The 269242-nt window shown below is 35.5% G+C and overlaps 1 protein-coding gene across 1 annotated transcript; it reads right to left on the reverse strand.

Annotated features, from left to right (window-relative positions):
• Positions 1 to 98961: 98961 nt before the first annotated feature.
• GPM6A (glycoprotein M6A) lies at positions 98962 to 212307 on the reverse strand. The gene is made up of 7 exons (XM_056489629.1): positions 211674 to 212307; positions 136425 to 136617; positions 124655 to 124811; positions 110630 to 110783; positions 108538 to 108614; positions 107158 to 107223; positions 98962 to 101220 (listed from the first exon to the last, which is right to left on the reverse strand). Exons 1-7 carry the CDS (start codon positions 211708 to 211710, stop codon positions 101068 to 101070), a joined length of 837 nt encoding a protein of 278 aa, XP_056345604.1. The 5' UTR covers positions 211711 to 212307; the 3' UTR covers positions 98962 to 101067.
• Positions 212308 to 269242: the final 56935 nt, after the last annotated feature.

The raw sequence follows: 269242 nt of genomic DNA on the forward strand, positions 1-269242 counted from the left end.
TCTAAATTTTTTCTTAGACTGATATGTAGATGTACTCAAAAAGAACTGAATAACCCTCTTATTTGAGTCCTTTTGCAGTGTTTTATGTTGCATTCCATGGCTAAGGGAGTAAATGTATGTGTTAACCCAGCAGTGCTGGATGGGAGGAATCATAGTATGAAATTTGCAACTACTGTTTAATCTTCTTTGGAAATTAAATTTGGTGGAATTTCATGCATCCATTTTAAACTGAAAACTTAATCTGGAGCTAAAAACCTTGTATTTTTCACAGATTGCATCACTTGTTAAATGTCATGCTCCAAATTTGGATTTATTATGTTTTGGATCAACAAGAGAAATTTGCTTAAAATGGAGAAACAGAGGATACTGAACAAAGAAAGTTCTTTTTCAAACTAGGGAAACAGACCCAAGATTCTGTTTTCTGCTTTTTGCTCAGACTGGGCTACTGTGATTGTTTATTTAAAGGCCTTTCTCCTCTAAACTGCCATTCATGCATAAAAAACTGTGCAAAAAGAAGGAAAACCAACAAAAAACCTTACAAAAGCAACATAAACATTACCAAAAAAGCTGATCTAAGGAAAATTCACCATCTGAAAAAGGTGTATATTCATATACAGCTGTGAAGTCTGCTGGGATTTAATCATGGCTGCCTTTATAGTCAAGAAATGGCAAGAGAGAAATAATGTAGCCAGCACTTCTAAAACTTCATGTACTTCCAAATAGATACACCTGAGAAAAAAGATGAAAATTGGAACTGTTGCATTTGTTTAAAATGAATTGGATTACCTCATAGAAAAATGATAATCAGATTACCAAATATTTAAATCTCAGTGAATCAGATTTCCCTCTTTGGGTTGATGGGAGGGAAAGTTCAAGACGAAAATCAGAAAATTTTCCAGCTCTTTCTTGATGATAAGGCAGCAAAGAGAACTGATATGACAGCTCAGTCTAACATAAGCAAACTAGTTTATTCCCCTCTGCACACCTAGTAGGAAGCAATGCAGTGTCTACCAATTAACTGAATCACTTTACCAAGGCTTTTGCATATATTATATTTTAAATATATTTATAAATATAAATATTTATATTTAACGTGTTAGATATCAAATCTTCTCTGTCTTATAGTACACACACACACTCACACAAAAAGTAATTTCAAATTATAATTCCACTCTTATTTCATATCAACCATCAAAATAATAAAAAAATTCTTTCCTGTATTTCTTAATCCATCAAATATTGTGACAATACATTCAGCTCTTTATCATGATATGCAAAGCTAATATATTTATTTCTTAACAGAAAATGAAATATTCTGATTTTATTCCCATTTTTACCATATAGGAATAAATTTATTTGAAAATAAATTATTGGAACAACATTCTTGAAAATGTTCATCAGCCACAAAAATGTAATTTCTGCCAGCAATGGTTCTTCAGCCTGATGCAGTGTCAGTGAAGTTGGCTAAGTCATGGAAAGAGAAGAAGCTTTGACTTTTCTTTTTCATTTATTCCTCCCTGTAATCCCCTCCCCTTTTCTTTTTTTCCCTTTTTCTTTCCAGATAGAATACTGCATGACAAAGCCCTGGAAGGGCTTGGGGGAGCAATTATCACCCTATTTCTTACACTTGCTCCTTTTTCCTCCCCTGTTGGCTTCACACTGTTCTGCCTCTTTATTTTGTCACTTAAGAAGCTTTCTGGATAAGAAGTACATTGTTTTCCAGGACTGGAAAATGCTTTAATGCTGTAGGTACTATTGCCACATGCAATTACCATTATAAATAATGAAATCTTATTTAATAACAGTAATCTACAGAGGCTGTTGAACTCCTGGAAGTGTTTAAAGCACTTTGCAAAATACACAAAACCAAATAAAAATGAAATTTCTCTCAGCAAAAGTGACTCATTTTTTTATATAAATTGTAAAGTGAATTTTGTTTGGTTTTAATTTCTTAATTCTGTCCATTCTGACCCCCTGGAATTCTGATGTTGATTCTACAGAGCTTTTCCAAATATAAAAGAATCAGTGTTTGATGGCGTTCTTCTGGTAGGAAAACCTTTTCCTTTCTTACAGGTGTTGCATAAAACATGAATGCATTCTTTCCACTTTATCCCATTGAGATCAGACAGAGAGATTTGCCTTGGAGCAGCCCTAGTTCTTCAGATTATTTTGCTTGTTATGCAGGGGGGACATTTCTAAGTTGTTTTTTCATGATGCTACTTCAATTTGGCAGGTAGGTGGTATTTCTGTGGATTCAAAAATGCATCACACAATGCAACCATGTTTCACACAAAGCAATATTCAGGAGCCAATTTTATGCTTGCCTCTTTCAAGGAAGTGATTTTCTTTAATAGCTCCTCTCCATGTTTCTTGCGTTCATACTGTACTTTTAGGAGTCTCAAATGGGTATTTTGGACATATATATTACAGCCAGAAAATTTTGATATCTGGTAGCCTATTCAGTTCAAATCATGAAATCATCAGCTTTTTGTGTGAACAGGGTTTTTCTCTCTGGCTATGACAATCTTTAATCTCTCCTCCAGTTTATTTTTAATGTTGACAATAACAGCTATCAACTTTCTCATTATCCAATTTACCACAGCCCACACACCACCATTTCACATAGGTCTTAATTTTCTCCTCAAAGCATCACACTTTACTAATAGACATTCATTCACCTGGCCCTCACAGTGGGAAGAGTAGAAGGAATCATCCAATATTTCTGAGTGCTCACCTGGGAGACCCATTTTCTTCATAAAAGAGACATATAAGATCTAAAAAATCAAGGAAAGACTAATTTATAGCACAACCAAGAATCAAGAGCACCTAATTCCTTGGTCAAATGATTTTATGATGTTGTCAATGAGTTTGTTCCATGTTCCACAAAATAAAACAAACTCTTACTTCCACGTGGTTTCCTATGGCTGCTTATACTTTTGGTGTAAGATGTAAAGACTATTTTGAGAGACAACATCAAAAAGAGTCTGGGCCTTCCTGCCACTGCCCTGTTTTGCCTAAACAGCACCATGAGACTGTTTATTTTTAAAATTCAGGAGTGATTTCAACCAATGGTCTAGAGAATAAATTCAAGCATGTCCATGTAAACCAGTGGAAAAACCTGTAAATAGTTTTTTGGTTTTTTTTTTTTTTTTTTTTTTTTTTTTTTGGGTTTTTTTTTTTTTTTGTTTTTTTTTTTAATATACTTTGGCTCTTATCCTGAAGTGTCTAATCCTTTGCAGAGTTACACAGTAAAAATATCCTAGGCTTTTCACTGAATCCTGGGTTTTACCCTGGAGTCAAATACCTTCTGAAGCTAAATTTGGTAATCCCTCACTTGTGTCCCCAAAGTCCCAAATGGGATCTAATCCAAAGTACTTGACAAGATAAAAGCACAAATGAAATCTGTCTTCTAAAAACCACATATTACCATTTTCTCTTATATATAGGTCTCTCAGCTAGGGCATTCTAGCCAAAAGGTACTAAAGTTAGTTAGGCTTCCTTCCTTGTGAAGATCTCTTAAACTCCCCTTGAAATTACAGTAATCTGAACAGTAAAGGTGTTTGATATGAAATACAAATTATATTATTATATCAGTGTTATATTATTATTATATCAGTGTTACCTTGTAAATGAGAAAGCTTCATAAAAAATCTGATGGCTGTATTTATGAAGAAAACGTATATTTTCCTAAAGATTTTCTACCAGTCTTCATAATTTGCTTATACATTATTTCCTTGAAAAAAAAATCAAATTATTTTATCTATAGAGGTAGATTCAGTTAATGAGTAAAAAAGAACCAAAGCAAAAAAAAACAACACTTTATAGTGAAATAGTAAGATATTAGCTAATAAAAAAAAGAAAAAAGAAGAGAAGACAACTGATATTATGCTGAAATATTAGAAATTAATGAAATATTTTACCTGGGTTCACACCAGGCTAGCTGAACACAGAAAAATAAAATAGAGATTAATGTCTATCCATTAGAATTTTTGAGCATCATATTTATCCTTTTGCTACTTTTGTTGTGCCCTGGAAGTCTGGTTATTCCCCTTAGTGGCCAAACACAAAAGAGAGTGTGTTCTAAACATACTTATCTGATCTTTTTTCCCATCACAAAATTAAAGCGAGATATATTTGTGTTATCATTACCCAGACAAAGACATCAGTGTTGTGAAACTGAAGATACAGTGAGAATCCTAAAAGTCTCCAGATAGATGTGTATAGCTGAGAGATAAAAAAAAAATACCAATTTTAGATGAAAGATTCTTCTTTTGTAGTGTAGCTATTCCTGTGGTTTATTAAAGAATCAAAGCTTTCACTTATAACTTTTCTGAAAATCTCTGGAAACTACTTGAGGAAAGAAGAAAGGCAGATGTGGAAAAAAAGGGAGAGAAACATAACTGGGAAAGATTTTACAAGCCATTGCTTGCTAACATGTTCAATGCTTATGCTACTTATTTTGTGTGCTGATAAAATATAGTCAAACAGATCTTTACTAATCTAAAAAATAATCCATAAATGACACAAGAAAAAAGCCTGACATCTTTAATTTTTTTGTGTGAACCTTACTCTCAACAGGTTATCACATTTGCAAAGGACTACAAAGTCAGATCAGTTTAGGAAAACAACTAAGGAAAGAATACAAGGGATAAGTGTAACCAAGCTCAACAGAATTCAAAATAGAGTGCAGAAAAAATTAGATAGGGTAGCCTCTACCTCACTAGGAACTATTTTTCAAAAATTTAGCAGGTTACTGAATTTTCCAGTTTTAGAAATTGTGAAAAAATGTTATAAACCACCTAAATATTCCAACTGAGAAGAGTGGGGAGGAAATTGCTCTCAGAGTAGTTACTAGCAGTTCACTGATAAATGATAACTATCCTAATAAGGACAGAACATAACTTTCATATATTTTTACTAAACTGAGACAAAGGGGGTGTCCACCCTTTGAAGACCAGATTAAAATTTTATGGTTTCTTTTTTTAATATTGGTGATTACTCTTCTAACCCTCTGCCAAGCCAAAACTGAAGCTCAAAGAAATCTCCCCCCAAAACAAAGCATCAAATAAAAATCAACCAAACGTAAATGTAAACAAAGAAAAATACAACCTGAGGGAAAGATAACAAAGCAAAATACTAAGTAGTCTGGTTAAAATACAGCAATAGGAGTGGAGGAAGGGGAAACAAATTTGAGATTAGCATCACTACCACAATTCACCAAAATTACCTGCCAAAAATTGAATGAAGCAACAGGTACCAGCAGAACTGCAAGCTTGCTTGGCACTGGTTATGTGGCAGCCAGTTCAGAAAGATGACTATTTCTGTCACCATGTTTCTAAAAAATCCAGAAAAACTGAAAAGAGTCCAAAGAAGAGCTAAATAGGATAAAAGGCATCTATAAAATACAGTACATGGAAAGGTTTGGATATTCCCTACTGAGGAAAATGGGAACATATAGTTAGCTAAATTCCTAATTAAAAAAAAAAAAAAAAACCTCATTATTTGATAAAACAGAAAACCCCTAACAATAGATAGAAATAAACAGAGATCAACTCAGAGCTTGTAGAGATACTTTCACTGTAAGTGCTTAAAAAGAAAGAATAAACTTTTATTCTTAATCTGTTTCAAAAGGTCTGTGAAAACATAATTTTGCCTTCCAGCTGGGGAAATCTCGACTCTCCCTAACAGTTTTAAACATAAAACTGTATTTTTGATTCAGTGAATTGGAAGATAAATGAGTTCAACACCCCGTGTTTTTGGAAGCCTAATAAATCACAACAGAAGAGATAATGAGATTTAGTTCTTATGCAAAAACCTAGAAAGAAATGAGGTTACATCTATCTGGTGTCAAGAAAGCTTACAGATCCCAAGCAAATACTTGGAAAACTGAATTTTCTAGACTTTTCACCCAGCTTATATTTCTGAAGGATTCAGCATGAGCATATGTGGTATGTTACATGACAAGTTGAATATATTTAAATCAGCCAGCAATTAACAAATAAAGCTATTTCACATTAGTAGAATAAAAACCCATCTATGATTTATGATTTAATGTTAATAAGTTTTAGCTTTTTAATTATAATCCAAGTTTTACAAAGGGGGAAGAACTCTTTCCTGGAGATCAAATATTTCTTGATATAACAAGATTTAGTTGTGTCCAGTGTCCTAGGAGGAATAAATCTGAAAGAAGTGGCTCAGCTGCTTTAGATCAATAAGATCTGGTCATGACTTTTTTGGAAGGCCAGTCACTTTTGAACCTGTGGGTGACAGCAGTTACACATACAAATAGTAAGTCAAATTCAGAAGCTAGTTTCTACCAAATGTGAAATGGTTTTACACAGCTTGAGTTGCTTAACAGCTTGAACATTTACTTTTTTCCCTGAAGAAGGTGCCTTTGAATGATGAAAGGTTGTTCATAAAAGGGATGACACTAAAGGATGAATACTTACAATCTTCCAGCCTTCTGCTTTCTTATCCTGTTGAGAGCTAGTCCACAAGACAGGTCTACAGAAATTTGTGTTGGACATTTTCAAAATACTCACATAAAAGCCTTGGGCATGAGCTGGGAGGAAACCAGCAAGTCAGTAAATGAAAAAGCAGCTTTTATGAGTTATCTGCTTGCAGTTAAGTCAGAAGACTGTAATACCTGTGGTCTAAAGGCCAAGTACAGACAAATATCAAGCTTTGCACTCCTCTGCAACTATTGTAAAAGAGAAATTATCAACATGAGATATGAATTAATGAGGATTTTTTAGGTTGCCTACCATGTAATATCTGACAGACAGAAAGCCTTGATGTTGAATGAACTAAAGATTGATCTGTCAAGATTGTATGAGATGAAATTTAATATATTTTCATTCCACATAACACTTCAATGCCTCAGTAAATGACAGTGACAAAGTATTTGGATATTTTCTGATTAAATTTTATTTTTACATTGAAATTATTTCTCTTGACTTTTTATGTGGACACATTTGACTTCGTGCTTTATGAGCATTCCATCTGTAATCTCTCAAATGTTTTGCAAGGCACATTTATGAATCCACAGCCTGCAATCTAGCACTTTGCTTCCTATTGTCATCAATTAGTGTGCAGCTTTTCAGAAGTGCAGTCAGAGAATAGAATATAATCAAAAATAATATTTCATTTGGAAGGGACCTACAACAACCATCCAGTCTGGGTGCCTGAGCACATCAGGGCTGATCAAAAATTTAAAAAAATTATTAAGGTCTTTTTGCAAATGCCTCCAAAAAACTGACAAGCTCAGGGAACGAACCACCTTTCTAGGAAACATATTCTAGTATTTGACTACCCCCTCAGTAAATAATGGCTGGTCTAAAGCTTCTCTGGCACAGAGTCGAGTCATTCCCACCCATCCAGTATTTCTCTAAATAAAATGTGAGACATTAAGGTGGCTGTTAGTTTGTACATTTTGTACAGTTTTACAGAACTCATTATAGCTAAAAGGGTTCCTAACTCCAAATATTACCTGGGGATTCCAACTTAAATTTAAAGCAGCTTGAAGTTGGTGGGGTGAAGAAAGAGAAAAAGGAAGCAGGGGTAGGAAAGACAAAAAAAAAAAAGAAAAGAGTAAGGTCTGAAACTGCTTTCAGTTTTTTTAATTAATTTTTTTCTTCTTTTCCTCCTCTGGCTTTTTCATGCTACAATTTCACAACAATGGTTTTAAGTATGTGGAGAAAAAGGTGTTACTTTACATGTTCTTTTTGATGTCATTCTGCCTTTTTTAGAACCAGCATATGTGCATTAAAACAGTCCTCCACTTCTTTCTTTTATCTCAAAGATATGCCTTTATTTTCAAGGGTTCATAAAATGCTTTGATACACCACATAGGCTAAACTACTCAGCTTTACACATGCATATTTCCTTGGAGAACCTTGAGCATATTTTCTGATATTTAACATTTTCTTTTTAAAATGGAAATGTCTAGGCAAATGGCAATCCTCTGAAATATTTTTATTTAGAGGAAACTTTGATGAAACTTGAAAAGTTTCAAGGAAAACAGCAAATCTTTCATTTTGTTCATGTGACTAATAGCTTTTAAAATAGAGATTGAGTAATTTTGTGACCATGGAATAACTTGAAAAGGTATCTAAATTTTTAAATAGAAAGCACTTTCTAATTTTACAAGCAGAATAAATAAACAGGTTAGCTGATATTGTTATGAGGATGAAAATGTGGTAGTCACTCTGGGGATATTTGAACTCTGCAGCAAACACCAAGGAAAATCTTAATTTTCAATAAACCTTCAGAAATTCAAAGTGTATTTCAAAAGTAATTAAACACAACAACCAAACTTACTAGGTCAGGTGTGGAGTCACAAACTTCTGAATCCTATGCATTCAAAATTTCTTCTGAATCAAAGCAGAACAATGAGGATTTTTTATCCCATGCAGTATGATGCTAGTGGCTGCATGAACTAAATCTACAGTGCCACTAATTAAAATGTTGCCCTACTCTATTTCCTGGGAGCAGCAGACCAGATAGTCTTGTAGGAATAAACATTTATATATTTATGTGCCATACCTTATTTCATTTGACCTTTCCATGCCTGAAAACCCACTGATGAATTCAGCCTATTAAAAATACAATCTTAGGATTCATATCAGAAATAACATAATTTAATAATTCCTATTTTCTGTTCCCTGCATAGTGAAACTGAAGCTAGTGTCTGATTCAGTGGGTATCTCAGTGTGGCTCGTTATTGCACTTCTTATACATAATCCAAGCATTTCAAGAAAGCATAGCAAGAAAACTATTTTTAGTTATAACAATAGAAAAATTGCATATTTCTTGCAAGAGGTAACTGGGAGTGACTTGCAGTGTTTGGGAGTGACACCTTTGTTCTGGGAGTGAGGCAGAGAATACAGAGATAAAAAGCCTGGTGAGCTCTTGGGTAAAAATGGATTTTGGGTGAACTTCACCTTTTATCAACCAGTCAGCTGAATCAGGCAGTGTGCTCTTTATTTCTTCAGAAAACCCACAGGCTTTGCACGTGAAAATACAGAATATCTCCAATTATTCTTAGGCTAAATAAAATTCAGCAACATACTCTTAGGTAAGAAAATGAAAGAGAGGAAAAAACACAGGCGAGGTCTTACAGAGCAGTTGTACTGCTGTGGACCTGTTATACACTAAAAACTATCTCAGATCTCAAATTGCTTTATGAAGAAATTCTTCCAAGACACGGCACCTGTTTAGGAGGAAAGGAATCTTCCTATAAATGTTTCTCGTGTATTTATGTTTTATCTGCTTTCAACTAAATATTGCCAACACACATTTCAGGAAATGTTATTTAATAACTTCAATATTAAGTGTTCAGTGAGCTTTCAACAGTAAAGGTACAATTTCCACACAAACTAGAAGCACTTCATGAGAAATTCAGTTCTCAAACTAAAAGATGTTTGGTCTTTTTAATGATAGTGTCTTAAAAGCTAATCTTTAAACAAGTATAATCTGAAATTTGAATGAAATTAGAGTTCCATAAATAAGTTTATTGGAGTTTTGATTAAGATGTTTCAGGACAATGTGCAAATTATAGTGATTTATCCAATATATTTATTTTCCTTCTGCCTTGTACTCATCAGACTAGAACCAGAAAGGACTCCTATGCCATGTGGGTGTCCTGAGTAAAGCAATATTGTAGGAATCTGCATGGAGATCTACATCCATTTAAATTTGTAAGTCAATTAACAGATAATTATTTTGCAGAGCCAATGTTCGTGTACAGTGCAAACAAAGCATGAAGATTCTTTCTGTGCCTTGTGTATTGCATGCATAACATAGTCCAGTTAGGACAAAATATCATTTTTGAGCAATAATGGGCACCAAATCACAATGTCTTATGTTACGTGGTTTTCAATAATTTTAAAAAATATGTAAAAGTAAAAAAAATATTTTGTATGTATTGTTTAACAAGATTTCTAGGAAGCGAGGCATTTTTTTTGGGATAGATTTGCAAGGTGTAACACAGGTCAATTTCTGCAGCTGTTACTTATTATATAGACTCTTTTTAATAGGATTATCTATTTCTATACTAACTCTCATGATATATGATCTACCCTACTCAGACTCACATTATGCTAATTGGAATACTGAAAACACCAGGAGACAAGTTTTTCTCTGCAAACTAACAGATGTTGTTATGTTACACTAAAAATACAGAACACCATGATACCCATGTGTTAGCAAAATGTAAAGATAAAGAAATGTAAAGATAAAATCATAAAGAATTGTTTCATAAATCAGCACTTTTTTTCCTCCCTTTATACTGTTGTATTTCCTCAGCAGTTTGAGTTGAAAAATCTATAATGGTAGAGCCTCCAGAAAGAAATAAATACAGGCTGCAATTAGAGTCTAGATCTGTTTTGTCTGTCTTTTAGACAAAACTATTCCCTTTTTTTAATACTGAAGCTACATGAAGTAAGAAGTAATGGAACAGGTTTCAGAATTCAAAGCACTACTAAGATGCATGCTTCCTTGTCTATATTTGAAAGATGAGAATCCTGATGTACAAGATTCTATGGTTATGTCTGAGCATTTTCAAAGCCTGAAAGAGATCTGGTGGAAATTCAGAATATGGAGTGTGATCGCTGAGAAAATGAAATCCTAAGCAAGTAAAAAACTTAGCTATGCAAGAATAATGCATTATAATATTTTATAGTGTGTTTGATTTTAAAGCTCAAATACACTATTTAAGAGAATTTAATTTTCAGTCTTTAGTTGACCAATATCTCTTTTCTTTTTTATAAAAATTGTCTTTTCTGAAGAGTAATCCATTGTAATTAGTAGCAAAAGCTCAATACATCTGAAAACACAATATTATTAATATACTGTGATATCAAGAGTAATACAGTATTTTTAAAGAATATGAGCTCTGTTGAATGATCTTTTGAAACACAGTAGATAATTTTGTTGAAAGAACTGAAAGCTGAAAACTGAGCCTTTGAAAAACATAAAGAAGTGACTCACTGTTGGGAGCCAAAGTTGCAAATAATATCTTTGAGAAACAAATAAATGAGTCACTTGTGAAACAGGGAGTAGATGATTTTCTTAATCAAAGCACTGATTGACAAAAGAAAGTGGAAATAACACTCTGGAAATCAAACATCTGTACAGGATATATATGTATATGTAAAGTGGGTTGATACATCAATTACATAACTGAAATCTTCACATCCTGCCCTTGAACTTCTACAGTAGTATCTGCTTCAATTATAAAATTAGTTCTGCCTGCAACAATGGCACTCTTTAAAACATTTTAAGTTCAAGTGTAGTCTGCTGGAAACAGGGCAATATGGTCAAGCAGTATTACAAAGGGGGAATAAGAGAGTTGTCACACTATTGGCCATAAAAAATCCTGCATTCTAGTCCTATTTAGGATGCCCTCTGGAAAACTACCAAGCTTCAGGGCTCTACACCACTTGTGAAAGCAAATGCTTTTACTCGAGCTGACATATTTTTTCTGTACACAATTTAAAAAAACAAACAAGCAAACAAGCTACAATTGTCTTAAATCTGTTGTAACTACTATGCTCCTCAGTACAGGAACCCAGTCCTTTTCACCAGATAGAAGCTGAACCTTAGAAATTTGTCTGATTCTCTCTCTTTTTTTTTTTTTTTTTAATTAAATTCTGACTTCTGTGTGAGAGTAACAAAAATTTTCTCAGATTGTATTATAAAAGAAGTACTTAAAGTATTTAATGGTCTGCAACGTCTCTAATTTTGTCTAAAATACTGAATATATAAACCAATGAAATGTAATTCGGAATGTAAAGAAATGATCTGTAAGCAACATTTCTTTTTTGGTGAAGTTTAGTTTTGAAACAGATGTATTATTTTTGGTATAGTGGAAATGTTTGAATCCAGTTTTTTCTAGTTATCAAAAATCTCAAAAAGCATCAAAGACACAATCATAACACCTTGGTTTCTTTTTCTAAACAATTTTTATGAACATGAAGATCAATATAGATAAATGGAATTATTTAGGAGGAGATAGATAGAAATTTGAAAATAAGTCAAATTTTCAGATTCTTTATGAGAAGTATAAGAATTTCTGTATCATAGTATAATTAAGTCTGGAGGAGACATTTGCATGCAATCTAGTTTACCTGCCTACCAAGGAAATAAACCTATCCCAAATATAATTAATTTAAAACCCCCAGACATTAGTCTTAATCAGATAAAATCTCTTCAGCTTGACTTACATAGGTGATGATACAAATTTCACATAATCTCTGCTTTTTTAAGGAAAAAAAGCTCTACATCCACACAATAAATATGCTGCTCAATTCAGCTGACAAGAATCTCCATAGGACCACTGGCCATTTCTTCAGAGCTCATCTGCTGGACAGCTTTCTGCTCCTTCCTCTGTCTGAAGCAGGGTCTCTGAGGATTTAAATGTTCCTGGAACTCTCCTGGGAGTATTCTTTCCTGTTCAAATCCTCTGCTGTGTACCTCTCTCTTTACTGAGTGGCCAAGATCTAAATATGACTTTTACCTTTGTAACAGCTATTCTATCATCTGCTCTGTAACAACACTATTCATGAGACAAACACTATTCATGTGACAATAACTATTCATGTGACAACCCACATTGCTTCCTTTTCATACTGTTAAGAAAATTAGAGGAAGTCACTGCAGTGAAGTCAGCTCCACCTTGCAAGAGCTCAGGGTCTATATGCAGGCCAGAAGAAAATAAATTAAGTCACTAGGTCTTAAACAATCCACAGCCTCCAATGATGTGATATTAAAATATAACTTAACACACAGAACATGGAAAGGGTGACAAGGAAACTTTCCAAGTAAACTTCAAAAAAACACAAAAAACTTTCTAAACCACAGCTATCTGGAAGAATTAACAAATTGAAAGATGGATAAATATAATAGACATTGAGATATTTTTACTACAATTTCTCATCAGAAACAGTAAATTATCTGTCTTAGTATACTCTGACTGCATTTGCACTTGATAGCTCTGTTATAGCTACTGCTAACATTATGAATTCATCTCCAGTTTGAAGGAGTTCAATGCAGAAGAACTTACCTTTATATGAACTCTATACAACAAAACTTATATCCATCAAAGACTGTTAATACTCAAAACAGAAGACAGTACTTTTGGAGCTGGTTATCTAACCTTTTCCACTTATATTTATTTAGATCTAGTACTCAAGATTTACTTGTTTCTCAACAGTAAAACCTTGTGAGAAAGAAAAAAAGCCAATTTTATTTGTTTGCACCTATAAAAATGGTAATTCTACTCTTACAAACTTTGTACTTGTATTTTCCTTGTTATTATAGCATAAGCAAAATCTGACATCAGAGAATGTTTCACTATGCCTTTTAGAAGTCATACTTTATTATAACTGAATTTTCTCTATGGTTTTGTATATATCAATTTAATTAATCAGCCATCTTTGCAATTCAGTGCCAAACACAAAACTAAGAGCCTTTTTTTTCTCCTCAGGAAGCATGGATTTATTCTCTTTCATCTCCTATGTTACAAGACTTCCTTGCTTTTATTGTCTGTTTAAGGATTAGATATTTAAATTTATTGTTGGAGAGTGTGAACATTTCAGTATTTTATCAATTAATGATAACTCATTTAATGAAAATAATTTAATTTATCATTTAATGACAGTCTCACTTCTAAAATAGATGAGATACTTACTGATGTTCATAAACACTCTTTGGAATTAATGCCATTCATCATGTCTTTGAAAACCACAGAGTAATTTTAAAAATTTACAGTCATTGTTTAGTGCTGGTCTTACTAATTTAATGAACTATGTCAGTAATAGCAGAACACCCAGTGATCCACTAATTACCTCAAAGTCCACATTTGCTGTTTCACTAACATTTGGTTCTACAAAAATGCATACAGATAGGATTAAAAGTGGGACTTCTCATCCCTTTTTGGCAATAGTTATGTCTCACTACAAACATTTGTTCCTCTTATTCATTTAGTCAGTCCTCGTTAGATCAACTCAATTTTGATTTCATTAGGGATGAACATGCGTCAAACACTGTTGACTGAGTTGAGACTCAGATTTTCAAAGATCCACAAAATCTAAACTACAGTGACCTGAAGTAACACTGATGCTTGTCACCTCAAATGAAGATCAGCTAAGGCATTGGTATGGCAGAGTTTATAAGGAAAGCAAAAACTGTGTTATGACTAGGCAAACCCAGAGGCATGCTGCTCTGCATTGAATAAAGTCTACCTTTAGATTGATTCTGTTTAGTGAGTTGACTTGTAATTTCCTCTTGAATGGCTGAGCCTTGACTGCTGCAGATTTTGACTTATTGCTGTTTCATCCTACACATTCAATACCTCTCTCAGCAGTTCCAGGGTGATTCTGTGTGAAAGTCCATAGGGTACATAGAGTGCTGTGCTGAAAACTATTCAGAACTGTAATAAAGCTACAGTTCAAGCCATAGGTGTTAGAATTGAAATTCAGTGTGCAAAACTCAAAGAAAGGTGTGCTTGTACTTTGCTCCTGAGGAGGACAGAGAAGCCAGCCATTACATGCCTTAAAACTCCTTAGTCAGTTAATAATAATATTCATTCACAAGCCCTTTGTCAAAATGCAGCAAATTTCAATGTAACCTGAATTACATTTTAGGAAACATAGACTGTTTAGAAGAGAAAATTACCTTCATTAAAGTTGAGCAGCGGGTGCCCTGCAATTCAGGTAACAGAATTGAAAAAGACATCATCAATTGCTCTGAAATATTAAATCATCTTTATTTAAGAGGGTAAAAAACCCCATAAAATTTCATTAAATTAGTAAAGAAGTTGTACATCCTACAGAAATATAATACAAGCCAGAAAAAGTAGGTACACTGTTGGTAATAGGTTTCAGCTTTGTAGCAGTACAGAAATGTACTTTAATTGTAAGGATCTAATGCTGCCTAACAGGTTATTGTATAATTAGCATCTTGGATGAAATTTAAAGTGTCCTTAAGTTTCAGGTTCTTCATGAGTATCAAACTCATAAAGTCTATTTCATTTCCTTCAAAAAACAAAAGACACATTCAAAAAGTTTGAAACATGATGCAAAAACCCTAACTGAAATCCATTACCTTCCACCTCCCTTGAATATTTAACATTTTAAACAATGCTCAGAAAGTTCACATTCACACAAAATACACTTTTTAAAATTCATGTTTTAATTTCATATCTTGCTGGGTTTCCATTAGAGGATCCTTCTGTCTGAGATCTTAGTACTTTTCCAAATTTCAACAATAAATACAACAGCATTACTTCCACAAAGGCATGGGCACTCAGCAATCTATATACTAGTGAAACAGGACATCTTTTCCTTCTTCTTTGTACTGCTTGGTGGAACAATTCTGCTTCCAAGAAAAGCATGTAGAATAACTATACATATGTTATGCATTACATTTAGACCTCAGGGATTTTAAACGTCAAGTGCTGTAAGAGTTACCGTATAAAATTCCTCCAAACTTTTGATTTAATCATTGCATGCACCCTTCCTGTCCTTATAAATCAGTTTCTGACCTAACAAAACCTTCTTAGGTAGGCACAAGAGTGGGTGTGGGACTTGAATCTGTCAGTGTCATTCAGTTTGTTTATAAATTTCTGTTGGTTTCATCAAACCCAAAGTATTTCAGTTGACTTGCCAAGCACAATACCTGAGTAAAAGGACCAACATGTTTCAGAAGTGGCTCTGGCAACTCTGCCTCAGTAGTTTCACCCAATAACAAATTGCATTTTTGACTGAGGGCAGAGTGATTCAATGACTAAAATATTTCATGCATCTGAGACTCACCATCCTATTTCCTTCATTGGCTGCTTCTTTATAAATAACTTTTTGTTATTTATTTATTTGTTTGTTTGTTTGTTTGTTTGTGGTCTGAGCAGGAAGTTGTCTGATGTGCCTGTGTCTATCCCATGTCATCCCTGCTCAGGTCCATCACATGTCAGTGGGGCTTAATTTCTTCTCCTTAGGAAATCAAGAAGGAAAACAGCTCTGTTCTGCTAGTTAGAAAGATTTCTTGTAAATACTCACTTAAAATTAGCAAATAGTAAATCTTTATTGTTCTTGACTATTAAGACACCTCTTTTTCCATTTTCCATCTATTACTCATCAAAATTGTGGTCCAATATGGAGGTAGAGATATAATTCTATTATGTCCCATATTTAAAACTGGCATTTTTGCCAAGACATATGTTCAATAACTGGTATTAAAATGACATTGCTACCAAATATGAATTTATTCAGATAATCAAAAATATCAACATTTCTTTCTAATTGTAATATTCTTTTAGAAAAAAAAGGCATATAGATGGAACACTAGAAGTTCTTATTCCTTTTTTTTTTCTGAGTCTGCACATATTTTTCTATAATACAATTGCTAATCAAATCAACAACATTTCAAATAAAAGTTATGCACACTTGAATACTTAACTGTGAGACAGCTCATGAAATAACTCCTTGCAATGTTAAAAGGGATTATCATAAATCAAGGTGGATACTATGGAGGACTGTGTTGCAAGCACAAGGGGTTTATACATTGATTATACATTGCACATACTCTAATTTTTAGCAGACCCTTTAGCTGTAAGATTTCATGTGGTTTTTTTCCCAAAATTAAAATATATTTATCAACATTGATATTAATCAATGTATAACCCCAAAACCTTCTTAAATGACCATTTCAATTACCCACATAAATCAAGCATAGTATAGCATGTACACAGACATTAAATCTGTTTTCCCAGCAAAGTTTTCTCATTGGTTTGTATCTGTATTTGGATGCAAAAGTGAGGCAATTCTCTGACTCTCCCTGTAATCTTTCTGCCTTAAGAAGAAAAATGGAAAAAATTTATCTTCCCACATGGGAAATAATTGTCTCCTACCTGAAAACACTAGATGAATGTTGCTGTAACATAAGCACTTTGAAGTTATTGATCAAGTTTTTCCAGTATAAAAGGGCATTAAATATAAAATTAAGATATGCCTTACAATTTCCCTCTAGTAGTTGCGGGGGTTTTTTTGACTCTCAGGAAACCAATTCTCACACAGCTGTTATTTTCCCATTTATTTTCTGTATGTTTACAACCCTTACCCTGCAGATTAGTTTCAGTGAAGGTCACACAGTGTCTGAAACCCAGATGAGAATAAGGATGGGGAAACATACAAATGAAAATTTTGGTATAGGTGAAGTTTAAACAGCCTGTATTGTTGGGAAAAAAACTCTCAAACAACACAGCAACTTTGATGATGTATGTAGGGACACAGCTTTCTCAGAGAACCATACTGTCTTTTCCAGAGAATTCCTTCATTTACCTAAAATACTTCCTAATCAAAGTATTCCCTATAAATCTGCAGAATTAAAAAAATTTATCATCAGAAACAGCAGAAACTGGGAGAAAGCAAATTTCATTCTGATACAGCAAGAGAAAAACGGCTGTAAATTTTTCAGCAAGATGAGGGAATAGATGGGGAAAAACTTTCTCCTATATCTAAAGTTAAAAAAAAAAAAATCCCTTTACATAAAGAAGAAATTCCAAATTGTATAGACACAAATGAAAGACAGATATAAGGTATTAAAGAAAAAGTTATGTGATGGATTTATGTGATTTATTCCTGTTCACCCAAAATTTAATTAATGCAAAACCAGGACAGATTACTAAAGACAAGTAACAAGGTTTGAGTTACAGAAAGAAAGAATGCTATCCATGTCCACAATGTGGCCTCTCTTCATGCTTATGCTCAGTGATTAATGGGACTCTTTAAAACAGCAATGAACAAGAAAACATGACTTGAAATAAATGCTAATGCTAATAAATAACTGGGTTTCATGGCAGCAGGCACAAAGGCAAAGGCCTCTAAACGTTTATAGTGCTGCATTCCTTGGACATGCTGTGATTTAAATTTAAAAATTATGTTGAAAAATAAACTAAAAAAGTCATACTTGGCCAAAATTTATGTTAAATATTTAAGTTATGTTCAACATCCCCGAAACAGAGTAAATACTATACAAAACTTTTGTGATAGTACCTTACATTAAAATATTTCAATTTTCTTCAGAGCAACATTTTAATAAACACAGAATGTTTTAGAGGGAATTAGGGAAGCAGGAGTAATGTTAAGTAGGATAGTCATTTAGTTACTCTGCACAGGAGGCTGAAAAAATATGGAACCAATTTCTAATTTAATTGGACAAAGCCAGAATCCAAGTGCCTAACTCATGCCTTTCCACTAACTAATTTTGCATCTTCTGCTGAGTCTTCTAAAGGTGTAAGAAGGCATACTGTCTACCACTATTTTATTATGTGCACTATGTGTTTAAAAAAGATCAGTGAATAAATAATTGGTTGAAATGTCCGTGAACCCACTTGGAAGCCAATGTTCCTTTGATTTTTTTAAAGGTTTTCAAAATGCTGAATCTATGGCACAATTTTAAAGGCAGAATTAAGAATTTATTTTTCTTATGTTTTAGTCCATTTCAATGGGTGTAGTCATTTTTTATTAGCTTCATTGTGCCAAGGAAACTTCACACCATCACACATTCTGGTGCTGGAGGTCAGTGCTCACTTGATTTTTCCTCATCTATTAAGACCTTCCACCTTCAGGTTACAAAGAAACTTCATTGGCCCTGAGGGAAAAAACCCAAGGAGATAAAAACTTTCTATAGGATGTTTGTCTTCCTTGATAATCTAAACCAAACAGTTTTGTTTAATTTCCAGCACCATTAATTCTTTAGAACATGTAAGACAGAGTCCCAAGGGAAAATTACTCATAACACTATAAATTGCAAAGGACTTTTCATAGGCTTTTTAGAAGCAGAAAAATAGTATGGTTATTTATTTTTTAACTTAGTTTAGCACAGCTGTAGGAATAGACAAAATGTGTAAACCACAGAAGAACAACTAAAAAGGTGAAAGCATATAATGGGTAGACCCAAGGATTTATCACTTAACAATTCAAGGATGATGCAGCATAGATGAGAAAAGAACTGCTCCCATTTGCATTTTGCAAGTTTAAATAAGGGCCTGGTTTAATAAATAAAGCATACTTAAAAACAGGAAGATGGCAACACGAATGAAGTCATGACTGGGATATTCACAACATTTCAATCAGATTTCTGCTAAGGTCGAAAGTCGAAGGGCTTTTTTCCCACTTTATTACAAACCTCATTATGAGGAAGGAACTGAGTTTATTTCTGCAGGTAGTGATTTGGCCTGGAGGAAGAAACATGCTGATGGCTTTAGTTTCAGAGAGGTGTGTGGCATAACACCTGCAGTTATATCTGGGCTTGCAGCAGAGGGTTAGTAATAGCAATTAGTTGTTATGTGTAGAACAGCTGTCCCTGACTGCAGCAGGAGTGCAGTGTGTGCCAGGACAGACAGACCACTGCAGCAGGAGCCTTGAACCATCACAAGGAGCTACTGGAGGCACCAGAGCTATAAACTCAGCAGTGCTTGGTGTTCCCTGGTTAGCAAAGTGCAGCTCTGGGAATTGAGCAAAAGCAGTGCTTGGGGCAGTAAAGAGAAGAAAGTATGGAGCACATTTCATGGATAGAAAATATAGATGCACCATAGAGCTGTGAACCAGGGAAGAAAGGTGTGGAGTGTGCCAGCAACACATAGAAACAACTTCCACTGGGCTCTCACACATGGAAGAAGAAATCATCAACATCATTTTCCTGAACTTGGTATGCTGCCAACTTGTCCACTGGCAGCCCTAAACCATCAATCTTGGGAGTTGGGAGATGAGTGAAAGGAAAGAGACTATAAAAGCAAGAGGTGTATACTCTGCAGAAGTTTGTGTACATTAATTTAAATTGTACTTTCTTAAAACTCTAAGTCCTAGCAACTGGATAATAGTCATGTTTTGATTAGAACTGCTAAGACTTCTGCTCAATTAATAATAAATCCTTGATTACATATATAACATGTTACCCAGCTTGCACAAAAGAGAAATATGGGTGCAGCAAATGGGTGGGAGAATATCCTCCAGAAAAGGACCAGGGAATCCTACCAATGTGTAGAAACACCTAGTGGAGGGTAATAAAGAACAGGGAGATAGACTCTTCTCCATGGTGCCCAAAGACAAAAGAGGCAACAGGCTTGAATAGAAATTATAGGAAATTCCCTTCAAATACCAGAAAAAACCCAGGGTTTGTATCAAGTGGATTGTACATCCATAGGCAGTTGCAATTTTTAATTTCTTACAGATTTCTGTCTGTTATGAAAATAAGTTGATACAGTCAAAGATAAGAGAAAAATGCATTAGAAGAGTAACACTTTGTCCAAAAGAATCAGTCTAGAGAGATATTAAAGTGGGAGAAATAGAAAATATGTAATGAAAAAGTTATAAAAATTTTGCATTGTACCAATCTTATTTCTTACTGCCTTTATTTGTCGTCTCTTCTTCCAGTTGTCACAAGACTAATAAATAGAAGAAAAGCAGCCCTAGAAATAGTGGGAATTCACCCAAAGGAGTAGCATCCATATCAGATGCTGCTCTCTGATGGCATTACTATATTGCAGAGTGTATTTTTGAGGAATGTTTTAATTTAATATGCTTGTATAAACATTCCTGCCCCAGCATAAAGAAGAATCATTGGGAGTTTTGCCAACTCATGTCTGAACAAACTGTAAAGACTCTCTTTCTCTGGATGTAATCAGTGGCAGAGCTAAAGGAGATATGATAACTTCTCTGCAGATGACCTAACACACTGAAGGAAAAAACAAGAGCATATTTTTTTACTTTGTTTTTAAACTAGGTGACATGGGCAAGTTCTAATCTCTTCAACAAGGATATAAGAACTGTACATACTTCAGTAAGTTCAGTGGGTAGAAATGATGGCAGGCTGTGAGATTATTTTGTGTACAGTAAGTTTCTTTTCGTGTTCTGGCAAACACAGCAACAAGATGTACTGTTAATTACAGTGTGTAAATTAATGTGTGTATAAAACTTTAACAATTAGCTTGTATACACTAGAACAAATGCACCAGTCATATGCCTATGTGAGCTGAGATCTAGCTGATCTAGTTGATCTAGTCCTTTTTTAAACATGTTTATAGACAGGCATTTTTTTCTCATGTTGTTATCTCTGAAGGTTAGATTAAACCTTTATAGAGACTTCGGCACACTTCATTAAAAAGCAAAAGGGCATCACTGGTGTGACTCTGAACAAAGTAATCCAAGAAGAAGGAAAAACTGACTAAACTTATGGACAAGTCTCTGGGTTGCCAACTGCAACAGCCAACCCTGGATCTATCACAGAAAGCTAATTCTAATTTTAAATAAGGGATCTTTACTTTTTTTTTTACATGCTGGTATCTAGGAATAGATTTTTACTTTCATTTCAAGGTTTTCTACTCATTAATGTCCTCTTCTGCCTCTGTTTTCAAAATTCTTGCATGCACAGAGTACATGCAGAGCAATCCAGAAATAACCCAGAAGTCAGTGAGCATATTGATTTTAAAATAGGATTTTCACTGGAATAGTCAACCTAAAGGCAGAGTTGCCTTTATTTTGGATGTAGCTATAAGAAATATCTAGGGTTCCCTGACTCTCAGCTTTCATCTCAAAAAATTTGGTTTTCATGTGCATTTCAGAAACAAAGACTTTATGGACAGTCATTTTCAGTGGGCTGAGGGTTACAAACAATCCAGAGAAATTAAAATATACATACTCTCTCTGTCGCTGTTATTGCATCATTATTTGTATTTCCTTATCCATTCAGTTAATCCACCCCAACCAGAGACAGATTTTTATTTTTTTTTTACTCAGATACATCTGTGAGAAGAAAATACATCACCATCATCCACTTGGTGTCATTCATTCTTTCAGTTTTAAAGAGGCAAAACACAGGAAAGCCAAAAGTGAAAAACGGAAAATTCAGTACAGCTCATTCCTAAAGGATAGCAGATAGTTCCTTTTAATATTTGAAAGTTTTCTATCACAAGTATGTAATCTTTCTTAAAATTATAAACACTTCTCTGTGGTCTTTACTCTTTATAGGTCTTCAAAGTGAAATAAACACTGTTACCTACACTGCAAAATATTGTGACCTTAGTGCACCACACTGTTCTTATATTCAATCTACAGTTTGAGACCTCATATCCACTCTTTCATGCATTTTATATTTAAAAATAAATTAAGTTTGTTTAATTAATTAATTCTGTTAATTAAATTACATTTAATCTTAACTTGTACATTTAAGACATCAAATTTTCTACAGGCTCTCTTCCACAATAAACTCTTTACTCTCTTTTAGAATTATCATTTAAAGATTGAGCAAATAGTAACTCCACAAAAGTAAAGACCTGATGAGCTGCCAGTGCCTGGAAATCCCACAGACATGGCTATAACCCTGCACATGCCTGACAGATGCAATGCCACACAGACCAGATCCAGCAGTGAAAGCAATTTAAACAGGAGGAATGTCTGTCTGTATCACTTCTGCTTCAGCATCGCTCCATTGGGTTTGGGCTGTTGTAGCAGCTGGCTGAAATTCTCTCCCCCTCAGGCTACAGAAAAGTCTCTTCTAGGAATCAACAGGAGATGTGGTTATGATCCAGCTTCCCTTCCAAATATGGGATATTTATTTTTATTAGGAAAAAAACATAATTTATGTTACACTGTTGTAGTAATATTGATTCTTAATTGTGCTGAAGGGCTGGGTAAGGTAAACCCCATTCATTTCCTGACAAGAATAAAAAAAGAGAACATTTATTCCAGAAGAAAGGTTTCATGTGGAAGGTTGGCAGATGCAGCATCTTCCTTAAGACATAAAGAAAACAACTTGGAAGAAAAAGACTAAAATTTGTTCTACTTGCTCTCCTGGTGATTTTATTATAGGAGCTTATCATGAAAAATTGAGAATAGTCTTTTTTTTTTTCTAATTTCCCAGTTCTTTGTAAACAATCTTTGTTTCTGCCCTGAGCAACAGAAGTCCTAATTATTTTGTCTCTAGCTTTTAGAATAAGCAAGCTATGAGGATCTGAGTGTTAAAAAGGAATTTCAGTGCATGCAGGGTGATTCTGAAAAAAAAAATGATAAGAATAAGGAATACATTTTAATGACTAGCAGTTTATACTTTTCCAAAGGCAGCTTCATCTGAAAACAACTAAGAAATATATGGTCCCACAGGCAATAAACAAACCCTTCTATATAATGCAGCTTTGAACATAATTGGAGGTTCATTAAAAAGTATATGGGTTTTTCACAGGTTGCTTTTCAAATAAAGCCATAGATATACCACCATTTTTCTTAGAGGTAAGCCCAATGAATATTAATATAATTACAACACCATTGCTGAAATATTTATAATATTCATAATATATATAATGGGTATAATATTTATAATAGTATAATATTTATAATATATAATTATATTTATAGTATTTATAAAATATAATGTTATTTATAATATTTATAATAGAATATAATATTGATCATGTGCAGTCATATGATAAACCATTAGGGGTACAATCCTGCTAACAACATTGCTCCCCTTTCTGAGACTGAAACAGTGATTCTGGAACCAAGAGAGAAAATTGTGTGGAGAACATAAAAAAATCCCAGACCTGTTATATATCTTGCTCCTTTCATTTCTGTTTCCCAGAGTAAGAAAGCAATTGCCAATCCAGTAGCTCATTTTCACCAGATGAGGATAATCACAAAGGACATCTCACCATTGCCTTGCATTTGCAGAACCTCTGACACTAGATGGTACCAAATAGTAGAAAACTATCCTTGCAAACAACAAACAGAACAGGGTGGGGGAGAGCAAGGGGTGGCAGCTTTGCTGTCCATTAGCCAATTGGACACTGGAGGAGAGTTCTGGCAAGCACCAGGGCCAGCTGAAGGTGGCTGGTGAGAGCTTGAAACCAGCATGCAGCCAAGTCCCACACAGCTGCACTTCCCTCCACAGGATGGATGGAGAACTTGAAGAATAAAAGTGTGAAAAGGCACGATGTGAATTGTAAACTGTTTAGGAGGTAAAGAGAAACTGTGCACAAACAAAGCAGAACAAGGCCATCCATTCTCTGCTTCCCATGATCTGCTCAGTGTTCACCCACTCCTGAGAAGGCAGGGCTCCATCACACTTAATGGTGACTTGGAAAGGCATATTCCACAGCATCAAATATTCCAAATCTTTCCTGCAGTGTCATATGCTGTTGGATCCCCAGTCCACACTCTGTTTAAGCACTCCTCAGCAAAAGCTAAAACATATAGTATGTTATCAACAAAAGTTTATTCACAAATCCAAAACATAGTCCCATTCCACCTATTGTGAAAAGAATTAATTCTATTCCACCTCAAACAAGACCACTGGACTAGCTACCTTTTTTTAGGAGGAAAGTTTGTGGTTTGTTTGGTTTCGTGGTTTAAATAATGGAGATTAAATATTTAAGTAAATTCAAGTTCAAAATATTTCAACAGATGTTTCAGTAAAGACTGGATTGTGATATACCAGTTTCAGAGAGGTCACAGAGGGACAGACACATGAAAATACCTACCATCTCCTTCTCCTCTTACGAATATCACATGAAATTGCTTAAGACATTTAGATTCTCAGATTTTCTTTTATAAAACTTCAACATCTGAGACACGATATCCCAAGAGTAATCACAACACCAAGAGGAGAGAGATTAAGCATAACACAAGAGAGAATTAAACACAAAAAGTAGGTAAGATGGCAAATATGATAGAGATTAATGAAGAATAGTGAAAAAGATCATAGTGAAATAGCATCTCATTTCACAAGACTTTTTAGTGAGATATTTTAATTAGTGCCACCATTAGCATGTGGCACCTTAGTAAGACAGCTCTGTGAAGACCCTCACCAATTTGTAGTGCCAAGCATTTGGCATTAGAGGAACACTAAATGAACATTTTCATTTCCTTTTTTAATATTGCCTGTTAGGAGTCAGAATTCCTGCTGGATTTCTACCAGACCAAGTAAAAAATCCTAATGTATTAAAAGAAATATAATATGTCAGAGATGATCGTTACATTTCAACAATGAAGGATTTAATGACTCACGTGAAAAAGAAAAATAGAAATGCCATGATCTTTTAAAAGTATTTCTAATAATTTCTAATCATTTGTATGTTTAGCAGTCTCAAAGCAACACAGGCAGTTCACAGGAATGAGATATAATTGAAAAGTATCAGAACAGGAAGGAAAAATGTTATCAATACTTTCATGGCAAAATGAAAGCGTTTGTAATTTTAATATCCAGATATGAGCATTGCCACTGGTAGATCTAATTCCCTTTACTTCAAAATAACCACACATAAGTCTGTGATGAAAAATAAGTGATGAGAAATGCTTACTGAAAAGCAATACTGCTTTAGAGGTACCATTAACTATTGACCCAACTCAGTAATTTAATTTTTAAAATCCATTATTCTGTGTCTAGATAGAAAATTTACATGCTAATTCCAAGCTATTGCTTTGTAAAGAGGAGCAGTAATTAATGTCTGTGTATGTATAATATGTGTATGTATGTTTGCAAATAAATTTTATTTCATTGGTTTTGTTTAATTTTATTGGAAAAATTTACTGGGATATGTAATCAACACCACAAAGCATAAGGAGTATGTGTATATATATACATACCTATAAATAAATGTATAGTTGTGTGTATATATATATATATATATATATATATTTATTTATTTATTTATATATTTATCACTTTATATATTTTATAATATGCCCTGCTTCTGGTAATAATATCCAGGGTTATTTAAGATGGGAATACTGATTGTAAGATGGAAATACTGATTGTAAGATGAGAAGTCTCCTCTGAACATAGGAGAAGGATTTTCAAGTGCCAGAAAAGAATCCTTTTTCCTGCTTGGTAAAGTATTCATCTGATCCTAATCTTATTTAAAAGTCTAAAACTGGAAGTAAGGAAAATATATGATATGAGACAACATAAATCAAAGTGTCTGTATGTGATACAGCCTAGTAAGAGATAAGGAAAAAATGTCAGTCGATGGACTGGGCACGAGATGATTCCATGATTTTTTAAAAGCACCTACATAGGAGTCATACTGTGAAAATTCACTCAGATATTATAACCAAATGCAAATGTTATTTGTTCCAACTAAGCACACTTTTCAAAGAAATCTTACTGAGCAATCATTGTAAACAAGATGCCTTTGGAGTTGTTGAGGAGGTGCTAAAGTGAATTTCCTGTTCAATCAGATACTGTGGAAAAATACACTGTTAATAGAATGAGACTGGTATCCAAGCATGAATTTATTGTCCTAATGAAATATAATGAGAAAATGCATCAGGCTTTGGTTCACTTTGTAACAAGAAATAAGAAATAATTTACTGCACAGTATCAAGAGCAATAAAATATGTAATATATTTGTCTTTCAAGCTCTTCTCTTTTTTCTTGCTTTCAGCTTTTGCTTTTTATCTGTTTTTCCAGATACATCCCAACACTTTTTAGGCAAACTGTCATTCTATGCATCAATTTTCCCTAGTCTATCCAGTCTTAGAGCTTAACACTTTCTAATTTTAGAAATATTAATGTCAGAGCTTTTAATGCAGATATATATTTTTTTAATTATTGATAGCATGGAAGGAAAAATTCTAGATATTCAGTTTTTACCTTCTAATCCTCTGAGTAAACTTTTTTTCCTGCTTTATGGTTTATTTATAAATAGATCCATATACCTGTTAGACTTACAGCTTTGACTTTTTGAAATGTGGAGAAGAATCAGTCTCATGGAGACCTTCTAAGCTCAATGATATTGGTTATTCTTTTAGGACAAGTACCAAAATGTTACATTATACCTTAATAATTACTCACACATCAGTAGTCAGTCTGCACCACCCATTCCTTTAGTTCTGTGTTTTCAAAACAGGAGGAATGGAGCAGATCTGAACATCACCCACCCAAGGCCTTTTACACCACATGTGTTTGTTTCTGCTATATCACATATTTTTCTTATAAATTGGTCCTCAAAGCTTTCCAAAACTCAACTGTCTTGATTTCTGCTTTGAGGGTTAGTTGTTCCCCATTATGCACAGTAGAATTTTTACTTCACCAGTGGAAAGTGTGCAATTATTGGCACTTTTCAGCAAGGAAAGAGTTATAACTCTTAAAGTTATTTCCTTTTGCATTTGTGTTGGGCTGCATTTGTACTATGGGCTGTACAGACACAACCATAGTTCAATAGTGATCTTCCTTTGCATATGCTTATCAATAATTCTTTTATTCCACTAAAATAAACTAATTGTAGTAGAAGTAGTAACATACAAAACAATAAAAAAATAAAAGATTGTCATGATACATCTGGCTTATTATGTAAACAAGCAAAACAACAAAACAAGACAATATTTACTGAAAGTTGTGAAAAACAATTACCATCTTCCAATCCAGCAAAATCTCTAATTTTTAAAAAACCCTTCTTTAAATACTTTCCTTTTCTTTGTTTTGAGGACTGTAAAGAATCCATGACTTTGATGCAACCTGCTGTGGATGAAAGATCAAATATTTTTGCCCCCTGCAGATGGAGTTTTGCTACTTTCATAAACAGGTCACTAAGTAAATTCTGTTTCCATTTTCAAATGGACAACTGTTGCCAGATGTTAAATTGATCTCTACAACTTTGAAAAGGTTTCTTTGTAAAAACAAAAAATGGAGAGATCTGATAACACCAACTATGGTATCTCAAAAATAACACTACTGCTTTAAACAGGTTAGTAAACACAAGTACCAAAAAACAAGACAATATTTAAAATCACCACAGATAAAGGACTTAAAATATTTCTTTTCTGTGTTGTAGTAGAACAATACTTTCTCTAAGCAATTTAAGTTCTGAATTTTGTTTCTGCCCAACAAAACTTGGACCACAGAATTGAGGTCAGACCGCTTAAAATATATGGAAGGATAAGATTAGCAGACTTAATATTTCCTACTCCTTTTTCTCTAAAATCTTGAGTTGAGACATCAGTGACTTCATATATTTAAACTTTTTTTCCATTTTTTTCACATTTATAATGTGAAATAAGTAAACTTCCCACACAAAATAAACTGACAGGCTGTGTGGAAGAGAGATGCCTGTTGATCTGTCATTCACCTGCAAATACATCTCCAAGTTCAATCTGTCAGCTGACAAAAAATGGAGAATAAGATATAACTCAATATATTTAATCTAAGCTCTTTTTACTTAGGAAAAAAACTCCAAACATGCTCAGTTCCTTTCAGTTCCTTTTTATAGTCATTTAGAGATAAAATAAATTGGAAAAAAATGTGATGTCCCCATCTAAAAGAAAATAGTGGAATGAGGAAATCTGTGGCTTGGTGCAATCATGCACTTTCAAATTTGTTGAAGCAACCAATTAAACAGCATCATCAGCTGGTCATTTGTATGACTGGACAGGCACAATATATATGGAAGTATATATATATGAACTTTAGAAGTTTCAATTAGGAGCTGGAAATAAACAGAGGATTTGTAAGAGAAAAAAAAATTTATAATGGTCAGAAAATGAAAGGTCTTGGCAGGAATACCGACAAAATTATTTTAGCATAATGCTATATATTAAGAGAAATTTATATATATTTCTCCTTTGTTCCTACTGTTTTAGATAATATTGTTGACAAATCTTTCATACCTGTCTCAAACTTTTGAAATATACTGGGTTTACCACAATTCAGTACAGATCAAGTGGAGGTTGAAGACCCCAGTAGGCAGCTGCATAGAACAGTGTGATAGCTGCTAATGTGAATACCTAAATTACCAGCTGTGCATGTCAATAACAAAAATATTCTATTTAGAGGAGTACTTTAATTTGTGAAATCACTGTTCACTCTCAATATTCAGTTTGAACAAATTACTTTAATGTAGGGAGGCCATGAAATGAAACCAACAAAAATCCAAGCAAATCACAAAGACAAGAAACTAAATGGATGAGTGAACAAACAGGAGAACCAAGTACTGAGAAAAACAGCTTATAGTTTTGCATATTTTCACATTTACGTTTCATTTTTCATTAAATTATACTGCTGTTAAATAGGAAACTGAACTTTTGCTTTGTCAGTGTAATTTCCTTCTTCTAAACGATTGTCTGTACCTTCAGACTCTTTTATTAGGTAATTAGCTAAATTACTCATTAATAATTAATGATTCAGACTGCCCCGTTCTCTTTGCATTAAACAAATATATTTAAGATTCTCTACAGGGCAATGCCGTTTGTGAAAAATAACAAGCTAGACAATTTTCCAGTGGTAATAGGGAAAAAAAGGGGTATAATTCTTAGATAAGGGACCTTCAGAGAAACAATGCTAAAAAGAAAAATTGCAAATAATGACAATTAGAGTTTACTAAATACCTTCTGAAACAGCCCAGATTCCAATTAACACATATTTTTTGCCTACTAACATTCAGTGACATAATTTAAAGATTACAGGCACAATGGAACAGATCAAATTTTTTTTAAAAAGCATCTTTTTTTCTGAAGTGGTCTAATGTACTCCTTTGTCACCTTTTATCACCACAGCAGCATCCCAGGTCATCCAAAAATAGTTTGCTCTTTTAAAAACTTTTTATCTTTGTTGATATTGCGAGTCTTATATGGTTACCTAAACCAAGGCTTTTAAATGTTTCAGTACTTTTCAAAGTACTAAAAAATCAATAGCAGGTTGCAAGGTCCCCAAATGCTTTTCGACTGTGCATTAAGTAGTGCAGCAGACTTTCAATGTTGAGCCTGCCCTAATATCTGTTAAAGGACCTTCCAAAACATTTTTTGTTTGTTTCTTATATAAATAGTGACACTTAGCAAGTATGCTCAGCTGTTCTGTAGTGAATACTTAGTAATACAAATTTACAATAAAACTCAGAACTTTCTGAATTTAATAAACAGTAGGCTGCATGCATCTTGGATATTTACTGCTGTATCTTACTGGATGATGGATGTCTTTGATGAAATAAGTCTGGTGTCATTTTAGAGCTCTAAAACCTATTTCACAAGGGAAAAAAAAAGATTGACATACAAAGAATGGAAGTATTTATGTGAAAACACATAGGAACTCAAGGACTTGTAAAAATAGAGTTTATATGACTATTTTTCAGAACTGAATAACACAAAGAGGCAAATTGTAATCTTGCAAACCTATAATTAGATCCCATGTTAGCACAGGATATCTTACAGTCCCATCCATCACCACAAATTGGACACCACTCTTAGGACAGAAATCTGTGAGTCTCTTCTGACCTGACATCTTATTCTCCATTACCTCCTCACAGTTGTCTAGTCATTGGCTAAATGTGAACACAACTAAGCAATGCTCTTCCAAACCCTTCAAAACTCCTTTTCCCAGCCACTGTTTCAAGTCCCTCTGCTGACCCCAGGCCATGCTTTCAGCCATCACTGCTGCCTGCTCCTTTCTGCCACCTCAGTAACTCTCCCTGTGTGGCTCTCCTTGCCCACTTACCCAGGCTACACTCTCAGCCAGGCTTCATCTCAAAATCTGCAGCACCCAATCTTTTGGTACTGACAAACCACCTGAATGCTCTCCTAGCTTTTCAGACTGCTCCAGTACCCATCATTTGCTAGCTGGCTTGCAAATGTACTGGTTCCTTCCTATCTATTCACCAACCTGAATATCTTTGTATCATGAACATAGGTTGTTGATCTTTACTCTGAAAGGACAGACCCTACAGGACACTTTGTAATGACAACCAACAACTTCTAATTTAGTCTAAAATTCTTTCAAAATTTCCTTAACTTCTGGGCCCTACCACTTACCAATTTACTATGAAGAGGAGAATTAAGTAGGTGACTCCATAATGCTTCCTCCAACCTAGATGCTTTATGATTTTAAATTTTCTGACAAGCATTTCTGTGCCTTCTTTCCTACTGCTGTATCCAACCAGTTATTCTCCTTCTAATTCTACTTAATTCCATTTCATAGCACCTACAAAAACTTAGTCTGCATTGCACAGTTATTTCCATAGCTAACCTCTACTGATTGATCCCATGTCCTCTAGATTCTATATTTTCACACATTAACATAAAAAATGCTTCATTACAAACCCCAAGAAGCTCTGCTTCTATACTGTTAAGCATGAAAGGCTCCAGTCAATAGCAAGAACTCCTGAACACTATGACAACATGAATAATAAACAAAAATCCACTTCCAGATTTAGGATGCTCATAATCTTGAAACAATTATTATTTTCTCTTGATTTTTTTTTCTGCTCTCCTAACACTATTATTATATTATACATTACTTTTATTTTGATGAATTGATGAATTTTTGTAACTAACACTTTTCACATAATATTTCACTCTGTCTCAGAAACAACATGAAATAATGTCTGTGTAAAATAATTTAATACTTGTGTTCAAGCAGTAGCTCCCAATTATAAAACACAATACAGAAAAGGAAGTGTCACACTCCATGAAAAATCAGGTTTCATGACTGAATGCAGTTTGCAACATTATATAGGACCTCAAATAAGTTCACAACCTATTAAATCTCTGATGCATACATGGCCATTTAAAAACATCCCAGACATCTTCAGTGACTGAGTTTGTGAGTCACGATTCTACAATATGTTTTAAGACTGAATGTCCTGATGAGGTGCTTTTATTTTCCCTGGAATTATTTATCGATATACATGTAAAAAAAAATATTTAAACACAGTTTTCTTCAGAGTAAAGGTAATCATTTGACATATCCTTCTCAAAGACTAGCAATATTTATCATTTTGTCCCAAAGGGCAGACTCTAGTTTCTAAGAACTGTAAAGTTAGACTTGCAAGAGAAAAAGACAAACACAAAACTTTAGTTTTGCTTTAGGAAAAAAAACTTCGAAAATCCATGCTACAAGTAGAAACAATTTTAATTTCTCATTTTACAATTAATAGGGTTATGAGACTTGTCATAACTAATCTGAAATGTAGTCTCTTTATGTCATAGACAATGGATTTATTATAAAAACTTCACATGAGTAAATTATTGATATTGCCCCACTTCTGCCACAGTCCTGAATCAATTGTGAACAAACAGAATGTGCTTCTTCAAAGATAATACCATCACAAAAGATTTCCAGGATGAGTACTGAAACAAAAAACCCTTCCTTTATATCATTGGAGGATACCAGCCAATGAATTCAGCTTGTTTTTCACAGAAAAGCTGAATTCTAATATGTTTGGTCAGTAAAAGCCTTGATGTGCTCTGTCATATTTACAACACTAACTTCAGGACTCCTGCTCAAGTATGTTTTGTAACCAATGGGGAGGATTCTTTAAAGCATCCCTGTAGTTTACTTACCAACCCAAGGCACTTTGCACTTCTAAATTACTTATGCACTTAACTACTTAAAGCATTTAGCAAAATTATACAAATTGGCTTTTTGCTTTAAAAAAATCTATTTTCTTTCTCTTAAGCAAAGTTTCTTTATTCGTACTATGGTTTACAGTCCTTTAACTAATTTTCTCTAAAGGTAAAACGTTTTTCATTTTAAATTATTGGAGTGGAAAATTGCACAGGTTTAAAAATTTATGAAAAAATATGTAACAGCCTACGGTCTCATAAAATATGTATCATACAGCACCATATTTATTCTACCTACTTGTTAAATTTGTTTAAAGTGCCCACTGTGATTTGTTTGGCAGAACATAGGTTTTTTCCATAAAAGCCTTTGCTGTGTCTCACAGTGTTATCTGTTATCTGAACTGTGCCACGAAAAAACAATGCATAACATTTCTGATTTTTTTTTTTTACTGTCCTTATTAACAGAGGTTAGCTGAGAGTGGAAATATAAAACAGCATTATTATGAAGCCATTGATGAAAATTTAAATCTGAAGAACAATTGTTAAACAATGAATATAAATAAATATAATAATAATTATATAAATATAGTTTTTACATTTAAATAAAATTTTCCCATCAAGGTATGACAATCTGGTGTGAAAATACTAATTTTGCTTAACCATGATATTCTTTCAGATCATCTTCATTCAGTAACAAGCTTAAATAGCAGAATATTTCACAATAGCTCCTGACAAATAATTTGCTGATACTGTGTCTGCCGAGAAGTGGAAAAATTTGCAATATCAGCAACATGGCTTAATGAGAAGATCTCTTTAGCTATATTTTTTTAAGAATAAATAAATTTTGTTTATTTCTGTACTACCTTGTAACCTAAGTGGAAGGTAAAACAATAAAGACAAAAATAAATATTAAAATAAAGATAAATCTATTATTTTAAGATTAAGAAGTTCATTAAGTTCTTTAGGATAGTTTTGAAGTCTCAAAAAAGATAACTTAAAAATAGTTCTAGTTCATAGCTGTTTCTGAAATTTTTGCCATATTTAAAACTACTGAATTTGCTAATAGATTTTGAAATGTCACTCACTATGTCATATAATGTTGGAACTCTCTTTTTCACTATTTGAAAAAATCGAAAATTTTTGTTTTTTATAACTTAAATCTTCAGCAGCTCATGAGTCATTCAGATTTTTCTACTTTCATTAGAAAACCTATTTCAAAGTTAACAAAATCTGTTTGCAGTTTTACCACTGGAGACATTAAATTCTTGTTAAGTAACCACTGAAATTCATATCTTATAGAACAAATTGATCTACCTGAATATCTGACTCCAACCATGCACCATGATTTTCTCCTCAGACTAGAAGTTTTTAAGTTGCCCCACTACTCTAGATCCTCCAACTACCTTCTACAGCCTGGCTGGTTCCTGCCCATTAACTTGATTGCTGGAGATTAAGCTTGTTTTCTTGCAGTGTCTTCTCCCTGGCAATCCCCCAAAGCTTTCTCAAAGTTTCCCTAAAGTTTCAAGTGTTTCTAGATTTAAAGGATAGTCCATGGGTCCCTGGGGCTGCAGGGTCCTTAAGAGGGCTTTCTTAAATGAGCTTTCAAATTTTTTGGTTTCTTCCCTCAGCACCAAGGACTGCAGGACACAGAGCTTGGTTGTCCTATACTCCAAAAGAAATATCTCTGTCTGTGCACCCAATGGGATAAGATTAGCTCCAGCACTCAGCAAAGAATACTGAGTTTGATGCTTTCACACAATCCCAGGTTGTAGCAAATCCAGCTTTGATAAACAGAGTAATAGCTTTTTCTTTTTTTCAAATACCAACAATATTTCATTATTTTAATGATTAAATTACTCCATCTGATCAAACAGATTGTTTTGATTATGTTGATTTCATCTGCAGAGATACTAGAATGTCAGAAAATAAAGGTACATTAGTCTTTTAGAATTTACTCACTCTTCATGGATGTTATTACATTATCTATTGCACTAGATAGAATTATGAATGATTAGGTATTTTTTTCCCCTTTCTTATAAAAATGACATCTGGTTTCCCTTTCTCTCATTTTTTAAATTTTATTTTGCCCAGATTAGGAGTAATTTTCGCACTGTTTGGAACAGGTTTGATAAACAAAAATGAAGACTCATGCTGATATTAGATACTGTACTGTGAAGTAAAAATTGCCTTGCATTGCTGTGAATCATGACCCTTGTGCCAGGTATATTTAAGCCACCCATTCTCATTCAGTGATACTCCAAGGCACTGTGTTACACCATTGCATGCTCCCACTTAGGCATGTGAGTGCATTTAGTTTGCTTTGGGGTCCATGGAAAACATAAATTACTCTTCAAGACATACTTTCAACAATCATAATTTTGTTTTGCAATCATCCTAATTGCATCTGAACCCAGAGAAATGTGCAACCTTCATTTCTTGTTCCCATAAAATTAAATTAAGGAATCTACTGAAGCACACTACTATCCCATTCCTTTCCACCCTGCAGCCAAGCAGGAGGACAACAGGGTTCAGTGGTCTGGATGCAGATCACTTCCCAACACACAATCAGGACATGGTTATAATGCCTTCCAAGTTTCTCCACTTCAGCCATATTCACAAAAGGCAATTTTGGTGGGCATTTCCCCTTTTCACCAAAACTGTGTTTGGGGATCTATCTTATTCATCTAACCTTTACTTTTTGAATGAAAATCCTGCCTTCTTACCCTTGGGAGACTCATCTCAGTACACCATTATAATTTTCACTATAGTTTACAGCACAATGATACACTGAAATCAATTATGAAGTGAACAATGTTTAGATCTAACAGTAATGTTCCTATTTCAATGAATCAAATGTCTAATTAGGATATAAGTTTAAATTAAAATGTAATGCATAAAAGACATATCTCAAATAGGAAAGTTAAGAAAATGTTGATGATTAATATGAACACACAAAGAAGTTCATGCTGTTTTCAATTACTTCTTGAACTTAGACTTTTAAGGTACAGAGAGTTTAGAAAGGAATAGCACTGAAGCAATAAATAAGGTTTCTAAGAGCTCTTCATCAGAGCTAAAAAATAACTGAGATTTCTGAAACTGAGGCACACAAAAAGAACATAAGTACCCTTAACTTGTCTGTCTGAAACAAAGAAAAATTGAAAAACTGAAATAAATCAAATTATATCTACTTTTAAATGTCAGATACTCTTTAAGTCTGGTTAAGCTTCAGTAGATTTGCAGGAAGAAATCATAACTAATTGATCTTAATATGGAGCATTCCAATTAGGTAGAATGGAATTTTATACTGAAAAGCTTAAATGTCCAAAAATATTAGAATATTCTGAATTATCATCAATCATGTCTAGCAGCAATTAAAGTCTAATGCTAGTGAAACTGGGTAATCACAGTTCCGAAGAAAAGACAATATTTTTTAACATATTCTGGAATCAATTAAAATAAATAGACATTCTGCCTGTTTTCTTCTATTTAGAAGGATAAAGGTGGCTGCTTTTCTTTTTTTCCACAATCACCATAGAAATGAACGAGAATAAATAATGAGTGTGTATACACAAAACTGAGTCCCTCTGAAAAAAGGTAGTCCAACAGATTACTGCTACCAAAAAGCCATATTCTCCTTTTCTTAAAGAAGCACTTCTTTGTTTTTATCTGTCAGACTTAAAGAATGCAGTAAAAATGCCTCAAAACTGGCCCCATAAGATGAGATACCATAACAAGCACAGGTGGCTAACAGGAAGGCATGTGGTGGGTTCCTATTTAATCTGTCTCTCTTTCTCTTTTTCTTCTCCTCCACCTCACATTTACTGTTAAATAAAATCTGTACAATTTTCTCTGGCTTATGATCTCATTTGCACCTCAGCTCAGGTAGAGGCATCTCTTAATAATTGGCCCCTACCATTATTTCAGAAGTAGGATCCTAACATTACTCTAGTGGATCATAACATTCTCTCTTCTACCCATTTAAAAGCAAAAAAAAAAATCATACAATCTGGAAAATTTCTTCAGAACTCCTTCTAGTATAAGTACAGAATCTGCCTGTATGTCCTAAAACAAAGCACAGCAGTTGAGCAATAGGAAAAAAAAATCATGGATATCCAGAAGGGTTTGAAATGTTATTCTATATGCACATATTTCCTCTACTCCCTCTCAGTGACTTCTGTATCAATGCTTCTATCATCCCAACACAGAAATCATCAGCCTGCAGGTGAATGGCCTTTAAATCTCTGACTTTCATATCTGATTCTCAAGGTACCTTAGATTCAGTGGGGTTGATTATTTCAACTGGAAACAATTTTCCTCCTGTGAATAGCCAAGTTACATGTGTCAGAAGCAGCTAACTGCTATACCTAAAATGTAATACTGTAAAAACACAGAGTATCAAACTTGCTAATGTCTCACTACAATAAATGAGGAATAATAAAGCTGTAAAAGTTTAAAACAGTGTATCTTCAGAAAATGCTAGCATCATTATATGCTGGCTGCAAACACACTTTTCTTGTTGTGATTCTCTGCTTACTCCTGTTTATAGGTGATTACCTGCCTTAAAAATGAAATATGTAGTTGTAGCAGAATTCTCTGCCCTGTAATGCAGTCAAACAAATTGAATAAGGCTCTGATTTGTAGTCATTTCACCTTAATCCATTCTACATATTAGAGTGCTTAAGTTTTTACAGAAAATCAAAACAAAACAAAATAAAAAACACAAAAACCCCCCCTTTCATGCCATTATATTTTTCAAAGAATGGCTCAAAATTGTTTAGATTACTGTAAACCTTCATTAGTTAAGGTCAATCTGCCAATATGACATTGGCAAAAATAGTTAATCAGGGAAACTCCCCTATGCAGCAATGAACAGACACCAGAAAAACATTTGGTAGTTTCTATCTTCTCTAGTAAAAAACATAAATTTGCCCACCTTCAGGTGCTTCAACAAGGGTTCACCAGCAGAAATCAGCTTTGAGGGTGGTGTGGGTAGAGAGGGAGTGGGAAGGAAGAGGAGGAGGAAGAGAGGTTGGGGTGACCCTGGGCTTCCCCCCAGCAGGGTAGGTGTACCCAGTACAGCCCAGGGTGTCAGCTGTGCCTCACTAGGAGCATCCACATTCCTCACCTGGCTGGACAGCATCTGGGGGAGGTGATGGATGTGGGTCTAGCTGGGGGAGAGCTGGGGGTCTTGGGCACTGCCTTCCAAGGACAGTGAGATGGGTATCTGGAAGTTGAAGGACATTTTGAGGAGAGACAGGACCCCAGGGACTCTCAAGAGGGGTTGGTGAGGGGTTGTGATATTTTTGGGGAAGACGTCCCAGGGTATGGATGTACAGGGAGCAGGGCTGTATTGGGGTAGGATAGAGGGCAGCACATTTGAGGTTGGGGGATTTTGAGGAGAACACTGGGTTAGGATTCAGAGGTTTCATGGTGGAGTTAAGCCAGTTGTTGCTGCAGCTCTTGTGCCCTCTTGATGACACCTTTTCTCCCTTGAACTTTCTCAAGGTGTAAATAATTCTGCTCCTTTGTCCATCTCCAGGCCTGATGTAATTCTATTTCTGCCATATAACTACAGTCAATGACACTTCCTAGAGGGCTTTTTCAGTTGCTCCATTTCCTTTTCCAGTCTGCTAGCTTTTGATTTGGCTGGTTTCTCACCTGTCAGAGGTGTCCTCACTGACCTTTTCTTGCACTTGAAGTCATCGCTCACATGCCCTGCAACACTTGCACATTATGGTGTCTCATGGCTCCCAGGGCTCAGGTGGGAAAAGGATGAGTCAGACCTCAACGTTGTTACTTGGCTTCTTACATCTCCTGCCTATTCAAAGTTAAAGAATGAAAATTGACAAAACTTGGGAAATTGACTCAAAACAAAAGAGACAGTGCCAGCATTATATAAAACCAAAAGATGTCGGTCACCAACTCAACATCAGATTATAAAAGAGTTTTCAACTACTCTCAATTATAAACATTATTCATGGGAAAGTCTTATTTATTATTATTTATTTATTTATTATTTATTATTGGGTTCCTCCCAAAGTGATTTTCTGTGTGTCACAGACTTCAGGATGTACCTTTTGGCTTCTACCCATACCCCACTGCTTTTTCCTACATGATGTTGCTCATCACTTAATAAAACATCAAGCTTGTTCCCATTTAAGTTCCAGCACTGGGTTTCTGAATGAAAATACCAACTCTAGGTTGAAGACCTTTCCTCTGCCTTCTCCCAAAGACACATGTAAGAAGAGCAACATCTCTAGATGTCTACTGCTCATTTTCAGTTCTCTCCACATTTTTAATACTTATAAGGATTATTACATGGATTAAAGTATGTGATACATTATGTATTTAAAAATGAGTAAATCTTTTATTCCCAGTGAATTGCAACTGAATATAAAGCAGAACTGTTTTATAAACACATCAAATTGGTGTAGCTTAATTTTTCATACCCATGAGCTTTATACCATATATCTTGCTACAGATTCACAGTACCTTACATTAGCATCAATATAACCAGAGAGGATACCAAAATTGAGGTCTATGAAACATGATTTTAAGTGGAAGGTGCTGGCAGCAAAAACAGCCTCTAACATATTAAAGAAAATATGGTTTTAGAGCAGGTGAGAGGGTCTTAACTTGTAAGATGCTTATAGAATAGATTAATCTGTAGATTCTGCATCAGGTGCTTGGTCACATGAAGAAATTGCCTTTAAAATTGACAGACAATCCATGCAGTGTGGATTGAAGAGATATGTGTGTGAAAATGTGACAGATCTATGACCAGCATTACTAGAAAACAGGATACTACTTTTATTTCTTTTATTTTGGAAAGAATTCCAGCAGGGTTTTAAAAGTACAGATAATTCACCTCTGCACAAGGAATTCCCACAGGCTTCAATCAGTAAGACTTTTTTTGTTTTTTATTAAATTAAGTCTGACTGCCTTGTGTTTGTAATGACAAAAGAGTTGTAAAATCAACTTAGTGAGATTAATTTCTCTTCCTTACCATAGGAAGACAGAAAAATATCTTTGGCTTCTGAAATATATAAGTAAAAATGGGGAAAAATGTTTCAGTAAGATGGAGGAAATCTTCTTAGGTTTAGAGAGTTCTTTGGCAAAACTAATTCACTGATAATAAACATTGGATGTTTGCAGAAGTGCTGAGACAAATGGATTAAGAGCAGATGTACTGCTCCACAACCAGACCTCAAGAAAAAACACTTTGTCTCCAATTTTATTTTTGTTTTTCCCTGTTGTAGCTGCAAGTGTTATGAAATGTCAAGATTCACACATTCTCTAAGATCCTTTGAAATATCACAGGGACAGGCTAGTTCTGCCTTTTAGGGCAAGTATGTACTGATGCATTTCATTTATTTTTTATTCTGCAACTGGGAGAAGTTCACTGGCCTTTCCAGTTGTAAACGATAACAGCATATTTAAATGGTGTCCTTTTAGGGAGATTGAATCAAACCTAATGACCACAGGGGAGTGATAGATAAAAGCTGAAAATAATTAGTTCATATGTAAACAGTAACAAGTTTAAAAGTACTTTTTAAGCGTCTAATCATTCTAATTAATTACATTTATGAATTCTAAAATGTGCATAACATTATATTCAGAAAGGAAGATGCCTTTATTCAAAATCACTTCAAAAAGAATACATGTCACCTTTCAGTATTAATTATTTTATACTTTATAATGTGCTTCTCAAAACCAGGGTCATTACATAGGTAGTAGCTAAATTAAAAAAAAAAGTAAGTAAAAATTTTCTCTGTTTGAAAATAATTTCTTTTACATGTGTTAAAATTTGAAAAAAAAAAAAAAAAACACAAAAAGCAACCCCTATAACTAATTCTTAAATTTTATTTTTAAAATAATGTTTAGTATGACAGATGCTCATCAACATTCATTTTGGAGATGTCACTTTGAATCAGATGGCTATTTCTGACCAGACAATTTGAAAGAAATCTTCCCATACTTGTTGATACTTAGTTGATTTAGTCTGTCTTGACTAACACTTTAATTTTTTATCTTCATTCTGCAGAGAGTAAAATTTTAAAAAATTGTGTGACTTTTAAATTTGTTAATTCTTAAAATGAAAACTCTCTTTCAGGGTAAAATATCTGTGCAGCTATCTTCCATTTACCTGCAGAAGATGTTACTTTCATAGTCTTTTAGTGAAGTGGAAAGAGGAGCAGAGTTTCACTGGGTCTCAGTTTTCATAAGAACACAAATAAACATAAAATTTGACACATGTTCTAATGATCACTCATTCTTGAATTCTAGTAACCATAAATTTCTAAAAAAACACTCCTAAACTATAGATTAAATCAATTAAATAACTGACATTCATCCATTGGCTCAGCTGCATCCCCTCAAGCTCAACAACATTTTCTCCATCTGCTATAGTATGACTAGATAGAAATGGGTAATTAAATGATCATGTGTAAAATAAACCCAAAAGGAAGAACTTGTAACACACACAAAAAATGCATGCATGTGCATCCTTAGATTAAGAGCTTTTTCAAACAAAATTTGTCTGAATCTGGACTACATGTTGAAAGACCAAATAAGGGTATTTAAAAGCCTCTCAAAATTAAGTCTGAGCAAGAATGCTGTTGCAAAACAGCCATAAGAATATCTTTATCTTATCCTGCATACTAGAAACAAGATGCTGGCCTACATGCAAAAGATGCATGTGTCTTCAGTAAACTCACTGGCCTCAATTATCTTTCTACATTAAATTCAGATCAAATCTGTGAAATGTCTCTAGCTGTACCTTAAATTTACACTCCCAAATCCTCCTATCTCCTGCACTTTTGTTTTTCCTTATCCTTAAAAATGTTTTAAACATATATATGTGTGTACATACGTTGCATATATTTGTATGGGTATTCATATTTGTGCTCTCAAAAACGTCATGCTCTCTTTCAAACTTTGGGAGAAGTTTAGGATTGATAAGAATTACAAATAAGGCATAAGCCACTGGTGTAAACTTCCAAGTATATATTCAAAAGCATTAGGAGACCTGTATTTTCTGACTAAATACAGAGATATGGGAAAATGCTTAAATTCTGAGATATTTATTCGATGTAATTTTAAGTGATTTTCTATTCGCTACTCTCTCATTTCCAGTCACGAAATCATTACACTTTTCATGTAAGTGCAATCTAAATGAGGTCTATGTATGTCTCCAGGCAGTCCTAATCAGGGCTTGGCCTTCACCTCTGCAGCAGGAAGACAGAAAATCATAACTTTCAGACTTAAGTGGATCTCTTGTGGCCTATGTATACTGAGGATTTGTTCATGCTGTGAAGTAAGAGCATCCAATTCTTCTCTTTTCTTCTTCCAGTAGAGAGAGCTGGAAATACTAAAGATCACAGCTTGAATCAGAGGGAACACTCAGATATTTTTGACTTCCTGAGAAAGGGGAGGGAAAAAAAATCTAAGATTACAAAATATCTCACAGAATGAAAGTGCCCAATCTCCACCATCTTGGTTTGAACTTTAAAGTTTTTCTTTGGGGATGGATGGATAGCAAAAGTTACTTAAGAAATGAAAGCTGTAATTTTAAATACTTTACTGCAAGATACGAGCAAATTACAATATTGATTTTTATTTAAGCAGTAACTGATCTGTGCATTTCAGGAATGAAACAGCTGGGGTTACAGGCAGCTTTCAGATTTCAGCACTACATACAGTAGGAATAAAAATAAAATTTCTTTTTATTCTAAAAAAGAAAGGGGAAAAGGCTTATCTCATAATAAGTAAAAAAAATTCTAAAGTCTTATAGAAGTTTTTGTTATTTTTATCTTAAAAATATCTCCAAATAGGGAAACAATTTTTCCAATGAAAAATATTTTTGACTGAAAAATAAATATAAATACTAGTAATTCTGATAGTAAGAGAAATACTACTCAGTACAAAAAAAAGTACTTCTCCTGTAGCACAATAAAAGATGATTATGAAAGGGGAAATGTATGCAAGCCATAAGCAAAACTTCCTGATGCTTGTATAAATTATTCATAGCACTGATAGGAGTATTCAAACTAGCCTTGCTTTTTGTGTGATTCAGGCTAGCAACTTTCCACCAGTTGTCTCATTATTGATCAAAAAACCTTTTGTTTGGCTGAAATGCATCTTTGAAAAAAGAGTCATCTACCCTTGTTAACAAAATACAGAATATTCATTTCCTTTTGCTCTTTCTCCAGTGACTAATCTCACTGTTAAAATTTATGCTCAGTTTGTACCTCAGATTTAGGACTCTGTAGTTTACAGAATTTTTCCCTAATAAAAAACATTCAATAGCAAGTCACATATCAAGTTTATTCTAATAAAACTATCAGACTATAAGTAATTAACAGCAACACTTTATCACTTTTTAAGAAATACTAACAAAGGCATTGGAAAGCTAAAAATCATCAACCATGAGAAGGTAAAAGCCTATGATTAATCTCCTTTGAAATCAAAAGACAGAAGTAAGGGCAATCAACAAGTTTTACAGGACAATTCCATTTTTACACAAAAGATCACTAATCCTCTACCAGTTCACAATGACCTTCCCAAAATTAGATCTCTACAGAGTGCTACAGGGTAAAGTAGCTCGCACAGCCCCTGGATGGGGACACTTCTTTTGCCCTTTCTGCTACACTGCTTCTGTTTAAGAAAATCCAAGATGAAGCCTCAAAAGAGAGCAGCTGCATGCATTGCACTGACTTCTTTTCCACGCACCATTTCATTGACTTTCATTTCATAAGAGCTACAGATGTCATCAATCTGCACTGCTGTAAGGCCCATGACACAGTCCTCTAAACCCTTCTTGTCTAAATTGTAGATTTGATTGGTAGACTGCTCAGTGGACAAGGAGTTGGTTGGATGTTCACATGCATAGGGCAGTGGTCAGCAGCTCAGCATTCAGATGGAGATCAGTGATAAGTGATGTCCTTCAGGGATCCATATTTCAACCAGGACAGTTTAATATATTCACCAACTGAGTGAAGCCTCAGAAAACTTGCAGATGACACCAAGGTGAGTGGTGCTGCTGGCAGACACAAAGTGTAAAATGCCATCCAAAGGGCCCTGGTCAGGCCCAAGAATCTCAGAAGGTTCAACAAGGCCAGGTGCAAGGTGGGCACCCCCTGGTATTGTCACAGGCTGGGGGATGGACAGATCAAGAGCAGTTGAGAGGGACTTGGGGGTGCTGGTGGGTGAAAAACTGGACATGAGCTGGCAAAGTGCACTTGTAGCCCATTGGCCAGCCACTTCCTAGGCTGCATGGAAAGCAGCATGGCCAGCAAATAGAGGGAGGTGATTCTGCCCCCTCTTTTCCATTCTGGTGTGACCCCACCTGGAATATGTATCCAGCTCTAGGGTGCTTAATATAATGAGGAGATGGACCTCCTGGAGCAGGTCCAGAGAGGGGCCATGAACATGACTGGAACACTTCTTCTGTGAGGAAAGGCTAAGAGACCTGGAGTTGTTCATCCTGGAGAAGAGAAGACTCTGAGGAGACCTTATTATGACGCTAAGTACTATATAGTAATATATAATTACTATATCATAACAAAGCACCTTTATTTAAGTACTTAGAAGCAGCTCACAAGAAAGATGGGAACAAACATTTTAGCAGGGTCTGTTGAGATAGGATATGCATTAATGGTTTTAAAATGAAGGAAGTTTGATTTAAATTGGATGTTAGCAAAACATTTTTTACATTAAGGGTGGTGAACCACTGGAACATATTGTACAGAGAGGTGGTGGATGCCCAATCCCTGGAAACATTCAAGGTCAAGGTTAGACAGAGCTCTGAGCAATCTGATGGTTGAAGATGTCCCTGGACATTGCAGAGGGAGTAGGACTAGATGACCTTGAAAGGCTCCTTCCAAATCAAACTATTCCATGGTTCTATGCTTCCAAATCTTGAAAATGTACCACTTTAAGTTACACTGTAGTTTAACATCCTCAGGCGTGCCATGTTCACTTTGCAAACCCTTGAGCAATTTCATCTCAAAAATACTTGGTTCTGCTTCTCTGTTATGACACTGCTGTAAAAAGATTACAAAGATTAAAAATGGGGCTTTTATCTAAAGTAATTATTCCAAATATTTTTCTTAATATTAATCTTTTATCACCAGCTGTTGTAGTTATTAACTGCAAAGAAAATGCTAGGATAATAAATGGAATCCCTATAGGCATATGCTTTTAAATAATCTCCTTTCTATTTTATGGATACTTCTGTGTTTTGTAAACCACCTGTAACACTGATATACAACAGAGATACTACTTCTGTGAAGGATCCATTTCTGGCCTGGCAATGATTCCTCAACTCCTTCATAATCAAGAAAATATCTTAATACAGTAAAAAATTAGTGTTTGAATAGGCAGTGTAGGGAATGCTGTTTCATACTTTGTTGCTTTACCTACTAGACCTTGAAAAAAACAGATTAAAACATGAACCTAGGGAAATACATGTGTTTTCTTATTCCAGATACCAGCTAAGCATTCATAGGCTTCTGTAATCTAGTACAAAAATAAATAAACTGCATGACAAATCAGTAATTAATATACTTAACACACATCTGTTAAAGACTTTATATAATACTGAAGGTTAATTTTGCCTAGCGTTACCACTTTATTTGTAAATTACCAGTAAGTGACTGCTACTATAAAAACAGGCTTAAGAGAAATACACAGAAAAGATCAATGATTTTAGAGAACTCCTTCAAAATATTTCAACTAGTGGAAAAAAAACCACCAAAAATCCAACCAAAATCCACACACAAAAAAAAAAAAAAAAAAAAAAAACTGAGAAAGACAAGGCTTTCTAAAACTGGAAATTAAAAGGTTGTATTCTAAGATAACAAGCAGTGAGTAGCCATGAAGTTAAATAATCTCATGAAATCTCCTGTTTAGATCAGCTTTTGTTATTTAAATTCACACAACAGCAATCTATAAGTGCAACTTATAGATCCAGATGACATGACAGTTTTAGAATTAAGGTTGCTTAGATGCATATTACTCAAGAGACACAGGCACACACACAAATAATCAAGAAAACAGTCATTTACATCACTCCTGTTTTTGGTCCTTCCCTGCCTCACTATCTAAAATATTCTGCCATGGATGTTCCATAATTCCTTTTCAGGTCTTGGAAGTAATTCTAGCTTTCATTGTTTAAAGCCACAATCAATCATAATATTTAATCTGTGATCTAGATTAAAATCAATTTTTTGCTAATTCACTAGTTCTATTACTCACTTGGGGACCATCCTTGGAGGACCTAACACATTACTGGCAAATTCTTTGGCAATGGAGGACTTGTTAAGGAGCATGTAAATCAATGACTGAATTTATTGTGGTGTTTAATGAAATAAATGTAAATAAGATTGGCATGATATTAATATTTTTTCAACTGAATGATTTCTTGTTGAATTTGTGCTATAGGAGAGCGGCGAAAAGGACAATGCAACATAGTTCTCTGTGCAATGGAGAAGAAAAAGAGAGCTTTATTTAAAGAAATGCTACACATATATATAAGGTAGTTTGTGCAATATAGAACAGAAAAGGTTCATTGGTCCAAGAAGGCAACACCTCTTTGAAAACATGCTTTCTGCAAAATATCACATCTCTCATGCAGATGCATAATCATTGTTAAAATTTCTTGTCCCTGAGCAGCCTGAGAAATCCAAAGCTTCAAGGCTGCTTCTTCCCTGGTTCCCAGCAGTATCCAATGTCAATGTCTAAATTGTAATTTCCTGTATCAATACATATTAGATCTAAGCAATTCTTTTAGAAAGTCAAAAAAGTGGGAATAGTACTGGAGAAGATTTGGTTTTGTTTTTTTTCCTCCATCATGTTGTCCTCTCTCCATTTTCTTTCCTGTTTTTCTTAGTGTTTTCTGAATATCCTTAAAATTAGTGTCTGATTTTCCATCTTTGATTACCTATTCTGCTGTTGAAATTGGACTCTTTATTTACAATTAAAATATTAGGTAAGTAATCTTGATCTACATTCTTTAGCCACTAACTAATGAAAGTAGCAATGAAAGTAGAGCCAGGGAGTTCTTTGGTTTATAATTATAATAATATATTATATTATCATTATATTAATATTTACTATAGTATAATTACATTTTTCTTTAAATCCTTCATTCTGACTATGGTTTCTTGTGAACTGGAATCAGTGAATTGAGTTGTTGAGATTTTAGTCCCATGTTGCTAACACTAATTATTAATAATATTAACTAATATTAAAGACAGTATTGAAGTAAGCTATCTCTGTTCCCAAGGGTAGCAGGACATGTTTGGTTAATTCTACTGTGCTTTAGAAGACATGCATAGCCCATTTTCATGTGATATGTCAACCACTGAGCATTTCTACAGTCATTGCTTAATTAAGGAGGGCACTTCCACATTCAGTATGAGAGTATGAAAGATTTATTTAGGGGCTCTAATCACACTTGGAGTTTAATGTTGACTCAACTGAAGGATTTACAGCCTACAACTTTTAATGACAATTTCAGGTCTTTGTGCTTCCTACCACCATAAAACACAGCACTAAATTCCATGTCCTGTTGCAGCTCATATACACAGTTAACAAGTGAATTTACAAAAGTAAAGTGGCAGAACAGAGCCATTTTCTCTATAGTCTGTATTTCTCAGCTCCTTGTTGCTGAGGTCAGTTTCAGGGGATGATACAAGGATGTGCCCAAATGCAAGATTTTCAATGAGAACAGCACATACAGGGAGCTTGCCCACTGCCCCTTGCTACTGCAATAGCCAAATAGGTGCAAGTCATTATTGGGAATTTAAGGGGAAAAAAAAAATCATAGAGTTACAGACTGGTTTGATCTACTTCCAAACCCTGTACCACAGGCAGGGGCGTCTCTCCCTAGACCAGATTGCTCAAAACCCAATCAAACCTTGAACACTGCCAGGGGTGGGGCATCCACAGCTTCTGTGGGCAGCAAGTTCCAGTGTCTCAACACCCCTGCAATAAACAATTTCTTCCTAACATCTAAACCTAGACCTACTCTCTTTCAGTCTCTGGACATACCCTCATTCTGTCTCTGCATTTCTTAAGTTCCTCTTTGGCTGCCTTATTGGCAAGATCCTGGAAGGCTGCTACAAGGTCTCCTCACATAACACTATGAGATGTGAGTTGTTTCTTTACACATATTTATGTTTCCCTAAGAAAAAGAATTTCAGGAAATCAGAAGCCAACCTTCCACACAACACACACACATGCTCACAAATACCAGTGAAATAAAAATTATTCATGTGAACAGAAAAATCTACAAAGAAGAAGATCAATTAAAGCATCAGAATAATAGGATTGTCTTGAAAAGAATGACTCAGATTTTGAAACAACAAATACACTTGTTCAGTATGTTTTGCCCCAAGGACTATCAGGCTAAAAAAATAAAAAGCTGGTGAGTACCCATAGACAGTGATGATGGGCAAACTCACCAAACATTCTTTTGAGGTAGCACTTGCCCTTTTAAAATATGTGTCTGAACAGCACAACTTAAACCAGAATTTAAGCCATTGGAAATGTTAAATTGGAATTCTGAGAATAAGTTTCAAATGTGGCCTGAACAGTTTGGTACAGCAGATATAAACTCTGCTAGCTTATGTGAAAACTATGCATTGATTGGGTTCTCATTCATTTATGAATAACACTGACTCACAGATATCCTTTGAAAATATATGGCCTCTTATATTTTAAGGAAAGGGCATATTAATTTTTTACAGTTTAATCTAAATAGAGATGCAGTCCTGGCTGCATCAAATTTAATAGCCATCAAAGAAAAGCTATTTTTGAAAAGACATGAGCTACCATTCTAGTAGTATGTAGTATCTAGTAATATCTAGTGATAAAGCAGGAAGACATATTACTTGTAAGGAATGCACATAAAACTAAGAAATATGCATAGAAATTTGTGTTTTTCATTTATGAACCAGCCTTCATTTGCATTTTTAACATACTAAAGTCCCTCTAGAAGTCTGCCTTTTTAATATTTATTTTACTCACTTAGACTACAGTGTTGCTTTAAAGCACTGCTGTACTGGAGATAGGTCAAAATAGAACTTTATGGCCATTAATTCTATCCTTTGCTTGACAGAGGACTTGCATGAATCTTGAGTAGAATAACTACAAAACTTTTGACTCCAATGGAGCCTGGGAAATGACAGCTTTCAGCAAAGTATCAGTAGACTTCATTTGTTTCTGGCCCACAGAGACATCCACCTTAAGGCACTGCCTCAGGCTTTTGGATTTCTTAAGCCTACCTACTTCATTGAGATTGTCTGTGCTGCTGTTTGCTTCTTACCAAATAAACCTGCCTTAGCAACATTTCAGCAACCTAGAGCAGTCCTGTGTTCTAAATGCAGCAAATATCTTTCTAGAAAGATAATTTATGGGAAAATAATAGATGTGCAGATGTGTAGCACCTACACATCTATTTACAAACAACAAAGTATGATCTGGATAGAGCAAAGACATTGGTCTGCTCAGTAAAGCTCTGCTTACAATGATAACTTTTCACAAGCTTCTGCTGCTGTAACAATCATCAGTTATGTGCTCTTTACAAATCCTGTAAGTAGATCTTGTTTTACAAATTTTGTTTCAATTTATGCAATTAAAGAGGTAAAATGCTGTTCAAGTTCCTAAATAACTCCCCTACTGCAGAATTTTTCCAGTAGTTTGTAATCCTTATTTTTTCCCCTGATTTGTGAGGACCTCCCCATCATAAACAGTGAAATGCATTGAAAAGTTCTGTTTAAACACATTAGCAATGGAATGCAAAGTTGTTTCACCCACAAGAAGTTGAATCACTTGTTTCTTATACCACTTCAACCCTCTAGCATATCCCTAGATGTGCTTCTAGTCCTTAAGCTAAATTCTCAACAATACTAAAAATTGGAGCACAAAATTTGGCTTTAAGCGAGTGCTACTAAATATAAAACTTACTGTTATAATTTCAGAATATGTTCTTGCCTAGACAGCTTAAAAGATTCATTGATTTGATTTCTTTTCTATTTTTTCTTGTAGCTTAACACCTTAATGCTATTGTAATTAACCAGGATATTACATACACAGAATGACAATACAACTGGCATTTGGGAAACTAGTGAGGAGTATTAACTCATCTTTTGTGACACTACAGAAGGCAAAAGCTCTAGTTCACCATATGCATTTACTGTGCTAGTTACAAAGCACAGAAAAACTATTGCCTGTACTGCATTGTAAAAATACAACCACAGGTGTGTAGGTATTTGTCAACTAAACTTTTTTTAATCCCAGACTATATTCAAAGGCTTCCTGGATGTGGCCCAAATAAACAAACTCAGGAAAACAAAACTGTAAATCTAAGTGGTTTTTGAAGTATTTCACTCCTGCGTGGTGCTGTCTCCCTTCACCGACATGCAACCATGACCAGCATAAAAAAAGACAACACTAAAATACCTTGAGACAAGCCAAAATAATCTTTAGACATTCCAGGAAAAGCACAGGGTCAGTTCTTTATTACACACCTTTTCCTTCCTGTCACAGGAGCTCTAGATCATACTATCAATTATTGAAAGTCTAGGCTGTCTCCACAGCCAGAATCACAACCTGTGTCACCCTTTCAGTCAAAAAGAAGTAGAAGAAAAACTTGAAAATCAAGTGCAGCTATTTTCCTTTATCTCTCTGCTGGACCCATCTGCAGAATTAGCCTCAAGATGAGTGTGTCTCTGTTCTTTTTCATTATCACTCTATGCCAGGGTTCAAGCAATCCAAGCACCAGCACCATTTTCTTGGCACCCATTGAAATGGCATTGCAAACATTCCTGTCCAGGATTTTCAAGAGTAGTTGACAGACACTTGCATCCTTGCCCTGACAGTACATAGTGAGGGATATGGGGCACATAGGGGCAGCCTAGAAAATACAGTTCTTCCTGGTTGAGCATAGATGGTTAGAAAATTCTCTCATCCAGCACATTCACCACACAGTTGTTCAACAAACTACTGCATATGTGGCAAGATATATGTTATTTTTTCTTGGAGAACCAATAGATCAAAATACATTTTCAGTGGCTGTACAGATTAAACTGAGGAATAAAAAGAGGAATCCTTATCCAGTAACTGGATTTCTTTTCCACACTAAAACCTAGGCTCACTGTTCCTATTCTTGCTTCAAAATTCATGGCAATTGGAAAGACTTAATGAATACTCCCTCCTCCTCCTCCTCCTCTAATCTTCCACACCATATTCTTGATCCCCCAAACAAGGCTAAAGCAATTTTAAGGGAATCCCTCTCTTTCATGTCCCCAGGCCACAGAGCAGAGTTTACAGCGTTGTTTCCTCTCCTATCCTTGTTTCTGCTCTCAACATGAGTCTCAAAGGTTGAAGTGTGTGATGAACACCAAAAGCCTGACTCACACTGTGGGAACTGAGTAACAGTGGCTAACAACACACTATACCCAAATGATCAAATTATGAAGATATTAGCACTCCAGCTTTCAAAACCACAGCCAACACCAACATTTTGTTTCAAAATCCATTCCTTTGTCTTTTGTTAATTTGCATTATAACCTCATTTGGATAGTCTCACAAGCTAATAGCTTCTGAATCTCATTAATAGGTTCCAAACTATGGTTTAGTATTGCCCAAACCTTCTAAATCTAACTGCAATTTATGTAGAAATGTTTCATCATCAAATACTAATAAAAATCTGGCTTAATGTGTGCTGCAGTATTACCTCAACTTCCAGTAGAAATAAAGAGGGGGGGAAAAAAACAAAGATCCTTCCTCACACCATTGTTTTCTTGAAAAATTCTTTTAAGAAAGCAGAGGAAACTATAGAACTAATTAGAATGACATCATTTGACCTTTCGGAAAAAGGCATTTGCTGTATTAAAAAAAAAAAAACAAAGAAAAGAAAATTATGAGCTACTACTGACATTTTTAGAAGTAGAAACAATAGCTCTCTAAACTTCTGATAAGCTTATTTTTTACTCACATGTCAGGGTAAATGATTGTTTAAAGAATCAAATCTAGCATCAAAGTAATAAGTTGTCCAACTGATGAATTAGAATCTTTCTTCTTCACCATCTCCTCTAAAATTTTCAAAATATCCTTAAGCTAGAGGCAGACCCCAAGCCTTTTGGAACTCTTCAAAGGTCATTTCAGCTACATACTGTATCATGCAGATTCTGCACTAACCAGGGGATAGGACTCATTTTAATCCAAAAGTGAAGCACATGTAATGAGACTTGGCCATGGGGCCTGCACACTGAACAAAGAGTTTGCATGTGCTCAGTCAGAAATTGATGTATTTGTCCACTCAAGAAAAAATGAGGAAAAAAGCCACCCCTGATTTCAAATTAAAACAGACAGGGATTAATAATTTCATATTGGTGTTTTACCATACATTCTGGAATAGTCTAGCCACTTTCTTTTAACCAGATTTTTTTTCTTTTGCTGAAAACCTAATCTTTATCAAGCATGCCAGTCTGAGGAGCAAGACTAACAAAAAGGCAAGTAGGAAAATCTGTGTTGCCAACACCAAAAAAAGTGTAAAACATTTCACTCTACGGGAAGTGAACAATGCAGAAATTTAAGCCAATAGAGATTTTATCTGTCAACTTTAAAGGAGTTAGATATTAGGACCATGTAATAAAGCTTTTTTTTTTTTCTTTTGATACATTAAAATAATAATTTAGTTAAAATTTAGAAAAAAAAAAATTGCCAAAGCCACCTTTCAACCTATTAGACACTTCAAACAGGGAGAATAGCAGGCACAACAACATATTCAACCCAACCTTGTCAAATAGAAACTCGTGATAAGTTGTGTTTTGGGGAATAAACAATGCCTTGCAGTGATACCCAAGCAAGCTCTGCTCTCAGGAGCACATTCCTCACAGAATAATTCCTCTCAGGCTGATTAGAAGCCCTGTGAGTCACTCCCTCATCAGAGAGACCAGAGAGACAACTGGAACAGCACAAGCCAGAGAACTCATAGCTGAGACACACACAGTTCAAAAAGGAAATCAAAATCTGCACACACAAGCAAAACAAAACAAAGAATGAACTCCCTGCTTCCATGGGTTTGGCCATTCCCAGGAGAACAGGGCTCATTGTGGGTAATGGTCACTTGGGAAGTCAAGCACCATCACTCCAAATGTACCTCCCTTTCTCCTTCTTCCCTCCACTGTACATGGTGCCATATCATGATGATGATGAGCATGATGCCACATGTCTGGAATATCCCCATGGTCAGTTTGGGTCACCTGTCCTGTTGGGAGGAGTTGGTGTTTCCTCCCAAACTCCCACGAGCCTCCACCTTCCTACCCAGCGTGGCTGTGTGAAAACCAGGAAAGGCCTTGGCTCTATCCAAGCCCTGCTCAGCAATAATAGAAACTGCTCCACATTATCCACACTGTCTTCAGCACAAATCCAAGACACAGCCCTATACCAGCCACTAGGAAGAAAATTAGCTTTACCCTGGCTAAAACCAGCATACCCTCTTGTGGCAGTTAGCTTGCTTTCAGGCATTAATGAGCAATATATTAATGGAACATCAGCTAGTCTGTCCAGACATTGCACTGCTCAGAGCTGCAAGTTCAAAAACAATAAGTTTAAAACAAGTTTAGTTTGATTTGAAAAAATCATTCACTGGGACCAAAAGTGCTTGTCTCTTTTCTGTTACATGAAGGAGAATATGTTCAGCAACAGTGACAGAGGTACTTAGATTCCCATGGATCCAGCAAGATAGCACAACAGCTATGACATTAGAGAAAGGTAAACTGCATTTAACTAATCCCAGGACAGAGGGAAGAACCAGAACTCTGCTATATATTCTTCTAAATAATTATATTTATAAGGGTATCCTTTCTTCCTGATCTCTTCAGCTGAGCACTGAGCTGAAGGTCTGAGAAATAAGGTGAGGTATTCAGATCTACAGAATGAGTGGCCTTTAAAGACATTTAGAAGTTCCCACACAATTCTTCAGGTGTTTTGTGGGCAATAAAAATGCATGGCTAAGAATGGAATGACCAGGAGGTATGCAAATATTTAGCACTACTATTAGTCCAGTTCAATGCCCTTTCTTTTCAAAAGAATGCTCCTGCTGAGAAAACCATCCTGCTCAAAGAAGTGGGTTTTGCTACTGATTCAAACAACAATGTTCTCCCTGGGTACCCTAAGCCTCTTAATTCTCAGAAGAAAATAATCTTTTCTCAGTATTTGATTTGGCACATCTTAGATTAGTTAATTCAAGACAATTTTTTTGGTTTCCTTCTCTCAACATAAAAGGCTCCATGCAGGTAAATCCAAGAAAGTATGGTTGTCATCAGGCATGCAATGTTTTAATGTAAAGTGCCATCTATCAGCTTGAAAAAAAATTTAGTTTTTCATAATTTTAAAATTTTTTCTGAATGACAAGTCTGATATTTACAAATAAGGTGACAAATCTCAAAAATAGCAATGCATGTCAAATTATCTGCATTTGCATTTTCATTATAGGTCTACATTAATTAAACACACAAGGCATTTTTTGTTATTATAATTGAGATGACTGGCAAGATCTGCAGCTGAAATGTTAAACAATATGAACAATTCATATAACTCATATAATTCATATAACTCAAACCATACAGAGCTATTTAAAATACACTTTTCTCTTATACTTCACATATCCTTGATATCATAAGCTGAAATGTGTACTGAGAACACACAAAAAACAAAGGGTTCTTTTACAAGCTTATATATTATTGTCAGCATTTATTTACAACCAGCAATAACTTTTTTTCCCTGATATTTACTGTAGTTCAAGTTTGCATGGAAAGCAAACACTTAAGGCCATGCCTAACTAAATGCTACTGCTGGTTCCTGTCAGGATAAGCACAATTACAAGTTGCCTCTTGTAATTCCAAAATAGTCTTATGTTCTTCTCTCTTCATTTGACATTCTGCATAAATAAAATTCTGATCATACTGTTTTCCAGCTAAGACACACACAGACAACCAATAAAACTAGCATTGATACAATTTCTTTAAAAAACAGCTGGAATCCATTCTTATTACCTTGAGTGGGAAGGTTTGTTATGTTTTTTTAGAGTGTTGTACCTGTATAAGAATATTAACTGCTGTACCTGTATAAGAATATTAACTGCATAGAGCCTTCAGGGATTTATTAACTGAACACACCTATAAACAATTTAGCTACAAGTTTGCTGATATAAAAACACCTCATGAGTAAAACATGCAGGATCAGACTATGCTACAAAATTCTACTGGGCAGAAAGTGGAACTCTTTCCATATCCAGCTCATCATAAAAATAACAAAAAAGTGCACGCATTCCATTAAAATAAGTTGAAAGTAGACCAGTTAAACCTCTTAATTCTGAAAATACTACCTAATCACTTCATTGAAAATGGATTACTGATACTTGTGCCTAGGCATAAAACTATTTTAAATATTTTTATGTAAGCCATTTGTGCTACAACAGTTGAATAAATAGTGATAAGTAAAAACTCAGATAAGGTTGGTCTAATATATGTAACTATTTCCCCAGCCATTACTGAATGATTTGGAGCTCAGGATTGCAGGCTAGCTACAGTTTCTCAAAGTTCACCATTTAAATGGCAATCTGCAAAGAAACTTAAAAAAAAATCTTTTGGAATTTGTTCTTAGCATATACAAAAGGAAAATTATTTGTGTTTTTAAATTTCTTTTGCCCATATAAATAATAAGCATGATATATTTAATTTCATTTACTTTAATATAATAGAGCAGGAAGCTTGTGAAAACCCAGTTGAAATTCTAAAGATGTATACAGAGACCTTAGGAAAGATGAGCAAGATTAATGTCCCAAACACCAATGAGTTGTGTAGATTTAACTCAAGGACAATAAATGTGATTTACACTGTTTTCATTGAGCTTGCATTCACCCTGTGATAATTTGTATCAGCTACAATAAGATTAATCACCTTGAAAGCTTGTTTACCTTCTCTATTTTGTGTAAAAATGTCAGTTTATTGGTGCTCCTTAGTGAAACAACATATTTACCCATATATTATATTTTGTTTTGTCAGTAGATAAATCAGTATATTGCAGTTTTAGGGGGATACTTGTTTTCAGATTACAATCCTAGAAGGCAGTTAAAAAGCAACACATTGATATGAAGGTCTTGGCCATCATGAATATCAATTGTTCAGCATCCTGTGAATATTCTGTGAAATCTTCTCTGCTATAGAGACTAATTTTGCAGTAATGAGCACCTGTCTATTTCTCTCACTGAAGTATAAATGGCATGGGGAAAACAGAATAAACAGAAGGGAAAAACAAAGCAATTGGTTTAAAAAGAAGTATTTAAACACAGGTTCATTATACAAAAAAGAAACAGTAATTACATCATCACTGATGAAAGAGAAAATAAAATTTAGCACAGAAAAGAAGGTAATTCACCACGAAATTTAAGGAAAGGGGCCAAACTTGTTTATTTGTCCCCAACAACTTAATCTGCATAGCCAAAACTGGAAGGAGGTGAAGGTAACAGCATGTTTCACCCATTTTCTCCAGTAATATGGCAACTTCCTAGGGAGACATTCAGTCAGGCTATAACTCCAAATTAATCTTGAATAACTACCTCACACAGGCAGAAGTGAAAATCCTCAGAAGAATATTCAGTTTATTCATGTCTAATAATGGCACAAGACTGAGGGTAAAGAGGTCACTGATAACAGCATTAGCTTTTAAAGAAAAATCAACAATCTGGACTCTTCCAGATTCTTTCTCTACCTCCTTACAGGATGGATAAAAGAAAGAAAATAGGCCATGAAAGCAAGATCTTTTGAAGTATTCCATGTAGTCTAAAAAAATGGCAGCATTAAAGACATGAATGAGCCTGGTTCTACAAATCTAACAACAGTTTTGGAAGGTTTTAATCTCTTTCCTTACAGCCACCAGGCAGAAAATGTGCAGCTTCACCCTCTCTGTACAGATTTCTATTTCAGACAAAAACAGAAACATCAAGTGAGTTCCTTAATTAACCAGTGAAGTCAGACTCACAAACAGCAATCCCAGTAAATTTGCAAAATTAATCTGCAGTGCAATAACTGTTTGCTGGATAAATCAATGAATTTTTATTAGTTAATAAGTTTAATGTTGTTGTATTTCAGAAAACTTCCAGATGGTGAAGGGGAGTACAGTTATTGAACAAATTATTCATCTCTGCCTAGCTACAGAATGTGGCAACAGTCCTTAGATACTTAGATACAATATTTAGCAGCCTAGCATTAAGAAAGGCTGCTGAACTATTCTTACAGGAGTTCAGTGTAGTTCTTTGTTCCCTAAAAAACCCCAAACTCCAACAACCTGGTTATTATTCAATCTTATTCAATCTTTTTTTTTTTTTTTTTTTTTTTTTTTTTTTTTTTATTTTTTTTATTTTATTTTTCTGGAGGAGCATTAGGAACTTGAGAGACACTGTTTTTCCTATTGTCTGATTTTCAGGCAAAAGATAATTTTTTTCTTTTCTTTAAAGCATTATTCTAAATCATATTAGACACAGCTGGAAAGAAAAAAATGGTTTTTTTTAATGCAGAATGCAGACTTTGAAAACTACTTAAACACACAAATATATAAGACAAATAATATGCAAAAAATGCAAATGATGCATTTATGCACCATTTATATACTCATGTTGTTCAAAGGCTAAATTGCTTCTCACACTTCTACCCCAGAACTAAAACATTTAATTCTGATTTCTTTCCATTTTTTTTTCCCTTATTACTGTCTTGCATCTATTTCAAATCACAGAAGCTTCTGAGCTGGAAGGGACCCACAAGAATCAAGTCCAGCTCTTAAGTCAGTGTCTCATATGGGGATGAAACCCACAATCTTGGAATTGTTAACACCATGCTTTAACCAAATGAGCTAATTTTTATGTCTGTACTACTGTGAAGTTATGACATATCCTTTCCAAAGTTAAATATTTTGTTTCAGCTTAAACTACCTTTATCACAATTCTCCCAACAAGTGTTTTGCATTCAAATGTGTTTATGTAACAAAAGCCAAATTTTCAGTGTCAATGTTATGAAATTTCTTCATAGAATACCACCCATCACTAACACACAAATCAATTAGATTTGTGACTGCAGGACTTTGCATGACTGGACACAGATATTTTAAAGCCCTTAAAATTGCATTCTTTATAGGCTCACAAAGACAGATATGGATATGATTCATCATTTCTCTGTTACAATAATTATTTTAATTAAAATTCCATTAATAAAATATTCAATTATATAGTAAAAATTCCTAAATGGGTTGATAATTAAACTGAGTGTGTAAGATGTCTAAGATGCCCAAAAGATCTGGTATTCTTGAGGTAGAATTAACATTTCAACAGAACAATTAAAACACACTATCAAGTGTTTCTTTTTGTTGTCATTTTGAACCAACTTGATTATTGTGCTACTATTACAGGATTTTAGCAGGTATTGAGGCACTGATCTAACTGCAACTTTCAAAAGCATTCCATTATTACACTTTTATTTCTCCAAATATCATTTAAAATTCCAGATGCTGGAAAGGCAGTAAAGATGATGAAATAATATTAAAATTTTATTTTCTTCCTTTTAAGGAAGAAAAAAATTTAAGTATTCTTTCAAGACTTGAATAATTCAGAGTACCACTTTGAATTCTCCTGGCAAAACACAGATTCTGGAAACAGTTGTCCAACAAAACTGTCCCTCACACTGCTTATAGACTTCTTTACTATAAATTTTTCAGTGTGATTTTATAACTGAGTTCCAGAGTTTTTATTTCACTTTTACTACTACAGATCTCATAACATTTTCCTCAATAATTTGCAGAGCATTGCTTTCAACAGATTGCTTATTTCAAAGTATGAGATTGTAACTCTAATTTTTGACTACCAACAGGAAATAAAAGCAGAGGGCTGTACTTCTTTCTTTCTGAATTTGACAGATTTAGCTTGGAAAAGAAAATTAGGGATTAATTCATGCTGAAATTAAAATGATTGGCAAGAAAAAAAAAGTAAAATACAAGTAATCAGTACAAGTCTAAGATGAATATGTTAGTGTGGACTATAGAACTCAGAATTCTCTTTTAACTTCAGTAATTTTCTGAAGTTGAATATTTTCTGGATTTTAGAGAATATAGCTGTTGAATTCTGATCCTCTTAAAATATTTTTTAAAAATTCTAAACTGAAAAATAATTTCAGAACATGAAAAAAGATTTATTTAGAAACTAGCAACATGTTTTTACTTTTTTAATTTGTTTCTTTTAATTTTGGAATCCTATCCCTAAAGTTTGTACCTAATTCACAGACTACTGAATATACTTTTGATTTTGTTACTGCTGAAAAAATTCTTCCTTAGGAATGAATCTTGATTTAAAAAATAATTTAAAAAATAATAATAATAAAAAAATCTTTCATCAGTCCTAGTTAGTCTGTGAGGCACCTAGAACCTTCAGAATATTTAAATATACCCCAAGGTAAAAGTTTTTCATACTGAATTGATTTCACAAACTAAGTGTATCACAGACCCATGGGCACATATAACTTCAGATTCCAATATAATTAATCTGCAGCACACAATTATGCAAGTCATTCTACTGGTAAGCTGAAATATTTTTATTAGATGATGCATCTGAGAATATAAGAACACTGCTAAGCTTTTTATAGCTTGCTTACTCCCCATTTCTGTAATGTCATTCTGTGCCAGGTTCAGTGAAATCTAAACACATCAACCCATGTGAAGCCAGAGCTGTATTCTCCTGCTGCCTCTAGCTTGACCCAATTAGTTTGAAAACCTTGGCCAAAACTTGTCCCTTGACATTTTGTAATCAAAAGCTGCTGCCACCATCACTTTACATGTACTCAGGAAGGTTGGTTGTTTTAAAAGGTTCCAAAGTGCCATGATAAGCAATTATCCTGTCATTTTTTCACCCTCACAGAAACCCAAGACAGAGGACAGTACAGTTGCTGTGCTGTGTACCTTACAAAATACAAGTAACTTGCTAATTTATTGGACTAGGGTTTCTTCAGACAGAATACAGCTCTATAAATCCTTAATCTTTACATCTATATCCTTTGGAAATGTTTTGCATATCTGAAGGGAAGATTAAACTTACCCTCCCATCTCTAATAGCAGAAAAATGAGATCACAAATATAAGAAGTCAAACAAAAAGAAACAACAGTCCAGAATAAGATTTTTGAAGAAGAAGCTTTCATGGAAGTTACTTACTTTCTGGAAGTATTAATGAAGAAGTAGAGTTAAAAGTGTATCTTAATTATGTGGAATATTTGCAAGTTTATATGCAAACACACCATATAAATGCTATTTTCCTTTTAGCACTACTTTGTAATAGAGTTCATATCCAAATATGTCCTACATTTTCTTTTGGTGTTCCATCTTTCTCTGAAAACTTCCCATTGTTCATGTTATAGAAACTGTATTTTTCCAGAAGGCTGCAAAAGAGGCACTGATGTTAGAGGTGTTAGGATGTACTTCTTCAGTCTTACTGAACACTGACCAAAAACATGAATAGTAGCCACATAAACAATTTGCCAACAGATGTTCTGATGCAGTTATTTTCATGTGTAGCATTATCCATTTGGAAAAAAGTGTTTTAATGGAAATGAGAGAAATTCTGCTTAGAATTCGTATTTAAAGTTTGTTAGTTTTCCTTAGTGGGCTCTCCTTCCTGCCTCTTCCCCTTTTTGGAGCTACACTGGTGTCTTATCAAAAAGAAACAGCAGTTTAGTAACTGCTCAATATGTACACCAATAACTGTTAAGTTTTTCACATTTTACAGAACTTTGTCTTATCAACTACTTCTAAATTTTCAGTGAGTGATTTTAGAATTGTGGCAGGCTATGAATAAGATAAATTGAAAATTTTGCTTATCCATTGCATGAAGTGAACCAAAATATCCCTCAGTTCTGCTACATCTCAGTGAACTATTTCAATTTGGAACAGACAGAAGAGAATCTCCTGACCTGATGTAAACAAAGTCTGTTTTAAAAGTGCTAAGAGATAACCTACTTCTGTTAACTTCTGTATATAAACAAACACAAAGATCTTTAATGCTTTAGAAACACAGAAAACCATTCCTAATAATTTGAAAGAGATAAGATTCTACCCTCCCCAAAGCAGAGCAGGAAGGAATTGCTGAGACACTAGACAAATAAATCACCTGTCTCTGCTCAGTAAATACAAGGAAAAACCCATAGCAACACAATGTAGAGGAGCCTGTTTCATAAACTGCAACAGCAAACAATACAGCTGCAAGTAACAGAATTATTCAGATGCTGTCCTGGGGTGTCCACATGAGAAGGCTGATATTAACAATCCTGATACATGATTAGTGAGGAAAATATCTCACAGTCACTCTAGAGGTGCATTATTGAACATATACCATTGCTAAGAGAAAATTATTAGCTTATTCCTGAGAAGGTTTGATTTATAGCACTGTTGTTTTTTTAAAACCTATGTGAGTTACAGAAGTAGCAGCTCCTCCTCTCATCAGATACAGACTCAGGATCATACCCAGAGCCTGTTGAAAATAGGCAACAAAACCTCCCCAGCTCTGGGGTTAATCACCACTACTTAGCAAATAATGCTAAAACTGTGGCAGCCTATGAATAAGGTGATAAATTGAAAATTTTGCCTATTCATTGCATGAAGTGAATCAAATTATTCCTCAGCTCTGCTACATCTCAGTGCACTATTTCATTTTGGCACAGACAGAAGGGAACATCCAGAGCTGATCTGCAGCTATGACCAGAAAGTTTTTAAATTCAAGATTGTCCAGATCAAAACAGAAGTAAAGGGTCCCTTTTCTGGATAGGTGAGAAGAAGTCAAAGGCTCATGAAGCTTTGCCATCCACCCAGAGCCCATCTGTTCTGACAGGAGTGGAGAGCAGCCATTCTGTATAAAGCACTTGTGGGCAGCAGGGTGGTAGAGGGATTGGTGTGCCAAACCTTTCACTCCTCTGCTGGCTCATACTGCAGCTTTTCCTCAATGGACAAGGACAGCTACTGGAGTCAAATTCCATGAAGTACCTAAGAGGTAACAGGCAATTTTCTCTTTTCTTTCCACTTCAGGTGCCAAATGGGACTCAGCTTCTCATGCACTTACAGAGAATCCTCTTTACCATCTCTGGTCCAAGGTCCAACCCAGGCTGGAGCACACCAGAAGAGACACAGGATGCGTGACAGAGAGGGAAATGTGGAAGAGGAGAAAGCTGGAAGCAAGGAAAAGAAACTCCTGACCTGAAGGACTGAACCGTGGGATTCAGTGGGCAGAAGATAAATGAACAAGTGAGTGATCCAGGGCTTTTTCCCTCCTCCCCATCTTTCCCTGCTTTCCCTCTGGTTAACCATGGGCTGGTGTAGCCAGCACTGCCCTTCCCCAGGCAGCTGGAGCTTGCCTGAAAAGCCAGCCCAGTCCTTGGCCCTGGCAATTCCACCTCCTGCAAGGTGGGACAGCCACCCATCCATCCCCACTGCAGAACCTGGGCTAAGGAGGCAGAGCAGGATGAAAGGAACAAGACCCAAAGAGCCCCAAAAAAGGGATGGGGAGGAGACACTAGGTATAGCTGGGAAAGATTTCTGAAATTCGTTTCCTTCCTCTCCCATCTTCCCATCTGTCTTTGAAACCAGACATAAAATGATTTAGTCATTTTGAAGGAAAAAAGAATTAAAATGGTTTCCCAGCAACAGGACTTACAGTATTGGTCTCTGAGGAAACTGCCCTCTATGTTTTCAAGGCTTTGATCATTTACTAATATAGGAATAACAGTACTCACATTATATTAATGTGATTTGTTTAAACAAGGACAAGTCTCTACTGCTTTTTGGCAACAGAGGCATTGCAAAAGATGGTGTTGAAAGAGCTCACATTCTTGCAAATAAGCAAGAAATTTTAAAACTTTATAGCAAACACCTAGCATACTTTCAGCACATATAATTTCATTTAATCATGCAGTATATTATACCCCCTCCTACAAACCTCCAAAATTCTATTTCAAAACACAAACCTAGGAGTCCCTGGAGCTTCAGAACAGCTAATAAAAAATTCAAGAGTGTTATAAATTGGACAAACCTTTTGATATTACAACAGAAGAGGCTACAAAAGATGTTTCACTTCTTCAGCATCCGAAAAAAAATCTTACCAATCACGGAGAAAGAAATAGAGAACAGAAAGTAAACCAAACATGGAAAGTTATACATCCATGGTGTAACTGAATGTTGAATGTGAAGGTTTGGTTCTCTGTGCCAGAGAAGGAAGGTGTTACTGTCTCACACAGTCACAGAGGGAGTGGGGATTGAAGGGGCCTCTGGAGATGAGCTAGTCCAACCATAAGCCTGGCACTGCCAAACCCACCACTAAACCAGGGACCATGGGGTCCATGTACAGATATTTCACCTCCAGGGCTGGTGACTTTACCACTTTCATGGGCACACTGTTGCAGTGATTTACTACCCTTTCAGGGAAGGAATTTTTCCTGAGATCTATTCTAAAAATAGACAAGATAATCAAGACTATAAAATGGTTTTCATGTGAAGAGCAAGTAAGAATTCTCATCTTCCAGCACACACCACTTTAATGAAAGGCTGTGTATTGGCCATAACACATTGCAAAGGCCATCTCATCCCTCATGCTAAAACTGGCAGTTACAGGAGCATCCTTCACAACTCTTATCGTTCATTCCAGGCTGAAGATTGGAAGGCTCTCCTGGGTACTCAGGTGAAATCTATCTACCAGGAGAATTCTCTGCTCACCTTGTAAGATATGAGCATCTGAGACCCTTCTTCCCTGCAGCAATCTCTGAGCCATCTGTTAATCTTGCTTGAGTTCCTCCAAAATTGGCCTGTACATCAGACAGCAGAGTATTACAGGCTTTTACAACCTAAGTTAGATTAGTTTAGAGCGTGTTGGGTGATCTCAAGCTGTTTTCAATTAGCTGTTGTCACTTATTAAGTCATTTAACCCAAATGAGCACTGCCAGAAATAAATATTTGCCACCTGGTTGTAGCTGAATGAAACACCAAATCTAAAGCTCACAGAGGAAGACATTGTAGAGAATATGATGTTTAGCCATTCCCACCATGAGAGGAATTGCTCTTATGTTTCTCTAAATTACTGCTATAGTTTTGTATATAACTTAATGGAGTTTTAATTTCCCTGATTCAGCACTCCAAATACTTGGCAGTTAGTTTTTGGATCACTTCTGCTGTCTCACTCACCATCTAATTAGAAAACAGTAAATGGGAAGGAAGTTCCAGAGTTTTTGCCTTTATTTTATGAATAAGAAATGTGTTTGGCAAAGTCCAGTGTTCTTTGAGACTGGGCTGCATCCAACAACTAAAAGCTTATTAAATGAAATAAAGTGGGCTTGCCATTGGCAGCTATACCAGTCTGGCTGCTTTTCTAAAAATCTTGGTACTGTAAGCTGTCTTTAATTATGTATTCACACTTCTTACCGTTTATTATACAGGCAAGAACATTCTTGCTGACCACATTAAATTGCCCATGTATTTTTTATTTATGATATAGAAATAGTGAATTTCTATCTGACACGCTTCACATTAAAATTTCATTATGCAAATATGGCACATTTCTGTAGTTAGCCAAGTTCCTGTTCAGAGTCACTGCTTCGTTTTCCAGGGAACAGCCAATTCCAGTTCCCATCATTGCAACTCACTGGCTCAGCTGCTGGCAGTGAAACAGAACCAGCTTTGTTTAAACAGCATTAGTACCACACTGGCAGATTGACAACTGGCATGGAAAGGTGCTATGCAGAAAGCTGACTGTTCATTTCACTGGTCATGTAGAAAACTGACTCAAAATGAAGAAAATTGCTTCTATGAACTTCATGAAACAAGCAAACAAAATAAATAAACAAAAAAAACCAAAACCACCCCAAAAAATGTTTGGGGTGGACAGAAGTTGTTGCTTCTCCAAACAATGTTTCATTTTCTTTTTTATCTGTTTTCAAATGTCTTTAAATTGAATATAGATTTCTTTCTTATTTTAAAAAATTAATACTGGGAAACCTATATATTTCATTTTCAGTACATGTAAATAGAATGCTGTTAGGAAGGAAGGAAGGAAGGAAGGAAGGAAGGAAGGAAGGAAGGAAGGAAGGAAGGAAGGAAGGAAGGAAGGAAGGAAGGAAGGAAGGAATCAAAAAATATACAACAATTTTTACTAAAATTTGCAAATACTACTAGACATGAAAGCACAGTTATTGGCTAAGTTTGAACAAAAAGCTTTCACACAGCATTGGGTATCATCACAGTAGCAAATATTTAGACTATGTTGATTATACAGCTGGCAATTTTTCCTGTATCTGCAGCAAAGGTTTGAGCACCATCATTCATAGTTACACAAATAGCTTTAATAATGTGATGTTGTTTTCATTAACTAAGAAAATACAACCATTCCTTAGGAAGCTGAGACAATTCTCCTTTCTCATTGCTGCACACATATGTACCTATGAGAAAATGCAGTCTTGTCAGGTGCAACACACATAAACAAGAAAAAATAATAGTAAATAGCAAACACAGAGATAGAATGCTGAAATAAGGAATGCTTAAATCCTCATTTTACAGACCATAGGTTGAGGGACTTGAGACTCAGTCTGTGTCTGAATAACTCAGTCTGTTACCTGAATAAAATGAATGCAAGAGAGGGACAGACAGGTAAGATAGATTATGGCATTCTGGAAGCAAGACTAGTGATCTAGAATTATGTCCCTGATGTTGTGCTGTTATGTATATTTTATATTTGCAATTTGCTTGTTGAAAACACCATATTGCACTTTTTGAAGAGCATCACAAACCCTTAATATTTTCACAGAATACTGTATCTAAACAGTTGTCTCTGAAGACCTGTGCTTTACTTACACTAGCTGAATAGAATTTTAGAGTGAAAAGGACATGATGTGAATGCTGTTTGCAGCTCAGCTAATCAGAACAAAATAGTTGCCTCCACTCATGAACTCATACAAACCTTTGCTATATTGTAGTAGAAAATATTTGCTGGATTTCTGAAGATATGCACCTGTACATACTTGTCTAATAAAGATCATGTAAACAGCAATCTGACACTCCAGTTAGACCTGCAGAAGAAGATTGAGTCTATTCAAGACCAGAGTTAAAATGTTACACATTTTTAAATTTATTCTTGTGCATTAATTATGCACAACAAATCCTTAAGTAACCATTTTGGATTACTTAGAAAACAAGCAAATAGCCTTCATTCCAATATGCCAGTTTCTACAGTGTATGTTTACTAATATTCTGTTTATAGATCTAGATGCAATCTGAAAGAAAATACTTTAAAAAATTACAGTTTAGACAAAAAAAAAAGGCATATGGAACCTACTTCTTTACTGTGGAAAGAAAAAATAACATTGCAAAGGGAACAGGAAGGACATTGATCTGCTAGAGCAAGTCCAGATGATGCCACCAAGATGATTAGAAAGATAGCTGAGACTGGGGACGTTGGATCTACATGATCTTTATGATCCTTTCCAACTCAAACCACTCTAGGATTCCATGAATAGAGAACAAAACATTCTGAAAGGAACTTTGGACAAGAATTTATATTGCTGGAAAGGGTGGTAATTGTTAAAGGTGTGAGGGATTCTTGTAAAATCTTTATTAATCGTCTTTATAAATTCATTAAATGCAAACAGTAATATTCCCACACAAGATACTCAGAACAAATTAATTGCATTACAACAGCCCACACATCATTTGAGCAAATGTGTAGACCAATAAAGCAGACAAATTGACCTTCAGTGTCTATATACATTAAAGATGGCTGTAAAACAAGTTCTGGCTCATTGATTTATCTTCCTTCTGTATTCCATGACTATCCAGGATGGTAAATGTGTCATTCCCTCTGAAAGAAAGGTGGAGGGAGGGTGGAGGGAAGTAAGAGATCTTTCTATGACACTAATCACTGGATATACCCTCAAAATAAATGTTAAAATATTTATCATATCAGTTTCTACAGAAAGAATGGTGTATAGGGGACTAGACTAACAGAATCAGGAGGATGTTACAGAATGAGCAGTCCTGCAGACACAAGAAAGAAATGTTAGTGACTCCAAGGCTCCCTGTAACTGGAATGAAATGTGAATATCAAAGCTGGTATTCAAATGGAATTTGCTATATTATTGGTTCTGATCCCTATTTAAAATCTGAAACAATATAAGTTTTATATTTACCCCGTGGGACATGATTTTGTGACAGTGCCTTGCTAGAAGTGCACACTTTAACACCTTATCAGAGAAGAAAGTTAGAGACATAACTTGAAGACCATAAATCTCAGGTCTACCATGAAGCAACACTGTGATTATGCTTCATAAGCTGCAGTTACTGCTGTTGTCTGGCAAACACCAAGTTGTCTGACATTGCAGCACTGATAACACTGATGGTTTTGCTCCTCTCATCCTAGAAAGAATTTGTTTGGAATTCATAGATTCTACCATTGGTTTCAGTGGCTATTGGGATCAGAACTGAGCACTTCTGGGAAGCCCACTGCTCTTGCCTGGCAAGTGAATACTTTCAAAACAACACCTTTCCTTCTCTTTTGTTTAGCATGGCTTGACAGTGAGTGCAACAGTAAATTCCCAGTTGTCACCCTGTATTACACACTGCATCACCACATTCAGTGATTCAACTGGAAACTGCACCTCTGGGGTTTCAGCTCAGATACCCACTTTAGAGATGACTGAGCTATGCTTACATTAAAGGGCCTATGTGCAATAATTAACACACAGAGAAAAGAGTACAGCAGCAGGCCTCCTAAAATATCTCTGCATAAAACATTTTCAACATCTGTACCTTATCTTTTAAGAAACGTATCGAATTGAAAGCTTTAGTTGAGGGAAAATAGTAATACATATATCTATATATCTATATATCTATATATCTATATATCTATATATCTATATATCTATATATCTATATATCTATATATCTCTATATCTATACATATACATATTAAAGCAACTCTGTCAGCTACTTTTTTCTGAATCATTCCTACCAAATAGCTTTAATCTTGTGAGTAATCTACTGTCTGATATGGCAGGAGATCTAGAAAGAGAATGACTAATTATATGATCAGTTTATTTCAGATTTGCTATATAAATCTAATTATGTTTTTAATTACAAAAAACTTTAGAATTTGTATCCATTTATGTAGAGATATAGTAAAATAATATATAAAATGTACATTACTGTATACAAACAACCATCTAACACCATCTCTAAGCTACTGATGAAATTGTCTCATATTTTCTGTTAATCATTTACCTACTTAGCTTTTGATGGGGAACACTACCTCATTACTTTCTTTTAGGAATTATAGTTTAAATGTTATTTATGAAAAACATACTTAATAAACTTTATTACATCAGGAGGAATTATATAGAGTCAATATATGGCATAGTGCTGTGCTTTGTCCTCAGACATGTTCCTTTCCAGTTTTACTTCTCATAAAGCAGAACCTCCTGTATATAAAATTCTAGACACCACGGGTTATGCAGCTATAATGAATAATATATATGTCTTCCCAATGTTAGCTGAAATTTTCTTCTTTGGTTATTTTTTAGTAAATGTAGAAAAAATAAATTTCATTTTAATCCTCTCTTTTCTCATATATACATAAATGCAGTAAATATGGTAAAAGGCAGATTAAACTGATATATAAACTAGTCATTTTTTGAAAGTCAGTTGTAAAACCCTGAATTGTTCTGGAACAACCTGGACCACTTCTAGCATATATGGGACCCAATGCCTGAGTACTTAATTTTGGTGTGTCCCTTGTCCCTTTTCTTGCAGAAACCATATTTCTCCACAGCATAGAAGTGTAGAGCTGAAGACAAATTACTATAATTTCTAAATCCTTTCTTTTGATCATCATCTTCTGTGTTTTTTTATACCTTGTTCTATCCAGAGAGTAGAAAAATATACTGTATATATGACATGAAGAAAATTAGTCACAGAGTAGTTAATTATTAATAAAGAGCAAAAGGGGTAATTTTAAAATCTAAAAAAAAACCTATTTGAGCAGCTCTTCAATTGGAAAAACTACCTGAAACTATTGTAAAAAATAGATAAATCCTAAAACAGTTCTTTAATATCATTGTAACAGAATCTGTCTTACAACCAATTATAAAAACTGCATTTTTCTGTTAGCTGTATGCAGATAATGTTTGTTTTTTATCTTGAAATGAATAGCTGTGTTGCATTACAAATAATCTGGATTTTCTTAATATTAATTTGTAAAATGGATTCTGGCCACTTATTATTACTTTTCTATACTTGAGTAAATGCAAGTAAAGAAGGATGGTATGGTGGATTTTTGCACAGCTAGTTTTACTAAATTTCACATAGAAATGATGGTCCAAGAACTACTTCTTTCCAGAGTAATAAACTTAGCCACTGCTTGAACACAATGTTCTGCACTGAGGTTTCCATAACTCCAGATTTTATATTACTTTAGAGCTGACAAAAGCAGTTGAAATTGAGCAGGCACTGGACTCCTTTGTAACCCTTTAGCAGAGCCATTGCTGTGGGTGAATATTCTGTGTGTTGACAAAACAAACCGTCACCAAATATCTTCCAATCTATTGCAGTACAAAGTCAACGTTTTAGAATGTGCAGAGGCAGAGCACAGAGACCAGGTTACAAAGCAAGGTTTATTTAGTACTGTTCAGCACTGCAAGGGCACTTCTGTATGAAATAACATGTTCTTTTTTGACATACTATGTTCTTTTTATGCTCATTTAGCATAGATTTCTGATGTCTTTTAAATGCTTACTTCTTACCACAGTAATTACAAAACCAAACAAGCCATAATTGTTATGTTGAAGTACCTGGCATCCAATTCACTCAGGATCAGTAGCTGTGCCTATCCCACACAAGCATATTCTTTCAGCTTTCTAGACTCTTCACTAATTACATTAATCCTTTCAGGAATTTTTCCAGAATGGTTGATGTTATAGATTGCATTCCCTTCTCTACAGCTCTATAACACACATATGCAATGAAGTCACAGAAGAGCCTCCAGGTCTTTACAGATGAATAAAAGTCTTCATTTTAAACACAGCAGACATATTGATTGTTTTTAATTTTATTTCTCTGATACTCTGTTACTTTACCATCAACATTGCAGACAAAATTACAAGTGTCAAGTGTACTCTGTAACAACAAACACATTCAAATAAACTCACCCTTGATTTGAAAGTTAAGCAAGAAAAAAAGACCAAAAAAAAGTATAAAATAAATATTATATGTCCTTATATAATTGATGGACAGAATATTGAAATTAGCTTTAGGGGCATACTACAACCTCTTTTCATTCATTTTTTTACCTCAATATAAAAATAAAAAAATACTTGTGAGTTGAAAACTTCTTTTTCTTTTAACATGGGAAATGCCTTATTTTTAATGCAGCATATTCAGACAAAAAAAAAAAAAAGTTAGAGAATAACTTGAAACTAAAAGAATAAGCTGTTTTTTTTCTAGGGTTTGATAATGAGATATCTAGATTTCTTTTTTTTTTAGTTTGCTTCTGACAGGTAAATTGCAACCCCCTTCAAAGTTTTCATTAGATAGCCCATTATTCCCTTGAAAGAAATCACACTATCTGCATTATTCATTAGGGGCAGCAAATCTTCAGAGCAGTCACACAGGCTGCAGTATCACAGAACTACTTGAAATTCTGTGTCTTCTTTCTCCATTTCTGCTGAATTCTGTTCTGGTCTAATCTCTATGTATAATGCAATATCTCTAGTTAATTCAGACATTGTGAAGCTGAAGAAAATACATATTTTTTATTAGTGCTGGCTAATACAATCTCACTTTTATTTATCAAATGCATGTAGTTCAATCTTCATATGATGTTTTGATACTTTCATATTTTCTTGGTTCGTTTTTTTTGTTTGTTTGTTTGTTTTATGGTGGTGTATATTTGTACACATCCATATGCAGTGGATGTCTAAAGAGAGTGTGTTGCTGATGCTCTCCCCTGCTTACCTCTTAGATTTTATTTTTTCCAGGATTCTACTTTATGTGTACCTTAATAACTTTCTGTACTCATTAAGATTATTCCTGTGTGCTTCCCTCTCAGTTTCCTGCCAGCTGCTATGTTACACTTAATGGAGAAAACCAGTCAATTCTATTTCATATGTGTCAGATGATGACAGTTTTACAAGGTGTATTCAAAAAGGTGTTGGAGGTGAGCTAGCAAAATAATTCAACTAGATTTCTTGGGTGTGTTGTTTTCTCTCTATCCCCTAGATATCTCTTCTAAATAATATAATACAAGATTAAGCAAACCATGCATTTCAGCAGAAAGACCACTGCATGGAAAGGTACAGAGCTTCATCTTGCTCATGACTGAGATGTTGATCTTCCACAAGTCTCTTCTATTTTCTGTTTTTTTCCCTCCACCCAGGACTTACACATCATTTCTGCTTAACACACAGCTAAGAACACCAGAGCTGTCATTTGCTATGAACATATTCAAATACCAGAAAAATCTCTCATCAGGGAAACTTCAGTCTATAAAAAACCCAAATTTTAAAAATCACAAGTTGCTGATTTTTACCTCATGTTAGTCACCTCACATCAACTTCTTTGCTTTTTTTCTTACTTTTCCTGTCATTGTCTATTCTGACAAATCTCAGTTCAGCTTCTTTTAAGTGCAAAACCTTTGGGAAGAATTAGAAGGAACTCATGGTTTCTTCTAATGGACAGTACAAAATCTGCTGATTTAACCCTTCACCACTTTTCAAATTATTGTGTCTGTGTTACCTTAACTGTTGGCAGGGTATAGTGCGTTCTTACTGCCACTTCTGAACTGTCTATGTTAATTAACATTGATATTCCAAATCCCAAAGTACCTCTTTAGTCAAGACTAGTTTTTGCCTAAGTTATGAGATGTAAATTTTAACAACAGTCTTTTGTTTAATACTATTTTTAGAAATTCCTGATAGTATCACTTATTGCTTCTTTTTGATCTCTGAATAAATAAAAAACTTTAAAAAACAAGAGGTTTTCTATGATGCCATGTGAGCTGCTTAAAGACAGAGCAAGTGATATCCCGCAAAATATATTGAAACAAATTGAGGAGTTCTAAAACTCTATAAATAAAAAAAAAATTTAAAAAATAATAAAAAAAAAAAAAAAAATCAGAGAGGGTGAAAAACGTGCAAGAAGATGGTTATGCAATAATAACTAGAAGAAGATATAGTATTATCCCTGCTCTCAAAAAAAGTGGTGATGGTTGTTTGTGGGAGTTTTTTTCCCCAGTTTTGAACACAAGCATGAGGTGATGACAAAATATGTAAAGAAATTAAAACTAGCAAAATAGAAATTACTCCTTCTAGCTTGAAAGCAAATCTGAAAAATTGGAAGAAAAACTTGTGGTCTAAATTATCTCCATACATCATTTCCAAAACTAAAGCAAATAAATTTCAAACCTTATGTACAGAGCAGTTCTTCTGCAGATTCAACCTACTTGCCTCTAAAATAATTTTCTACTTTTGTACTAAGTAGCCCATAATGAAGACTTTTATAATACTTACATTAAAAATCCCATCACTATCAATACATACTTAGACATATTTATTAAATCAAAAATTTAAATTCATATTACAGAATCAAGAGGTCTAAAATTTAATTTTCTTCAATTGTGTATTAAAAGGTCAACATTATAATTTTCATCAACCATATTAACTTTGGTGCAATCCTGACCAAAGACATTTTATCATTTGAAATGATAAAAAGTGTCTTGACTTATATGAAAATAAGATCATGTAGAAAATATTTCAAAATATCAATGCAGTGGTTTTTGTTTTGTTTTGTTTTTTGATTTAGAAAATTCAGATTCTAAATAGTGTGAGGATGCAAAACAAGAATATAAGACTAAGACCTTCATTTTTCCCATATTTTCTCAGAGAGATGGAGGATTATCTACAGCTCTGAGTATGGCACTGGAAGGTCTTGAGCTGAGGCAAATGATTAGTATTCATATTTTGCAGAAGATAAATTTTCACATTAAGTATACAGACACTCATGTATACTGAATGTCACTAGGGATTAGCATAATATTTCTATTAGTAACGCTAGCTTATCTAACTGAGCAACACTCTGTGGGCAAGAGCAAAGTACTGCAAGGGTGAAAATGAGCTAAAGTGTTCCCAGTATGGGTTAAAGAAGGAGAGTGACCATTCCACAGGCAATTATTTAGCCTTTACTGGAACTCCCATAAAAATTCTCTGTCCTTACATAACTGACTGACCTCCCCTCTTTCTGTGTATTTGAGTAATTTCTCCTTTTCTCTATCACGCTGCTCACTCAAGACTTCACTAAATTAAATGTGAAAGCCTATGATTCTATCAATGAATCAAGAAAAACTGAATTTTTTTGCCTCAACGTCTGATTGTAAAAAATAGTTCTTTTGTATGTCATATACACCTCTTCCAATGCAATGTAAATTATAAATAATAAGTCCAGCATTTTATGTTATTACTATTCGATATTGTTACTGCATCTGAGCAGTTAGCAGAAAAAAAATAATTTCTTAAATACCACATTAATAATTTAATTTTTTATCTTTCCCACTATTGTAATAAATATGGTGCTTCCACATAGAAAGATATCCCTGCTCTTTACCCAAACATAAAAATGATATATGAACAATGTAGATTAATATACACAGTGGACCACAGAAGGATCACCCTGATGTTCCCTCCCTGAAGAGAACAGTGAAAAATTTTCCTTTGTAAGAAATGGGCTTTGTGTTGGAAAGATCTTTTCTCAGAGAAGACCTGGTACTGCTTGTGTGGTTTTAAATAATGCTACCAGGCTGAAAATTTTGGTTTGAGTCAATCATCATACTATAAAAGCACATTAACCTGAGTGAGAAAGGTCAAGTTTGAAACACGAGTGAAACCAAAAGCACAAAGCAAGACAAAGATCCAGGACAGAAATAGATCAATCTTTAAAAAATGTCTCTGAAGGGAAAAATCCTATTTGATCTCTGGCTCAAATTTTTTGTGTCAAATTTTATCTGATGGGATTTTATTTTTTCTAAATCATAGAGAGAAAAACATAGTGTCTATATATTCCTCTGTACTCTCACAGTTGAAGTAGAATAGAGAACAGTGGTAAAAATACTGAGAACCATAATTTTATCCTTAGACATATGCATGTAGCTAGAACTACCTCACTAGAGATATATATTTCAAAAAAAGTTACTAGCTCATACTTGGAGAACAGGAAGTAAAAAGAACACTTTCTCAAGAGAGGAAAGAAGAGGAGATGTACTGTGTTTCAGATAAATGTAATATTAATTATCATAATTTATTAGACAGAGAAGTTTAGAACATGAGAAGATAGAGGTCAAGAATACCCATAACAAAGCAACACTTAATGACAAAATAAAATTCATTGGTTCAACATATAGGTCCCATCCTGCTCCCTGACCTACACATGTTTCTGTGTCAAATCAAATCAAATCAAACCAAATCAGAAAGAGGTTGAACTGAAGCAATTTTAAAAATCATTCCCTCAAATTCCATGAACCATTCAGGCATGCAGATTTAAGTTGTTTTGCAAGGCTACAGCAACATAATATAGCCAAACTTGTCTTCCTTGCTCGAGTAGAAATTTGAGATTAGAGCTGACAAGATATCAGAATTTCCATTCCACAGGAACTTGGTAGAAAAGGCAGGGCAGGAATATTCAATTTCGTAGCAGAAAAAATGCATTGGAAATTTTCTAACAAATGAGAATTTCATTTAATATGTCTTAGCTTCATTTACAGAGTTTCCAAATAAAACTGGGCTTAGATGTACCTGAATTCCTTACATATTCTTAGCAGGTTGATGAGGACCCAGAAGACCAGCAGATAGACTTTCCAGCCCTCAGCTCTGCAATAGGCAGTACGAAGAATATGACTGATCCAGTTAGTGGATGCAAATATACATAATGGAAATCCCTGTCAAGGAATAGAAGCATTTTATTTCCATCAGAAAATAAAATTATGCATTGAATCAATGTTTTATGCATTATCATGAACTCAGTAATGTGATGCCAGTCTAATGTCTCACACACACCAGCTTCCCTTTCTCTATTTTTATTTATTATTTCATTAAGACTTGTCCAAATAATGTATTTCATTTCTCAGCATAATCCAGGTATCTTGGTCAAAAGATTTCATTCTTTCCACAATAGGAATAACCCAATACATAATTTGCTTCATGGCCTACTAAGACTTATCTTATTCAGCACTCAAAAAATATTCCTATTTTGGTAGAAGTAGTTCATTATCAAACCTTCTAAACAATTAAGATACTTATATGATGGAAGACCAGTCAAATAATATTTTTCCCCAAAAAGTTTTCTATTTCTTAGTATATTAATCTTCATGTTACCTGAGGAACAGATTTTCACTTGCATCACCTCATCAAAAAACACAGATAAACCCCATTTCAATTACTTCTTTCCTTGCTTTATCAGTGATTCAGATTATCAGAAAGCCTTTTTCCACTTCCTTCATAGAAACAATTAACAAACAATCAGTAGCTTTCAGCAGCACTGAAAATAGTTCAAAGGTGCTACCTGCCTTTTTCATTCCTTGAATGTTTTCCTAGCAGAGACAATTGTGGCTGTGTGTCAGACAAGAATCCTCCCAATGCCACTACTTTAAACATCTCAGCATGTGGAACACAGGTGCCTGCCACCATCCTACATCCTTGTCTCATCATCCAACCAACAAGAATTCCTATGACAATAGTCCCTTTGAGGCTGTTGTTTGAACATTCCTCCTCCTTTTCTCAGATATTTTTACTGAATGACTTTCCATAAAATCACTACCATCTGCTGATGACTTCATTTGGATTCTGTCTGCTACATTCTGAATATTCATAGGTTTACAGATCTTTATCATCTAACCTAAAATATAAACAGAATTTGGCTGTAAGACCCCTGCTATGCTCCCACTGAGGTAAAAAAAAATTTCTGTTGATGAATTTAGACATGGATGTAGCAAAAAAAAAAAAAAAAAAAAAAAAAAAGAGAGAAGATAATAAAATAGATAAGAACAGATTGTTTTCTCTAGTCTCTAAAATACGTATAGGCAAAATTTTCTGTTTACATATCAGAGTTTTGTTCGGGTACTTTTAATTTTAAAAATAAGTTTTTATTAAGTTCCTTATGATTACAGCTTTGGTCAGCATTCTTTCTGATTTTTTGTCTTATTGCCAGATTGTAATGATATCATACAAGAAAAGTGAGATCTCAAAGATCATTAGTTGTTGCAAAATATTTGTCCAAGAAAGCATAAAACAAATTCATATAGTGAAAGCAGAGATACTCCTTGTTATAATGCTAAAACCATTTGTCATTCTCTGAGCAGCATTTCTATGTTCAGGAAGAAATAACAGTAATCAAATCTTAATCCTTTCAATGCCAAGGGAATTGTGTTCCTGCAAGTAATTTTGGGGTTTTTCTGCTCTTTCCTTTTTTTCATATATAGCCAAATGAATTATGTTTGAAGTTCATAAAGTGTGTGAGGGGTGCTGGACAAATGTGTAATTATTTAATCAGGAAAAAATGGTTATATTTAGAAATATGGGTCCTTTTGAAATTTCTCCTAATTGTTGTACTGGGAGTGAGACCACAGATTCTGAGGATCATTCAGCTTCTGCAAATTTCTATAGGATGTTATTGAAATCTTGTTCATTAATTAACAGAACCTGGGTTAACTTAAGGAAAAACACTGAAGACTCAGTGAAGATACAGTGACCCAGGTCATGTACAGTAATTAGATCAGAAATATCTGTGATACCAGAACAATGCATTTTTGAATAAAAAACTTATATTTCTTATTTTTGAATAGAAAGATCTGAAATGTCACAAATTTTTGTGGAATCAAAATTCACAGAAGAACAATATTGCAACATCATCAAAGAATTGTCTGTTCCTTTATGCATTCCACTTATGGACTTTGAGCACAGCTCAGTATACAACTCAGTGTGTTTGTCCAGGTTACTTTTCTAAATAAATACATGAAATGTGCATCTGGTAAGTTGTTTTTGGTTTGGTTTTGTTGGTTTGTTTTTCTTCTTCCAGCATTAATTGCAGTGCATTTCTCAATAGTGAGCTTCTTTATTATACTTTGGAGAATACTGACCCACAGTAATACTGAGTTTCAAGACTGAAGCTGCATTTCTGAGTCACAGAATTGGGCACTCCTCTCTCTGCATGATGCAGGAACAAGTCAAACTTTTACTGGCATTTTAGATGTGTTCCAGTGATTCACCATCCAGTGTGAATCCCTGAATTCCTACATACCCCCCATTTCCAGTCTCTGCATCCCTTTGAAATTCTGCAACTGATGAGAAATCAAAATATTAAATATCATAGCACTTAAATCATATTGTGGCATATTCAACATCAATTAAAGAGCTTAAGGTTCCCTCCAGATTTTTCTGTCATAACTAAATTGATCTTGAGGGTTCAACTAACAGTAATCAGGTCTGAATTTTTTATCTAATTATAGCAAAAGTAATCTTGATTGCTTATTTTAGAGTTCATATTTGGGAGAATATCACAGTCCACCATAAAAATTTGTCTTTATTATATCCTCATATTCATGAAGAAATCACAAAGAATGAAAATCTTTGCTTTCAAAAACTTTGTACAATATAAAATTCTAATTTTCTATGTGTAGAAATGCTGCAAAAAAAAAAAAGCAAATTATAAGACTGCATGAAAAGAAAATTTTAAAACTCCTAAGCATTCAAGCATTCATAGTATTTCATAGTAAAAGTATTTCATTTCAAGTATTTATTATAAAATTTTAAAATTTTATTTTCTAGTATTATGTTTTTATGTTGGTTTAACCTCATTAAGCATATCTGTCATCTCACCTAAAATAGTTTTTGGCCCAGCAGGAAATGCCTTCCAGAAGGCTGACAGTGTTAAAATGCTGATGTGATGAACACACATACTCAAGTTTTCTGTATTCCAAAGCAATGGCAATAAAACTATGGAAAATGTTTCAAAATATATTTTTGATATAAAATATCTATAATTCTTTGTGGTTTTAGGTGTGGCTCTAATTTATACTATTTATATATTTTTAACCCACATAAAGCTTATCTTAGTAGGCCCATGATGACATCTTGTGGCTACTCTGAGTTGATGACTCAATGACTAATAAAATAAACTTGTCTACTGACTCTCAAGAATCATTTACACATGAGCAGAAAAGTTATCCTCAGTGAAGATCCTGCACAAGACATCTGCCTGTGACAGTGGTGCCTGGTCTTTCTAATTCTTAACTATCATCCCAGTTGCTCCATTTTTCTGTCAGTGGAAAATCACCTAATTAACTTTTCATATAAAAAAATCAGTGAAAGTGGTTACACTACACTGCATAAGTGACAACTGAAAGTCTTCAGGCTATCAAGATGTGATAGATGAGTTTAAAGATTTGCAGCATTAGGAAGAAGGTAACCAAACCTAAGGGAGTGATTTACTGAGTCACATCCAAAATAAATCCTTTTGCACAAGCTCCAGAGAGTTCTGGTTAGTTGTTTGGGTTTTTTTTTTGTTTTTTTGTTTGTTTTTTTTTTCTTAGCTGGATGGCCATTACATTGGTTAGGCAGCTGCACCTTATTTTTATGATCAGCCGTCAAATATTTTGATCAGATATCCATTCTCATTCGCTCCTCTTTCTGCAAGTGTAATAAACTTCTTGGGATATCTATGTTTACCTAAAGTTATGTGACAAATTGTATGTAACCATGATTTTTATGTTAGTTGTCTACAGATTTCTCTGACTTAAACACTTTGGCCTCCTTGAATATTTTTTCAGTGGTTTCTTAATTTCAGTAGCGTCAGTGGCAGTCTTGGGTTTCTTTCCCTAGATATTTACTTTCTAATAATTTAGGTAAAGCACAGTGACCATGTCTTTTCCTGTCCTTTGCTAGCTCATAGCCTCTTAATTAAGATTCCTGATAAAAGTTGAGGATCCATTGCAAAATGTTCACTTTAATATTTCCTCAGTTCATATTTAAACATATTTAAACATCTGCTTTTGGATAGAACAGCAACTTTCTAATTTCATATTTGCAGACTGATATCCCTTCACAAAAATTATAATAATATAAATGTCTTCATGGTTCACTGCAGAACCATCAGCAGTGTAACTTGGAGTATTTTTAGATTTCAAAGCTCTTTTAACTTTTTTTTTTCTCTTGGTTTTGAAAGATAATTTCATAGAGGTAATCCAGACCCCTTTCCCTTTGAACTAGGTTGTAGTGTATTATAAATGCACACACATACAAATATATATCTATTTATGTATGTATGTGTATATATATATATATATATATATATATATATATATATATATATATATATGAGCATGTACACATTGGAAGCCTATGTTCTGGGAGGACTGTTGGAGAATTTTGGAAGTTGATCACTGCCCATCCTTTATTAAACCTGTAATTAGCACAGAAGTGCTTGATTTCCCTGAAGATTATGTGTGGCAAATCTGATTAAATGCTTACTTATTGCTCTTCACTGCACACAGTTTCATACAGGGTGTTGGCTGAAGCAAGGGCTGCAAAACACAGCATTGGTACTCAGGGGGAAGCCATCATTGACTTGAGGGGGAAAAGAAAAGCATTATTCCCTTTTCAGCAGTACAATGAGAAGTTCAGGGAAGGAGAGGAGCTGGAAAGATGGATATGAGCTGGGAAGCTCAGATTTGGCAATAGCTGAACACCCACTGAAGGGAATCAGCATCAGACTGAACACAGAATCATCAGTTGCATTAAGAATTAAATAGTGTGAGGTGAAGGATGAGGCAGCAGAAGGATTTTGGTGAAAGGAGGCTGCTGGAAGGATGCAGGGCAGCAGAGAACAGTAAAAGGAAGATGAGACATGATGAGAGCACTGGTCCCTCAACTATTGTCAGTGAGGGTGGCTAGATATACCTACTACATTAAAAAGTGGGAAAGACCTGAACTTCTGTTGTGAGACCCAGTTTCTAAGAACATCCTTTTTTTGGTAGGGAATTGAAGTTTTTCAAACATTGCTGGTATGCACTTGATGGACTAGAAATTATCAGTGTTAAGAATTGCTGTTGTCAACAGTATTGCATTGCCTATTGGTGTGCTTTAAACTATAAAGTACAGGCTTGAAAACCTTAGGAATAAAAACAAAACCTGCTTTTATTTGTTATGAATAATCTCATTTGTACTAGCTGCTAACCTGAGCTGGTCTCTAGCATATGCAACCATGTTATCAGACAGGCACAAACTGTAGAAACAGAATCCAATGTGTTGGAAGAGATCTCTGGAGGTCTTCCAGTTCCAAGTTTCAAATAAATTCAAGTTGAAGGAAGATGCTCCATTCTCAGTCTGAGGATGGAGATTTTACAGCCTTTCTAGGCAATCTTTGACAATATTTCCTCAGATTAAAAAAAAAAAAAGAATCTTGTTCTCCCTGGAGTTAACCTAAATTTCTCCATTCTTTCTATTTCTGCAAAAATTTATTAGGTCCCGAGTTAATAAATGAAAAGTCTTATCTGGTTTTCACCAAACAACAGCTGCAGTATTTTTTGTGCATTTACTTAAACTGACATCCCAACTAGAATGAAAATAGAGCAAGATGTGTTTAACTCTGCATTTGGAGATGCCTTAGACATCTGCTGGCAATCTTCACTGAGGCATGTGCCAGAAGGTGCCACTTTTCTGGCAGAGATGCAAATCCTGTTGCCTCAGGCACTCTGAAATTCAGGAAATGAACAGGGCTGCACCTTCATTCCCTGAGGACACTGATCCAATATGCACCAACACACAAAAAGGAATTTATTTGGAATTGCCTGATTAGGCAGAAAAAGGCCATCTTCTGCTGAACAGTCTGATGCAGGGATTTCAAACTGCCCCACCTCTTGTCATCCATGAACAGGCACAAGTACAGGGGGGTCTTGTGTCACAGTAATTGTGCATGTGTTGCTTTGTTTTGCTGGACAATAGGTTGCCACTGTCAGCTGGCTGTCAGTTAACATCAATCAACTCATTAGAAGCTCTTGACTTTCTCATCCAAGCTACTCACAAGGTCTGGTAAAAGAGTGCAGGCATTTCTCAGCTTGTGTTCTCCCTCAGGAAACCAGAATAGCATCCAAGCAGTGCTGTACTGGTGAGGTGATGAAGGCTTGAAGCAAGATTTAGATGAAGGCAAGATTTGAGTTACCCCTGCAATAACTAAAAACAGTATTGAGGAGGAAGGAAATAGTATGAAATGGGGTTATTGTTACTGGGTTATTGAAAGAGGAGGACTAGCACCATGTATAGGAACACCAAGATAAACTGCATTTAGGCACAAGTCATCCAAGTGGGAGAAGGGGAATAAAGGAAACATGGGATTTTCCTAGTCACCTGGCCATCTGTACATCTTGTACAGTGTTATGCATTTTCCTTGTTCTACATTCTGAATGTAGCCAAGAGTGTAGCTAAGAAGGAGTCTCATATGCCCAGGCATGATGCTATACACTGCTACAGCACATATCTGAGGAGGTACAGCCCATTTCTGGCATGTGGCTGTTGTAGATGAATCTTCATATTTTTAAAATTTTAGTTAAATAAAAGAAGTATAACCTTAAGATTACAGAATGCATTTTAAAACCAACTAATTTTCTTCCCCAACCCCTGAAAAGGTTTCTTACAAGCCACACAGATTACTAAGAGATTTCCAAAATTACTGCAACCTCCACAGGAGTCTTCCCTGTATTCTAGAACTCAAAGGCTCCTTCCAACCTTAAAACTGACAAGTCCTTGAAAAGCAGTCATGTTTCTACTTATTGTAATTCAGGTCCTAATCAGGTTCCACCATTCTTTAGTACTCTATTTTCTGGGGTCTTATACAGGACACAAATTTTCTTAAAGATATAGCTTGGTGCAAACCTAGTGGGAAAGATAGGATTCCATCACTTTCCCTTTCTTGTGGTGATGGAACCTGCCAAGTTTGAACCAAGTCAATTGACAATGGCTAATGCATACACAGGGAAAACAGGGAAACACAAAGAAAAGCTGTCAGCCCATCTTGGATAAATCCAACAATTCCTTTTTGGACTCCTCTTCCCCAGCAGTGGGATCTTGTGCTGTAAAAACAGTCAGAGAAAACCTAGCTGAGGTTAATCTTGCTGACTCACAATCATGTTGAAGAATAGGTTCCATTTGGGACACTGTTGTGTCTCAAATTTTGTTCTCACAGAAACACTCATGGGAATCCACTTATTTTCAATTACTTCCTTTTAATTTCTCAAGTGCAAGCTATAACTTTCATATTAGGACAGAATGGTCCTTCTCTTATCTGCTTCACTCCCCAGATATTTGATATCAGAACCTAGACTCAACCTTTAATAGGAGAGAGTGAATAATAGAATTCATTAGGCTTTATTGCTATTGCAAACTGTCCTGTGGTGCACAAACTATCCTTTTATTACTTTCTTGATTACAACAAAATTGCACTTGCCTGCTGCATCAAAGTTAATGACCCAAGAGTATTAATGGAGTTGCTAGTAGCTAATAAAAGTGTTATTAAGGAAAGTATGCAATTAAATTGCTTCAATTAATGTGTTTGTCTTGCTGATAAAAAAGTATTCTGCCATCTACAATGAACTTCCATCATGAGAAGAATTGCAGAAGTTGTATAGGGATGCATCTTTTTAGTAATAGAATTGGCTGGTACAAACCATGATTCAGAAGAAAAAGTGCAACAATTTCAGAATCAAATATATAAGACAGAACAATGATACACAGGCCTGCGAAATGTAAATGCCAGTTGCTAAAGCCATATTATGGATCCAATTTATAAGCAACTTCAGAATAGAATACTGAAAAATATGTTTATAGGCTTAAAAACCATGAAAAGTATGCAGTATTGTAGGGAAAGGAATACAAAAACAAATGCAACATATAAATCTCTGTGGTCTGACCTAAACATATGGTGCTGGTTCATGACTGGAGTATGTCCCTAGCAACCAGATAAAGTAATAAAAGCAATAGAAATGTCATGATATAGAGACAATGTGCAATTTATAGATGCAGGAAGAGTAGATCAAGAGTTGCTGGTATAGGATTCACAGCCTGTAATTTTTTGTCACATAATGGGTCACCAGAACATGTATCAGACATTACCCTTCCTGCCTGGTCTGTCATCCTAGTGCAAAACAGTAGCTCTGGGGTTGTAAGGACAGGAAGAGCACAGTTGCCTGTCCCAGACACTGTTAGGGCCACAGAAGACTCTGCCATGAGACAAGCACAGATGGGAGAGACAGGATGGCAATAACTGCAGCCTGGAAGAGGTGAGGTCTGGCTAGAGCATCCAGGGAAATGCATCCAGACAAAAATTCCCACTGTGGCAAAGTAGTAATGAAGTAATGCTCATGGGCATATCACCAGTTAAACAAAGAGTCCAAGCTGTGGGACAGATGGCATCTATGACACCAGTGACAGCAAAAGCCCCCCTGAATATGCCTCTGAGGATACCTGGAATGTAAATTAAGCCACCACAGCAGAAACTTGAGATAAGGTAAAGGTGGTACTGGGTGTTATCTCAGATGTAAAGAGAGAGTAACAGAGCTGGGGAAGAAGAATGTACCACCACTAATGGACACAAAGAATGCATAATTTATGCACCACAAAGAATATGGAATTTGTGAGCCACCAGCAACCAGCCTAGCAACTGTGTTGAAATCAGCTCTGACTGGGTAAGAGGTAATTCTGGCAAGGGGAGATCACAACCCACCAACCCAAGACAAGAAACCACTGACTCAAAAGAAGAGAAAGACTGAGCATGTGACTAATTAGCATTGGAAGCAAGGGAGTAATTTAACTAATAGAATAACTGTATAGCCAATGAACATTAATTTCTTTTTTTTTTCTGCTAACATGTATAAATAGTGAACATTGCTGAGAAACCTAAGGTGAAGAAGAGATGCTGGATCCACAGGTAGTGGCTGTCTTCTCCTAAATCTCTCTCTGTCTCCTCCATCTGCCTCCCCATTTCTTTTCTATTTCTTTCCGTCTCTCCTACATCACAATTTATTGTTAAATAAATGGACTTCAGCATATGGTCTTTTTTGACCTTAATTCAGGCCAAGACATCTCTCAATAATAATCAGGTTGTAACAGATGTCAAGTGGAGTTTTGCTGATGAACCAGTCTGGCCACACCAAATGAGGTGTGAATATTCTTCCTGACCTATCAAGACCTTCAGGGGGAAGAGTTTAGTGGCTCAGCTCAACACAGAGCACCTTGCTCAGCTCTGACTACCTACAAAATGACCTTTTGAAGGAAGTGGAGGACTTTAGGGAACCTCAGCTTCTGTTTTCCTCCCAGAAATCATGGGGACAACTATGAGAGTGAGCATATTGGCACTAAGCCATGGGGAGCATTTTGCATTGTGATCCAACTGCATTTTGTAACTGTTGTGCTCAAGTTGTGGTTTCAATAATTTACCCAATCACACTGCTAAATCTAAATCCTGTGTGCAGCCAAGTATCTTCAAAAATGTAAGTTTGGTAAAAAAACATTAAACTCCTCCTGTGTGGAATATCTAAGACATCTGTCCAGAAAGCATTGGACCATGACATAACTTCTCACAGTTATGTTTAATTAATCTAAACTGGAAACTTGTGTGTTCAATTTGAAAACAGGTAAATGCATGTAAGTCTTGTGTTAAGTCTTGATTTAAGCCATTATATGCAGTATTTAATCAATTCCTAATAGTGTGTAATTCAACACCATTAAATTAGCATGGGTGATTAGTACTCTCATTCTAAACCCCTGAACTTTCTGTTTCCTGTAGGTTTTAACCAAGCCTGTGTTTAACTTACTTAAGAGTTACTTAACAACAAAAAGCTTTTGAAATCTTTCAGACAAATAAGTGGATGAGTTCTGAAAGAATTTTTGTCTCTGCTGAACTGAAGGCTAGTCAAAATAGGCAAAACCTTCAAGTAAAAAACTCATTTATACCTTAAAGAGGTAAAATCTCTTACTCTAATTATACTTAATTCATCATTTCTCCAGATTTGATTTAATTATATGTATTACAATTTTTTTGCATTTAATTTTTTCTTATACAGTGCTGCAACAACCATTCTGATTTGGATTCAGCATTACAAGACAAAGTTTTTTATAAACCCTCATATGTTTTTCATGCTTATAAAACTAGAATGTTGACACTTAAATGCAGGATAACAAAACATTAGGCAAATGAAGCATAAGCTTGATAATTATAAATTGAACCAAGTGAAAAGTATTGAATGGAACCTTCTCAGGACCACTGCTAAATAATCCTTAGGAGGATACTCTTCAAGTTATTTCAACAAGCCTACATTTTATCCTACAACACTCAGTGGAAATCTATTGTGCTTTCATGAATATTTTGTTTGAATCCCCGATTTGTAAGATGAAATTTCTCTTCCATTGACTTCATAAAGAAGTGCAAACTATAAACTGAGTCTTGTAAAAGCAAACTCCTTGATATGAAACATCACTTTATCCCCACCTTGTGGAAATTCTCAGCATATGTCATTCCTTAGCTGAAAAAGAAAATTGTGGTTGTGATCTGAACGATTCTAATAATGTAGCTGAAGTGTGTAGTGTATCCACAGAGATCCTCTTGCATTCCCTTGTCATGGAGTTTTATAGCACCAGAATTATGTTTTGAATTAGGTAAGCCTGAGCTGAATCTGTTTATCAGAAACACGGGAGAGAGGATGTGAGGGAAAGAGAGCAGATTGGAGCAGGTAAAAATTCACATTCAATTTTGTTACAAAAATTGGTGATTCCACACTTAAACCTGAAACATAGATAATACAATGCAAAGTAAGATGAATTGATGTTGTAGGACACAGCTGTATTTCTGAGCATTAATCCCATACATTCTATAAACAGTTTACTGAAGCATTGAATAATTCATTTACACAAAAAGAAACCAGGAACGTGGATGAAGAAAATAAATTTAAAAGTTAAAATCTTAATTTTTACCTTGATCTGGATTTGAGACTCACAGTGTAAAATTTCTTTATGTGACAGCTCCACTGTAAAACCCTATTCTCCCTGTTCTCTTCTGGAAGAGAAAAATATATTATCTTCTTGCATGTAATAGTCTGGAGAAATGCAGAAATTAAAAATCAAAATCATCCCTGACATCACTGCTTAATATTAAAAATGCATAGAATAATTACAAAATCACTGTTAAGTTCTGGTCATTTTTTCTCTATTTTCCCATTAGAAGGTTGTTACAGAAAAGATTTACATTAAATGTTAGGCATATATTTTTAAAAATTTCCAGCCTAAATTCAAGCTGTTTAGGTTTTGCTTATTTGTTCTTTTGTTAGTTTTATCCAAATGACCAAATAATTATTTGTCCTTTGCTAGAGATGTTCACTGTCATTCATGTTTTCTGTTAAAGGCAAGAACCAAAACCCCTCAGCCTTGGCTTTCTTCTTGTCTGAATATGTCAGTGCCCTCATGGCCTCTTTTCCATTTACCTGATCATCTTTGGAATATTTCCTTTTTTTTTTTTTTTTTTTTTTTTTTTCCCTAAAATCAGCTCCTTTGAACTGCACAAAGTCCCCTCACACAGTGTCTCAGCTAAGATTTTACCCAAGGCAAAACTGTTAGCATATTAAAGCACTTATTCTCAGTTAGTATAACAACAGAATCACAGTTCTGCAGGGGCTCTGTCCATTCTGCCTGTGTTCTATATGTTCAGAAAAAATAATTCTTTTTATTGAATTCTTTTTCTTGACATTTTTTCCCCTCGTTCTGTTGTTAAATTTTTTTTTTATGTGGGACAGAAGAGAAACATTCAGCCTTAAAACGAGAGAAGGAGGTTTCACATTAATTTATAGCTAAAAAATGCTGTATTTAAAATGGTATTTTTCCTAATCTTCCTTCAGTGTGTTTTCAAATCCAGTATGAATAGTAAATATAGTATTGCTTATTTACAAGTCCACAAAAGCAAGGCAATAATATTTGTCATGTAAAAAAAATTCAACAAAAACAACATAGACTGAAATAGTGGTCATAATTATTTTGTGACCAATATGTTTCTTTCTGCTATTCTTTACAAGCTATTTCTTTTTCATCTTAAGGACAAATAAAAAAAACTTAAAATGTTGGGGTTTTTTCTAACTTTAGTGAGAGACAGTGTTTTTACCCCTTGCATAAAGCCTTCCAGTAGATTTTAAATGTCATGCTCCAAGCTGTATCTTAATGGAAGAATGTCAAACCTTTCAAAAGCACAGAACACAAGCTACTGACACCATAAATGCTATCAAAAGGGATATTATGTAAACACACAAACAAATAGAAGAAGGCCAATATCTCAGTATGAGTTCAAGAGACTGGCCACATCTGTGCTGCACAGCTCTGGGCTGTGCCTCTCCTCCAGCCTGGACATGGGGTCTTTACAGATACAGCATAGCTGATATTTTTTTAGTTATTTAAACTTCAGAGTGAAAGATGTAAAATGAAGCTGGCACTGTAATTCATCAGAATATTTTTACATGGGAAACTGAGGATGAATGTTATAGCTGAGGGACTGATCAGGGACTTCCTAAGATTTTATTTTTTATTCTTTTTTCAGACAAAACCTGGCACAGTCTCATCCATTTTTCCCAGTGCACAACAACCCATAAAAACAAGCCTTGGCATTTTCTAAAAACATATCATTTGACAAACTGAATTAGCAGTTAAGCAAAATGAGCAACAAGACATTCAGTGCTTAAGTTCACCTTTTACCATATACAATGAAATCTTAAGGACAAAACATATAAACTGCCTTCCTATGGGATACTGTAGTTATATTTCAGCTATGGAAAGCAAGTACTTCACTGGTGCTATGAGCATCAGTATTGGGTATAGAACCTTGGGACTTAGGCTTATAATGCTTACTTGATGCATCACAATATCAATGATCATTAATTAATTTTTATCATTATACAATAGTGAACACCTAGATTTTATTTTATCTTTTTCTGCAATAAACTTCTAAAAGCACATTTTACATTACTAAATCTGCAGAAAACCTGAAAGAAACTCTGCATGTAATCATCAGGACCAGTGATCTAGAGGTATTCCTATCCAACTCTTTTCTGCTTTACAGATTTAAACAGTAACCTCTTGCTTTTTATTCCTCAGTTACGAATTTTTCATTCACCATATAAGACATTTGCAGCCTTTTGATATCCTGATAGAGAGAGAGAGAAATCCCTGTTTTCATCTCTTTGCTGAGGATGTATGCCACCCTCATTGTTGATAAAGCAGGATTCTGACAGATGCCTTTTTCTTTTTTTTCTTTTTTTTTTTTTTTTTTTTTTTTTAGTAGCACAACTATGTAGAGGTTTTTATGTGGGTATGTAAGCAAGGGATTTTGGGAGTGGCAGCTATGTAAGCATATGTAGAGCAGAGAATTAAATAGAACTCCAGCTGACATTCTGGCATGGCATCTCATCCCACACTTGGTTTTTTTACTCATTTGAGTATTTGCACAAGTAAAAAGACAACACAAATTGTGTATCATTGCCATTTTTATACAGCTGCTAAATTAGCCTGAAGGTTTGGTTGTTTGTGTTTGGTATTATTTTTCAATCTCACAAAAAACTCCCCCATACTTGCTTAAACACTGCATCAGATGCTGGTTATTTTCTCCTTGTTTACAAAGTAGAATATTGCAAAATCCCATGGGTAACTATTCCAGCCACAACAGCAGGTGGCAGCAAGGGATCTGGATATAGACTTTAGGAAAAAAAACAACTAGGGTTTGCAAAGCATGAACATGGCATGGGACAAGTTATTTTCTACAGGAGGGACTTCTCTCATGAAAATAGTTTCCTCCAATCCAAACTGCTATTTGGAAAATATATATCCCCAAAATATTTTTGATTGAAACTGAAATAAAATAATTGGTTTGGTTTAGTTTTACTCACCCCAAAACTACCTGGCCTATTTAATTTCAAATTATTTTAAAAATTTTAACACATTAAGGTGTTTCTTTAAGTAAGGACACTGGGAAAGATGAAACATGAATCTTCCTAATCTCCTTAACTAAGCCTCTGAATGGTCTGAGCATCCACATTATGGAACAACCAGCTCTGACAGCCAAATCTGTACTGTGACAGTCCTCCAAGAAGATACTGGTGACTTCAAGTTCCATTCATGTGAGGAAAGGCAAAATAATTTGATGACTGAATAAAATACTTCAATTTCAGAAATCTTGAAAGAGAATGCAATAAAAATATGACAAGATGAGTTCAAACAATGCATAAGTGAATTTTTTAGAGCTTTCTCTTTTTTTTTTTTTTTATTTTATTTTTTGAGTTTAAGCTATTTGATTTACACACACTGAAACAGCAATATTTCTGAATTTTGCTAATCCCTGGTTATCACTTCCCTCTGCCTATTTTACATGAAAAATGAGCAGGTGTTAGAGGAAAAGTATTCATATTGCCTTGTCCTTCACCTCATATAAGAGAGGCTCCTAAGAGGGACTTGGGAGGCTTCATTTGCATTAATTCTGGCTAAAAAACAGAGAAGCTTCTGCTTCCTGGGACACCATTAGTTTCCTTCTGGTTGGACAACAGTGCAGGAAAATTAATTTTCCTTCAAGGATATCTCACACTAGAAATATAAAAGTCGTTCTGAACCTGAAAGCAAACATTTGCACTATACTTTATTTCACTGGTTTTGTTAGGTTTTTCCTTTTTAATTGCTATTGTTATCCTGCTAATAAAAGAACCAAAAAAGTTCCAAGCAAGTGGTGCCAGCCAAATCATATGAGTTAGAAATCCCTTTGTGGTGTTCAGAGATACATTAGGAGTTTTTTGGAAATGTGAAGACTCAGTCACACTATAGTAAGATATTTTTCATTTCCAAAATTGTGGAGTAGAAAAGCAAATTACAAAAGACAGGACAAACAGCAGAATAAAATACATCAGGAAATTAACATTTTCATGGAAAGAAATTATCTTTGGGAATGTTCACTTTATTTCATGCTATATGTGTTTGTAATGCTCTACACAACTTTTCAAAAACATGGCAGAGAAGTCCTGGCAGATATTTGAAATACATTTGCTACTTTCTGTAATTCTGATGACACAAATTCAGAAGGATATACTTTTATTTCCTTCTTTTCTCTAGTCTCATGGGATCTTCTTAGTCTCAATGACTGAGTCACTGCTAAGTTACATGCTTGCAGATCTTTCATCTTTCTTTTCACTCTGTATTTCAACCTTATTATAGATGTTCTGAGATGTCTGACTGTCAAGAGGTATTCTATATATATGTCTCTTAACAGCTGCATTTTTTAATTTCCTGTTCTTTTCATTATTATTTCAAAGTCCTGCTGAGTTTTAAGTTGTGCAGAAGTACTTTCTCTCCGGACTCATGTCCATGATCTCCAAATACTGCTAAATAGACTTATTTCCCTTATACCAATATGCATTTTTATGTGTTGTTTTTTTCAAATTCTTTCTTGCTCATTCAGATCTGTGCTCTAGTCTAGCCAGGCACACACAGACTGCCAGGATGATGAGCAGCCTTGTGTGTAGCACACATGGTTGTGAGGCAGTTAAGGAGAGACACTGTCACCACAAGCACAAGCATTGATATGTGGGAAATATAGTGCACCAAATAAAGTAAGTGCACCAGAATCAGGTAAGTCTATTATAAAAGACTGTGTGCTGACAGTTCCTTTTCCTGTGCTGTCAGAAACCAAGTTCCAGGACTCTTTCCAGGCTGCAGATACTGCAGAAATAATGATGAGATGCATGCAGGAAGATATTTCACACATTTGGCAGATGAGAGAGAGGAACATTGAAGGCAGTCTTTGACTGTAACATACATTTAAACACTGCCAATTTTTCCAGTCAGAAATTTTGCTGCTGATTGTCTTTGAATTTGCCTAGTCACTTATTCTGGTGCCTTTTTCTGGACTTAGAGATTAACTGACTGTACAAGCAGTTTTGAGTTACTTTTAAGAGAAAAAGAAGTGATAAATACAAATTATGAACAAGGAGGTTCTTTTTTGGGGGGAGAAAAGTCTTTCTGGGTAAGCACTCCAATTAATTTTAATAATTGGTTCAATCAAGCAAGAAAACAACATGTATTTATGCCAGATAAGGTCTATATGCAAGTAAACTTAATCATTTCCTAAAATTAAACAATGGTCAAGGCACATTTCCCATACTTAAATATATCGAGAACAAATTCAGCCAGAACTCTATTTTTTCTTGGAATATTCTTCCAGGGAAAGGACTATATGTTGTTAAGCTGAATTAAGAAAGATCAGAGAAAATTACATATGTGGTAAGGCATTTAGTTATATTTTTTAAGGCTTTGCTCCTCTTACAGGATCTTGTTTTGGTAATGACTTAATTCCTGAAAGGATTACCTACATTTGGAAAAACAGGAACCAAAAAAACCCAGCACAAAACAAAACCACACCACAGCTGAATTGAATTAGTGTTTTTCAAAAAATATTTTCCATTTTGTCACCTTTAGGAAGGCACAAGAAAGTGAAGTGGCAAGGTTCTCCTCTGCCCCAAACCTATCTATTTTCCTTATTAAATCCGATATATATTTTAATTATATATTAAGAGGAAATGCTGTGTCAAGAGAAAAGCTACACATGTGATGTGTGTACCTGTTGCTCCAGCAGGGATCTGGAAGACCCACAGGTGGATTTGACTGTGTTGTCTTCTTGCCAACGAGCAGGACTGGAGGCTTGAGCCAGAGACAAAAACACAAGGCTGGCTCTGATTTCTGCCCTGTGGTGAGAAGCCCCAGCCAAAACACTGGAGATCAAGACATGTGAGACTCACCTCAGTATAGCAACTTGATGGCATTTTTCATTTTTCAGGGTGTTTGATACCCTTGAGAAGGCCAGCAGCTATGCCAGATGTAATGTTTGACAATCCTTCTGAAGTAGTAGGTGAAGACCAGGAGAGACATCCTGAGGGCCCTAAAATTGTCATAAATATCATCTGGTCTATCCCCCTCTATGTTTTAAGCTCTAGCAATAACACAGCTTGTTTTTGGGCAGCTTCTTGCCAAGCTATAAGGCACTTTAACATGTAACTTCCAGGTCTGCAGAGGTAACACACTGACCATGTCATCACCAAGCTGGGTGGCCTTAGATCCCATGGCTTTTGAACCAAGCTCAGCTCTGCTCCACAGGAATTTAGAACTTGGCTTATCACTTTAATGACAAGCAAGGCTTAGAAATAACTGGAAGATGTCACTATGTAGTTACACCACTCAGTAGTTTAATTAAAAATATGTTTATTTTAGAAAGCAACAAGTATTTATAAAAGCCTAGCATCCCTCTTTTCCCACCAGGTAAGCTAAGTCAGCATCATAAATAGCATATTTATAAATTTTACATGCAACATGCAAAAAAAAAAAAAAAAAATCACTGCACTACAAAAATAAGTGTCATTTGAAGTGGGGGGTGGTGATGTGCTGCAAACATAATTATGTTCAAATGCCATTTCTGAAGTAGGTGGAAAACCCTGCTAAAGACTAAAAATCCCTTTAGAATAATGAGCAAAGCAAAGAAATCAGGTTCCCCACTGAAATCCTTTGGTTATTCATTGCCTGTTAATTCACTCCCACTTGTGACTGATATTTAAGGCCTGAATCTATTTATATATATATATGTATGTGTGTATATATATATATATATATATATATATATATATATATATATATATCTACACACATATATATACACTCTGTCTTTATAGATATATTTATCTATGTATATAATGACAGAGTGTTTGAATGTTTTTAAGCTATGCTACAGAATAATTGATAAACACACAAAAAATAGAAAAGAAACTGACTGGTCTTATGAAAGCTATTATTTAAAATTAGACCCTCTTAAATGTACTTATGAGCCACACTCTTCTCTTTTACATAGCTTTACCACCAGATGTCAGTACTCTACACACATCAGTGGGAGACCAACCATATCTTCATTCCCTTTAGCCATTTTCCTCACTGTCATTAGAAGGTACAAAATAATAATAATACGTGGATAATCTCTTTGTGTTGTGTTTTGAGGGGTGGTGGTGGTGGTTTTTATATGTAAAGACACTTGTGTTTAATGAGGAATAAGCAGGAAAGTCAGCATGCTTTCAATTTATCCACAATTGTGTCTATGAATAGAACACTCAGCTCTATCGTACAGGCACCCAAAAAAAAAAAAAAAAAGAAAAAAAAAAAATTCCTTCCTCCAGGTTTTTCACTGATGTTTACTTAAATTGTATTAGAGAGATGTCATCTTGCCCTCAGAGGGCCTGGTCATCAAAAAGTAAACTTGAATGCCACTATTTCATAGGAAGATTGCTTGCAGTTATTTGTAGCACATTTTGACATGTAATTGAAGACAGAAAAATATGTATAATGTCCAATTTCAGCGTCACCACAGCACTTGTATTTGGTTCCCCTTTTTTTTTTTTTTTTTTTGAATCTAATTATTTTGGTATAAGAAAGATTTACTCTGAGCTTAAGGCATTTTGGAACTTATACCACTTCAAAAACAAAGAGTAAGTACATTAAATTAGTTTAGTTAGGTTTCTCAGTCTGAACAAATTCCTAGAAATAAATAGAGCTGAAATGATTGCACTTTCAAAAATTCATACAGAAAAGTATTTAGAAATAATTTAAAAATATTTTTAAATGACCGAAAAGTTCAACACCAAATAAATTGAATGATATTGAAAACGTCTCTCTCTATACTACACAGAAGAAATTAAATTACCTGTCAGTATACTAAAACAGGACTGCAAGTGCCAAAATAAAGACATAGAATAAGTAAAAATAATCTCTGAAACATTTATCAAATTGAAATGTAGCACTAAATTTTGTTGCCCCTGCCTAGTATCAACCCAAAAACTCACAAGCAGGAGCCAAAACAATGCTGGATCAAACACAGATTTGTTTCCATTCAGATATCTATAATTTTTTCATCTATTTTTTTTTTCCATTTTGATTAAAGAAAACAAAACAATAGAACTGTTAGAAGAACTATGGCCCTGGAAAGAGGTGCAGCCTTCTCAGCCTCCTGGGAAAACCTGTGACACAGAGTTCAACTTTAATCTTCTGGAACATAGTCAAATTGTCTGCATGTCTGTTCATAAATACCTGTTTGACAGATCTGGCCCATACACTAGTCCAGGAACTGAGTGGATTTTGTTCTCAAGAATTTAATCCAGTTAAAGAGATTAATGCAGATAACAAACTCTTACTGCTCCCCGCAGCACACAGGGAAGCCTTTGGTAAGAGGAGATGTCTTTCATAGTTCAGTGGCTCCTTCAGTGCATTATTCTATTATAACTTAATAAAACTAAGTACAAATGGATATATGAATTTGTGTATTTTTTGTCAAAGTGCAAAAATTTCACATCGTACACAAATTACCAAAACATTTCTGAGTACTGTTAATAGGTCTTGTATTTTAAAAAGGACATTCTTTTTTTAATAAACTTCTTTTTTTCCATAGGATTATCACCTCCTACAGGTCACTTAATCACATCCCATAAATTATGGCATGAACTCACATTATTACTTTTAATTTTTTTTGGTGAATTTAGTGAATTTGGCTTTTTTTTTTCCTCATCATCAGTTTTTCTTTCCCAGATGAACACCTCTCCCAATTTAGGAAATATTATTTTGTCTAATATTGCTGTTTACAATTTTGTTTGATCTTAAAGAAGAACAATAAATCTTGAATATCAGTTGAAAAATATTGCATAGCACAAATTTGTCTAGGATTTACAGTAAATATCCCCCCACTTCCTGGTTTTCCCTTTACCTTAGGAATACTGAAGGATAATAGAAATTTCTTTAAGGAGCTGAGGTTTTTCTCCCTAGGGAACATTTTCTCTGCTGCTGTTCTCCACAGGGTCCCTCCCATGTGGATATGGTGAACAACCACGCCAGGGGCTTGGCACAGCCACAGAGCAGGATTAAAGAGATAAAGGGGGGAGAGAGAGAGAGAAGAGGGAGGGTAAAGATAGAGAGTAAAAAAGGGAGTGAAAGAGAGTAAAGAGACTGACTTCCCGTTTGCAATACAGTAAATCTTCTTCCATGATGAATATTCTAATTTCCAAGAACCAATCTAATACAAAATACAAATTCTATAGCATTTACATGCAGCCTATAGGAATCCTTATATTAGCATAATGTGTTACATTTTAAACTCTAAGATCTAATCCTTGGACCCTGGCAAGTCTTTTGTGACCTTTGGTCTTGCTCTCTGGCCGAGGGCATTGTTTAATCAAGAGGGGATTACCTTCAGGGGCCATCCTATTGTTTCATGGCTATTTAATAACTAGGGCTTGGCATCTCAAACGTGGCTTTCATTTCAATTTCGTTCATGGTTTCTATATTCCCAGAATCTGAGCATTCATATTTGCAAGGTTCCTCTGTTCCATCTTTCCCAACAGCTGGGCACAGCGCCGCTTTTGATCCGAGCCACGGAGGATTAATCCCAATGCCAGCCTCAGCCCCTTGCAGCTGGAGCAGAGCAGACTGCCAGGGATGGAGGGGGAACCACCCCAGCAGTGGATTGCCCAGGGGCAGTGATTGTGGGCAAAGGGAGCACTGGGAAAAGGGTTAGGGGAAAGCAAGTGTGAAGGCACAGCACCTCTGGATGCGCTCTGGAGGAGTGCAGTGGGAGAAAGAACAGTGCTGGGAAAAATATCTGCTCACCATGTATTTCCATGTGTTAAATGCTGAGAATTAGGCTTAACATTTCTGTCAGAATGTCTAGAATGTCTGTAGGGGAATAAAACTCTCTGAAGGAGGTCTGCTGTTACCAGAAAGCAAAGCAAGCTGAATAGGCTCATGAAGAAAAGTCAATGATCTTATCTTTTGCAAAATATCTGATAACTTTGGTAGAGTATAATTAATGCCATTGCTTGTGTGAAAAGTTTCACCCAATCACTGAATTTCCTATTTTTCTTTAAAGCTGTCATTATTACTGTAGCACAGTTCATTTTTTAAAAATCTATTTTATTTGACTAATGTCATGTATGTATCTGTGTATATATTCAAAAAATATGAAAAATGCAAGCACTTAACATTAACTATTACATTGCAAAAACTCTTGACATGTCTCACATACGAAAATCAGATTTTCCAAACTGATCACCCTCAAATCCTTACTTTTCTTCCTTGTGTTAGTGAAAAGCAACCTTGCTGCAGTAGGGCCAGGACTATGACTGCAGCAGAGTTCCCCTTCTGCATCATTCTCTGAGCTGCTACAAGTGGTACAAGCTCTACCCCACAGTTCCTGCACTTGCATATGTGACACATCAGCTCTGCCACCACGTTGCCCATGCTGGGAAGAGATCCTGAGAGCACATGGCCAGATGACCAGTGACTAGGTCCTGCTGTGACAATTAAAGGTTTACAAGTTTCTCTCGGCCATCTGCTCCTTTCAGGAGAAACATGGCTTTAGACTGCCCAAAATATATTCCAAGTAGGATTTGCCCTTTGTGCCTTGTCAGAAACTCTCACTACTCCTAAAGCCCTAGTCCTGAAAGGCAAATAATGCTTTAACTGAGGTACAGGTCTTGAGCCCAGCTTAATTTACCTTGCAGCTGGGGCTTACTGGGAAAGGAAAGTCTTATATTTTCTTTTTTCTGCCTTCCTTTCTCACCACTCTCATCCCTGTTTCCAAGTATGTGGAAATTGCCACTCAGTGGCATTGGTACATCCCCTCCTCAGCAGCAGCAAGTTTCATGTTGCTTCAGTTCCAATTCAAATTATGTCACAAGGAACAGCATGTCATGGAGAAGGAAACAAAGAAAGGAAAGCAGAAATATTAATTAAGCACCTTAATGAAGTATCTGTGTTTAACATGTTTCATACTTCAGAAGATGGCATCAATATGAGGCATTCAACCCTGCCTCCTTGGGAAAGGTTTCCACCTACTAAGTCAGTTCAAACCAGGCTGCTGATGAGCCTGACACTTTTCCTTTGTGTTTAACCACGTGATTTAGTTACTTATTCCAAAAGGACATAGTGAAGAGGGTGTGATTGTAGATGCAACTTAACTAACTGAATTGTAAAATCCCAGGAATGGATTTGCATGCTTTAACAGGGACATTAATTTGTTGAGGATAAATTTGTTTCCCCATGAGATTTGTTCTAAAATTAATATTTATCCTTACAAAGAAATGCATGTGAGTAAAGCTACTTAATAAAACCCAGGACTTACAGTCTCAGAGATCATAATATTCTCTATTAACCACAGGAAAGTGATTCATGCTAAGTATCATTTTCTTGGGCAACTGAGAAGAAAAAATATTTAGATCCTTTAAAAAATCTAGTTGTAATAATCCCCTTTTTGGCCTACCCAGTACTTCTGCCTTGAGTAACTCAACATGTAGGACCATAGGATATTCATGTAAGTCTCTTGGGTTTTTTGTTTTGTTTTGATTTGTTTTTTAATAATTTCTAAAGTAGATACACCGGCCCTCAAACCGTCTCTTTCAAACATGGGAAGCTCAGAAGTGACAGAGCAAAAACCTATTGAAATGATCTTCCTGGGGCTCACATTTATCTGACCAAACTCCACTTTACACAGGGAAGGAAAGAGTGCACAGCAGCAGCTTGTGGGCAGAACCTTTTCCTCAGGATAAATTTCTCCCTGCAGATCTGTAAATCTGTCTGATGTTTAAACTACTGCAAGCCAAAGATGATCCTCTTCTCTACTAGTCACCATCCCTGCTGTGTGCCAGTAGAAGCACTTACCTGTCTCCACTCTCCCTTTCCTCCTGAGTTGAAATTTACTATAGTCTGATCTTTGGTGGTTTATAAACTGAGCTGTGTTCTTCAGAAAATTAACTACATAAAAATACTTGTGGTAAGCTAAAAGTGAAAAATTAAAAAATATGTTGGATCTTGGTGATGGAAAAGACTCTACAACCTGTTACCATTGGCTATTACAGGAAGTGCAGTACAGAAATATTCTGTCCTAAATATACTACATCAGCTGCAGTGAGTTGCAATCATGGCAATGTTCAATAAATACTTACAATCAATGCATACTTATTACATTTTAAATAATTGCATTAATGTAAGATTAAAATTTACATATATAATTTTAATTTATAGCTATATTGCCAGTTGCAGTTGAAATTCTCTTTAGGTCCTGTGGAAAAAGAAGTTATTAACTACTTAGAAATATTAAATAGGCATACAATTTCAGTGTCTCCTCTATTTAACTACATCACCTAACTACGTGGTGCATTGGCTTAAAAATTGCCAATCTCTCTACCAAAGTGGAAAAACAGCCCCAGTCTGCTGTGCACTGCTGTGCATTGTCTAAATCATGCTGATTCAATGTTTTATGTGCTTGTGCTCAAAGCAGAAACACTGCTGCTGAGGGAAACAGTCCTGCTGAGGGATAAAATAATCTTGTGCAAAAGAAAAGGGGGTGATGTGAGTGGGAGACAGGGACTCAGAAGGATGTCTACCTCAAATCAATTTTGAATCTGTTTTGTAACATGCTATTAGTGGTATTTATGGGGCATAGTAAACTCTGATGAACAAGCAAAACTGGGTATCTAGGGCAGAAATCCTCTTAAACTGAAAATTTTTCTTTAAATGCAGTCTTTTAGAACAACAGCCTGTGCCAAACAGATTAACCTACAATGGTTTTCTTGTTTCTAAAAAGCACAACAGAGACAAGTTTAGATTAAGCACAGAAGAGATTTTAGAAATCAAGATCCATGCAGCCTACCTCAGGAAAAATCAGCTTAGCCTGCCAACAGAGAAGACTCTGGAATAAACCAAATATGTGCAGACTTTGAAGTGAATCACTTATGACTGATGTGCTGTGCTGTTCTGTGGGAAGCTCCTCTACTCTCTTGGCTTGTGCTGCTTCTGAAAAATCGTTTTCCATTATGGCACATGTTCTCAACGAGAGCACACAAAGAGATACATAACAGGTAGTTAACTGAGAAACAAGCACATTGTGGGACTATATTTTAAATAGTTTTTCTTAGTGGTATCAGGTGAGCTGACACAGCTACGGTTCTCTCTCAACCACTTCAATTACTTTACGTACACATAAGTAATGTAGCATTGTTATTGAGATTTCAAAGTATTAGCTGCTCTAACATCCAGAAATCCGTATACTCAGCAGTATTCAAACTGCTGTCAGATCAGTTTCTGCTAAGCTGCTCCAAATTAGGCTGTAGTAATGGGAATCTTTCCCAATTTTTCTTTTGACTGATCTGTTAAAAATATAGCAAGTATGGCTCCTGCTACCTGGCGCTTCCTAGACAATGAAACTGTTCTTAGGAAATATTTTATTCTCTTAGTCTTAAGATATATGACTTCTGACACTAAATGCTGTTTAGGAGACATTTTCAAAGCAGTCTGTGAAATAGCAAGGTCTATAGGAGAAACAAGCTCCATCCATTTCTGGGTGGAGTGACCTGTCCAGTACAGGCAAAGAAAAATTACACAAAGAATTAACAAGAACACAAAGTACACAAGTGTGTTTATTACATTTTGCAAGCACTTTGTTCTACATTTCAAAAACGCCACCATCAAGCTGTTGGCACATTTATGTACAAAACAGATTAATTGTAATGCCTGCTACAAAGCATTCTTTGTGAAAATACAAACTCTAATACCAGAGAAGAGCCAAAAGCATTAACATCATTACATGAGTTTAAAAGACATAGTTTTAAAAATCAGCACAAACATTTTAAGACACAAAACTGAAACACTACAATATAGAATCCAAAAAGATGTTCCTAATACTTTTTGCAGAACTGTAATACCTGTACTGCACATTATCAGAAAACTGTTGACCCCGTAGGACAGTGTAATAAAAAAATCCAAACCAAAACCAGAACCCCAAATCAAAAACACAACCAAAAAAACCCCAAAACAAGCAAAAGAAAAGAAAAAGAAAACAAAAAACTCAACCAACTAATACTACTTAATGCATTATCATGCCACAAGTAACTATAGTATTACCTTCTACTTACTACAAGAATTGTTAAAAATTACTGATGATGCATGACTAGTAATAGTACAAAGAAGAGTTTTACTCAAGAAGTTTTATTAGAAATGCACTTACACTGAGAGAGAATTCACAATGGTCCAATAAGTGCACAAAACTACCTAAGATTTTTAACACTGACAAAAATGTCTTGTCAGGCTACATCACTTTAAAAGACACTTTACAGCATTCTTGTAGCATTAGAAATAGGCAAAATAAAAAAAAAAATCCACCAAATTTGGTCCAATAATACCAACTTTTCTTAAATAGGGTTTTTTGTTCTGTTTTTGATACAGGTAATTCTTTCAAATTAAGATGACCTATCATTCTGATAACATTTTCATATCAAAATAAAGGTTCAAATATATTACTACACTTTGAAATAATAAGCTCTGTAGTGGTCTTTCACCTTACTTCAACGTAATACAGGTAAACCATTATGTGTAGGAAAGCTAGAAGCCAAGCTATAACATTTATGGAAGTCTCCTTTTATATATCTTTTACAGTTCAGACAGGTGCAATCCATTTAAATTTTTAAAGCAGGTAAAAAGACATCTGACTCCTATGGTCACTGCAATTTTGATATATTACTTTCATAAATGTAGCTAAGCAGTAATTTCTTACATCATCACATGGACAGCTCCAATTTAGCATAACCATCATTGAATTAAAGAGAGATTATTCTGTAGAAAACTATGAATAACTATATCACTTAATTAACAGTTGTCTATATACCATAACTCGTTAACAGGTAGCCGTGGTATTGAATTCCTTCAAAAGGCAAGTGGCCATGCATTGTTAGCACCACGGACTGCATGCTCACAATACAAACAGGAATTATCACCCATGGAACTTGAAACAAGAGAATATTCTTTAAAAACATCAATAATACAATGTTAACAAAGATAAGAAGCACTTTTTTCTTTTTTTTTTTTTCTTTTTTTTTTCTTTTTTCGCTTTTTTTTTTGTATTTTTTTACCCACTATTACAAATTTAGAAATTGCACCTTTGATTGTTTAAAACGTTCTTAGGACCTTCATTCAAGTTGATCAGGGTCCCTCTGGCAGGTTTTCCATATATAAAGGAAAGTCATCAGAATGTTTTCGTTATATATTGTACATCATGTACAATGGTCCCTTTGAAGTATACCTGTAGTTAAAGTAGTTACTGAACTCAAAACTAAAAAGTATAAAAAGCTACCTTTTTTTTCCAAAAACATATAAGAAACAATGCAAAAGGTGTTATGCATAACACATACAAAGTGATTAAAAAAATCAAACACATAGTTGTATTTGACAATAGTTTAGTATCCTTGACCTATCAGAACTAATTAGCTTAAAGGGATTCAGGAAGGGCTATTTAGGAGCTTTGTGGCATAGAATGGTCACACAAAGTAAGAACTAATTAAGAAACCAAGTGCTAGACAACCAAGAATTGTATGTAGGTGATATGTAAGTCACCCAAACTATCTTTTGTGAGAAGCACTTTCAATTGTTTTTTAAAATGGTAGGATGGCCTTTAGTTAAACAACAAAGCATTCACATGTTAGGAAGTAAGACAAGGTTTCTTTTATGTATAAGCATTGAGCCGCTCTTTAGAGCGGGTGGAATGAATATCATGCAGCTCTTGCTCCTCCTTTGACTTAATATCCTCATATTTTTGCATTCTGCAAGCATCTTTCACATAGGCCCAGTTGGCAGACAAGACCATGAGATAATGGACCTGCAAGAGAGGTAACACAGCATTAAGAAGCAGTAGAGGCAGTCAGAATAGGCTGTAGGACAGAGACTGGGCTCCCATCATCAGGAACAAGGAATTCTTGTGTCAAGAAGTACTACAGGACCACCATGGCAAACTCAGCCCTCACTAATCTTCAGATTATATCCCAGCTGTTACTGTTACTATCAATACTAGTTGGTAGCAACTGATATAAGAAAAAACAGCCTAAAATCTTGAAAAATCCACAAATCATCCCTGCATTATTTTTTAGCTAGTCTGCAAAGGTACATGTAAAAATGCCTTCTGGTTCTGTATTTATTGTACACTTTTGCCCACTGAAGAAGGATTTGTTAAAGTAGTTCTTAAGATAGAAATATCCCATAGATACATCTTATACCTGCATATCTAATACAATTATAGAAACTTTGCTTCTTAATTTTTGCTAAAGTTTGCATTTTCTTTCCATTTAGCCATGTCTTCTTTCAACTACAATTCTAGTTTTGTACTTAACTCACCAATCTGGGGAAAAACTGTCAGTAACTGGAAAATAAGTTCAGTTAGGCAATATGTGACAAGAAATAGCTGGGGGAAAAAAAAATTAACAAAAAAAAAAAAAAGGATGCTCTCTTTACTCTGTATTCAGTCAGAAAATAAAAATATTCTACAAGGATATTCAACTGGCTTATGCTGGGACTCTCTGACATTCATTCTGTCCCTAGCAGACTTTCAGACACTTTCTGATGAGAGCATTTCTTTAATTTATGTTAATCTACTTCCTCAGAAGAAATGGATGATTTTCTGAGATCAAAAATATTTCACCCCTCTCTAAGAAATCAATAAGTTATACTGGGATTCATGCAAAATGCATGAATGCAAAAGTTAATGCAAAATGGAATAATAATACAATAAATAATAAAAAACCACCTTGAGATTATGTAAATTCTCCTGTTCATGTTGCACTGTTGCAGATATGAGTATCTTAGATTCATACTAAATGAAGAGATCTATTCTAATATGTCCTTTTTTATTTTTGAGTATCCAATGTTATTTGGACTGGTTTTTTCACAAATGTTCGTTGTCAATTGTTGCTGATTAGTACATGCAAGAGTATATTTCTTAATCTGGATTATTAAAATCAAGGAAAGCATTCTGAAGCCCTTAAAAAGATCAGATATTTTTGCTATCATTTTTATCCTCGTGTATTATGTCAAGTTTCCAATTAATCCTTATTTGAGGAATACTGTTGGACTTGAGGAGGCATGAAATAAGAAGTTGTTCAGAGAACTTGCCCTCTAGAAAAAAAAAAAAAAACAAGCTGGAGAGTAGTATTTCTACATATCTTTAGGATTTTCTACATATCTCTAGAACAACACTAGCAACACAATCCTTAGGTATAGATGTTGGAGAGGGCAGCATGTTGTGTGCCCCTCTGGAACACTCTGTAGTCATCATTTAGTACACAGGAAAAAGAAACACCTTCTATCCTAACTCAGCTCTTCCAGAAGCTTTCACCATGGGTAGTTTCTGGATCAGGCATTTCTAAATCAAATGAGAGATGCCAGTCCTGGATGTACTGAATGAAACACCTTGAATTCTCCACAGTAAAACTATTGAGAAAAATCAAATTAAACAGGCTGGTAATCCTGACAATTTGGTCATCTCAATAGCAATTTGCACCCAATGAAAATATAAATACTGGCCCTTTGAAACTGAAATTTCAATTATAAATACAGTCTAAACCTCAGATTGTAGACATGAGAATCCTGAAAGTGGGAGGTATCAGTGTACTCACATCTTCATGACCTTTTAAAACATATTTGCCAGAAATCCTTGCAACTGAAGAATCTGTGATGAAAAGGGATGATGTTTTCTTATCCTCACAAAACATTTGGTAATGACCCAGTAAGAGACAAATTCAAACTTAATATCTTGCAGTTTCACTCAGCATTTTTCTTTGTTAAAAAATAGATTGTTTTGAAGGAATATCAGTGACAGTCTGACCTTCATTAAACACCCACTCTTTGCCCATCCCTTCTTTATGAAGCTACTGAATCAAATTACTATAATAAACTGTTGAAAACTCTTGGAGTTTACTTTCACTGTAAGTAGGAAGACTTGCCAGGAAACACCTACTCTAACTTATATAATCTCAAATATATACCCACGTTTTAGAATGACATATACATTGAACAGTCCAGCCACCCTTGTTTTTTTTTTTAACACCAAGTTCCTAGATAACATTGGCACACTAAGGAGGTCATTTCTAAGTGGCTGTCTAATTGCATTTCACAACTCCATGACCTGAATAGCCTGAAGCCAGCGGGGCCCTCATCAAGGTTTATTTAAATTGAAACCAGGCAGCTTCCACAGTCTGCCTCAGGAGGTTTCAATTACAGATATATGCAAGACAGTGCAGGGGCTTTCCATACCTATTCCTGCTTAGATTTCTTCATAAGGTGAAAGTATGCTTCAGTGTTTAGAAATTGTGGAATTGCAGCTAGCCTAGGAGGGTGCATGGGCAGGGGGGTGTATTTTCCATTCAGGTCACTACTTCCTCAGCACCCAAGTCTAAATTACTTTTCTTCCTCTCTTTATAGTCATCTCATACCCTGAAGAAGAGAACAATCATACTGAGGAGAAGAATAGACCAATTGACATTTGCCTCGTTCCTATTTCAGAATTGATTGCATCTCCACCCTGCAGAACAAAATTTCTGTGGAAGTTAAGGCAAAAGAGTTACCAGCTCACATGGTAACTTTTGAGAAAGGAAATTTTGCATTTCATAATTTTTTTCTACAGTGTTTTTGAGGAAACATCACAGGTGGAAAGTATACTGGCTTTACAATCAACTATTGAATGCTAGAGCTTACATTTAAGCTTCATGTCTTCTGTTTCTATCTAACACACTGACAATAGTAAAATTAATATGTATTATTGTAATGATCTTTTCCATTTGCATTTGTTGTCCATTCAGACATAAGAAAGAACAGTATTGCTCAGAATCATATATGGTACAAATTAAATATGATTCCAAAGCCTGGCTATTTTTTTTCCATTATGAAAACTCTCAAAAAGCATTTACAACATAAATAATTCTATCAGGTTTTGGTTCTTTTTTTCCCATCTTGGGTTGACATAAGAGTGATAAATTTTCAAAATAAACTCTTCAACATTGTTCTTTGCTGCAAAATGAGACTTTCCCTGACATATACTGTAAAAAATATGAGGTTCTCTATATATCAGCCCTAATACATAGGGCAATTCTTCTTTTGAACCCCAAAATGACATTCTCCTTTGCAGACTAAAGAGGTATCTAGTGAATTGTGAAAAAATTCATGTGCAAATCTGAGACCAAGAGATATGGGGAATTTATGATTTGTGTCCAAATGGTATTGCAAATATTAACAAGTTTTGTGGTGGTGGCTTTGCAATAAATGGCTACTGTTTGAAAATATGTATTTTTACATTTTTACTTTCATGAAAAGCATCCTTGGGACAGATGGACTTAACATTTATGAATAAGCTGATCCTTTTGTGAATTGTGTAGAATCATATTGGCATTAGAGGTTCTAAGAAATCTTCATATATTAAATAATCTGGCACTTGCAAATGTTCACAAATTCAGAAGTGAGAATTCAGAGGTATATTGATGACATAACTTTAAAAGCCAATTCAGACAGTATATTTTACCAATTCAGATATTCAGCAGTACCCCTAATGTTGCACTACTGTTACTGGGTGGCCATAAATACAATATACTTATGACTTTAGTCAGAGAGACTATTCTGGTTTAAAGTAATTGTTTGTAAGAAATGTTTTAAGAGTATCTTATATTAATTAGCTTTTTCTCTTGTAAAATACTGATATTTTAATCTAATTTTCCTGTTGAACTTCACAAACATGTTCTGGATACACACAAACACAAATATCACCATTTCATAGTTGTGATTATTTTTGAAACAGCATGTGCAGTAAGGGCACTGGTTCTCCAATTACTGGAATAACTTCTGTACACTATTTCTCACTACTGATACATTATCTCTATCTACTAATTTGAATGTAAGATCTGGAGGTAAAAAGATATCTTCTTCTTCCTAGATGAGATAATTAGGACCCCAAATTTATTTTTCCTGCCTTAAATTACTTTTACCTTGGGAAAGTAAACTTCCCTTAAAAGAGAACCTGTTAATATCTGCACATCCAGCCACAAAATTCTGATTTTCCCCTCATGTCCTTATCCTTGTGTTTGGGCTACTGCACCAAGTGTGAAGCACATCTCAATCTACAGATGTGGTCTGGTATGCTGGTTTTAGAAATTACCACCATCAAAGGGTGGAATGTGCTGGTCTTTAGCAGGTACCTAACAGATTAGGATGGTAGGTTAAAAACAAACAGTATAGTTACAAACTTGAAATATACATAAAACTGTTGCAAACATTTAATGAACCATAGGCCTACCAGCGTTGGGACACTATGCAATTTACTAGCACTTAGAATATTAATTTTTATTTTTTTTTAAACAGTGTTATCATACCTGCTCTGTGCAGTTATAGAATTCAACAGAAAGCACAATTGGATAAAATATATGTGAATAAATGTACACATTAAAGTGAATTCCTGGGTATTTGTACTTGTAATACAGCTATGGATTCTTTGAAATGCTGAGTTTTGAAGCCTCTTTTTAAAACCTTCATTGAAAGTATTATGTATTTAAACTGTGTGGCACAATGTACCTACTTAATTTTCTTTCAGTGAAGATGTGTTATTTTTAATTTAATATCTATCAGTGGCTATTCAGATTCAAAAGTCTTGTTTAAAATGCAGAATTTTTTATCTAAGCAAACTAGCATTTCATAATAATTACTGAATATACTTCCAAATAATCATACAATGGAAAACTAATGATCTCTTGGATTAAATTTCCTCACAATAATGATATATTATCATAATTGCTATATGTCCATCATTATTGGAACTGTAAGTAGAAAAATTTGTTTGAAAAACCCATTAAATTATTAATATGACTTGTATTCTACTCTTACATTTATTATTTGTGGCCTTGAAACAAAAAACTACATTGAAGAGATATTTTTCATTTAGCTATCTTTGCTGTTTGCAGCAAATAAATGGCGGATGAAAACAAGCAAAATCATTAATGTAAGAGGAGTACTAGCTTCATGGAATTATAAGGATAGCAAAATAATCATGGCCCTATGATCTATAAAAAATTACTAGTATAAGCAGAATATAGTGATCACCACCACTAACACTTATGAGTGCATCAGCACCAAGTTACAGTCACTTCTCATTTCCCATTCCAGTGTGCACAGTGCAAACCTACACCAGTACAGAACTGAGAGTCTAAAAATATCTTCATGCTTAAGCAAATACAGCAGACAAAAGACAGAGAGCAGGGCACTAGCTCATGCACATTTTTTCTCAGTGGAACCTTCTCCTTGACAAAGTGTCACTAAATTTAAAGTAATCTTCATTATAAAGGAGCAGAAAAATTAGTCTTGACAGAAAAATCAACACATTCATATATATTCACAGAACTGTCAAAAAGATTCTGCTCCCAGAATAGCAGCATGGCAAGCCTATGAATACCCAGAAAGGCAGAGATCATGAAAGTATAATACTATGTTACAACACAGACATGTGAATTCAGACTTGGCTGAATACAGCAAAAGAATAGTAAAAATTCGTAGCATGTACTTACAGATATTTTTTTTAACTCAAAAAAGTAATCATGATATGCTACTTCAAAGAGAATCCATCAATATATTAAAAAAAAAAAAAAAGAAGAAAAAGATTGAGAGTATTGAATTACATAACTATATTTTAATAATAGCTTTGAGTGATAGTATGAAAATTGAACAGCTGACCCTAAGTGAGAACCAGAACCAATTCAGATGAGGGGTGGAGTGTGGGGTAGCTTACCATAGCAATGACTGCTGCTCCAGCTCCAGCAAGTGCCACAATGAACAAGTGGAATGTCATGTTTAGCTGCAAAGTGAGGCAAAGAAAAGGACTTTCAGGTACATGTACAACAAACAGAAAATGAATAAAAACTCAGAATAACATAGTACAAATAATTGCCTTCCTTGTGCCACCCATCCACAAAAGTAATGAACAGGAATTGGAATATTTTTCCAAGAGATTGATATCACTACATGCCATTGTGTTTGTGCTTGTTTTGTTACAATGCTCATATCAGGGGAAAAGCATAACTCTGTTTAAAAATACAGCATTTACATAATAAAATATTAAGAAAATTAATTATTTAAAAATAAATACTCCAGTGCATTTGAGGGTTTTGTTTGGTGTTTCTTTATGCTACAATATTACAATACTACCTTATAAGAATTCTGTTTGTGGTGGCTTCTCCAGTGGTAGACACAGCCTAGGACACCCCATTTTCCCTTCATTAACTGCAGCTTTCCATCCTCATATATTGATCCACTTTCCTCTCGAATTTGTCCATAGAGATAAACCAGGTTACTTACATAATTCAAATTAACCACCTTGCTCACCTAACTCCAAACCAAATAATTACATTTGCTTTGAATTTCTGTGACCTGGTTTGTGCAGCAGCCACAGAGAGTCAACTGCACCCCAAGAGCTGCATTTTCTAAAATGGATTTGGTATAAGGGCAGATTGTGTACCTTCCCACTAAGATTTATTCAACCATTTACAAGGTAAGACCTAGTAAAACTCTTAGCAAGTGTTGATCCTTCTGGCTTCAGAGGGATCAACATTTTAGCCTCTCTTTGTGTTAGGCAGGTGTAATTTTGTTTGTCCTGTTTTCATCCTTTATCATCTAAAAAAAACCAGAACACTGAAACAGGTGTCATTTGCCCAAGGGAAAAACTACAAAGAAAAATGTGCTAAAAGCTACTATCCCAATGGTCAATAAGGTTTGGCCAAATCCATTTGAAATCTTTACTCTCCTGTCACAACAGTAATCACAAGCCCTTCAATCAGCCAGTCATTTTGTGCACCTATTCATTGTGAAGCAGGGGCATTAGCTTTCAAAAACATCTCAGTAACAAAGAACAAGGCATTGGAATTATTTAAAAGCCCCAGACAAACAAACCACAAAAGTCTTTAGAAAACAAATGGATGAAGAAATTGCACTGACTAAATTTGTTACTTGGTAAAAGACTAGAAAAACTACTTGCTTGACTATATTTTTCACTGTGATATAATTCATCACCATAGCTAGAATTAGATCATCAACAGTAGGAAAATATATATTAGCTACTTCCTACAACAACATATATAATGGATTTGCCAAAAATACTATGATATTTATTTACCTCATTAGAGTCACACATCTTGATGAAACTTTCTGATGAAGTGCAAACCTTCTTTTCCTCTCCAATAGTTACGATGCCTGGAGAAGGATAAATATCCACATTACTTAGAATTCCTGGTACAGCTCAACTTCCTTTATGTGAGAACAGCTAAGAACTTATTTTAACAATGATATCTGGGTTTTGTTGACAATTGATAGTCTGGAGCACCTCTCCTGTGAAGACAAGCTGAGGTAGTTGGGATTGCACAGCCTGGAGACCTTGGAGCAGCATTCCAGGAACTAAAAGAGAGCTGGAGAGGGAATTCATACAAAAACTCTGCACATGCTGCAGTAGAGCAAGGGGTAAGGGATTAAACTGAAAGAGGATAAGTTTAGGTTAGATGTAAGGAAGAAATTCCGTGTTGTGAGGTGCTGAGCCACTGGAATGTTTCCCTGAAAAATGATGAACATCACATCTCCGGAAGTGTTGAAGGTTGGATGGGGTCCTGAGCAACCTGATCTAGAGGAAAGATGGTAGGGGGTTGGAACTTGTCTTTAAGGTTCCCTGCAACCAAAACCATCCTAAGATACTATTCCATTTCATCCAGAACAAAACTAATACATCATCTGTTTAGCACAAGCCCTAATAAGCAACATGTAGGTAACAATTTTTCTGCCATTTTTGAAAATATTTGCAATAAGTTTATACACTTAAAATGTTCACAGACCTTCTCTAATGTGGGGAAATTTGCTGCATATTGGTTTCAAACATATTGATCTGGCATAAAGCTTCTTTCACAAGTTATAAAATAGCATGATACCAATTTATATTTTGCTTCTCTTTTTAGCAATAAGTAGAATCTGCTGCCTTGCTTTTTCAGCTAATGTCCAGATACCAAATCAAAGACTAGCTTGAAGAAAAAACTGCAATTAACTCATTTATAATGAAAAATGGTTCTTTCCTAATATTAATCAGGGTTTTTTTAACTGAATCTACAGAAAACAGGTACATTCACAGAATACACACTGTGTATCTTAGTGTTCTATGAACATCCTAAATAGAATTAATAAAAAAAAAAGGCATGACAATTAACAAAATAAAAGGTCATAGAAAGAAAAAATAATCCATTTGATGGGGTCTATACAGATAATTGCCTTTTAAACTCACCTGCCATGCCGTGCAGGAAAAAACCCAAACTATAAATAATAAAAAAGCCCAACTTTTCTTCCCTCTCATGAAAGAATAATGTCAAACATTTTATTTCAGGTTAATTGAAATGTTTATTATTCATGAAACTGCTTCTTTGCCAAGAAATGCAGCATCTTTTATATCTCTACATAACAATTAAAAATATACTGTGATTTTATTTTAGTCCAAGAAAACAAAAGAGAGATGAGAAACTCTCTGTTGAGAGTATGATTACCCAAGCTCTGTGGGTTGAGAAATCACTAAGGCCATAACATGTAGAATCAAATCAGTCTTATAGAAGGAAGGAGCTTAATTACCATCACCAACATAAGAATTCTCAGACATTTTAATATTACAAATCCCTTTCTATCCAAATTTTGCATCTTCTCAAAACACACCTAGGTGCATATCCCTACATTATTTAACTTCCACCATTCAGGCTTTAGCCCCACTCCCTCTCTACCTCTCTTTCCACCACTTTCTTAGTGTTATTATCAGCATTGTTGGTCCTCATGAAGGTTTTTGAAAGCCATGAATCTTGTCATGTCCCTGTTCACCTCTGCAGAGACAGCTGATACCCCAGGATCTCACATCTCCAAGTCAGTCCTACCACAAGATTAAAAGTCACTCTCCAGATGAATGACAAATTAAGCTTTTTAGGCAAGAAGAGACTAAGCCAAAGGCCCATGCCAGATTTTCATTACTCTGGGAAGATGGACAAGGTTGACTCAATTTTTGTCAGGTCTGGAAATGCAGTTCATCTTTTACACACCGCCTAGACTGGTGGGTACAAGGGCAGAGAGAGACACTTAACAATTGTTTCAGAAACATTGAACAGCTCATTTCAGATACATGGAAGCAAAGCAGTGGAATGCTTTCTTATGTGAAGTCTTAACTTTTCATTTAGTGCATTTTATTCACATACCATACTGGCGAAGATCCAAGCACAGGTTAGCTCCGTCCACTACGGTGGCATTTCGGCAAATGGTCCACAGGTTGAAGTACATGTAAACAGGCAGAGAAGTGAAAGCTGTAACTCCAAGCCAGGCCAACATAAAGATGTATGTCAGCATAATAAACTGCAGGAAAAGAAGGAAAAGCAAAACCAGAGGTAAGTCAGAACTCAACTGATACATTTTTGGAAGGAAAGGAACCACAGAGATGTAACAAATTTGTTTATGACTGGCTTTGCCTGTTTCTGTCCTCATTTAATTTATGGTTTTGGTCTGATAATCTATTAATGAGTAGGTCAAAATGATGCCAGAGCACTAATATGATGTTTTTGAAGAACAAGAATTATGTTTCCAGAAGTGCAAGTTTACTCTGTGTTCCTCTCACTCGTGTGCAAAGCAGCACACCTGAAGTACAGACATCTGCATGCTCTGGGAAAAGCTCTCTTTCATCACCTCTACTCCATAGTTAGGACAAGAGGCCCTATGGTTGTATCTTCCACTATCAATCATGATGCAAAAAAAAATAAAATTAAATGCTTTAGGCTTTGCTTCTTTTGCTTTTAAAATTGGGCTCTTAATAAAAATGAGCATTTATCCATGACCACCACAAAAATCTCACTGGCAAATCCATTTTGCATTGAACCAATGAGACTATTTTTTTGCCATTCTGTTATTGCACTCAGATATATTTGGGGTCTACATACAAGCAAATTCATCATTCAGAAAAAAAAGAAAAAGTAAATGTCCTACAAATATGTAAACATACTATCTTGTTGCTCCTTTGCTGGCCTGACACCACTGGGAAACATTCTTATTAATAACAAACAATCTTTTAATTTTATGCTGTGGAAAGGATATGAAGAGGCTACTAGGTAACATGTGGAAATTAGTCTCTAAATATTGAATCCAAATAGCCCCAACAGTTGGTGGCTTCAGAAATGCTGATGAATCTGAACACATTATTGGAATAAAAAAAAATTCATCACACTAACATTTTTCTAGCTGCTTACCTCAGAAAATATCGGCTCTGAGAATAAGAAATAAGAAATATTTTAGAAAGCTGAATAAGCTGATCAAAAATCTGCTAAAATTAAACCTTAAAGAGTAAATAAGGGGGAAATGGAAGATATTTACTTGTTTGTTTTTCTTATTTTTTAAATGAAAGATCTCTCAATTCAGGTAATACAGGAAAAATCCTAATATGAGTACAGATTTTAGTTATTGAAATGAAATAAGGTCAGAATCTAAAAGGTTTTACCTGGTACTAAAAATTGTAGCAGGGTGGCTTATCCACATTGATCTGATAGGAAAAGTAATCCAAAACAACAAAGGTCTGAATTTTAAATGAGATACTTTTATTGCTTTGAAGTTACAGGATGGATGTCCTCAAGCATTATTAAAGAGACCTTAATTTGATTTACTTTAACTCGCTTCCAAATATTATTAAATAAAAGTATTTTCATTCTGAAGAAGGATATTTACATAAGGATTTAATGCAGTTTAATTAATCCAGTTTAAAATTTATTTCAGATTAATTTTCCTGATTGTCCCTAGGTAAATGAGACTTGTAGTAGTAGCTGGAAAAGCTGTTTTGCTGGAAAAGCTACTTTTGATATCAGATTTCTATCCTTTTCTTGAATTAGTATTCAACTAGTTTAAAAGAAAAACTAATGTCCAGAACTAATTTATACTTAGAGATTTCCAAAAATGCATTAATGCAGGTAATGGCTGTCTTCCTTACCAAATTTTCCCAATAACCCACTTACTAGAAACCCAACTGGTGAAACAGAGAAAGTGATAGCAGAATCCAAAATAATTGTGCAGCCTTGAATATTGCTGTAGAAATTTCCATGTGTCATTTGTTTTATATATTGGAAATTCTATTCTATCTATTGCAGAGCAAATAGTTAATACAAGTAAATACTGTTTTGTACACACTCCTTTTTTGTTGTTGTTTTGATTGTTCTTTTACTGTTTTCCTTTTTTTCCTTTCCCTATAATAGTGTCAAAGTTAATGAAATAATATCTGGCTCAACCCCAGGCATGCACTCACAAATAATTACTTGCAAAATTACTTAGAAATGTAGATTCAGGGATGTAAATTCCCAGCTAAAGGACTATGGCTGATCTTAATTTATTATCAAGCTAAAGATTTGCAGTCATTTTTTTCTAAGGCAGGAATAATAAATAAGAAAGAAGATTGTTTTGGTATAGACTTTAAATTCTCATTTATTCTAGAAGTGTTTTAAAAGTAAACCAGACTCCTAGACTATATTCTTAGCTTTTCAAAAACAAGTAAGTCTGAAGTCTAACCTGAGATCCTTCTAGAATTTTTGAAATAAACAATACTTAATAAATTTAGTACATGTCTCAGTGTAGCACATCCATAATTATTTAATGGAGTACTAAATATTTTCTATTAGTTACATTACTGAAATGTAATAACTTTTTTTATTACTGGGCTCCATATAGATTTGAGAATCTTGCAATTGTGTGATTAGCCCCAAATGGAGAAAAAAAGATAGGCCTTGCCATGAACATTACAAATTCTTTTTAATATCTATTTATTTTCTGATCTGTGGTAATGATGAAGAAGCATACTCAAAAATCTCCACTGAGATAATACAAAGCACTAGCATAGCAAAGAGAGGAAAAGCAGAGCTTATTAGCCTATAAAAATCTGCCTTGGGCATAAAATGATAGTAGAAATCTGTCAGATGTTAGCTGCTGTGAGTCACAAGACCTGTCTTCTCAGAGAGAATTGTCTGCTTGTTATGGAACAGATTCTCTTTAAAAACATGAATCTGACTGGTTTGGTATGTCAGAAAAAGTTGATCAAATGATGATTTAGATTTAAAAACATATTTTAGATAAGGAAGAACTTCAGTTTTCCTCTGCCAGTTGCTTTCAGCTGAACAGCCAGTGGTCAATGATGTGCCTAATTTCATCTCATAACACCACAAACACCAAGAAGACAGGAAAAAATACGGAAGCTTCCTTGGTTTATGTAAGAATAACTAAAATACACAACTTCAAGTTAAACCATGTGTAATTATGGGTTATGCCTAGAAGCTGCTATCACTGATACCAGTGAAGCAAACCACAGAAATGTGATCTGGGCAGTAATATACTTCCTGCTGTAGGGGCAGTAAAAAAAGTTTAAGCCTACACAACAAATTATTAGTTTCTAGCAATAGCAGGTGGTAGCTTGTAAATTCTTTTTACAATTGACTGAAACTATGAATTACCTGATTTTTAAAAAAGCACAGGAAAATAAAGTGTTTTTTAAATATAATTTTCTCTGCTATTACAACCTTCCCTCATTGCTCAAGAGAACTTACAATGAATGCTTAAGGAGCCTGTTCACTCCAGGAATTAAATTCAGAACCCAATCCCCTGAGATTCAAAGGGATCTTTCTCCTTTGAAGTAGCATTCTGCTACGTGACAAGCTGAAGATTTCTGAAATAGCAGTATAGAGTCTTAAAGAGGTATCACAGTTTGTTCTTTAGCATCCTATCTATTGTGTTCATAGTGAAAATTACTTTCTCTGATCAGTTCAATTTTCACTCTAAGAAGCCAAACTTATAAACTCAAAACAAAACAGAAGTGATAGTGAAATTCATCTACAAAATCATGAAGATAAAAGATTGTTAATTTAAACGTAGCTCACATTTGCAAAGAATAGATTAAATGAATAATTACTTGAACAAACAAATCTTTGACTTATTAGTAGTTATTTTTTTTATATCATCACCACAGCTTGCAAAATGCTCTTGTCAGATTTTGTAAGCTTTTCAGTGCCTGTAATGGCTTTTCTGAGTTATAAATTATCAAAGATGGAAAATCATCAGCCTTCTGGAATGATTTTTAAATGAAAACAGACGAATGTCATGAAGTAGGTATTTCAGAGCATATTCAGATATTTTTGTGTGGAGCACAACTTCCCTGGTGGTCAAAGCTGATTGAAATCCTTTTTCCACTGAAAACATTACCCATATCCTATCTATTTTAATAAGATCAAGATTTCAGTTACTGGTTGGTTTTTTCCTCCCTCCTTCTTTCTAATTTATGGGTACTTGTCCCATGAAAAGCACATTCATTAAATTTCAAACACTGTTCTTGTTTTAGTTTTGTTATCAATAATTTAGTACCCCTGAAGAAACATTGTATGATGGCTCCAGTGACCCTAGGGACAGAGACAGTGGAATCTTATCTAGAAGGTACAGTCCCTACAAACAGAAATTGAATGAAAAGGAAATTAATTAGACCTCGTTCATTTCATCTTATATGGACACTACTGCTTACAAGAAAAATAATAGAGAAACACAGCAACAAATTAAGTGCCCAAATAAAACTTAACTCCAGAAAACTCATGTTGCCATGTAATTTTGTCTTCCAAACCACTCAGTACTTGCTTTTACACTTTCTCTCAATCTCATCATATATTTATTTTATATGAACTCCCTGATGTGAGCTCTCAAAGCAAGAGTTGCAAAAAGATGTACATTTTCTTATTTTTGCATCATATTTAGATTTATTATCCTATGACACACACACAAAAAATGTTTACTACCACCTACATGAGCTAAGAGATTCCTTCCAAACCCCTTCACAGCTTCAGAAATTCTCTTAGATGGTTTGTGCCAGAGATCAAAGCCCTACCTACAGAGATCATGTACATCCATCCTGCTCATAGCCTATCACTTGTCATTATGAAACCCTCGTGGTGCTGGACCTCAGCCAGAATAATCCCAGGGTTAGCCTGGGTGTCTCTTATGGGAATACTGGGAAGCACCTGGACTCTGCAGTGCAGTGCAGTCCCGGTTTTGGATTCATTTTTCCAGTAGGAAGTGCCAGAACAAGGTGCTGTGTTGGATTTTTTGGCCACACGGACGCATGAAGAGATCTTTTCAATTTCTCCCTGAATTGTCCTTTCTCTCAGACATCTCCTTCACTTTCAATTGTCCATATATTTGATTTCAAATGCTAATAAAAACTAATTTAGTTTTAGCACTTTGGCCAGCCTCAAATTCATAACTGACCTTTGGCTTTCAGGACTTCTGCTTCATCTTGTTCATTTTCCCCAGAAAAAAATCCTCTGAGTTATTGCTACTGTCTCTACCCTGCACACATTCTGCATAAATGCATTTGCATACTCTTTTTAAATTATTCATTGCAGCTGACACGTATTTTCTCAAATGCTGAAATTTGTCTTGATGCAGCTGTACTGGGAGAGTACTGATGGAGTGCACAGTTCCCTCTTCAGGTTACATAAAGTCAGATTTAAAGTACTATGTGCTCCCACCTCAGGCCTGTTGTTTCTTTGTGTTCAATTTTCTATAATGCAGGGCTCTGACTACACCTTACATCAACAGTCCAGACTCAATAAAGGCTCTATCAATAAATTTTTATGACAGAGTAGCTTAAAGATTAGTTCCTGTTTATTACCTGTATTATTACCCCACAGTAGTTTAGTTCTTCTTTTCAGAGGTTCAGATTTCATTCAGCAGAATTTGCAATTTCTTTTTTCATTTTTAAAAAGAATCTTTACATAAATATTTCCACCTCTTCCCAATGTATTTTTTTTTGTAACAGCATTTTACATGCATAATTCCCTGTATGCAAATATGAAAGACAGCAAGTAGAAAACTTGCTGAGTTCCTGTGGAAAATATTTTAACAATGCAGAAGCTAAAACAGCCTCAGCTGTTTATTTTAAAATGTTGTCTAGAACCAAAGATGCTATTATTTATTTAAATATAAACAAATAAGAAAAGTTAAAAAATTGTGCAGATGGCTTTAGACATTAACATGTTTAAGAAGGACTGTTGAGTAGCTCACAAGGAAATGGCCTCTAACATTTTAATTTCTGCACTAACCAGCATCTCCAAATTCATGCCTCATTCACAGAGAGACAAAAGATGAAGCAAAAATATTTCAACTTGTCTCATTTTATATACAATGCCTCTGGAAGAGACTGTTGTTCTTATATTATAACTATGCACTGTAAACCACAGAAAATACACATGTGCAAAGTCTTTTCTACAGCATCACTTTCATTGCTAACAATCACTGGTTGGACATTTATCATTGCCTCTACAAAACATGTTCATTCTCTCTCTCTCTCTATCATATTATACTCCCAGGCACTGCTCCAAAAGTCTTGTTGAAACATGGATAGATTTCATGGTGTGCTATTACTGTCATGTGGTTGATATTCCTTGGCTTACATTCAAGTCAACTGTTTCAAGAGGAAAAAAAAAGTCAATATTGGTCCAAATTTCTCTCCATAGAGAGATAGACTTCTCAGGTTTGCCTGACTGAAATTCATTCATATACTGAATATTACTTAATGAGAATTTACTTTGATTATTAAAATATGTTAACCAAAAATATATAAAATCCCAGAAAACTGAAACCATCTTTTGGAACAGTTTTGTTTGGCTTTTTTAAACATTTTTCTTCTACAGATAGTTTAGGTGGAAGAACAACTGATTTTGTCACAGCTAGGATCAATTCTCACTGTTGCTTTATCTGCACATATATTTTTCTAAATGTGTATTTCAAGGTTAGAATATTCCATGCATTATTTATATTCCTTTGGAAACCATTTAGATGCATGTATAAAACTAGCTTACTTTCTGATTTGTGCTGTCGATTTTTTGGTAGTAGTGTAGGAGGAGATTTCCACAGTCACGTCAGAAATGATTCTCTAACAAATTGATTCCCTTTTTGAAATATTGCTTAGTAAAGAAATGGATGAAATATCAGATTGAAGAAGATGGCTTTGTATTGGTGCAAGTCTAAGTTTTACCTTGAGATGATACAATTTGTCTCTTTGGCATTTCCTTAGAAACCAAATATCGTAATTTATTTTTTGTTTCTGGATTTTCTTTAGAATGTTGATGGGTTTATAGCACTGTGTTTCCTAAAGTTATCATTAATTGTTTTATATATCCTTCAGGTAAGACTATAATATTTTGTAGCCTGACAGGCTTCTAAGGCCTATAGGAAGCACTGGATGTTTACTGCTGCTTGCCAAAGCAGAATTTCCTATGTAATTTTTTTTTAAAAATCTTTCAAATGGAATTATTTTTTCTCAAAAATGCATATGATCATATTTTCACTTTAGCAAAATTATCCTCCTCCTTTCATTTTTCTCTCTGGGGGTATATTTCTAATGCTAGGAGGTGCTCTCTGAGAATGTAGATAAGGTATTTGCTTTGTATTTAAATGTTATTGAAGGTAAATAATTTGGTTTTAAAACTGGCTTTTTAAAATATGGATTGGATACCTTCGTTAAATACTCCTTTTTCATGTGCCCTCCTTTCTATGTTCATGCCGCATAACTGTTCAATTTGAAGACATAAAGTATAAAAAACAATCAGTTCCATCGTTACCTTTTCCCTGAAAATGTGGGCAGGTCCTAGTAGTAAATTTTCTAGGTTATGCTACCAAATAGCTGATAAATTTTTTATAAAATCCTGAACCATACTCTAATGGTTTTCAGTGATGACAAGTTTTCCATACAAGGATGAAGATATAACATTCAGCTGGGAAAGTACTGAATAATACAAACTGTTTACATTTTTCACATTTCCAAAATTTGCATTGCAACATTTTTTCAGGAGGATTCCATGGTTTGTAGTTGGAAACAAGGCAGTGAAGCTTAAACTAGAAAGCAGAAATAATAGTTATAAGTCTAAACTCGAGGTTAATACTTGGCTGTCAAAGAAAAAAAAAAAACAACGTGTTTTCTTTCCTGATATATTCTTAATGGGCTTTGAGAAACCTATGGAAAAATTAAGGGGTGGGGACCTTCCTTGCTCGTTTCCTGTCTTCCCAAGCTTTCAGTCAATAACACAGCCTTTTAAGCTTTTATTTTGACCTTAAATAAATTTAAAGGTTTCCCTCCTTCCCGTGCAAGCAATGCCAAAAAATATTTACAAAGCTAATTAAGAATTTGCAAGACATCAACAGGAAGATGCAATTCATATGGAGAACAAAGGCATATGGTTTCTGTGGGTTTTCTTTCATTATAAAAATAATGAATTTGTGTTAATTTCACTGGTATTCAAAGGCTTAAATAGCTATAAAAAGAGTAAGATGTCTAGATGCACTTAATAAATTAGCCAGGTGAGAACAAGGATCAGGGGAAAATGTCTTCATCTGATTCATTCAAGTTAAAGCTAAAATGGATTATCTGAACATAGGGGAAATAAGCTATCATCCTGAGCAATTTATGATGATCAATAAAAGGAACTTAAAGTCCATGGAGAAAGTGCAACCTCCCCCAAAGTTAAGCATACTTTGGAAATGTATGACAGCAGTTTAATTAATAAAAAATACTTACTGATTGTTCTCACATGCCAAGAAAAAAATCTTGCCATCAATGTGCAAGACAAAAAAAAAAACACAATCTGAAGCAAAAACAACCAGTTCATCTACTTTATCACTACCAACAACATTGCTGTCAGTGAGCAGCAAGACCAAGAGAAGATGAGAAGCTACTGGCAAGGCACATTGCAATGTCTGGCACACTCCTCTATTAAAGGAAATAATGAATAGTGCAGTCAACAAAAGGGCTGCATATACAACACATGGGAAGTTATGGGGGAAAAGGAATATCATATGAAAGTATGGTTCTATATGTGCAGTATTCCTGAGAAAATCTGGAACCATACAATAAAGAAAAACAAAAAGGCTTGGACAGATTACAGAAATAAGACAGAAAAAAAGTAGAGTCATCACCTAGATATGCATAACAAAATAATTTCTGAGCTCATTGCAAAATATTTCTAAAAATATAAAAAATAGTGGAAAAGATAACTTGCTTTCCTCTTCCTTTTCAAGATGTGTATTAACAATGCTGTTGGGAGAGGATGACGTAAAGATGACTCAACCATTCAACTGGGCTTTGAATTATTGCTAAGGCTTGTTCTTCCTGTTTCAAGATGCAGAGCAGAAAACTGCAAGGAGCACAGTTCTCTAAAGAAATTCTAACACTTGTTTAGTAACCAGGTATAAGATGAATTCCAACAACCCATAAAATTGCTAGTATGCTTTCTTTAATATGTTTTCTTTTCTTCCTACTAACTCCAGCTGTGTTTAGATAGAAAATGTTATTCACCTAAATTTCAGCTAAAGGGGCCAGGCAGGATACATCCAACTAATGTATATAGTTGACTGAAGAGCTTAATATAAAAGACATGACTTAAAAGATTTGAGGGTTATTCTTTTTGCAGAAAATAGGACAGTCACAAAAAAATTCAATTCATATGACAAAGTTTGCCTAAGCCTCCCTCTCCTTTAACTACTGAAGGACCATAGGCCTTTGTCTTGACAACCTTAGTGACATCCTTAATTAGGTGGGATATGTCTGTGTCATAATGCATTCCCTCTGAAATTAGCTACTCCATTATCTTCTGGGTAATTTGTGGAAAAAAATAATGAGGTATTTCATTCAATTCATTCAAGTTAGCTTTCTGAAAGGTCAGAGCACTACAAATCTCACCTTACCCATTTCCCATATCATGGTCTGAAACTACTTACACCATAGACAACTAGATATGTATGAAGATGAGATTTTTAGATACTTTTCCTAGTTAAGGTTGGTTTAAAGGATTCTGGACCCATAAGTATATCTGCTGCCTTGGAGAGAAGGTCCACAAATATGGTATGAAGCATACTATATTTGTCATATGGAGCAGAATTTTATCAGAAGCAAGGCCCCCTTGTCTGTCAGATCAGCAGTTTTCCCCCAGAATATCCAGACACAGCATCTAATTTTCAGAAATGAGAGCTTCACTTCTAGCATTCAGAAATATTACATCTGCTCTGGGTGGGAAAGCCAGCTGAGCCTGCTCTTAGCTCTCTTCCTCCTGTTACACAAAGAATCAAATGGCAATATGATGCAGTTTCACTGCCTTTAGAATAACTGGTCTGGTAAGGAAAAGATGAAGTGAGGAGTTCACAGATGGTTTTTCAAAACATTTGTGCAGCTTCCATAGTTTTTTTGCACAATATAATCTGGAAATATTTTGGGACATTCATGTTTTAGTTTAGGCACTCAAAGCATGTGTGAAATAGCACAGAGGTAATTAGGTACCCAGAATTATTTTCAAAGGCAGAAAAATCTTTGCTAGTAATTAAAATAAAATATTCCTGAATCTAAAGATACAGAAGATATATGAAAGGGAAGTTTAGAATACATCTTTCTCTAGAGTCTTAACATGGTTCTTTTGAAAAGCAAGGTACAAAGAAATAGAAATACAACTGCCATGATGAAGTCTATATATAATATTTTCTGATGAAATGAAACAAAAACCAAACCTCCTTTCCCATTTTATAGCATACCATGAGAGGGAAAGTGTAATTGTATTTCTTTATTCATTTTTTTCTATTGACTCAATAAGCAGATATTCTGAAACAAGGTGTAAATGAGGCTTTCCATGGCCAAGGGATCTGTATATAAATAGGCAGAGTATTAAATTGCAAACATGAAAACAGTGTTATGATTGGCTTCAGGCCTGCCCCATTCTTTACTAATCATGCTGCAGCACAGTTATATATGACTGTTTATTTGATACTCTAAAAGCACGTTCAGGCATGGAAAAATGAAGCCCAGAAAGAAAGCCATCCCTCCTCGAATGTGACTGGCATTGTTTCACTGCTTTTGTTTTACTTTTCACAGTAAATTAAGTCTGCAAACGTTGCCAATGAGAGTCTTCACTGTCACTTTCCCAAGGCTTCTCTCAGATGTGAGAGGCTCTACTCCATGGCAGCACTGACATGACTTGGATGCTAAGCCTCATATCAGCTGATAAGTCAACTATACAGTCACTGCAAAGGTTAGGCTGAGCTATTTCTTTTTCCATTATTTCAGGCAAAAAAAATTCCTTTTGCCCATTCAGGGCTAGAAAATGAGCTATTTGCAGCTCAGGATGGAGGTCAGGAAGGGCACATGAAAAATTCCTTCAGATGTTGGCTATCGGTGTTCTTAAAAGCCTGCTTTTCAAAAATATTTCTTAAAAAAGAGGAAAAAAAGTTACTTTTCATACCTCCATATATAGAAATTCAGCTCATCCATATAAAATTAAAATAATTTTTCCTCATAAAATTTTTAGTGATTTTTTCACCTCCATTTTCATAGTAGGTTTAATCACAGACTGAACAAACTGGCTCAGGCAAAATATTAATGGCAAACAACTGCTGACAATGGTAAAGCTAAAGGACTCCATTATCAGACTTTAACATGATAAACTTCTATTTAGAAATACACCAACAAATTTAATGTGAAATCATAGTCACAACTGGATATTTACAAAGGTATTTTCAATGGGGAGCCATCTTTATAATTTTATTTTTTCAAAACAACAAATATCCTGTATGTACATTGCTGTTAGTATTAAGGCACTGCTAAAAGAAGCCAACTGTTTAATCTTTGATAGTTTAGATTTTAATATTTACAAAATTACTAGCACAAAACTGTATACAAGGAAGTGTTCTTGCAACTGGTAGCATCTGCCAAACCCTTTCAATAGCATTATTTCATTTTGGCAACTGTACACAATAAAAATTTTTTTTTAGCAATTGAACAACCTGGCCTTGACACACAATGCTGATCTGGTTTCATTTACCTCTCCACTATTCTTTTTGCTGTTCTTAGGTCTTATTCCTTTATATCATAGCATTAAGGAACTGAATAATTTCTAAACGTGTCTCTCTTAGATTGAAATATTATCTAATTCCAAATATATCTATATCTATCTATATCTATATCTATATCTATCTATATCTATCTATATCTATATCTATATCTATATCTATATCTATATCTATATCTATATCTATATCTATATCTATATCATCTATATCTATATCTATATCTATATCTATATCTATATCTATATCTATATCTAATCTATATCTATATCTATATCTATATCTATATCTATATCATCTATATCTATATCTATATCTATATCTATATCTATATCTATATCTATATCTATCTATATCTATATCTATATCTATATCTATATCTATATCTATATCTATCATCTATATCATCTATATCTATATCTATATCATCTATATCTATATAATTTTTAGGATGTTATTTTTCCCTTAAGAATTTTAAGTATGAGAAAAAGAAAATCAACCTAGTCAAAAGGATATTAAGTTGTTTTTTTTGAGATATACCCTCTAGAGCACAGACACTAAATCCAGAATAAGAATCCAAAATAATTCCAGACATTTGTATAGAAATCTTACTGACATATCATCAAAATGAGACAAGCAATCAAACAACAGGTTCATGTGTTTTTTTCATCAAGAAAAAGAAAAAAACTTTGATTGACTTAAAGAATAATAACAACAAGGTATTAAACTAATAGACAGATTATTCTAATTGTGATCATAAGCAGTACACAGCCTTAACCTTAGCTGCACAATGTGTATCAACCCAGAGCTTCTCAAATTAAAACACAAGCATTGCAAATTACTGATGAGGAAAGTAAAGTGTAATGTAATGAATCACTAATAATAACAATGATATTAACCATAGAATAGCTGTGTAACCATTCATTTCTGCTAGAACTGTACTAGAGAATTACAGCTATCAAAATAATGAGAGGATGTAGCAGTGCTCTGCTGCAATACTGAGGACAGGAGTTCATGGGAGCTGTGAAGAAAAACAGTGTTCTGAAAATCTTGCTACTCTATACAGAATTGGAACTAACTTAGTAGGTCTTCAGTGAATATAGATTAGAGACTTCTTTCCAGAAGATGGAAGCAGTGCTGGCATAAGAAATGACTGCTCTTTATTTAAAATGTTCTCAGTCTTTTTTTACATATTTATTTAAAGGTTTTAGAGCAATCTTAGTCAAAGTGCCAAAATCATACAATGATGACAAGAATGAAAGGAAAAGAGACAAAAACCGCAGGATTACTGTGGAGCAGGTTACATCTACTTAGAGATGATACACACACTGAATTCTCCAATTTACAAGATGCAGATTGTCTGTGTGCAGTTTAACCTTAAATGTCAGGATATCCAAAATACTGGTTTTGATAGTTTTTGTGAGACTGGAATTATCTATTGCTTATATGTGTTTAGACTGTATTCCACTTATTTAAGAGTGGAGAGTTGTAGTAGAATACAGTGGGAACTAACTCTGCCCACTAATTTATATATTATTTATCATTAATATAACATAAAAAATAAGTGTACTCTAACACTCATATCTATTTGGTTGCATTCATTCATTTAATATTCATCACAAAAATATGAGGTTATGATGCAGACTGTGTTTTCAGAAATATCCAACTCCAACAGCTACCAAGTGTACAGACCTCTTAGCTTAGAAGCAGAACAATCAAATAACAAAAAAATTAGTTACTTACCTGACACTGAACAGAAATGTTAAAATAATACCAGTTGAAGCAGTCAGAAATTTTAGCATGATAAACTTCCATTTAAGTCCTAGTACAATCAGAATTTTTTGAATCCAGGTTTTCCAGGATCATAAGTGAATGGTCTCTCCAAATCAGAGATTAACACAGGAGTAAATAATGGGCTTTTTGCCATTCAGAAACAAAATAGAACCTGATGACAATTCTCAGCCTGTTCCAAAGAGCAACAGGCAAGATTCCTCAAATAACTGAAAATATAAGCAAGGGAAATATTCCATTCCCAGTAGAGCTGGAGGCCTTACAGTTTTAGTCCTGTTCAGTGCAGCTTTTGTTGCTGAGGTAACAAGCTTTCTATTCAGCTGGTGGAATCCATTGCTCCTGAGCAGCAAGAATTACTTAGCATTTAACCAATACAGAGATTATTTATAATTCTGTTCTCCTTTGCTGTAAATTTTCAACATTGAACGGAGGTATCACAAAATATTAAAGAAAATCAAAACCAAAACCTAAACATCACAAGGCACTAAAAAAAATATACACAGAATAATGAATTTGTCTTAAAAGCTTTCTTAGCCACTTACCCAGGCACTCACACATCTGCCACAAGTGGTGATTTTGAAATCTCCATAGAGATCCTTGATGGCACCAGTTGTAAAGAATCCCTCCACCATCAGCAGAATGCCATATACAAAGAATGCAGCTGCTACACCATATATCACGTACTTGAAGATGTCAATCCTGTGTAGGAACAGCAAAAATTAATTGTCTGCATAAATATTTAAAGCTGACTATAAAATTTCAGGGTGAGCTAATCAGATCCCCTGAGTCTCAAACTTTATGACTGACTGGAGTCAGTGAAAGTGCTGATGTGCCATAGGGGAAGATGAGGACAGGAATGAACTTTGAAATAAAATAGCATTGATACAAGAAACACCGGGTCATTTAAACGAATTAAATGTGAAAATGGATCTGTTTAGGTAATACAGCAAAATTCTCACATCAAATTAAAAGTCAGTTACTTTTCAATGTTTTTTTCCTGTAAATGAAGTGGAAAAGAAAAAAAATAGAAAATTAAAAGTAAGTAAAAATCTCACACATCTCCTAAGTCACACATTCTGCCCAGCACTTAGGTTGTAGAAGATATTTAGTTACAATCTTCAACTAAACTTTTTGCACATACAAGTAGTTCTCAAGCTGCAATGTCAGTCTGTGCTATCTTCTCGTTGTTATTCTCCCATTTATTCTCCAATGGACAAAGTGTTTGACACAGAATAATAAAGTCAACAAGAGAGATTCCTTATTTCAAACCAGAAGCATATTATTCCAGAAGTAATGAGGCCAGATCATCTGCAATTCTTCTATAAAGAGGCTTTAAAACATCATTTCACAGGCAGACAGCTGAGGCAACAGAGGGATGGGTTGCAGTGTGACGTTCAGAGTCTCAGCAGGCTCAATTCACTACAGAGATTACCTGTATGGCTGTTCTGCCCAGCACTGCCTATAAGTTCAACATTGGCTCAAGGAGACTGTGCCTCCTAAATGTTCTATCATGACCAGCATTTGTGAAAAGATTTTCACTAGCATCTCTCTGCTCTGTTGTCTAAACTTTGTGACATTCCTACTGACCATAGTCTTAGATCAACAGATTTCAAAGTTTGCTACTTGAACTTCTCTAAAATGCTAGCCAGAGTAAATTTTCAGTTTGTTGATGTGACAAGGCAGGAGCTGTGCAACTTTTTATAAAATGGTAATAGGCAGATTTAAGATGGTACTAAGTTCCAGTCTTATTCTCCAGGTCAAGATAGTGATGCCATGTAATAGTGAAAGACAAAAAATAATGCTGAGAATCATTAGGATCTGCCAAATTAATTTTGACATTTCCTTACCCACACTGGATGTTTTCTCTCGACAGCAATTAATATTTTTATTGGCATGAAAAAAGATATTTAATGATAAGTCCTTGGGACTATACTTTCCATCATCACTTAAAAGACAACTCATAATACAAATTTTACATGTATAATACAATAAAAAAACTAAAAAACCTGTTAAAATATTTTTGAGCTTGAATGGTTTTCAAAAAATACAAAGTCAAGCTCAGATCTACTGCATTAAAAATGCAGTAAAAATGCAGTTAAACTTCTGACATAATTGGGGATGGGAGAAGTACTATAAATGAATGCTTCTGGAAATGAGGTATATTGTTTTTCCCTAACATTCTAATACCAAAGCACTTCCAGCCTTTTTTTTTTTTTTACACTGCTTTTTGTTTCAAACTCAGTTGAAAAGAATAAGTCAATTTCTGTATGGAATCGATATGTGACCAACTCAAAAGCATGAAACAATTTTAACACTGTGAATGGTATGAGATGATGGAGATGAAATTTATTTTAATATATATAATTGTGATTACATTTTTCTAATGGAAAAATCCCATTTCCCTGATTTGGCAGTAATTCAGCCATTGTAACACTTTTTTTTTTTTTTAACATTGAAACTGTGTTTTAAGCCTATCTTGTCATTAGTGATTAAAAAAAAAAGTTACAAAAGTAACCTTTTTGCTACTATTCCTTAAAAACTCTTCCAATTCCTATATTATATACTTTAAACAATTGTGACCTTCACCAGTGGTTGAAGTCTGGGAGTTCTGCCAGCAGCAGCTCCTCTCAGACCTTTATGTGCTCAGTTACAAGCTCTCATTGCCCTAAAGAGATTAGGACTTTTGAGAAGTCCAGAGACTATTTCAGTCCTTACAACAGCCCTTTAAACCATCTGTGCTGAGTCTCCCACTGAGCTGCTTGTGTCAAAAAGTGTACTAAGAGATCTCTGTTTTTTCTTTAGCCTTATGTGCATCTACAGGAATAACTTTCACTTAAGCCTCCCTTTCATAAAAGGAAAAAATATATATAGGCCAACACTAGCCAAATATAGAAATCTATTTCTTCCTCATCCACTCATTACAGAGAGGTCGTAAAACCTATTCATCAGACTACATGCGATGAAATAGCCAGACTTACTCCAAGGAAAAAGGATCTCCTCTAAAGCAAAGAGTAAAAAGATAAATGAAAATTGTGAGACAACCACTCAACTACCTCTCTAAAAGCCAGATAGAATTGTATTGCAGTATAGCTACATTTAGTGTCTGCTGTATTTAAAGAAAAAGTACTACAACAATAACTTCATATTTATAGTTTTGAAGATAACATTGCTATCAAGTTATTCTGCAGCATCTAACACATAAACAGGTCACATAAACTTTTATTTTCTCATTAAGTTATAACAGCTAAAAGATAGACCTTATAAAATGGGGATTGCCTTTCTTTAAAATAAAATGTGATTCTTTGTGGATGAACTCAAGGAGATTAATTGCCATCTGTGCTTCAGCAAATTCTCAAATGCTGCAGACAGAGCACGAGCAACCAGGGAGGTAGAAGGGAAAGCAGAAGGGGTGGTGAACGTGAGCCAATGGGCAAGGTGGGTAAGGACAAAGAAAAAGAGCAAGAAGGGCTTACACTTGTGTAAGGTGGAATAAAAGGAAAGAGGTGTGTAATGAGAAAAGAAAGGAGACAAAACAATAAAGAAAGAATTTTGTTCTTCTGACAGGATTAGAAAAATATGCATTGTTCAAAGACTAAAGCTACTCTGGCCTAGGCTGCTGAGTAGAATAAGCTGAATGATTATCTAAACATAAAATAATTGTGAAAAGCATCTTGAAATTAGTAAGAGCTATTTTTAAAAAAATATAGAATAATCTAAACCACATTTTGCATACTCTCTTAATCTGATAGATTCCCTATGGATTCTGGATCTGCCTTTCCTCATAATGCTGTGTTCAAATTGTTAAAAACAAAAATATTACTGTTTTTAAATTGTGATTTAAATCAAGCTGATCCTTCAATTTTTACTTCTTTCTCTGCTGCTAGTTCATTAATTATTCCATATTAAATAAACTCCTTAATTCATTAGTCTGAATTTGGATTCTATCCAACAAGAAGCATATTTAAAATATCTCTAGAAAAAATGCTTTTTTCCTTCTGGCAGAAGGTGTTCAGGGAAACATCAATGCCAACTTCTCAATGAACAGGTTGAAATAGAGTTCCAAGCAGACTATCCCAGCAGAGACAAGTCAGAGGTGAGTGAAAATATTCTTAGTGAGTCAGACCAATGTTGCAGATTTTCTTCTGTGTATTTTCATGGTGTTTTGGCAAATTTATGTATTAAAAATTATAATAAATCAGCAAGAAATAAAATAATTTGTTGAATGATTATGTCTGTTTTCAGCAGATTTTTGTGAAAACTGTGCTAATATTGTTTTGGAACAATCTACATACTTGATATATATATATATATATATATATATATAATTTTTTATTTGGTTAATATAGGAATGCAGTACAGACATTTAGTTGCATTTAACACCTAAAGTTCAAATTAACTTGCCCTGTGACACGATTCTCATGCTGCCCTGAAGACCATTATATTCAAATAAATTATGTGTGCACTTCAGCCTGAATAAGTGATAAAAGCCTAATATTCCAAAGGTTTTCATTAGCCTACCCACCAGAATACTAGATATTACTGTGGGACTGGTTTTCCTGAATTTATAATTCTGTCTCATGTTTCTATTTCTGAATTTACAACATAACTTCTCCAATATATACGATAATATTGAGATATTACAAATGTTAATAGGACATGATTGCCAGTAAGCTGTGCCTATACTCTCCAAATGCAAGTAATTTCAGGCCATTAAATCTATTTCCAAGCTAAAAAGCAAGTTAATAAGGAGTCTAACTTCTAAATTTCAGGTGGGAAGAAAATAAAACTGGTATATAGAATGCTCAACCAAAGTTTATCAGGAAATGGTAAGAGAAAGGATAAACTGCAGAGAAAGGATAAGACCAAAAAAAAGACCCAAAAGTAATTTTTATTAAAGTGGAAACAAAATATAACAGAAAGAAAACAGAGACCTTGATTATGTATTTCTGGAATAAATTTTGTGTGTAATCATACGAAACATTTGCTCAAAACTAAAGCCAGATTGTTAGTATTATATAAAGAAGAGATTATTGTACAACAATATACAAGTTACATTCACATTCTGCAAGGGCCAGATTTTCTTGTCCTACTCTGAAGCAAAGCTGATGTGACATAAGTACCCACTGGTTTTAATTTGTGATGTACAACTCTCTACAGGCATGCAGAATGGTACCCTAGATCATCATCCTCTAAAAGTTTGCTGTTTCCCTCCTAGGAATGGAGCAGCTGAGTAGAGATTTCTTGCAGAACATCTAAAAAGCCATATAGAATCCTCAAACTAATGGAAGAAGAGCAAAAGCAGCACAAAGCACACCTCTGCTCTATGAATCTTGTAGCTCTCTTGAAATAGGAAATGCTTCAGCATAAGGATTTTAGCAATCATGAAATCTTTGAGTCCAAAACACTGAATTTTTACTACAACCGAAGGACAAGGCTTCTCCTCAACATTGCTTGGGGTTTTCTTATAACCTAATTTTGTTCTGTCTAAAACTGCTTTCTTAGAAACTTTTTTTAGAGATGTTAGTTACAGAAGGGATCAGGAGCTTTCTTTCTCTGAAGAGGGCAAAAGCCCCACTGGAGCTAGAGCAGAGTACTGTGCCAACTCCTGGTGGAATTACATGATGGTTGTTTTAAACTATGGACATTGAATTCCCAAGCAACCTTCTATAGCAATAAAGTGCAAAAAGATGTGGCAAAAGCATGGGGCAGGATTTGTGAGTGTTTCATTAGTACAATTATAAACTTAGAAACATGGGATCAAACTAGTAAATTTACTCCTTTCAGATACCCTTTGGAACAGTATTAGTTTTACATGGCACAGAAAGCTTATTTAGCAATATGGATATTAAATATAAATATACACATTCCATTTTATCTATTTATAAAGTGAACTAAGACTAAAGGGAAATAAAGGCAGTTAAAAAAGAAAAGACATTTCTATGGAAACAAACCACCTATTGAGAAAGGGAAAATCATAAGACATGAAGTGATTATAGCTAATCTAAGATTTCAGTCAACCAGGAAGGAAAGCTACTTAACACAGCACTACTAAATAATACAGATGTCTGCTGAAAAGTAGGATACTGTATTTGCACAGAAGAAGACCAATAAATTCTTTATGTAAGATCACTCTGCTGGTATTCACATGCACTGCTATGAATTTTCCAGATTATTCCACTGGTATTCTCATGTGGTGCTATGAATCTCCTTATTCAATTTCATAAAATGAGGACTGTGTCGTTGCAGGTAATTCCCAAATCCTAAATTTTACTTACATAACTTCTCACTGGTATTGCCTTTAACAGGATACAGAAGACTGGACTACATAATACAGCTGAGTAGGTGGTAAATGTGACTTTTCAGCACTGTATAATCTTGTAAAAATCATGTTCTCAGGTGCTGATATTTTTTGCCAGATTTGATGCATCTGCCAATGATACCAGATCTAAAACCCTATGTTCTGCATCTAATGTTTAATATGCTGTATTTTTCCACTGTTGCTACTTATAAGTGTCTCTATACTCCAATTAAATAAAAACTGTTCTCCTTAAGTAAACTACATCTTCAATGACACTGTGCTCTCTCTGGTGGCTCCTACCAAATTATAAAACCCAAAGAAGACATGTGGGTCAAGGTTGGATATTCCATACAGAAATAATTTCATTATTTTTTCAATTGTTTTTTCCAAATATGCTATGGCACAGTCCTGCATAAGTTAGCAAATGTTTGATACAAAACCTTACATGTTTTGTTTTCCATAATACAAATAGTATTTAAAACATCAAGTATATTCAAATTTAAAGAATGCCAAGCTTTTGTAAGGGATCAAAACTGTATAGGGAAAACCAGATTACCACTACTGGGTTTTAAGTACATGCCTTGAACAGAATAATCACACAGTCTAATGCAAATGCTTATAAATATCATATTTTATATTAGCTGTCCTTTACTAAGGGCCATACTGCAATAACTTTCACAATATTCCACTAACATAAATCTAGAAATATTGATGATAAGAGTAATATTTAATGCTACCAGCATTTAACTTATGATAGCAGCAAAGTCAACAACAACAAAAAAACAGACAGCAAATCATCACATCCATTTATCTACCTCTCAAAACATTGCTTTTATTACTAAGTGGGGAGATATAAAAGATTTTGCACCATCTTTTTTTGTTTTACTCAAAAGGAAACAGCTGTACATACATATTTATATCACAAAGCAATACCATCTTAATAAACCCTGACTATACACTAACAGAAAAGTCATCAGCAAGCATCAAACTTGGCCACAGCAATACCTGAAACACAGGTTTCACATTCTGAAAGGAAGGAAATTTTTAGTCCTAGGAAGGTGGCACCAATACAGTGTCTATGAAACTTTCTGTAGGGAACAAAGTGACAACAGATTTACAGATTGCAACTTTATTTAGTTTACTGTTTGGTTTCACACCTTTAAAGAAAGTGAATTTACAACGACCTGAATTAGCTTTGTCTGTAGTAGGAAAATGGGTTTAATGTTACTATCAGGGAGATTTCTTCATTTTCCACTCTAAGAGCATGATTCCCTTGCTCCATGGCCTATATATCACAAACATGTGACAGATGGCACTGGCTGGCCTTGCCTACTAAAGAGAAAGGACTGGAAAAGGATGCTGTGGGGAAATACACAAAGCATACCTTGTGCTGCTGATTTTCTGAAATCTTCTTTTGGAATTTGTTCCAAACACCAGAAAAATATAAAAATCCAGCTCATGCAATATATGCTTGATGATCATATGTCTGTTTCTGCTGACTTTGTAATCTTCTCAAAATCAGTGATTAAGTAAGAAAATCTAATTATACCTGCTACTTTGCAGATTGTGTGTGCTGCATTTTAGGAGAATGACTGAATACCACATCCACCTCAAGCAGATTGCTCAGTTTTAGTGAAACCTATAGAGCTGTTAAACTGACAGCATCAGCAACATAAATCATTAACCCTTGCAGTTAAATATTATAAAAGCAGTTTTCAGGATAATTTAAAGCATCATATGCATTTTCTAAGGCTTCCTTTGGATTACAAAGCAGTAAAATAACTACTCTACAGTCACTGAAAGAATCCACATCCAAAAAAAAAGCTTATGACTTCTGCACAGGCATTCCTTCACTTGGTGGGGGAGTGAGAGGAGGGAAACAGCTGCCATTAGAACAGTGATAATGTTGATAGTGAAAAAGCCTGGAACTATAGGGAATGAAGCTTCCCAAAATTCATTCAGAAAGCGATATAATTAGAGTTTAGTTCCCAATGAAAAGGTCACACTTTGAAAATTCCAAATGTTTTTATAGCCATCCAATGTATTAAAATCTAATGGATTTAAAAATGGTTGTCTAAACAGTAAAGAGTCTACCATCAGCTACATGATTTTTGAAGGTATGTTCTCTGCATAAGGAATACCTGCTGATGCCTTAAGTTTTACCTTTCATATTTTTTAGTTTCTGCCTTACTGTGTGACTCTGAACTTCATATAAAGTGTTAGAAAGTTTTCTTCACAGTTTACTTAGACAGAACAAACCTTTCCCAGCCTGAGAACCAAGGACATCATTGCAGCAGGGCCCAAAAAGTGTAAACCACAGTGAATTGAGGAGAGCAATCTGGGAGGATGAGACTGCATAACCTGAAGCTGTAATTGGACAATTAACCCAAATATGTAAATGGACTAAAACTTATAAAAGTGTGAAAACTCGTGACCCACTGTCCATCTTGAGTATAGCCGTGGCCAGGCTCTTGTACTGCCCAAGGTGTATCCTTTGAAAGCCTTTTAATAAATACCTGCTTTATTCCTTTAACACTGTCTAGCCCCTGCTCCAGGTAGCCTCTCAAGGCATCACTGTCTATACAGCATGTGCTCTCATGAATTTCAACACATTCTATTTATATTAGTTTTTAAGTATGCAGAGTAACTATTTTACCTTTCTCTCCTGAAGAAATAAAAGTCAGGCTATAATCCAGTGCTTTGAGACTGGATAGAATAAATAGTAAAATAAAATAAATAATAAAATAAAATCCCTTTTAAAAAAACTCTTTGGGTTTTTTTTTTTAGAAATTTTTGGGGTTTGCATCTTATTACAGGCTAAATTTTGTATTTTCTCCCTGAAAACAAGCAAGAAAAAAATCACTCTCTAGACTCTACCCAGCTTCTCTCCATAACATTGGAATTATTGATTATGATCATCTCATATTTTAACTTGGAAAGAAAAACATAAATTTGAGAAAATTTATGTAACTGAGTGGCATTTATAGAATTTAAATGACAGCTACAAAACTTGCTTGTAATTTTAAAATTACAAATATTTCCTACTTGTCAATATTTGCACAGCAGGTATGATCTGCAGCTCACATACACTCTGAATTCTGACAGAAATGCAGGGAGATGGAAAGAGGGAGATGGAAAGAGGGAGATGGAAAGAGGGAGATGGAGAGAGTCTGCAGGACCAGCACTCAGATCAGCTCTTTTGTGGCACAGGGCTGCTGCTCTTGGCTGAATCCCCAAGGGCTGAATGCTCCAAGTGAACTTTGCTGCCTGTTGCAGGTTGTTAATTAGTTAATCTATCTCTCCCCAAAAGTCAAGGCATGGTGTGGAGTGTGGGCAGCCCAGAGCAGCCCCAAGCCCGTGGTCAGGAGGGTCAGTGGTGAGAGTCTGAAGCCCTCTGGCTTCACTGAAATGGGGTCCTGGACCATGGGAAGGCTGAGGGAAGTCCTAGGGAAGGTCAGGAATGGCATTGCTGGATCTAGTTCTTTTGGTTTTTATGTCAGGCATTTAGAGAGTGTTTCAGAGAGTGTTTATGCCCTCATTATGCCCTACTTTCTCTACAGGGGTCTGCTGCTTCTTCTAAATTACAGCCAGTAGCTGCATTGACAGAGATAAAAGTTATGGAGTGGCTTGTGAGCTGTGTTATCTGCATTCAGAATAAACACTTGTGGACACAGTTAAATCAGCCTTTATCTCTTGCCACCCACATAAATAGCTCTCAGATAGGGATTGATTTTTATGCTGAATGACATTTGAAATCCAGCATGCTAATAAAACTATAGACAGATACCATAAGCATGATTAAACAGAATCTAGCACACTTCACTCCACTGCAGCATCTGCCTGGCACATTTATCACAGGACAGGCTCCAGGCCAGCCTGAGACACTTCACAGCACTAGAAGCATCAAGAGCCCAAATGTGTTAAATAACCTTTAAAAAGTGCAGTTGAGTAGAGCACACTGCCAGATTTTTTTGAAGTTCTTACCGTTTTTAATCAGAAAATAAAAAAACAGGTTTATTTGCCATTCCAATATATATTGTTTCAAGAGTGTAGGTGCTACAGCATTTATTTCTACTTGCATACTCTTTCTGGTTTTCAGTCTTTCAAAAGTATAATTACTATGGAGCTTTTGTGCTGCTAACAGTTAATCAATACTTGTGAGAAAATATAAAGGATTTATTCTCCCTACATAATTTTTTTAAAAAACAGTGTAATATCTACTTAAACAGGCAGAAAATTAGCATGTGTGAATTTCTCTGCAAGTCACGCAGTTTACCCAGTTCAAAGCAAAGGTTTATCTGCTTTTAGTTAAAATACTTCCTCCTCCTGCCGTTAAGACATAAGTTTAGATATACCTTTCACAACTGAATAAAATCAAATTTCATTATAATACATCTGCCAAAGAAAGAACTGGGTTTATACTCTCTTTAAGTAAACAAAGAAAACAAACAGATCCAAAAGCTACTAGCTAAGAAAAACAAATGCCAGGGGGAAAAAAACCTTTACAATTCCTTAAATTTTTATAGTGAATGATATGCATTTGGACTATTTTCCCTGACTGATACTTTCACTTTAGTATGTGACAGAGAGAAGCTGGAAAACGTGCTATGAAGAGAAAGCATTGATTTGTGGCTGTTCTGCACTAATAGCTTCCTGGGGACTAATAAAATAAGTTAGAGCCTAATAAAATGACTGATCTTTCATTCAGGATAACAATGAACCTTAGCCACCAAGTCAAGCCAGACTCATTATTCTAAATGACAATCCAAAAAGGCAAAGCAGAAGATACATCTTCCCCTCAACTCAATGCATTATTATAAAAGGACATAAAAATTCCTTAATCAAAAGAAGAAATTTTAATTTGGCAAAGCAGTGACATATTTATTTGATCCATGCTCTCTTCTGGCTACTAATCCCAAGGTGAGTACACCTAAAATTTGGAGAGAAGCTTTGGAAAGGATGTTGATAAAGTAACCCAAGAGAAGTTAAGAAATTTCAGATCCCATTTCTAGCTCTCATGCAAACAGTGGTGCCCAGACAGATCAAATATACATATTTTGTTCATTTCTCTATGCCAAACAATGAATACAAGGAAAGGGTAATAGCAGGTAAGTGTGCAGGATAACCTCCAACACTACTCTGACCTTTGTGACTTCCTTAGCTGGATAAATCTGTGTGTCATTAGAAACCATCAATGGATTTGTTTTTCCAAGGTTATCCAGTCTTCCCTTGAAGCCATAAAAACTTCTGGCATCCATAAAATGCAAATAGGTTTCTAGTTCTGCTGTGAAAAAATTGAAGAACTTGCTCCTGCTGAATCTGGTGCCTACTAATTTCCTCTGATAGCTCAAACCTTTTTTACTGGAATGGAAAGACAATCTAATCTTGCATGTCTTATTCATAATACTGTGAATTTATAGACCACACTTGTGACAATTCTTAACCAGCCCCTTTCTAGACTGAAGAATCCCCCTATACTCAATTTTTAACCACGTCTTTCCTGTTCTATAATCATCCTTTCTTTGTGTTCTTTGAGGCACCAATGCTGTATACAGCATTCATGATATGAATGAAAGATGGATTTATACAATGGCATACGTATGTTCTCTGTTCCACTTTGATTTTTCCACTTGTTGGTACTTGGTTTGTTTTCTGATCACTGCTAAGCCCTGAGATGTTTATTATGGAACTGTCCACCAGAAGAGGTCAATGTTTTTGATGATTATTTCACTTTGATGAAAAAAAATCCTTAAAGGAAAAAAATTAGAAATTTAAGGATATGCTTCTTCAGTTTTAGTTACAACCATTAGCAGCTAGATAAGAATTTTAATTTCAAGTATCTAAGAAAATCATGCTTTAAAGAGACAATTTTAAAGATACAACAAGCTAAGATTATCCAAACAGTTTTTTCTGTGATTTTCACTAAAAAATATTTTCTTGCGTCAAATTTATATCCCTTGTGGAATTTTCCAGCAGTTGGGAAAGGAAGCAAGTAAAAAGAGCAGAGAGCTTACAGGGTAAAGGCATCAATAACATCTCCTGCAGATCTTGTCATCTCAAAGTAGGTTTGCAGAATGTTGACGGTTCCTGAAAGTGCTTCATGTCCGCAGCCACAGAAGAGTGCAACTCCAGCATAGAGCAGGATGGTGGCGATCAGAGATGCATAGGGAATGCCTCCCAGGCATTTGATGCAGCACTCAAAGCATCCTACAAGAAAGAAAAGGAAAAAGAAAAAAAAAAGGTTATATGCTATTAAATTATATCAAAAAAGCAAAAGGAATGTTTTATTTGTGAGAAACACTTCTGAAAATTAAAGACTCTAGGTCAAAGGGAGTTTAGGTCAAATATAACGACCCAGACTGCCAGAAAATCTGTGAAAGGTTAATCCAACTTGTGAGTTTTCTCAGTTGTTACTTGACCTATTAAATGTAGACATTAAGTCTGATTCACATGAAAGGTTAAACAGTTCCTTGCAGAGCTTCATCTTTTTATTCAGAGCAGGTTACAATGTCATAGCTTATACCTATATTCACAATTCCTTCTGGTTGCCTATCAGATTACTGAAGAAGACTCTCAATAACACAAAGTCACCAAAACAAAAAAATATATTCAGTCCAATTCCTTCCATCATCATAGGTTTTTTCCAGTTTTTTGGACATACTTCTGACAACAGAATTGCTCCTGCTTCCTTGTGCATCACTCAAGTACCTCACAAGAATAAATAAAGACATTCACCAAAAGACATAGAAAAGAGCATAGAATTAGAAAAAATATCATTGAATTTTCTCTTTGACATATTTTAAGTTGTGTGATGTTTCTTAAGTGAAGGTAATTGCCCTTGAGTTATAAAGGGCCAGCCTTTTGTCCTGCCATCACAGGGTCTAAAACAGTGCCCAGTTCCACAAAAAAACATTTCTTCAGTAAGTATACTCAAGTTTCTGGCACTACCCTGCCTAGTTTCATGAATGCAGCATCTCTGACTGCTCCAAATCTCATCAATCCCATAACACCTCTTACACCCCGTGGAACCCTTCCTATTCCCTTTTGAAGGGACAGAGAATGAGGTAACCACTGGTTGAGAGAAGACAAACAGGCATTGACTCAATAATCAGAAGCTGTGTTTTCTCCTAAGCACTAGCAGTTTATAGCAAAAAGGACCTGGATAGAAAACAAAGTGAAGCATATAGATTTTAAATGTTTATACAGAGAAAGGCCAATTAAAAACTACATATAAGGTGTTCAACAGGTATGATTCAATATATTTTAACTTACTGTATCAGAGCCAACTGTGAAATACCAGAGGTAAAATGTGCAAATCCATACATTTAAACTGCTGCACAAGTCCCCCAGCTCAAGTGTTCACCACACATGTCCATGGGTGTGACACCTTCCAGGATTTCAGGCGGGAGCATTCCTCTCCATCCCCATCCCTCTCCATCCCCAAGCCCATGCATTACTGGGAAAGGAGCAGATCATCCTTGCAATTCCTGCCATTCCACCATACAGGCAGCAGGCAGCTCTCTTCAGCAGAACAAGGCTTTGGATGTCCAGGGATCATTTTGAGTGATCGCTTTCTTCAGTGACAGACTAAGGGGGTTTTATACCCAGGGACTCCATGTGCTTTTCATCAGTGCAGGATCTTAAGGATAGACTAAAAAAAAATATAAATGCCTTTGGAATGACTAATTCTGCATGAAGATAACTGCAGGAATCTCTTAAAACTCCTTTGGTCCTGTTTTATATAATTACCCTTAATAATAACAGCTTTGATTAATTCTTCAGGGTTTTAAAGCCTACACAAATACAAAAAAAAAAAACATTCCCCAGAAAATCTACTGTCTTAAATGCAAAAAAACCTTAGAAATTTATATTTGAAATAAGTTAATTGAACAAGGACTAGGGATAACACCTGACATCAGAGTTAATCACAAAATGCCCATTGCCATTTTTAGCACAGAATAACAGCAGAAAAAGCCTCAGACAACTAACACCACTGTACATCTATCAACATTATATGAGAAAGTAAAAAAGAAGGGGAGAGATGACAATAGGGTAATAACAGGAATGATGTATGAGGGCTTGGAAAGTCAAAGATGAAAACATTAGACCTAAATATTTTCAGGGACATGTGGACTTCAGGGAGTGTTTCTTAACACTGCAATAGCTTTGGGCAGGGAAGAGGAAGAGAGATTTTGTAAAGATTTCTTTTTGCTCTTCTGAGAAAGATGAAGTGGAAGAGAGAAAGTGGTGTGCATTGTTGTCTGGGAACAGCTGGATGTGCATTACTTCCTGAAGCTTCTGCATCTCTCACTCTCTAGGTCCAGTGAGGGCTGAGCACACATTCAGGTGTAACAAATTCAGATGCCATCAAAACTCACAGACAGTAACATTACTTGAGTTTTTTATAGTGAAATAGTGTAAAAGTATAGTAAAATAACACAACAAAATAAAAACAGTATAAATTATGGATGTAATAATGTACAATTCAAGGAAAATTTTAATCAAAAATAAATTAGTTTTTTTCTCCCATCACTTCAAAATTTGTAAAACAGCTGAAACAAATTAATAGTTTGTGAAGTGCTTCTCTTCATCTCCTGCATTAAACTGTTCATGTTTATAAGCCTTTGAGGGAAGCTTTAAGTGGTATACTTCACCAACTCAAAATCTTTTCATTCATAAAATAGTACTGGGAAAAAGTTAATTCAACCATGTGAAATTTTCAAATAATCATATATTGTCAAAGCCTTGCTCATTTATTCAGTTCTTCCATAGCCCTACTACCTTTCTCATTCCTTACTTCATGAGTAACTCTCGAGTTTTCAGTGTTGTCAAATCAACTCAAAACTACAGAAAACCAGTGAATCAGCACTGATTTTTGAATGATTTTTAAATGGTTATTACACATCATTCATACACCACACAAGGTACTGTGCTATAGGTAATATCTGCTCCAATTCTTTTCTTTCAGCTGTTCAGAATGTGCAAATGGCTGTTTAATACCAGAACAATAGAAATGCTATTTTAACCTGCACAGTGGTATTGAATCACCAGCACAGTGTGACTCAGCTCTGAGATATGTGTGTGTGTGTCTGTGGAGACAGGCAGTCATTCACCTCTCCAAACACCCTCTTCACAAGGCAGCTAACACATACAGACACAGAAATAATTACTAGGAAAGATGAAAAAGATTGTATGCTCCTTTGATGTTTGTTCTCATCTTCCAATACAGTTTTCAGTACTTTTCAAACTGTTCACTCTGCACAATAAGCTTGTGCTATACAATTCAGCATCTACCATTCTTATTTTGCTTATGTGTACCAATATTTTTCCTTCAAGTAAAAATCCAAATCTTCTGGGACCATACGTCTTTACCAAAACTGTAGGAAGTAATCATGAACACTATCCTTTTTTGTAGTTTTCAACATGAAGGTCTGTACTGGTTTTTTTTTTCTCTATTTTATTAAAATCATTCCATAGAGAAAATTTAGTCATGAAATACATAGGGGATAGGAATTTTCATTTTAAGCTGATTAAAAAAACTCCAAATACTGGCTATATTCAGCTATCAAAACACATTAATGTTGCATTACTTGCACCCATTTCCAGACAGCTGCCTCTTTGTTCCTCTTAGTACAATTATTATTATCTACATCAGAAGTATTCTTGATATACATATCTAAACTTCCTTATACAGGCAGATCTGTGCAAATCTATTCTAGTTTCTGGGGTTTGGGGTAAATATTCTATCATATCTCCAATTGCATTAGCCAAAAATAAATTGACTTTCTGTTTATACAATCTCTACATTAAGAAGGCAAAAATTTTAGCAGAAGAAAAAAATTTCCTTGTAAATTAAATCTAATTATGCACACAAATTGCATCACCACAATAATTTCTTTGTTTGTGTGTTAGTTATATATGAATTCTTTCTCCTCAGTGTAGATCAGGACATATAACCAACAAATAAAATACTCAATTTCTGGTCAGTATATTTAAAAGAAAAACAATTCAGGACTTACATCTTGTGCCACTTCTCTCTGTGAAAGTGAAGTTAAATCAATGATATCAGAACCAGTTTCAGAATGCTGTTATGCTACTGCTTTTTAATAAATGGTTTAGAAAACCCATTGACCCCGGATGTTACCATGAAGAAAATCAATATTAAAAAAAAAAAATATAAAAAGTAAACACAGAAAATACAGGAGGGTATTCTGGTTTTGGTTTTTTTCATCCTTTCCAGCTCATTTACAGCTGGAACACCTAAATGATTAATCAGAGACAACCACATCCAAAGAATTACTGATGAATCACAGATAATATAATTTCCAGTGGGAACAAGTAGCTCTGAAGAACATACAACATTTTAATAACATTTTTTCTTAGATTATTTTTCTTAATGAGTTTTCTGTCTAATATTAGAAGACAGGACAGCAGAGTCCAAGTAAAATGCCAGAGAACTACATAAACTTCAAATAGAAAACAAAATAATAAAATCTTCTGTGTCTTCCATGCCTGGCTAGGCATGCATCTCTTCATATCTAAATTTGTACCACTTGTCACGCAGCTTTCATGGCCAATCAACTCAAATACAGTTTCACAGCCCCATCATGAATTCTGAATTCTATTAAGCTAGACTTAACCTCAAGTCAAGCTGCTGTTATGTAATATTTAATTGATAAACACAGTCACAAGAACACAATGTATTGAACAAAAATCAACACTTTTTATTTATACCTCCTGCTCTCAAATTACTCAACAAGTGGCATGAATTCCTGATCTGAAAGCAGTCTCCAGTATAGCAGCAGGTGGAAGCAACCCAGCTCCCTCAATACTATCCCAAGGACAGAAGGAAGACAAGGCATTCATGATGTGGTTTTTCAAAGCTGCAAATGAGGTGAAGCAACATTTGGGAATGAGTCATCAAAGATCAACCCTGTACTTTGATTTGGAAAACCTGCTCAAGGAGTGCTGCAAACACAGTCCCATGTGATTGGTCCCAGGCTCATAAATGGAATACATCCTCTCTTCCAAGATCTTCTGGAAACTAGACCAGTAAGGATAACAACTAAAGTTGTTTCTTAATCTTGTTCAAGAGGTGATTTCTCATTTAGATTAACCTTCATAATGCTTACAATTACAGAATTACCTATCAAGCAACAAAGTAATTTTACCACAAAGTTAATTCTGATATCCTGACTGCTATGACTACAGTGGAAAAGTAAATTAAACACTGAGTACTTGTAAGAAACATGATATGTAGAAAAGCAAGAATAATGCCCCAACAGACACAGAAGGATTTTAGGAAATAGGCAACTAATTGCATGAAAATAAAAAACCAAATATGAAGATATCCTTTTACACATTAAATTGAGTATCATTACTGGATCTATTTTGACTTATCTCCACAGTGTGACTGGATATTAGCTAATCAGATATCAGCTAATATTGAAAATAAAAAGGTTAGTCCTTAGGCTTTTACAGTCATTTTGCAGTTAATAGCTGCTTCAGTTACTGCACTCAGCATGTGACCAAGGTTAAGAGGAAAGATAAAGACTTTTTCTTATTTAGATGCAAAATGCCACAAACTAAATTGACATATCTAACACTGTGCATTGTCAAAATCACTATAATGTGTGTTTGTTCCTGAGAATCCCACTGGCCAAGATGACAGCTTTAAGCAGTGGAGATATAGTCTGGTTGTGCTGGATCTTGGAAGCAGCTCCCACAAACCCAGCCCTTCACCAGATCACTGTGCTTATATTACCTTGCATTAAAAAATAATCCCAGAAAACACCTGTGTGGACTGGTTAGGACAACACTGCTGCCCAGGGAATTACATGAAGCATAAACATCAGCAGCAGCCAGGAACTGCTCTGTAACATCTCACACAATTCCCCTTTTAACAAAAAAAGCAACAAAATATTTACCTTGTAACATCCATCTCACTCAGGCTGTGATTCTCTAACTTAAAGAAATGTTCAGTCATAAGAATACGACTTCAGATATTTGAATGACTTGGGATTATCTCACCATGGACATATCAGTTCTGCACACAGATATTCCCCAGTGGCCCCAGGCCAACAACAAAAATTATCATTTTGCAGCATAAAACCCCTCAATTTTTCATCTTATTTACTGCTGCATTTTGTCTATTGGTTGATACAAAGGACTTCCACTAACATAAAAAAAACATAATAAAATCCTTCAAAGAGGTTTCAAAACAAAAATGAAAATAAAAATCTCATATTTATGATAAAGTGGTCTGAAAACACAGCCTTATGATCTGAATATGTATGTTAGGAATTCTTCAGTGCCAAAAATTCACATCTTTATTGACAGCTGTCTTGGCTTTTTCAAACTAAGACAAAAGCTTTAAGAGATGATATTTTCTTATGTGGCTAAATGCTGAAATACTTGAAATTGAAGCAATAAAGGTAAAATATTTGATTCTTCAACCAGTTTTGAAATGCAGAAAATATTCTGAGTTTTCTCTGTAGTCATTAAAGCAAAAGGAATAGAGTCACAGTCTAAGGAACATTACTGAGTTCAGCTCAGTTTTATCTACCATTTTTGAAAAAAATTGAAATCAACTGTTTATTTACTCTCTCCTATAACAATACACGATTGCTCAGCACTTGTACTAGGCAAATATATTGTTGCAAAAACTTTTCTAAACTGAACTTAAATATTTGAGAAGTTTTAGTTAGAGATTTTAGAATTCTAATACCATCCTAGGTCAATAGTCCAATATAAATTGAAGGGTTTCATGGAATGCCAGCAGTTTTGAATTTTTAAGTTTGTAAAACCTCCTGGTAGCAGCACCAATATTTTTAGAAGAGAAAATCGTGCAGCAAAATACTTTAATCAGAAAGAAATTTACTAAGACCTTCAAAGGCCTAATTTACAAATTCATTTATGGATAACTTTTTTATCCTTAGTGTATATGCAAATTTTAAAGGTCTTTCTTTCATGATTATTTTCATTTGAAATATCTGGAGATTACATGGTATTTTAATAAAATACAGTGCATTACACAATATCCCTCCCTCCCTTTCCCATATGGATGCAATCTTGATCTGAGTAACAGATAAATATTAAACCTGAACAAGGGTAATAGAATTAGTAGACTTTTTGTATACTGCTTAGTATTAGGTATGATTTCATCCAGAAGTGTCCCTTGCTCTTGTCCCTTGTTCCTTGTTAAGCACTCAATATTCCAGTTCAATTTGTAGTGTTTAAAAAACTCTATTCACTATAGAAAAAAAAAGTAATTCAGGAAGCTCACTAATAATCATAGTACCTCCTACATCAGAAATATAACTTAGATTTTCATTTGCATCATATGCATTGAACAAATTTCTTCACTTACACACAAGGCATTAAATCTCAAAGGGATTTTTTATACAGATACTTAATAATTCACTGTCCTAATGTAGAGTTGGAGTAAAATGAAACATGCTACTTTGTCAATAAGAAGAACTATTGTTTCAATAAGCCTTCATCTATAACACTTAGCTATTCAAGCAACTATTTGTAGCAAATCCACCTTGCCAAGTGACCTATTATATCTGTGTTACCATCAACTGATACAACAAACTTTCAATGTCAAATAAAAGATATATTTGATATTTGACCTAAATAATATTTTTAAAAAAATTCAGGTAAGTTTTAAGACACAGCTAACATAAAGAAACATGATTTTAATTCTCATTGAAGCCTAAAGCATAAAACACAGCAAGGAAGAAGAAATACTCTCTTGCTCCTGGTTTAAGAGTCAGATGTGTATATTAATCCCAAGATGACAAACAAGCTTCTCTTGTTCCATCCATGTTAACTGTTCTAAAATCTGGAGGGAAAAAAACCCAAACAGGCTACCTACAGCCTCTTTTCCTGAATAACTGAAACACAGCATAGGATAGCTGAATATGGATAAATGTACATGTTTATTTATATACACACGTGCAAAAATCCATTTTCCATCATAATGGATATGAACAAGAGGATATGAACAAGCTAGTTGATTATTAATAAAGGAGTACACTCTTTTATCAATAATCAAACAGCTTGTTCATATCCTCTGTTGCAGCAAAGTATTCTGCTGAAGTATTTGTTGAACTTGGATAACTCTCTAATTAATGATGAGCATGGTAAGTATCACACATTAATAAAAGAGCAGTGTGAAGCCATATATCTGTTGGCAAAATGCAGATCTGAGTTATAGTGACACCAGAGGAACAGCAGCTTGGCAGTAAAGCCTCATCATGAGTCCTGATCAAAGGTTTAAATTTCATGTCTTGAAGGTACATTCCAAGCTTTAGGAGAGACTGCACAACATCCTGAAGAGTTACTCTGTACTTCTTTCCTACCCTCAACAACAAAGGGAAGCTACCTCGGATAGGATAGACTGGAAATACCTTTTTAAAGCAAAAATGCCTCATTTGTTTTGCCAGTCAGACAGGAAACTAACCTTTTCATCACTCTAGGGTTGGGTTTTTTTCTACTTTGCTGGGCAGGTAAATGGTGATCCTGCATGCTGTATGCTTCCTTTTAAGGTACCAGTGCTACCTCTCCCAGCCCTGTCAATTGTAATTCTCACAAAGAACTAATTTAAGCAAAAGCTCCTGGCTGCACACCTCACAGCTTGTCAAAGAAATTGGCTCAGCTACTATTTAGGTACAAGGCTTCATTTAGTAAGGTATTGAGAATGTGCTTGGCTGAGAACCTGTGGCCTGTCCAATTGAATTAAAATCAAATTAACACTGCAACTTCAATAAAATATAAAGAATATGGTGCAGGTATCCAGAACTAGATGACATTATGCTCGTTGACATGATACCTTCATTTTTTCATGCTCATATAAAAAGAATTTGCATAAGATATTTATAAAAGTCCAGGGTTTTGTTTGTCTGTGTCCAAGTGGGTAATGATTCTGGTGAGAAATAAACACATTATTAGGAGAAAATATTGGAAAAGGGACCTGTACATGCATGGGAAGATTAATTTTATCAGTACTTACATATTACTTGCCATGTAAAGCAATGAGAATTTTCAGAAAAAGTATACATTAAAATAATTTAATTATATACATGCAAAAATTTATACATTCACACCTTGAACCGAAATGAATACTCACATTTTGAACATTGATGATTACAACAATGTACAGGAAACTCTGCTGTGATTAGTTATTATAGAGTCTTCAGTACATTAGGTTCATTGCTGTTTAATGAGACAGATCTCAATCTAGCAGTTAATAAGTATTAAAGCTACTGACACAGAGCAGTCACTGCCTGAAATACAAATCATTCAGGCATAACATAGTCAATCTTTATAATCTTAAAAAATCTTTCTGGCTGATTTAACACAGACAACATTTGTCAGCTTCAAAATTGCTCTAAAGCTAAAGGGACAGGAACAAAACAAACTAGCTTCACAAACATGATACAAGTAATGAAGATGTGAGTCAGTTAATTCAGAGTTTGCCCAGTGCATGCACTCCACAGATCATGTATCTATGATTTGTACATTTAATAAATTAACAATTTATTATCTTTAATAAATGGGTTATAAGCATATTATATATATCAATAATGCATTGATGATGATTAAAAGAATTATAAAGTTTTATGCTTTGATTCAGTTGAAAACAATAATTTGCACACTAATTCTGTGCAACACTTTCTCCTCTGATTATAAAGCAAATGACAATGTCATGGATCATAAAACCAGAAAGTAAGTATCCTTTTCATCTCTCTCATCTAGAGTTCATAATCCTTCAATTCTTTCCCTCAGCCTTGAAGAGAATTATTTGTCCCAAAGGAAAAAGTACTATGAAGTATGTACTGAAATAAAATTCTGCACTATTTTTTTCCCATTCAAAATTAGGTTAAGTAATACTAGGCTTTAAGCTACATATTTTTTCAATTTTTTTTAGTGCATTATTCAAATCTTGAAAACCTAGAAAACATGGCCTCATGAATTTTCTGTGCACTCATCTGTTTAAATGGAATGTTCTACAAACCTCTTACATATTTAATAGGTATTTGTAGGTTTTGAACACCTTCATTCTTGGGAAGATAGCATCCTCCTTTTTTCAGGTATTGGAAACAGAAACAAATAGGTTATTTGCTAAGTGACTTTTCAGTTTGGAGCAGAGAATAAGATTAGTATGATTTCTCAGAATACTTACATTTATATAATCAAGCACATATTGCTGTTGTTATTTCCAATTCTTGATGTTTAAAACTCAGAAATAACACAAATGCAAGTAGAGGTAAGATGTAAATACCTTGATCTCAGGAAATTTTCCAGCAGCTATGCAGGGCATAGTGGTCAAAAGCATATGAATAAAATAGCAAATATTCAGCTTCCTTAAATTATCTTTTTTTACCTCACAAATCTTTTCACTGCTGAAGAGGGTAGGGTGTGTATTTTGTACAGATGTTAGCTGAAAGCAGTGAATTTCTAGAATTTGAAAAGCCCAGATTTTATAAATAGCATAAATTAAAATTTTAATTTAATTGGAATTATATAGCCCTTTCCCTTTATTCTACATCATATGCAACTTCTGATTCTAATGTCCACATGCTTTACATCACTTTTATCTCAAAAGCCTTTTTGCTTTTTCTGCTTCCTTTACCCTCAGGCTGTCTTCATCCTATTCCCTTGAACACCTACTTGCCTGAAAAACAACCAGAGCTGATAATCTGGCTAGTTCTCTCCAAAGCTGGGAGACAGAAAGCTCATCTGCTCTGGGGGATGAGCAGCAGCAGCACAGCACTGCTCCCCTCTTCTCTCCCCATCCTTGTTCACCACCCCTCTCCAAGGCTCTGAGATGCTCCTCAGTGAAACAGACATGCACATGTTGTCATGTTTACTATCCTAAAGGGTAGAACATCTTCAACTACACTAGTACAAAAAGCTTCAGTATGAAAGTTTGAATATTCTAAATGTTTCTGTCTGGAAATAAGCCCATAATCTTTTAAGGGAAGCATTATACAACCATCACTTTTACATCTCAGAAAGGAAAAAAAAAATATCATGATGGGGCAAATAACTGCTATCCTTCAAGACATGACTTATGAAGACTGCTCCATGAAATTAATTAATGCCATTGTACAAATTTTAGAAATAGATGTGATACTTATAACACTTTAAAATGTGCTACTTTAACTCTTCTATATAATAATGAACAACTTAATCAATGATTCTATCAATGATCAGGTTTGCAGACATAAATAAAACACAAGCATAAGTATTTGTTAAAGAACTTGGAATAAACAATATACAGGTATCATTTAGTCAGTGCAAATTTGCACATCCGTTTTTATAGATATTAACTTGAAAGATACATGTCATAAGCAAAGTCTCTGTGGTATGTTATATGATTCTCAAGTCTACAACTAAAAATCTTAGTGATATAAAACTGAAGGTTTTTTATTGGAAGAGAGTAATAATTTTTCTTCTACCAAGACCTCAGATTAAATTATGTATTTCTTCTGAACAGAAACATCTGCAACCAACTTCTTCTGGCTCCAGTAAGCCCATATAAATAAAACCTAAGCTATCTCCCACAGGAGTTAAACAGCCTTTATTACTGACTCCAGCAGGAGCAGAAAACTCAACAAGTATTAAATGTAAAAACAAGTTTTAAAGTAAAGGAATGAATAACTGTATTGAGGAAAATGGCTCTCAATCAAACAGAATAGAACCTTGTGTAAGATCAATCTGTGTTAAGAATGCATTTCATTTGCATCTCTATGTAGAGTGGAAAAAGTATTTATACTTGTACATTAAAATACTAAAAGACATTTACAAATAATATATGGCACAAAGACAAAAAAACTCAATTTCAAGAACAGACTCTGAAATAATATTTCATATTAATCTAACTCACCTGCTTCTTTGCCATGAAAGACTACCTTCTCATTTCCCAAAAATTCATTTATAAGATACTTAGATGTAATTATTCTTTTCCTCATAGAAATATAAGGTTAGGGAACTGTTTAAGATGGGCACTCAAAAGAAAGGAGAGATCTGTGAAAGACCAAAGGCAATACAAGTTGGGAAACATGCTAGAAAATGAAAGTAGAGTTGCCATGTAATATTTTCATCCTAATAGTAGACACCTACTAATCTTTTTTTTAAAATCATTGATTATGAAAACAAGCAGGACCAACATAATCCTTACAAAAAATTGCATTAAGACTGTAACTTAGAGTTTTCTCTTTAAAATGTCTTTAGAAAGAAATCAATTTCAAATAATGCAGAATGAAACCTACCTACATGTGACTTGCACAAAATGTAATCTACAATACTTAATGAAATTCAGCAGTACCCTAACAGCTGGAACACATATAGTTTCACCTACATCTCTAGATGTAGATACCATCTGATATTTATATACCTGCTCATCCTTCCTATGCCTTAACTGTAAAATAGGAAATGCCTGCAGTCATTGAGTACAGTTTGTCTTGGATTGTTTTATTGCTATGAATAAAATAGACTGTTTATTTGTTTAGACTTTTTTATTATTATAAATTTTGTTCTTCCTAAATTCCAAATACTTAGGAAAGGAAAGGTTTTATGTGGAACAGAAAAAGACAGGCCAGTGCTGAAATAAAGGAGCACTGTACAGCAGTCAGGATCCATGAGGACTGGCTCTCATTTTTCATGCATCTCCTTTTCTGCTAGCTTGCTCTACAGCTGGAGAGCTCTGTAGCTCTTCACAGCTACACTGCTGTGAAGGGGGACTTGCTAATCTCACATTTCACAGCCAGAAATATCTACCTTGCAGTAAATTATTTCACTGCAGCAGCTCCAGAGTGAGAAATCAACCAAAGCAAAAAAAATCAAGATATCACATTTGCATGGAAACAATAGATATAATAAAACAAGCTCAAAAAAATATTTCACAGAAGTGTTAGTACTTTATCTTTCAAATAATATTTTAGTATGTAAGATTTTCCTTATTTAAAAGATGTGTAGTTATTTTATTATGGTTAAGCAGACAATTTTCAAGTAGTGTGTCTTTGAGATGCAAATTATTTTTCTCATGCTCTCAAAAGGTTTGAACTTGAAAGCATTCCAATGTAATATATGTAATATCTTGTAATATAATGTAATATATAAGGTAGCTTATGAAATTTGCTGGTCATCTAAAGAAAGATCACTATAGAAAGGGAAAAACAGATATTTAAGGAACACAGTTATTACTATACAATTAAAAGACATTTGTGTCTTTTACAGAAGTGAGTTTTTACCGAAAATTACTGTTATATGTCCTGTGCCAACCATGGTCGCATTTGGTGGATAAATTTGTTTTCATTTTACTATCTTCAGTTTGAGAGTCTTCTTACTCACTCAATAAACATGGAAAAAATAACATAAAGGCCTGTTTTAAAAGCAGTTTAACATTACATCCAATTTTTTTGAAAAATCTTTTTATTTTTTAGAGAAAATGAAAATATGTAATTTTTTTACACCGAAATTAAAGACATGGTAGTTGTAAACCACTATTTTTTTTAAACTTGAAACTGTCAAAATTAATCCATTGCAGCTTTTCTGCACTAATTAAATTAGGTTAGCACATCTATCTCCAGAGGTAAGCCATTTAGCATTAAAAAAGGTCAGGGTCTCAGGAAGTCTCACTGAGCTCCTATACAGTCTCTTCATTGTAACACTATGCTAAGAGCAATATATTTTACTCCTGGGAAATAAAAAAAGTAGAGAAGTGAAAAGGTCAACAGACAGAGATATTTGAGCCAAAAAAAAAAAAAAAAGGAATAAAACAAAGAAAACTGCATTTGAGGAAAAATAATTTGCTAATTTAAAAGATATGGATATACGTGTATCCATACCAAACTTATGTATAAGTACTTATACAATTTAATTTGGGTTAAACTATAGGCTTTCTTTGAAAAACAATTGGAGAATGTGTCTTTTCTACTGCATCAATTTTTATGCCCATGGCAATTATGTCTAGGCCATTCTGTCTGGGATTCCCAGCAAGCTTTACAATGCCATTATTCCAGGCACACACCTTCACCTACATTTACACGGAAACTCATCACCCACATGTCAGAACAAAGCTGTGTAGTACTCAACAGCTGCTGCAGTGTGACAACAGGCCACAGTCACAGTACTCACTATGGGAATATAGACAAAATTTTTAAAAAGGAAGAACCAGATTCTTCGTGATCTGATATCATCCATACAAACAGCAAGTTGATAATTCATTTATTCTGACTGCCACTGCAGAAGTGAAGAGGCTGCACAGGGCAGGCAAAAGAGTTTTGACTACTTTAACAGGTTTTTGAGCAATGCTTTCACCCATTTGCCCAAACATGCCAGAAAAATGTTCCTTTAAGCCAAGGGACATTGTTGGAAGGGACATTACAATTTTCACAGATTTTCTAAAGTCAGGGGGGGTCTATTTGTTATTAAAATATTTTAGCGTTTTCAAATGGATGTGTAAATTTAAGCTACCTTTTTTTTTTTATCTATTTTTATATAAAATATTATAATAAAGCCAAGTGATTTCCCTGAATTAACAACTAACAAAAGAAACAGGTTTCACAACTTTAGGTATTTCAGGATAGAGAAGTAGTGTACAGTGGACAAGTGATGCTTGTATTTTTAGACTTTTAGGGAATAAGAAAGGAGGAGGTTTTGGTTCATTATATAATTGTCCATTTCTGGTTTTCTTCAAGGAATTCTAAGCAAAGCTTAAACAGCCTTCCTACTTTGTCTTCTGCATTATTACCTGTTCCACCTGGAAGTATTTGAAGAGTTCTGAACTTTTCATTTGTAATTACATATATTATCTGAAATCTAAACAAGCTTGTTCTGATTCATTTGCCAAGTACCAGGGCTATGCCTTCTCTGAACATGAAACACATGAGATGAAACTGAGAGCAGTAAACATCATATAAGGAGATACACAAGGATTTGGAAGAGAGCTGTTTTGCAGAAAAAATCCTCAAGGTATATGAAAAGAAATAGACTAAAATACTGAATTTTAGGTGAACCACACATACTCTGATTATGGTCAGGTCAACAACCTGAAGAGCCTACCAACAAGATGAAGATTAACTGATTAACTGTGTATATGAGAAATATGCAAGTTATTGGCATTTACAATTTGACAAGAGTTTACAACCAGGTGTCACACATGACAGCAGAAACCAGGACACTGGTTTACTACTTAATTTATTGGAACAACATTGATTTGAGAATTTCCATTTTTTGAACAGGGTATTATCAACATGGAAAGTTGCAATATTCTCTGTTTGCTAAGACATAGAAAGCATGAGCAAACTGCAAAAAACTCATAATGTTATAAAAATGTTGTAATTATCCATACTTTCCTGTTAACATTGCAATACTGTTGGTATGGATTTACAACAGTTTTCTTAGTTTGCTGAAAACAAACCCTTTAGTCTTTTTCCTTACACACAGCCAAATGTAACAGTGCCTGAGCACAGATGAATGCATGAGAGTTCTCTCCACAATCAATGATCTTCTCCCCATGTGAAGATTTCAGAGCTCTGCATGCTGCAGGCAAACATCATTAAGGGAGCACTATGAAAACCATTCTAACTGCTATTGTATCAACTATTATTGACTCTAATTCCACATGCTGAAGACAAATATCATAGGAAATTTCCAGAATTATGCTTAGATCACTGTTAGTCAATCCACTGCATTCTTAGAAAAAATATAATATGACACTCTTTTCCATTTTAATGCAAGGAACCTATCAGTGTGTTCCATGGGTTTTGCCAATCAGGTTTCAACCATGGGATTATAGTAACCAGGCTAGGTTACAGACACCAGCACAGGGGAAAAGAATTCAGCTGCCTCCAGGGATTTCATCTGCTTCCTGGCCTACTACAAATCTTCCAAAGAGATGATGGAAAAGAAAAATCAATTTACAGTAAATTATTCCCTTGTGTAGCTAACAAAACTCCCTGAGCACTGTGAGTACAGTAGCTTTTTGAATAGCTGGAGAATTCCTGGTGGGCAAATCTCAGTGTGGATGCAGGATGCACAGAGAGGCAGATGTGTACTTACTGAGTATATTAAAGGGTAAATACTTAGAGTTCCAGCAATGGTACAAAGGTACTTTACAAATACTGCTTTGAAGACTCCAAACAGACATTACTGACTGCATTCCATATAATAGCACATGTGGGCACTATATACAGCACAGGCAACATCTTCCTTTTCCAGTTACATAATTTCTCATGTGCCTTTCCCTATCCTTATTCAACATCACACATTAATGAGGGTTTACATAACCAAATATAGATATTGGAAAAAGAAATTTTTTTTTTTTCTGTATGGAAACACTACAAAGCTTTATTTATCAAACTGGGTAAACTGAAAATTCAGACCACTCCCAGTGGACTCAGCTTTACAGACCACTGAAGAGTCTGAGTGGAGTAAAATTCTCACACTATTTACATAGACCTTTGAGTAGTATTTCAATCAGAAAACTGAAGGGGTCCTTGAGTAAGCCAAGAGACTAGGTAACACAAGGTACAAGATAATGCAGATAAAATGGACAATACTTTTTTTTTTTTTTGTCATTTGCTAGTAATATTTAAGAGTACAAATGCTTCTCCTACAACACAAGAAACTAAATTTATAAACCAACGGCCTTTAGACAAACTATAGTAAACATTATCTAAGCATTATCTGCCATCACATACAGTTGCCTCCAGAAATCCATCTTTAGAACCAGTAAGCTCACAACTAGATTATTTTCTTAAGTTTGCTTGGGCTCTGAGCCATGACAGAATGACATGTGTACAACATAAAGCCATTTGCATGATATGAGTAGCTGTACAGTTTTATGCAAATAAATTTTTATTAAAGGGCAGTTCTTCTTGGGGAACAAAGCAAAGAAAAAAGCTGCAATTTCCATAAATTGCAAAATATAACTACTAGAAACTTGTATTTGCTGCTGGTATAGAAGACACATGATTTTTTCCAAACATTTGGTTACAAAGATAAACAGACAGTTTATCTTGTATTTGCAAATAAATCAAACTTTCATACATTTAAAATTCTGTCAAGACAGGGCCAACAGAACAGGGCCAAACCAGCATGACTTTTTTTATCAGACCCTCACACAAATTTTCTGCAGATTAGGATAGCACAAATACGTGAAGGTTGGCACTGCATTTTGCCAATAAACTCCAGCAAGCTCAGTAAAAAAAAATTGAAATGAATTTTCAAGTATGTGTCCTCTGATGACAGAAAGCTGCTCATTTCCACAAAGCACAAATGGCAATATGTTTATGTGAGCTCATCTAAATGACCTCAAAAGACTTTCTTCTGTTTTCTCAAATAGTACCTTCTGAGGAAAATCACTCTAAAGCGACATGGAAAGGTCAATATGATGCTTTAGATGATGCTGATAAAGAACATAAGATTCCTTCCAAAACTTGGCCATGCCTTCAGACAGAAAGTGTACATTTCTGCTCCACTCAACTAATATTTAATAAAGAAGTCAAAGACTTCAGAAAGTATCTAATGGTGGGGCAAATTCAACAAAGGAAAAGTGCAAAACACGCAGCAGGGTACATCTTCATCCAAACACACTGCATTCTAGTAAAAATCCTTTCTTTTGCAGAGCAGATGGTATTTCAGCATGGAACAATTTGCAGCTCTGCTGATGAAAGGTTTTTTGTAGGTTGTTTTTTTTTCCTTTGGCCTTTTTTATTTTAAACCTTACTACAGCTTGAAAGACTCCTACCAACAAGCTTTTGAAGAGTTATGCTGGCTGAATGGGCTCCAAAATTGCACTAAAAAAAGAAGACAGTTCATTTTCTAGATGATACCCACTCCCACACACCTAAAGTTAGGATGGTTAAGTATCACCAAAGTGTTTGTTCACGTTCTGCTCCATGTGCAGATTTATATGAGTAAAAACCCAGTACGATGCCTGGGAGTCTGGTGCAACATTTATTTCTCGTGCAGTGTTAAGGTACACTGTCACACATGCATGTTTCCCAGCCTGAGAAGCTATTCCTGGCCATTACACTGGTGTTCAATGCCAGATGGGCCTCAAGAATCACTGAATATGTTCCAGTTAATTTTTTCTGATAAAAAAATCTACTCGCACACTTTCTTGATAAGAAGAAGATTGTAATTACTCATTAGAAACATACCTTTTTGAAAAGACAAAAAGGACTACAATTCCTCATTAGAAACACATACAGAAGTTTTATTTTCCTGGTCACATACACACACAAAATTGACTAATAGACATTTCTGGTTTCTGGCCTCAAGACCTCTAGGAATGTCTTTTCTGAGGGATAAAGAAAATCTCCACTTGACTACTATCCAAAAAAGCCTGGACCTTTTTAAAGGTCAGCAGCAGCACATTGCAGGTCCTCCTGAGACAAATATTTCTGTAGTCATCAGTGCACTAGTATTACAAAGAAAAAACACATACAAATAGAGAAGTTTGTAAAAATAGGATGAGTAAAAAATTACAACAACTGAACAAGAAGAAAGTCAACCTGCATTAAGAAACAAGTTAGACTAAAATACTGTTGAAATTGCAGAGCCATTAATAATTGTCATATTTAAAATAAATTTCAAAACAAATTCTTTCAAAAGAATAATATCTTGAAGGTTCCAAATATTCAGAGCAAACAGTACTGGGAGTTCTTTACATAGGAAACTTATAAGAGCTTTAAAAATCTTCTAGCAAAACCCATACATCTTTTTCTCAGTAAATGAGAAAGAAACTTACAGTGACATTGGCAACAAAATATGAACTTACTCCTTGTTAAAATCAGTTAAAATGTTAGAACCTACATCTATAGTGCCATTTGCATTTCCATATCTATATTCTTGTCTTTTATTACGCTGTGTTTTAGCTGTAGGCATTTGTGTGACAACTGTAGGTAAGAAGGAGATGTACAGTATCAAAAGTCTCTAAGAACTATATAATCTAGAAGACAAGTTTTTAAATCTTCAGGAATAGTTTTATTCCACTACTTTATACACCCCCAGGAACACAGTTTCAGATAATATTACCTTAAAAAAGGTCCTAAAAGAAATGCACAGGCTCAATAGGTCATCACAATTTTCTCTACTGAAATGCAATTGCATGCATGTTGGAATGGTTTATGCTATGAAAAAATATTTATCACCAAACCCAGGATTAAATGTCAATGTTTCCCCTGCTCTAAAAATTTTAGTGCCAAGGCCACTACCAAAATTCAGTTAGGTTGAGATCCTTTTGCTCTTTATTATTTCAAAATATAATTTTTATATTACTAGTAGTTACTATTAATGCTTTATTTCTCTATATTCCTTCCCCTTCCTCACCTCATATACACCTTCACACTGTGATATCAAAGTACTTTGGCAATTCTTTTTTTTAATGATGTAGAATTCACCTACAGCATTCTAAGTCAAATTAGTCTGCCCAAAATACATAATGACATAGTGTCTTTTTCCACTGCTGTGCAGATCAAGAAAAGGGATTCCAGAATGTAGAAAAAAAAGTATGCCACCCAGAAGTCCATGAAAGGTACTGATACCTATACACATTTCTGTCTCAAGTCACTAAAGAAAAGCTTACAATCTTGCTGATTGTAAAAAATAAAAAAAGCTGCACTAATCAGTAATTTTTTGGCTCAAAAAATCATCATAAAGGGGCAAGTTCAATGGGAATAAAATATTTCATAGGAACATATTGTTTGGATGAACTTTTGTCATTCCTAGACTGGAATGTCCATCCAAAAACACAGCAGAATACAAAGATTAGACTAGTAGTTACATACAAAGGAGAGATTTAAATCTATTTTAGAACGTCAATATTTATTTCTCCCAGAACTATAGCTAATTTTTCATGATTTGATGAGCTTTTTTATTTTGAGACAGCAAATTGTGTAATTTTAAATTTTTATAATTCTAATTTATACTGGTATGTACAGCAATAAGCTCAGGTATCTCCATCAGAGCAGTTGTGCCATCACAGAGAAACACGAGCTTCCTAATCCACCTGAGAAATCCACTCAGTTGTTGGCCTACATCCTCTCCAGTGTACACTGATATGAATACCTAAACTGTTTTGTTTTTTTTTGGCAAGAAGCAAGATCAGAAATGTCCCCAAGAGCTGCAGTCATATTTTAGCTTCTTGTTTTTTCCCCCCTTTAAATGCTGCTATCATTTCACAATAGGTCCTCTAAAAACACATAGCACACTCTTGCATCATGATAAGATTCTGAATCATCACAGGAGGTCTTCAGTCCATAGAGTTGGTGAGCTAGGTGGCTCTAACTGAATTTTCTTTTATATACATACTCTATAACATGTGTAGTAAGCTTATTTTCTCTCAGCAGGCTTAATAATCTATAATTGTTTATTTTTCTGTTTTATGTCTGATAAACAGCTTTCAAACATTTACACTATCAGATGAATAAAGAGAGGTATAAGGTTATCTGTAGCTTGTTTAATTGAGATTATCTATGCAAAAGATAAAATGCATTTGCTATCTTCTAAACAAGGGAACAGAGGTGGTGGTAATGAAAGCAAATGAAAATAGAGTTTACCAGTATGAAATTCACCAAATATTTAACACACATTCAATACTCAAGCATAGTTTTGCTATTAGTTCCCCTGCATATGTTTTGCATTAAAGATGGATTTTGATAATTTACATTATGTGTAATTAAAGCAACATTGATAAAGTCAAGATATTAAAAGTATAAGAAAATAAGAGAGGCAATATGGTTTATTTTAGTTAACAATGAAACTATTGCAACCAGATACAACTATTTATGTAAAGATATTTTTGTTATTACTGTAAGATACCTGTCCAGACAAACCATTGTCATATTCCATTGAAAAGTGCAGAATCCAGACAATCAATATGGTAGTATGTCCAGGTATAAGTCACCATTTTTTCTAAACCCAACCAGCTACTTCATACTCTGCTTCTTTCTGGATTTTCTACTTCAAGCTCCAAGTGTTAAGATTTATTTCTATGGAGCTGGATCAATGAGCTCTTTTTGCACCAGTTCTGAATTTTATCTCATCTGCCAAGGTTGCAGAATGATGTGGAATAAATGAACACCTGCTCTTGAAAAGGAAGCTATCTGAAACACCAGGCCTTGGCAAGATCAGTATAGAATATGCATGTCACCCAGAAAATCTGTTACAATGGCCAGCTGCCAAGGAATCTTTGTTCCCAGGGAAACACAGGTTAAAACTGCTGTCAATAATTTGTCTTAAGAAGACAAAGAACCCAGCCAAACTGGGAAAAAACACCAATGTACACAAAAAGTATATATTTGAATGAATTTTGTAAATAAAAATATTTCAGTTCCTTTTCCACTACTTCTAAAGAGCTAGAAATATATTGTTGATACACTGAGCAGTGATTCAGTCAGAATTGAGTCATAAGTTCATTATTCTCCCCAGGGACAAAAATTGCTAAACATACTTTGTAACAAACTGAATTTGATAGCATAAATCTGGTACAAAACCTCCCTTAAACCCCTGGTTTTTTGCATCAAGTTAAAAATATTGAAATATATATGCAAAGAAGTTTTGACTATTTAATTTTTTCTTTTGTGCACATGTGTTCTGATAAAAATACATAAAGGAAAAGAAAAAAGCAAAAAAAAAGAAAAGTGAACTTGAATATCAGAAGGATATAAAGATGAGGTTCAGAGACAGTAGGCTACAATTATGGTTCCCATCTTAAAATGTTTAAATACAGAAAAAGCTTGATACTTGTTTAAATACCGAATCTTCTCTGCCAGCATCTTCCAGACAGGCAACTCTCTTGGAATTTTGCAAAGGATATAAACTTCTGGGACATCCATAGATGTGATAGAGTCTTAAATTTTGTTTTGAACACATCAAAGAGATAAGAATTGTTCTTTTCTGTTTATAAAGGAAAGTATTAAATACAACATCAGTTTTCTTCTGAATTAAATTTTCAAATAGCAATTTTTTTCTTCCTTAGTTGAACCTGGAAAACTGTTAAGGATTCTCTTCTTTCTTCATGACAACATTTGGCACATTTAAGACTAAAGCATGAGTTTGCATAGCTGACCAATATTCTGTCTTCAACCAGTGGTCAGACACTAAACTTTTAGCAAAATTCCATCACATATTCTCTTTGTCTTTATAATATTTCTGTGTATTGGTTTGAGTATGACACAGTTTCTTATAATATTTGCTTTGATTTCTTCAACAAAATTTCTGTGTTCTCGATGACTGCAAAGCCAGATCATTGAAGAGTTCAACTGAGTCTAAGAATCAGCATTGGCTCTTAAATCTGGAAAAAGACTTTTAAAGACAACACAAAATTGTGTACAAATAATTAAGAAAGGAATATGGACGCTTGCTTCCATAAGTTTAGGGCGGGGTTTTTTTCTCCTATAGATAAAGAGGTCAACAAGAAGGGTGTTTCTTGAAAAGACTTGTTTGCCTTACTGATTATTGAGTTATTTTATTTGCCTTATTTGAATGCCCAATGTCAGAGCCCTGAGGCGAAGTTAAAAGTGGGACTAACTCCCCAGACAAGGAGAAAGCTCTCAGGGACACTGAGAATATCCTGCTCTGACCTCAAAAGATTTGATGCTTCTAAAAACCAGCAAAATGTTTGAGAGGGATTTATTTTATATTCTTGACAAATGTGGCAAGGAAATGCTGGAGGGTTTATTGATGTTAAGTAAAGACTTCTTCCAGCCTGGTTAAACTACTATTTGCTTTTGGGCAATTAATTACACATGTCCTTCACTACAGAAGTAGAATACTAAATTTCTCAGTAGCCATGTGAGAGCAGTAGGGCAGAAGTCAATTTTACAGATAATGGCCTAAAGATATTTCAGGGTTTACAATTGAGCAATTAGCTCAAATTTCAACTTGTATGGATTTCTAGTTGCAGCAACCTTGTCCCTGCCTCATAAAGCTGATTTCATATTAGTCTTTACAGCACCATTTTATGAAACTGAGGATTTGAATACTTTTTCACTTTAATTTTCTGCTTTTCCCAAAGGATTTACCAGCTTACTGCTCAAGATAATTCTATTGGTCATAACATGGCCAACACAGCTGTAGTTCCTAGAACTCCATAAACTGTGACAAGCAGATTTTTTGCTAACATTTTCCTTCTTTTCACAACATCATGACCCACCTGGCGCAGTATATGGGTTATTTCCAGTCCTAGTGCTCAGATGACACTGAGCTGTAGCATTTTGCTAGATGACAAGTACAGGAGTAATATATGCTGAATTCTCCCTTCTCTCCCTTTATTCTTTTGTTTGCTTGCTTTAACCCAGAATGGAACAGTAGATTTGTCTAGAACTTCTATATAAATATATAAACAGTATACAATATTTAAGATGGGCAGATTTTAATTTCTATTGTATGATCTAAAATGAGAAAGAAGAGGCCTCCAAAAGCTATCTAGGCCATTTGCTACTATCAGAGAGAAACCAGTCATGCCCAGTGCCCTTATGTCAGCTTTCTGGTATCCTGATCAGGAAATCCCTTGCCAGCAGATATTCTATACATTTGCTTTAAACATATTTATTTGGACTACATTTTCCATATATCTAACAGCCATAATTTGCATCTACTCATGTAAGAGTTAACAAAGGTATGTTCTCTCATTTCCAATTCAAGAAGATAAATGAACAGAGAAAAGAATCTTCAAAAGTTCTAAGAATTAACAAAGAATAGTTGTGGCAAAGAGATCTTCAAGACAAAAAAAAAGTCAAGAGAACTGAAAACCCAAGCATTACATTTGCCCCCAAGTATACTATAGGTAAATCACCATACTATAGACAATGTGTTATTTGTTATAATTCCTAATTTCATTTTAAATATGAAAATTACTGAAATACATTGATATTCATATAATTTCATGAGTTACAGGAATTTTAGGGCATATCTAGCATACTATGTAGTAAGAAAATGAAATATGAAATTCATATAGTGTGAAAACACAAAGAAAGATAAAGCAAAGCTAGGGATAAAAACACATAACTTGTTCACACATTTCATATGGCATCATTTCATCACTAACCATTTACAAAGCATAAATGAGTCACTAAACATGTTTTCAGGTTTAAGATATTTCTTTGGGCAGGCAAATATTTTCAGCTTCCAGTATTTCTACACCCACTGAGAACTTCACCAGGGTGAAAAAAATGGGTATCCAAGATCTTACAAAACAAATTATTTAGGGTGACTACCAGAATCAAAAACATACTCCTTGAAATTTGAAAAAACATTTTTCATATTAATAATTATATATATACATGGATGCTTATAGTCACACAGCCTGAGTTGTTAAACAACTAATTCTACAACGCAGTTGAACACAATAGCAATACATCCTCCTTGATTTTAAAATTATGAAGAATGTTCTGCAAAAAAAAAATTTCTTTTTGGTTGAACAGGAAATAAGGTATTGTTTGAGAGACCATTGCTCTTCTAATGTTCTTACACATAAGTCATTGCCACAATAAAATAAAACAAAAAACAGTTCTCTCAAAATTTCCCCTACAATTATTGCAGAATGGTATTCGGAGTGCAAAAATGTTCCTTCACATAGCTAATACAAAATATATTAAAACTTTGAACTTATTTTGAAAAGAACCAGAGAGTGGAAAGTTGTTCTCATTTCCATAGCTGAAGTTTCATAAATAAGCAACTTCCTGACACCTGTTTCTTGACGTGTAAAATTTCCCTTTCTGCATCAGCTCAAAGGAAGATGAGAAGTACAGACTGAAAGACACAAGAAATTATCCATCTTTGCTTCCAAATGGCGTACTGCTAATTTATGATGGCATTAACATCAGCATTCAACTACTGTATTAAATGAGGTAACAGACAAAAGCCAGATTTTTTTTTATTTTATTGGTAAATTAATTTATTCTAATCTCTAAATATTATTAATATCTTGGCCTATCAGAATAATAATATCTTGGCCTGAGAGAGATCCTCATAAAGAGCTTGGAAGGGGGTAGATCTAATGTAAAAAATTGTAAAATAATTGTCATTATTTTAGAGTCCCAAGCTAGGCATATTCCAATAGAGGATATCCAGGATGGTGTAGTCTCTACTGCCTGCTGAAAGACCCAGGAAGTGACCACTGAATCTTTAGCAGTTGCTTTGTTTATTAAAAAAACCTGCTAAATGCAAAGTGAGATCTGGAACCAGCTACCAGTTCCAGAGGAATTTCCAGAAGGTCATAGAATACAGACAGTTTCACTTGTACAGTCCAAGGTGATGTTCTCATGGAAGATCTGCTTTATTAAACTCTATCTATAGCTGCAACCTAGAAAAAGGCTTCACTACAAAGGACAGGTTATTTCAGCTTTACTCCCATTATTCCTGGGAAATCTACTGGCAGCATAATGCCAAGTTGTGTGGAAAAAATGTTGAATTAAGAGAAAGCCTTAGCATCTATTGTTTAAATAGAAGACAAAGAAACAGAATCCTTCAAGAGAAAGGAAAAGTGTGGGCTGGTTTTTGGAGTTGGCAATACAAGTGAGGAATCTACTGAAATCACTAGTATGATCAGAACTGTTAAAAACCACAAGAGAAAATAAACAGTATGGATTTGTACAGGCTGATTTGCACTTCAGGGTATTAAAAATATCCTTTAGCAGGAAGAATACATGATAGAAGAAAGTTATCATAGGTAAGCTTCTTGAGGCTGAAGACTTCAGGCTGCACTCTGTAAAATTTAATAAGCCACAAGGCTACCTGCTCTACAACAAAAACACAGCAGGATTTAAGGAAACAGGTCCTGAACAGTTAGGAAAACTTCTACATAATTCTCCAGCTGTAAGAACACTAATACTTTAAACTATTTTGGTCTGAAGATTTTGAATAATTTTTTTCTGCAAAACCCATCCAGTTAGTGTCAAACTCCTTCATTTATTGCCACATTCATTTCTTCTTGAACTCACATCATACAGATAGGAGCTGCAACAGCCAATTTTGCTTGAATATTTTTATATCCATTAATATCTGATGAAGGCCAAAAAATCTCTTCCATTAACTGAAAACCATAACTATGGGAAAGAACCCCTTATTTAAGAATTTTGATGCAAGGCCATTTTCTTCAAAGAATTTTAAGGCTGAAAAGAAACCTCAGGGTAACATTAGAATTAAACTCTCTCCAGTACTGAGGAAGAGAGAAAGAAAACAACATGCTACTTGATGCCAGTTGCTTCAGCTTCATTCACATCATCAAGCCTTCATATATTTGTCATCATTGTACTTCTGCAGCAAGCATTTTTTAAATGAAAATACAGCTTTAAAAAAAAGCTTCAAAGGATATCAGGTAACTATCCCAGACACTACCAACACTACAAGTTTCCCTGATTTTGTTTCTTGCCTGCTTGAGCCTTTCTGACATTTGGCATTACCATGCAACAAAATCTGTAATTTAAAACAAAACAAAATCCCTCTCACCAAAATAAATCTACCAGAGTTTACATGTATTTTTCTTCATTATGGACCAATACAAATTGCATTTGTGGATATGGTTTAGGGGGGATTATAGTGGTGCTAGGCTGATGGACTATGAAGGCCCATTTCAACCCTGATGATCCTGTGGACCTGAGATTCTGTTTAATGATGGCAATGAAGAGGAAAAAAGTTGTAATCAGCAAACTTGGGGATTATTTTGGGTTTTATTTTACATTCAGGAATTTTTCTTGTAATGGTAGTTGCTTTATTGTCCCACATAAACAGATATGAACCATGATAATGTCATAGAAATTACTCATGGTCATGTTCATTTAATTTCAATAATCAAAATGCAACTTATGACTTGCAACCACAAAAATATAGAATCTGTTTGATATTTAGCATTAATGATGAGAAAGAAACATCAGAATCATATTTCTGTACTATACTGATTTAGCAATTAATTTATTAAGTAGAAATTCCATGTAAAAAAATACATAAGATTTTTTTAATATTAAGAAGCTGGAACACAAAGTAAATTAAACATCAGTCTGTCAGGCAGTGAACACCAGCACAGGCACAGCAGACAAATTCTGGATCATTTTTAACATAAATAAACTTTAACTCATTTTTAATGCATATTTATTCAAATAGATCCTCCTCCAATGGTTGATAAATAAAAATTCAGAAGTAGCAGTTACTACCATTTATCTACAATTTCTTAATGACTAAATCTGTAGACAAGCTCCAACTAGCAGAGCTTTGTGCCTGAAATAATTTGGCTGGGTTCATTTCAGCTGTCACTGGGGATATGGCCAGAATACAAATTCTCTTTAACACAAACTACTTGTATGAGCTTTTCCTATAAAATATCCCTCCATTTTCTTTCTTGAAATTTAGAATTTAGGATGTTTCATAGTAAAGTGGTTAAAAAAAAAACAAACAAAAAACTTATGAATAAATAGTAGATTAGGAGATTTCCAATTAAATACTGACTGCCAAAAATACTGGCAAAAAAATTATACAGTCACTTGATGTCAGTGGGCTCTTCTGTATACTTCTGACATCAGAGATCTTTTGAATCTACTAAAGTATCTATAAAGGCTCTTTATAAATGCACATTGTAAAACACAAAAACATGTGCAGTTATAAAAGTCACAAAGGATGGCTGTAGCATATAAAGACTGTGTCTGAGATAAATGAAGGTTTCTAAATCTAAGTCAATGAAAACCATTAAAATGCATAGTGTTTCATTAAATTTTCTATTTATCACGTAATATGAAAAGGGAAATCCCAACCTTTTAATTATAAGCACTTCTTTGTATTTATAAGAAACTAGAAAAAATTAGTTTCAGGCTTTTTGATTATCCTTGAAAATACAAAAATAATTTCATTGTTTCTTTCACTCTGGCCTAACAGTGAAAGAGAAAAAAAATAAATTAATTGATAATAATAAATTGATAATAATAAATTGATAATAATGTGAACTGTCTTCACTGTACTTCCCAGGCCAGAGGTATGTGAATGTTTGTATTTCTTCCCTGAAATGCTACCAGAACTTCAAGGTAAGACAGTAAAACAACATATTATCACTGAGAGTATTGATGGGAGTTAATTTCTGCATAGTCCTATAAGGAGGGCAGAAATGTTCATAATCTTTCATATGCAGTTGTTGGAAGTCTCACATCATCACCTACCTTTAAAACACTACTACACCTTTAGGGTGAAGCTCAAAGGCACTTTGGAAAGTCTTGTCCCTTCTACTGACCCCACTCCTACCCTGTTCTAGGGAAGGACAGAGGTGCAGAAAACAGCATGGGACTGAATCAGTCTGCAGGATTTCCAACTGGAGATATTTTAGAAGTATCAGAACCTATTATAAGCAAAAAAAACCTCTTCCATCTTAAACTGAGAATGCTAACAGGTGGCAGATAATTAGGTGCATGTATGTAGGAGGACTGCATGTCAAAAATCCAGGATTTGGACTTTCAAGTAGAAGTTTGCTATTTGCCAGCTGCAAGTACAGTCTGATTTTTCGAGCATCTGTTATAAAAGTGGCTTGTCCCAGGTATTCCAATTTTTAAACATATAAGACAAAACCACAAATTAGAATGCTGATCACACTGTTCTTGAATTGAGGAGCCTGGGACTTTGGGGTTGTGGAAAGGAGTACAGCACAAAAGGGACCTGGTGAGAAGGTGGCAAAAGATCTTGGCTGGAGGAAAGATCCTGGAAGTCAGAGAAGATCCAGGAAATCAGGTAGCTGGATGGAAACAACTGTTATGGTTGGTTATCCTGATTGTTATCCAGGGCTCTTGGCTAACAATGCCCAAGATGAGTAAGTACAAATAGCAGAGGAAGGGTACAACTTTCTGCCCACCTCTCCCCGAAGAACAGTAATCTCTGTGCAATAGAAGTGTGATGTACTGAAAATATCCCTATTGGGGATCTCTTATGAAGAGACAGAGATGAAAGGGGCAATGTGAGTGAGATAAACAAGTTGAGGAAAATCTGCTCTAGTTAGTTCTTAAACAAATCAGCTATAGGTTATTTATAGAATCTCACCTGGGCAAGCACTTAAAACTTAAAAACTTAGGCATCATATATAATTTATAATTATGGTATCAGCATGTGATATCTGCATATCACATTCAAGTAAAGTTCATGTGTCTTTTAGAATGCAAGTAATTTCAACCATGCAAAGCATATACTTTGATGGGAAATACAAATGAACATACCCAGAATTTTTAAATGATGGAGAAAAAAAAAGCTAAGACTTTTCTGCCTTACAAACCAGATAATTCTACTAAAGCATGTATTGAATAATGTTTTAGTCACATACCACAGCAACCATTTTCTACTTACCATCTTTTCCTCTGTGTGCACTTTTCAACATCAAACAAGGCAGCAACAAAGAACTTTGATGAAAAATTCAGTTCTGAGTCGTATCAGGATTCTGCTCAAGTACAGTGTTTGTTGGTATGCCCTCCTGCTCCTGATTTGCACATTTTCACAGCTGTAGGATCTTAGAAGTGCACAGGAATCTGCAGTGCATTGCCCGAATATATTGAGAGCCTTCTGGAAAGAGCTGGCACAGGCTTCTTGAAATCATGGTTTTAAAAAAGATATTTTTATTTCCAGTGTTTCTGGCTACTTGGAGAATAGGACTGTCCACTTTCTGCTACAGCAGTCAAGTCATTGCTTCCAAGCCTGTCAATTATGAGAATTCAAAAAATCTCTGCCTAAATGACTCATGCTTCTGCACAATCTTGACATGGTGACATCTGAATCTCAGATCTCCACTTTCTCTTGCTGCTGCACCCTGCAGACACACCAAAAACTCTCCAAATAGAAGTAACAGAGAAACTCTCACTAATTTATCACTTTTGGGGAATATTTTAACAGGATGAGCCCTGGGGACAAATGCTGCACCAGCTAAGAGCTCTGGTAGATACCAGCCTGTTCATTTCACCTTTTATTCTGATCAGTTACCATGCCCTCATTCCATTCAAATATTAACAAATTTAATAGGGAGGTGTGACCACAGACCCATCAGATGTTGTGAAGGGTGTTGCTCAGCCCCACGTGCAAAAGACTATCTGCCCACCTGTAGATGCATACATAACTAGGCCTTGTGTTCCTTCAAAATAAGGAGTTCCTTGAAGAGCATAACAAATATTACATCTAAAACCATTGAGAGGAACAAGTTTTGCTCAAATACATAACTTAAAGTACAATGAGAAAAGATTTAAATACAGTTCCAAAGTTGCAACATGAATAATACCATCTAAGCTTTCAGTCATCAGAAGTTCATTTAAAAGGGGCTTTCACTTTCATTGCATATCACAGTTTGTGAAATCCAGGTTATACTGAATTTGTAAAATAATTTGAGTGACCCATTCACTGCAATTAAAGGAAATTTCTCATAGTTTTTGGAGATAAGATTAATTATCTTTTCAAGGTCAGATATTCCAGAAAGGCAACTATTTTGTCCTTAAGGCTTCCCTGATGGTGTCTCTGCATGAGAGGTGTATGCCAGCTAAGGGAGGGTGTTGGTGCATCCAGAGGAAATCACACTGCGCTGTGACTCCATGAGCTTGACAGATGACCACATGATTTAGAGAGCCAGCAGTGATGCATCATGTGGTTAGAATAAACTGGAAATTCACTCTGCCATCCTCAAACTCATACAAATATAAATCACCTTTCAAATGGGTTTTTTTTGTTGCATTGGTTGCCTGTTTGTTTTCTGGATCCATTAGCAGCCTGCAGTACCATTTCAGCATAAAAAACTTTAACACCACCTAGGTCAAGCCCACCTCAGGTTTTCTGCAGCATCCATATACAGCTAACTTGAACCTCTGTTTGTACCTATCAAGTTACTCCATGGCAATCATTGGGATCAGATGGAAATCCAGTTCATCTCTGAGGCCTGCAGTATGCCAAACACGGAAGGTTGGAGGAGTGTCAGGAATACATGGGCACCTTTGACTCCCACATTCAGTAACCAGACTCTAACACTAACAGCTTTCTATAAACTACCAAGAAAATTTGCAACAGAAGGAAAAAAACAAAGAAGACAAATATTCACAAAGTATCTCATAAGCTTTGTAGAGTCACAAGATAAGCAAGAAAGTAAGGCAAACCCACTGCTGAGTATCAATTATAAATATTTGTTTAGTCTTCATTTCCCTGATTACTATGTAACCCAGAAAACAGCAATAGAGATTTGTGGCATTTTTATCCTACTACCTAAGCTTCTTCTGCTGACACTTATAATCAGTACAATTAGCAATCTATCATGCACACAAAATGAATACTTCTTTATGTATCTGGGGGGCAATAATTAGCCTTGTGAAAGGGATGAATTACCGTTGTTTTTTTTTTTTTTTTAGTTGAGCACCACTACAAAGACTCATGCCAAAAATTTTTCTAGAACCTAAAATACATACCAGAAAGGAAGTTACCAAAACTACATGTCTATTCTATACCCTTAGCTGACCAGGAAGATCAGATTCTGTGACACTGGAAAATTTGGTCCTTTGAGGGTAGGAAAGAGATAATATATACATGAGGCAGTGGTGTAAAGACCACAGCAGGATGTCTCACTGAGTACTAATGATCTTTCCAAATGAATATTAATATGTTTAATCCACCACATGTCATCTTGTATTACATGTCCCACATTTTACAATTATTATTTTATTAATATTAGCATAAAAAATTTATGTGCTCATTTTATCCATCTGGGCCTAAAGCCAAAATCTTACCTACCACACAACGTAATGTACAGCCATGTGCACAGGCACCAGGATTTTCTCCTGTTCAGCAAGCCCACAGAACAATGATTTTGGGCTCCCAGCCAGCTATGCACAACATTCACACATGACTTGTGTGCCCACAGCAATCTAAAGACTGCTGGTGCTTTGTGGGGACATACCAAAACAGGGAAGGTAAACAACACAGAAAAATACATATAAGGGACTTTGAAAATTCCCTACTGTGATAATTCTACCAGCAGTAAGACTTTCACCAAATGTGAATGGTTTTCACCAAAGGAAGAATTTGGGGGAAAGTCATTCAAGCTCGTTGTCATGCCAAATGAAAATTTTCTTCCACTGTATGTAACAAATGAAGGAATTTCAGGGAAAAAATATTAAACCTGAGAAAACCTGAAAGAAAAGACACACAATCAAATCTAAACATGAATGTAAAGGCATGAAAAAATGCTGAAATTATCACTATCATTTGGTCAAGAAGGAAACAAAGTCAGATGGAGAAAAAAGAGGAAGAGCTTTATTATGATACAGCTACATTAAATCTAAAAGCATCTTATATTACCATTCTTTACCTAAGCATCTATAATAATTTGGGACTCTACTGCCTGATTTAACTGTTATAGATAATTGCATATACCTGCGTTTTTTATCAATTTAATTAAAGTAAAATATTATTTCAGAGAATGGATAATAGCAAGGAATTCATCACCAAAAAGTATGGAAAGTTTATAATTTTGAAGGCTTTGGGAGCCCTTAATTATCCCCAATGTTTTATCAGGAAGGTAACAAAGTGGGGCCTCTCTGGAGCTGCACAGGCCAGATAAAAGCAGATACAGCAGGGGTCAGGAGAAGCAAAATAGACTTGAGTAAAGTTTGGGCACTCTGGAACTCCATAAATACTGTAGATCTTCAGCACAAGAGTTATGGGAACAGAATGCAGGAAGGGAAGCAGCAAGGAGCCCACAGACCACCAACCAGAGTTAAACCACACAGGGTGACAGCAACTATATTCAGAGAACACATGCTAAGTCTTCTGGAAATCTTCACATATTCACATATTCACATATTCAAATTCAGGGGTAGAATATTATGAATTAATTGTAAAACCATCAACACTGAAAAGACTAATTTTGTTCAAATTGTATTCCTACAGTACCTTTCCCTTTTCAATTTCTACTGGCTTCCAGTGATTTGGAGCTGAAAAGTGAATGCTTGCATATGAAGAGAAATCATGACAATTCCTCACATTTGTGACAAAAAAAACAAATTAAGAAAATCCAACATGGAAGCTAAGGTATCACACATGACCTAAGAAAAACTGATCCTTAACTCTGGCATGGCATCAAACTTTTATAACCAACTCAGGAAACAAGCAGTAGAAAATGAAATCTATTCCCTGACACAATAAAAGCAAGAAGTCAAATCTTTTGTCTCACATGTGAAAGTGGGTTTTTTTTCCTTTCTTTTTTTAATGCTCTTATGAACTAGCATTCCTGTGGGAAATTTGAGTGAGGTAAACCTTATGATTTGGGATTTAGTTCTTCTTTTTGAAAAAAAAAACAATAAAAAAACCAACCAAAAACCAACAACAACAAAAACCCCACACAAAGTCATTCCTTTTACCTACCTTCCCTAAGATTGGTTCTATTTCCTTCTTATCTCATTACACTCTCCCTCAAGCTTTTCATAAATTCTCTAACCTTTTTATGAAAATTAATTTTCCATTTATGCTTTTATTATTTTCTTCCTTTCCAGTTTAACTAATGCTGACAAATTGCTTCATTGCTTTCCTTTTCTTTTGGGAGCTATGTTTTTTTCTCAGCCTTACATCTTTAACTGTATCATGAAGGCACATGGCTTTCTTCATTTCTTTCTTTCTGTTCACTTGGAGATGTGATCAGTCATGCCTTAACCACTGTGTTTTTAAGACTGTTCAGTTCTGTTCAATTTTGGCAGATATTTCTTACTCATTTTTCACATACTAACTACATTTCTCAGTGCATTTCAAATTTGCTTTCCCAAATTTGAGAATTCCTCTGTGGCTATATGTGGTCTGAGTATTCCTCCTAGGCTGAATACAAGAAGGCTGCCAACCCTGAGATTAAATGCCCTAATTTCATACAATTTCAGTTAACTCACAACAGATTATTTTCTGGTAATTTTCAATAACCTTTCTGTCATTTATATTTTTTGCAATCAAATTTTCCAATGTCATTTAAATCTCCCAAAAAAAAATGTTCAGTCATGCTACAGACTCAACCATACTACATAAGTTGAAAACATGATATAAACAAATCAATTTGTGCAAATGTATTTTGAAAAAAATAGCCATTAGGTAAATATGCAAATAAAGGAAAGCATTATATATATATATATATATATATATTATATATTATATATATTATATATTAATAATGAACAAATGGGAATTTACTTGGTATTTCACAAATTATTTTTTTGCAGAGTTCTTGTGTTATTATTCAGATAGTGCCATTATTATGCTTGGCACTTTACAGATGTCTCCAAAAATGAGGTCACTGCCTTGAAGAGCTTATAATTAACCCCCCTGTGAATTATATACTAAGTAATTGAAGATAGTATATCTATTTGCCTGTGAGCTATACAGACAACATTATTCAGGGTTACATATTACATATTTGTATTACTTTGGGTTCCAGTTTGTATGTTATCTAACACAAAAATAAAAACAAGTGAGTGGTTGAGATTTGAGAAACAATTCAAGCCAGAACACTGTTTTCTCATTTGCTTTTTCATAGATGGAAGCAAAGTGAATGGGTTACCAAGACAACCATTTCATAAAATCAGATTGTCAAAATCTGTTAGGAAACAACTAGTTTATAATATGAGCCTTTGGCTAAATGAAATCATCTGATAGGTTGGAACGCAGAAATTACCTTATAATTTCAATTAAATCAAGTTGCACCCATTCAGTCTTGAGTACTCACCACTATCATAGTCTGCAATTGCCATTTTTCAAATAAATAGTCAAAGTCTAGGAAGCAGATCTACTAATCCTTTTCCCTTCCCTGTTCTTCAATAATAATTTTCTTTGTGCTGACCACCATTAGCTGAAAGAATACATTTGCAAAGCTAGCAGAAATAGCTTTACGTTTTCCCAGCCAAAAAGCTGTACTGAAGAGATTGTTTAGTATTCACAATATCACTTCTATCCTTCTTTGCCCTGCCTAAGCAACTGGGGAGTTAGATCCTGCGTATATTAACCAAAGGGAAGAGTGTGAGAAGAATAAAGGCTTTGCAATCTCCATTTATTTTTGTCACTCCGTTTTTGCTTCTCTTTTTTTCAAGTTCTCTGATCTAAAAGCAGCATAGATTTTTTCACTTGCCAGTACTACAAATTGCAATCAGTATTAGTACCAAATTAATGATGTAGTGAGAACATCACAATCTCCCAGGGAATGAATGCCATTTTTGTGACATTAACCTCTCTACAATGAAAGGAATAATAATAATAGCAGTAGTAATACTATTATTATTATTATTATTATTATTATTATCATTATTATTATCAGAATAATTATCATCATACTAATAGTCAGCCACAATAATTTCTCTTTGGTTATACATGGAATATATGCATTTTGCATGCATGTAAAAAGCATTTTGTTATATTAAAACACAGAAATAGACACACAGGTCTTCAAAATTATGTGCTACTTGCTTCATTATCCTTTTCTTATAAAAGATATTTATGCTTAACTATAGCTTCTGAAATGTTCTGATTTTTCTCTTGGTAGGTTTCTAGAATCTCTGGAAAACACTGAGAGCTCCAGATGGAAGAATTTTTTGAAAAGCTTGATTCAAGAGACTTCTGAATTTTGGCAGATAAATGCTGCATATGTTGTGTGGAGGTGATCTCCTGTGGGGGACAGGAAGATGATCTCTTAATGCACATTCACCAACTGTCATAAGGCTGAAAAGAATATGCACGTAATGTACAAAGATACTTATCAGCATTGCAAACCCCTGTTTCTCAGTGCAAAAGCTACAATAAATCTTAAAAGTGAGCTGTCATGCTCTTCAGGGGATGAATTAAACATGCTGTTAAGTGTATATCCCATTGGGGGAAAAAAATTGGTCCTTTTTAACCCATATTTATATAACTCTCTCTAAAAAAACAGACTTCCAACAGCATGTTTTTATTGAGGGGGGAAAAAATCAACTCTGAACATTCTAGCATCACATAAAACAATCCAGTGATATTTTCAGACTAAGTGAAGGTACAACTCTAAACTAAAATAACCAAAGTAAATAATTAACTAGGACAAAGAGTTAATACTGTTTAAACCATGGCAGTATAGTAACCTTTCCATTTAAAACATTTACTTATTTAGGTGCTTTAAGAAGATTTTCTGTGGTCTAAATATGAGGGAAAAAAAAAACAAAACAAAAAAAAAAAAACAGAAATAAAATTAATTCATCATTTCCCATGGGACTTTTCTACTGAAAAAAATCCACAGAGCTTCCACTGGGACAAACATAGGTTTAGAACTAATTCAGTTGTGCCACTTTTTATTGACCATATACATAAAGTTCCCTCTTTATCCTACAGGCAGCAGTGGCATAGACCATAGGACTGTTTTGGAGAATATTAATAAATGTGGTTTTCCTTAGAAACAAATGAACTCTCTTCAGGGATGTGGGACAGATATGATCCTTATTGCAAATGGGGCTCTTAGCACTCACATGGAGATCTAACTCTCACTACTCTTCTGTAAACTCTTTTATTGCATGTTAGATATAATCTAATCTGCTAAATTCTGGCAAAAGTTTATTTTTCAGTAATGATCACAGTTTAGTTCAGAAAGAAACTGTTCCACATGAGTTGAAAATGAAGCCTTCATTAGGCAATTCTCACAGCCTTAGGCTCCTGGTGTGTTATCTAGAAATTATCTTTTTTTTTTTTTAATAACTTACAAGATGATGGTTTAGCCATATAAGACTTGATAGAATGGCCTGGGTTGGAAGATCACCTTAAATACAATTGAGTTCCAAATCCTCTGCCATTGGCAGTGGCATCTTCCACTAGATCTGATTCCTCAAAGCCCCATCCAACTAAGCCACTCCCAGGGGTGGGGCATCCACAATTACTCTGGACAGCCTGTTTCAGTATCTCACCACTATCACAGTGAAGGATTTCTCACAAACACCTAATATAAACCTATTCTCTTTCTGTTTGAATCCATTCCCTCTCCTGCTGTCACTACATGCACTTGTAGAAAGTCCCTCTCTGCTTTCCTGTAGGCTCCTTTCAGGAACTGGAAGGCACAATTCAGTCACCTTGAAAACTTCTCCAGCCTGAACAACCTCAGTTCTTTCAGCCTTTCCTCACAGGAAACATGAGCCATCTCTCTATTTTCTTGGTGATCTCCCCTGGGCTCCCTCCAACAGGTCCATGTCCTTCCTGTGCTGTGCCCCAGAGCAGGACACAGCCCTGCAGTGAGGATTCACCAGAGTGGGGCAGAGATACAGAATCCTCTCCCTAGCCCTGCTGCCCACACTGCTTTTGGTGAAGCCCAGGACAGGATTGGCTTTCTGGGCTGGGAGTGCCCATGGCTGGGTCATGTCCAACCTCTCATCCACCAGCACCCCCAAGTCCTTCTGGGCAGGGCTGCTCTGCATCTCTTCATCCCCAGCCTGTGTTGACACCAGGGCTTGCCCCAGCCCAGCAGCACATTCCCTGTACTCTGTGTGCTTTAGCAAAATGTCCAGGAGGATCTGTTCCATCCTCTTCCCAAGCACAGAGGTGGGGCTGACATCTCAATAGCTCCCAGGGTCCCCCTTTCTACCCTTTATAGAGTGAGTATTATATAGTATATGTATATATTATATGTACAATGTTTCCCTTTTTCCAGTCACCTGTGACTTCACCTGCCTGTCATGACTTTTCAAATAATGTGAAGAGTGGCTTGGCAGCTGTATCAGCCAATTCTCTCAGGACTCTGGGATGAATCTTATCAGATCTTAGATACATTCAGGTTCCTCAGGTGTTCATAAATCTGATTTACAGTGGGAAACTTCACTCCCGCTGTCCTTGGAGAGACACAGACAGCAATGCCTTCTGATTCTCTTACAAGCACTAAAATTATGAACCATCTACTATTGTGCATTTTAGGAACAATTTACACATTTATAAACAAAATTTATGGCTCAAGAGGGGATCTTTAAGTTTCAATAAAGCACGGACCAGTTTCCCTTGCAAAATTCAAGCTTAAAATAATTTAAGAACTAAACTTAAAAACAGCAAGAAGTGCACTTAAGTCTTTGTTTCAAAGGATTAAAAAAAATGTAAGGTTATATGACAGCCTTAGAGCAGAATTGTAAATCTGGGCATCATTGTGTATGACTTACATTTCTGTGTATTTACCTAAAGTACTAATATACTCTTCTTATTTTCTAAAGACTTTTTTTTTTTTTTACTTTTCATGGCCAAATATCTAGTTGTCTTAAGTAACACTACATAATTTTTATTTTTTTTTAATTAGGCACACCATATTGTGCAAGTTGACATACAAGAGAAGTGAGAAAATTGTGTCACAACTTTTTCATGCAGCTCATACAAATTAGGTATTTATCATGACATTTGGCATTCAAAACAGTGACTTGGCTGGTTAGGAATACCAAGGAGGTAAATCCAGATGGGGAAAAATTGAATTATTTGGACTAATTAGCACAGTTCAGAAAACTTAACCAATTTGGATGGGTTCCAAAAAAAGACAGATGTGAAAAATGTCTCTGCAATGCCTTAGTTTAGTTTGTTTATTGCTTACTCAGGTATAGATGCTGGAAATATTACAAGAATAAGGTTAAAAAAAAATAAACTGTCTATGAAAAATTATCTATTATACAACAGACAACTTTCCTTCAAGGCTGAAGAATGGAGTTACCTTTTCTTCCTCATGCATTTCACTCTGAAAAGACTTAAAATGGACATGTTAGCAGTATCTCTAGAAAAGAATGATTAGAGGAGTACTACCATTCAGATGCAATTCGGTGTTTTCACATTTACATAAGAATTACACTCACTGTAACATCCAATGTCCTTGTATGGTATAGAAACCACAGCTATTACTTTATTACATTACTTACTGCAATGTACAGCTCTTATTTGGAAAGTTTTATTCTCCTTGCAATATGCTTATACTTGTGTTTTCCACATATGGATAATTAATGCCAGGGGCAGACACTTTACCATACATTTCATTTTAGTTACTCAGTTACCACTGCCATACCATTCAACCAGGATACAACTGCACTTTGTTAATAAAATATTTACAAAATTATAGAGCCATATAAAAGCCAATTCTAGCAAAAAAACTGCCAGCAAGTACAGTAGTTTTAAGAAGTGGCACCCAGAGTAGTGAAAACACTGCTGAAAAATATTTTCTAAAGTTTCTAAAAGACCTGTACAAGCATGTAACAGAAAAAATAGCCAAGATGGAGTTATGTAGCACCAGTAGTACTTGTACTTGCAGAGACAAGTAATCTTTGTGGCTCTCAGAAGAATCACTGTATGGATTATTGACATGAAGAGAATGTGAAGAGGTAGCTCTTAAAATATAAGACATAAATGCAAATTGGTTTTGTCTTGAATGTGCTGCTGCCCATATGAAGCTGAAATATATGCAAAATAGTAGCTTTATCACATGCTAATGCAGACAAAATACTAGACATCCTAATGCACAAGACCTGCCTAGTACTTGACTTTACAGTTCAAATGAAATAGTCAGGATTTAAGTGGATTATATCACAAGTACTTTGTGCATACAGAATGCCTTCAAAACCTTCCTAGCATGAGGCCACTTTTAGGTAAAAAATATTCAATTTTATTAGTAACCCCTGAAAAGTCAAGCCAGATGAATTTATTCAATAATTTATCTTGCCAGACATTTCAAATACCAACAAATTTAGCATGCACACAGTGAGAAGCTTTATCTTAGTTTGGAATGTTCCAATAAGAGCAAAGTCACATACCCACAATTTCAATATAAAGCATTTGAAAGTGTTAAGTACACCACTGTGTATTATAGATAAATACTACATGTACTTAACCTCAACTAATATGAAAGCAAAGCACCAGTGCTCAATCAATAGGTTGAATAGCCAGCTGTCTCCCAGTGAGAAGATGAAATATATATCTAACAACAGTATGCATACATTCACTTTCTGATAATTGTGATTAAAAGGCATGCTGATAAGCTCACCACCAAATGTTTTACAATGTTTTTTCACCTAGAATATTTCTAGGGGGAAGACTGTGAATAAACAAACAGAAGTTAATGAGAAAAGAAAAGGGTTATGTACCTATAACAGTAAAATTTTCATAGACATTATTTTGTACCTTTGAATTTCCTCTGCCTCACATCCAGCTATGTGTATTCTTCTTCACTATCAGATTATTTCCTCCAACTTATCTGTAGGATGATCAATTATGTAACACTTGATACACTTGCTGAGCAGAGGGATGCCTGGCTACAAGCAGCAGAGATGGTACAGCCAAGGCTATCATGCTCTGACATATGACTCTGTCTGCTTTGACAGCTTCCTGACACCTCAGGGCTCAGAGACTTGCATTCTTCTTTAGTGTATGCAAATTGCTAAATGAAAATAAGATTGACAGATTTGCCCAATCTTGCTTGTTTAGACTGTTTACTTTAGCTTTCACATTTAAAATTATGGCATAATGTGACTCTTCAGGTAGGAGGAAAGCATAGTAGGGTGTACAAGAGTCTCAGATGACTGTACTCACTACCTGAGTACATTGGAGACTTCAGAAGTTCTCCCTAATCATGAGGAGTCACTAACCACATCATACCATCCCTAGAAAACGAACTACCTCCTTTTGTTGGCCAGTTTGATTCAGCACAACTTTGTTTCCAAGATAAACAAATTCAACAATTATATTAATAGAATAAATGCACAAGTAAAACTAAAAATTCACCCAAAATCCAAGTTTTAAAATGCAATGTGTTTTGTATTCTGTACCATGATTATTTAGGATTTTCATGTTATCAATATTTTTAGGTGTCCCAAATAATGCAGGTATAGCAAGCTGAGAGATATTTCAATACAATGCAGACCTCAGATAAAAAAAATAATGTCATGAAAGTGAGACTGAATCCTCCAGAAATATATGTTTCTGCTACAGAACAAAAGGAGCATATTCATGCTAATTGCAGCTTAAGAAACTTAAGTAAAATGTAAATAGTTTTTACACTCTGAAAATGAATTAATGGCCATGACTCCAAAACTACAACAGTTTGGAACCTAGAAGGAACCACTAGCAGTTTAAATTATTTACAGCCATGATGCAAAGGTATGGTATAGAATACTTTTAATGGAAAAGAAGACTGTATTAAAAGAAAAAGCTGCTTAAACAGTGGTATTTGATTCTTCCTCTGTATAAGTACAAATCATCAGTGTCACCATCTCATGAAGAAGTTTTGTATCAGTACAGACAAGAAAGGTTACCAGCTCTAAAAAACCAAAACAAAATAAACTTCTTAGGAAAAAATTAGACATGGAAGTTAGTATGACATCTCTCTATAAGTCACCATGCAACAATGTCCATTTAGGTGTCAAAATCAATCAATCTATCTATCTATCTATCTATCTATCTATCTATCATCTATCTATCTATCATATTCTGTGCTGCACATACATTTACAGAAATTTAAATTTGATTCTATACAAGGACCAGAACAGAAAAACAAATATTAAAAGTAGAAAATAAATCATTACAGTTAAAGAATAAATCAGGGGACAACCAGCTTGAGCAAATGCACTCTATCTAGTTGCACAGGCTAAATAAAATTTAATGGACTTGTCTTTGACCTTGCATAGCTTTTGCACAGCCAATAAATGGAAGTAAATAATAATAATGGAAACAAAATACTCTTTTGCTCATTTTTGTTGCACAATTTAGAGAAAAATAAGAAGGAAAGTGCTTCATTAAGCCACTGATTTTTATCTAAACTTTTCCAAAAAATCAGTTACCAGTATCTCTATTAGCCTGCTTCAGAGTGATTTAAGTCTGTGTCCACAGCTTTGTAATGTAGCAAAGATTAAGGTTTTTTGGCTGCTGGCTTTTTTAAGTCAATAAAGACAGACAAATCAAGGCCCCCTCATGGCACGATTCTCATCAGACTAATAGACTGGGTTAAGGAAGAGGTTTGAGGCTTCAATGCTCTGATGGAGCAGGGATTAAATCAATTAGGAAAGTGTGAGGATGGACATGGCAGCAAGTATGTTTTTCTGCATTAGCTTGTCCTATCAGTTAACCCAGGCAAGCAAGCACACTGAACTGAGCACAAAAGCAGTGCTAGGCTGCTATAACCACGGGCAAGAAAAATTAATTTCAAATTAACAATAGAAACCCCCAGCAAAACCCCTGTTTCTCTTACTGTTCTAAGCACTAAGTTCCCAGAAAACCTCCTTCTCTCAGTTTTGCTCAATAAAAAATAAGAGTAAAAAAAACACCACTGCAATGCTAAAGGTCTGATAGTAAATATGCTGTACAAGTCTATCTGTAAAGGAGTTAAAATTTAAAATTGCTTATCAGTTCTTGAAAAAACAATGATATATTATCATAATTTCTTCATTATCATTAGTAATTTTTTCTTTGTTTGAAAGGAAGACTTTTCAACAGGCTTTATTGAACCCTTTCCTATGTACATAGAGAAACTCCTAATACCAGCATCATACACACAAAAGAAAAACAAGGAGATACATATATGTTCATTCCATTCTTTTTGAATGGGTAAAAACAATTTAGTCTTCTTTATTACCACAAAATTTCTGTCTTTTATTTTTCTATATCAAAATTATACTATAAACACTCTAAAGATGACTTAATAATGCAAACTCAAAATGGTCTGAAAATGTGTGAAGATTACAAAGATGTAAATAAGATATAATAAGAGAGGACAACCAGTATTTATTTCCAACTATCAGATAAAGCCTACAGCAGGCAAATGGTTCTTGTACAATGCTCACATCAGAAAAATAAGATAATGTAAGAACAAAGACAGAAGCATAGCTCAATGAAGAATTGCATAAAATAGTGGTGCTATTGCCAAAATAGAGAGAGTATCCAAAAATACATATAAGTCTCAACTATTTTTTTGGTATGTAAATTCATATGAAATGCTGTCTTTACGCATCTGGCTTAGAAATTCACAATTTTTGGCCACACAGACCTGCAGCCATAAAGGAGGCACAATCCCATTCAAGTGTGTACTACGTAGCTATTATTCAATTTAGACAATTAAATGTTCAGTAGACTGGGAACTGATAACTAGTTTAATATTGTTCCTGCTGGGTTAGGCTAAGATCACAGAATGGCTTGGGTTGGAAGGGGCCATCTAAAGATCATCTAGTTCCAAGCCTCTACCATGGGCAGGGACATCTTTCACTCGATCAGCCTCTCTGGGCAACCTGTTCCTGTGCCTCACCACCATCATAGTGAAGAATTTTCTCCTAATATAAACCTACTCTTTTCTAGCTTGAAACCATTCCTCCTAGTTCTGACACTTCATGTCCTTGTAAAAAGTCCATCTCCAGCTTTCTTGTAGGCTCCCTTCAGGTTCTGGAAGGTGCTATATGATCTCCCCAAAGCCTTGTCTTCAGGTTGAACCATCCCAGACTTGCCTCATAGGAAAGCAGCTCCAGCCCTCTGATCAACTTTTTGGCCCTCCTCTGGACTTGTTCCAACAGGTCAACCTTCTTCTTGTGTTGGAGGTCCCAGAGCTGGACAGTTTTTCAGATGGGCTCTCATGACAGCAGAGTGGAGAGCCAGACTCACCTTCATTGACTTGCTGGCCAAACTTCTTTTGATGCACTCCAGGATGTAGCTTGCTTTTTGGGCTGCAAGTGCACATTGCTGAGATATATTGGAATTCTCAACCATGAGACATTTGTCTTTAACACATTAAATAAGTCATTCTACTCTTAGAAAAACTTCTGCACCATCTTAATAAAGTATTTTTTTACTAGAAAACTAAGCATCTTCAGTTTAACTAACTTAGGGTGCTTCATTTTTTTTTTTTTTTTTTTTTTTTTTTGACACAGAGTAAAATGAAGATATATTTTAAATATTAGTAGATCAAATATTTTACTTACTTTAGTCAGGCAGAAGATTAATTCTGTCCACCTGGGACAGGGCAACCTTAGATGTACCTACAGACTGGGGAACAAGAGACTGGAGAGCAGCACTGTGAAAAGGGCAATTTTGAGGGCAGATCTCAACACAATCTACAGCTACCTAATGAAGGGAAATTGAGGGGCAGGTACTGATCTCTTCCCTCTGGTGACTACAGACAGGACCTCAGGGAACACCATGAAGTTGTGTCAGGGGGAGGTTTAGGTCAGATTTTAGAAGAAGATTCTTCACCCAGAGGGTGGTTGGGCACTAGAACAGCTCCCCAGGGAAGTGGTCACAGCTCCAGCCTGACAGAGCTCAAGAAGTGTTTGAACAGTGCTCTCAGGCACGTGGTGTGACCCTTGGGGCTGTCCTGTGCAGGCCAGGAGTGGGATTCTGAAGATCCTTCAGAAGAGTGGGTCACTTCCACTTCAGGATATTCTGTGATTCCATGAAAAATCATACACAGTGGTACAAACACGGCTGACAGGAATTATACTAGAACAATATATGTTAACAAATTAATGTCTCTTCCATCAGAAAACTATTAAATGGAATTGCAATAATACAGAATAGGCATTTAAGATATTCCTCTTTTGTCATGTTGGTTTACTCCTTTTGTAGGCTCAGTATGAGTTATTATGGTTGTAGTCTAAGCCATTTTCTTTCAGGATTCTTTTCCTGTCCTGTTTAATACTGGTTACTGGAATTACAAAGTGATTTGGAATTTACTCATAAAAAACCAAAACAAAACAAAAAAACACCCAAGCTAGCTAGACAATGAGACAACAGACCAGAAAAATTGAAAATCTACATAACTTTGTTACTTTATCACATTTCATAGGATAATTCAAGCATTTTTATGAATACTTCATTTACTAATGACATATAAATAAAAAAGCTTCAAACATGGAAGATATCAAACAAATTTCACTGCTTCCTTTGTGATGTCTCACTCATTATATAAGGTTCATATTCCCCCCAGCACATTCTTCCTAAATTATCCTCCATTAACTACTATGAGCTAGCACTTTTCCTTTCAAATAGCTCGATGGAAAAAAAATATATAAAATTTTAAATACCTTATATTTGCATAGAAATATGTCAGCTATGTGCTTCATCTTCCACACTTCATTTGCAACAACACTTAATATGCAAGCTGTTTAGGCAAAAAGCTCCTTTTATTCATAGAATCCAAGAGATTGTAAGTGCTGTATTTATATATACAAAATGTTCACCAAGAAGATCTTGAATTTGGTGTCCTATGTATCCTAATTTTATAGAAAAGGCAGAAAATAAGTGTGTGTGCTAAACTGAAACAACCTTTGAAGACTCAAAAGGATCATCAACCCCAGAATCTCAGCAACTGGGAGTATCAGCTGAATTTTTAAAATTATTTTTCCATTCTTATATTGCATTTCCAGCTCTGGGGCTCCCAGCATAAGAAGGACAGGGACTTGCTGGAGCAAGCCCAGAGGAGAGCCATGAAGATGAAGTAGTCATCTCTTGTGGAGTCACTCTGAGACAGTTTTTCAGCCTGCAGAAGGCTCTGGGGAGGCTTTTAACAACATTCCAGTACCTAAAAAGGGCTGGAAAGACAGCTGGAGAGGGGCTTTTTACAAGGACATGTAGTCATGAACAAGGGAGAATGGCTTTAAACTGTCAGAGGGTAGGTTTATACTTGATGTAAGAAAGAAATTCTTTACTTTGAGAGTGCTGAGTCACATACAATCTGTTCCAAAGAGGTTTCCCAGAAAAGTCATGGATGTCCCATCCCTGGAAGTGTTGAATGCCAGGTTGGATGAAGTTTTAAGCAATCTTGTCTTAAGGGAAGTGCCCCTGGCTGTGCTGGGTGTGGCAGGGTTGGAACTACATCATCTTTAAAGGTCTCTTCCAAATCAAGCTCTTATATGTTTTTTGAAAATATAGAAATCAGGATACCCTTACTATGATACAAAGTGGTAATTGTTCCTATATTAACACTGGAGGACTTTTTTCATTCAGATGTCTAGAATTAGACATATTAAGCTATCAGTCCAAAATCACCTTGGCTTCATATCTCTTTAGCAGAACCTGAGATTTTGTTGTAAGATGCATAATTTTCCTATCTGGGGCAAGGGCAAGAATTTCAAGTGGAAGAAGAATTACAAGAAAGGCAACTGTGATAGTCCTGCACAATAAGCAAACCTTCAAATTCTTATTTCAATAATTTATTTAGTGACAGCTTATTTAAGATATGCATGCAAACACCAGACTTCCTCATCAGTTTCTCTTTACTGTTCCTTTCTTCTCCCCTTCCTCTTTCTTTTCTACTCAATCTATAATTATTTTCAGTTGTATTCAACAGTTTCAGCAGAGATAGAATGTCCCCATTTTAACCTGACATACAGATCAATTGTTAGAATATACTCAGGGATAGGAAATGTAGGTGAAAAGGGACTTGGTCCCAAGCATATGCTGTAACAATTAACTTAGCACTCTTCATCTCTGATGCATTTTCAGATCACACTTCTCAAGATGAAACCTGGAGTCAGCACAGGCAAAGCAACACTCTGTACATAGATGAACTACACAAAGACGTGAAACTCACTAAGCCAGATCCTGGCAGCTCCACTTCCAGGATGTCTCTAATGCAACTTAAGGTTTTTTGGCACATACACATTTTAGAAGCCACCAGGATTAGGCAAAATGTCATGAGGTTTAGTGAGGATCAGATTTAAATGCACATACCTAAACTCTAACTTCCTTTTGGATAAGTCCTAAGTCTTTCACTCCTTTTATACAGACAACTGCAAGAGATTCAGGCTAGGAACCTGAAAATACAGTGCTACTGCCCATCACAGCCTACATGAAACTACTGCCACAGGAAGCTCCCTGCCAATCCAATCCAATCCAATCCAATCCAATCCAATCCAATCCAATCCAATCCAATCCAAAACTGAGTTGTGGGAGGTTCTCTGGGAATGAGCACCTAAAAAACTTTGGAGGAGGAGAAAGTGAGAAAAATGAAAATGCACCAAAAAAATCCCACAAAACCAAACATCACAATAAGATTCTAGATCTTCCTGTTGGTATTACATAGTTTTTCTTCCAACAATTTTTTTTGCAAATTTTTTCTTCATTTTAAAGCATGGATACACTTGAAGACAAGTCTCTTTGGAAGCTCATAATGTAGACACTTTAAAAACCTTGATGAGGATTGCTGAATATTTTTTGGCAGTAAACATCAAAATGTACAGCTAACGTATCTGTGCATTCAGATTGCATGTGTGTTGAAATAAAGGCATTCATATTTTGTTCTGCATATGAACTCCAACAAAGTTATGCTTAAGCCCCAGCATTTCCACTGCAGAAAAATATCAAAATAAGAATTGTGCTTCATTCCATTCCATTCCATTCCATTCCATTCCATTCCATTCCATTCCATTCCATTCATGTTTATTGACTACAGCTTTTCTTCCATCCCACTACTGAACAGAAATGAAGGGGAAGGAAGAGACCTTGGAGTCTCCCCAAAAAAACTTTAAAACAAAAGGGAGCAGCAGGATATGATACAATAACATTGCATACTCTGCAAGTAAGAAACATGGAGAGAGATGTTTTAGTGACATTCCATTAACTCTGCAAGATCTTAAAACGCAGAAAATTGTAGATTTTCTCTGTGATGTTTCAATCCATTAGGCTATGTTCTATATCCCTAAGAATGAAGTAAAATATCATCATATCTATCACTTTCAAAGGCACCAATCAAACAAATATAATTGGAAAAAATACTAGAAGAAGCCCCACCTAATTGGAGCCCTGTAAAAGGATTATCACATCTTTGTACTAATTTACATATTTGTTTACATATAGTAGGTTACTCAAAAGACATGATAGCCAGGCCAAGAAAGAGGAGCACCTTCATCTTGAATTGCAAGAAGTGAAGTGAAATATTTAATAAAAAAAAATTCAAAATAAAAATGCATTTCTGCTCATTCTGGAAAATTATATGTCATTTTAGTTATGCAGTAAATCACTTTTCAAAAATCAAAGTGATAGGATTTTTAGGGTTATTTAATTTGGGGGATCTGGGCATTTTTGGTGCAGGGGGAAGTTATTTTTCCTTAACATCTTAAAGATATCCTCATCCTTGACACACTTAGCTATCTGGAAGTTGGCACCAGCTTCCTGTATTCTCACTGCAGTCCATCTGTTAAAAAAGATCCAGTGAGTGTTTAAGGTATCTTTTGCTACAGGTACTGGCTGTCTTCATATACACAGTCTAAAGGAGAAAAAGGCATCATTGAAGGTGAACAAAACTTAATTCTCATGTCTTTCAACAATCCAAAGTTCATGTTGGAAAATATGGAACTCATTGAAAATAACAGTGCTACAAATGGGAAAAAAGAAGCAGAGAAAGCTGTGAGGTTTAAGACTGTGCCATATGTCCTCCATTATCTTGTGCATCCACTTGAAAAGAAACTCCTTAAGCACAGCTCTAGAAATCTGAGTTCCCCATGCCAGTGACTGGAGTTGTGGCCATTTTATTTACTGTCCCTGTCTTTTTTTGCAGCTCTGTCTCTCCCATTCTTTCACATGTTCCAATGAAATATGAAGTATTTATTCATGAACTTGAGGAGATTTAAAGTCCTGCAGAGGGAAATAATTTAAGATCTGACTATATATCAGTGGGTTCTGTGCAGTTTTATCAATTTCTGTAAAAGCAGCACAGACAGTTAGAATCACAGGACTACTTAGGTCAAACTGAACAGCAGTATGTCTAGATATTTTTATTCAGAAGAGAAGCAAACAGCAGGAAAGTATTAAAGAAATAGGCTACAAGAAACTGGAAACTTCCTAAAGAAAATAAAGAGACAATTCTTTTATAAAAGTAGCTCTAAAAGACTGATATCTTTTTGAGCAACATTACTTCCAATTTATCAAGGAACAAGCAATGTTTTCAGAAGCTGTGGAGTTTCTCCAAGCTTGAACTGAAAATGAATGAAAAGGAAAATTTTCTCTAAGAACAAAATATAGACTTTCTACTAGATGTATGCCTTTAAAAATGATTATGTACTGTTGGCTTTATTTAACTTTCTTATTAAAAACAGACCTTCAATTGCCTACATAATATTTAGGCAATAAAGGTGAAAGGTTAAAACAGTTAAATACTTCAGAAACTGAAATAACATTCTATTAAAAATTAAAAACCTACTGTCCTTCTCCCTTTTTTTTTATTATTAGTAGTATAATGAACAATTAATTTTTTTTAAATTCTTCTATTCAAAGTTTAGTTTAGTTAAACTATGCAGGAAAATAATTGTCAGACAATGATGGTTTGAGAGAAAAGGAGAAAAGAGAAAGATAAACTGCAAGGGACATTGGGAGAAGTAAGACTTGTTAGCTCCACATTTTTTCCATTTTGCTTAAAATCTTTAGAGAACATTAGAAGGCATTGCACCAGATCATGACTCAGTGTTCATTTGCCTCAGTTTTAAACTTGAATAACTTTTATAACTAATTTGCTCACCTTCTGCTTTCAGCTATTTTGAGCAGAGCCTACCTACTTCTTATTTGTCCAGGGTGCCATTTTTTATTAGAGCACTTACTTAGAAATATTTTCCAAACCCTTTCTGAGATTCACAACTATTTTGAATTTTTGTTTGTGCATAAGACAGTTTCCAAATTGTATCTTTTTCTGGTATTTATAAAACACCTGCAGGCCCAAGACATAAAGTATGTTTACCATGCAATGTGAATTTACTCTGCAGAAGGAGTAATTTCTATTGATCAGACGAGGATGGGAACAATATGAGTTGTGGAGGTGACAAAAGCTATGTGCTACTTCAGGTCAGATGTGCAGCATTATAACACTGGCATTCTTAGGGATTTTTTGATTAGTTGAAACCTCTGTGAAAGATACAGGGAAGCCTGGCTCCCTATGTTAGCTTAGCATGATGGCAAAAGAGAGCTGGCTGTTCCCACTTCTATAGCTGCTTTTGGGAGAAAACTACTCATAGGAATTCCTACCTTAACATAGTTTTTGAGATAAAAGGCTTTGTACATACCCAATTACATGCCCTCAGCTCTGTACAACTCTTTTATTTTACAAAAGTAGATGTTTGTGCCAAAGTCCATACCTCTTCCATTTACTAGTTGCTTGGCTGAAGGGAATGAACGCATAGTCCATGGCATTGTCAGTAACAAAGTTGTTTCTTCCAGATGAAGAACTTCCATTGATATGCGTGATATGGTCAATGGGAAAGATTTTAATCTCTCTTCAACTACAAAATTCCTTTTCCCTTCACATCCCTTTTCTTCCAATTTTAGTGGCAACATACTAGTGGTCGGTGTCAACTGTAGAAATCAGTCAATTAGATCAACTATTACTATGAACCTGTGGATGTTCAAATTTAAGTTTTCTCTGCGTTCAGAGTACTTTTCGAAAAGTTATTATGAATTTAATTATCGCTGATGTTTTTTTTAAAGTTTGAATGTTTGAAAAGCATACATAAGGATTGCAACACATGAAATTCTGCTTTATGGATTCATGGAAAAAAAGCACTTTGTCAGTTGCTTTTCTATAGGGATCTGCGGAAGAGGGGAGGAGAGAATGGCAAACCATAGCAAGATTTAAAGCAGTTATGAAATATTTACCTTTCATGTGTTACACATTAGAACAACTAGGCTGGCCGATGTATTATGTATTCAACACCAAACTAAAATAATATCCAAAGACTTTAGAATGAAGCAATAACATGGAGTCGATTGCTGTGCCTTGCTTCATTTTGTTTGCATTTCTGTCCCTCCCACCACCACTCTAAGACAATGGGCACATGAAAAAGGGGGAAGAATCCGCTGCCTGTTTCAGCATCCAAGGGATTTCTCCTCCCTGCCCTGCAGCGAGACCCCGTGGGAGCAGCAGGCTGGGAGCCGGCTCTGCGCATGATTCCTGGACCACTGCCGTTGCCTTGCCAACGCCGAGGGAGAACTCGGGGCTTACATCGGGCATTTCAATGCAGTGACCCACTTACTGTCTGTCAACAAATTCACTGGGACAATAGGGAGTGTAACACATTACAGAGATTAATCCCAGGGACCGAACTACAAAGATGTCTGGAAAAGAATCTTTGTCGGTTTGAAAAGGCAGGACACTACAAACAGAGTTAATGGTAATGTGTTTTAATCCTCCCATGTATTCATTGCTTTAAGGGAGAAATTTCTACCATACTAATCTATGCATTATTTGTGCATTTATTTTTTTAACTAGGTTCACAAAAATAAGTCAATATTACTGAGAGTAATGGGAATGAAACAGCTTTTGCATATTGCATTCTTGGCTAGAGCTGAGCAGAATTAAGACCTGAAAACCTTCCTTCAAGCTATAAGGATGAAATGGTTAATTTAGAATATATTTGTACAGATGGCTATTGTAGGAGCATATCATTACAAAAGCCCCCACAGTGATTTCTGCAAGACACTTAGATCATGGATTTATGTTTAAAAATTAACTATGTGCAGGCAAGTTACAGGTTTCCCATTCAATTCTGCCCCTTTACAAATAAATTATTGCAGGCATGCTCAAAATCTTCCCTCTTCCTTCATTTCCCAGTTTCCTTCAGTTCTTTTCATTCTCTGCAAATAGATTATTCAAACATAAATAATTTGTTTAAATAGACTAGCAACTACCAAGAGAACTAAATATACATAATGGCATAATACCAAGTGCAAAAAAAGTATGTTTTATATATGTTTACCTACATTCCTCAGTCTCTTAGCAATATTATGGTGTCACTTTAAATGAAAGTCAGCAATTCCTTTTAAACACGTGTCACCAGTTACCAAATGGAATTATCTGAGGAACCATGCAGAGAGCAAAAAATAGCTGCAGCCTTCTGCAGTATCTGTACAAAAAGCTATTTTTTAATCCAATGAATGTTTATTTATATGTTTACTCTTGATATTTTGCATATTTCTATTAGTTGCCTGGCTATATGAACTCATATTGCAGCACATAGATATTATCAAAATTCTTGGTTTGGATTGTTTTTCCATCACCTACCTCCAGAAGAATACCTTTCTAATTAACACCTAAGAGTGGGTATTGCTTCACATCCTGAAACTGATATTTCCAAACCTTTGGGGCTTGCAGAGTCCCACAGTTTCTGTATGACATTTTTTTAAAAATTATTTTCAGGAGATGTGGGGGAATGCAAATGTTCCTTATGCCTGCATGAGATGACTGATACCAGACAAACTTAAAGGTGAAAACTTTATTCTAGAAAATTCAGCATCAGTGAGTGTTAAAAAATGCAGTTCTAGGTTGTATATAATATCCCTACAGTACTGTCTAATAGCTTAGCTAGTTTAGAGTTATGGTGAACCACACACAACTTTTACTTCCAGCCACCTTTCTCACGAGCATTCTTTATACTCCACACTACTGACCATTCAGCCCTTCCTCTGGGCTCTTCCAACTTTGTTTCTTTCCACAAAATTAAATCCCAAATCTCTCTTATCTTTAAAAGGCTCCCTAGGCCCATGCTACTATGCCATGCAAAAGGAACACAGGGGCTCTCCTTTCTGTGTCCCAGGAGGGTTATCTTTGCTTATAATCTTGTCTTATTCCACACACAGTTGAATTCATGTCTGCATTTGCTGTTTAAAATATCAGAATATTATAAAACCACATAACTTAAATTCTTTAAACACTTCATATTTTATCAAATCCCTAAGCTCTCATCCTTCACAGATACTACATACCAATAACAGATACACAGCTGTGTTGATTTTCTCATTCCACTCCTTTCCCCTCTCCCTCACACTAGACCTCTCTCATATGTAGGAACTTGCATTATTATGCCAATGTTTTCCAATGTAAAACACTGTTTGTATTTACTAATTTTCCAAAATCAATTATTAAGGATGCACTTGGCTATGCATGGTGTTCCTCTAGGCTGCAATCTCTAAAGTTACAGCCAAAATATCTCCCACTATTCCAAAGAGTGCAGTTAAAGGAAAATATATTAATTTTCCCTTGGTGTGGGAAATCTTACAAGCTTTTCTTTGAACAACTTTAAGATTTCTTTTAGGATTAACAGGAGAGGCTTGAAAATGGCAGTAGGACAGGCATGCTCTCAGAGGTATGCTCTTTGAAGCATTCCTAAAAATTCCTTTAGACTTGTCCCATGAAATTTGTGATACACACATACACTCAGAGATTTGCTGTGTCTGCAGAACAAATGCTGTCAGGAATACAGCCCAGGTCTGCTGGGCCATGGCACAGCTTCTCCTGTATCTCTTCAAAACAGGACATAGGAAAAATCATCCTGAACTGACTGCATCTTATGGAAACCCTATGGTGCCCTTGTGAAGAGGGAATATCTGCTGGTTTACCAAATTAATCTATGATTTCCAGTTCCTGGAAACTCTATGAGAATTCTTACAACCCAGTCTGCTGTTCTTGATTGCAGGACACATGAACCCTCCAGTTCCCCTTTTCTCCCCACACCAAGTAATCTGCTTTGCATCTGCCAGTGACTAAAAGGTACCTAGGTTTCTCCTCAACACATCCTTGAATGGGAGTCATTGTGAGAGAATGATTTCAACATTCTTGCCTCTCTGAAAGTGAAGCTTTCCAAATGCTGTCAATGCCAAATTGGGAGAAAGTACTACTTCAGCTTTCTCTCTACTTTTCAAACCACATTTGGAAGGGAAAAATCAGACTCTACTGTATGCTGTTAGGCAGTCCTCCCTTCCACAAGTCTGGCTTTTCCTCCAGTTAGCAGCTTAGGGAAAACTCCCAGCAGATCTCAGTTCAGTGCCCCCCATCTCCATGAGAAACCACTGCAAAATGCATTTCCCAAAGCCAAAGACTGAGGGCAGCACACAAGAGAGAATTCAATCTTTTGTATTAGAGGAACATTCATTGCACTGAGCTTTTGGCAAGAGCAAATCACCTTTTTGCTTTTGGCAACCATCAAAGAGCAGCCTTGCAATGCACTATGCTAAAGCTGCTGCTCATAGCAAAGCTAAATTTTTTATATAATTTTTTAATCAGAATTAATGTGTGTTGTACATCCCATGCAGCACTGCAACCAAGGTGGTGATACTTGACAGCTAGAGAGCCATGACTGTGAGAATGATCAAATCCCAGCTGACCCTGAAATGGTGCAGGATCTGCTTTGCCAGCTGGATCCCTGCAAATCTAAGGAGTCTGGTGGGATTCATTCCAGAATCCTGGCTGAGCTGGCTGATGTCTTCACAAAACCTCTGTGGATGATTTTATGCAGTCTTGGGAATCCAGAGAGGTCCCAGCTGACTGGAAACTGGCAAACCTTGTCCTAGTTTTTAAGAAGGGAGAGAAAGAGGACCCGACTACAGGCCTGTCAGTCTCAGTTCAGTGCCTGGTAAAGTTATGGAGAGGATTATTCTGGGAGCTATTGAAAAACACCTGAAAGACAAAACAGACCTCAGTCACAGCCAGCATGGCTTCATGAGAGGAAAGTCCTGCTTATCAAACATTATTTTCTTCTATGACGAGGTAACCCACCAGCTGATGAGGGGAAGCCAGCTCACGTGATCTTTTTGGATTTCAGTAAGACTGATACTGTCTCTCACAGCACCCTTCTGCACAAAAAGTCCAGCACACAGCTGGATAAGGACATCATGTGATTGGTGAGCAACTGGCTCACAGGTTGGGCACAAAGGGTTACAGTGAGTGGGGTGACATCAGACTGGGGACCTGTCACTAGTTGGGTTCTGCAGGGCTCCATCCTAAGCCCTGTGCTCTTCAACATCCTCCTAACTGACCTGGATGAAGGATTAGAAGGGATACTAAGCAAGTTCACAGATAGTGGAAAACTATGAGGAGCTGTTGGCTCCCTTGAAGGCAAGGAGGCCCTGCAAAGAGGCTTGGTAAAGCAGAAGGCTGGGTAATCACCAACCACAGGAAGCTCAACAAGGGAAAGTGCCTGGGGTGAGGCAGCCCTGTATGTACAGGATGGACTGGGGAATGGGACACTGGAAAACAGTGCTGTAGAAAGAAACTGAGAGGTCTTGCTTGATGTCAAGTTGGATCTGACTTACTGTGCCCTGGCAGCCAGGAGGGCCAACCATGTACTGGGGGGTGCATAAGGCACAGCATTGCTACTTGGGAACTGGAATGGGCTCCCCAGGGAAGTGGTCACAGCACCAAGCCTGACAGAGTTCAAGAAACATTTGGTCAGTGCTCTCAGGCACATGGTGTGACTTTCTGGGCTGTCCTGTGCAGGGCAATAAGTTTGCCTTGATGATCCTTGAATGCCTTCTAACTCAGCTTATTCTGTGATACAGGGCAAAGAGTTTATGGGAATTCTGCAGCTAGGAGTAGGCATAGCATTTTCTGCCTGTTTTCTTCTGTTGCCTGGGGAAATGGTTACAGTCCTTGAAGCTTCCTCTCTGGCTAAAGTCTCAGTGCCAATGCTTCCCCCGACAGCTTTGCACAGATCCAACATAACTGCTACAGAGACTCCTTCTAGCTGAAAAGTTATTTTGGTTTTCTTCTCTCAGCTTCTTGCTTCAACAGCAAGTAGGAGGAGTAAGATATTATGGTAGGCATGATATCACATTCCCTAAACACAGAATAAAAGATGGAGACCCTCCTGTCCTAACAACTCCCTTTCAACCTGCATAGTAACCTAATTTGCTGGCCATAGGCAATTCCAGCAGCTATGCACCCTCTCACTCCATTTAAGACTATACAGACCTGCCTGTGGCTCATCAGATGTACTCCACTATCCAGCTCCTGCAAGGGCAGATCTTCACTGAATAGTGACCTAACACTACACACTAAATCTCTACCCACCCACTGCCTTCTACTACACCCCTAGATACAGAGACTCTAATTGCACATCCTGAGTGGCCCTGGTATTATCTGCTTTAGGAGCCAGGAAATCCGTTATTCAATTAAAGGAACATCTAGCCTTACTATCCTAAAATAGTTAACTGTATAGTACTACATTAATTGTCAGCAACTGTAAATTAGGCCTGACTTGAAAATCAGCCTCCATGTGACACTTAAAACAAGTTTGGGGCCCTTTTTTTGCCTTTGTATGTAGGTGCTTGTGGTTTTTTATTTGTTTTATTTTATTTTATTTTATTTTTTTTTTTTTTTTTTTTTTAAACAGGTCTTCTTTCACTTTCTTATTTTGTTTCTGGAGCTTTCAGAATGCATCCATACTTTCAACGTCTCATTTTTTTATGACATTCATTTAATCATTATTACTTAGTCCTCAGAAATTTTGAATATCTAAGCAGATGTGCCACACAACTGCAGGCAACAGACACCTGATGTACTGCATAGCTGTTCAAAATCCCCTCATGCCAAAAGTCCTTTTCATTCTTTTGTTATTCTTGCATTCTCCAGTGGTAATGAATACTGGTAATCTTTCATTTCTTCCAGACTAGTTCATTCTCATCCACCTGGCTTTGCTGCACAGTGGAGCATGAAAAAGGCACAATCACTTCCATTTTCCTCTTTCCTAATTTCACTTGGGGAGGAATACCAACATACAACTGTGCTCTTCCCCTGCTGCTGGCACAGGAAACTTTATGGGTCTGTTTTACTTCATGACTCTGAGCAATGGCCTAATGCTTGCTACACAGAAAAGGCAAATATCTTACAAAATGCATTTTCTTTCCTCAAAATATATTCTTGAAGGTCTGTTCATCATCACTTGCAGGAATTTGTCCCACAGAACTGAGGAAACCAAATCATTTTTGGAAATGCTCTTCTAATAACTACAGTATACTTATAATATACTTAATACCCAAATTACATTGATTTTCTGAGCATCTTTTGGTACTATTTCACCTGTCTCTAACTGGGACTCAGAAAAGCACTGCTTCATGACAAAACCAAATCTCTATAAATTTACTGCCTTTTCCACCAGTATATCTCTCCCCCAGAAACAGCAGCATTTACTTATGGACAAAAAGTTTTCTGTATATTTATTCTGATTTTGGCTGGGGCAGAGCTAATTTTTTTTAGCTGGCATGAGCTGTGTTCTGGATTTGTGCTGAAGACAGGGTGGATGATGTGGAGATGCTTTTGTTATTGCTGAGCAGGGGTTGCACAGACCCAAAGCCTTTTCTGGTTTTCATATGGCCATTGTGGGGAGGAAGGAGGGATGAAAGGGAAGATGGAAGGGGACACAGCCAGGACAGGTGACCCCAGCAGACCACAGGGATGTTCCAGACAGTGTGCCATCGTTCTCAGTATATAAAGTGGGGAAAAGAAAGAGGGAGGGAGGGAGGGATGTTTGGAATTATGGTGTTTGTCTTTCCAAGTCACTGCTATGCATGATGGGGCTGTTGTTCTCCCAGAGATGGCTGAACACCTGCCTGCCCATGGGAATTAGTGAATTAATTTCTTGCTTTGTTTTGCTTGAGTGCATGGCTTTTGCTTTCCCTATTAAACTGTCTTCATCTCAATCCAGGGGTTCTCTGGGTTTTACTTTCCCTGATCTCACTGGTGGGGGAGTGAGTGAGCAACTGTGTGGGGCTTGGCTGCTAGCTGGGGTTAAAATACAACAGCATGTCACAATATAAAGAAAGCATTACACTTATTAATAGAAATTTAGAAAAACAAACCTTCAAAATCCTCAAGAAATTGCCATAAGATTAGATAGAATTATGAAGAGTAAGAACTTTTTCTAAAATGTTTAAATTCATAAATGCATTTTCATAGGTTAGTATCAAATTTGAAAAAAAAATTTAATGCAAATCTTTCTTTTGAATACTTCTTGTTTGAAAAAAAGACTTGAAGTGGACTGACCTATTATTATCATTAATCCTCTCTAGCAAGCTAACTGTACTACTATAATTTCTGACTGGATATTGAAGATAAAATTCCATCCACATTTTCCCAACCCACATATCAGACAGTCTATGCTTCAGAAAACTTTATATTCTACACTTCATCTGTTTAAATTGCAATAAGTTCTTCCTGGCCACTTTTTTTTTTTAATCTAGAGAAGCTTATAATAGTTTGACATTGCTTTCAGTCATTCTAAATGCAACATTTGTTGTCTGAGGGCAGAACTGCTCTTCAACATTATTCAATGAATTAGTGGCAAACACTAGGTCCATCATGTGCTTTGACATTAAAACTAAATACCAAAGGCTGAGGAATAGTCTTATTTATCACAGAAAAAAAAAAAAAATTAAAAAGAAAACCATCCAACCTTTCAAATTCTCTGGAAGCATGTAAATGAAAACATGCCCATGCAGACTGGAAGTGTCACTAGCACTGTCAGAGCCTCCATATAATCCATACTCTATTGATGAAATATATAATAAAGGTAATTTTAAGGATATTTTTTTCATTGAAGCCAGTAAATTTGCTTTTGTAATAAAACTGCTGAGATTGTTTTCATATTGCATGATTTTTGGAGCTGCTGTTAAAGAGGACTTAACTTGCTACAAAGCAAGGGATGCAGAAGACTGGTTATTTCTACAGCTAATCTAATTGTACATCTTGTTAATAGACAACAATCTTAAAGAAAGGGTTATAACCAACATTTAAACAAGATAGTTTGAATGGCAGAATAAATCTTGCTATAACAGTGTAGAGCTCACCACAGTGCATTCTTCCAAATAAGACAAATTAGATGGTGGTGCTTACAGTTTTGGGGAGAGACTGGATGTGACATGATGGAACCACATCACATACACCATGCAGGAAGATGCTCAGAGACTCTTTGCATGGGCTATATACCATATATATTCATATAAACCAGACACATTTAAGAAACAGTATTTCGAATATATTTCTATTAAGAGTTAAGCCTGTTAATTTTCAGCCTGAAATTTTCTTCATATTTGGGTTTATACTCCATCATGTGCTGATAAAACAAAGTCTGTAATTTTTGCTGCCAAAGACAGAACAAATTTTGTCATCATTTCAGTAGCTGAAAATGTTGCAATCACCTTCCTAAAGAAAAACAGCCACTCATCAGAAGAAAATGCATATTAAAAAAAAAAAAAAAAAAAAAAAAAAAAAAAAAAAAAAAAAAAGCAAATACAGGCTTATTTGTCTCTGTCTGGTACTGCTTCTGTAAAAGGAGTTTAAAAAGGTACTGATGACTAGTAGATCCCTATCTATTCTGAACTTTCCATTTCACATATTATAATCACTAAGAAATTCAGGTTTTATGAAGGAAATGAAGTTAACAACTTTCTGAACTGTTCCTTCCTTTGGCATGCTGTACAGACATCCACCATATGTATATCACAGCACCCTGCCTTAGATTATGTCACCACTAAAAATCAAAGGTCTGTCACTCTTCATTTTAACAACACATATGCCATATGTATAATGAATGCAACTCCTTTAGTTTTGCTCATTTAAATAAAATGCTTGATTTGGAATTAAGGTGGGATGGGAAAGAACCTTCAATTACACTGCATTTCATGCTTAATAGAAAAGAACATTGAATGTCTGCAATTTATTTATTTATTTACAAATTAGTAAGTATTCCCTAACATACTTCATCTTTAATATCTATAATTTACTTCATGCTTTAATATCTAGAGGACTCAACTGAGATTGCATTGTAGAATTGTAAAGACAACACCTATTAAAGTGATAAACAAGTCATAGAATGAGCAGCAGAAGTTAAAGTTTATATATATCCTATACTGCTTTTCACAAAAGGGATATCAAGACACAGTGTATTACACTGAGATTTTTCAGGGTAGAAAATAATTTTGTAGTCATTTCTGCATGTCAAACTGAAAAATGTAAATGATACAAATAATCTGTTTAAGATATTTCATATCTCAAGCCAGAATCTTAGATGACGTCTCAGTGGTCTCACAAAATATTATCTCTAAAGGAGCAATTTATGAATTACTGCCTGAAAGGAGAGCTTACTTTTTAATCCAATAACATAACTTTTAATACCTTCATTATTTCATAGCAAGTTAATTCCTCAGAATTACCGAGCACAATGGAAATTATTGCTATGACATATTTTCTTTTTGTAACTGTGTACTCTTATTGAGAATCATAAAATCATAGAACATCCAGAATTGGAAGGGACCCTCCAAGTCATCAAAGTCCAACTTCTGTGCCCAAGAGTCACACCATGTACCAGAGAGCATTGCCCAAACACTTTTTGAACTGTGTCAAACATTGTCCTGTGACCACTTCCCTGGGGAGCCTGTTCCAGTGCCCAGCCACCCTCTGGGTGAAGAACCTTTTCCTGATATGTCCATACAAAGAGAATTCATGCTTGTACCTCGTGAAGATGCACACTGTTGAAACCACCTGGAGGTCTTTGATTTGATTTTTGGGGTTTTTTCCCATTATCCCATTTGTTGAAAGGCAGTATTTTGTAAAGTTAGTGCACTAAAGAAATTGTTTTGACAGCCAGTTTATCCAAGTAAGTGTTCTGCCTCATGGAGCCAGGGACAATGGAGTATGTTTATTAAGAAATTTATTTCATTTTCCCTAGAGGTTTGCTTTCACTCACATTAACATTTTCATGCTTCTGTTGCAGTTGTTTCATAACCCAGTTCCACAAACAGAAAACTATCATCTCAGTCCTGCTTTCTTTAAATGTTAAAATAGATTAAGATGAGTTGGGAGAGTTCACTGATATAAATATAATCTTATTCATTTTGGCTGCAAAAGTGAGACAGTCTTACAAGTATATATTGAATACAACTTTTTGCTTTCAGTGTCCATTACCATTACAGTTACAAGTATTCTGGCTAACTACCCATCTTATTAGCTCAAATATATCAAAAAATTGAAGAAAAGCACTATTTTTTCTGTGAGGAATACAGTTGAGTCATCTAATCTTTTTCCTCCTATATCCTTTCAAAAAAATCTTAAAATATTTTTAATTGTGGGATTTTTGAAACCTATCTTCTCTCAAATCCAATTAGAAAGCTCAAAAATAGCATGGTATTGTTGCTTACTTTACCATCATTTGGTGGTAATTAAAGTTGTAAGATAGCAATTGGAAGACTTTTCTAGAGGTTTTTTGTATTAATAGATACTGAAAGACTGGACTAAATACAGAACAATTAAAATATACAGCATTCCAAACCTTCTGTGTCTTGATAAAATATTATGTCTTTGTGAACTGGACTTAGAATTTAGTGTCTTGATGGCCACAAACTATACAGATAAACAAAATCAGTTGTGGTCTTCAGCACACTAACTGTACACAAAGGTGGCCACTCTCAGGAATACAAATGTATGATAAACTGAAGAGAAGGAAAATAAAGAGCAAATAAGCATGCAGAATGATGTTCTGTACCAAAGAAGTTGAACTGATAAACCTTGAACCAATATCAGAGGCACAGAGAATACAAGAGTGCACCATTGGCAGTCTGGCCCACAGAATCCTTTATTCTTCTACAGAAGAGGGTGGATTCCATTCATTTTTAAGCTGTGCAGCTCCCCAACATGGAAACATTGGAGTGAAATGGAGAAAACAAGCTAAAAGACAGTATTTCATAGATGATAGCTCAGAATAAGTGAAAGCATAGCTTGTAGCAACAAAATGAAAGAAGCCTACATTTCTGCACTGCTCTGATACACAGAAACCTAAGAAGCTTCATTTAAAGATCTTTTTCCTACATATACGTCCTTAAATAGGAATAGTATCAAAATAGCAGAAAATAATATTCTAAAGTTTAAAGAAACTGTCTTCAGAAATTGTTTTTCAGTATGAAAAACCCCCAGAATGACCCACTGCTGAGAGATTTTCTTTAATGATATGGCTATTATTACTTTGAATATTCATACCTATTTTTGGACTTCCATGTGTTGCTAATAAGCAGTATCTGCTGAATACATCTGTAGGCTGAGTAACTGAGATACAGAGCACTTATTAATTACACCACTGCCACTGAGGATGTAAAAAGACTTGAATGATACCAGCTCCAAATACATACTACAGAAGCATCTCCATAAGATGCCTTAAAAAATTTCCAAAATGTCAGACCTCAGGGCACATGTTTGCCCTCTACATGTATATAAAAGCCCAAATCTCCCTCCCTTGAATACTTTATATTTACAACAGCTTTGTTGGAGTGGAAGAAATACAGGACTGGATAACAGAAATTTCAATATTTTGTTCACTAAAGTAATAAAATTGTGTACTGATACCAATATTTGTCAAACATTATGTCATAGAGAAACCTAGTTTCAGTTTTAATGCAAACGATTGCCTATTATGAAATGAGAGCACACTGAATTAGTCATTTCCATTAAATCTATGAAGTAGAATTGCCTAGCAACCAAGAAAATTAATTCAGAGACTAAAATAAACACTGTGACACTGACAGAGCAACTGCTATTCTACCCCAATAATGATAAAGACACTTAGAAAAGAGATGTTTTCTTAATTGTTCTTAACAAAGGTAAAACAAACAATTTTATAAAATGAGTTCATAATGGACAAAGAATAAAAATAAAGAGTCTAAGCAACTGCACAAAGCAAATGCAAATAATTACCCTCTTTTTACATAACATCATTGAAATGAAAAACCCTCTAAGTTTTTAATATTCTGACAATGGTGAATTAATTGTTGTGGAAGTTTCTAACATATTTTCATGTTTGCAAAGGAGAAATTTCTTTCATTATATTCACTCTATGCAAGTATTCTATATTTTAGTATTTACTAGTTTAATTTATTGTAGAATTTATGACCATGCTCACCTGAAAAAATTCTGCATCATTACTACCAACTTCTAGCCCTAGTCAAGTATTTGTAATCACACTTCTGTAGGAAAGCTTTTAAATTATACAATTTATCACACTAAGATGGTTATGGAAAAAAAATGTTAACAGATTAAGGACAGTGAGGATGAGTACAATAATTTAGTTTAATGACTGCTGCATATTGCTTGTTACATCTGGGCCATTGTGTAATTCATTGTCCCTGAAGGACCACAAAAAGCCTAGTAAAATTATCCCTTTAGAAATAAAACAAGCACATCCTGTAGAAACATTGAAGTCTATTGCCTTATCAGGGTATTAGATTAGAGGGATGATTACAGATCAGGGATTCTGGAGTGGCAGTACTTTCATACCTCTAGAAGGAGAAAGTCCCTCTTTCCAGCTTGAGGTACAGAGCTAGTATGGAGTAAAAATAAAGAAATAAATAGAAATATCTGGAGTGATTAAGGCAAGAATAACACAAAGGAGAAACAAAATATCCCAGAGGATATGACAAGATAGCGACTGCAGCAGCTGCATCAAATCTAGTTGAGTCTACATTAAAAGATAATAATAAAAATAAAACAGTATGGGGAATAAATCAAGACAGACAAGCAGGAATAGCTGTGCATTAGAAGGTAAGTCCCCAGGCAGGGACATAGCTAACAGGAAAGTGTATTTCAGCTCTTTGGTTGTGTATTATACTCAAAAAACACACCCACAGCCAACTAGAGGTTTTTTTAAGTCTTGAAATCCACATATTACAGTCACTAGATCCAGTTCAGTGGTGTCCAAACTGGATTTTAAAAGTTCATACTGTCAATAATTATGTAATACAGTAAATATATTCATCTAGAAGGGGATATGACATATAATAAAAGAAGGATATCTGCTGGAAGTACAGAAAATACAGATGGTATAGACATGTGACAGATCAAAAAAAAAAAAATATATTAACAGCAAAAATCCCCATTAGATAAAAAACAGCTGTAAAGAAGATAAAAGACCCTAAATGTCCTTAACAGGTTCTCCTGTGTCTTAAATATTTGATGAATGTACCAGATGGGGAGGGGGGAGAAAAATATCTTGTCTGGACCACAAGCATAAACACAGCTGGCCTAAAAGACCTACCCACCACTAGGTTATAATTACTCCAGTGTATTCACTAGTGAACAATGTTCATAAATCTAGAATAATTTAGAGAGATTGAAAGATAACATCTTTGAGAAATGGCAGCCTCCATATGCTGTTGAACAGCTGAAATTAATTTCAATTTTCTGGCCTTTGTGCCACATGTCATGGGTGTGGTTGAAGCATACATGTTTTACTGAATATTTTAGGATAGTCAGAGTTATGAGCATCCTTTTTATTAATTTTATCTATACTAATAAAGAGATATCATAAAAATAGAAGATACAAAAATTCTACATGTAGCTGAAAATAGTATCTTTTTTCTCTTCAAAAATTTTAACAGCATAGATCATATGGTAAAATCTCAGAAAAAAATGCATAGTGCTCAGACTAGAAATTGTCAGAGTCCAGAACCTTCTAATAAAAGAAAACCTTGTAATAGATGTTCAGTTCAGAAGGATTTATTAAATCTTCTCTAGTCTAGCCCAAAAATACAGGCAAACAACCAACATGCTGGTCCAGACCTACTTTCAATGATCATCTATAGTTTGTTACAAGAGGACAGCAAGGAGGAAAACACCAATGTTAGCCTTGCACTAGAAGCAAGAATTTAAAGAAAATAAACTCCCAGATAATTTTAGAAAGCAGACCATGACCATGTTGCAGGAAAAAAAGGTAAAAAGAAGGTCACTGTAGCCTGCCTTGGGAAAAATTCCATCTGCACAGCAAATTTGACAATCATCTTGGCTTAAGTATGTGAACAGGACACCCTAGCAAAATTGTTCAATACCACTAGAAAGTCTAGTATATCCTTCCTGGGAGTAAATCCAAATTCGACTAATTCTAAAGAAAAGTACAAACAAAAAGTTTTTTAAAAAAGCATCTAAGAAGAATAATATTTTTAGAAACTGCAAAGAGCCACAGGAGACTCAAAGCATATTAATCATTGTAATACCATGTGATACAAACAAAAAAACCCCTCAGCTGATAAACAAAGTCCATTCACTTTCCCTCCAGTTGCCTCTCAAACCCTTTTAAATTGCATCATCATGTCTTCTCACAGATATCCTGCCAAAAACCTGACAGCAACATGCAAATCACTCCATGGCATTGTTAGGTCTTAATCTCAGACATTCTTGGCTTCCTTTTTGCTTATACTGGTATGAAACCAGTGGGATTACTAAAATACATGACATCAAAGATGTATATTTAAATCCGTGCAAGATCAGAGCTTTGGTAGTTGATTTTTCTGATTTTCAAATACTGACATCCATAATTTTTAGAAGTAATCAAGGGACATATATGCACTTACAAGCAAATCTTAGTCTTTTCTAAAGCACTGGTAGGCAGTGTGAATAGAAGGGGTCCTTAATGCACTTTCAGAACTATGAATTTTCCAGCAAAAGGAAAGAATTATGTAGCAAACATAAGACTACATAGTAGACACGTTTTGTGACTCAGAGGAGTAGATGTCAAGCTGATTATGAACACCTGGAGAACAAGACATTCTCATTTTAATCTAGTTCAGCCATGGAGTTACATGGCAATAAGATGCTTGACTACCATGAGAACTGCAGAGAGAACCTGCAGGTGTCTCAAGGAAACTGCAATCTGCTACTAAGAGGAAAAGGTAGGGGAAATCATGGTTATGTTTATTAATAGTGTCAAAAGTGTACGTTGGTCAGAAGCAGTGGTCAGCATCCCAGTAAAAAATTAGAAGGCTGAGAAATTCTCTGAAGATAATTGTGCTGCTGTATTGAACACCACAACAAACAGAAAAAGCATTTTATATATCTAATATACTCAGACTAATTCACAATAAAGTAAATCACTGTATTTGTATCAATCAGCTAGAAATGTAAATTCCTTTTCTTTACAGAACTGGTTTATCAACAAGTCATGAACAAAGACAAACCATTTCAAGCAGGAAGCATTTCACACTAAAGCTACTCAGTTTAAAAATCAATAATGCAACGTTCAATAATTTAATTGAATACCTTCATGACCAACACAGTGGCTAATAGTCAATGGTCCCTTTCTCAAGGCAATTTCAGACATTTACTTTCATCCTCAGTTATGCATATTGAATTACTATTTAAAATGAATTATCAACCCACTACCCCCATAAGTTTAAATACTTGTTCCTTATTGGTTTTAACATTTTTGAAAAATCCTATCCTTTTAGACTATAAGTTCTTTCACACTGTATGCAGATTCCAAAATATTATTTTATTTTACTATTATCATCATTATCAGTAAAAATAAAAATAATTTCACAGACATCAGTTAGGGTTTTTCACAATGACTAATCCAGCAGCCAGAGAGGCTGTATTTGGGCTCACTGCTTCCAGTAGCAGCTACCTCATTCTCTCCTACTGCAGATGCCTGGTCTGTTTAACTCTGTACTCAGGTAGGGCACAGAAGCATTTGTCTGGTCCAAGTGGCAGCAGCACGTTCATCTCAGTCATTCCCCACCTCCTCCTTTGGAAAGGGAGCAAATCAAACATAAGCATCACAGAGAACAGATCTCAACTCCAAGTTGTGTCATGAATATGGTAGATAAATTATGCAGAAAAAAAAGCAGCTGGAAATAAATTTTCATCACAGAAGTCACAGAACAAGCAGACCAGGAAAGAGCAAGGAGTTGCTGAATATATATCACTTAGCACATATGAGCTAAGACACATTGTGATATTTAACTGGGAAAAGACAAGAATTCATTTACTGGACAGGTTAAGGTAACTTTACCTTGTCTATTGCCATTCACTAACAAGGAAAGCAATCCTCAACTGAATGACTTCACTGTTACATAAATAACTCACAAACACTCCCAAGGCATTCACAGCACTGACAGTAGCTTTCCCTGTCTCAGAGCTGAAAATCTTTTGAAGGTTGTTTGGTGTGAGATGAGTCATAAAGTGGTAAAAGAGGCTGGGAGCAAACAACGTGGCAGATGGAAGTAGAACACAGCAGGGTGTATGTATTAGCTTTCTTCTGGAGAGATGGGACTCAGAGCTTTGTGCCACCCTAGTGTAGGGATCAGCACCTAGTTTGGATAGGTTTCCTCATATCACCCTTCAAAAACCACAACATCAGAACCTCAGGATCTACTCCTGCTAAAAAATACCCAAACCTAAATTCCTAGCTATGGTCAAGCATCCTCACTTGAGAACTGCAAAGATATACCCCAAGCTCTTCCCATGGTTGTTTTAAATGATTTTAAATTGATTCAAAGTTCTGCCAGGTGCTTACTATTGCATGTATCTTAATAGAGTAAGAGATGGTTTGGTGGGAAAGCAGGGGGTGGGAGTCTTTCATGAGCTACATAAAGAAAGGGAAGCTGATTCACCAGTAGCAGAGGGTGCCACTACACTGTGGAGCCTCCCACACTGGCTACATCACCTTGCTAAGCAAGGGGGTGCAATACCAGCTTCCTTCACCAGAGAAATTAGGCCAACAGGTCAATTGTGATAACCCTTTTCCACCAATGTGAATTGATAGAATTTCCTTTTCCAACTAACAGAATCTTTCTTATCTCTTGTCACTTTAAGGTAAAACCAGACATGCTTTCCCTCTTCCCTCACCTATAGCCTCAAATAGTTAGAAACTGCCCACAGTTACAATATTACCATAGCAATTTTATGGTATTATTAGCAGCAATTAACATAGCTGCTGTTTTATTTGGGAGGGGTGGGGGCGGAAATGTGCTTAAATTAAATGTTCACTACTCTAAAAAGATAATTCAAATTTATGCTTCTATTTTCTTTTTATGTAAAACTCAAATGTTCTTTCAACTCTCAGATTGTCTTCCAACATAGTTTAGTGGTAGACCTGGCAGTGCTAGGTTTATGGTTGGTCCTGAGGACCTCAGAGATTTGTTTTCGAGATAAAAGATCATATGATTCGCCTGTTTCCATATAAATTTCAGACTTCTGAAGCCCTGCAAAGGTAATTCAAATTTCAAATTCTACTGCTTATTCCTTTCTTCATATTGCCTCTCTTGAACCTCTATCAGCACAATCATCAATCATCTCTACTTTTTTCTTATTGTGCCTTGGTGCAGAGCAATCCCTGCCTAATCACTTAGCTATGCTACTAAACTCTCTTCCTTCAAATCACTCCTTAATGTCCAATTTTGCCTGTATAAAATCATTCTTCTGCAACCTGAGAAGTAGGATGTGACCAGCTATGACTTAATTAATAAACATGCAGCACTTGTCATCTTTTATTACATGTTCCCAGAAGAAATTTTAAAATGTTCCAGAATTTATTTTCTATGCCTTCCAGGCATTAAAAATAAAGTAAAGAAAGTGCTTCCTCAGAAAAAAGGGAAAGCAGGACAACAATCAAAAAGCAGTTTTTCAGGGGTTTTGGTTTTTTTTTGTTTGTTTGTTTTTTAGAAGAATAAAAAAAAAAGTGCAGTCTTAGGGTACAAATAGGAAGTTACTGACAAGGGAGGGGAAAAAATATTTTTGCCTTTAGTTTTTTAAATTCTGGCAGTAGTACCTTTCTGCAAATCTCGTATACCAAAATTGCAGAAAATGCATTTTTGTTGGTCTAGTTTTATATCAGAACCTCAGCAAATGGACTGTTCCCCTCATGCCACTCTTAAAAAGACTGAATTTTGTAAAAATTAAATCTAAACCTATTGTGATAATCCTTTGCTGTATAATTGCATTGTTATCACTACTGGGGAAAGAAAACGAAATTTTCACTATGTGAACCAAATAAAAAGTCCTCAGAAACTGTTCAAGTGCTAATGTCAGGGGCATTATAAGTGTAAAAAGAAGAGTAATGCTTGCATTTAGTAGTTGTATTTCAGCAACTGTTATTTGGAAAAAATGTTGTTCCAGATGGCTGAAGGATAAATTTTGGAAGGAGTGCTGAACTCCTACATGATAACTAGTAAGAAGGAGATGAAAATTGTAGAGGGGACAAAAAATAAAATATAAAAATTAGCCTTCTTGAGACTAATGCATTGAAGCATAAGAGTTACCATGAGCACGGTAAGAGAATATGTGAGTCATTTTTTTGTGTCAGTGCTGTTCCTTCATAAGGCCCCAGATCACACATAGACAATAGTTCCTAGTTTTGTTAATTCCTACTTGGTGTATATCTTTGCCCCTCTCAACTTTGATGCTCTGAGTTTGATCCCTCTGCAGCTGAGAAAATGAAAAGACTTACTCCTCATTTCTTGCACAGTGGAACTGAAGCCTCTCTAACCCCCCACTCCCACATGAAAGAATTTGTGACAGCACATCAGTGTGGGACTTGCTACCCATCTCAGAAATCGGCCATGTGATAAGGCATTAGCAGGAATTTTGCTTTTCAGTCACTTAAATTGGCTGAAAATTCTTCTGAAATAGAATAGCCAAAGATGATATTAACTGACAAAGTATTTCATGTGAGATCAATATTCACCTTTGCCTTTTTTACATTCTTTTTTTAGTGGCTATCAGTTGCCTATATTCTTCATGGGCCTTATGAAATCATTCACAGCATCTACAATCTGAAGCAGAACAGCCCAAAAACAAAGGGTTGTTTTTATAATTTTCTACTCAGTCCTCCATATAAAACTACTAGGAGGAAATAGCATACTCTCACCTATGTATATGGGAAGAATTAACAGGTAAAAACTATTTTATCAAGAAAGAAACATCATTGTTATGTGATGCCAGTAGCATTTCCTCCATCCTTCCATGTTGAATTTTAGTGCATGGCAAAACAGGTTACAAAGTCACGTTGCCAAATTGTTTAAGGCACTTATCAGAAACGAATCCACAGTCACAATCTAAAATGAAAACAATTTGGGTATTAGGAGAAACGATCTCTCAATCCTTCTCCATAAGGAATCTAAGCACTTAATTAATTAAATTTAATTTTGCTGTATCTACAGTATTGCATTGCCCTTCCTAGTTTCTTATTTTTTAGAGTAATTGGAAAATAAGAGTAGCCCTTTTTCCCCAAAGGTGAGCCTTTACTTTCACAAAATGTCGGAAAAAAAATTATAAATTTATATTGCTATTTTGATACAGTATTTTTTCACCAATTAGTGTAAATCAATAACTTAAAATACATTCAACACTTTTTTCCTAAGCATTTACATCTCCTATGAAAAATCTTTTTAATATAGCTTATTTATGAAATTGACATCCAAATGTCAAAATAACCATGAAGACTTAAATTTTCACACATTGAATTGAGGATTCCATCTGCCTTGGGGCAGCTGGAATGTTTTTTTGCCCTGAAAGAGTGTCTATAAAATTATAATTAAGTCCTATTAATGCTGGATTTTCATGCCTAGGACTAGTATAATGTTAAGCCTTTAAGAAATACAAAGTTTTCTACTATTAACAGAGACATTTCAATGTTAAAGATTAAATAAGCAAGCAAGACTAAATTTATTTACATCATTATCTATGAATAAAAGCCTAATGTATTGAATAATAACATATTCAAATTGCAGCTCTACAAGACAGTGCTGCTTATGTAAGAATATTAAGTAAGGTAGCCTGTAGTTACTACATAAAGGAGAATAAATCTTACAGTCTTAGAACAATTAACTTCAAATTCATATTGACTGTTATTGCATTTTTCTTTAATAAAGCATATTGATTAACTACTAAGGAGTATTAAGCAGGAAATACTGTGAGATAGTTTGCCAGATGCTAAAATTTATTTCCATATTTAGTGTTGACTACGAAGGGAATTTATTTATTCTGTTAGTGAGTTTTTTTAAGTGAGTATTTTATGTGATGCTCTAGTTATAACACATACACCTTTAAGAACAAGAAGCAATAAACATGAGGGAGATTAAGACCATCCTACTCTGAAGCAACTTGCAGAAATCCAGTCTGAACACAAGCTTGGGAACTAAGTTTACTAAGTTGAAAAGATATTCCCAAAGTAAATAAAGATTGACCTTTGCCCACCATGTTCTCTGTAAGAATCAAGCACTAAAAATCCAGATTTGGTATGAAGAATATCAGCCAGCAAATGTCTGCTACTTCCTACTCATAAGGCCAAATTTAAAAACTATTTCCAAGTTACTTTTGAATACTAACATAAAAAAGATCTAACTGAAGACACAAGCATGGTTCTCAGTGTGGCATTTACACTAAAGAACAAAAAATAACTCCTCTGCTTTATTTCCAAGTATTGTCATCAAACAAAATAAAAGTGCAAAATACTGGGATTTCCTCACTCTTATTTTAACCAACTTTGAAACAACAGTCAAAAGAGAAGAAAAATTCTTCTCTCTTAGAGGTAAATAAGAAGATTTAGAAGACTAACTTAGAAAGGATGCCAGCAGTGTTTGGACTGTTTGGCTGTTGGTATTTCTTAATATAAAATAAAACACATAATTTTCATATACTCTATACTATCCTACTAAGTCAGTCTGCCATTTTCCAAAAAGTACTGAAGAGGAAACAATTTACTCTCTCATGGCTGAAGAATCAAAGGCAGTGTATACATTTTACTGATAGCATCTTAGCTCTCCTTTACTGGTATGCTGTGACAACAAATGATAAAGCTCTGAGAATAGCCTGCAGATCCACTTATATTGCAAATGCAAATCAAACATTATTCCTAGTCACAATAATACTACTTTCTTTTTCTTTGCTATCCTACTGGTGAAACCTTAACTGTGTTAGGTATACTACAGACAAGAGATCTTAAGTAAAATTGGTTTCTTCCTCATGTTTGGTGCTGTACAAACACATGATGCACCCTTCATATTTTATATAGGAACTCAAATTTCAAAATGAAGTGATGGATGAATCATTAAAAAAGACAAATTCATCTTCCATTTAGTGCAAATGGTATAAGTATGATTTACTGTGCTCCAGAACATTTCTCTTTTTTTCTGAAACAGATTGTGGTGAGAATAATCTATCACTGCCCTGTACCAAGTTCCTTACAGTGCAAAAAACTACAGTGCCTGCCCTCTGAAAAGTTCTCCATGGGGATGAATTACTGGGGCTGGGGGCACCACTGCAATCTTAGTGCTGCCACAGGGGGAAGACCTGAAATGCAGGAGCTGGACATATACCTCTTTCCACATCACAAAGCTATCAGTTTGACATCATTGTCTTTCAAACACTGGCAGCTGAGAGGTACCACTGCCACATGCAATTTATGCATGAGGTTTTCAAAATTAGCATGCATCGCTAAAGACATCAGTGAAATTTCTGCTTCCTAGAGGACCTGATATTGTTTCAAAAATAAACTCAGTTTAGTTATCCTGGGTTTTCCAGACAGCCAATTTGCAATCAAATATTTTATAATGTTAAAGGATGTAGCATTACTACTAGGATGTAGTGTTACAGAAATAATGGACAAGTTAATATTTCTGAGATGTTATGACTTTTTGCCCTTTTAGAATATATTTTAGTGTTAATTTACTTAGCATTTGAGACAGACTTCTTCTAACACTTTCAGTTCTTGGACAGCTAGAGATAGCATAGCAAATACCTTTGAAACCTCCTCCCCAGCCTGTACTGATCTCTTAGTGAAGGAAATGTGATATCAAGGGGAAAAAAAGGGGGTGGAGGAGGCACAAGATTTCCAGTACTTTAAAGAGGAAATGTATTAATAGAAATAATTCCTGGTTTCAAAGTTTACAGCTTTAAACATGAAAACTGCTGGACAACAACCTTATCTCATTTTACCATATTAGGGTGGTGATGCCAGTACAAAAACACACTTTCTGTGGCCAGTAGAAAGAAAGTGGGGAGGGGAGGAGATATCCCTTACTTTGAAGTGAGTTTCTGGTAATTCATTACTTTCAGAGAAAAAAAAATGGAATGCATTTCCCTGCTTATAATTTTCCAAGAGAGAGACATAAAAAAAATCATCAGTGTTAAATATTAGAATGTTGAGAGACTGGCAGAAGGTCATTATTTGGAACCACTGTGTTAAGAATTGTGTTTTCACTAACTTATATCTTATTACATAACATTCTCAAAAATAAAAAGACTTCCAAATCTTCTAGAGCTATCTGGATTGCATTTATGAAATGCATCAATACGAAGTTATTCACTTCCATCATGGCTGCTAGCAAGACGTAATGCTGTTCAGTGGGAGGTTCAAAGCATCTGCTGTGAAAAGCACAGGAGCTGATAAGAGGTGACAATTTACACTCCCATTGATTTTGTGTAAATCAGAAAAGAAAAAGAAAGAAACATTTTCATTCGAGATGGCAGGAGGATGAAAAATAGAAAATATATATTACCATTACTGTTTCTGAAACACTACAATTAGCAAAATTGGTCTGGATGACCTGGAACTATCCTGTGGATATTAATCAAATACACAGTAGATAGATCACACTAAATGAAAGCAAAAAACCCCAGAAACCATGAAAGAGAGCTATCATGTCAATATTTTTCAAGTGTAAAGTGCAAAACTTAAGGAGATCCATGATTTCATAATCATCCCTACACTTCCCCATCACGCAATCAAGCACCTCTGAAAATTGAAAACTGAAAATATTTTTCAATTTGACTCCTGAATTGCAAATTTTCTTGAAACTCTAAATACATTCTAAAAGTTGTCATAACCCAACAAGGGAAATGACAAGTTCACAGGTATGGTCTTAGAAAGTAAGCAACATCCCCTTTCACTCCTATAAGGAAAAATACATATGATTTGTGAGCTCTTAACATTCTTGTGCCACTGTCTGTGATGACAGCTGGGTACCACTAAATGAGAAAAAGGCTGAACACATGGTATTTTAAATGGGGGTGGGGGGTAAGTAGTGTTAGCTGTTGTAATCACACTATTAATCACACCATTTTGAGTGGCTATTGGTCATTCAACTGCTTATCATATAAACAATGAGGACACAGTTTATCGATAACAAATTCTTTCAATGTACAAAAATTATTCATTTTTTTCCTCTGTTTTTTTTTACCTCTCTCTCATAAGGATTTAAAGATTTTGAATTTCACACTGTTTCTTCAGGCTACATCATTTGATAACAATGACGTCTTTTGATTCCTCAGTCAAACAGTTCAGTTTACTTGCTTTAAGAAGCAAAAGAATGCATTTCAGAATTTTTTTCAAAGCATATCTTCAATTACTAAGTGTAAAGCACCCTAAACAATTTGAATCATACAGTAAAAGTATTGATTTTACCTTCAGGAAAAAAAAAACCACACCAAAGCAAAACAAAACAGAAAAACTGACCTGTCCTGTACTTTCCTATTCTATCTTTCATTTACAAATAATAAAATTCAACTGAAGAAGCTGCTGTAATCAGATACTAATCTATTTATCTATAAACAGAAGTGTGTACACATGAAACACATATATCCTCTTATAATGTTCTCATGCCTGTATCCTGTGCTTCTAGATCAAGTCAAGACCATAAACAATTCAAAGCTGCATTCTGTCTAAATGGGTCACTTATAATGAGAAAACACGACATTTACATGTAGGAAGCAGATTGATCAGGGAGCAGAAAAATAGAATACAGCATCAGTGCAGAAATATATGCCTTTGCAGGCAATTCATGCTAAATTATTTGGTAACTTCCTATATCCTCCTCAAAAATTGAAGTGAATTCAAAAAATATAAAATCAAAAGAATAAAAATTTGACATAGCAAATATTCACCAGGATTAACCTTTGTGCTTGCAGTAAAGAAAAATGAAAAAAGCCTTGGTTCCTTTCACTACTGTTGTGTCGCTTGTAGAGAATAACACTTAAGTGAAAAGACTGAAAGCACTGGGTCTCCCAAAGATCCACACATTAATTAATTGCCCACAATCACTTTAAATTGGACCTTTCAGAGCTAACATATCCCACAACATTCAGTTGTTTTCAACCAGAAGCCAGGGAACAGAAATGCTCTGAACATGCTGTGTGCATCTTGCTAAAGCAATTTCAGCTGCAGCCTGCAAAATTCATTTCTGCAAAATGCAAACCTGTGCCATGCAAATATTAGAACCATAGCAAGTCTGCTGCAGCACATTACAAAACCGAAGTGGCAAAAAGGCAGAGAGAAATTTCAATACTGCCTAATACATACAAAATGCACCCCATGTCTTTGTTCAGCCTGGATTCTCATTCAAGGTGTAAATACTGGATACATTGTTAGAAATCCAACTGTAACCAGCTCCAAATATTGTGTGAGTAGCTCTCTCATAGCTCACACTAGACTCCCTTGACCCAGCTAGACAAGCGTGAAAACGTGAAATAAATGAACATTAACAAAGACTAGTCTGGAAAGCAGGCTGCATTAAATGCTTGCAACATTATTAGTATAGATGCAGAATTTGCTATCTAGATTCTTTTTATACTAGATATCAGCTGGCAGTCACTGTATTAATGCTATGTGCTACTGCAGAGAGAAAAATGAAATGAATTATATGAAAATAATATGTCTTTCCCCATCTGCCACATACGGATATTCCCCAACCTTACATCATGCTGCTAAGGCAGATAAGAAACAGCAAAATAATTATCTGCATGCAAAGAAAAAGCAATTTTAACACAATACCTTTCTGTGTTTGTCCCTCTTCCATATTCTCTTCCATGGCTACCTTTCTTCACTAGAAACAGCTACAGAGAATTAATCAAAAGCTTCAGTCAGATGTAGGAAAAAGTGTGGATTTTTTTTTCCCTGGGAAGCTCCAACAGCAGAGGCTTAGGCAAGTCCTCAGAGCTTAGCTAAGGCTCCCTCACTCTCCTTGTTTGCTTGGAGACAGGCTGTCAAGTGTAATTTCATTCAAATTACTCTTCCGTGAAGATTATCAATTTTTCTTCTCAAAGCTGCCCATTGTGTACCACTGTAAGCAGGTATTCAAATGAATAGCCTGTGAATTTTGGGGGGAAATTTGGTCTGAGCCCTTATGGCAATGACACCGATTCATAAGCCCCACTTTGCATATAAAATGGAGTAAAGAAATTGAGGATTGTATTGAAATCTGTGTTTAAATTGAAAACAGGCTGTACTGAAAACAGATGGAGGAGTGTCTTCCTAAGGGGAAGCAGACCACCAACCCATAATTCCCCCTATTTGCTACTGAAGTGGGAAAGCCCAAATGCCTGTGGGTTCTTTATGCTGTATTACTTGTCTTTCTCTCTCTCTCTCTCTCTCTCTCTCTCTCCCCCCCCCGCCTCTCCCCCTCCTCCTGTATCAGCACATTTAAGAATAATATGACTCTTCACTTCCATTCTTATATATCTGTATCATGAGGAACTTACAACAAATATACACTATTGCCCTTACAGTATTCTAAAAATTATATTTATAGCAGCACAATTTTGTGTGTATGTATATGTGTTTACACACACAAGCACAATTTAACACACGACGTCAATCTGCAAATTTTATGCACTGTTCACATTCTCATTGTCACAGTAAACAGGAATTTAGAGGCAATTCAGAGGTTTAAAACAGTTCTTGCATCAATTATTTTTTTTGATTCCTCATATCTCTAATTAGCTTTCTTCAAATCTCTTTTAAAATAACCGGATCTGAAAATGGTGAAGCTCTGCATGTGGATACGTACACGAGGAAGCACATCCAAACACATACACTGCTAGGAGTTTGCTCTGGAAAAACCGAGGTTAAACACACTGTTAGGGCACCTACCAATTTGGGGAGCTCTGCAGACTGATTTGGAATGCAAATTGCACGCTGCAGTCTAGCAGTAAATTAGCATTTTTGTACCTTAGTCTACAGAGTAATATATCATTTTAAGGCTTCCATTATTTCACTAAAAGTGAAAACTGAACACAATTCCAATTTTTCTCTGCGGGTTTAACTTCTCATCCTTCTGGGGGAAGTGACTAAAACTTAAAAATAAAAACTATTATGGCTGAAAATTCCTATTAACATATAAATGATAAATAGCTCATCCATTTATTTTATGCTAGTTAAATACATTGACTAAGTTCTGTCTTCTGAGCCACAAAAATGAAGTGGTTTATTTTGGCTGGTTGGGTTTTGTTTAGGGTTTTCTTTAGGGAGGGGCTTGGGGAGGGTTATTGTTGTGTTTTCTGTTGTTTTTTTTCACCATTTGCATAAAAATCTGTTCAAATCTGGCTTGCATCAGAATAACTATCATGTATAAAATTAAATATACATATAATTAAATACCTAATTAATTATTTATAACTCAACACATTTCCCACCTTTTTTTCCCCTTATAATTCATGTTTCTAGGGCTCCATTTTCTGGAATAACTGAAAAAATATATCAGTTGTTTGAGTTCCCAGATCTAATAGGTCATTTAAAAATCAACATACTAAGAAGGCCTATACATATAGAAGTGCTGCAAACACCACTGGATCAAAGCATCTTCCATCTTTCTAGGAATTATTCTTTTAGACAGCTTTTTAAGAGAGGCATATTTCCTTTAAAACAGATCCCCTGTGTAAGTCTCCTCTGCTATTCTTTCTCTTCAAAACCTTTTCTTACATAAGTATTTAACAAATCTTCATATTTCAAAGAGTATCTGCCAAATATTTTACCAGGCAAATTGCTTCTAAGCTGTTTAAGGTGACCAACATATTTAAGGTGACCAACATCTTTAACAGCAATGTTTGAAACAATGAAATATATAGGTCACTGATGAAACCAAATTACCTTTTTCCTTGAAACAAACATACAAACTTTTTTCAAACATAACAGGAACCAAAAAGAAAAAAGATTGGAAGGAGATAACTGGGAGAAGATCCAATAAATATGGCACAATCTTGAGAGACATAAAAAGGTGAAGAAGAAACAACTTGTTCAATAAAACAGACAGAACTGCAAAGAAAGTAGGCCCAATAAAAGCATATTACACAACGTGTTCTTCAGCTGTGGAAACTTGTAGCAGTCTGTTGTAGAGGGGGAAAAGAATCCAACAAAATAACAAGGAGAATCTGAATCACAAAGATTCATGGATGTGAGATCCCTGAGCTGCAAATTACTGGGGAGTAGAGGAATATTTTGTGAAAAAGTTTTAGCCATTTTTTAAGCCACTTCCAAGGCAGACTGCTTTTGGCACAAATATATGAGATATTGAGCTGAATGAATCCTTTATTTACTTCCCACTATGGTCATTTTCACATCAGGTTCACACACACCTTAATTTTAATCAGGATTTTTAACTTCCTAAAAAGCCTACTACACTCACATGCCAAAGGTTAAGATGAAATCACTGCAATTGATGAAGCAAAGCATAGCATTGACAAAAAAATGGCTTTAAGTTTTAACCCCACCCCTACAATAATCTATTTTTCTCTGTAAATATTAATGTTATGAAGATACTGACAACTCCTCCTGTTAAACAGCAATTCATCCAAATTGTGTGAATGCCAAAGTTCCTTCTTCACAGGACCCTGCTTAGTTTCAGGTGCTATTAACTGGTCATCCACACAGCATGTGTGAGAGTGAGCAACAAAGAGAATGTGAAAGAGATTTCATGTAAGCTTGTTTCATATTTAACTCCACTTGATTAACAAGGTTGAAACATAAATCTGCCCCCTCGATGTTTCTTTAGATGTGCTCCAAAGACCTTTGAAGATTAAATTATGAATAGATGTTAATCCTAGAGCCAAAGAACAGAAAAGCTCTGCAATTCTTACACAGAATAACAAACCAACTCTGAAAATGCCAACTGTATGTGACTTTCTAAGCAGCAACCAGAGAGACTTTCTTTCTTCAGCATACTGGGAAAGACATTGATCACCAATGATACATAAAATGCTTGAAAACTGTAGGAGAAACTACACAAGCTTCTGTTTCTGGAAACACTTCTAGCACAGAAAAGAGCTATGTTAGTGGGAACTACATTCAACTGCCTAAAATTCCCTTTTAATGTGAAATGAGATTATTGGTGCAAGTGATCATTGGACAACCATGCCAATTGTAAATGGCAAGGCAAGACAGAACATCCAACTGTATAATGAGACTAAATAAACAGTTAATCAAGAGAATAATTGGAAGCTGATGACATTAAGGGATCCCCTGGTGTCCATTATGATATTATGAAATGTAGCTGAGCACTTACAGCTTTAAACAGCATGACAAACACCTGACTTTTACTCCCAGTTTTGTATGGCCTTCAAAGCAGTTTACCATTCCATCCTTCAATCCTATCGATTTTCAACTACACAATAATTATAATGTTGTGGTGCAGTGATGTCTTGATCATGACAACATAATAAACTTGATTATGAATACATAATTTAAAAGCACAAAATTATTTATGTTGCTAATGCTGCTACCTCAATAACCAAGCAAGAAAAATCAAAAGCCGGCTCAGATTACTTCAGCTATTTTGCCTATGACTGCAGGAGGAAGTTGTGATGGATATGGGGAGTGAAGCAATAAGTGTTCTTTGTGCTCCAAGGGAATTCACCCTGGACTAATGCCAGTCAGGTCCTGCAGACAGACTGCCCTTCAGGAGTTGGAGTGATGTGCAGTTCACTCCTGGAAAGCATGTTCTGGTTTCATTATATGAAAAAATATAATGCATATATAAAAACATTTATGAAAACATAAATTATAAAAACAATTTATGTTCTTAGAGAATATTCTATGATGCAAATCAAAATACAGCAGGCAAGGAAAAGTGGGATATGCATTTTAAAAGTTCACTCCTAAACTCACCTAAACACTAATGTAAATGCACAGGTAGTAAATATTTCCTCTAAATTAGGCAGCAGATTATAGAAATCTGGAAAACACACAGAGAAAGATTAAAACTGGTGCTCTAATTTACTATTTAGAGTACTGCACAATTTCTATTTTGTATTCAAAATAGAAATGTAACTATAAAATAATGGCACACCGTATTTCATCTTTGGAATATCCCAACAGAGGGATGTTGAAGGAGGCATTGGGAAGCGTTAAGACTTCCAAAATGTCTCTAAATGTCTGCTCTGGGATGTCTACTTCATGTCTTCATCTTCATGAGATACTTACAGAATAATAAACCAAGAGCACATGGCCCTGAATTTAACTCATAGCAGACACTCACACAAGTGTCCAGGGAAAGGAGAAATGCTTAATGACATGAAAATTATCAGAATTAGTGGGGAAATGGAATGTTTAAAGAGGAAGGAAGAAAGTAGAAGGCAAAATGTAACACTAGCAGAATATTGCTTCTTACCCCATTGATGGGATTTATATAGTTCTGCTAATCTCCAATAATTATTTTTCCTGAGGAAATTACATTCTCCTAGAGGAACAAACTTCCAGTTTAAAATAGACAGCTGTCAAGAGATAGCAGCATGGTCATACAGCCTGAAGAAATTTCAGTACAGGGCTTCACCTGATAGAAAAAGTCTCTTACTACTTTTTGTGCTCAAGTCTGGATGTTGCATTTGACAGAAGAATGGACTTTTTTTCATTGATGATCTTGATTTATTCTCATTTCTTTCTGCATTCTTCTATATTCTAACATGTCTAGAAACAGAAATGTTATTGAAGAGGAGAGTAAGAAGACAACATCCTTGCATATAGCTTCATTATGTTTCATACTAATAAACATTAACATCATTATCATATTCAGAAAATTAACCTCTTTGTGAAAACCTCATCTGGTTAAGAAATTCCTTCACTGAGATCTTTCACCACTTCATATGATATTCAGACTTAAAACACAAGAGATAAGAGGTAGCCTGCTCATATCAATATTCAAATATATATTTCATATACGCTATATTGATCAAGAGGAGAAAGATAATAAAAAATTATTAACAGTGTCTCTGATTCAGAATACCAGTCTTAATATACCTCCAGACTATTATCTGGAGCTATTGTAAGTACCATCTGTAATTTAAAACCTTCAGTCTGACTGGATATATTTCATGATTCTTACTGGTTTTATTTTGAAAATAAGTAAAATTTTCCAGAGTAAAATTAGTTAACACTGCCAATATAAATCCTCTAAAATTCTGAAGACTTTCAATCATTTTGATTCCTAAGATTAAGAAAATTATGCTTTTCATATCTTGAGATTGAAATTAGCTTTCCATATTCCCAAAGGATACTGCTGCTCAGTAAGATTTAACTCTGAAAAGATGATCCTGGTTGATGGATTAATCAAGAACTGAACATGAACGCCAGTATAATTGAGGGAGATGCCAAATAATACATTTCTACATATGGGTTTCTAAATATTATAGCTAGATTCTCCACATTAATACTCTAGACCTCAGCAGTAGGCATATAAGTATATTTAAAGCACAACAACAGATAGCTGTTCACATCCTCTTTCAAAATTGGACACAAACCATGACATAAGCACAGCATTGTGATCATCCAACAGAGCCTTTTTCACCCCAGACAGTGCTATAGCAAATGGATATACTAATAAACACCCATACAGATATGTATGAGATCAAATGATTATAAAAAGAACATTTCACAGAGTAGCATGCTCAGCACATACAGTTCTAGCAGACTCTGCTTTTACCAGGGGACTTGGACTGCACTATTTTCAGAGGTCTTCTCCAAACCAAAACACTGTGATTGTATGCTAAGATTTCTTACTGGTGTAAATATCACTGAAATATTCCATATAGTTTTCGGTGCCATCAATGAGAAGTTGCTGCTGAAAACTGGAAGTACTTCAAAACTGGCCACAGGCACTCCTTCAGTTTAAAAATGCAAACTGATAGTATGCTAAATTTAAGGATAAAAGTAAGGGGCACCTACATTACACCATAGTATCTACAAGAGAACAGATCTACTGGGAAGTTGTTAAAGCTAAATCAATGTTAGTGGATTTTGAATAAATATTAGAGAATAGAAATTATATTCAAATTATTTCTTCCAAATACTGGAGAAATTAGCCAAAATTGGATTCTTGGACCTACACACACACAAAACTAAAGCACAATTTGTATTTTCTTAGTTAAACATTGATTTAATTAGGTCACAGGAATTCTCTGACTGATACTTGCATTATGCAGGAGTTTGGACTAAATGACCACATTAGACTCTTCTGGGTTTTAATCACTTAATTATTTAAAGCTGTAATCATGTTTGCCGAGATATTTCATACCTTAATGTGCTCTGAGATTCCCTTGACTTTTGTGGTCTTTGTACACCAAAGTGTTCATTCAAATAACTTCAAAATTTTGAGATCTGATGAATGGAAGAATTATGTACAGCCAAACCCTGTCCCTGCACTCCACAGCCCCAAGGCATGCACCATGTTCACACCAAGAGCATTGTTCAAGTGCTTCTTGGGGTCTGGTTGGTGCTGTGACCACTTCCCTGGGGAGCCTGTTCCACTGCCCAGACCCCTCTGGATGAGGAACCTTCCCCTAATTCCAACCTGAAACACCTGCACACAACTTCAGACCATTTCCTCAGGTTCCATCACTGGTCACATTGCAAATTGCAATGAGGTCTCCCCTCAGTCTTCTCTTATCTAAGCTGAACAGACCAAGTGACCTCATCTGCTCCTCATACAGCTTCCCCTAAAGGCCCTTCACCATCTTTGTTTCCCTCCTTTGAATGCTCTCTTACACTGTGGTGCCCAAAACTGCCCCCAGCACTGGAGGTGAGGCTGCCCCAGCTCAGAGCAGAGCAGGACAATCCCTCCCTTGCCTGGCTGTGATGCTGTCCCTGATGCCCCCCAGGACAGGGCTGGCCCTCCTGGCTGCCAGGGCACTGCTGACTCAGGTTCAGCTTGGCATTGGTGATGACCCTCGACCCTCAGATCTCTCTCCATGGTGCTGCTCTCCAGCCTCTCATTTGCCAGTCTGTATGTACATCTAGAGTTGCAGGTCCAAGGTGCAGGACCTGGCTTTGCCTTCCTCAAAATCCCAGCTTACTAGCATATGCACACTTAGTACTCTTCTGACTCCTGAATCCAAGGCATTAATGATGTCCCCAGCCTGATGTCACCCCGTTCACTGTAACCCTTTGTGCCTGACCCATGAGCCAGTTGCTCACCAATTACATGATGTCCTTTTCCAGCTGTGTGCTGGACTTTTTGTCCAGAAGGATCCTGTGAGAAACAATATCAAAAGTCTCACTGAAATACAAAATGATTATATCCATGGGCTTACCTTCTTCCTCTGGTGGGTTACCATCTTCATCAGGTTGGATAAGCAGGACTTTCCCCTCATGCAATGCTTTTCAGTAACACCCAGACTGATCCTTTCCATGATTTTACCAGGCACTGAAGTGAGACAGGGTTCATTTACAGTAGATTCTTTGTGCAGATGCCAACTACATTTTTGCTAACACTTGACTTTTCTCCAACTGCCTCCATTTTCATCCAAGCTCTGAAAGGAATAAGAAAGGAAAAACAAGCCAAAAAAGGGAGATTAGCAGTTGAGAGAAAAAAAAGATAAATAAACAAAAGGCTGCTGGGTGGGTCCTCCCACTGGCATAGAAAGCTTATGATTTATGGAGAATTGTCAAGCTGAAAAAATCATAGATGTTTAATGATTATTATAATGGCAATTTTAGTTGCCTTATTTTTTGAAACTTCAGAGACTACAAATATACAATTTGTAAAATAATAGAAGTTAGACTCTGCTTATAACAGTTTACCAGCAAGCTTTTTACTTCTCAGCATACCCCCTAAGGAGCAATGCATGCTTGTCTCTTACAGCTTAAATGCAACAAATGTAAAGAATCTAAATCAGGCATCATTGCTATTCTCTTAGAGAAACTGTTGTGCTAAAGAAAAACCCAAAAATGAATATTTTTTAAAAGAAAAACAGCAGACTTCTAACACAAATTTCTACAGATGAAGTGCACCTAGATATATAAATATGCATGTATGTGTATATGTGTATGTATCTATATATCTGTAAATTTATGCATATAAACACACCCATACAAATATATATTCCTATGTAGTTCTATTCAGATGCAAAGTGCCCAACAAATGAGACCTTTATGCAATATGCATGCCCCTCAACAAAAGGCATGTAAATCATGTCTTGACAGAACATACACTGAATGTTCCACTGCATCCCTCACCCCACCCCTCTATTATTCCTAGGAAATCAGAGAGAGAGATTTAAAAATCATAACTGAAACTGAGTGTTCAATTACAGGCTACAAAAGAACAGTTTATAAATATCTTCCATGAGCACTGGTTTAATGATGCTGGTTCAGTGAACTCCCTGGATCCTGTAATCCCTTTTTTAATCTCTGTTACTTACTAACTGCCTTTGAAAGACTCAAAGTAGCATTCAATTTTCTTATTACAACTGGACAAGTTGGGGGAAAATAAAGATTAGCAAAACACTTTTTCTTTTTTTAAAGTGGCACATTTTGGGTGGTATTCAAGCTAAGATTCCATTACAAATTCTAATTGCAATCTCTTAATACAACATAATTAGAGGATCTTCCTAATCTGGAAAACTAAATCACATAAATGGATTACAGATCAGTTTTCAGATGACCAAAAGAAAAAAAAAAGGTTCCCACAAAGAGAGTAAAAGCTATCAGATGACTAAAACACAGCAAACCAAACCACATTTCCTAAATTATCACCTTTACTCTCACAGAAGTAAACAAATTACTGGTTTAGATATGTTTTAAATATCAGATTTCCCCAAGCCTTCTTTGCACTTATTAAAACATACACCCTACACTGTAGAAATTTTAGCAAATAATAGTATCACAATTTTTTTTTCTACTAATCCTTGCATAAATTTAATAATTTTAAAGTCAGCACTTACTCTGGTAATGGATTCTCAGGAAGTTTACTAGTCTGTCTCTCAGACTTTGGTCCAAATAACAGAAAAATCTGGGATGAGTAAAATCAGGACTTTTAAAATATTGCTATGCCCATGATAGTTATCCTACTATTATTTTACCATTATTAATTCAAGTGTGGATTACAGTAAAATGAACACTTTTTTCTGAATTGTGTAATGCTTTATAATCATGAAGATTGTCTGCATTTCTAAATCTATCTGCTAACAATGTAGATCATAAGAATGCATATCTACTCCAAAAACAATGTTCTTATCACTTAAAAAATATTTTGCATACTTAGCACATAAAACTTAAAAGAATTAACCTCAAATGTTCAGATGTGAATTAACTACTGGCATAATTTTTGAAGGATATGTTTAATAAGGTACTAACTTGCTATGTGCCTTTTTAAATTATCTTTCACTAGCAAGATTTTTTTCTTTTTTTTAACATAGTGTTGATACCTGTAATAATAATAAACATCAAAACATCATACCTTTGTTTTGCTTATTTTTAAAGAGAAAGAGCAATTTACTTATATAAAAATTTAAATATAGTTTTGTCCCAAGTGAAAACACTGATGAACTGATTACATCAGTACAGAAGGAAAACAATCAGTGAGACACTGAAGCATTAGATTCCAAAATATACAGCAACACACAGAAAAGCTGAAACAAAGCAGAGAAAAGGAGTATATCAGTCATTGTTTTACTAAAGTTCATATGGGGAACCTTAAAAATATGGAAACTTGTAAATAAAGAAATGACCAGGACAGCTATGAAGCTAAGTACTCAGAGGAGGCATAAAAACACTGAAAGTGAAGGCACAGTATGCAACTAAAGATTTGAGAAAGAATAGAAGCTAGCTTAGAAACACATGGGTTTTGGAGATTTTTCCCCACGTTCTTCATTCTCAAAGCAGACTATAGTAACTTATAATAGTTTGCAAGATCTACCTCTTAGGAACTCAGCTGAAGCTGTTATTCACTGCATACCTATTTCATTATAATATGAACTTTGGATGGAAGGATGAAATATCATACCAGAGCAAAAACAATGGTGGATGGAAAATGAAGGTTTTCCCATGAAAGGAGACACTATGCAAAAGAGATCATACTTGCTTCTCAAGGACCATCTCTTTTAACCTTTCCCACCTTTTCTTGGAACCAAGGAACCTGTGTCTCCACAGCAAAGGCTCAAATTATTCACAACCTGAAACATGCTTTGTCTCTGAATCAGCACAAAAATGTTCATGTGCTTATTTTTATAGGTATCACTTGTGCTTTGGCTCATTTGAATACATACTTGCAGAAAAACTGCAATGGGGAGCCATTCTGAAGCCACAATGAGGAATTAGTGATGCTGAGGTACATGCTGACCCAGCTAAGCCTCCCCAGCTCGTGCCCATATGTCATCCCAAGTGGCCTCTGAGTGACCCCGTGCTCTGTCCTGCCATGGTGGCTTGCAGGTGTCACAGGAGGATGTACAGATGTTACAGGAGGATGTACAGATGGTCCTGTCTGATGTTTCAACGTGTATCACACGTCCTGCATGGACATTTCACACTCATTAGATCACAAATTATTGGTTTTATTGTGGTGAAGCAGACCATTTCTAACTGATAAATTTAATGGTGAGGAAGAAAACTATAAAAGCATGGCAGGTGGTGAGGTGTGTTGAACCTCACCACAGATGGAAATTCTGTACAGTGTGTCATGGACATCTTGAAGAGGTCTGTCTGTTGCAGACATGCCTCAGGGGTACCTGGCATCAGAACTGACACAGGATTAACTCATTAATGTCACTTTTAAATTATTCTGTAAATAACATTAGCCACTTTTATGCTTGAATTGTTTTTCTTATTAAGATCCAGAAAAAACAAGTATGAAAGAACTGTAAACAACATGACACTGTATTTAAGCAGAAAGGAAAAAAACTCCTATTCAGACAATGACAGAAACTGGATTGCTTTCATGGCCTCCATCAGTAACTTTGCAACTCACATCTGTATGAGATGGAAAGTGTTAACAACATCTAGTATTTAGTCCTAATATTTCGTATTTAATCAAGATTTTAACTTTACCATTGCATCCTTCATTGCAATGATGCCTTCTTTGCCCTGCCAGACTGAGACTCTGTACCTATAAGGTGAAGCACATGTCCAGTATCTTCTTATCTCCCAGTATTTGTTTCTTCCTCAGCCTTTTAGCCATCAAACTCCAGTGGACATAAAAGGGAAGTAGAAGGATGATAAAGGAAGTCTAACTTTTCTTTTATGAAGCAAAACACTGCCAGTACAAAGCTAAACTTAAAAAAGAAGGCTATAAAAAGCAAAAGCAGTACAAATAAACCTACCAAAAAAAAAAATTCCTCATTTCCATGACAACAGAAACACATCATTAAGGGCCACTAAACTTCAGAAGAATGTTTTCTCTAACAGACAGCACATTCACTGTTTGTGTTCTTTTAGCAATTCTTCCTCTGGAGTCTTCCCATAAGCAAACTGATAAGGGAATGCAAGACAAATGGTTACTCTTGATATGTAAGAAAGAAAACCTCACTAAGTGGCACCTATAGGAAAGAAACAGACCTATGGTGTACAATGCTGAATATATTTTCTCACAGAAGTTCAAAAATTAGTTATAAAACTATCATAAAGCTACAAAATTCTCACACACACAATTTATTTGGCTTTATGAAGTTCATTTACAAAACAAGTCCATATAATTTTGCTCTTCAGAGACTAATCTACATCATTATTTAAATATATATATGTGTGTGTGTGGGTATGTATATATATATATATATATATATATATATGTATGTATAAAATTCCTTCCTCTTTGCTGATTATATATAAGTAACCACAACCTTTTCATGGCAGTGCCCCAATATTTTACACATCTATTTAAGAACACACTTATGCTATAAAGATGGAAACAGAATCAATCTCTCCTAACAAGCAAATATACCAGTCTTCCTATGTCACTAAAACTGTATCTAAACTGTCCTTTAACAGAGATCCCTGTGTTGAGCAAAATCATCATTTTAGCTTCACCTATTGAAACACTGTTTAGAAAAATAAAATAAATACATAAAAACAACTTCTTCCCAATGTTATTTGCTTCTTGTTATTCCTCCCAATGTCTCCCAAGTTAACAAAATTCCAGAATTTCAGCCATTTCAGGTTTATTAGCTGGACACCATTACCTGGTCCCAAGCTGTCTGCTATATCTTTCCAATACCACAATTTCAGAACCCAATCCGACTTCATCATTGACAGCACTGTTTACACTTTACCAGTGTCATCCACTAAAAAACCTTCTTTCATTTACCAGCTTTCTAATTTCTTGCTCTTTTATTTTCTATTGTATCAACTAGTATTTCCAGAATTCATGCCTATCTCTGCCTGGAAAGGTGACCACTTTAAATCATTTCCACCTTAATTGATTTTTGTCCTAATTTCAAAAATAAAATTCACTACTTCAGCCATTCTAAAATTCTAATAAGTGACCACAAAATGCAGAAACCTTTTAAAAATGCTGGCAAAGTACACTGCTAAACTTGAAAAATTCTGTACTCTAAGTCAGAGCTGTTATCATGCTCCATTTGAACAGATGATCAACAATGACTTGACACATGACAATTTTCAGAAACAATGAATCTTATTGCTACATCATTATAATATATTGCTATGCTATATTAAAAAATCTCTGCTCAAGCCCTAACAAAGCATCAGAGTCATTAACTGAATATTTTTTAGCTGACTACTTTTTCTATCTAATTAGAAAAAAAGTCATACCTCACCTTTCCAAATGGCCTCTGAACAGGGAGGATAAGCTTCAGCAGAAGACTGAAATAGCTTCCTAACCAAATTATAATTAAGAGATTCAGGTAGTGTTAAAGAAAAGAATGTTTGAGGTTTGAAACTAATTATTAAGCCAGAACTATTTTGGAGCACAATAAAAAGACAACATTTTCAAATCCACATACAAAGCCAAAAAGACAACCAGAAGATACAGGGTTGCTGATGAACTGGATCCGCTACCTGAAAAATTGAGCATCTAATATCACATCAGCTAGAATCTACTGTGTGAAAATAATTTCTATAGCTGATCCAATGCAGATACACATAAGTCTGTTGTAACTGATTTTGTGCCTGGATAAATGCTGCAAATCCCTACATAGGTATTTTAAAAATTTATTATTTCAGTATTTTTACTTTTCAAAAACATTCTTTTATTTCACACATATATGTTCTCTTTTTTTTACATATATGCAACCAGCCCAGTTGGAAACAAAGACAAGAAACTACAGACCCCTTTCCTTCTTTCTTATCTCTTATTTAGTGTTTGTGTGAGTGAGTGAGTTATGGGAGTTCTTCAGGGCATTTTTTCTGCTTCACATTTCTATAGACAGACCAGTATCTGCTTCCTTTTTTTTCTCTCTAAAACACAGTCCCAATTTTGTTGACTGACTAGCACAGTGCCTGTAGCTATCTTTGCTGAAAAATTGTCAAAACAAGCTATCTGGTGACTCTGAAAAACCTCTTTGTAATGCAGTATTTTGTGAAACGCTCATAGCAATACAATTTTAGCAGTAAACTTCTTTGCTTGCTGTCCAGCTTGCCCTGGTTCTTGGGCAAAACAGGCCTCTCCCTACATACTCAATATCTAGAGTTGTGTTGTTTCTAAGCAAGCATTCATTTTCAATCATGTCCTGTTGGGCCCAATGACATTCTATTCTGGAAGCTTCTGTCCTGTTTAGGACACCTTCATGAGCTGTGATGGATGCATGCACTCATTTTTGTGTTCACCACTTAGTACATGTAAGCTGAATTTCTGTGAGTGTGGCTGAGCTGCTGAGGAAGGGCTATTTGCCTTGCTTGGGAGATTTTCTTGAAGAGCAGCTCCTCACCTTCATTTGGACAAAGCTTACAGAAGTCAGAAAGGAAAACAAAAAAAAAAAAAAAAACAAAGCAGACTTGGGGGAGGAATCCAGTACACACCATAAACCACAACAAGTTTTCCCAGGAAAACTACCAAGGACTGCATTGATTACTACAGTCAAGACTGATGAAAGATATTGGACTAAAAAGCGAAGAAGAAAAAAGGATTAATCACATTAACATTTAACAGACAAGAGATCTAAATTATATATCTCAAAAGCAACCATATTTCAGTTTTGCCCCAGAAAATTATGTATTTACGTTTGTAAAGTGTCCATACTTTAAGAAGTGGTACTCTGCTAGAACCCTGCCAAATGAACAAAACTGGAATACATAATGCAAAGATGTTCTAGTCTCCCACATTCTAGTAAAGCCTGAATTCACACACATCTTCTTCTGCAAGAAGTGGAGGAGGAAACAGGACTATTGGGAAAAAAATACCAAAAAAACTTAAAAAAACAACCTCAAACAAAACAAACAAACAACCAAAGCCAAACAAACAAAAAAGCCCACAAAAACCACAGAGTAAATATTTTCAAGACAAATATTTCTGTTTGATTGTCTTGTTAAGTATCAAATTAAAAAAAAAATTCAAACTTATTTTAATTCTTAAATGATAATGATTTATAGTGTTTGGGATCAATTTTCTACTAATAACATAATACTACATCTTTTTTCTACTTGTTACCAAAAAAAAAAAAAAACCAATAGCAAATCCTGCAGTTTTATGAATTCCAAAAGGGTCAAGACCAAAATATTTGTTTAACTAAGACAGGACAGCAACTTGGTGCCCTCCCACAAATTTTTCTTAAAGATTACATGAAAATAATAGAAGACTATACTAGAAAACATATAAGTTTAACCTGAGGCCAAAAAAAATTAAAATAAATGAATAAATAAAAAAATAAATGAAGTTTTGGTTCCATGAGCACATTATTCCCCCATTTGGCCATTTTCTAGAGGGACTGCCAGGGTGGATGGCTATCTCCCACAGTCTTGCCATTGCCTTACTATTTATTTCTTTCTAGTGTTATATTTCACTATAATTTTCATTTTTCTGTTATACTTCCACGATGAAGGAAAAGATGTCACTAAAAGTGGTGTTACAGCTTGCAAACACACTGAGAGAGCTGCTGAAGCTTTGTTTATTGCTACTTTAAGAGACACTACCCTGAATATGTGTGCTGGGGAGCACTGCTGTGAGAAATGAATAAACATCCTTTCACTCCTTCTCCCTGACACCAAGCAGCAATGAGAAAGGGAAGTCAACAGAGGTCACACACAAATGTGAAGAGCTCTGGAGAAACAGCTTTGGATTCTAATCTGGACTGACAGCTATCCTATTCTTTACTAGTGTTATGTATAATGGACACATAACTCCTGCTCCAAAGTCAGAATAGCCCTCTGTTTGAATGCTTTAAAGATAAAATTAATAGGCCTCATTCCAGCCTCCTGAACCAAAGTACACAAGAATCAACAATCTACTTGGGCAAGCAGTGGTTCAAGACAACATGACAAAAATTATAGCAAAAATTTCACAAAGTAAATTGAATTATTTATGCAATTCTAAGAGAATTAGCACATCTATTACATGTATGACATTTGGGAAATTATTAATATTAATATTAATGTATACTTTTATACTGTTGAGACATTGTACTATGTGGATTACAAAGAAAAATAAGGAACCCTTCCACCAAATGGAGAAATTGTTTTCTATTGATATTTGTCTTGGATATTTAATTTAATTGTAATTGATATAACCACACATTTACTTTCACAATACAAATTAGATGTGTATTTGTCTATTTTTAAAGCTAATTTTCCATGTCTTTTCAGTTGTAAAATTTCACAGATATTAATTATTTTATCCATATCCTTCCCCAGTTTAGCATACATGTCAGACCTTAAGGTTAATTTCTGCAACAGAAACTTAAACATCATTTCTAACCTGGTATATTTTTTCTCTGTTAGGTCTTGGAGAAGAACACTGCCACTAATCCAGTAAGAGGTAAGATTTCTAAAAAGGCATCTAGGCAGTGATGCAGAGCCCTTAAGAGGGATAGAAAAGCACTGTGTCCTCTTGGGTCTCAGAACAAGATAGGTGTCCAGGCCCTTTCCCACTGGAGCTGGAGAAAGAAATGGCAAAAATGGTCCTCCTGGAGAAAGGAGAATGGCATCATTGCAAGTATAGCATTTCTAGGGACTTCTAAACTCTCTTTTGGTGGTGTCCTATGGTGGTATAAGTCTTGTGCAAAGGGGAGAGATTTAATGGTAACAGATGAAACAAGGGACAACTTCTATTAAAAGAATATGCTCGAAACATTTAGAATTCTGATGAAGCATCTTTTCAGTGACTACTGAATGTTGTCAGAACAGTGCACCATAACACAGTCCTGTTCCTGCAAACACTCTGCTGCTACTGCAAACCATGCTATCAAAAGCCAAAACACTGATGGCTGGGCTTGGATGGCACAGAGACCCCAGTGTTGAAGAGGCTAACACTGTACAGATTATGCCTTAAAGTCCCACAGGTTTTACCTCTTCTGATTTCAAATTTTCAACCATACATGCAGAGCAGTTCAAATCATAGTAAGCAAAGGTGAAGTATGCATAGTCGGCCAATAAAATGTAGACAAACCTCAACTTTCTAAGATTTGAAAAGCATCAGGTTTTCCAGATGTGTAATCAATCCCACTTATGCATACCTGTCCATGGAAGCTGCATCATTGCAAGGTCAGAGAACCACCACAACAGCCACTAGAAGCTGTCCCAACACGCGACTACCTGCACCATTAAAGCTCTGCCTGGTAAACTTTGGTCTGAAAACCACTTTCAGCTTTCAGTGCATGTTATATTGATGAGACCAAACAGCTTTCTAGCATCAGCTTTTTGTTTATCATATCATACTTCAGAATGTGACCATCTCATAACTTTTATTTTAGGCAAAAAGATGCATTGCATTCTCTGTGTTTCGTTATAATCAGTGATTTCATATTTTGTTCCAGATCTCTGAAAAAAAGCATTAAACATTTTATAATCAATGCCCTTAGAGTACCACTTAAAATACACACTATGGGTGCCTATATACCCTTTAAAATGAATTTTAGAGCCATCAACCAACTTCTACTCCATGCTGTATAATTTTTAAATTGTATTACATTTTTAAGGACACTTCCAACATCCCGTCTGCTTTTAAATACATGATTGTATTAATTTTGTCAAGCAAGATCTACTTTCCTTTAACCTCACTTGACTGCATTAACTATTTTAGATTCTTTCAGTTTCTGGTTAATGAAATCTCATAAGAAATATTTAATCTCTTGACTGAGTTTAGAATCAAACTGATAGCCATAGAAATGCTTATTCCTTTCACCCCATTCTTTTCCAATATTAGAATTCTTATGCCAATTTTCAGGAGCTACTACCTCTGTTTCACAAGGGTTTTTTTTAAAACCTAATAAAGTTGGTTCTTAAAACTAAAAAGCTTTTTCAGACTGTTCTTATATCTCTTCAAGATAAGACAGAAGTGACAAAAGACACATAAATAGAATACATGTTTTGACAGTTAGGAGGGTATCTAAGTATTGCTTCTTCCAAACATGGAGAATGAGACTAGAATCATAGAATGAATCCATAGAAGCTGAAAATTATTAATATGGTTTGAATAAAGTGCATCATTTGTTGAGCCTACTCAAACATCATAAAAGATACAGTTTTGATAGCATATGAAATAGACTGAAGGCTAAGTGTTGGACTTGCAGAGATAACTGACTACATAAAATATACCATAATCTGTAATACTAACCCTGCTGCCAGCCAATATTTACAAACTTTCAGGATCTACTCCAGCATTTGGAAGCTGCATGTATTTCATGACCAGTTCACTCAGTGAAATTCACAGAATCACAGAGAGGGTAATGCTGGCAGGGACCACAGTGGGTCATCTGGTCCAGCCTCCTGGCTCCTGCAGGGTCACCCCAAAGAACATGGCACAGGATTGTGTCCAGATGGTTCTGGAATATCTCCCATGAGGGACACTCCACAACTTCTCTGTACTAGTGCTCAGTCAACTGCACTGAGAATAAAGAATTTCTTCCTCATGTTGAGGTGGACCTTCCGTGCATCAGTTTCTGCTCACTGCCTCTTGTCCTATTGCTCAGCACCACTGAGCAGAGCCTGGCTCCATCCTCTTGGCACCCTCCCTTCAGATACTGACAGACATTGATGGTCACCTCTCAGTTGTCCCTTCTCAAGGCTGAACAGGCCCAGCTCCCTCAGTGTTTCCTCATGAGAGAGATGCTCCTGTTCCTTACTAATCTTTGTCACACTTCCTGGACTCACTCCAGGAGTTCCATGTCTCTTGTGCTGAGAAGCCCAGAACTGGACTCAGCACTCCAGATTCAGCCTCACCAGGGCTGCAATTACTCATCCTGACAACTTAAGTTCATCATGTAGAAATCAGCCTCAAAGGATCAAGTTATACAAAGCACATCTGTATTTTCAAGTGTATGGCCAGGCCCCTTATTTCTGGTGGAACCATTCCATTCATACAATTCACATTATTTTACTGGGTTTAAGATACAATGGAGAGAAAAATAGCTTTTTCTGTGATAATTCCATTGAATTAATAATGCAAGAAAAGCTGTTCTTGATAATGATAATAAAAATTAAAATTATATACACACCTAGTATTATCTGCAATAGTAAAAACAAATTAAACAATATTGTAATTAGAAATATATTAATTTTGAGAATTGATCTCATAAACCTGAGGGACTTTGGGGGTTTGGATTTAAATATCAAAAGCATATATACACAATCCCATATTTCTCCAAATAAAATTGCATACTAAAACAGGGTAACAAAATCCTTTTCTTGAAGGAGGTCCAAGTCTATATTATGCAGCTTATACTGTTTCAAAGAAGAGAGATTGGAAGTAATATTAATATGAAGAAAGTTAAAATTCCATTGCTGAACACTAATGCCACATATTTAACTGAATAGTAACGCTGGGTGATGGGATCTGCTGATAATTCTGAGAATTTAGATATTATGAATAGAAACACTTTGGAAGTTCCATGTCTTGAAGTGTTATAGTGTTATTTTATCCTAATAAATTATCATGTTAGTGAAAGAGGCCATGTGATTAATATGCAATATTCTGCTAAGTGAGCTCTTAATTAGGCTAACAATTTAGAAGAAAAAGGAAATTAAGGCATTAATTTAGTACTTTGTACATGATGAAAATTAAAAAGCTCATGATATTCATGCACTGAATAAAAGTGAAGCCAGATGGCATAACCTGTGAAAAAAGGAGACACAAAATTTTCATTTTCATGAAACTGTAATGTGAGCAGCATCTTGTCTACTAATTAGCAGAACCTGATGATCCCAACTTTCAGTATATGTAACATATGTAACATATGCACTTCAGCATATGCACAACTTTCTATAATAAATATTGATAAAGATACCATGCTATTTATTTGATCTTTTTTCCCTGGAAGTTTTTATGCAGCATTTGAAAAAGTGTACAGTATAGTTCCTATTCAGCCAGTAATGTTAATTACATGGTAAGTGGAAGCAAACCACAACATATTTCCAGTTATAATGTGGCACTGCCTAGAAATTCTATGAAGTAGCACAGACCTGTGCATGACCTGCAGTGTCATGCACAATTTAAAGAAAAAATCAGAGACATGGACAATGCCCCAAAGTATTATTATTTCAAACATTAAAAGAAATCCCCTATCACAAAAAGGAGCAAAACAACAATACATTAACATATCCCCTGAAATGGGCACAAAAATAAATATCTAAGCAGAGGTGTGGGACTTCAGTGCAACAGAATAGGAAGAAAGGAAGAAAGATTAGAGATGTCTGAAGATTAGTAACAGTGGTTTGATATTCATAAATTTACTGTGATACTCAGCTACTTGGTCATCTCAGACCCAGAACAAGTTGGCACTGTAACACAAAACTCAGTGCAAGACCAAACCTCAGTCATTTTTGTTACTGTATTTGCATCTCTGTTTTCAAGACAAATTACTGCACTTAATCACTTAATAATTACTGCCTGTCCAAATCCTCACTTCTCACCTTCTGTAAGTAGGAAATAAATTATCTGGACTTAAACACATGTTATGGTGTTAATCAGAGTTGTTTCATCTCAGCCTATACTCATTTCTGATTTGGTGAGTTTCCTAACAGAAATAACACTGAAATTACAGGCTCCAAGTCCACATCTTCTTATATCACTATTCTAAGTAAAACTATGAGAGGAATATTCTCCTCATAAATTATGGCTAGAATTATATGTTGCCTATGTAAGTATTTGTCATTCTATTGCCTCTCATAATGATATGTCCATAATACTTGTCACATTGATGTACAACAATTTGCACTTACAAGTAGCAGCCAAAATAATTCAATTGGAATCCAAATCACATCCTTATGGTGGAGATGGTTGGACCACATCTACAGTAATGAGAAATGTCAGTTATAACATCTTAGTGTGAATGTTGTGGCACACAAGCTCTCAGTCTATCACGGAATATCTAGAGAATCAAATATTTGGACATTTCTCTCACTGTCCTACCCCTAGGACTTCTGTAGATATACCATAAGAAAAGGTAAAAAAACCATATAATTTTCTATTAAATGTGTATGATTAGGTTTCAACATGGCCATTTCTAGAAATCACACTCATTATGAAATCAGAATTCTGTCTCATGTTTTAAATACTCTCATTCAGCAAGTGTACATTTTCCCATATTTCTCAAAGCTCAAAAGATGATTTACTTACTCACAACATTAAAAAAAAAAACAAATTACCAGACAAATCTAGATCCAGAGATTTAATTAGTGACACCAAACTTCAGACTGAAAATAAATACTCATGCTCAAAGTAGGCATCAATAAGCCACAATGTAGGCAGCAGATTAACCCACATATCTTTCTGATAAGGATTTCTGACACTCTTTCTACAGGGTGCTGCAAAATCTGACCTAAAGAGACTACAGAGTTATGGATCAAGACAAATTATGACTGCAATGAGAATTTGAGCTCTTTGCAGCTTTTATTTCCTTTTATACTTCTTGCTTTTCGTAAGCTTAAGTGTTAGAAAAGTAGAAAAACCTTTTGCAAAAGTGAAATAAAGCTGGAATACAAAAAAAAATTTAAAAAGTCAGTATAGTTCCAAAACCCAATCTGAATCCCAAAGAGTTACATCTTTGTTTAGTTGTTATCATAGCAATTATCCCTTCTAATTTAGTGTGCTCTGTTGTATCTCCACCATAGATGATTACATAATCACTGAATGAGTACATGTTAGTTGGTGTAGCAATAGATATTATGAATTGTTTTCAGCTGGTTTGCAATGTTAGTTGTGTTTATGCTAATTGTTTTTTAAATTAATCTATTATTGAACAGTTTATTAGACTATAATGCAGTAAACCTTGCTTTGGTGGATATATGAAAATAGCATTTTACAATTAAATTCCAGTGTTAGTTAGATGCTTTAATTTAAGTGTTTATCTGGTGATCCACTTCCATCACTGTTTATAAGTACTGGGAAAAACAATTAGCTCACATTCCAATTTCAGTTACATCCATTATATCCCCTTATAGCCTCACATTTTGGAAGCCAAAGTAAGGAGTTGACTTTCATCCACAGTAATGGTCTCACTGTGTTTTAAGATTAACATAATTTTAAAATGCCATTTGCCAATTCAGACGTTGAGAAGTGCAAATAAAATTACATTATTTAAGATTAAATATTGAAAATTAGATTATCTTATTTTTTTAATTCAAATTCATATAACTATTATATATATATACATACAAACATGTGCATGTATCATTTAAACAGCTGCACACACAAGTAATGTTCATTCTTTGAACAGAAATACTTATGATTTTTAAATGTTTATTATTGTATTTCTAAGCCCAGTGATAGAATAAAGAGCAAAGAGTATAGCACATTTTGGAACCACAAACACAGCTTTCAAAAAGCACTAAATGAACAGAGTAAGAACAGAAGCATACCCTTTATGATCTTAATTTTCATTAAGTCATTTGCTGCCAAAGAAAATAAATGAATGATTCCAGAAGACAGAAATATTTTCAAGGTCTATTAATAACTAGATGAATGCTATTAATCTAGCTAATGTCACTCAACTAATTTTCATTCAAGCTGTCACCAGACGAATTGTAAAAAGAAACAGTGTAAGCCAAAACTCATGGAATAATTATTCAGATGTATGACTCTATGGCTAAGTAGCCCATATTACACAATAGGGTGGGCCTTAAGTATTGAAAATACATTGATTATCTATGAACTTTCTGGAAGCAACATTAATTATAGACAGTGGATTTCAGGACTCTCCACAGAACAGCATAAAAGAATTTTATTTGCATGACAAATCTGTGATTTTTTTTGTGTTAATATAGAATTATGTTATGGTAACAATGAACTACCAGACCACACATCCAATGAGAGGTTTTGGGCATTGAGGATCACTGTGTCTAGAGACAGCATTAGAAAGATGGGTTATTTTATTTCTTCAGATGTACAATTTTGCCTTTATATCTGTCATATGCTGTGCAATTCATCTCTTTTGTATGGGCTATTCACTTAAGAGTTGGATTTGACCATCCTTGTGGGTCCCTTCCAACTCAGAATATTCTGTGAATTTTTTGGAATCTGTGGATTTAACTCCTGTGACATCCCTACAGACCATGTCTGAGTTTTAGGTCAGAGTGCAGGTACACATTTTCAGCTTGCCAGATTCAAACTTTTTAAAAAGTTAAAGCTATTTTCAGGACTTTAGAGACCACTTGGTTTGCCCTTGTGCATTATGGGGTGTACAGACCTGGGTGTTTACCACAGCACCTTATGCTCTCAGTAGCACAGACCTACCAGGGAGCAGCTGTTCATTTTTGTTCCAGAGACAGTACTTACCTACAGCAATCCAGACTGGCACTATTCTCCTTCCCCACGAATCTTCTCTCCAAACTGAATACATAACAAAAGAAAGTATCTTTTGCAGAGGAATTTAACATTTGCAGAAGTTAGATTTATAAAAGATCCATGGGAAAACACTGGAACACAAAAGAGGACTACTTACTGTTCTGCATTATATTAGCATGAGAAAAAGGACAGGAAAAGTACTGCCTTTTGGGGATAATTCCCTATGACTAAAAAGTTATTACCCACACTTACACTAAGAAAACTTAATGAAGTCCATGAAAGAAGAAAGAAAAAAAAAAAGGCATTAAATATTAACCAGGTCAGTGCAGGCTGCCTTTGAAACTCATACTTTAATGAATCTTTAGAATGCAAACCTCATCTCCAACCAGAAAAAGACTGGACTGACTTTAGGACTGGCCAACACAGAACAATTAAGGTCTTAATGCTTACTTCACTGTTTGGGTAAGAAACAGCTGCTTGAACTGCCTCTGTAGACAAAGTGGACTGAATCCACTGCAGACCAAATGGGCAACTATGTGATAAGAAGTCGGTAGGAGAGAAAGAAACAGTGTCTTCACAATCCAGACTTGTTGAAAGAGTGAATAAAATGAGGAATGAGAAACATCTCAAAGTAAGTCAAATCTCCTCCATAACAGCTTCAAGCAATACCTTCTGTAAAGCCCTCTTCTATAAAAGAAGGGCTAAAAAAAAAAAAAAAGGATGAAAATAATAAATCAGAGAAGCAAATGAGAGGAGAAATAGTAGAAAAGGCTCAAAATGAAATATAGGAAAGACAGCTCTTACAAACTAAAATTCCCACTCACCATTCCAATACCAAGGGGAAATATCACTGGTGTGATGCTTTTATTACATAACCAGATGTAGCTAGAATATCCATTCAGATTATTTCAGTTTGAGATCATCTTACTTCATAAAAATTTAAACAATTTCTTGAGTTTCATTATAGCTAAAAGGTTTTTCATGTTACATGATTTATTATGCTACAGTAAAGTCCCTAAGGAACTGCAGCAAAAGGCTGTAATTCTGTTTGCTGATATGATTGATATAATGGTCTTTAAAAATACTCACCTTAAAATAATATTCATAGGTATCAGATAGTGTTTTATTGGCTTTTCTTCGTTTATGCTATATGAGTTTAGTAGATCATCTAAGGTAAGACTCCTTGGAGAAAAAATAAAAATAAATGAACGGATGGCAGGGGAAGGCTGCTCTTTATCCAAGGAGAAGCTGAGCATGCTTATGGTGGAGATACTCTGAAGTAGGCAGCACACCAAGGAGGAGCTAAGAGTGGCACCAAAGAGCTTCAAGCTGCATTTCAAGCAAAGAGAATAAGATTAGTGCTGAGCAGGGTGTGAGGAATGCAACCAAGTCTCAGAGCACAAGCACCCCACATACCAGGCTGGAGTCCACAGACTTTCCTGTAGAGCAGAAAGCAGCTGAACTAACCTGAGTGAGACCCCACATGCTAGAGCACTGTGGGCAGAATTTTACAACTGTCCTCTTCTATTTCTGCTCTCCCTGACATAATCATTTTGAGTTGTCTATATTTAAGAAGGTAATAATATCAATTTTATTCTTATAAATCCTGCATTTTGTGAATCATTAAAAAAAACCAAACAAACTGAAAACAAACAAACAAGAAAACACCAAAACCCCACAACTTTACTTCTCTGGGACCTACTACAGAATAATATTTTCTATTGTATTAGTATATTCAGTGTAAGTTGTCATAGCACCACATCACTATAATATTAAGCAAGTGTTATAGGTAAGATCTGAAATAAATTCTTTAACAAGAAACTGATTGACTTTTTGAAAATTTATGAGTGCTCCATCAGTAGTAGATATTCAATCATACCTGGAAAAACACTGCCACAGAGAAATAAACCTGACTGCTAATAACTCATACTGAAAATGTAATACAATTCTTAGTTCTTATACATGCACTTGTTATGCAAGTTTCCTACCCACAAAAGAAAAAAGAAAATTATTCAAAGAACTGTAAACAGGAGAGTATAAAAGAAGTTGCATTTTTTCTGTTTACAATAGTGTCCAAAAATATTTTCAAACCATGAATAAGAATATGAATCTTTGTTATAATGTGGGTGCACATTATGTGACTAAATACTATTTTATAATAAATAAAATAATATGGAATATATATAATAAATTTCTATATTTCATTAGTTTCTCTTTTGTTATTAGAAATTTAATGCAATGACACTTAATTTTCTGGAAAAAAATATTCTTCACAACAAACAACATTCCTATATTAACCAGAATATACTTTGTGCAGAACAGATATGTCAGTAAGAAGAAATCAATATATATCTATCTATATCTATATATCTATATCTATATCTATATCTATATCTATATCTATATCTATATCTATATCTATATCTATATCTATATCTAATTTATATATGTAATCCTTAGTAAGATATTTATCCTATATTTTGGAATCATGCAACTTTCCACACAATTTCACCTAAGTATGCACTGAGAATCTTCACAGAATATAAAAATAGAGTTTCAAGTTAAATACATTTTATAATGGAAACAATGTTTTAAATAATCATATTAAATGATAAATTTTCAGAGACAGATACATAAATATTAACAAAATGGTATTAAGCTATTCTGACATAAACTAAGAGTACAGTTGAGGTAAAAAAACATACTACTTTACTTTGAACAAACTTGACTCTAATGTAGATATATTTTGAATTCTATAATTTGTAAAATATTCTGCATATTGGTTTTGCCTCCTGAGACTTAATGTCTTATCCCATTGTGGGGGAGGGAGGGGTTGATTTGGAGAAAATTTTATTGCAATGATTATTCAAATAAACTATAGTTTATTTTTCCATTACTCTCCATTTCCTCTCTTATGAGAGAACTGGAGGAGTCTTTCTATCCAATCCTTTAATTACTACTTTTGCCTTCCTTTTCTGCCTTGACATTTTGTATAAATCACTCCATTGCAGTAATGGCCAAAACTTGAGAGATGTCCTCTAATACAATATTGGAATATTAAAGATAAACAAGCACAATCAGGATCTTCATGCAAGCATTTCTTTAGCATCTTGCAGCATTTTCTGTGATATCTCCATCTATTCTGCTACCCTCATTTACTTTTGACTTAAGTGCAGTGCCTTGTACGTGTGAATTTGTTGAATTTTTGAATGGTCTGGGTTGGAAGGAACATTAGAGATCATCTAGTTACAACTCCTGTTCCACTTCACCAGCTTTTTCAGAGCCCATCCAACCTGGCCTTGAACACTTCCAGGGATGGGGCATCCCCAACTTCTCTGGAAAACCTCTTCCTGTGCCTCATCAACCTCACAGTAAAGAATTCTTTCCTAACATCTAATATAAACCTGCCCCTTGTCCAGTCTCTACCTGCCCTGGCAAAATGTCCCTCTCCAGCTCTCTTGTAGGCCCTGTTTAAGTACTGGAGAGCAGCTCTAAGATCTCCTCAAAAGCTTCTACCTCCAGGTTGAACATCCCAAACCACCTCAGGTTTGCTGATTTTAAATTGCTGCTCTCAGGTATCTTCTTCAATTTATCAGACCACTTTTTATACAAATTCTGCCTATTTTGAATAAAACATTTCAAATATCTTTGCACTGATCTTATGGTTAGATGAAACTACTTTCTTTTTCCCTCTCTACTTTGCTGATATGAGGCAGTACCAATGTGCTAATATTTTAGACACTGTTTCCTTTATGTGTACTAGCCAAGTTACTCTGGCAAATAGAATAAAACCTGTTCCGCACAGAAAAAATTAGACTGGCAGATCTGACATTTCAAAAATGCATACTGTGTCTTTCCTCCTCTGGGACTTTAACCACCTTTCTCAACTTGTCCACTTGTTCACAGAGTGCATCTGTTTGCACAGTAATTATTCTATTGCCATACAGACTTGAAAGTTTTTAATCTCCTGTTGGCACTCCAGAGTGTTTTCAGCAGGGCTATGTGGGCACAAACATTCAGAAAATCAGGAACACAATCTAATAAGGATCAAATCCTTCTTCAGTCAGTACTTTCATAGATTTATGGAGAAATACTTTTCCCAGCAGTCATGTCTGTAACACATACATCCTGATGTACAACAAAAATCCTTGGTCCTAGTTAGTGAAAACTAATTCAGTTCAATTTCTTGGTTCCATTTCATCATGTCGTTATTTACAATAAGAAGAGGATCTGAGGCCACATTCAAAAGAGATATTTCAAAAATAAAAGAAAATAAACTTTTAAAAAATCATATAATATCATAAAATGCAAAATTATAGACAGTTTACATGAGCTTCCTTTAACTGAAAAGACTTTTTTCTCTGCTACATCTTAAAATAACGAGATTCAGGTTGGAAGTTTGAATTGTATGAAAGAAGAGAAAAGCTTGAGTCTCTGGAGATTTTATGCAGAATGAATCTGCAATACATACACATACTAAAAATCTAAAGGCCAAAATATCAGCCAAAAGATAATGCACAGATTACAGACCATCTGATATGTAACATTGCTTGTCTATGATAAAAAAATAAATAAATAAATAAAAATTTTAAAAAGAGAAAGAAAAAGAAAAGATAAAAATGAAAAAAGAAACTGCAATGAGGCAATGGAGATCCAGCAGAGAGCACAGACTCTTTCTTGATATTACTGAGTTTCAGGTCACAGTTGGACATCCATAAGACTGAGAACAGGGAAAATGGTATTTAGAAGAATCTAAAGCTTTTGTAGCAGTCTATATTACCCAGAGAATGTTTCTTTGTAACAAAAGAAATATTTTGGTGCATTTCAGTTCTGAGTTTTCACTGTGCTTTTCTAAAGCCTGTCAAATTCTCAGTTCATTAAATCTATCATTATCCTCACCATACAGGTTTCACTGATGCAGAGTTCTATTCTGACTATTTTTCCTCTATTTTAAACATCTAAATATGTCATCTGAAATCTTCCTCTTCATGACTAGTCCCACATTTCTCAGTATCAGCCTCAGTATCAGCTCCTTGTGCTCAGTATTTGGACACAAAGAACTAGAGTCATTGATGCCATTCAGTCAATATAACCAAGGGAAAGAAATGTTCATTACCCTTGAAAACAGACAGTGATTGGGCACCAACTTCCACCAGAAGATTAAAAGGAATTTGGTATGGGTTATTTCCAGAATTGTTATTTGAAGTTTTATGCAAGTTTCATGTATGCATAGGGATTTCACAGGCATATATGCAACACATGTAAAATGAAATTGAGATCTGTTATTAAGCCTTCTACTTACAGTTGTGAATTACCCATCCCCTGCAGAGTAACAGTTCCCTCACTCAACTAGTGTATTGTACTCAGCATTTATTGCTGAAGCATGATCAAAAGCATATTTTAGAAGAAACTTAGATGACATAGTAAAATAATATTGAATTATAGTCCAGATGGCATCAAGATGAGGATTAAAGGACATCTCTTTCATCAGAAAGAGCTGTACATTAAGTTCTCAGTTTATTCTCTACTTAACTCTATCTAAAGTCTTGTTCCTATAGCAACTGAATATACAGATATGCCTGAAAGAATTATATACCAGCAAGCATTCCCTTCTCCAAAGTATATATTGCAATTTAACACATCTTTGGTTAGGAGCTTCCATTTAGTAACTACAATAAAAAAAAAATCCTCTTGTCCTTCCATTTGGGGGGATTATGGTGTTCTAACATCCCAGGAGTTTTACTGATATTCACAAGCTTCTCTAGCTCTGCCTCACCAGAGGCTACCACAGTCATCAAATTAATTTGGAAATAAAATTACCTACTTGGTCACAATATTAAAAATTATACTCTGGATTACATTTCCCAAGTCCTTAGAACTATTATCTTTTCACAAAACATCTAAAATATATTTACATCATGAAAATATTATGACAGAAAAAGTGATATTTGACAATTCAAAAATTTAAGTTTTTTCTTGTCTTTAAGAATTACCTTCTCATCAAACTGAAGTAATTAATCTCCCCTCCTTCCTTATACTTCCTTTTAACATATTGGTATTAAGAAGTATTTAGATATAATACATGGAGAACTGAAGGATTTATGGAAGTGAAAAGCAAGGGTACACATATTAAGCCTAGAGGTTACAAGAGATGCTGGAACAATCACACATTCCTGGAGTTAATTTTGAATTTTTTCTGAATAGCACACATGTACAACAATATCAGTTGCTATACATAAATTGATTCAGGAGGGTTGACCTTTATTGTTCTCTCTCAAAATCATAGAACTCTTGACAGCTTTCCAAAAATTAAATCCCAAGTAATAATTAGTTTTAACATTTAAAATCTTCAAACTACCTTCTCCAGAACATCTAACAGATCTTTAAGTAGAACAAATATTTCATAACTAGGAAATTTGCCACAGGCTCTGAAAAAGTGACTACTTTTTCTCTGCTAAACAGGAGTTATATCCTAGAAAAGAGTTAGATGAAGCTATAAGCTCAGTCTCACAGGTGCAAAAGACATTCTTTCATCTGTTCCTTGAGATTTCTTGAAAGGTGAGCATTTCATCTACCAATCCAGGCCCTCGCTGAGCTTTCTGCAAACTTTGCTTTGTAATTTCTAAAATCACAAGAAAATAAATAAATAAATAAATAAAGTATTAAAACTTGATCTTGAACTTGTCTCAAGAGAGTCTTAGTCCACTTTGAGAGGGTCTTTCTGGAAACATAGCAGTTAGATAACATTATTGTCTTATTTCTAAGCAAAATTTTTTATTTTGAAGCAGTACCACCACTTACCTGATGTTTGAGAGAAATTTGCACCATCATGGAAGTCTGAAACAGTTAAAATGTTAGCTATCAAAAATTGTTTCCAAAAGCCTTGTCTTCATTGTTCACATATCATACAAGAAATTATGCCATTAAGAAAAAGAAAGGAAAGTCAGCAAAAATGCCAGTAGGCAGGCAGAGAGCAGATGAGTTATTTATAGCTTTGGTTTTAGTAGGTGGAATAGGGCTTATGAAAAAGGTCTTCTGTCAACTCCTTCTCAAAATGATTTAGTTAGAACTTAGCCAGGCATAGAGGTTCTATGGAAGCCTTTGTGGAGACTGCAGCGATGCTCCATGCAATAGTAAAAGTTAAAATGAAACACTAGGCTATAGAAATTACATCGACTGCACCCAGTTCTTCATTCTGTTAACCTTAATTTGACACACACTCAACGTTTTATACTACTCTAACCACATTGATTTCAGTAGGGCTAGTCATGATTGATATGGAGCAAGTCAGATAAGCCCCAACCATTTTACTTTATTCCCTAAACTACTGGGCAAAATAACAGTATTTAATGTCTTCAATTTCAAATCTAGAATTCAGAATTGAGACCCAGCTAATCCCCAAACAAAGTGAAATCAGCCACAATGAAAGTTTTTATTTTGCCCATTTTTTTCCATTTCCCATGGAAGAGTAGAACCTTGTCTAACAAAAACTGGTGAGGAAAGTACCTAAAGACTTCAAAACAAAATACCATGAATGTGGAACAACACAGACTGTAAATTATTCTCAGGTGAATACATCAGGAGATGCACAGGTCTTAGAAGATGAGATGCCAAGCACACTACCTGATAAACATAAATAAGTATTATTATGTAGTAAACATCTTTTACTCTATTCAGTGTAGCACTGGGCTCATCAGTCTTTCACTGACTCCATTGTTCAACTGATAATCTAGCATGCAAATAATCCATCTGAATAATATTTTTAAACAAAAACAGATCGGAATACCCAGGGTTAAAACAGAGGATGATAATCAGACGAAAAGTGAAAAATGGAAAGCACTATCAGACTACAAAGTTCTGCATCCTCCATGGTTAAACTGGAAAACAGCATGGATCACAGGCAGAAATAATTTTTCAAGCTAAGAAATTCATGCACTACTGCTTTAAAAATCTAACTAATCAATTAAGCATAAAGATCTTCAAGCTCATTAAAAGTAAAAACTCTATCCCTTAAGGATCAAAAAAGCTGGGTCACCCCAAACTAGTAAACAGCTTCCCAGGGTGATAAACCTCTCTTCTGAATATCAACTTGCATCAGACACATGCTACATCTACTGCATAGAAGAGATTTTATTCAAAATCCACTGATTTTAACTCATCCGCTAAACCAAGACAGAATTAAAATAACATGTTGTTTAATCAGAAGCTGTTGATCTTTCTTTTTTAGGCTTTCCTGGTTTCCTTCCGCCTCTGTGGACTTCATGTTAATGTTCCAACTTGCATGAGGATTATTCAATCTTTCATCAGGCCATTAAGGGTGGGGAATTAAGAGTTTTACAACCCACAGCACATTTTCGTCCTCAGGAAGGATTTGGACAGGAAGAAAAATCACAAAATGACCTTGTGCAAAACAAGATGAGAAGCAGTAGAGCACACAAACTATTTATATTCAGTTTTATATTCTCTTTTGCAACCAGACATCTGTTTCATCTTAATTCAGCTACATAAAAGCAGGTATAAGCCTAAGATCATTCCTGGAAAAGATAAGGCCTTCGGGCCAGAGATACAGATGCCAGAACTCTAGTCAAGCAATGAAGACAAAACCATATGTTAAAAAGGAGTTTCTCTTAGGAGATGGTCTGGATTTTGGTCATGATTTTTAATCAATATTTTTTTTTATAGAAGATATCTAAAGTATAATACATTTTCACTCTTTTCATTTTTGCTCTGATAGCTGTTTGTAATTGGAATTACAAGAAAATTAATGAGATTGATATGCAAGTATTGTCAAAACTCATGAGAATGTACCAACAATTCCCAGCAGATTGTGGTACTTTGCCTGTTCCCCTTTACCTGCTCACCACTGCTAACTGCCAGGCAGCACATAGTACCTTCTCCATGAGACTCTTGCATCAAGGTATCATAGCATTAAATTAAAATAGTGCCTGTTTTAAGCTGTCTTTATCTTGTAGAGCCAGTAATGACAAGTGAACAGGGCATAGCCTGAAAGTTGCATCTTCTGACAGCAGACTCTCAGGCCAGTATATGCCACCAAATTTTGGAATGTGGGCATTTGACAGTGTCCAGTTGGACTCCTGAAAAAATCTCCCAATTCTCAGATGATCTACAAGAAAATTCTAAGTATAAATATAGTACTAAGATTAGTAAGTAAAAATTGAATTTATAGTTCTAAGTAGCTGCTATACCTGAAAAAAAATCATCATGGACACAACTTACCAGAACATACAAATAACTGAAACTTAGACCACCTTATAAAAATACAAGAAAGACCCTCATGTGTTATTACTCCATGAGAGGCCAAAGGAAATTCCAGATGTCCACATAAGTAAGTTCTGCTCTCACTGACCAACACTTCCAGGTCCTTTTCTGCTTTCCAGGCACTCATTCCCAAGCCTGTAGTTCTGCAGGGGATTGCTGTAACCCAAGTGCAGGACCCATAACCTGGGTTTGTTGAACCTTGTACAGCTGGCCTCAGCCCATCAATCCAACCTGCAAACTTAATCCCCTTGTCCAAATCACCCATAAAAGTGTTAAATAGGACTGATATTGAATACATGACTGCTGTTGGAATACTTTTTAATATCAGATATCCATTGGAGAGTGAAATAAAAATATCTGAACATGCAGCATTCTGCTGCTAACAGTTTTATAGGCGATGCAGAGATGAAAAGAAATACTGTAACAAATTTAACATTGAAATAAAATATTTGCCAGTGTGGATCAGATATAAATACCAGCCACAACAATCTTGCAATTCGCACATACACAAAAGAAAAATAAACATTTGCTAGAATCTATGTCAGCCTACCTGCTCCAAAGAATTTTTCCAGCTATATATTTAAAGAGAAAACAAGCTGTTGCATATTTCCAATCAAATACAATTCAATACAGACAAAGCCAGAGCATACATACATACAGATCATAGTATGAATCACCACATGCTAAAGCCATTTCATCATCCTTCCTTAAAATAGCACAAATACATATCAGTCACTATTTTCAAATAGTGGATGAATGAATCTCAGAGTAAGTCTTTGTAGATTTTCTTTGGATTCAGAGAGCAATGGTAGTGGTAATTTCAAAATAGGAAGGAGCAAAATTATTTTAGTTTGCCTGGAAGGCAGCAAATAGTACAGTAATAACAAAAATTTCTATTTTACTTTTGGAATAAACTTAGCTGATTGTGAGTAGATAAAATTAACATGCTTATTCTTTTGAGACAAGTAGTTTCTGAAATAAATTTCCTATTATAAATACAATTCCAACTCTACACTTACTGCATTTCACTAGGGAAAAAAAGTAATCTTTACACTCTGGGGCATACAAAGTTAAACCTGCAAGTAAACATACCATTTACTTTAAAGCTGTATATTTTGACATACTCTTACTACTACTAATATAGTGTGGAAAAGTGCATAACATTTTTAGATGTTTCACAGTATAAACCACATCAAAAGAATTCTATTCAGTTCCAAAAGCAACTGTTGCATTCACTGTGACTTGGCAGTATGACTGCTTTCTGTTTGCAGTACTGTTCTAGTGACAGGAATATTAATTTTCAAAAACCTCTATTTAAAGAATAATGCATTTAAGATTCTAAAAGTTCTGTTAGCCTTTAAATAAAATGAAGAAAACAGGAAGCAACTATACAAAAATATTTCTAAAATCACCTGAGAGCTGAGATATTCTCTCATTTAAATACCTAAATTTCTTTCCTAAAGCATGTCAGCATCCCCGATTAAGCCAGGGAACAATCCAGAACCTGCTTACAGAAACAGTGAATATGAGGACCTGCTTTTCCCCAGAGGTCTGGGAAACAAAAAATGCCTCAGTAACTCAAGGCAGGCTTTGTACCATAAAACTGTAATGATTTTGCATCTTTTGTGGTTCAAAGTCACAGATTACCTAATACATAAGCAACATCTGCATTATGCAGTCAAAACCACAGACATATCCAGCAAAGAAAATGTGTGTGTGAAAGAAGCAAGGAGGCTAAGTTGTCCCTGTGCATAAAGTAAAAAGACAGAAAAGAGGACTGGGAATGCAGTCTAAATCTCTTGGCACAAGCTTTAACTTTCCTACTCTTTTAAAGAGCTTACTGCAATGTCTGTTTAGAAAACCAGTGAGGTTTGCTACGCTCCTGGCTGTTGCAACTGTATCTTGTTTGTTCCAGGAAAATGCAGGGTATGATTCAAGATAAATCATGCATCAGACTTTTCAGTCACATGACTGGGGATGTGTTCAGCATGATGGTCCCTGTGTGCTCTGTGCAGAAATGACTCAGAGGCAAGCCACACATTTGTCAATCCAGGCAAGGGACACAACAGGAATTAAAATCACTAACAGTTGGGTGAGGCTTAATACATCCATCTGATGCATGTAATAGGGTAATAGGTGATGATTGATCAATATCACATTATGATATCATATCATAATACCTAAAAAGAACTGATGAAAACAATGTATTTAAAAAATAACAAGAAAAGGGAAAATTGGCCTAGTTAGTCAGTTAATTCATGGAAGTGTGTGTGCTCACTGGCAATAGTTCTTTCTTTGAGGCTTGAATACTTTCCCAGAGAGCAGCACTAGAATAAGAAAAAACTGTTTACACAAGTAACTCTCATGCTTCCTGATTCTTGCTGATTTGAGGTCAGCATGCAGTTAAATTGTCATATATGAATTCAGATCTTTTCAATACTTTGATAAGAATTAGATATAAGAAAATATTTAGGCATCTACAAGTTACCTTAATTTTATCTGCTTAGTCACAAGTCTGAAAGTTAGGATCCTATAAGAGGACTCCAGGAATAAAGCTTAATATTTTAAAGGATATAAATAATATCATGTTCATCAATCAGAAGAATGTCTAGGATTAACAAAGAGGAAAACTAAGAAATGCAGAATTTATAAAACCACCCCTTTTCTGGCATACCTTCAGTAAAGTAGGTATCAGAAGGAGGATAAATGCCAACTGCTTCTCTTTCCATAATTAGGAGATGAATATTCTTTTGTAAAATGCAGATGAAGAGAAAAGAAAACATAATTTACACTACAGTACAATCCAAGAATACTCACCTGTGTGAAATGGAAGATGCAAATTCATTTTCCTTTTCTGCCTGAGGCAATGCAAATACTGTTTTAATGATGTATCCTCATCACCAAATTGTAGCATTCTCTGCATGGGGCATTCCTCATTTCTTCCAACTGATGTTAAGAACAAACAGATACCCCACCCACACCCCAAACCCTATCAACTACTAAGGCTGTATTTTGATCTCTGTCTTCTGACTTTTCCCCAAGAAGATCAGTGTCTCAGCAGCTATGCTTTTAAACACCCTGTATGATCCTCAATGATCCTCTCTTACACTTTCCATGGCCAAGTTAATCCAAATGGGTTTTTTTTAACATTTCTCTTACAATCCAGTGGATAACAAAATGACAGTTTGGAACCTCAATCTCCTTTTGCTACTTCAAATATTTAAGAACTAAAACTAGCAATTAATTTTCTTTCTTACAGATTTTAAAATTCTTCCACAGCTGCTACTAAGCTCACTATACAGTCTATAACCTACCTCCTGAAGGAGTATAAAGATATGCATGCTGGGAACTAAGCAACCTATGAATTCACTAGAAGTTAGTGGGCATATTTTATGGAAAATTAGACATACCCTTTGCTAGACTAAATTTTGTAGGCTTTTTCAATCTTTAAAATACCTTTCCACTCTTGAACAGAGAAGTTTAGTCCAAATTCAGTCAGCATAAGAAAACACAAACCCACTAAAAACAGTCCTAGGGGATCAAACCAAAACATCTTAATACCCAATACTCACCTTTGATAAAAGGGTTCATTAAAAGATACCTCGAGAAGTAAAATTAAGACTATACCTCAATATAGCCTGAATTTTCAAATAGATTTAATCTGTAGCACTCTAAAAAGTTCATGGGAGCCCTCTTCCCTCCTTTTAATGAAAAAAAAAAATCAAGCAAAAAACCAGTCCTTTGCTGTTTGCCACTTACCTAGCACCACCAAGGCTGGCTTCAGTTGTAAATAAAACACCACTGTTGCCAGTTGAACAATTTCAGGTTTCAGCAGTCTCAGACTAATTCTACGATGATCACAGTCAATTGCTATCTTCACTATTAAAGACCTATTAGACATTATTTGAGGCAATGCTTTAGATGTTTCAATGCTCCTGAGTGGAATCTTGCTCCTGTAGATTATGTAACAATGGAGTTAGCAATGACCGTAACCATTTAGCATTGTGTGCTATTGCGTCTTATTATACCATAAAATATCCAGGGCTAGAAGGGACCCACAAGGATCATCAAAGTCTAGGTCCTGACCCTGCAGAGCCCTAAGAACACCAGTGTGTGCCTGGTGTCTAAACACTTCTCAAACTCTGTCAAGTTTGATGTTGTGACCATTTCTCTGGGGAGCCTGTTCCAGCGCCTCACCATCCTCTGGGTGAAAAAACTTTTCTTAATATCCAATCTAAACCTTCTCTGACACATCTTCATACCATTCCTTAGGGCACTGTCACTTATCACCAGGGAGAAGAGATGAGAACCTGCCTTGCTGCTTCCTATTGAGAGGAAGCCATAGATGACAACGAGGTCTCCCCTCAGTCTCCTCCTCACCAGGCTGAACAGACCAAGTGATCTCAGCTGCTCCTCTTTCCATTTCCCCTCATTTCTATTGCCTTCCTTTGGACACTCTCTAATAGCTTAATATCTTTCTTATGCTGTGGTGCCCAAAACTGCACACAAGATTCAAGGTGAGGCTGCCCCAGTGCAGAGTAGAGCAGGACAATCCCCTCCCTTGCCTGACTGGCAATGCAGTGCCTGATGTCCCTCAGGACAGGGGTGGCCCACCTCCCCACCAGGGTAGAGACTCTATTTGCTGTTGATTAGGACCCCCAGTTCTCTTTCTGCAGTGTTGCACTCCAGTCTCTTGTTCTCTAGTCTATCTGTACATCCAGGGTTGTCCCTTCCCAGGTGCAGAATCCAGCACATGCCTTTGTTAAACTTAATGGAATTGGTGATTTTCCAACTCTCTATTTCATTCAAGTCCCTCTTCAGGACGTCCCTGACTTTGAGGGAGTCAACAACTCCTCCAAATTAACTATCATCTGCAAACTTACTTAGTATTCCTTCAAGTCTTGCAACTAAATTGTTTATGAAGATGTTGAAGAGCACTGGCCCTACAGTGCAGCCCTGCAGCAACTGGTCACTGACCTGATGATATCACATCACAGTAAACCCCTTCGTGCCCAACCCATGAGACAGCTGCTCACCCTCTCACATGATGTGTTGGCCCAGCTGAATAATTTTGTTCAGAGGGATACTGTGAGAGACAGTACAGAAAGCTTTAGTGAAATACCAAAAGATCTGGTTGGATTCCTCTGGTCAGCTGCATGGGTTACATTTTCATAAAAGGAAATCAGGTCTGAGAAACAGGACTTTAATGAAACCATGTTGGCTGTAACCAATGGCTGTGTTGTCTTTTAGGTGATTTCTTCCAATACCTCCCAGAATAATCTTCTCTGTAATTTTACCAGTCACTGTAATGAGATGGACAGGCCTGTAATTTCTAGGGTGATTTTTCTTGCCCTTCTTGAAAACTGGGACTACTGTCTCCAGTTTCCAATGAACTGGGACCTCTCTAGATTCCGAAGACCATTCAAAAAATCATCCAGAGAGGCCTTGTAATGACATCAGCCAGCTCTTTGAGTATTCTCAGATGAATCCCATCAGGCCCCACAGATTTACAGGGATCCAGCTGGAGCAGCAAATCCCACATGAGTTCAGAGTCAACTGGGAGTTTATCACTCTCAGAGCCATGATCCTCCTGCTCAGGATGCTGAGATCCTCACAGCCCAAGAATGATGTTGAAGACAGAGGCAAAGAAAGCATTAAACATCTCTGCCTTGTCAATGTCTCTGACTGTGAGGTTACCATCCTCATCCTGTAATGGGTTGATGCAATTTCTGCACTGCCTTTTGACATTAATATATTTTAAAAACTTTTTTTATTGTCTCCCATATTTCTCACCAGCTTCAACTCCAGTTCAGCTGTGGCCACACAATTTTTCTCCCTAGACTGTCAAGCAGCATCTTTGTGTGCCTTACATGTCACCTCTATTTGCTTCCACTGGCCATGTTCTTTCCTTTTTTGCCTTATCTCCTGTGGAAATTGAGATGGACAGGGAGCTGGCTTCACCTGCAGATGCAGACAGCTTCAGGTTCAAAACCTGGGTGACACCTAGCTAGGAGGAAGGACATTCTTTCCATTGCTGTGAGAGAATAAAGAGAAGAGTTGTCTCATAGGAACTAATACGTTAACTAGCTTATTACAAATAAGGTGTTGCTCTTGGTTTTGATACATGGCTGGCTAGTGGTCAGCCACATATATGGTTCTGTTCCTTATCCTCATTATTGATTGGATCCTGTACCCTCTACCCCATCTATTTACCTCTGGGCTTTCTGAGTTTCAGGGTCTTTGGAGGTTGCCCCTTGTACCATGTGGTTTCTACATTTGTTACTTCTACATTAAAAGTTCTTTGTTTCAAGGCAACTCCATCATTCCTGTCTCTCCATATTTACGCCACAAACTCCCTGGCTGGCCCGGTTCTGTTGTTGCCACTCGCAGCGGTCATAATAACCCAAAGAAGATTCCTGGTCAGCCAAGTTGGTCTTCTGTACCTCACCTGCTTGACTACAGACAGTTTGGAATTGCCAGGTCTCGTGACTTTAAAAGGTGGTGCTTAAAAACTGACCAGGACTGATAGATCCCAGCATCTTCAGAAGCACTTTCCCAGGGAACCTCACTCCCTAGTTCCTTGAGAAGCCTCAAGTCTGCTCTTATATCCAGCATTGAAGTTTTGTTGGCACTGGCACTTTTCCTTCTGTCAACAGAGCTTTTAAACTCGACTGCTTTGTGGTCACTGTGGACAGGGCAGCCACCAATCTCCATTTCACTCAGACCCACTCTGTTACCATCAACAAATCAATGAGGGCACTTTTCCTAGTTTGCACACTTGGTACTTGGGCCATGAAGTTATCATCCAAATGCCTTAAGAATCTTCCAGACCCGTTTGTGACAGCTGTGTGATGCTCCCAGTTAATTTCTGGCAAGCTGAAGTCTTCCATAAGGACAAGGACACTTGATTTGGGGGTGTCTCTTAGTTCCTTGAAGAATAACTCCTTGGTGTCATCACTCTGGCTAAGTGGTCTATAATTGACTCCCACAGTGACATCCATATCACTTGTTTATCCCTTAATCCTTACCTAGAGACTCTCAGGTAAGCCATTGCCAACTCTAAGCTCCATTTTTGTTGAGTTCAAATTTTATACTCCAGTGGTCTATGAGTTCCCTCCTGGTGTCATCCCTATGACTTAAATAACTTTGGGGAGAGAGGGGACATCGTGCACATAGTCAACCTCAAATTATTTTCATTTTAATTAAACAGTACTGAAATTTTACATCTGAGCTTTTCCTCTTTCACATGTTTAGACTTTTCACTTTCAAAAATATTTACCTTTTACTTTCAACATGAACTTGCTTAGGAATGCTCAACTTATTTCTCTTCACAATCTAAAAATATGCTATCTACAAGCATATTAGCTATTTTTTGAGCTCTTCTAATTTCCACTTTAAAAATTTTAATCCCTACATAACCACTACTAAGCTGAATGGGTGGATTATTTCTACAAATATTTTGAATTTAAATGTGTTACTATTAACATATATATAACCCCTCATAGAACTCTTTTCCTAACTGCATCCTAAACTAGACCTTGTGTACTGCTCAAGGCTAAAATAGAGAGATACTGATGTTTTTTCAGTTCCATTAACAGTGATTCTGAAAAGCAACCATTTATGAAATTTAAATTTCTGCATCATCATCCATCGGAACACTCATTGAGTCAAAATAAGCACTTTGCATAATTTTAAACATCTGCATTTCATGGTTTTTAAACAGTAAATTTTTTTGCTTACAAAGAATACACTGTATTTCAAAGCCATTGGATATTTTAAAAAAATCACACCACTGCAGTTTACATTGAGAACAAAGCCCCAAACCTAAATGACTCGCACAGAACATTTTTAAAGCTTTTTAGAATAAAAACTTTAATCAATGTTTCACTTAAAGGGTTGACAAAACCTGAACTATAACATGAACAATCCTCTTGTTACCAGTTTGTTCCCATTGTTAAGGCAACAGCCTATTTCCTCCAACTAACAATAACAATCACACACACCATTTTAGACAAAACAGTATCAATTGTTTGCCCAGTTAGATGAACAAAATGGTCTAATTTTACCAAATAGAGAGTGTAAAACCAATGATACCTAGGTACAATGGCAACCCAGGTAGAAGCAATTACATAAAAATCATTAACCTGGGGAAGATGATGATGGAGACAAGGGGGGATCAAGATGAATCAACAAGAAACAAGACCAGCAAAAGTGAAAGAATCAGGGAATAAAAGAGACCTGACACATGTAGACAAGCTACTGGCCATTAGATTTGTCTGGCTCATCTTGTTCTTGTTTATGAATGCTCTGTGTGTTTTTTCAGGTGTCTGCAATGGCTGGCTGTCCCTGCAATACCTGTGGCTGTGTCCCCACTGTGTGTGCCCAATGGGAAGTAGCCTGGATAGAGACTGCCTGAAAACAGAGAGAAGCTGCCACCTTGCATCTAGCAAGGTTCACTGGATTCAGCTACCATTAAAACAAGTCATATTATTTTAACTCTAACTGGCTAACACTAACTTCTTTAATTTTGTGGGATCAATTCACACTTCCTCTATCATTAAATGTGAGGAAAAGTTAAAATACATGATCATATGATCCACTGGTTCTTGTGTATCTTCTATACTATTTTTTTCCCTCATCAGTTTACCACAGAAATATTTAGCAATTGTTTGGTTATTTGAACACACTAGGATAGCTATAAGATCATTTTGAAAGGGAAATTGAAAAGTAAGTTTTCAAGACATTTAAAACAAATGGATGTAAGCACTACCCTATGCTGTATCTATTAGGATTGAAGGTTCAGGACAGAACAAGGTTTGAGTTGATTATAATCTGTAACACAGACATATCAATTCTGCCTTCCAATAATAAATGATAGCAAACAACTCTGTTCAAATAACATACCAATATACTCAAATATGTCAATACACGTTGAAGCAAGCATCCCCAATCCTTTTGGAAACTCTACAAGGAATTTCACCGTTAATTCCAATGAGAGAAACAAACTATTTCATACTATCAGTACAGAACCATAGTTTCTGAAACAAATATATGCCTATCAACTTTAAAACAGTGTTCATGGAAATATAGAAGAATATAATGAATTGTGAGAGTTTTTAGATTGGATTTTGTTTGAGTTTTCTGTGCTATAGGCCAGCTTCTATTGAATACTCTTTCTAATTTACTACAACAGCACTTTTTAATCATAACAGGATGAGAATGCCCAACAGCTAAGACAGCATAAAAAGAAGCATTCCAAGCATTCTGCATCAAACTTAACAAGTCTACTTTAATTATTTGTTTGTTTGGTTGGTTGGTTACTTTGGTTTCTTTTAACTTAGTTTCTTTTCTTGCCAGGTCAATTTAAATTGGTGGCTTTACCAGTACTGGTGGAAAAGACAATTTTTACACAATGCTCACAGAACAGTATTTTAACTACATTAATATTTTTCTTTTAAAAAAATACTTTACAGATAAGAAAGTGAAATAGTCATAAGTTTTTCAGTCAAATCATATTCTAATTTGGTGCAATGCAAGTCCAGAATTAAGGTACCTGAAAAGAGCATATATATAAAATGTTAAAAGATACCTTTAAAGTCTAGTAGACCAGCCATCTCATGCAGATAAAATTCTACATAAGAAAACTTAGAAAGTTTGGAGATGAAGGCTAAAGGTGAAGCAAGATGGATTTAATATTTAAAAAACTAATTAAAACCCTCAGTCTATAGGTAATTTTTTAATTATATATTTTTAATTTATATATATATATATATAATATATTTTTAATTAATGGTTATCTTACAATGAGTGCAGCATCTTTTGATGTACATATGAAAACTCATCTAGAAGTGATTGAATCAATAAAGGTTGGCAAAGTTTTTTAAGAAATAGAAATATATCATAAGTGTATAAGAAGTATATATTTAAATATACAAGTATATAATGTACATTTTCTAAAAAGACAGAATTCACTATACAATATAGCAAGGATGCTTATGGAAGAAGCAAATGGGAGAAACACTGGTTACTTTTTCCATGATCCAAATTCTGTTGAAGGGTAATATGCACATAAGCTTTTCCAACTAATTAAACATTGTTAAAATTCATAAATCAAGCAAAGTCAGTGTATCATTTTAGAAGTTTAAAATTCTAGATGTTACTTAGAAATGTATTCAGATCAAAATTCACATTCTTTATTCACAGAAAGACTTCTACTGAATTCAAAGGAAGATTAATTTGTGATCTAGCTTGCAATCACTACACTTGAATAACTTCTCACTGAACTGTATGTCTGGTTCACCTGTATCCAGTTGTAGAACCAGAGTCCTTGCAAGTTCTTCAAGACAGAAAATATATCTAATTAATTTTCTTTATTTTGGAAGGAAAAAACATATATTTGCCTAAGAGGAAAAGAGGAATTAAAAGATGTCACAGAAACTTCACATTGATAAAAGACGGAGAACAGAAGTAGATTACACTGGATGTTCAGTGTGACAAGTTTTTCTATAATAGCCACTGATCATTTGCAAGTGCTACATAATTTGAAATTAATGCATCAGACTAGGGTACAATAAGTTCTTCTGTCTCCCTTGACACAGATCTAAGCAGGTATATATTTAAAGACTTTTTTTAAATAAAATTGAACAGACTAAATACGATGTGCTAGTGTGCTACTTCAGGATTTGTAATAATAAAATGTCAAAGAACAAGCTGCAAGCTGGTTTTTTTGCTTGAGATACTCAAAGAATTAATTTTATGCTGGCATATACTGTAATTAGAAATAGCTCTGTGCATCATGATTAAACTAGTAGCTATGGAAACCAAAGCAGGCTAGAATAAGTGTAAAAGAAGAATAGTGGATAAGCCAATCATAAAATTCCTTTAATCTGTTTATTTTTAATCTTTCTCGTAATGCAAATTGGAATACTAAGGGTCAATACTACTTTTTTACTTTTTTTTAACCTTTGTATGTTTGGAAAGAACAGTATTCTTTCCAAACTACTTCCTAGGTATTATATTTTGTTTTCACTCCAGAATTTCTCTACCCACACAATCATAGGTGCTAAAAGCACACCATTTTTAATGACCCATTCTGTATTAAATAATTGTATATATTTATCCCTTTATGAAACAGCTGAAAATCTCCATGGTGCTCTGTCCCCTTAGCTATTCCAACAGCCATCTGCTGAACATGTTCCAGTTTAGCAATCTCCTGATGGCTGTGGGGGAAGGATGGACACATCTCCGAGCCGATGGACACATCACCTGATGCAAACCCAAGAACTGAATGAGGGGGAAGAATCACTTCCCTTGCTGTGCATGCTACACGTACTGTGACCACCAAGCAGGCAGACAGCCTTCATGACACAGTGCTGACTCACGCTCAAATTCTCACTCAGCCTCTGATCTTTCATGAAAGAGCTGTCTCGGGCAAGTCACTCACCAGCCCATGCTGCTGCATGGGGCTATGCCAGCCCAAGCATGTCTGTTCTTACCAGATTTCACCAGGTACCTCACAGTCAGGGTAGCTGAGGTTCTTTGGAATGCTAGCCCTGCCACAGTGTATTAGGCTGACTCGCTTTGCCACACATCTCGCTGTCATTCACAAACAAAAGGGCACTTTCCCTGCCATCTCCAGGTCAATGGTGAAAATGCTAAGCAATATTTGCACCAGTACCAGCCTCTAAAGACATCATGCTGTACACCTCTGTCCTTTGAGACATACAGTGGAGCTGCATTCCCACCTGTGTTGTGGCCACTAGTCTCTAATGCTTTAAGAAACCATGTCAAAACACTTGTTTAAGTCAAGGTAAACAAAATAGTTTACCTCTTTTATGCTCATCTACAGAGACAGGTGCCTCATTACAGGATGTAATCAGGTTAGGCATGGCTTGTCCTCAGTAAAACCATGATGGCTGTTATGAATAACATTATTTACCTTGCTGTACCTAATAATAGCTTCCAGGAATATTTATTTCATATTCTTCCTGGAAACTGAGATGAGACTGTGTGGTGTACAGTTCTCTGATATCCTTCCTCTTCCTCTCGAAAGTGGGCATGTTAATTACCTTTCTCCAGTTACTGAAGACCTCTCATAATCACCATAGTCCTTAAAGAAAGATAAGAAATGGCAATATTGGATGCACACCCAGCAATTTGCTGGATATGGATAAGAAATTTGCTTATATGAACATTTAACTCAGTCTTCCTCTCATACAGTTAGCATTCCTCTACCCCAGACTTTCCCAGGAGGCACACAGGTCTGGGAGGATAGTGACCAGAGGCTCAAAGAGATCACCTTAAGATTTTCAAATCATAAAATGGAAAAACAATATAAGCAAACTAAACCTGTCTTCAGACAGGGACAATTTATGACAGTGTCAATATTTGGTGCATCATTGGGCCATTAATATAAGAGAATTGTTCAGAAAGTACATTTTCCCAGAAGATGACTGTGGAAGGGGATCCGGTCCAAGGAAATGCCATTCCCTGGGCTATGGCAAAGGATGAATAAACATTTCAGATATCATGCTTAATATCAGTGCTTTCAGACAGACTTAAACAGTTTTCTGGTATGAAAGACCTGACATTGACCTGGGCAGAAAGTATTTAATTGTTGATCAGCATCATGCTTTGAAATTAAACAATCCTATAGATCAAACTGAAACCTTTTCTCCTCATTGCCCAAATAACACCAAAGCAAATAAATCTTACACTTCAATCTCTCTTTTCAAGAAAACACTTGGTCTAGTAAGTTCAATTTCATAATTCTCAGGTAAGTGTTTTCCTGGGCTGCTCCTCTGGCTGCCTCCCAGCACCAATGCAAATATTCATAAAACAAAACAAGAAGAGCAATACTTTGAAGGTCAGAGACTTTTTTCCCCCTGCTACTTCTTCCTGGAGTTTTTGTTCCAAAATGTGCTTCCCATTACTGTATCTCCTCTACTGCATAGGCTCTAATATCTTCTAAAAGAAGAAAACCTAGTAGAACCAGGGACAGGATCTCATCAACACTCTTCATATTAGAATCACTTGGGTGAGGAAAACTGTCATTATAATTATCTTTAAATTCAACATCTGTGTCCTGCATGGTGACTACATCCATCAATTTTTGCTGCATTTGAAGCCACACCTTCATCAGCAGAGACAGGAAATAATTTCTTTGGGGACAAAGAGTTACCAACATAAACTGGATTTAGTTTTGCAACTGTATTTTCATAACTGGAAGAGAAGAGAATGCAAAAGTCCATACCTACAAAAACATGCTGACTAGCCATGTCCCATGACTATAGAACTTTTACACTGAAAGACAAGAAAAAGCCTCAAATTACTACCATTACTATGTTATTGAAATAATTGTAACTTTAAAAGTTATCTGAAATTTTTTTCCTTGCAGAATACAGGGATTCTGCCAATGAATCTAAGTGATTTGGGGGAGAAAAGCAAACCAAAAGGGCTCCAATAAAATGAATGAATACTCAGGATAAAGAAACCATGTCTACCTAGGTTACCTGTGAAATTTTATCTGTTTTGTTAATAAAAGCCAGGAGTTCTCAACACAAGTCATTAGCCAAGTATTTTCAGTATTATCAGTATTTTTTCCTATTCCCTTCATTCATTTATGTATTACCATCCTCTCTTTCCTTATGCTAATAATTTCAATGATTGCACTAGCTTTCTCATGTAGCATCAAAGCATATCTGACAATATCCTAATTGGTTTCACTATTAGCAACAGGATTCTCACAAAACACAAAATTACTCAGGACGATATTACAAAAATGATTTGGGGTTTTTTCACACTTGAGAGCATTCTTCTTTTCAAAGATCACCAAAATGTTGCATATTTCACAAGCAACACTTTGGAACAAGCCTTCTTCAACATGCTCCCTTTACTCTCCTACTGGCAGTACATTTTACTTTCTTTACCAAAAAATTGATTAGTGCAACTTTGTTGAGCCACTGTCTACCCAGCTCTGAAGCAACCACTGGACTGTTTAATGTGCTTATAAAGACAAGAAACAATCTCCTTCCAGGACTATTTTTTGCGGCAATTGTATTTGGATTATGCGGCAAGGTTTTGTAACAGGGGAGGGGGCAAGCACTGTTTTTCAAACGAACTGCATTCCTCTGTGAACCGAAACAGCTCTAATCAATCGGGGCGGGGGGGGGCAAGAAAAGAGGAAAAAAAAAAATGCTGTTTTTATGATGGGGCGGCGACTTGAATCAAGATGAATAATTTTGATTTAAAAAATTCCTGCCTGAGATTATGAACTGCGTTGTCTTCTGTGTCCGAGCGCATGACGTGCTCTCCATCAGACCTCAAATTATCCTCCCGCCGCTCTCCGCCTGCAGGAGGCTGCGGGAAAAACAACCTCCCTTCACTCCTCAGGCAAGAAGGATTTCCACTCACTTTAAAAACAGATGACGTAATCCCCCATTTTTTTGGGTGGGGGGGTGGGGAGGTGGGGCGACGTTTTGTTTTGTTTTTCCATAGAAGACAGACATTTTCCACAGGCTACTGGAAAGGGAAAGACAGAATCAGAGTAAAGAAAACGCAGGGCGCCAAGAGACAATTTTTTTTCCAGATGCTTTCTCGCATTTCGCTCGGCGCCGCTCAGAAGCAGCTCCCCGGCTGCCGGCCGTGCCCCGCTCCCCGCGCATCCCTGGCGCAGCAGCAAGAGACAGGGACAGAGAACAGGGCACAGAGGGACAAGGACCAAGGGACAGGGGACAAGGACCAAGGGACAGGGGACGGGAGACGGCGCCGGCCGCGTGAGGGGACACAGCGGCGGAGCGCAGCGCCCCCTGCCGGGCGCTCCCCGGCGGCGCCTCCAGGTGACGTCACCGCTGCAGCGGCTCCGCCCTGCCGCCCGCCCACCGCCACAGCGGGAAAGTGTTCACCCCGCTCCTGGCTTTTTCTTTCCTTTCTTTTCCCTTTCCGTGCATCTTTTAAATAGCTGGTCTGAAAAAAAGTGGTACCAGATTGTAAAGAAAGCCTTGAAGGAACACCTCGCATTGGGCAGCCATTGGCTCAGGTTATTCAGCAGAGCCAAGCCGGTGATGTCACCGGCGTACGCTGCAAACCAAATGTGAATTACCTTTCTGTTGTGCGATACAAAACAAGCCTGAATGAGGTGCAGAGCTGGTGAGGCAGTCGGCACTGCTACCATTCCCCTGTGTTTTACAGGGCCAAGCAGCATTTCTCACAAAACAAACACAGCATCATGCCAGGCAGGTGACACGAGCAATTAGTTCCCCGCTCCACCTCATTAAAAAACAACCCGAGACCGAAAGAACGCAGCCAAATAACAACAAAAAAAGCGCAGAAGGCAAACAAACAAAACCCTGAAAAGCAGCCCACCACTCTGTGGTGGGTTGATTCTTCTACAAAGGACGTAAAATTACTCTTCCAGATTCCCCAGTCAAATACTCAAATACTCAGGCAAAAGCATTGAGATGGTTACTGGAGACAAGTGCTCTGGAAGTTGCAGGGTTTGCAGTCAGAGAGGAAAACTAAAAAATAAAAGGTAAAAATAACACAGAATAAGAACAAAGACAAAAGTGGAAAAATGGGGGTGGGTAAGGGGAAGAGCAAAAACAGCAAGGAATTGAAAAATATCCTTAATTACTTCAAGATAAAAGGGAAAATTAGAATGCTCTACCTGCTTTTAAGCTTCAGTTATGCAGCAAAAGGGGACATTATAACAATCACAGAGTTTGTAAATCATCTGGTACAGAACAAGTACTAGATCTGACTTTTACTGAATGTACTGGTGTATACAGTGGATTATGAAATGTTCAGCATTATGAAAGGAAAAAATTGGCTATTTTGTTGAAGGGTACATTAGTGCATTACTCTTACGTTTTGTTCATTTAAGCAAGTCAAGTATATATTTGCCATTATTTAACAAGTGTGGCAGACTAAAAAAATGGGCTTGATCCTTTTTCAGTGTTACATTATATTTTATTAATTATACAATGCATTTATCAACTATAGTAGCTCTGCTGTACTTTCCTAACACTGCATTTGATGTTCCAGTAAATTCTATCATGTTGAAAGTGTGTTTTAAACAAACCTTATCTTTCTTTTTCAAGTATGTCCAAGCACAATCTTGCCCCCATTGAAATCAGGGATAAAACTTTTGTTTGATATAATGAAAGTGAGATTCATTACACTTGGATCTTACTTCTATAAAGGTCTCTAAAAGGCAGCTTTTAAAATGCATTGCTTCTATAAAAGCAGTTATAGTATAATTCTTATTTTATGAAGATGCCATGATGCTCTAAATTTGAAAGCAGCAAGATCTCAATTCTGAAACTTGGTCCTGCTCCAGCTATATCTGCTGTGTTGCTTTCTTGCAAATGACTGATTTAGCCTCCAGAGATAAATAAGAAAGCACTAAGAAATTATACCTGCATGAAAGCACTTGACAAGAAACGTAATATCCTACTTTATTCAATGAAAACTGAAGATTTTGAATGGCATCTAGGAGCAAAAAGGAGGAAGGGCAAGGAAAAAGGATTGAGAAAAAAAATCTAATTAAGAATTGTTCTTTAATCTCCCATATTTTGCATATGAAGGATTAACGCTCATAATGTCTTTCTACAGAAAAAAAAAAAGTATGTGAATTCTAACTTTTTAATTCTTCAGCAGAACTGTCACAGCCTGACATAATTTTACTGTGTATTGACTATATCACCATCCCTTATTTAAGCTATCAGATTTTACTTATAATCAAGAGATAATGGTAGAAGAAGATGAAAGAAAAGCAGAGAAATCTCCTGCTAAGGAGAGGCTACATTGAGGTAGATTTGTACACTCTGAAAATCGGAGTAGGAAGAGGGCTAGAAGAAAATTAACTATGTACCTGGTCATCTCAAGGACTTCTCAAGGATAAAAAGTTCAGAACTGAAAGAAGGAGGCAGAACAGAAGTGGGAGAAATGGTAAGAACACTAAAGAAATTATTTCATAAACCCATGAGGGAAGAGATCAGAATGTAGTTATGCAATTTAGTAGACTGACAATGAACAGGACTAGCACAAAACTGAAGTTTCAGCAAAACAAGAAAACCCTGACTAGTCTCCACAGAAAACCAATTTCTAGTCTCCACTTTCTGAAGTGGTGATATCTGGCCCACACATGCCACGTGCTCTGTAGTGTCATCTTACAGCATCATTGCATGGCCCCAGCCCACAGCACACAGCTCTGCCACATATCCCTGTTCCATGGCACGCCCCAGGGAGCTCCATGGCCCACACACCTGCTGCACTGGACACAGCAATGTGTTTGAAATCACCTCATCCCACCTCATCTGGATCCAGCCACTGCTGTTTGAGCATGACAGACTTTCCTGGCCAAAGGGGTGATTTCAGTCTTTGTGTCTGATGATAGATCTGGTTCTTCTGCTGGGCCTTAGCAGTGCCACAACATCAGAGTTCATTGGAAGTGTCAGGAGCTTGCAGCATGAGTAACAATAGATTTAAAACAACACAAAATTATGGTACAGCTGGCATCTTTGTTGCTTTTGAACTATTGTTGCTATTGAAGCAGCTGTACAGCTTCTTCCTTTCTATCAGCAGACTTACTAATAATGAGTAGAACAGTTGTCCATCATTAAAGAGCTGGTATTACCCCAGCTTTTGCAATTATCCAAAACTAAAAAAAGTGATTGCCTAATTACTATAAAACAAAACTTGTAACACATAGCTTCTCGTACCTAATCTATTAATTCAAAATAGTGTCCAGACATTCAGAGGAAAAAGAAAGAAACCTAGTTCACAGGATTTAATGTGAGATGTGTTCCCAGGCTAAATGTGAGCTGAGAAAGTTTGATTAGAAATAAAGTATTTGAGACAAAATATGGTTGCTACCGGTGAAATAAGAGGTGCTGTTAGTGGGCTTCAATGACAAAACAATTTATACCCATCTTTCTCTCTCCCTTATTTCCTTATCTCTGAAGAAGGATATGTAGGAGAAGAAGGAAGCAACTGAGAGGGAGAACACACTGTACTTTTACACCAAATGGTCCATTGAGCACATCTTATAATATCCAGCAGAGCTCAAAAAAGTTAATTCTTGGTTTTATCATCTCAGGTTCATGCATTTGATATTTAATGATGCAAAATTGATGGTTGGACTTGATGATCTTGAAGGTCTCTTCCAACCTTGATTATTCTGTTATTCTATGAAAATGTTATTGTGGGCCACTACATAAGACATTGTAACAAGGAAATAATGATTTCAAGTAGAATCTTAATGGTTTAATCATAGATCTTGGTTGTAGAGACCAAAACATAGACAGGAGTTACTGCTGTAGGGCCTGAACACATATCATTGCATTAGTAGGCACTGCCTTTAAAAAAAGGTTTGCGTGTGCTAATTGTACACTTGCTTATGTACACTGCTTGTGTTGCTAAGAGCTTGTTCCTATACAGATGTATAAGAGTACAAAGTTCTCAGGGAACCTCTATTCCAGTGCATCAGTTATATATTCTGAGCATTAATAAAAGGAGCTACATTTGCCAGCTCCTTGCATTTTCTACCTCAAAGGAATTCTGCCAAGCCAATTGGAGCTGTACAAAAACTGAAGAAGGGAAGCAGAGAACCCTCAACACGTTTTTGATTCTAAAATATTTGCTTCTTGCTTACTATTTTTTCCTCTTCTATATAGATGAGAAATCTCATCAGTATTTCTGAATAGAAAAGAAAATAAATTCAGAAAATGAGGTATTTTGCATTGTGAGATACTGGTCCATTATGCTCCCAGTTAGAAAGACACTTGAACTCTGCAAAGTGCAAGTTTAAATGCCCTTTATAATAGCTAAAAAATAAATAAATAGAGAATAGTGCAGGTAATTTTACCTTCCTTTAGATGCTTAGCACTCAAAGCAGTGCAGCACTGAACAGGCATCTCCCTGGTCAGTGTGCAGCACAACAAGCAGATCCTGCCTGTAGAAAAAGCTACCCCATGTTGGTCATTTGGGCTACTACTGGATTTTTTACACATATTTATAACTATATTCATAATTTCTACTCCTGAACAGGTAAGATGTTGGCAGGAAAACTTCCTACTGCACTTCTAGATAATGGCAAAGCCACCAGGTGGCAAGTGGGAGAGGACTTGCAGTCTCCTGTGTCACAATGAACTGGCTGATAGTGTTCTACAGCCAGAGGCTTGAGAGCCTGGTGGGATGTGTGGCACAGCACAGCACAGCACAGCACAGCACAGCACAGCACAGCACAGGCCTGAGCCTTCACAGGTTTAATGTTATGTGGGCCAGTAGCTCTGCAATATGCAAGAAAAAAGAAGAGGTGTTACCTTGCCTAAACCTCTGCTGCCACTAAAACTCTGGAGATGGTTTAAATTTAGGTGTTTAAAATTCCCATTATAGTCAGTAATGATCTATTCAATATATTCAATAGATTAGAGCAAACAACTAGTTTTATCCTAAACTCCTAGTCTCTAGGAAACTGAGCTACTGAGCACTTGCACAGTGCAAGACAGTGGAATATCTTGTGGGATTCCTGTGAGAAAAAGCAGTAATGACCTACTGGTCCAGCACTTCAAAGAGAATCTCACCCAAGTGCTAGATTTGGTAACCAGAGGCTGTCTGCCAGCCTGTTCAGAGTAGTGATTATCCCTGGCTACTGCTTTTTGAAAACTCATCCAGGAAGGGTCTGTCATCATCTTCTTCCTCATGTCCTGCAGTGGCTGTGGAAAGTCTAAGTTGTACAAGTCACTAAGGACAAGTGGGATTTTCTGATTTGGCCTGAACTCATTTGCAAATGTTGGACTCATTGCATTTCATTTCCTGAAATGAATTCTAGGCAGTCTCAATGCTGTAACTACCAACAAACATCAACACCACTGCCAAGGTGGCAATTGCTCTGCTTAAAATAGTTTATGAAATATTACTGATTTTAGTCACAGCAGAGACTGTATGCACCTAATAAAACAACTGCATGGGCACAATGAATTAAGCTTCTTTCAAGTATTTTCTCTTTTTGACACCTTTCAGTGAGCACTTCTTAGAAAAAAAAAAAAAGGAGGAAGAAAACCACCAGCCTGAGTCTCCCATGAAATCATTTGCTTGCTATAATTTCTACCTCAGTTAACATGAGGTAGAAAGGCCTGGCACTCCCTGCCAGGCAGCAAGTGAATAGGATCACTAGTGGGAAAAAAAACCCCCAACCATTCTAAGTGAGAAATTGAAATAATATTTACTTATTCCCACCAGAGGTCACTCATATCGTAGGAATTAAATGAAAGTTACCAAAATTCTAAGTACTCATTGATTCTAATATGATGGAAATTGAAATTGCATTCTCAATTCATTTAAATTTCTACTTCTACTAGTTTCATTAAATAGCAATAATTGGGATAAATGTATCCTCCTTTAATAACACAAGTGCAGGAGAAAATACAGAGCTCTGGTAAGAATAAGAAACAAATAGCTAAATAAATTCCCATTTAGCTTTCAGTGACAGAAAAAACAAGAAAAAGTTCTGCAAAAGATTAAGGCCCTAGTAACTATTACTAATGATGTAGATAAGACTCTGTAGGATGGACATGGGTGACAATAAACTACTGCATTTCACCTTCATGCCTTTATTTCTTGAGCTGAAAGTCACAGAGAAGCTAGAAAAAGTAGGATTTATTATTAGTAGTGTGTAGAGCTAGATACCTTGCATAAAGAAGTTATTAGGTATGCCTGTTAATCAAGACTCCTAATAGTAAAAATTCTGTTTCTTTTCTGATTAACTAAAATAAAACATAACAGAGATTGCAGTGCTAAATATCATCTCAGAATCCAGAGAAAATTACTTTATGTACTCAAATGTGATTAGTTCTATTTAAAGAAAATTTTCTATCCTTAGCATGTAAAAGAGAAAATATTGAAACTGTTTTCTGTTTTACATTTTTAACTTCTTTCTGTCTATTAAGTGCTTCTAAGGCCACATTTGTCATGCTGCTTCCAGTTTTGGGCCCCCAACCCAAGAAAGGCATCAACAAAAGGGAGTTAAATTCAGTGGAGGACTGCCAAAATAATCAAAATAACAAATAATCAAAATAATTGCCAAAAGCAATCTGTCCTGTTCTCATAGCTCCCCCTGCTTTGAACAGGAGGTTTGACTATATTGTCTCAGAAGGTTCTCCTAATCTGAATCACCCTCTTTCAATGTTGATTTTACAAACAATGTTCATTGTTTTGGGATGTTTTGGAGATTAAAAGTCTAGGATGGTGGATAAATGTGCAGGGTACATAACCATGATCTTGAATGCAACATTTAGTGTAAGAATCTCATAATTTATAATTGCCAAAAGATACAATATCAAGAGTGAAAGAATAAATTTCTTTTCCTTATGTTTTTTGCATTTACCTCTCCTAGAAGCTTTTCTTAAAGTATAATACTTAAGGGCTTTTTGTTCCATTCTCTGTCTGCACCCACTTCTTTTACTGATTGTTGCTGGATATGGAAAATAGATAGTGCTTGAGACTACGACCAAGTATGGTTGCTATGATCTTCAAGATTATGTAGGTTAAAACATAGAGCAGTTTTCTGAGGAAGGAAGCAAAGGAAAGAAAAGTTTCCTTGGCAGGTGATGTATATTGCAATTTTTCTGCCCTGTAAATCATAGAAAAAGTGATTCCTTCTCCACCTCTTCTCAGTTCCTTCTGCTAAAGAAAAATCTGTCAGGAATTATACAGTACAACAGATCTTCTCAAGCAACAGGTTGCTTTTTTGCAGAGAACAGGATAAGAAGACTTTATTTTTCTTATTTGAGTGTGCATACATGTCAGGTGCAGTGGACTGTGTTATCTTTATTGAAAGAAATCAAGAACTCTCTTTGGGGCTGTAATTGCACAGTTCATTGGGTATCTTACCACTGTTTGCATCACTTTGACAAAAACACAGCAATAATAACATGATAAACTGAGTTGAACCAGGAAATTCTTCTGGTTGAAATATAATTTGAGGAAAAAAAAACCTTTTCACTAAACAGGTTTCACAGTGCAAGCCACTATCCAGCTGCACAAACACTTGGAGGAGGGAAAAAAGTAGAAGGGAAAAGCAAGTGGATGTTGCCCAATACGTGTCTGTGAATCATAAACCCACACATGTATGTGACAGCCCCAGGTGGAATGGGATCTGGGGGAATGCATTTTGTGACTCCTGTTTGTTATAAATGAGAAACAAAAGTCCTGATGTTCAGCAAAATTTAGATTGCTTTATTTTATATAGACGCAGCAATGCAGCTCTGGGGATACATGGGGGGTCACTGCCCACTCCACACTCTGTTGAACTCTAGTTTGCAGCTCCTTTTTATAGCACGGTTTCCTCGCAGTAATCAATAATTGTTTTTTTGTTGTTGTTGTCATAATTTTGCCAGGTAAGCAGTGGTGGTCAAAAAAACTTCCGTGGGACCTCTGAGTGACGTGAAATCTCCAGACAATTTGTCAAGTCCCATAGATAACCATCTGGTCTTGGTAGATAAGGAATGACAGAAGTCTGGTCTTAGCAGATAAATCGCAATTGATTACACAAAGGCAGGAAATCTGATTTGCAAAATCTTTCATAGCACGGGAAAACCTTTTTTTACAAACTGGTATCAAATACAATTTGCTTAGAAAACACAGTATTCATAACAGGGGAATTTAAAACAGAATGATTTAATCATATATTTTCCTTTCTTTAGTGTCATGCTTCATTTCAGACCTAAGCATTCTGGTTTATACAAACCCCAATACTTTTATGATTAACACGAATCTTTTATCAATTACCACACGTTTGATGGGATTAGTGTGCAGTTCCTTTCAGCCCCACAGCACGGAGCCACGGTCTCTGCGAACATGAGTCAATATCCATGTCACTTTACAGTGCTTGGCTTGACAGCTGGGGCGTCTGGAGACGGACCCCGTGGAGACCCTCGGGGAGCGCAAAATCCGCCCTTCCCGCTGCCGCTGGTTTCTGCTGCGCTCACAGTAACGGGGAACGCTCCCTTCCCCGGCCGCCAATCCCGCAGTCACACAACCGCAGCACCACGAAGGCTGGCAGAGAGCCTCGGGGCCAGGCGGCCCACGGGCCGGCAGCAGCCCGGCGGTGTCCCCAGTGAGGGGCAGGGCCCTGCCGGGCGCCGCCGCCCGTGAGGCGCAGCCGGGCCCGGCGCGCGCGTTGCCCGGTAACGCGGCCGCGGCGCGCGCGCCGGTGAGCGCGGCGGGGGCGGGCGCGCGGGTTGCCCGGAGACGGCGCTGCCGTGCCCGGCTGCTCTGCCCGGCTCCGCTCTGCCCGGTTCTCCCGTGCCCGGTTCTCCCGTGCCCGGCTCCGCTGCCGCGCCGTCGGCAGGGCAGGCAGAGGAGGGGAAGGGAAGGGAAGCGACCCCCGGCGTTTCGTGCCCCGCGGGGCGCGGCGCGGCCCGGGAGGCTGTGGGGCTCGGCCGGGCCCCGCCGCCCTGCGCCCACCTGCGCTCCCGGCGCGATCTCGGGGCTGCGGGCGGTGTCTGAAGCATCCAGGAGCCGTCTGACGGTATTGTCGGGGTTTTGCGCTGTTTTGGGGACTGTCCTGCTGTGTGTGTGTCTCTCTACAATCGTGCTTGCGCGGAAACACGAACTTGAGATCGAGTAAAGGCGGGGGCTGCGATGTCTGTGAGAAGCAAGCTGCGTGGCAAACGCTTGCCCTCCGCAGAGAGGGAGAGCTTTGGGCTTGTTTGTTCCATAAATGCTCTTCCCAGCTGGGACGAGTGTGCGAGGGGGAAGCAAAATCAAGCTTAGAGAATTTTTTAAAAAGTCATTCAAGTACAAAAGCAAATTACAAGCTAAGTAAGCAAAGCTTGTGAAAGTGGATTTAAGACAGTAGACTCTGCAATTGACAAAATAAGTTTAAGGCTTTTTTTCTGCTCTGTTAAATTCTTCTAATCTCTTGAGAGATGTTGCTTTACATAGACATTGTCATGCAACAATTTGATAAACTGTTTGGAAAGCTTGAAGGTGGCAGGTATGAAGGTCTGAGCAAGATCTTTAATTACTTGTAATGCTGCAGTGAAGAACATAATCCTGGATTTTAGAATCGATAAAGACTATACTATTCTTAATGATGGGCTTAACCATGGCGTGATATAGAAAATAAACACTTGAAAATTTCATTTTTGAGCACTAAACCCTATAGGTTCAAGAGTCTCTTTCTGATTGCCATGCACTTAGTCTTTCAAAAATTTAATGTGTTAGGAATTTCATTGTCTCTCTTTCTAACTAATTATAGAGGGTTTGTATAGGAGTCTTGAGCCTTCTGGTTTTGTACATTGTTTAAAAATTTTGCCATGACATTATGCAGTTACCTGCTATTCCTAGGAGTATAACAGGGGAAGAATTCTGATAAGAAACACATATGGTAAACAGTAAGATGTTCTTCAAACTTTAGTACAGTTATTTTTCTTTATTTCTGGCAAGGCATATTTCCCACTGTTTTAAAATAAGTTCAAGGTTCTAATCCTTGCACTTCCTATTTTTTTTGTAGTCCTAAGATAAGGAAAATACACTTCAGTTGTGACACTTCTTTCCTGATTACAGGTACAACTGTATAAGTTACTGATAAGGTTTCTGTTAGAGAATAAGTGCCTTGCACAAATCAGTCTAGATAACTTTGTGTTATCATTATTTATATTTTACATTTCAAAAGTGCTCAAAATCTTCAGTTAAGACTGTAGTGGTCTTCAATGAATTGTTGTAACCCATATGGAAACATGGTGGTAAAAAGAACTTGCAAAGTTAATATGGAATGTGCATGGAAGGATACAGATAAAGCAAACACTAAAATATCGTGGGACTAATGTTTTACTTACTGATTTTTTTTCACTTCTTGATTATTCTCTCTCTTAAGATATTTACAGTCCTTTTCCTCAGTTTCAACATTCTCTATATTCTATTTTACCAAATCTTGGACTCTTTGGGTAGCTCTAATTGTGGTCAAGGACCCATAACACACTTGTCATTTGGTCATCTGCTATGAGGAAAATTCCCACATAGCAAGAACAATGTAAGAAGGTCCTTGGTGTGTCCTAATTGTTTATTTAATTCAGTATTTTATTTCTAGCAGTGATAATAGGAGATTAGAATTTAGAGAAACCATTATTTCCTCTTCCTGCAGTCTGTGAGTTAAAGTTGATGTGACCAGTAAGAGTAACTTCACCAAGTC

This window comes from Oenanthe melanoleuca, chromosome 4 (assembly GCF_029582105.1).
Source record: "Oenanthe melanoleuca isolate GR-GAL-2019-014 chromosome 4, OMel1.0, whole genome shotgun sequence".
NCBI classification, from domain to species: domain Eukaryota; kingdom Metazoa; phylum Chordata; class Aves; order Passeriformes; family Muscicapidae; genus Oenanthe; species Oenanthe melanoleuca.

Coding starts and splice junctions, on each gene's coding strand:
- GPM6A (XM_056489629.1), bottom strand. CDS start 211,710: ATGGAAGAGAATATGGAAGAGGGACAAACACAGAAAG. Junction 124,812..136,424: donor GTTATTGATGCCTTTACCCT/GTAAGCTCTCTG, acceptor GTTCCTACACAG/GATTGACATCTTCAAGTACG. Junction 101,221..107,157: donor GAGCAGCAGTCATTGCTATG/GTAAGCTACCCC, acceptor CCTCTCTTGCAG/GTCCATTATCTCATGGTCTT.